This window comes from Girardinichthys multiradiatus, chromosome 6, assembly GCF_021462225.1.
Source record: "Girardinichthys multiradiatus isolate DD_20200921_A chromosome 6, DD_fGirMul_XY1, whole genome shotgun sequence".
Classification (NCBI taxonomy): Eukaryota; Metazoa; Chordata; class Actinopteri; order Cyprinodontiformes; family Goodeidae; genus Girardinichthys; species Girardinichthys multiradiatus.
The window spans coordinates 30,789,108-31,077,465 of NC_061799.1; the positions used below are offsets into that span (position 1 = coordinate 30,789,108).

General features: G+C 39.2%; 9 protein-coding genes and 1 non-coding gene across 19 annotated transcripts; 6 read left to right on the forward strand and 4 right to left on the reverse strand.

Annotated features, from left to right (window-relative positions):
- Window positions 1-290: 290 nt before the first annotated feature.
- rgs20 (regulator of G protein signaling 20) lies at window positions 291-29,244 on the reverse strand. Of its 4 annotated transcripts, XM_047367766.1 has the most exons (6): window positions 26,160-26,644; window positions 14,651-14,779; window positions 11,770-11,936; window positions 8,531-8,605; window positions 8,202-8,436; window positions 291-3,816 (listed from the first exon to the last, which is right to left on the reverse strand). In XM_047367766.1, exons 1-6 carry the CDS (start codon window positions 26,346-26,348, stop codon window positions 3,628-3,630), a joined length of 984 nt encoding a protein of 327 aa, XP_047223722.1. In that variant the 5' UTR covers window positions 26,349-26,644; the 3' UTR covers window positions 291-3,627. The 4 variants fall into 4 exon arrangements, with proteins under 4 accessions (XP_047223722.1, XP_047223724.1, XP_047223723.1 ...); XM_047367768.1 differs by lacking the exons at window positions 14,651-14,779; window positions 26,160-26,644 and adding an exon at window positions 29,165-29,244; XM_047367767.1 differs by lacking the exon at window positions 14,651-14,779 and having other exon boundaries at window positions 26,160-26,641.
- On the forward strand, window positions 27,825-79,468 carry atp6v1h (ATPase H+ transporting V1 subunit H). 2 transcript variants are annotated; one of them, XM_047367764.1, is made up of 14 exons: window positions 27,825-27,951; window positions 30,175-30,323; window positions 33,731-33,830; window positions 34,263-34,352; window positions 35,178-35,291; window positions 44,301-44,405; window positions 45,367-45,426; window positions 46,334-46,431; window positions 47,842-48,034; window positions 50,956-51,134; window positions 51,537-51,662; window positions 55,143-55,244; window positions 63,618-63,731; window positions 79,105-79,468. In XM_047367764.1, the coding sequence occupies exons 2-14, from the start codon at window positions 30,220-30,222 to the stop codon at window positions 79,172-79,174; spliced, it is 1,455 nt and encodes a 484-aa protein (XP_047223720.1). In that variant the 5' UTR covers window positions 27,825-27,951; window positions 30,175-30,219; the 3' UTR covers window positions 79,175-79,468. The 2 variants fall into 2 exon arrangements, with proteins under 2 accessions (XP_047223720.1, XP_047223721.1); XM_047367765.1 differs by lacking the exon at window positions 45,367-45,426.
- A 16,437-nt stretch (window positions 79,469-95,905) lies between these two features.
- On the forward strand, window positions 95,906-104,033 carry oprk1 (opioid receptor, kappa 1). Its single transcript, XM_047367554.1, has 4 exons — window positions 95,906-96,094; window positions 96,218-96,542; window positions 98,662-99,014; window positions 101,220-104,033. Exons 2-4 carry the CDS (start codon window positions 96,298-96,300, stop codon window positions 101,756-101,758), a joined length of 1,137 nt encoding a protein of 378 aa, XP_047223510.1. The 5' UTR covers window positions 95,906-96,094; window positions 96,218-96,297; the 3' UTR covers window positions 101,759-104,033.
- Window positions 104,034-112,205: 8,172 nt separating this feature from the next.
- chmp5a (charged multivesicular body protein 5a) lies at window positions 112,206-118,876 on the forward strand. The gene is made up of 8 exons (XM_047368174.1): window positions 112,206-112,380; window positions 112,727-112,831; window positions 112,917-112,963; window positions 114,279-114,372; window positions 115,767-115,838; window positions 116,409-116,517; window positions 116,838-116,953; window positions 118,445-118,876. Exons 1-8 carry the CDS (start codon window positions 112,312-112,314, stop codon window positions 118,493-118,495), a joined length of 663 nt encoding a protein of 220 aa, XP_047224130.1. The 5' UTR covers window positions 112,206-112,311; the 3' UTR covers window positions 118,496-118,876.
- A 1,446-nt stretch (window positions 118,877-120,322) lies between these two features.
- bag1 (BCL2 associated athanogene 1) lies at window positions 120,323-124,375 on the forward strand. The gene is made up of 7 exons (XM_047368175.1): window positions 120,323-120,953; window positions 122,036-122,164; window positions 122,231-122,313; window positions 122,384-122,497; window positions 122,606-122,713; window positions 122,806-122,868; window positions 122,964-124,375. The coding sequence occupies exons 1-7, from the start codon at window positions 120,917-120,919 to the stop codon at window positions 123,051-123,053; spliced, it is 624 nt and encodes a 207-aa protein (XP_047224131.1). The 5' UTR covers window positions 120,323-120,916; the 3' UTR covers window positions 123,054-124,375.
- trnar-ucu lies at window positions 120,572-120,664 on the reverse strand. The gene is made up of 2 exons: window positions 120,628-120,664; window positions 120,572-120,607 (listed from the first exon to the last, which is right to left on the reverse strand). It is a non-coding gene; the product is annotated as a tRNA-Arg (tRNA).
- Window positions 124,376-124,391: 16 nt separating the features above from the next.
- myl12.2 (myosin, light chain 12, genome duplicate 2) lies at window positions 124,392-126,945 on the reverse strand. The gene is made up of 4 exons (XM_047368177.1): window positions 126,793-126,945; window positions 125,356-125,565; window positions 125,010-125,171; window positions 124,392-124,909 (listed from the first exon to the last, which is right to left on the reverse strand). The coding sequence occupies exons 2-4, from the start codon at window positions 125,537-125,539 to the stop codon at window positions 124,737-124,739; spliced, it is 519 nt and encodes a 172-aa protein (XP_047224133.1). The 5' UTR covers window positions 125,540-125,565; window positions 126,793-126,945; the 3' UTR covers window positions 124,392-124,736.
- Window positions 126,946-127,426: 481 nt separating this feature from the next.
- myom1a (myomesin 1a (skelemin)) lies at window positions 127,427-160,942 on the forward strand. Of its 4 annotated transcripts, XM_047369199.1 has the most exons (38): window positions 127,443-127,581; window positions 129,018-129,221; window positions 132,446-132,586; window positions 132,699-132,885; window positions 132,987-133,144; window positions 133,262-133,354; window positions 133,482-133,570; window positions 136,389-136,433; window positions 136,858-137,019; window positions 137,135-137,296; window positions 137,759-137,900; window positions 139,004-139,203; window positions 139,278-139,334; window positions 140,203-140,327; window positions 140,984-141,167; window positions 141,358-141,532; window positions 141,755-141,876; window positions 142,850-143,046; window positions 143,195-143,321; window positions 144,485-144,669; window positions 148,041-148,155; window positions 148,326-148,482; window positions 149,348-149,454; window positions 149,635-149,679; window positions 149,839-149,975; window positions 150,067-150,211; window positions 150,404-150,463; window positions 150,548-150,615; window positions 150,702-150,827; window positions 152,716-152,793; window positions 153,081-153,168; window positions 153,289-153,327; window positions 153,492-153,597; window positions 155,816-155,979; window positions 156,101-156,137; window positions 156,374-156,396; window positions 160,373-160,428; window positions 160,584-160,942. In XM_047369199.1, the coding sequence occupies exons 2-38, from the start codon at window positions 129,070-129,072 to the stop codon at window positions 160,845-160,847; spliced, it is 4,518 nt and encodes a 1,505-aa protein (XP_047225155.1). In that variant the 5' UTR covers window positions 127,443-127,581; window positions 129,018-129,069; the 3' UTR covers window positions 160,848-160,942. The 4 variants fall into 4 exon arrangements, with proteins under 4 accessions (XP_047225157.1, XP_047225156.1, XP_047225155.1 ...); XM_047369201.1 differs by lacking the exon at window positions 129,018-129,221 and having other exon boundaries at window positions 127,427-127,581; XM_047369200.1 differs by lacking the exon at window positions 152,716-152,793 and having other exon boundaries at window positions 127,442-127,581.
- A 2,210-nt stretch (window positions 160,943-163,152) lies between these two features.
- Window positions 163,153-192,108, forward strand: lpin2 (lipin 2). 3 transcript variants are annotated; one of them, XM_047369483.1, is made up of 20 exons: window positions 163,153-163,309; window positions 169,022-169,222; window positions 176,216-176,311; window positions 176,617-176,966; window positions 177,064-177,171; window positions 177,270-177,396; window positions 177,481-177,814; window positions 178,803-178,902; window positions 179,069-179,256; window positions 180,644-180,737; window positions 180,828-180,897; window positions 181,004-181,096; window positions 181,215-181,297; window positions 183,240-183,387; window positions 183,780-183,928; window positions 185,210-185,296; window positions 185,734-185,886; window positions 187,578-187,692; window positions 188,400-188,503; window positions 189,807-192,108. In XM_047369483.1, the coding sequence occupies exons 2-20, from the start codon at window positions 169,031-169,033 to the stop codon at window positions 189,949-189,951; spliced, it is 2,736 nt and encodes a 911-aa protein (XP_047225439.1). In that variant the 5' UTR covers window positions 163,153-163,309; window positions 169,022-169,030; the 3' UTR covers window positions 189,952-192,108. The 3 variants fall into 3 exon arrangements, with proteins under 3 accessions (XP_047225439.1, XP_047225441.1, XP_047225440.1); XM_047369485.1 differs by having other exon boundaries at window positions 176,620-176,966; XM_047369484.1 differs by having other exon boundaries at window positions 169,026-169,222.
- Window positions 192,109-193,456: 1,348 nt separating this feature from the next.
- On the reverse strand, window positions 193,457-231,751 carry emilin2a (elastin microfibril interfacer 2a). Its single transcript, XM_047369482.1, has 9 exons — window positions 231,482-231,751; window positions 230,902-231,027; window positions 227,973-228,163; window positions 225,886-227,835; window positions 202,098-202,433; window positions 196,299-196,352; window positions 195,885-195,944; window positions 195,584-195,727; window positions 193,457-194,077 (listed from the first exon to the last, which is right to left on the reverse strand). Exons 1-9 carry the CDS (start codon window positions 231,622-231,624, stop codon window positions 193,764-193,766), a joined length of 3,318 nt encoding a protein of 1,105 aa, XP_047225438.1. The 5' UTR covers window positions 231,625-231,751; the 3' UTR covers window positions 193,457-193,763.
- Between the last annotated feature and the right edge of the window lie 56,607 nt (window positions 231,752-288,358).

Below are 288,358 nucleotides of genomic sequence, written 5' to 3' on the forward strand. Positions count from 1 at the left end.
TCCTGCACAGTGAAACCAACCAGGAACAGAACTATTGAATGGCAGAAAGAAAAGCCACAATGTTGTGGTTTGCTTTATTGCACATACATTTTTAATGAGGCGCTAAATAATGTTTATTCCATTCACACTGAAAACACAATAATAAAGAAATGTTTTTTGCTGCTTATGTAAAACAAGAATAAAAATGTCTTGCAGTCTTAGCATTAAAGTGTCTTGGCTGAAAATTGCTGTTAGGAATAAACTTCATAAAATTATGTCAAAGTTTATTAATGCAATCACTCAAGAATGAGTAAAATTATTGTGCTTTATTTTATCTCAATCGAAATGCCCACAGGTGAATTCTTTTCTTGGAGAGTAGCAGGAAAACCAAAGCAATAAATAAAATTAAACCATACTGTAAACATTCACATTATTTGTTTTTTGAAAAATGTCAAAATTCAAATGTAAAATCAGCACAAAATAACACATTTCATATAGTAAACAGAAGAAACAACATTTATAGGCATCACTCCAAACCATTGGCTTAGATTGTTTTGAGGTTGGTCTGCGCAATGTAACCCATCTGCTCAAATTGCACATCATATGTAGTGAGTTTAAGACAAGTGCCACCATGAAGCACACAAGTTGGCGAGGAGCTCCAACTTCTCACTCTTGGTCACAGCGATCTCTGTCTTTAGCCAACTGATAGGTGCTTCTTCCTGTTACCATCAACCGAAGTCCTCACGACTGAGGAATTGGGACCAAACGCATGAGATATTTTGGCCAATGAGAGGGACAATTTTCAGTAAAGCTGGAGTCATGCTCCAGTGAACAACCTTACGGCACAAGTCAGCAAACAACTGTTGCCCATGAGAAAGATGTCAGAAAACTGAATGTCAAGGCACTTCCCCATGTGAGGATCTTGTCTTTGAGTGACACAATGTGAGGCAACAAAGTAATTCAAATAAAATTAGATACTATAAGTATTAATCACTTGGCAACTCCAATTTTAGTCAACACTCTCTTTAAACATATGAACACAGTTTACATGATAGCTTTGGTGTTTCTGCTAACCTGGCAGGACCCCCTACCATCAGGTCAGACTATAATATTTTATATACATTTTTAAATATATATATATATATATATATATAATTTATTTATGATCAATCTCATATTAGATGCTTTACTAACAGGTCTGTAATTTCTCATTACTTTCCTGCATGTTCCTTAGACAAACTTTAAAGTTTTATGTTAATTGTTGCTAATATAATAATTTCATTTTTGCTCTTTACTTAATCAGTTAATAAGCAGCAAAAGCCAAAGCTGTTTTATCATGTCAGATAAACGTCATCATGAAACATTAGGTGCACCATGGTGCGTCTCATCAGTTAACACCTTGAATGAAATCTTAGATGGTTAAAGTATTCATGTGTACAACAGCTTTTTGCAATTTTGACTTTTTACATTCGGTTCTCAGAATGTATTTGAGTTTCATGCTCTGCTTCAATACAGGAATATGCCTATTTTGCCAACCACAGGGAGAATGAAGGGTGATGCTGGAACTCATAACCCCACACTGCAATAAGTCTATAAATTATGACGTGGCTTTTGAAATGGGACTGGTTTTAAGTCTGCTAGTCTATATGGCTGTAGACAGATCCTGGGTTGTTTTCATGACAAGAAATACCTTCTTAACAGAAATATGTCTAATGGCTGTGTGGCTGTTTATTGGAGAGACCGAAAAAGGATGTAGCTCATATATGCAGGAAACTCGAATGAGCTTCGTGGTAGTAAACACAGACAGGAAGGATGGTGTGACAGCCTCCTGGGAATAACATTTTGATAGCTACATTACTATAGTGCAGTTAAATCCTCATACATAAATTATGGATTGACTATGTGGAGAAAAATGAAACTTTACCAATCACTGCATGGCCTCGTAATATAATTTATTCTGATGAAAGTTGTTTAGAAAAACGGGCATCAGAGCAACAATGCTTGTCAGAACTGGGGCACAAATTACAACGTCTAACTGAATGTTGCCAGAATTTTAGTGTTAATTAAGAATTCCTGGCTGTGGTGATTTACAGACACACTGGGCTTACCATATAGCAATTTAAAGACCTCTGTTGGGTGCTGGTTTGTTAGGTCTCCAGGCTACAGCTCTCAGACCAAATTTATGTTAATTTTATCCTGTTAACTGAAAAATGGACACAACTCAAATTTCAGCTGGAGCCTGTGCTATCACTAGTTTCCTCTTTGATGGACTTGTGTCCATCGATGCCCCAAACATAACATCATCATTGTTTGGCAACTTTCAGCAGCATTTATGGCTGCCATGCTTGTTTTTTCTTTTTTGTTTTTTTTACAGATTTCTTCATTTAATACATATAATTGAGCTACAAGTCTAAAAACAGTTACAGGTAAGACTTGTGAAAATAAGGATATATTTCTTTGGATATATATATATATATATATATATATATATCATTGTTGTTTGTTCACTTCTATGTCTAATTCCCTTTTTTTAAATGCAAAGAATATACTTATCAGGAAATTATTAGTATTTATCAAGAAAACCTTGAAAAGTTATTGGAAAATTGCAGACCCATAAAATAAAATATCTTAATTAAAATGTCTTAATTTTCTGTGTTATTTTCATCACAATTGTTAAATTTTATTTGAAATTTTGTTTTGTCATGGAATAGTATTAAATTAAATTAAATAAAATACTTTTTCTTGTAAAATCTACTTATTTAGCTTCAAATCGTACACCAATAAATCTTTCATAGACCTATGAGGTGTGCAATGTGTAACAATAGTATCTAAAAAAAAAAACATTGTCTCACATAAGTAATTGATAGAGGTTAAACACTCTTCATTTTTACTAATTTTTGTTTTTTGCACCCTATCACTTCTCTGGTAACCATACATACAGTATTTTATACCATGCACAGGTTGTGCAAGAACTGGAGTTGCCAAGTTGCTGCCTCAGGTACTAAAGTGTGAGGTTAAAAACAAAACCAAGTGAAACCAAATAAGAATAAAAACTAAAACAGTACCCCACAAAGCTGCCTGCAAGTCAAGCTAATGTGTAGCATTGACTTGAGCTTTGATTTTCATACGCAGTAAATAGAACCAGGCGTTTTCACATAAAATACCCACAATTTCATTTGAACTATTTACAAACTCATAAATATATATGTATATATAGTCTACAGTAGGAATCATTTCCCCCCAAAAACAATCATACAAAAAAACAACAGACCATAAAAAACTCTGAACACAAATAAAATAGAATATTTCTATCAAAAAAAGAAGAAAATTAACCAGAATTAAAATGTTATTCGTATTCCTTTGGAGTCTATTCCTATGTTGATCTGTAGCAGTACATGTGATGTCAAGCCCTCGGGAGGTTTTTCAGACCTGAGTGTCTTCGGTCAGGTGCAGATCACAATAGCGCTGAGATCCCTGGGTGGGGCCGGGGCCCGAGGCCTGGCTCATGTAATCCTACACTGATCACACTGATTTTTTATTTATTTATTTTTTCAAAAACTGGGGGATAAGGATTGGCTGGGTAGTGGGGGATTCAAGGTCTAAGAAAGGGCAAAAAGGGTTAAAAGCTCACAGGTTGTTGTCGCCACCCTAAGATTCGGGGGACTGCTCTGACAGAGTGTTGAGCAGGTTTTTGTATGCTGGGGTGTTCAAGTAGCGGGGATACGAGTCTCTTTGCATTAGCGTGTAGATCTGCAACTGGGCATCGTCAAACGTGTGCAAGGTGGGCTCCGGCATGTTCCTGTTAATCACTTCGCGCACCCGGGAGTCAAGACTCACCTGGAAGTTGAGAAAAAAACAATGTCAGGAAGAACAGAATGTTCTGTTTTTGAGTGACAAACATGTGAGAAATTAGATTTTTAATTTTCTAATAAAAATTATGCATGAAGCAACCACCTCAGCTTTAGGCTATTATTTAATGCTAATGTAAGCCATAAGTGTTGTGTAGTTCATACAATAGGAAAATGTAAAATTCTGTTTCTCAATTAATAGACTGACCCCAATTTTTCTTCTTTTCTTATTTTTCTTTAGTATGAAGTAAAGGCAAAAAACAGAGTGGCATAGACGTGGCAATCATTTATGTAGATTTGTGCATAGTACATTACTTTCAGAGATTTTTTTAGCCTACTTCGTTTTGTCAGACAGATTCTTTTTAAGGAAAATTTTGAGTCTACAGGTCTGAGTGTGAAATTGAACTCACCTATCCAAAACGTGGTTAATCACAGCTCATTCGTGATTTTACACAGGAAGGGTATTAGTTTTTCATATAAGGTTGTTTGGACAGCTTTTCAGCCTGAATAAATACAATCGTCATTTGAAAACTGATTTTAGATTTGATCCGGTTATCTTTGTGTGATATAAAATTTTGTTTGATTAACTGAAGCATTTAAGTGACATAAAGCAAAAACTGAATCAATCAGTAAGGGGTCAAATAATTTTTTCTCAGCACTGGAGATTCTATTTAGTTACATTTAACAAAACAATGTTGTAACCTTTAAAATATGCAAAATGTTGCTTAGGACAAATTTTGCAAAATATAAAAGTACATATTCTTAAGTCACCCCTTTAAGATATCTTCATCTTATCTGTCACATATGTTGGCACATTTAAACATGTTTTATCATGGAAATTAAGTGTATTTTGTAAAACAAACTGTGAATCTTCATAAGTGCAAACAGAGAATCTGCAAAGTGTAGCATGAGATCAATTACTTCTACTAACTGCTCATTGCTGCAACATTTGAGCAGCACTTGGATAAAGTCTGCAACAGTGCTGTAAATATGTTGTCTCCGAGAGGCAATGCAGCAGCAATAGAATGTTTTGACAGGCCCATAAAATCTGTCAGCCTGGGTTAGCTGGAATTTAAACTGCATATACAGGTCCTTCTCAAAATATTAGCATATTGTGAAAAACTTCATTATTTTCCATAATGTAATGATGAAAATTTAACATTCATATATTTTAGATTCATTGCACACTAACTGAAATATTTCAGGTCTTTTATTGTCTTAATATGGATGATTTTGGCATACAGCTCATGAAAACCCAAAATTCCTATCTCACAAAATTAGCATATTTCATCCAACCAATAAAAGAAAAGTGTTTTTAAGACAAAAAACATCAACCTTCAAATAATCATGTACAGTTATGCACTCAATACTTGGTCGGGAATCCTTTTGCAGAAATGACTGCTTCAGTGCGGCGTGGCATGGAGGCAATCAGCCTGTGGCACTGCTGAGGTCTTATGGAGGCCCAGGATGCTTCGATAGCGGCCTTTAGCTCATCCAGAGTGTTGGGTCTTGAGTCTCTCAACGTTCTCTTCACAATATCCCACAGATTCTCTATGGGGTTCAGGTCAGGAGAGTTGGCAGGCCAATTGAGCACAGTGATACCATGGTCAGTAAACCATTTACCAGTGGTTTTGGCACTGTGAGCAGGTGCCAGGTCGTGCTGAAAAATGAAATCTTCATCTCCATAAAGCTTTTCAGCAGATGGAAGCATGAAGTGCTCCAAAATCTCCTGATAGCTAGCTGCATTGACCCTGCCCTTGATAAAACACAGTGGACCAACTCCAGCAGCTGACACGGCACCCCAGACCATCATTGACTGTGGGTACTTGACACTGGACTTCTGGCATTTTGGCATTTCCTTCTCCCCAGTCTTCCTCCAGACTCTGGCACCTTGATTTCCGAATGACATGCAGAATTTGCTTTCATCCGAAAAAAGTACTTTGGACCACTGAGCAACAGTCCAGTGCTGCTTCTCTGTAGCCCAGGTCAGGCACTTCTGCCGCTGTTTCTGGTTCAAAAGTGGCTTGACCTGGGGAATGCGGCACCTGTAGCCCATTTCCTGCACACGCCTGTGCACGGTGGCTCTGGATGTTTCTACTCCAGACTCAGTCCACTGCTTCCGCAGGTCCCCCAAGGTCTGGAATCGGCCCTTCTCCACAATCTTCCTCAGGGTCCGGTCACCTCTTCTCGTTGTGCAGCATTTTCTGTCACACGTTTTCCTTCCCACAGACTTCCCACTGAGGTGCCTTGATACAGCACTCTGGGAACAGCCTATTCATTCAGAAATTTCTTTCTGTGTCTTACCCTCTTGCTTGAGGGTGTCAATAGTGGCCTTCTGGACAGCAGTCAGGTCGGCAGTCTTACCCATGATTGGGGTTTTGAGTGATGAACCAGGCTGGGAGTTTTAAAGGCCTCAGGAATGTTTTGCAGGTGTTTAGAGTTAACTCGTTGATTCAGATGATTAGGTTCATAGCTCGTTTAGAGACCCTTTTAATGATATGCTAATTTTGTGAGATAGGAATTTTGGGTTTTCATGAGCTGTATGCCAAAATCATCCGTATTAAGACAATAAAAGACCTTAAATATTTCAGTTAGTGTACAATGAATCTAAAATATATGAATGTTAAATTTTCATCATTACATTATGGAAAATAATGAACTTTATCACAATATGCTAATATTTTGAGAAGGACCTGTACAACCACACAACACTCCCCACCTAAAACCCAAACCTATTCCTAAATTAATCTTTATAAATCTTTATAAAGCATGTGCCAAATGGTTACAGCTAAATACTATATGAAAAGGTACAGCTCACGTGTTTTTCTTAACAATTTCCAGAAGTTGGCAACCTTGTAGCATGTTCAATAAGTTCTGATTAAAATGTTAGTTCATTTATTGAATTAGTGTAACAGAGCAAGAGTTTAATTAAACACATGAGTATAGACATGATGTATGGAGAGCAGTTTCATTCAAAATTAAATAAATAAATAAATACTTCTGTGATAAATTATTAATAAATATTCCATGAAATAAATAAATATCCCCATGAAATAAAACTATATAAATATGTTAAAAGGAAATTTCATCTTATTTTATTTAATTAATTTAAAGATTTATTTAATTTACTTAAATATTTATTTAATTTACTTAACTATTTATTTATTTATTTACTTCATACTGCAGTTTTATTTCGTGACACTTATTTTGTAAAGCTACTTTATGTATTTCAGTGACTTTTACTTTTTAACCCCGTTTTTCATTTTAAGCTCTTTTTATTTCATGTTCTTATATTCAAATGAGGGGGCGGAGTTTTATCTGTGGGGCCGCACTGGGACAGCAGGGCCGAGCTCAATTCGTGGCAGTGGCCGGCAGAAGCATGCCGGAGCGAGTCAGGGGATTCTGCGAGGAATCCCCTGACTCGCTCTCCTAGCTCCGGCCGTAAAAGCCTGCCACGGCGGTTGCCGCTGTTTTTGTAGAAACCAATGCTGATTGTCGGCAAACGGGAACTCATTATTGTTATAGGCTGTTACTTTTAAATGACGATGTCTTTATTGGTTGTTATTTAATAAACAGCGTTAGACCCATGACATAAGGTGGCTGCGTTTACTTGGATGGAAAATAAATAGCACTATGTGTATGTATGACGTGCTGAAAGGATGACGAAGACTTATTGCACAAATAGCTTCCACAAAAACAGCAGGAACCGCCGTGGCAGGCTTTTACGGCCGGTCTGGCACCCTCTGGCATCCTTGCAGAATCCCCTGGCTCCCTCCGGCATGCTGTCTTCTAGAAAGCAGCGGCATGCTTCTGCACAGCCACGAATTGAGCTCGGTCCTGCTGTCCCAGCGCCGCCCCATAGATAAAACTCCACCCCTCATTTAAATATTAGAACATGAAATAAAAAGAGCTTAAAATGAAAAAGTAAAAGTCACTGAAATACGTTAAGTAGCTTTACACAATAAAAGTGTCACAAAATAAAACTGCATTATGAAATAAATAAATAAATATTTAAGTAAATTAAATAAATCTTAACATGAATTAAATAAAAGATGAAAGATGAACATTTCTTTTAACATAATTATTTTGTTTTATTTCATGGGGAAATTTATTTGTTTCATGGAATATTTATCAAGAATTTATCAATAGCAGTATTGATTTATTTATTTAATTTTGACTGAAACGACTCTCCATAATGATGGACGTTATTACCTGCAGTGTAGAGCAACATTTTGTGCAAATCTAAGCTAAGTGGCTGAAGGTTCACCACAGAAACAAGTGACATTGATATTCTCATTCAACTCAGACATCATAAGGTTTCGCCCTTCAAACAAACCATATCTTAACAAAAATAAATCAGTAGAAGTCCCACACCTCTTTCGGTGAGAGAATGGAGATGTAGTCCTCGTAGATGAGCCGGGCCTTCTCCTCGATCACACTTTTATTGGTCTCTTTGCTGAACTCCTCGCATGCGAGCCAAAACAGCATGTTCTCCTCACTAAACTCGGTACGAAGAAATTGGCGGAAAGAGTTCCTCCCCGCTGGACAGCACATCAGCTTATCAAACGACTGCCCCCATGTGCGCACCTCCTCCAGTGTGGGTTTCGGGCTGAAAAGAATATGAGAACATGGGAGCAAGACACTTTAACATCAGATAAAATGTTTTATTTGTCAGGCGTTGTTATTAAGAGATTTGGGCTGACCAGTCTTCACAGTCTGAGGTCCCTTCTTTGACGTCATATGATGCCTTTCGATTTCTTTCATCCCTGTCTTCATTCCTGTTGAAAACAGAGACAAAAACCTTGGCGAGAAATATCGATTTTACATCTATGGCCATGGAAATTATTTTGTATCTAGGTGGTACAAATGATCCCAACAATATAGATGGTTTCTTCATTCATCCCCAACATATATATGGCGTTACACTATACATCTACAGTATACCATAAAGTGCCAATAAGTTTATATACACTCACCATTGGCATGAATGTCGCATTCCTTATTTTTTCAGGGTGGTACGATGATAAAAGTTTGAATTTATTGCTGATTCTTTCAAATCCACACACATGTACATGCTGACTCAAATATTTGCATACACCCCCACATATATTTGGTTAAAAGTCCAATAGCAAGTTGAGGAGTATCCACAGTTTTTTCCATTATAAATACGTTTCTGACTGGATGTCTGACCACTCTTATTATTAGAAATTAGAGTTTATTTAAATTGATTTGTTTCAAAAAAAAAATACCTGGTTATAAAAAGGTATAGTTCACAAATATTTAGTTGGATTATACAAGTTCTGATGTTCCTTTGGGATCACTGTCCTGCTGGAACACCCAACTGCATCCACATTTAAATCATCTGTACATTTGAATGGGAAATAACAAACTTTGACATAGTCCACCTTTGTTCTTACCACATTGTGTAATGCATCAGTACTGCTGGTAGCTTAACACACACTTACAACCTCACGATGGTACCAGTACCATGCTGGATAGCTTGTACAGTATTTTTAGGGTTGAAAGCCTCACCCTGACTTCAGAGATGGTCACTGTAGGCATTTAGCTCAGTCTTCATTTGATCATAAATCATTTCACTAAAAGATATTTGGCTTGGGGTGCACAGTGGTGCAGTTATTAGCACTGTTGTTTTGTGGCAGGAAGACCCTGTGTTCAAATATTAACCTGCGCACAGTTTGTAAATTATCTCGTAAATGTGTAGGTTCTCTCCTGGTACTCCAGTTTCCCCCAACAATTACAATGCATGTTAAGTTAATTTGCCACTCTAAATTGCCCTTAGTGGTTTTCCTGGTGGGCAGCTGAAAACTTCAGTCGATCTCAAGGCTTTTGATTGGTGAGCTGAGTCTTCTTTCCTAGTGAGCACCCTCTCAGTGTATGGTGATGTAAAACCCACTTCACTGGCAGTAGAGCTAGTCTACATTGGGAAATAATTAATAAGTAGTAATTGCAATGTTGTTACATAATATAATGATTTTGTTCATAATCTTATTTCTTTTCCATCCTTACAATTTTCCCATCACTTTCTCTGAGGTATTGCATCTGTTTTTATGATACAAGGTTTTTATGATACAAGGTCCACTCAAAAAATACTGTTAAATGTTACTAGTCTGAAAACAGTTGGCGTGCTGCAAATATTTCTAATCAGCTTTAAAATATCTTCAGCCTTGAGATTCTTCCTTCTGTTGATATTTTAAGGGTCCTTATAAAGCTTTCATACCTACTTTGATACCATCTTTTTTTTATATTTAACCTTTATTTATGCTCACCGTAACAATAAAAATAATTGAAAACATTCAACTCTAATTAAATAGGCAAACAAAATATATGTGTTTTTAATCTTGTATTAACTTCTAGAATTGCTTACTTCCTGCCTTTTAGGTTATATGTATGCTGACATCTTGACCTGATCTCCCTGGAAGAAGAGGTGCTGTATCTCAGCAGCAATATCATTATTATTATTATTCACTTAAAAATACAGTTATGTGTGCATCAATGGCAGTTACAGATCATCCAACTGGCCAGATAAGTTATTTTATTATTATTGGCATGCACAATGAGAATTTGTGACACTTTCAATATAATGTTCAAATATTGCATCCAAATAGTCCTTTGCGATTGGTATATTGCGAAAGCTGATACTGCATTGAAGATTGTGATTCTAAGTATTGTGTAGCTCTGACGGGCAGTGAAACTGGTGTTCTAGCAGCTTCCAGTTTATGATAGGCTCAAGTTTTGGTGGCTTCTGGGTTGTTCCCGATCATCCAAAGCAAGTTGCTGACATTTAATAGTGACAGTATGGGCTAGATAGTTGAAACTTGAACATAATTGGATGTTTTAACAATCAGTTTTCACAGGTGTTTGAAAACCTGTAAAAAGTTAAATGGATAAAACAGGCTGACATCTAGCTTCTGGAATGGTTCTGACCTCAACATATTAAAAATGTATGGACCATGCTTAAAAGCTGGGCTGGTGCCAGGAAACCAACAAATTAAAATGAGCTGCATTATTTCTGATAAGATAAATGGTCTGACATCCAGCTAGAATGAAGCTAGAAGCCTGTTGATTTTTACCAAAGCCCGTAGCAGTTTCTCTGCAACTTGCTAAAGAGCATTTAACAAATTGTTTATGGGAATATATGTTTATATTTGAGCCTGTATACATAATTTAACCAGGTTTTTATTTGAGAAGGTCTGCAGTAAGTTGTGCAGCCAATTCTTATTTTTGAAATCCATTAATGTTGTATAAGCATTTAATCCTGAAAACAACAACAGCCCAAATGCATCATTAAAGGCCCAAAATTAAGGCTAATCATGCCGATGGTGAGCGATGTAAGCTGCTCACCAACAAAGTAGCATGACATAATTTCTTTGTCATCACCATATATCTGTCATTACGTCAAATGTCAAATGCGCAACATAGATATTTTGTTATGAGTATATATGTAGGATTGTAATAAATGATCTTTTATCAAGTCTTGTAATTAGGTGTTATAAAATGAAAGGAAGAAATTAAAAGCTGGTACAGTACCTGTCTCACAGCATTTGACAGAGTAACTTTGTTTTTACTGTACGTCTAAATATGCAAATACTAAAAGTAATTGAATAAAATGTGATCATTACTAATAATTTAAATTAATTCTGATTTTACTGTTCCAAATGCATCAATTGGAATATAAAGCTGCAGACAAGTGAAGAGCTTACACAGACGTGCACATGAAGATGACGTTCAGGCTTTCCTGAATGTAATGAGGATGCTGCTGCTACACTGACATCCACTGATCATATGCAAATTTGTCAAGAGTGTAAAACAGAACTGAGGCCTGCTTTTGAGACACACTCGCTCAGGCTGTGGCGTCTTGCATGCAGCAATGTCGGCCACGCTGCGCCTCAGCAAGTGAGTTCTCGGTTGGTGGAAGACCTACCAGGAGCAGCTACAGCAGCAGCACCAGCAGAAGCAACACGCGTTGGAGCCTCGCGGGTTGGCCTGGCTCGGCTGGTCCTGCTGGGTCGGTGCAGTTCCCCCCGCTGCCAACTCCTGCTGCACCGACATCTGCCTCTTTCGCATCTCCATCCGCTCTGATCCCATGGGCTACAGTCAGTGAGAGGTGGGGAGGGGGGAGTGGTTTGGAGTGTTGATGATAGGAATAATATGTAACTGAGATTTTATCTTGCAAGAAAAGCTCTTGGCCTGCAATGCATTACTGTGATGGAATTCAGTTCCTGTGTAACAAGTGTAGCAAGGGCAGCACTGGGTGTGATGCTGTAAACTGGCAGTAGAGAAGATGGTAGTGTGAAATTATGACATTCAACCCATTTTTGCCACCACTTTTAAAAGAAAAACAAATTTTTTAAACACTCATAAATACTTTTCTGATGGTTAATGAAGAGTGAAATTTATAGGATTAGGAAGAGTTTGTTTAGAAAGGTTTCTAAATAGCAAAAGTAAATGTGGCGATGATACCACCTTATTGTTAAAACTTCCCTGAACAGCAACTGAAATTTCATAAAACTTATGAAATATGACATATGAAAAAGCTGAAATTTAAGAGCACAATATCTCGTGGTCTGTTTAAAGTTTTAAGCTGAAAGAATGTGGGGCATTTAAGTTTGAAAAGTTTCAAAAAGTTTTTGAAGTATGCTGGATATTTTCTATTTGTTTCAATGAAACACATTTAAATGAACTGTAATCAAAATGTTCTGCTGTAAAGTCCACAGAAAAGCTGAAGGTTTTGATATTTAAATGGTTAAAATAGCACAAAGCTTGCAGATGTAAAAGATGTAAGAAGGCACCCATAATATCAAAGAATAAAGAGAGACAGGCTCACAATAGCATTTAAATAATACAGTGCACCTGATGTTATTTTACTAAATCGTGTGCTGGCGTGTACTGCTGGACACTGGAGGAATGCCATTTCCTCTGGTGCCGAAAGGGCTTTTGTTATTTTCTTCTTTTAAAGCTTCATTCATCAGTAATATTTCACTAAATCTCATTTCTAACCAGCTGTTTGTTCCCTACAGATTTATAACACATTGTTTTATCTTTTAAACGGCACACATTTTCCAAGGAACATTGTAAATGAATAAGTAAAAAGTGAGGAACAACGTGTTGAGTGAATAATAAATAATACTCATTTTCTGAATAAACAGAACAGTAAGTGCTTTTATTTGGACGAATCAGAATTTGTTAGTGTTATGACACTATAGCCTAAGAGCAAAAGAACTCAATGTTAACTCTTTTTACAACATTTGCATTTTGGTGTGAAAGATTGCTTGGAACCCATAGATATTGCTCCTTTTGTGATGTTACCGTGACAACCGGCCATTTGTATACTTACAGTAACTCAGAGGGGACAACATTAATCATTTACTATAATTATCTTCATCTACAGGCTTTCTTTCACCTATGATTAGCTGAGATAAAGACTGGTGAGACTCAATCCCCAAACCACGAGTACAAGTCAAGTCTAGAGTCTTTAGAGAGTAAGTCAGGTGCAGAATATAGTTGAGGATGGCACTCAAAAACATTTTATGTAGATGAAGCATTGAATGCATTTGGACAGTCTGCATGAGGACTGTGCCACAACTTGGCAAATTAAATAGTAAATTCCCCTCACATTTTTTGCATGTATTTCTCTTGTAAAGCCTGTGAGTTGGAAACCAGTGGTTTTTGGTTTAAATGATCCCACCTGCATGATCTGAAACTATACGTGGCCAGCTATCTTCCCTGATCAACTACAATTTTATAAAAAACATAATGATTTATAAAGAGTAGTGTATGGTTGTGCTATTATTGCAAAGCAATTATCTTAGTTTCAAATCTCTCCTCTTGGGAGCCCCCTGCTGGTACGGGGGACCCTAACCTGACACTGGCTTTGCTAATGCCTTGGGCCAGCTCTAGTTATATAGGCTACATTCATGGAGGCTACATGAGGCATTCCTCTTCTAATTGTGAGTATGGATATCTGGCCAATGCACAAGAATCCCGTCGGTTTACAGGCACAGACAGGCTTAGGCTCTTACAATGTGAGCTTATTCTAACAATGTGTCATCACCGGGTCAGACTCTGCCAAATCCTGTCAGATCATTTATGTAACAAAGCAGTCTCATCACCCGTACACTACCTGCCACAAGACACGATGCTTTAAAATATGTGTAAAGATTTTGGTATATGGTAGAGGGGTGGGGGTGGGGGTGCTGAAGGCGCAGCTTGCAGATCTATAACGCAGCATCGTTCTTTTACATCCCTTTCAATGAATACAACACCATTTAGCCATTTCTAAAATGGATCCGCGTTTTTCTCCCAGATACCCGAGCTGGCATCAGCCCTCAGACGTCGTGCGTCTTGCCAAAGGGTACATTTTTACGCATTAGGTATTTGGTGTACTTCAAAGCTGGCACAGTAGCACTACGCTAGGGTTTGACTCAACAGCTATATCGAGAATGGAACGGGGGGGTCATTTCCATTGAACGCATTAACCATGATAATTCAAACTAAACCAATGTTCTCCATCAAGCCTTGAAACGAGACCGTAGAATAAAATGTCCCCTTACCGATTTAGCAGCAGAAAATATAATATTAATAATAATGATAAAACAATGCACTGGTGAGTCGCGCATCACATCAGTTGAAAGTGCCCCCATGAAGAACCGTAGAGCTTCATCGCCCTGGACAACCACCGAAAAGATGCTGCCTAGATCTGTTAATGACATGCTGTTAAAGAAAAAAAAAAAAAAAACGACCTCAAACGCTCCAACCACAAAATGCCACCTGCAAAGATACAGCAGTTTACCTCCAGTACTTACAATTTCACCATGTATGCACCACGAGAAGAGGGAATTCTTTGCCTTGATTACATCCGATGGAACATAAGGCTTTTTTTCCTCTCCTCCGACCGGCTGCTTCAGGTCAGTACGCATGCGTCTCCTCTCCAACTCGTAGTAGCCCAGTGAAAAGAGTAAACCCGGACAGTATGGCACAGGTTAACAGTGCAGGTCCTTTAACATACAGGTCCTTCTCAAAATATTAGCATATTGTGATAAAGTTCATTATTTTCCATAATGTCATGATGAAAATTTAACATTCATATATTTTAGATTCATTGCACACTAACTGAAATATTTCAGGTCTTTTATTGTCTTAATACGGATGATTTTGGCATACAGCTCATGAAAACCCAAAATTCCTATCTCACAAAATTAGCATATTTCATCCGACCAATAAAAGAAAAGTGTTTTTAATACAAAAAACGTCAACCTTCAAATAATCATGTACAGTTATGCACTCAATACTTGGTCGGGAATCCTTTGGCAGAAATGACTGCTTCAATGCGGCGTGGCATGGAGGCAATCAGCCTGTGGCACTGCTGAGGTCTTATGGAGGCCCAGGATGCTTCGATAGTGGCCTTTAGCTCATCCAGAGTGTTGGGTCTTGAGTCTCTCAACGTTCTCTTCACAATATCCCACAGATTCTCTATGGGGTTCAGGTCAGGAGAGTTGGCAGGCCAATTCAGCACAGTGATACCATGGTCAGTAAACCATTTACCAGTGGTTTTGGCACTGTGAGCAGGTGCCAGGTCGTGCTGAAAAATGAAATCTTCATCTCCATAAAGCTTTTCAGCAGATGGAAGCATGAAGTGATCCTGCCACACTTTTTCCTTCCCACAGACTTCCCACTGAGGTGCCTTGATACAGCACTCTGGGAACAGCCTATTCGTTCAGAAATTTCTTTCTGTGTCTTACTCTCTTGCTTGAGGGTGTCAATAGTGGCCTTCTGGACAGCAGTCAGGTCGGCAGTCTTACCCATGATTGGGGTTTTGAGTGATGAACCAGGCTGGGAGTTTTAAAGGCCTCAGGAATCTTTTGCAGGTGTTTAGAGTTAACTCGTTGATTCAGATGATGAGGTTCATAGCTCGTTTAGAGACCCTTTTAATGATATGCTAATTTTGTGAGATAGGAATTTTGGGTTTTCATGAGCTGTATGCCAAAATCATCCGTATTAAGACAATAAAAGACCTGAAATATTTCAGTTAGTGTGCAATGAATCTAAAATATATGAATGTTAAATTTTCATCATGACATTATGGAAAATAATGAACTTTATCACAATATGCTAATATTTTGAGAAGGACCTGTATATGACCGAATGTTACAAACACCATCTGCTAGTGTCAAATTATAATAAGCTGGTCCAGCTCTACACTAAGTAAATTAGGATATTATCGAAAAAGTAATTTCTTTCTGTAATTCAAATCAAAAGGTGAAACTCATTACACAGAGTGATACATTTCAAGCTCTTATTTCTGCTCATTTTAATGAAATGAAACTTACAGCTAATGAAAACCCAAAATATATATATATATTTTTTTAGAAAATAACGTTACATAAAACCAAAAAGAAAGGCGGTTTGTAATGTAGAAATGTCATGTAGCCATGTTATGGCCTACACAATCAAGGTAAAGACAACTGACTTTACAGTAGTCCACAAGTCAGTCCCCGTCAGCTTCCACAAAGAGGAAAAACCACAAAAGGCCATTGTTAAAGAAGCTAACTGTTCACACAATGCCATTTCCATGCAACATAATGGAAAGTTCAGTGGAAGGAAATACTAAACTGTTCCTCTTATCCGAGATAGGGACACGGAGTTACAGATGTAGGAGAGAAATCTAGCCCTCTCCCCAACAACACAAACATAAAATGTGTGTATGAAGAGTTTCTTCACAGCTAATAAAAATCCAAAGCTAAGCTTTTTAGAAAAATACAATGATACATAAGAGCTAGAAAAAATAAAAATATTTTGAATTTAGAAATTGTGTACTCTGGAAAGGTCATAACCTACACAATCATGTGGAAGACTGTTGATTTGACAGTTGTCCAGCAAACAGTCCTTGACAGCCTAGAGAAGAAGGGCAAGCAACAAAAAGATTTTGCTATCGAAGTTGACTGTTCATAGAATCATGTATCCAAACATATTAATGCCAAATCAAGTAGAGCAAAAGACTCCATGCATTGTTTTCTGCTTAACCAAAATTGGGGGATAACAGGTAAAATGTCATGAAGGTGCCATGTGAGTCCAGTGGCATGCGACAGTGGGAACCTAGTTGTGCTGATTTCTGACATCATAATCTGGCTTCCAGTAATGGAACCCAAAATCCATCACACACAAGCTTTGTGTAGATATTGATTTCATTTTCCAACAGGACTCCATACTTGCCCACACTGCCAAAAAGTACTAACACCTGGTTAATCATCATGGTAACCTGTGCTTTGGTGTCCAACAAACTTGGCCAGCAGATCAGAGACAACAATGCAGGTGAGCTGAAAGCCGTTATTAAAGCGGTTCAGGATTTCTTCACACCTCAGAAGAGTCACATAAATATCTGAGATTTATCTCTCTGTGCGTGATGAATCAAAATATGTAAAATTTTATCTTGTGAATGGATTAACATGCAAGTTTCTTCTTTCTGTTTTCAGTAGTTCAATTCAAAACATGAAACTTAAATGTTATTCAATAAAAAAAACTGAATCTAAGTAATATCTAAGTTTCATGTTTTTTTTATTGAAATGTAGCAATAAATGAATTTTTCAATGATATTCCATTTTTTTGTGATACGCTTATAGCACAATGAAAGAACGTTTTATGATATTAAATAACTTACCTCAACTTTTAGGAGAGAAGAGATGTAGAAAATAACAATACAGGCCAAATTAACCCTAAAGCTCTCTTAAGTAAATACTATTTAGAGTATATTTTGAAAATATCCAATTTAGAAAATACATCGGCATTTTTTTTCTTTAAGCCTTCAGCCTTTGCCTGCAGTCGCTGTCTGTGGTACTGAAAACATACAGCTTCCGGAATGTACTGTAATTCAGTCTACTGGGTCACTTTAAACTTTTTAGATACTTCCTAATCACACAATTGTATAGTTACATGTCTACACATCCAGTATTTCATGAACACAACCCTGTACAGAACTGTGGTTAAAAGTGTGTTGATACACTGCATACTCAGCATGTCACTCAAGCTGCAGCATGGAAAACAAAGGGGCTCTGGTGAGGATAGTGGAGGAACTAAAAGTGGGGCTGCACAATACTACGAAATCACTCAATTATTGTTAAATATTTGAGGACAATGTTGATTATGATTAAACAATACTTCTCAATCTTCTCATTCATTTTTGCCATCATAATGTCCTTACCTTCTCCATCATTTGTTGGCAACAAACTGGCTTGATGTATGATTAGCATTCAGATCATGAATGCATTGCATTTGAAATATAAAATGACCACATATTGCACCCAAGTGCAATGAGATTGGAATATTTCACAAATTTATTTCGCAATGACATCTGCAATTCAATATATTGTGCTGGTCTAACAGAAAAGATAATTGCAGTGACCCTACCCTCTGTCCAGGTCAGACCACAAGACTGCAACACAGCTTTCTGCCTTAACCGGTCGAAATGGCAAACTTCTGCTAAGATTACACACTAAGCCTCACTCAAAAGGATATCATAGCTTTCTCGTTTTTAATGGCTCTGTGTATCATTTTACTACCTTGAAAATCATTAAGATGCTCTTCTACCTTGCTATACCTGAAAGAAGAAAGTTTTGAATAAAACTGGACAAAAGAAAGTTTTTTGTTTCACAAATGGCAACCCTTTATCTCATATTTTAAAGCTCTACAGCTGCTGCTTGTTTTTGTCTTGTTCTGTTAGTGTAAAGTGGCATAAATATATGTTTTTAGTAAAAAAAAAATATATATATATATATGTAAAAGATTCTATCTTTTCTTTGACACTTATTTATATACATTTCATATTTAATTTGATTTATTGACTATTTTACACTAATCTGTAGAAGATCCTGAAAAATGCTGTCTAATTTTATTTTATGCTAGTAGTGATACAATGAATTGACGATTGATTTGATTTACAAAATACATTGAACTGTTTGATGTAACCATTAGTGAGATTTGAGGGTGTGGGCGTTCTCTAGATCCCATATACAACACTGCATCTGTTGCACTCACTCTGCCTATGAGAGAGCTCCTATGTCTGCTGGAAACACAGCAAGACATTTCAGGCTGCCTTCCCTTTCCTTATAATTGACTCTACAGATCTCAGTGTTTACTGTTCCAATTTTTCTCTTTACTCTTCCTGTTCTGTTACAGATTATTATAAGGCAGCTATTTGTGGTTTCATCCTCTGCACATGCCTGTAAATAATAATAATATTAATTATTAGTACATTTTATTTAAAGGCGCCTTTCAGGGCACTCACGGTCTCATCACAAAGTAGAAAGCAGTAAAAGCAAAAAAAAAAAAAAAAAAAGAATAAAAAGAAATCAGAAGACAAAATAAAAAAGGAGCATGGTGCTTGATGAGGGTAAAAATGCTTGTTTGAATAGATTAGTTTTTAGTTGGTATTTGAAAAGGGAGAGAGTGCCAGTGTTTCTGATGTCAGGAGGGAGGGCGTTCCAGAGGCAGGGGCAGATCGGCTAAAGGCCCTGAATCCCATGGTGGTCAGACGAGTAGAATGATAATGTAGAGAACAACACTGCCATCTCAAGGTAACTGTTACTAAAGCACTAACAGGATGATCTCTGTGCAGATTAAATAAATACATTATGTGCTGACTGATGATGGTGTTTTGCTATTTTTCAACAATTTTCGGGTGGCTATACCTTTTATATCATTATGTTAACCACTTTCCATTTTAGATTTAGAGTTAAAGCCTAAAAATGTAGGTCATTCAAATGAGATCTATACCCGTTTTTAGGTACATTTTCACATAAATACTGCTTTTAGAGCTCACACTGTTTCTTGTACAATGTACAATCACAAGATGGCACTATGCACTCAGCTCTTGCCACTTCTGCAAAATCCATCGTGACACAGCTTTCTATATGCTTAATTTACACCAGCACATTCATGCTGTTCCCTTTCGGGGACATGCCATTTGTTAGAGGTGCCTCCTGATGCCGTGAAAATCAATCTCACCAGATCCACATCAGAGTAAAAGGAACCACAAAAGAGAGGGACTCAACTGAATCCTTTTCTTACAAAGAGGTTTTACTTTTCAGTCTTTTTAAAATAATAATTAATCTGGTTTGTCATCTTACTAAACAAAGACAAAGAATATATTTATTTCTTCTTCAAATTAATAACTTCTGGTGTGCCTAACTGAAAGGCATCCTGAGCATTTGAGCATCTCTTATTCCCTCTTGATGTACAAATGTGACCTTCCGTTGAAACATTTTACAGAAGGCCCACAAATAGATCTGCACATACACATTCACAAGCAATGAATGATACCTTAGTCACTGTGACATGAAAGGCTCACACTTTTCCCTGTGAGGTCACAATGCCAAGTGAAGGTGTAAGCACATCTCAGCACACAAGGCCATAAGGCCATAAGAACCAGATTGATGAACGAGGTGTCTGACAAGGTGAGTAAGTCTTTTCTGTGTGATTAATATGACTCAGAATAGATAGAGAGTAATAGAAGCATATCTTTCATCATCAACATGCAGAAAGGGGCTGGACAGGGCCTGTAGGGCTGCCATTTTAACACATCAAGACGTCACGCATGGCATTGGTGAGGTCTTTGAAGGTGAAAATTGCTTTGTCACAGTAGCAAATGTGGGACTTGGACTGTAAAGTACTTCTTTCCTGTGAATGAATTTCAGTATTTCCCTGAAGTGTGCTGATCAAGATGCTCTTTCTAAAGTCAGGCTTCTTTTAACAATGCACAATCAATATCCTAGTCATTTAAATAATTTTAATCAGCTCACATATCATTAAGTTGGTTTACTCAGATGTCTAAAGAATTCGTAGTAGTTCTTAGAAGGGATAGTAAGCCTTACCACAAAATAGTGGCAGCATGTGTACGTTTGTGTTTACTTGTGTCTGGTTATTTAACCTCAACATTCTTATTAAAACTTTATTGCATAAAATATCCTACAGATTAAATGGAGACAGTCCATTGACAACCTTAAGGAAAACAATGAAGCCTTAACAAAAAGAATGGTAGTGGAGGGAGGCCAAGAGCAGGGTTTGCTTCTGTTTCCTTGCTCAACATAAACATCATCTAGCAACATTTTCAACAGCTGCAAAGCATAAAGGGATGGCTGGTTAATGTCCTTACAAAGGATACAACAAATCACAACACAAGCATAAATGGTTTTCCCAAAATGTTGAAAATCTGTTGCACGTCCTCTGCCTATGAGAACAATTATGTGTAAACAATCACAATATAAGCTTGAATGATTTTCTCACAATTTTCAGGAAGGAAATAGAGCTTTACCTTGGCTAGATTAGTGTTTTTCAACCCTGGTCCTCAAGGCACACTGCCCTGCAGGTTTTAGAGGTTTCCCTGCTTTAACACACCTGATTCAGATGACTGCACTTCAGCAAAAGCCTGTTAATTAGCCATTAATTGAAATCAGGTGTGCTGAAGCATGCCCTACACTTCCCTACATGCTAAAACATGTAGGGAAGTGTACCTCGGGGACCATTGTTGAAAAATTCTGGGCTAGATCTTAGAAATGGCTTGCTTTGATGATTGTTGAATTTAGAATAGTTGTCAAACGTATACCTAGAATTCTCACAAAAGATCAATTGTAAACTGCTTAGGCGTCTGGATTTTCTCCAATTTCTTAATTAACATTTACTTTTCCTTCCCATAGAAAGTACTCGTGGATCAGTGCTTCTTTGTTCTCTTTGTGTCTCTGCTCTGTTCTCTCATACCCCCAGTCGGTTGTGGCAGATGGCCGCTCACACTGAGCCTGGTTCTCCTGGAGGTTTCTTCCTGTTAAAAGGGAGTTTTTCCTCTCCACTGTTGCTACATGCATGCTCAGTATGAGGGATTGCTGCAAAGTCAACGCCAGTGACTGTCCACTGTCTCTACATGCTCATCCAGGAGGAGGGAATGCTGCAAGTCACTGACTGGATGCAATCTGCTGGGCTTCCTTAGATAGAAAAACTTTTTATCCAATTTGAAAAACTGAATCTGACTGCACTGTTCAATTGTTAGGATTAATTGGAATGTATGAACCTGACTGTTGTGAAGTGCCTTGAGATGACATGTGTTGTGAATTGGCACTATATAAATAAAACTGAATTTAATTTAATTGAAATGGGGGTTTAATCAAACAGAACAAGTGGAAACACCTGCCACGAAGTGAAGAGCGTTGGTTAGGGTTATTACGGACACTTGTCTCTGCTTCTTTTACAAGCTGCTGTGAAATGAGTTTTTACTGACTAACAGCTAGGGATTTACTTGTAAAATTCAAACCCGGCCACCCATTAAGGTACAGAATATAATAACCCATAGAAGCAAGGTCAGTTAGAATGGCCAAAATAATTCCAATTAGCTAAATGCCAGAATAATGAGAGTAAGACAATTTACAGAACTTTATTATTATTATTTTTTTAATTCAGGATTTACATACCCTGAAATTATTATGCCTTTAAACAATGTGGGAAAGCCAAGAGGATGATGTTATATCTTTGTAAGGTTCTGATAGGTTATTTCATATTTGAGTTAAAGTAGGTCCAACTGTGGAAGTATTTTGAGGCAACATCTCAAACACACTGCTTCCATTTGTGGCATTATAAAAAAAAAAAGAAAGAAATCAGTCAAGATCTCAGGAACAGAATTGTGGACTCCCACCAGCATGGATACAATTTCTAGATGCCTGAAGGTTCCACATTCATCTGTTGTATGAAATTAAAAACACCTTGGGAATGTCCAGCCACCATACTATTAAGGAAGCAAAAAGGTTCTGTGCTGCAGAGGTGAACTTGTTTTGGTGCAAAATGTGTGTATCAACCACAGAACAAAAGCAAAATAACTTGAGAAGATGCTGGCTGAAGTTGAAAGGAGAGTATCATTATTTACAGGTCCTTCTCAAAAAATTAGCATATTGTGATAAAGTTCATTATTTTCTATAATGTAATGATGAAAATTTAATATTCATATATTTTCGATTCATTGCACACTAACTGAAATATTTCAGGTCCTTTATTGTCTTAATACGGATGATTTTGGCATACAGCTCATGAAAACCCAAAATTCCTATCTCACAAAATTAGCATATTTCATCCGACCAATAAAAGAAAAGTGTTTTTAATACAAAAAACATCAACCTTCAAATACTCATGTACAGTTATGCACTCAATACTTGGTCGGGAATCCTTTTGCAGAAATGACTGCTTCAATGCGGCGTGGCATGGAGGCAATCAGCCTGTGGCACTGCTGAGGTCTTATGGAGGCCCAGGATGCTTCGATAGCGGCCTTTAGCTCATCCAGAGTGTTGGGTCTTGAGTCTCTCAACGTTCTCTTCACAATATCCCACAGATTCTCTATGGGGTTCAGGTCAGGAGAGTTGGCAGGCCAATTGAGCACAGTGATACCATGGTCAGTAAATCATTTACCAGTGGTTTTGACACTGTGAGCAGGTGCCAGGTCGTGCTGAAAAATGAAATCTTCATCTCCATAAAGCTTTTCAGCAGATGGAAGCATGAAGTGCTCCAAAATCTCCTGATAGCTAGCTGCATTGACCCTGCCCTTGATAAAACACAGTGGACCAACACCAGCAGCTGACACGGCACCCCAGACCATCACTGATTGTGGGTACTTGACACTGGACTTCTGGCATTTTGGCATTTCCTTCTCCCCAGTCTTCCTCCAGACTCTGGCACCTTGATTTCCGAATGACATGCAGAATTTGCTTTCATCCGAAAAAAGTACTTTGGACCACTGAGCAACAGTCCAGTGCTGCTTCTCTGTAGCCCAGGTCAGGCGCTTCTGCCGCTGTTTCTGGTTCAAAAGTGACTTGACCTGGGGAATGCGGCACCTGTAGCCCATTTCCTGCACACGCCTGTGCACGGTGGCTCTGGATGTTTCTACTCCAGACTCAGTCCACTGCTTCCGCAGGTCCCCGAAGGTCTGGAATCGGCCCTTCTCCAAAATCTTCCTCAGGGTCCGGTCACCTCTTCTCGTTGTGCAGCGTTTTCTGCCACACTTTTTCCTTCTCACAGACTTCCCACTGAGGTGCCTTGATACAGCACTCTGGGAACAGCCTATTCGTTCAGAAATTTCTTTCTGTGTCTTACCCTCTTGCTTGAGGGTGTCAATAGTGGCCTTCTGGACAGCAGTCAGGTCGGCAGTCTTACCCATGATTGGGGTTTTGAGTGATGAACCAGGCTGGGAGTTTTAAAGGCCTCAGGAATCTTTTGCAGGTGTTTAGAGTTAACTCTTTGATTCAGATGATTAGGTTCATAGCTCATTTAGAGACCCTTTTAATGATATGCTAATTTTGTGAGATAGGAATTTTGGGTTTTCATGAGCTGTATGCCAAAATCATCCGTATTAAGACAATAAAAGACCTGAAATATTTCAGTTAGTGTGCAATGAATCTAAAATATATGAATGTTAAATTTTCATCATGACATTATGGAAAATAATGAACTTTATCACAATATGCTAATTTTTTGAGAAGGACCTGTACAGTGAAATGTGTCCTCTGCCAACCTGGGCTGAAATGCCCCTCAGAAAGGAAGAATACATATATTCCAAAAGCAAAATAAAAATTTGAAAATGCACTCAGGAACAAAGACGCTTGATTTTGCTGACACGTCCTGTGGTTGTATGAAAATAAAATTTAAACAATGTGGCCATAATGAGCATTTTTATATTTGAAGGATAAATGGGGAAGCTTGCAGGTGAGAGAACACCATCTCAACTGTGAACTAGGGAAGCACTTACAGAGCGCAGACCTCTGCCAAAGGAATGGCATGTTAGCTTTTCTCTATACTGATGGGCTATACTCTGGAAGACGTCTGGCCACCTATGCGGGAAGTCCTAGTTATCACACCATTGTCTGGCAATGATAATGAATCCTTAAAAAAAAAAACTAGATCCAGATGGTGCTCCACATCACCACCAAAATCTAATCATCTGCTCCTTTTCCTATTGCACATCCTGTCTGAAAATTTCATCTGAATCCAAATGACATTTTTAGATATTTTACAAACTGATGCAAAGACGGGCAGACAGACCAACAATAACCAAAACATAACCTCATTGGTGGAGGTGATTACAGGCAAAGAAGCAACATGTTTTGTTGCCGTTTTACTGCAGGAGCGAATCATACATTTCACAACATGGATGGGATTATGAATAAAGAACATTTATATAGAAATACTGAGCACAAGATCATGACACCAAGTCATTCAGTTAAAAGGCAAGTCTACCAAATACCAAGAAAATGTATGCAAACTTCTGAATTTGAAGAAAATTAAAAAAGCAAATCTCTGAAAAAATCTATCTATCATATAACTCTGAAATTTAGCAATATAAATAATTTTGCTCATCATACCTGGCCAAAAACCTGAAGTTTAGTCTAAGTTAATGTCCGACAGAGAGTTAAATGGTTATGCCTTTTTCATACAGTGTAAATATCTGGTTCGAAATGTGTCTAAGTGGTATTTTGATTTAATTTCAAATATCTGCTAAATTGGAGTCAGACATCCTAATGACTTGGACTTTGTTCTGTCTTGTTGTGATCTCCAAGTCAGATCTGGATGCTCTCCCATGTCCTCATGACTCTACAATCCCTTCCTTTCTAGGAATAGCAACACAGGTTTCCTCACAACAGAGATCTACCGGAAGTCAGTAATTATCATTTACCAGGACACATTTATAAACTTCATCCTCTACATGAATTCTGAATGCTCAATTTGCTGTTTCTTATTAAACCTTATACTCATGTCCATTGTTGTGGAGAATATTGCTGAATGGCTTAACCTTTTTATTAGAATTCAAGCTATTTGACTCATACTATTTCAGGTCACGCTATCTTCTACTTTTAATCTTCTTTTTAAGCCTTGTTTAGACTGCAAGTGCTTCCCTAAATAGAAGTTTTGTGTAAAACAAATAGAGTCCATAAACCTCACTCAAGACCAGTCTATCAAAAGCAAAATACATTATCAGAGGGGTTTCTTTGAGCTGACATGAATGTTAAATAAATGATGTGGGTACATGTTGCATCACTGGTTTTGAAAATTAAAATCAGATTCTTATCTGAGAGAACACTTATCTGTGCTGTTTTGCTTTCAGTATCTCATTAACAGAGTCATAACAAATATGGGAAGATGCTCTTTATCTGTTGGGAATCAAATTATGTTTGGAAAATGAAAAAAATATATATTGCCAGGATTGTGACAGAAATTTGTTCCCAAGTTTTTGTATGTAAAGGGATAATAGCAAAAACGATGATGCTTAATGAAAATATGACAGCAAGATCATACCTCAAGGAACACCATCTCCTGTTCTGCTTGATCCGGGTCATTGTAGTTAACCTGGTAGCCCACACTCTGCCTGCAGGCCCGGGTCAGCCCCTGAATCCACTGCCACATTAGGACCCTGGTGCGTTTGATTCCGCGCAGGACGACCGTGGGCCTGATCTCCCACTGCCTCACCATGCTACCACATGGCATGCTCTGACTTTGAGGCCCCGCTCGCAGTGTGTGGATCAGGTCTGCTTGAAATCATATGAAATCCAAGCTTTCTGCTCATCTCCATGTTTTCCCACAGTCTGACATAAAACCCATCGTGACGACAGAGACGAAGTGGGAGTAAAAAGTATTGGTGACCCCGACACAGTAAAGAATGTTTACAAAGGAGAGGGCAGATGGGGATTAGGACAGTGTTCCCACTGGATACGATCCTGATTCCTCTGTGCTTTTCTGCGTCCAGCTTAGGCCAGATTAACCCCGGAGGTCTTAATGTCTGAGCTAGATAGACAGAGAGAAAGACTACTGACAGGCACAGAATCATTTCTGATTGTTTATGCCCTGTGTGTACTTAATATGTAAAAGGATGTTTTACCTTAATCACTGAGTAAATCTCTACGCTGTGCAGCGAAATTATGTATTTTAATTATTTTAGACACCATCTGCTTATTAAAAGTGAAATGCTAAACATAACTATTTGTCATATTACACAAAATGGACTCATCTGACCAGAGCACCTGGTCACGTTTCTATCAGCTCTGATTAGACAAAACTTGAGCAGTCCAAAACATGTAATTATTTTGCTTATCATTTTGTGTACATTATAATGTATTTAAAATTATATGTTTATTGTTTTGTAACTGTATGTGTTTTTAAAGTTAATTCTGTTAAAATAGTGTCCAAATCATAATGTTGCCAAATCTGGTGATGAGTTGTCAAAGTGTTTCTGTTTCAGTATTTTAATACTACTACTACTACTACTAATAATAATAATAATAATACTAATAACTGCTATTAATATTCTTATTTGCACCAATAAAACTATTGAATGAAGATTGTGGCAATACTTAAAATGTTACATTAAATTAAAGTACTGTAATTTAATGCAAAAGCGAAGATTGATTTTATAAGTGAGAATTTCATAAATTTTTTATCTAGGATAAAGCTTAATTTAAACATGTTATCTTATCTTAAAATATCTGGCATTTGTACTGCATGTGTAAAACCATTTCTGCAGATTAGATGAGTTACCAGTATTGTTACCAGTCATCCTTGACAATCTGGAGAGATTTTGCAAAAAGGAATGCTAAGTTTAGCAGAAGGGATTTTGTTTAACTTATTTATTTCTTAATTTGAATTTTTTTCCCTTACTGAATAATTGTATTCAAATTAAACATTGGATTTAAAAAAAAAAGTCTTCTAGGTAAGAATGTGCTTCTTCAATTCAAAATCATTTGTTTTCAAGCTTTTATACAAATCTTTATCAGGGGAGCCAAAATTGGACACTTGTGAGACCATCTTGGAAACCTCTCAGTAATCTTTATGTTTATCCAACAATATTTTAATAAATCCATCTGCTTTTAGCTATGACACATTTCAACGAAACAAATTTAAAAACTCGTATTATCTATGTAGTGAAACGTTATACTAAGACAGTAAAAAATATGTAACATTACATACAAATAGTGGTGCAGACTGAGGAGCATGTGACCTGACCGAGTGATTGTCACATGACATGTCGTGACGCCGTGTTGTAGTCGGTCAGCTGTTAGCCTAGCACAGTACAGTACAGCAGTGCGGAACAGCTGTAAGTAACACCACAGGATACTTTTATTGAATATGTTGTTCAGTACCCATTTTGTCATACTGTAGTATCTTATTAGCATGTATTATTTTGACAGTTTACACGGTACCTTCGACGCTAATTTAGTACAGCTACTTTGGGTTAGCATTCTTGTCTTTGCTATGCGTCTCTAGCTAAACTCGGGCTAACGGTTTTTGTGTCTTTGAAAAGGTACAAAATTGCCTCTTGACGTGTTCAGAATAAATCTGATTAAAGTGTTTTGGTGTGCAGTGTCGGAGGCTTAGTACTGTGTTGTTCTATTCCAGTTCTAAGTTAAACCTATCTCGACTAGTAATGACATTGTGTTAGCTTAGAGGGTAAGCTGATACTAGCATGTTCAGCCTTTACATCTCTTAGTCTGATAAATGTACAATCAATAAACTTTCATAAATAGTTATTTTCCACTAATCACTTGTAGTTTAAATGTTTCAACATATAATATCTTCTTTAAGATGAAAAGCTTTCTAAATTGGTGTTTAACCACCCCATTAGAGATACTCCAGCTTGTTTTGGGTAGACAACCACCAAAAATAACCGAAACAGAATGAACCGATTTCTGGTTTTGTTTGAGGGCTGACCTGCCAATTCTGATTTTGATTCTGATTTGTTATAATGAGTCACTAGTTTTACACTAAGCAGGAAATTAAGGTATTATCAGATCAGCCTAATTTATGCATCACACTTAAAAAAGGGCATCAAGTTAATGCTGTTGCTTGATACATTTATAGACAACAAATAGTGGGATTCTTTCCATTTTGATGCATTTAATAAATGTAATTTTTCCAGTATGTATGCTAACCTTATAGCCACTGGCTCTGCCAATTTTAAGCTATGTTCTGTATTTTTATATTTACCTTTAATTGAATTCTGCTTGCCAAATAAATAATTAATTAACGATTTAAAACCGTTTTTAACGGAAGGGGTTCAGTGGTCTTTTTTTTTTTAATAAGAACTGCCAAGAGATCAGATAGCTCTGAATAACTGGAATTAGAGAAAACTGCTTGTATGAGCTTGACCTAAGCTGGGGACACACTCCCCTATTTTCTCCTCAATTGTACCCCCATTCGAGGAAAGTTTGTGCTAGTTGTGGTCAGTCAGCAGGAAGAGTCAGTGCAAATATCTGCTAGTGTGAGAGGAAGTGAAGACTGGAGTCTGCAAGTGTTTGAGGTTAACCTACCTGATGTCAGTTGCAATCAATCAAACATGTTTGAATTTTTTAAAGCAGATCTGGACACAGTTGGGTTGTCTGAACTGATCACTGACCCAACTGCAGATGCATGTTGCCGATAGCCAATGAAAAAGAGAGACTGGGACGCGTCATCAGCTTTGACACGAGTTTAAAAAACAAAACAAAAACAACGTTATTTGTAACTATACAACATTATGAACACTAAGCTCAAAATAACACTGGGCATAATACAAGCTATAAACTAACTGATTACAATTGTGTTAAAAATAGAACAGCAGATAGATTACAGTAAGTAATGAAGAAGCTTATTGAAATAAAGAAAACGATTCACATAATGAACATAAAGGTAATGGGGCTAATTTATAAATTGACATTTCCGTAGAAATATTTTTTACATAGAACAAACCTAGTTATCATACATTCCTAATATTTATTTGCACCACCCTGCTTAAACAATATAATATTGTCTGTTAGGCTATAAATAACATTTTTAGATTATAGCCAACACTGACAGTTATTTCAAAACCCACAAACAACCTCTCAACCTCAAACACAAGTAGAACAAAGACTACAGTCAACGCTATCCAAGTTATATTCACTTGTTGGTTAAACTTAACATATTTTAAATTGTGTCTCATTTATTTTATGGGAGAGTATAACAAAAATATAACCTGTCTGAAATTCTGAGAATATCTTCTATTATTGCCACCCACTGATATGTTTGTTCCTTCAAACTGTCGTCCTCGTGGTAGTTTTCTCAAGACTTTGATGTGCTCAGTTGGTTTTAGGTGGTCTAAAAAATCCTGTAGTCTGTGATTCATCAACAGGCAAAGTTGTTGATACCCAGTTTTTTATTCGGGACACACAAACCAGTCTGTTAAGGTGAACACCTAGCCTTTTCATAATCTGTCGCAACTATGAAAGTTGTGTCACCAGCTTTAGTAATATGGTTGCATGATATACCATGGTGTTATATGTTCATTATTTTTCTTTTTCAGGTTGTGTTTTTATCTAATCGCATTCTATAAAGAATCCAGGACAAAATGGATATCCGTGGGGCTGTGGACGCTGCAGTCCCAACCAACATCATTGCTGCAAAAGCAGCTGAAGTTCGGGCTAATCTGGTCAACTGGCAGTCTTATCTTCAGTAAGTTAACTTTGCTTAACCGTTTAGTCTCTAAAAATGATGATGTCCTCATTCTAATTAGTTTATAGCCTAATGTGCAGTGATTCAAGCAGTTGTTTTGGTTTTATAACTTTGTTCAAAAATCAGCTGGTTAATAAAACACATGTGTCAAGACGAGCATTTAATTGCCACTCTAGGTGGAAACATATTAATAAAAAATAAGCATCCTTTCACTTAACGATTATTTACAAAGACTGAATAGTACCTACCACTTGCAGCTGTCCCAAGAAACCACAGAAATTAACTTTCTTCTGTATTACTCAGCCATCAGTTTCCATTTTGAATACAATAAATGGCCAACCGCCTTGTTGCTGTTTAGATTGTGTGAAATTTTCAGTTCTTTAGGTGATGGATGAAAACAGAATCTGTACACTCAGTTGTAACTTCTAGATTTCAACAACATAGTACCTAGGGTTGTCAAAACGTTTGACAAAATCGATACTAGAAAAATAAATTTTTCAAAGATATTAATTTCAATCAAAAATGATTCAAACCAACCTCTTCACACTTACCCAAACCGTTGCACTTGTTGTCCCTGCAGCGACTCACCTGAGCTGCTACTGGAAGTTTTAACTCTGCTAACAAGGCAAGCACTTCCAAGAAAAACATATGCAGCCATCTTTAGCCAAGAAGACAAACACAAAAGATTTGTTCAGAGGTACTTTCCCATATAAACAGACAGGAAAAAACATTAAATGCTGAATGATACCACATGCTAGCTATGCCAATGACACATGCTAATAACACCAAAACAACAACGTTACAAAATAGTGAAACTTGACAGGCAAATGGAAGCACCCAGTGGCACATTAGAGATAGCAATTATAATAACTAATATATTACACAACTGAACCAACGTTACACACTTATACTTACATTATCTTTTGTCAAACAGGGGTGCCTTTTATATTATTTATTTTTCTAGTCGAGGGCTGAATAGTCCCCTACTTATTAGTTTTGCCCTAATTAAGAAAGTTACCATATTGTCATTTTGTAGTTTTTCTTCTTTTTTTTGCTCTTAACTAGAAAGAACCCTGTGCCTTTGAAAACTGCTGCCACAGTATCGAAATGGTATCAAGTGTCGTTACAACCCTATTAGAACCTACATAATGTCTGGTTCTAGGCTCATAATTTTTCTGCTGTTGTAGGTACAGTTTTGTGTACTTGAGTTAAGCAATTGAAATATAATTGGTAGATATCTATTTCTAAATTACAATTGTTTCTACCATTGTGTCCACACCACAGCAGTTTCACAGATTGACTCCTTTAGAAAGTGAACATTTAAGTTTTCAAGTGCTCTGTTATTTTACAGTTATTTTAGATTTTTTATCAGTGCTGTTCCAAGTGCAGTGTGGTAGATTTATTTTTTCCCGAAACTTTTTCTGTGAGAAGGTGGTAATGTTTGGGCATTTGTTGTATTTTGATTCCCTAAAAGTAGCTCTTCTGTATTTCCTCGATTGTGATTCATTGTCTTGAGTTATACTTCCTGTTTTTAGTCTACCCTTTAAATTAAGCAGCTCTAATTTGTCTTTTAACCCATAGTATTGTTTGTAAGTCAATAATCCATTCATTTAAAACTCTGCTTCAATTACATGGCTCATTTAAAATTGTGGTTTTGCTGTAGCTACAGTGCCTTGCGAAAGTATTCGGCCCCCTTGAACTTTTCAACCTCTTGCCACATTTCAGGCTTCAAACATAAAGATATAAAATTCTAATTTTTTGTGAAGAATCAACAACAAGTGGGACACAATCGTGAAGTGGAATGAAATGTATTGGATGTGTCAAACTTTTTTAACAAATAAAAACCTTAAAAGTGGGGTGTGCAATATTATTCGGCCCCCTTGCGTTAATACTTTGTAGCGCCACCCTTTGCTGCAATTACAGCTGCAAGTCTCTTGGGGTTTGTCTCTATCAGTTTTGTACATCGAGACACTGAAATTCTTGCCCATTCTTCCTTGCAAAACAGCTGGAGCTCAGTGAGGTTGGATGGTGAGCGTTCATGAACAGCAGTCTTCAGCTCTTTCCACAGATTCTCAATTGGATTCAGGTCTGGACTTTGACTTGGCCATTCCAACACCTGGATACATTTATTTGTGAACCATTCCATTGTAGATTTGCTGCCACCACCATGTTTGACAGTGGGAATGGTGTGTTCAGGGTGATGAGCTGTGTTGCTTTTACGCCAAACATATCGTTTTTCATTGTGGCCAAACAGTTGGATTTTGGTTTCATCTGACCAGAGCACCTTCTTCCACATGTTTGGTGTGTCTCCCAGGTGGCTTGAGGCAAACTTTAAACGAGACGTTTTATGGATATCTTTGAGAAATGGTTTTCTTCTTGCCACTCTTCCATAAAGGCCAGATTTGTGCAGTGTACGACTGATTGTTGTCCTATGGACAGACTCTCCCACCTCAGCTGTAGATCTCTGCAGTTCATCCAGAGTGATCATGGGTCTCTTGGATGCATCTCTGATCAGTCTTCTCCTTGTTCGAGATGAAAGTTTAGAGGGACGGCCGGGTCTTGGTAGATTTGCAGTGGTCTGATACTCCTTCCATTTCAATATGATTACTTGCACAGTGCTCCTTGGGATGTATAAAGCTTGGGAAATCTTTCTGTATCCAAATCTGGCTTTAAACGTCTCCACAACAGTATCTCGGACCTGCCTGGTGTGTTCCTTGGTCTTCATGATGCTCTCTGTGCTTTGAACAGAACCCTGAGACTATCACAGAGCAGGTGCATTTATACGGAGACTTGATTACACACAGGTGGATTCTATTTATCATCATCAGTCATTTGGGACAACATTGGATCATTCAGATATCTTCACTGAACTTCTGGAGTGAGTTTGCTGCACTGAAAGTAAAGGGGCCGAATAATATTGCACGTCCCACTTTCAGTTTTTTATTTGTTAAAAAAGTTTGACACATCCAATAAATTTCATTCCACTTCACGATTGTGTCCCACTTGTTGATTCTTCACAAAAAATTAGAATTTTATATCTTTATGTTTGAAGCCTGAAATGGGACAAGAGGTTAAAAAGTTCAAGGGGGCAGAATACTTTCGCAAAGCACTGTACATATCATCTGGGTCGACATGGCTGCATCTTATGTGCATGGTAATTTGTGCTGTTGCTTGAACCGGCCCTTTGACTGTGAAGTAGCATGCTACTGCAAAGCGAAGCCACAGTGATTGCGTTAATGGCTGGCAGGTATGGTGGAATATTGCCTCAACATTAAATGGTAGGTTTTTGTTATCTTCCTGCAGATGTTATTCTTTTTCGAATATTACTTAGGTAAGGCGATTTGCAAACATTATTTTAGCTGTGCTCAAAGAATTGCAGTCATTGTGTTCATTTGTTTTGCTTGTAGGAGTCAGATGATCTCTACAGAGGACTGTGAGTTCATCAAGAAGTTTGAAAAGGCCACCTCTGAAGAGAAACAAGTCATTTTGACCCAAGAGGGGCACCAGGTAAACAGTTTGTGTACACTGCACTTTATGTTTTTTATTAGAAGTGTCATTCTGTGGCTCCAGTTTATTCAAAGCATACCATGTTTGCGCTTGACTTATCTCTTGCACATTTGTTTAAAGCCTTCATACATTAGAAACATTTCCAGAATTATCTGCTTTGCATTGCATAGTTTGAGTTGTACAAAAGTCTTAATAAGACTGCCCTCCTAATGGAGTTCCACAATTTTTTTAAAAATACTTTGTTGCTCCAAAATCTTTCCTAAGCTTTATAAATGCAGTTCATTGTGAAATGATAAAGGTAGCTCTGAACACACATTAGCTTGATTTTTTTTTTCTGTTTAGAGGTGCTTGTTGATTTAAAAAAAAAAAAAAAAGATTGTTGATTTTTTTTTTTTTTTTTTAAACACATGGTTTGCTTTTTTTTCTTTTCAGTGTGCCAAGACGTTTCTGAACCTGATGGCCCATATCTCTAAGGAGCAGACAGTCCAGTACATCTTGACTCTGATTGATGACACTCTGCAGGTAAACAAATAAAACCTCATCTATATAGCGTTTTTTTTCTGTCTCAATGAGCTAAGTCATGTCTAGAAAGTCTTACAAGGTACATTTGCACAGAAAAGTAATTCTTTTTAGAAATGCTTTTGTCCTGCAACAAATGTAGTTTAATTAAGGAATGACTACATGAACAAAGAGTTTTATCAAGCTGTGGTCATACAATATGCCGTTAAATAATTTATTTGAAGTTTTTCAATCTAATGTGCTGTTTATCTTTTCGGTAGTCTTTTTCATATTTGGGTAAGTTGATAATTTGTAAAACAGTTTCTGTTTTTATGCGACTTTGAAAATATGAAGTTCGTAGGAAATGTTTCTTGTTTTTTTTTTAGGTGGGAGGTAATATAGCTATGCCCTACCTTTTCTTACTTTTCTTTATTCCATATTGTAGGATGTAAATGCTATTTTTTTAAATAAAGAAGAAAAATTCAGGTTGAGAAAACAAACTCGAAATGTGAATAGAATAGGATCTCGTATAGCCAGTAGATTGGTGAATTTTAAAGCACTTTGTTAGCATTATTTTTACTTTCATTGCAATAAATATGACACCATATTGTAGGTATTCGTGTAGGTATGAGTGTAAGTATTCATACATCAAAATAATTGGTAAAAAATTCTGGTAATGAGTTTGGAGAAGATATATTATAAAACAAATTTTTTGTCAGTTTTGCATCTTCACTGTAGACCCGGGGGTGCTTCTGATGTTGTATTCTCTTCCATGCACTCACTTTGATATACAGTCATACGTTTACAGTCCAAGTGCTAATCCAAGATTTTACTTCTACTGGTTTTTAGGAGAACCATCAGAGAGTGAACATCTTCTTCGATTATGCCAAAAAGACAAAAAACACTGCCTGGTCCTACTTCCTTCCAATGCTCAATCGTCAGGACCTATTTACTGTTCATATGGTGAGTTACAAGAAAAACTAGAGTTTTCTTGGTTGATTTTCAGTTATTTTAAGGTCAAAAATGATAATTCCAATTCAGAATGTTTTTTTTTATTGGAACACAAAGGCAGGAATAACTGTGTTGCAGGTTCTTTAAGGGAGGTTGTTGATTCTTAGTTTTGTTGGAATAATTGAATAGGGGAAAAAAATATTCTAAGCCGATCAAAGGAAAATTGAACCCGGCGCACTGCCCGAACCTAAAAAATCCAAACAATCCTGAGAGAACCGAAATCCCAGCCCCGCCAATCGACCCCCAAGACCCAACTCCTAACCCCAGCTCAGACCCTGACCAGAAGGCCCGCTCCTTCTCCTGGCCTCCAAGGCTAGGGGACAGGCCCCGAGAACCGACCGAAAACCAGGACAAACACCCTCAGCCCTCCCAGAATCACCCAAACCCTCAAATCCCGATCCCAGCCCGAACACCCAGTCCCCCTACCGAAGAAGCCACCGTCCCCCAACGAAGAGGAGTCATTCTCATGTGTTTAAAGAAGAGAGTCTAAATATTGCATTCTGGTTGGGTATACCTTCTAAAAAGTGGTGGGTGCTTAATGAAAGTGTTCTTGGAAAACAAATATTTCTCTATGAAAGGAAAACATAATAAAACATGCTTTGATTGAGGAAATTCACAACACATGGTGCATTGCAATTTGCAAAATGTGGAGCTGCAAAGCATCAAACTAGTCACAGCGCCCCACACTGACTTCTGTTCTTCGTACAAAGTAACTAAAAGGGCATGTTTGTATCAAAACCTGAGTGAAGGAGTGTCTCCACAGACTAACATGACCTCGTCTATTGATTCATGGCAGCAAGGTATAAAAAATAGGCCATTCATTAAAAACTTAAAAACTTTCATTGTTTTTAAGTCTAAATAGTAAATACGATAAAATGTAGAATGTTTTCCTAATTCTAAAGTCTAACCATGAGATGTTTTTCTTTATTGTTGCCACTTGTAAATATTACTGCTATAGCCACAGAAGAAATTGAAAATCTACAAAAAATGAAAAAAAAAATGCATGGGATATTTTATCGCTAAGACAATGCCTCCTATGATAGGACAGCTCAAAACGGATCAGTCAGTAATCATAATTTAGCTCCGCAGGAACTGTCCTTGAACCGCCACCTTAATGTGGTGGAGGGGTTTGAGTGCTCAAATGATCCTCGAGGCTATGTTGTCTGGGGCTTAAATGCCCCTGGTAGGGTCTCCCATGGCAAACAGGCTCTAGGTGACGGGTCAGACAAAGAGCGGTTTAAGAACCGCTCATGACGACTACTAACTCGAGGCACGTGACGTTGCCTGGTACGGCGGAGCAGGGGTCCCACCCTGGAGCCAGGCCTGGGGTCGGGACTCGTTGGAGAGCGCCTGGTGGCTGGGTTGCTCCTCGGGGACCCGGCCGGGCCAAGCCCGAACGACAGACGTGAGGCCATCCCCCAGTAGGCCCACCACCTGCAGGGAGAACCATGAGGGACCGATGCAAAGAGGATTGGGCGGCGGACAAAGGTGGAGACCTCGGCAGCCCGATCCCCGGATGCTTAGGCTGCCTCTAGGGACGTGGAATGTCACCTCGCTGGAGGGAAGGAGCCTGAGCTTGTGTGGGAGGTCGAGAGATATCGACTAGAAATAGTTGGGCTCGCCTCCACGCACAGCTTGGGCTCTGGAACCCATCTCCTCGAAAGGGGCTGGACTCTCTTCTACTCTGGAGTGGCCCACGGGGAGAGGCGGTGGGCTGGGGTAGGTTTGCTTGTTGCCCCCCAGCTCAGCCGTCTCGTGTTGGGGTTTACCCCGGTAGATGAGAGAGTCGCATCCCTGCGCCTTCGGGTTGGGGACAGGTCTCTGACTGTCATTTCGGCCTACGGGCCGAGTGGCAGTGCGGAGTACCCGGCCTTCTTGGCGTCCCTGTCGGGGGGGCTGTATAGTACCCCTCCCGGGGATTCCATTATTCAGCTGGGGGACTTCAACGACCACGTGGGAAACGAGTGACACCTGGAGAGGCCTGATTGGGAGGAATGGCCTCCCAGATCTGAATCCGAGTGGTGTTTAGCTATTGGACTTCTGTGCTAGTTACAGATTGTCCATAATGATCACCATGTTCAAACATAAGGGTGCCCATCAGTGCACTTGGCACCAGGACACCCTAGGCAGGAGGTCAATGATCGACTTTGTTGTCGTATCATCAGACCTTCGGGCCGCATGTTTTGGACACTCGGGTGAAGAGAGGGACTGAGCTGTCCAATGTTCACCACCTGGTCGTGAATTGGATCCGCTGGAGGAGGAGAAAGCCGGACAGACTTGGCAGGCCCAAGCGCATAGTGAGGGTCCGCTGGGAACGTCTGGCGGAGACCTTGGCATGGGATGTATTCAACTCTCACCTCCGGGAGAGCTTTGACCAGATTCCGGGGGATATTGGAGACATAGAGTCAGAGTGGACCATGTTCTCCGCATTTATTGTCGATGCTGCTCCCCGTAGCTGCGGCCGTGAGGTCTGCGTTGCCTGTCACGGCGGCAATCCCCAAACCCGGTGGTGGACACCGGCAGTAAGGGACGCTGTCAAGCTGAAGAAGGAGTCCTATCGTCCGTGGTTGGCTTGTGGGACTCCTCAGGCGGCTGATGGGTACCGTGAGGCCAAGCGTGCCGCAGCCCGGGCTGTGGCAGAGGCAAAAACTCGGGCCTGGGAGGAGTTCGGTGAGGCCATGGAGCAGGACTACCGGTTGGCCTCAGAGCGATTCTGGCAAACCGTCCGGCGCCTCAGGAGGGGGAAGCAGTGCTTCGCCAACACTGTTCACAGTGAGGGTGGGGAGCTGCTGACCTCGACTGGAGACATTATCAGGCGGTGGAAGGAGTACTTCGAGGATCTCCTCAATCCTGCCATCACGCATTCCCTGGTGGAAACAGAGGCTGGGGGCTCGGGGTTGGACTCTTTCATCACCCAGGCTGAAGTCACCGAGGTGGTTAAAAAGCTCCGCTGTGGCAGGGCTTCGGGGGTGGATGAGATCCGCCCTGAGTACCTCAAGTCTCTGGATGTTGTGGGGCTGTCATGGTTGACACGCCCCTTCAACATTGCGTGGCGGTCGGGGACAGTGCCTCTGGACTGGCAGACTGGGGTGGTGGTCCCCCTTCATAAGAAGGTTGACCGGAGGGTGTGTTCCAACTACAGGGGGATCACACTCCTCAGCCTCCCTGGTAGGGCCTCCGCCAGGGAATTGGAGAGGAGAGTCCGGCCGACAGTCAAACCTCGGCTTCAGAAGGAGCAGTGTGGTTTTCGTCCCGGCCGTGGAACACTGGAACAGCTCTATACCCTCTACAGGGTACTCAAGGGTTCCTTGGATTTTGCCCAACTGGTCCACATGTGTTTTGTGGACCTGGAGAAAGCATTCAACTGTGTCCCTCGTGGTGCCCTGTGAGGGGTACTCCAGGAGTATGGAATCGGGGGCCCTTTACTAGGGGCCATCCGGTCTCTGTACAAGCGGAGCAGAAGTTTGATTCGCATTGCTGGCACTAAGTCGGACCTGTTCCCGGTGCATGTTGGACTCTGGCAGGGCTGCCCTCTGTCACCGGTCCTGTTCATAACTTTTATGGACAGGATTTCTAGGCGCAGCCAAGGGCCGGAGGGGGTCTGGTTTGGGGACCAGAGGATTTCGTCTCTTCTTTTTGCGGATGATGTGGTCCTGCTGGCCCCCTCTAGCCAAGACCTACAGTATGCGCTGGGGCAGTTCGCAGCCGAGTGTGAAGCGGCTGGGATGAGGATCAGCTCCTCCAAGTCCGAGGCCATGGTTCTCGACTGGAAAATGGTGGCTTGTCCTCTTCAGGTTGAAGGGGAGTTCCTGCTTCGAGTGGAGGAGTTTAAGTATCTCGGGGTCTTGTTCACGAGTGAGGGAAGAATGGAGCGGGAGATCGACAGACGGATTGGTGCGGCTGCCGCAGTAATGGGGGCGCTATGCCGATCCGTTGTGGTAAAGAGAGAGCTGAGCCGAAAACCGAAGCTCTCGATTTACCGGTCGGTCTACGTTCCTACCCTCACCTATGGCCATGAACTTTGGGTCATGACTGAAAGAACAAGATCCCGGATACAAGCGGCTGAAATGAGCTTCCTCCGTAGGGTGGCCGGGCACTCCCTTAGAGATAGGGTGAGGAGCTCGGAGTAGAGCTGCTGCTCCTCCACATCGAGAGGAGCCAGTTGAAGTGGCTCAGGCATCTATACCGGTTGCCTCCTAGATGGAGATTTTTTTTTTAACCCTGTAGGGTTTAGTATGCGTCAACTGTTTAAATCTGTAATGATTCATATGCAAATTTCTGGTGAATTGTCATGTATTCATCAGGTCTCAGGTTTTCAGAGAGTTTTTTCTAGAGCTGAGAAGCATACAAAAACAAATGCCTCTTTTCATTTACGGGTCCAGCATAACACTGCTTCACTCCGCTAGATCTCACCTATTGTTTCCATTGACTTACTGACTTCTGAAGTTATGGCTTGAAACCCAACTTCCAGCTGTCTGCATCGTGCGCTGTGCCACATGGCTTTCAGTTTGACCCCCTACAGCCATTGTGGTCCTTTTAATATTTTGTAGTCTTGAGTTTTCTTTTTAGCTTCCCTTGGAATTGCAGACTGTGGTAAAATCTGTGGCTATTCTTTATGACCGCTGCCTCGGCAAGCACTTTCTAATGCAGTCTGTTAATGTTGCATGTCAGCCCTGCTTACCCCCAATGGGACCTACTGACGAGCAGGTACCAAGAAAGCCAGTTCTGGGTTTGCAAAACGGGCTGAGTCGAGTGGAGGCGACCAAAGTAGAGCCCATGAAAAAGGGGCATAAATCCTGCCTCTCGTTTAATTCTAATCCTGGGCAGACAGAGTGAACAGTTCTCTGATGAGCTAATATGGTCCTTTCGTGACCAGCAACTCTGAAATGTATATGGACCCAGGACCCTTCAGTTCAAGCTGTGAACTTTTCCAAGTCCAAAATGTTCCATGACAGACAGAGGCTGAAAGTCCAGGAGGGTTCCTGGTATCAACTAAAAGGCTTGCTCTCTCCTTTTCTCTTGCACCCTGAATAAACTGCAGGCATGCCTTGAAAAGGGATGGACAATATAAATGTAAATGTTTTCCACAATTTTTTGTGGTGTGGCAATGAGAAAGTAGCGATAAAAATCTAAATCTATCAGTGCATGGAGGCACAGCTTTATAAAAGTAAATACTGCTCTAAAAATAAAACCAATATTCAAAATGGCTGCTTTACTACGTTATATTTATGTGTGAAGCTGTATGCTAAACTATAGACCATAATTGCATTCAGTCCTATCTTGAAATGTATGCGCAGATGATCTCATGGAACTAGCAATTGATATTTCAGATACTAAAATCTTAACCATACTGTCAGTTTTTGAGGCAGGCAAACAACGACTGATTCTTTTCGCAATAACTAAAAACTATATGATAATTTCCCATGTCTAGTTTTGAGTTGGTGTAAAGAAATATTTAATTTCAAATCCTTCTTAGATCTCTGTGCTTCTTCGGATAATTTTTAAACAACTCATCGATACTGTAAATAGACCACTTTTAACTTTCTTCACTTAGTAATACATTCCACACCAAGGAGTGTTGTTGTCAGCGTGAACTGAGAGCTCTTAGGAGAAAGATCAGAAAATGATTGGGTTTTTTGCCTTCCAGGTGGCTGGTCAGCACTCAGGGCTGTTCAAGCTGAAAACCACCCAGTACAAGTCACTGGGAAATTTCTTGGTGCTTCTCTATCTTTATGTTCTTCAGTTAAAAACATTTTATTTTCTGTTCTCAAAAAGCATGACTTCTCCCATTAAAGGTTGTTTTTTTTCTACCCGAATACTGTAAATGGTGTTTATTCATAGTGGGCTGTGATATGGATGGGAGCTATCTATAGCTTGACCTGAAAGCTTAACCACAACATTGTGTTTTTGGGAAAGGACACAGAATGATTAAGAGCCATCACTGTGTGCTGAATAGTAAAAGAAGGCTCCCACTTTCACCTCTAACATGGTCCACTGCATTACATCTTTTGCTTCCAGTCATTTTTAAAGGAGGCATCTGTTAGTAATCTTGGCAATTCATCAATAATTCATTTCGAAACAGCCTTCCCTTTTGCCTAAAAATCAAGCAATTAATTTAATGACCTGTCTGCCACTTGTTTCAGTTCAAGAATGACATCTAATGGCATACCTGGTACTATGACATGACACACACAGTTTAGTTGAGAGGAGCACCCAGATGGTATGCAGCAGGTGGGCTTAATGTGACCTCAGATCTGTAACATAGCACTTAACTGTCATGCTGAGTCTTGCTTTTAAATTTCAGCCTAGTTTCTACACAGCCTCCTATTGGCAAAAAGGAAATTGGAGAGTTTAAATGTTCCTGTCTCATCCTGGGGCACAGACAGGCTTTACCAAGTGAAATTGTTTATGAGATATTAGCCTCAGTGAGTCCTGCGTTAGATTGGGATTCTACCATAGTCTGTTTTAGTTTTGTTGTGTGGAGAAAATGTTTTAAAGGAAAACTCAGATTTTAGCAAACTGGACTTATGATGTACAACCCCTGGCAAAAATCAGGGAATCCCCAGTCTCTGTCAGTTATTGAATTTTATAGAAAAAAAACAGATGACAGACATGACAAAAAACTAAAGGCATTTCAAATGACAACTTTCTGGCTTTAAGAAATACAAAAAAAAAAATCACGAAAAATAATTGTGGTAGCCAGTAACAGTTACATTTTTAGAACAAGCACAGGGAATAAATTATGGAATCACTCAATTTTGAGGAAAAAAATATGGAATCTCCCTGCAAATTGTCATTACAAACAATAACACCTGCATCAGATTAAATCTGCTCGTTAGTGTCCAGGTAAAAAGGAGTGATCACACCTTGGAGAGGTGCTGCAACAAGAGGACTGACATGAATCATGGCTTCAACACCAGAGATGTCACTTGAAAAAAAAGGAGAGGATTATCAAACTCCTTAAAGAGGGTAAATCATCACGGTGGTTAAAGGCAAGCATACTGGTAGGCCAAGGAAGACATCAAAGCGTCAAGACAGAAAACTTATAGCAATATGCCTTGAAAACAGAAAATGTACAACAAAACAAATGAGGAACAAATGGGAGGAAACTGGAGTCAACGTCTGTGACCGAACTGTAAGAAACCGCCTAAAGGAAATGGGATTTACATACAGAAAAGCTAAAAGAAAGCCATCACTAACACCTAAACAGAAAAAAACAAAGTTACAATGGGCTAAGGAAAGGCAATTGTGGACTGCGGATGACTGGATGAAAGTCATATTCAGTAATGAATCTCAAATCTGCATTGGGCAAGGTGATGATGCTGGAACGTTTGTTTGGTGCCGTTCCAAAGAGATTTATGCAGACGACTGTCTGAAGAAAACATGGAAATTTCCACAGTCATTGATGATATGGGGCTGCATGTCAGGTAAAAGCACTGGGGAGATGCCTGTCATTACATCTTCAATAAATGCACAGGTTTACATTGACATTTTGGACACATTTCTTATCCCATCCATCGAAAGGATGTTTGGGGATGATTACATCATTTTTCAAGATGATAATGCATCTTGCCATAGAAAGACACATAAGGTCACTATCATGGCCTGCAAACAGTCCGGATCTCAATCCCATTGAAAATCTGTGATGGAAGTTAAAGAAAATGGTCCATGATGAGGCTCCAACCTGCAAAGCTGATCTGGCAACAGCAATCAGAGAAAGCTGGAATCAGATTGGTGAAGAGTACTGTTTGTCACTCATTAAGTCAATGCCTCAGAGACTGCAAGCAGTTACAAAGGCCAGAGGTGGTGCAACAAAGTACTAGTGATGTGTTGGAGTGTTATTTTGTTTGTTTGTTTTTCATGATTCCATAGTTTTTTCCTCATAATTGAGTGATTCCATAATTTATTCCCTGTGCTTGTTCTTAAAATGTAACGGTTACTGGCTACCACAATTATTTTTCATGATTTCTTTTAGTATTTCTTAAAGCCAGAAAGTTGCCATTTGAAATGCCTTTAGTTTTTTGTCATGTCTGTGATCTGTTTTTTTTTTCTACAAAATTCAACAACTGAAGGAACATCCTCAGAGACTGGTGATTCCATGATTTTTGCCGGGGGTTGTATTTCTTAGTGTCAAAAAAATTGTTCTCCTGTCAGCAGATTCTCCCGCTTGAACAATGGATCTCTGCAGCTCCTCCAGAATTACCATAGCCTTCTTGCCTGATTCCTTGATTAATGCTCTCCTTTCGAAACCTGTCTGTGTAGGCGGATGGTGGGGGCTTGTGAGATGATTTTCAGAATCATCGTGATATGCCTGCTGAGCTGTATAAAGGGCCAAAAGGGACAAATTTAAGTAAATGAATATATTGTGCAGTAAATAAATATGAATGTCCTGCCCTGCAATGGATTGGCGACCTGTCCAGGGTGTACCCCGCCTCTCTCCCCCTTGACCCACTATAGAATAAGCAGTATAGAAGATGAATGAATAAATATGAATGTCTCATGAAATAAATAAATACATAAGATGAAATTAAATGGTAAAAAAAAAATCTTTTAAAAATACAAATAATATATTTATAAATAAATATAGTGTAAGAATTATATGTATTTTTAGGGGTCACTAGTCTCTGGCACTGTTATTTTGGGGGGGGTCACAGGGTGAAAAGTTTGGAAACCCTTCACAGAACAACTATATTTAGTGAGTGGATTGTTAATTTGTCTTCTCATGGCAGCGGGTTGCACTAGCGTTTATTTAGGAGCATCAGAGTTGAAGGTGATGAATACAAGTTCACAACACACTTCTCAGATTTTTATTTATAACAGATTCTTAAATAAACACACATTGTTTTTTTTTCCACTTCATTTTTCCAAGTCTTGATTCATTTTCTTACACAACTTGCTATAGATGTCCCTTGTTAAAACACAAGGATAATAATAAATAGTAAACACCATCCTTCTTCTTAGGCTGCAAGGATCATCGCTAAACTGGCTGCCTGGGGGCGGGACCTGATGGAGGGAAGTGATCTGAACTACTACTTCAACTGGATTAAAAGCCAACTGAGTTCACAGGTATGTAACTCAAAGTGTAGTCCATAAAATGCGTTGTGATATAAAAAGAAACACTGCGATGGTTTCATCTTAAAAACATTTTTCTTGACTTAAAGTAGAAACTAAACCATTAGTAGATTTCTTTTTTTGTTATTTTGTTTTTTTTATGAAATATGTAATGCTGATGCACAACATAGTGTATGCATTTTGTAAAGTGTTGATATTTGCATTCAAATACATGGTTATTGGTATATCTGGAGACTGACCGTTGTTGTGGTGGATAGGAATGTTCGAGTCCAATTATTAGTTGATCATGTGGCATGATGGATGAAAAAAATCTAATCATGTTGCTGTGATTAGAAATTTAATTGATTTAGTAATTTTTAGAAAGCTATTTGTTTTCCTTTTTTGCCAAGCAATGAATCAATTTCTCAGATATAAGGTTGTGAGTCTGGAGGTTTAGTTTCTTTCTTCTAATAAGTAGTTTTAAATTTATTCTGTCTAATCAGCTAACTAGCTGTAGGCGTTTCTAATTCGTCTCTCTAGTCATTACTTCTTCAGAGTTGAATTCAAAGAAAAACTATTATCTAAATTAATAGAATCCATTCATTCGTATTTGATTTCACTCCTTCTACTTTAAGATGATCTAATGACTGCGTATTAAACACTTGCAATGCCTTGGCAGATATATGTATTAAAATAAAGATTTAAAAAATAATAAATGTTGATCTCTTGGTCTTTTGGGGGTCTTTTTTTTACCCACCATTGTTCCCAAACATATACCAATTTTTCTTGTGGAGCAGTTTTTGCTCATGAAATTGCATCTGATATTGATTTCCTTCAACAGGTACAAAGGGAACCATTGAACTTCTAATGGTCCTGACGGTCATCTTTGGTCAAGCACATACTGTGTGGTTCTTTGCCGATGCAACTTAGCTCAGAAGAGTTTTGCAAGTGTTTATTTTTTTCTATCTTTTATTAGAATCTACATGGTTCAGGTCCAGAAACAGGCACAGGAGCAGGGACGATTTCCCCCAGTGAAGTGAGTATGAGCAAAGTGCATCTCCAGTCAAGTCAGGACCCGGAAAGGAAAGGAAAAACATCTGGGTTTGAAGATGGAATATGTTAGCTGTCACTGGACCTTCACATCTGCTCTGTCCCTCCCTTTTTTCTCACCCATCCTGTTGTTGCACTCCAGTTTTTCATTACCAGCTTTAATCGTTTGAAGACATGTGCGATTTTAGAGCGACCTCTCCATTTAGACAGCATGGTGTTTGCTGCTACAGGTTGATCTTTAACGTTCAAGTGAAAAATGCATGCCGGAAGTCAATTCTGCTGTAGTGCTCAAGGCGCATGACGAACAGCTTTCTTTGAATATTAGACTAACAAGAGGAAATTGAAATAAGATTTGCACAGCAGCAGCATCCAACCATCTCTTATTCCAACATATTGCAGTTATTCTGAGAAGTGTGCTCAGTAATGTGCCCGCGCAAGCTATCTAATAACTTATCATTTCCTTTCCCTCTGCATTTTCAACCAGGTAACGTCTGCTCCGCTGCTATTCCCTCTCCATTGCTGCCTGAACCTCTTGCTGGACTTTTGCTTTTATTCCACCTCTTTTAATTAACTGATTAATGTGATCTAATTTTTTCCTCTCAGCATCCTGCATTCTAATGTTTCTTTACATTTTGCTCAGGTCTAATTGGACCCCTTTGTCCACTGTTGCTCTATGTTGTAATTCGAGTGTGACTTTTAGCATGTGTTGATGTCTACATATTGACTGCATGTGCTCAGCCTCTGGTTTAATACTCGACAAATACACGCCTTCTTCTGTGCTATCTGCTTATAAACCACTTGATGTTTGCAATTGCTCTTGTTTAGACCCCTGAATATGCAGCTCTAATCCTTGTCCAATGCTTGATTTGGGATTTTCCTTTTATATTTTGTAGAGCTCTCAGTACGTTCAGTGTGTGGCTGGCTGTCTTCAGCTGATGCTGAGGGTCAATGAATACAGGTTTGCCTGGGTCGAAGCTGATGGAGTCAACTGGTGAGTGGTGATTCTTATTATATAAGGTTGCAAAAGTTTTTTTTTTTTTTTTTTACCATTTCAAAAATATTGAAAATAACTGAGATGACTCAGAATAGTATTTTTTTTTAGCTACTGTACGTAGATCTTTGTGTTTATCTGATTATCTTCGGATAAACAAACGATCAGTGATTCTTAACTGAAGTTTAGGATAAATGTATTAAATTTAACAGGGGTTTTCAATCGTTTATCATCCAGAATATTGGAAGTTTTTGCCTTTCCACTCCTTATAGAATAACACAAGTATACAAAGCTGAAATCAGCTGGTTAATTGGTTGAGCTATTTGCTCAGGCCGCAACATGCCACTTGTAGCTCAGCAAGTCTAGTTTTACCTCTTAATAAGAGTGATGGATGACACTCTTTTAGTTTTCACTCCATCACTGTCTGTGTTTTTGCATCTGGAAATTATGCCAAACAGTCAGGTTTGTCTTTTTTGTAACCAGGGGAAAACATAGAAGCCTTCCTTTAACTGGCTGGGAGGTAGTATGCAGCAACAAGTAGGAAAGGGGGAGTGCAACATGGTCCGTACAGTGAGAGAAAACTCAGATTTCTCCAAACTTATTTTAGTGAAACAATACGAACTGTATGATGGATAATTTTGCTGTTTTAAAGGTGTATGTTTTAAAAGCTTTGGTATACCCTCGTATCTGAAACTGACCCATGCCTTCGAGATTATAGGTTTCATACATACTTTAGAAAAGTGTGGAAAAGTATGGAAATTCATATAAGTACTATCCAGGTTTGAACAAGTACAGAAACATAAAACCGAGCATGGAAAAATATGTGTTTCTAGACTTTACTCTCCGTCCCTTTGGCTGGAAGACCAGTCCATCCACCCATCCACCCTATCCTGTGTATTGTGTATTTCTATTTTTTCCATATTTAAAGCCTGACCACTTTAGAATCATTTATAAATTGACAGTAGACGTTCATATTTATACTTCAAATACACACATTAAAAGGATGAAGTACATTTTGAAATTTGAGGAAAGGTATGGAACCTTGTCCTGAAAAGTCTGTTGGGATTCTTGAGATTTATGGCTGGAATTTGATACTTTCCTTTAAAATGTGTCACCTGATGTCTTACCTACAAATGCAGCACACTTATTGCAACCCTGAAAACGCCTAGCCCAACCTAAAGTACACCGTACAGTGCATTTTAAGCAACTTGACCATTATCTGAGGACTGGCTGAATATTTCATTTTGAGCTTTTATTATGGATAATGGAAGTGCAGCATGTAGGTACGCAGCTGTGAAAGCCAGTCTGAGTAAACAGGTATTAGATTTAAAAGTGAGTCCTCTTCTCACCACTTAGTGCTTATTTAGCCTGTTTTAGCTTGTACTTTATTATTTATTTTTTCTGTTTTAGCATCACAGCAGTTCTGAGCAACAAGTGTGGCTTCCAGCTTCAGTACCAGATGATCTTCTGTATATGGCTCCTGGCCTTCAGTCCTCAGCTTTGTGAACAGTTGAGACGCTACAACGTAGTCCCCGCCCTATCCGACATCCTTCAGGAGTCTGTTAAGGAGAAGGTCACTCGAATCATTCTGGCTGCCTTCAGGGTTAGTGGTGAATTTTGCACTTGTCTTGTGTCCCTGTAAAATGTTCCTTTTCATGGAAAAAGGTTTAAAAACAAATATAATGGGAACAAACTGTTAAACTACTTATTTAAATAGGAGTGTTATGGTCAATCCAACATTCTCTTTAACAATATAAAAAGATAATAGAAAAGTATTAAAAATATTGTTATAGCTTTCCTGCCATAATTGTTCATTCTTTATTTATATTAGGAGAGGAAAATGTCTTGCTGCTATGTGGGAGAGCAGCTGCTTTAAAGCTTACTTTAGCATCTTAGCTATAAGTGCAGCTAGCATTACAAGAACATGAGTTTCTATCAGTATCTATAAACTGGAGATCTTTACCTAACTGTGATTTTCGAACTGCTGCCATCATCATCACTGGTCAGTCAAGCTGATTATCATTCAATTCTAGTCACCAGCCAATTTCTGGGTCTACTGCTACTTTCATGCACTGAAAATACAGTATTTACTTTTTTAAAATAGCTGGAGTAAATCGTTGTTTTGTTGTGTTTAAAATGACGTGGCTTTGTTTAAAAGTTTATATTTTAGAAGCATCCATTTTTCCCAGATTCTGCACATTTGCTTGTGTTTTGTTTATTGCTAACAAGAACAAATTTAACTTCGTTTTAAATATCTCGTAACTGTGATTTATGGTCCTGCTTCCAGTCCAGTCACCTGCTGTTTGCTCAGAAACACCCAGGAAATGTTTGATGGTGTCAGTAGAGCCATCTTCTGGACCTATCTTTGATGTTTTGTGTTTATGCTGGGTAATGAATCCATGTAGTCAGATGTGGACAAAACTAAATCTGGCTACAGCCCCATTTATTTTCTCTATCTCTAAGTTGCTGTTTAACTGCAGGATGTGTCTGAGCCTGACAGGGGATTGCTGCATATCTGGACCATCTGGAAATGCACTGAAAATCAGTGTGATCATTTAATTTTCACAGCAGCAAAATGTTTTAATTAGGAAGATCATAGTAATAATTGCATGCTCAGCTCTGCACATGTCAGGTCTCAAAGACAGTCTGCACTACCTGGACAGCCATTGACACTCTTCTACACCCTTTTAATAAATGTGCCATAAATGGGTTTTAAGGAAATAACTTATAGACTCAAGGAAGGATGGCTTTTAGGAAAAAAGGCTTCAGCAATACCCCAACTTGGTCCAACCCTTCTACATCAGACAGGCTAAGTGGCCTTGGTCCAAGTACAATGGTTACATAAATGGCACTGATTACATGTTTGAAACATGAGCCCAGAACAAGCTGATATTTAAACCCCGATTTATAGAAATGTACTTTATTTAAGGCCTTCCCTTCAAGTTGCCATTTCTGTTTCATTGCAATTTTTTTTTCAAATCTATGCCAGATATATATCTGTTTATGTTAAACTGTATTTTTTTCCACTAAGAGAAATTAATTTAACCAAGAGTTTAATTTGACAAACTGCTCTGTGAGGGGGCGGGCTTTATTTTATCTGGTTTTTATACAAAGCTCCTACAGAATCTGGTGAAGTATCAAATTAGATTTACGTTTGTTTTGAGTCTGAATAAGTCTTCAAAAGGAATATATGGTAAGAGAATGAGGCAAGACGTCCATCTCCTTACAGTCTTTGGTTTCGGCCTATTCCATTCTTAAACTTGACCTCAGTAGAAATATGTGCAGGAAATTCACATTTAAGTTTCTAATATATGTACTTTCAAGATCTATCTTAGTTTCGGTTTGGAAAATTAGTAGGACCTTTATCATTACCCAAAATTTCGTAGTATTTAAAGTAAAAAAAAAAAAACAAGTTTTTAATGATCACACTGTTGGAGAAAGGGTCTCTTCCTTTATTTGTTCTGAAAAGCTGCTTATAGAGTTAAAATGTTGTAACAACTAATTAAAACAAGCGACGAACAGAAATTTTACTGTTCAGCAACAATCAAAGAGTTGCTTTGCTGAACCCTGACGGCTCTCAAAGTGTCACTGCACGTTTTTGGTAAGCTGGCAGAAGATTTTCTTTTTATCTACTCAATAGAGTATCAGCAGTTTTTGCATGTTTGTGTTTTCTCAAATGTCCTTATTATGCTAATGATTATGCTCCCCACATGGGACAAGCAAAGTGACTTAAATTATCCACACCATCTGGACGTCCTTGAACACATCATATAATCATGCACTCCAGAGTCGGTGCAACATTCTGTCAAGTAAAACTCTAACTAAAGATTTATTCTAATTTAAATAAAGACCCAATTCTACTTTTCATCCACAATGGGCAAGAAGTTGGATTTGCAATTTTATTGGTGTTTTAGAAAAAACAAATTTACACTGTATACATCATTTACTGAGTAAAGGAATGCAAAACTCTCATATTTAATTTACAGTTTGCTAAATGCTCACAACTAGAAATGCTTTGATAAGACTTTGTTGCTGATTACCTGCTCATAAAGATTTTAACTGATTTCTCTTTAAACATGAGCAAGATTCAAGAAAGAAATGTTTTTGAACAGACTACAGGATTGTGTAGTTAAGATTTCTTTTAAATCTTATATTAGAGATATATATGAGAGCAATGGGCATTAACTTGGTACTTTCCAAAGCCTTCCAAAATTTTAAAATCCAGCCCCTTAATAATATCAAAAGGGAGATACTTTTCTGTAATATGTTCAAACAATGTTAATATTTTTTTTAGTCACCAATTATTAACCGTCAGTCCTACGGATCAAATCAGGCAATATGTTCCAATCACCTACTGACTTATTTATTTATTATTTTTCTGGTGCATCACTAACCAGAATCTTACGTTTAATCGTGTGCTACAAGCAGATGTTTAAGTTATCTCTTACTAAGTTGTACCTGACATAAATAATCCTTAACTGACTAACTTATTAATAGATCTGTTGGCTTCCTTGTTGTGCACAGAATCTGCTGGAGAAGTCTGCTGAGAGGGAGACTCATCAGGAATACGCTCTGGCCATGATTCAGTGCAAGGTGCTGAAACAGCTGGAAAATCTTGAACAGCAGAAGTATGACGACGAGGATATAACCGACGACATTAAGTTCCTGCTTGAGAAGCTGGGAGAGAGTGTGCAGGATCTTAGGTACGCAGTGGACACCATTTCATCAATAGGATGTAACCAATATTTATTTATTTTTAGTTCTAATTACTTCCGCAATATATAAGATGTTTTTATTTTTTTAAGGTTTATGTAAAATCCTACTTGTACATGACCCCTTGCTTAACCAAATTATGGAAATTATATTGAACACGATAAAGACTAAATACTGTAATAATTGTGAATACTGTGTTAATTACATGCAGGGATGACATCTGTATATTTGAAATCTCGCCATGTCAGCCATTTCACCTCTCATATCACCTCCTTAGATCCAATAAGGTTAACTGAAAGTAGCTTTTGTGTTTCACAAAGAAAAAAATGAAACGGCTCATTCTTCTGTAGTTTTATAATAGTTTTCTTTGCTTGTGTGTTTTTTATTAAAAGCTCCTTTGATGAGTACAGCTCTGAGCTCAAGTCTGGCCGTCTGGAATGGAGTCCTGTCCATAAGTCGGAGAAATTCTGGCGTGAAAACGCTGTCCGCCTGAATGAGAAGAACTACGAGCTTCTCAAGTAAGACTACAGAGGGAGTTTTATCCTCGGCATCAAACTTGATTCATTGTTATTTTGAAACTGTAATAATTAAATTGCTAAAAGTGCAGGTTTTTCGGCCATTGAAGGACATAAAATAAGCTTTAATGCATACTGATGTGAGATATTACCACTAGAACAAAGCTATTTATCACATTTTATTTGTATTTTTATCCAGAAAGTTATTTGAAAATCAAGAAGGTTTTGATCCATTTGATAGAAAGAGAAGATTCTGAGTTTTATTGTTTTTTGTAAGAAGAAGGCCAAAAGTCTTAGAATGCCTTTCTCATTTAAAGGTTTTCTTTATGTTTATTACCATTTACATTGTACGTAGATTCTCACTGAAGGCATCAGAACTGTGAATGAAATCTGGAATTACGCAGCAAATTGAAGATTGTAAAAGAACTTGAAATATGTTTTATATTTTAGATTCCTCAAAGTAGCCATCCTTAGGTTGGATGACTGAAATATTGACCTTTGAACTTCTGTAAATGCACCTCTAGGAAGTCATGAAAATAAAGAAACCCATTAAGTGAAATATAAAAAATATATTTGACCTGTAGTTTATATGTTAAAACCCCACGTTATGCAAGATTTCAAGTGTCCTACAAGTTTTTGCTAATCTTTTTGTTAGAACCACCTCAATTATTTCTATATGGAGTACCATTGATTTGGCTCACTCTTACCACAGCCTTCATTTCCAGAAAAACAAGCTGTTATATTTAGCTTTCAATCACTTAGGTTTTCATATTCTTTTCCTTTCTTATTTTTCATTTGGATACCCCTTTCTTACCACAAAAAGGAGAAAATTAAACTTTTGCGTTTGTAGCCTTTCCAATTGGAGACCTAATTACATTTGGATCAACAGAAGCTCAAAAGATCTGTTTGACGTTGTTCTTTTATTTTGGCTCTTCTATAGAGATCTAGGTGTATTAAGGCCTTTATCTCAAGAAAACCAAAAAAAGCTTAATTCATTTTGATTTTATCAGATCAACTTTTTCATCACTGTAACTGTTACAGTAGATTTATACAGTTCGACTTGCTCTGCATTTATCTGTCAATATTGATCAGAAAAGTGTTTCGATTCAGGGTCTTGTTTTAAACTTTTCAATTAATTATATACGATCTTATCAAAATAATGATCCGGATGTGAAAAGTCAATTCATCATTTATGCACTAAAACAATTTTCAGGACAACAGAATTAATTGGTCTTATTTTGAGCTAAAATAATCAACTTGAAGTAACATCCAACAAAATAAACAATTATTGGTTCAGCTCAATAGTGATGCAGTTGTGCTGTTAGCAACAGATGGAATGGACTAGATATCGAGTCAACATTTGTTGCATATTCACTTGAGGTTTTGCAAAAAGAAACTGTGAACTTTTCATGGTCTTTGCTGAATTGTTTAATCTTTACTGAGTACTGTTACAGTACATTAAAAGCAATTGAAGCCAAATCCTTATACTTGGAACATTGTATAGCAATGGGGTCCACATTTTACAGCATGTAGGCCTAAATCAGCAAGTTGAAAGTAATCGAGGGCCCAAAACAATCCCTTTTTTTTAAAAATTAGAAACACCAAAATAATTGTAATGCAATTTCTTTAACTTTTAAAACTTAGCTTTTAACTTACCATGCAATATTGTAATGAAATAAAAAAAGTGAAACATATCTGTCTCTAAATCGTTGTATATCCAAAACAAGAGTCTTGCATGTTTACCTTATTAAAAGAAAAGCACAGATTTCTAAGTAATAAAACAAAATTGGTCAACTTTTGTATTTGGTTGCTCTTTCGCTAACTTTGAGTTTGTTCTCAACAAGAACGGGATGTGGGTCCCTCTTTCTTAAAATCATTATTTAGACAGGTTTGCACCTGTCTGCCTCTAAATAAAAGGCACTGGATGTTTGGAGTCCTGTTTTCATGTGAAAATTAAAATGAAAGCACAAAATGTGGTTAAAAATTGACTTTGTGCTGTACCTCATATTTTACACTGTAAACAATTTAAAGGTGTCCGTGAAATCTCACCTTAAAAAAATTTAAATGTCAGAGGCCGCACGTTTGACACCCCTGTTAAGTGACAGTGTGTGTTTTTATCAGAGAGGGTTAGAGTCAAGCTCACCTACAATTTACTACAGTCTAAAACACACAAGGTTTCTGGAAGGTCCTACGACGTCATAAGAAGTCTTACATTTAGTAATCACAATTTTAGATCTTAAACAGATAAAAAAAAATTTAAATAGATCCAGATTTTGTAAAATTTAGGAAATGCACTTTTGGGATTCGTTTGTTACGTATTTTGTATTTCTAAGAGATTATTTTGGGTTTTATAGAATGACAAAACTACAGTCCCCATGATGCAGGACAGAAAACACACATGTTAAATCTTCCCTTGCAAACTTACTTCTAAACTAGTTGGTTGTTCTTTTTACATTTTCCACTGTCATCTTCTTCATCATTGGAAAGTAATTATCTATCAGAATTTGGCTTTAAACAGAGATTTCTATAGTAGTCAATTAAAACCAAAGCCAGGCAAACAGCTGTTTAAATGAAGAAAGTTATATTTAACTTTGGCTCTCAGTTATCATTTAACAGCATTTACACTGGCAATAACCAATACTGGTACGATATACGAGACAGCAGCTGGATGTAAAATATCTTAGATGGAGCAGACTCTGCGATTAGATTTTACTGTTGGTCTGATTCCTCTAAAACATTTCTAATCGAAAAGAAAAAGTGAAAACATCAGTTTCATAACCATAATCATCCGAGGATCATGATGTGCAAATTCAAAGGAGAAGTGACACTCTTCTACAGTTAGTACCAAACTTGAACAAGTTCCTCCAGTCTTAATCACCTGTGCTCTGTGGAAAAGTATTTTACTCAACCTCCCATTTCTCCTAAAAAAAAAAACACTTGTTGGTGTGCCAAAATCCTAATTTAAAACATTTAACTCACAAGTTGTTCTTTGTTGACACCTGTCTCTGGTAATACTTTTAACAACATCAGCATCTTGTTTGTCAAGTTTGTGTGCCTCTGTGTAAGGACTGGGGCCACTAGAGATAAAACAAAATCAATCTGTGGTTGTTTTCTTTGTTATTCCAGTCACACAGCCCGATGTTCCTATTGACATTCAGTAAAAATCCTAATCTGCTCATCTCTGTCTCATCACTGCCCTCTCTATAATCAGCCCAGGCATCAGATTAAATTGCCTTTCTTTATTCTTAGTACATGTTTTCTTGAATCTTACAAGCATTTTGTCTCAGTTTAAGCTTTATAGTGGACCTAATGTGTTATAGCACCTTTAAAGGCTTGAAAATACCTCTGTTTTAAAATGACATTAATTTTTTCATTTTTAAACCTAATTTTGACTCAATTCTCAATTAAAAATATAAATGTTCACATATTTAATACATTTTGGAATGTCTGAGTTTGTCTCTTTTGTGTCTCATCTTCAAAAAGGATCTTGACGCATCTGTTGGAAGTTTCCGATGACCCTCAAGTTATAGCTGTGGCAGCTCATGATGTTGGAGAGTATGTGCGACATTATCCACGTGGTAAACGGTAAGAAATTTAGTTTCATTTGAAGTTTCCTCATTTACGAAAAGTTTTATATTAACTGTTGTTATGGAAATTTGGATCCACAGAAATTAACACATGTTACAGTGTCAAAGCCTCCAGCAGTTCAATGAATATGTTCACATTTATAGTTTTCTAAAGTTGTTTAATGCTTGCTGGAAACAATCTAATAAAAGCTGTCTTATTTAAACATTACACAGGTAAATTATTGATGGAAAAACCTAGTTAAAAATTGAGTTAAGAAGCTTTCGTATACCTTATTACCTTTTCCAAAAAACACTTGATGATCTAAATCCCTACTCGAGTGATAATGTCTCAACTAAACTGTACATGTACAGGGTTTGGACAATGAAACTGAAACACCTGTCATTTTAGTGTGGGAGGTTTCATGGTTAAATTGGACCAGCCTGGTAGCCAGTCTTCATTGATTGCACATTGCACCAGTAAGAGCAGAGTGTGAAGGTTCAATTAGCAGGGTAAGAGCACAGTTTTGCTCAAAATATTGAAATGCACACAACATTATGGGTGACATACCAGAGTTCAAAAGAGGACAAATTGTTGGTGCACGTCTTGCTGGCGCATCTGTGACCAGGACAGCAAGTCTTTGTGATGTATCAAGATCCACGGTCTCCAGGGTAATGTCAGCATACCACCAAGAAGGACGAACCACATCCAACAGGATTAACTGTGGACGCAAGAGGAAGCTGTCTGAAAGGGATGTTCTGGTGCTAACCCGGATTGTATCCAAAAAACATAAAACCACGGCTGCCCAAATCACGGCAGAATTAAATGTGCACCTCAACTCTCCTGTTTTCACCAGAACTGTCCGTCGGGAGCTCCACAGGGTCAATATACACGGCCGGGTTGCTATAGCCAAACCTTTGGTCACTCATGCCAATGCCAAACATCGGTTTCAATGGTGCAAGGAGCGCAAATCTTGGGCTGTGGACAACGTGAAACATGTATTGTTCTCTGATGAGTCCACCTTTACTGTTTTCCCCACATCCAGGAGAGTTACGGTGTGGAGAAGCCCCAAAGAAGCGTACCACACAGACTGCTGCATGCCCAGAGTGAAGCATGGGGGTGGATTAGTGATGGTTTGGGCTGCCATATCATGTCATTCCCTTGGCCCAATACTTGTGTTAGATGGGCGCGTCACTGCCAAGGACTACCGAACCATTCTTGAGGACCATGTGCATCCAATGGTTCAAACATTGTATCCTGAAGGCGGTGCCGTGTATCAGGATGACAATGCACCAATACACACAGCAAGACTGGTGAAAGATTGGTTTGATGAACATGAAAGTGAAGTTGAACATCTCCCATGGCCTGCACAGTCACCAGATCTAAATATTATTGAGCCACTTTGGGGTGTTTTGGAGGAGTGAGTCAGGAAACATTTTCCTCCACCAGTATCACGTAGTGACCTGGACACTATCCTGCAAGAAGAATGGCTTAAAATCCCTCTGACCACTGTGCAGGACTTGTATGTCATTCCCAAGATGAATTGACGCTGTATTGGCCGCAAAAGGAGGCCCTACACCATACTAATAAATTATTGTGGTCTAAAACCAGGTGTTTCAGTTTCATTGTCCAACCCCTGTACATTACTAATAGGGAACAGATCAGTATGCATTATTAATTTGAAAGATGTTCTAGTGGAATAAAGACGTATAGCCTACGCAATCCACAAGAAGAGACAAATTTGTTCTTTCTCCCAGGGTTGCAAGAACGTATTGTTATGCATATAACTACTGTTCACTGAAGGAGTGTAACAAAGTACAATACATGAGCGTTGGATATCACGCCCTGCGTTTCCTGGCAGAAGCCACCTCTAATCACATCTCTTAGGCAAATTACGTGATGAGGACAGGTGACAGGCCCCGCCTGCACTAGATACCTGTCTGTCATCACTGTCATTACTCAGTTCGATAGCCACTATTCACCGAGCCCAGCTGAGCGGCAGCGCAGCCTTGTGTTGTACTTCGTTACTCTCCTTCAGAGAACAGTAGTTATGTGCATAACTTTACGTTCCTTTTCAGTCGATTCACTCAGTGCAACAGATGAGTATGGGACATGTATATATGCCCCGCAGCCATCACACCTGGGTCATCCACAGCATAACGGTGCAGCACTTCAGACCCAGCAGAAAGAACAGAGTGAGCCACAGAAGGAGCTGTCACATCCAAACGATAAAACTGTAAAAATGTGTGCAGCAAAGACCAGCTGTCTGCAGCACAAATGTCACTCATGGGCACCCCTCATAAACTGTAAGCCTTTCTATTCCCCCCGTGAGTTCGCTTCGTTCATCCTGGTCGGTGTTTACATCCCGCCGCAGGCTAACGTGCAGGTCGCACAGCGCATGCTCGCCGACCAGATACTGAGTGTGGAGCGGACCAACCCGGACTCCTTAGTTATCGTCGTTGGCGACTTTAACAAAGGTAATCTCACCCACGAACTCCCCAAATATAGACAGTTTATTAAATGTCCGACCAGAGAGGACAACATTCTGGATCACTGTTACACCACCATCAGAGACGCTTATCACGCCGTCCCACGTGCTGCACTGGGCCAATCCGACCACATCATGGTCCACCTGATTCCTGCATACAGGCAGAAACTAAAGCTCTGCAAACCTGTTGTGAGGACGACAAGGAAGTGGAGCAGTGAGGCTGTGGAGAATCTCCAGGCGTGTTTAGGCTGTACAGACTGGGATGTGTTCAGGACTACTACCAACAGTCTGGACGAGTACACAGAGGCTGTGACTTCCTACATCAGCTTCTGTGAGGACAGCTGTGTACCATCATGCACCAGGGTGAGTTACAACAACGACAAACCCTGGTTCACAGCTAAACTCAGAAGGTTAAGACTGGATAAGGAAAAGGCCTTCAGGAGTGGGGACAAAGACATATACAGAGAGGCAAAGTACAAGTTTGGCAAGGCAGTGAAAGAGGCCAAACGACTGTACTCTGAGAAGCTCCAAAACCAGTTCTCAGCCAACGACTCTGCGTCTGTCTGGAAAGGGCTCAAGCAAATCACCAACTACAAGCCGAAAGCCCCCCACTCCATCAACGACCGACGCCTCGCCAACGACCTGAACGAGTTCTACTGCCGCTTTGAAAGACAAAGGGACAGTCCTGCAACCATCTCCCACGACGCCCCCCAACAGCTGCAGCCACAATCCACCACCCCCATCTCTCCAACCTCAAGAGGGGCCTTGGCACCTCCAACCCCCACCCTGAAGTTCCCCCCCACCAGCCCCCTACCCACGCCGAGGACGGCTCTTTCCATCCAGGAGAGGGACGTCAACAAACTCTTCAGGAGACAGAACCCCCGGAAAGCTGCTGGTCCGGATTCTGTCTCACCAGCCAGCCTGAAGCACTGCGCTGATCAGCTGTCTCCAGTCTTCACAGACATTTTTAACACCTCACTGGAGACATGTCATGTGCCAGCCTGCTTCAAGTCCTCCACCATCGTCCCTGTTCCCAAGAAGCCAAGGACCACAGGGCTTAATGACTTCAGACCCGTCGCCCTGACCTCTGTGGTGATGAAGTCCTTTGAGCGCCTTGTGCTCTCACACCTAAAAGACATCACCGACCCCCTCCTGGACCCCCTGCAGTTTGCCTACAGAGCCAACAGGTCTGTAGATGATGCAGTCAACCTAGCCCTTCACTTCATCCTCCGGCACCTGGACTCCACAGGAACCTATGCCAGGATCCTGTTTGTGGATTTCAGCTCTGCCTTCAACACCATCGTCCCAGTTCTGCTACAGGAGAAGCTCTCCCAGCTGAGTGTGCCCGACTCCACCTGCAGGTGGATCACTGACTTCCTGTCTGACAGGAAGCAGCGCGTGAGGCTGGGGAAGCACGTCTCTGACTCCCTGACCATCAGCACCGGTTCCCCCCAAGGCTGTGTTCTCTCTCCTCTGCTCTTCTCCCTGTACACCAACAGCTGCACCTCCAGTCACCAGTCTGTCAAGCTTCTGAAGTTTGCGGACGACACCACCCTGATCGGACTCATCTCGGATGGTGACGAGTCTGCGTACAGATGGGAGGTGGACCATCTGTTGGACTGGTGCAGCCAGAACAACCTTGAGCTCAACGCTCTAAAGACAGTGGAGATGGTTGTGAACTTCAGGCAGAACCCAGCCCCACCTGCCCCCATCACCCTCTGTGACTCCACAATTGACACTGTGGAATCTTTCCACTTCCTGGGAACCATCATCTCCCAGGATCTCAAGTGGGAGCCAAACATCAGCTCCCTCATCAAGAAAGCCCAGCAGAGGATGTTCTTCCTGCGGCAGCTGAAGAAATTCAACCTGCCAAAGACTATGATGGTGCACTTCTACACAGCCATCATTGAGTCCATCCTCACCTCCTCCATCACCATCTGGTACGCCGCTGCTACAGCCAAGGATAAGGGCAGGCTGCAGCGTGTCATTCGGTCTGCTGAAAAGGTGATTGGCTGCAGTCTACTGTCGCTCCAGGAACTGTACACCTCCAGGACCCTGAAGCGGGCAGGGAAGATTCTGGCTGATCCCTCCCACCCCGGTCACAGACTCTTTGAGACTCTCCCCTCTGGCAGGAGGCTGCAGTCCATCCGGACCAAAACCTCACGCCACAAGAACAGTTTTTTCCCGTCTGCCACCAGCCTGGTTAACAAAGCCCGGAAACCACCCTGACACTGTCCCTTTCCCCCACACCCCCCCTTTTTTTGCTGACAGGACACTTGTAACTTGTAACTCTATGCGTTACATTAACGCTCAGCTTGGAGTCCTGCTTTACTTGCACTGCTTTACTTGCACAATGATCACCTGCACTGTTATATTGCTCTTGCATCTTATACTGCTCTACATTTACTCTCACTCACTTAAAACTGTGCACATATATTTATATTATATTGTAGATATGTTTATACTGTTTAATTTGTACTGTATTGCACCGACTACGCCAAAACAAATTCCTTGTATGTCCAAAAACGTACTTGGCAATAAAGCTTTTCTGATTCTGATTCTGATTCTGATTCTAAATAGGGCCTAGGAGGTCGCCACGCCTTTGGTGGAGTGAGCCTTCACACCATGGGGTATTAGGAGACCCCTGCTGATGTAGGCTAGAGAAATGACCTCTACAATCCAGTGGGAACTTTTCTGCCTGGACAGAGCTTTCCCCCTTGTTGGATTAGCAACAAACAGTTGATCACACAACCTCACAGTCTGTGTACGGTCAATGTAAATGCGCAGTGCACATAAAGGGCACAGGAAGTGTAACCTCCTTTGTTCCTCAGATGCAAAAGGAGGTGGACAAAAACTAGAAAGCTTTATAGTCGTGGAGCTGTAGTCCAAAGATATAACCTTAGGAAGATAAGCTGCATTAGGTCGCAAGGTGACCTTGGAACTATCAGGTGAAGTCACCTTACAGACAAAGCATGGAGGTCCCTATCCTGCTTTGCAGTTGACAGAGCAAGAAGCAGAGCGACCTTATATAAAGGGAACCTTATATCTATTGAATCCAAAGGGTCAAATGGATGCACAAAAGGCTTCCAGTCCGGTGTCCAAACCCCCCTCATTGCCATGCCATCACACAGACATCCATGGATACCACCTTGCAAAACATTACGCTCCCTATTGAAGAACCTCGGCATAACAGTCCTTGTTTCCCTTCAAGGGCGGACAGCGTGCACACAACCAGTGGGAGCGGGTCCAATACTAGAACGGGCGCATCTTCAGTAGGTCGAGTGGTACTACTGCGATCATAGATGCCATCATACCCATCAGTTGTAAGAAACACAGTTTGTGTCCCTAGTAAAACTGAGCAAGGCAGCAGTGAAGTGGCCAGTCTGTGGTCGGAAAGACGTGCCCTGCTCGACAGGGAGCATTATTCCAGCCCCAGAAATGAAAATTGCTGATCTGGGGTCAGCAAGCTTACTAAAAATCGTTTTACCAAAAATCCTAGAACCTGAATGTGTGAAAGAACCCGAGACAGCTGCACTGTCGCCTGCTCTCTGGTACTGGCTATTAAAGCCCAGTGGTCCAGATAAGTTGAAATGCGGACGCCTGTTTCTCTAAGATGTGCTAGCGCTGCCTCCACACATTTTGTGAATGTGCGAGGTGCTAGAGACAGAACGAAAGGCAGTATGAGGTACTCGTAGGCCCTGCCCTCGAAGGCTAATCTCAGAAACTGTCTGTGGTCGGGGTGTATCGCTACGTGGAAGTAAGCGTTTGTTACGTCAATCGTGGTGAACCAATCGCACTAAGAACCTGCTTGAGTGTTAACATTTTGAACTTGTATGTTCGGAGATATTTGTTTAGAACTCTCTCAAGTCCAAGATTGGACGAAGCCCGTCCTCTTTTTTCAGAACAACGAAATAACGGCTATACCAACCTTTGTTTTTCTCCGACTCCGGAACCACACAAATAGCTCCTTTTGCCAACAGCCTATGTATTTCCTCTCTCAGAACCTCTACTGCTTTGGCCTTGACTGCCATGTTTACCACACCAATGAAACGGTGTGGTCTCCGGCGAAACTGTAAGCGGTAACTCGTAGCAACGGTTCTCTCCATCCAAGGTTGAAGTGCACATGAGCACCACATGTGGAGTCGTCGAGTGCCTCTGGAGTCCCGGAGGAGAACCCCAGCTCCCGGCCATCTTTCGGGAGCTTGACCATGGTTCTGTGGCTGTGCCATCTGGGGGCTCAAGCTCATGGACCACGTCATCCTCTTCAGTGGGGGTGGTGGTACAGCCGGTTTATGAGTGCCCAAGCTGGATTTGGGTCTCACATCCCGTCTGGGGATGTTACAGTGCTGCGCTTCGGTCTGCTTTTTCCTCAGCTTGAATTTTAGCTGTATATTAGCCAAGATATTACCCAGAACGCCCGTCAGCTACCATCGGTTCATCCAGGTAGACGGTTCTGTCCCTATCCGGAATGTCGGCGAGCGTCAGCCACAGGTGCCTTCGCGCGACCACCGTTGATTCCATCCCCCTGCCCAGGGAGAGTGCTGCACATGTGGGACACATGGAGGATGTAGTTAGCGGTGATCGTAGATATTAGCTTAAAACAGCCATCAAAGAGCCTCATTTCCTATTCCAATGTGCTTTAAAGGGGATATATCATGCTTTTAATCCTTCCTTTTCATACTTAAATCATTCAGTTGTGGTCTATATAAAGTGGAACTGCAATGCTTTAGGCTGAATTCCTTGTTATTGTAGCTCAACAGGCCCATCTTTTACCCCTGTTCAGAGGTGTGTCTGAGAGCAACTCGTTTTAGTGCAGTCTCTTTAAATTCTGAAGCACTTCACACCCTGCCCCCCTCCAGGTCAAAGAGCGTTCCACTCCACACCGTTTGGCCATTTTTGTAGTTTGATAGCAGGCATACAGTTATGCAGTGGCGCAGAAACTTTTTATTCCCAAATTGATTAAAAGATGTCAACAACGTAAGACTGGTCCATCCAGCCTTACATGTTCAAGCCAGAGTCTGACTCAGAGCTAGAGGAAAATGAAGACGACAAATGCATCGCAATGGTGTTACTACTGTGTTATAACACCCTCTCCCCCGTACCAAGTAACTACAACATAAGTAAGCAGTTTACACTTCAAAGAGGTTCTGATGCTGGGGGACGGTGTAATGAATTGTGTGGGTTAATACACTCAACAACCAAACATTTGGACTACAAAATCGCAATGAGAAATAAAAATGGCAAATACGCAAATTAGGTGGCCAGAAGTCTATGACCTTGTTTAGCAGTTCTGCTCCAAATACTGTGACGTAACAGTTCACTAAATTTAATAAAGAATAGAGAAAACTAAACGGATTGAAAAATATGACCCAAATAGAATATAAAGATATCTTCACAACACCTGGAGAGGCTAACTTTTCTGTACTCCTATAGACTCACAAGTGCACAACAAAATGTATTTAAGGGCTAAAAAAGTGGATTTTGCATGAAAAGTCCCCTTTACAGAAAACATAAATTTCTTTGCTATACTTTTTGCTTTCTGTGTGTTTTTGACAGATGCACCACCCAACCAACCACACACTTATCCTTGTACTTCATGCTGTAAAATCACATGTCTAGGAGAAAATATCCTGCGGAGAAGTGTTTATGCAAACTCCTGTTACATGAATGTCCTTATATCTCTGTGGTTAGATCATGTAGTTTATTGTGAGAAACATCATGCAGCACTGTTTTTCTTTTCACAAGCATTATGTTCTTTCACAGGGCCAATGGCCCATTATAAGATACACAGAAAATTTTGGCTGAACTAGATTAGATTACATGATGGATCACAAAATGACCTGAACCACGAAAATAGCACCCATGTTCTGTTTATAAAGGCACTCTCCCATTATCTCCCATCTCAGGGTGATTGAGCAGCTGGGTGGAAAACAGCTGGTGATGAATCACATGCACCATGAAGACCAGCTAGTCCGTTACAATGCCCTGTTGGCTGTGCAGAAGCTGATGGTGCATAACTGGTAAGACAAAATCTATCACTTTGTTTGTTTACTAATGATTTTTTAGTTTGGGGTTGACTGCTAACTTTAGTGAACCCTTAAAGTGTTATCTGAACCATACTTTCTGGTGTTAAAGTGCCCACTAGCTACAATCTGCATACAAATGACTGAAAACCTAAGTTGACTCTCATAAATACTTTCATTTATGCAGCCTGATTAAACATTTGCTCAGGTTAAAGGTCGGTGATGTGTTTAACATGATGTAAGGTCGACGGAGATCTCTGCTGATGAGGAAAAAAAAAATGAAACAAGTTTGAGTAATGGCCTTCACTCTCTGCACAGACCTGACAAACATTTAATCTGAGTGGGAGTTTTTGATGCATTAGATCGGAGTTATCATATTGCTTTTAAATAAGAGCAGGGCAGTATTTATTTATTTGAAATATTCAGTGATTTATTTTATTGACATCCACTGAAGACAGTTTAAGTCAAAAGGTTTAAAACAGCAATTACGAGTGAGATTGGTGTGACGTAGAATAGACTTTTGTCTACATATATATTTTTTTGTAAACTGGGGCAGAACTTTTGTTTTAAAATTAACTTCTCAGTCTAAAAACCTTTGTCTTTGAAGGTTCAGTATTTTCAGATATAGAGAAGATTGAAGACGAGACGAGATGGAAAGCTGTCAGACAAAAACTGAATACATGTAAAAAAAAAAAAGAAAGCATGTAATACATGTAAAAACATGTAAACAAAAATCTGAGATTTTTTTAATACTTTCTTGTGCAGATCCATGAGTTATTTAACGGCAATTTAAAGATGCAATGATCATCTTTGATTTTTCTTTTCAGATTTCTGATCTCCAGTTTTTACACTTTGACCAACTTTAGTCAGTTACAATTTTGAAAATCTTTGGAAAGATGTTTTTTTTTTTTATCTGTGAGCAGTTAATAATTTTGTGAATTAGTAGCAGAGGATGCGTGAGAATGGCTGCTGTGAGACAGGGTTTTACTTTTATTTTTAAACAAACGAATGGAGCTGGCCTTTTAAACTGGTTTCAGCATCTCATATTAGAGTTTAAAAAAAACAGCCGTCTCTGTGTGTATTCCCCTGAGAATGTCGATCCCTATCTTAACGTTTCCAAACCCAGTATTTTCCATTATGGATGGGTTGAAAGCTCAAAAAGTAAAACAGAACCACTTCCCTGAACTCCGTTCCACCTTGCAGCAGTTTCCTTCTAAATCATTTCAGCATCCTTGTGCATCCTTTGACTTGACGGCAAACATTTAGGCCAACTGTTGTAGAAACCGCTTCCTCGCCCAAGACTGTCTGTGCGACCTTGTATTGCTTTAGTATAATAGATGTTTGAAAAGGACCTCCCCTTCGTTACTTTTTTATTTTAACAATATTATTTGTTTCTAGAAAAGTATTTCTCTGCAACTCTTACAAATGTAAAATAAAATAGAAACCTATATTAAAAAGCCTTTCTTTAATATTTATAGTCATTTTATGTGTAAATAGAACATTATAAAGAAATTGGACTTGTGTTGGGTAAAAGTACTCAGAGGACACAATGAGCTTTATATGACTTTTTAAAAAATAGTTTACACATTAAGGACATATGTAGTTTGCCAAAAAGTGACAGGGTGTAAGAAGAAAAAGATGGCCATGGTTTACAGTGGAAGAAATCTGGTCATTTTCTACCGCTTATTCCATAGTGGGCCATGGGGAAGCTGGTGCCTATCTCCAGCAGTCTATGGGCGAGAGGCGGGGTACACCCTGGACAGGTCGCCAGTCCATCGCAGGGCAACACACAAACAACCATGCACACACTCATTCACACACCTAAGGGCAATTTAGAGTTACCAATTAACCTAACAGGCATGTCTTTGGACTGTGGGAGGAAGCCGGAGTACCCGGTGAGAACCCACGCATGCACGGGGAGAACATGCAAACTCCATGCAGAAAGACCCCAGGTTGGGAATCGAACCCAGGACCTTCTTGCTGCAAGGCAACAGTGCTACCAACTGCGCCACCGTGCAGCCCTTGAAATCTGGACATCTCAGACCAAAATGTAAAATTGTGCTCATCTGATTAGCATAGCACAGCCCTAAAAGACTTTTCTGTTTGGGTAAATTAAAAGGGTAATTTGTTTTTTTTTTTGCTTTTCCATCTCATAAAATATGTAGCTTCTGAAATGTTTAGATCACCTGTAACAAATTCTGAAACATGCTAGAACACACAATCCCAGTAAAGGCATGCCTTGTATTTATAGGTTTGCTCCACACACAGACCTGGCGCATTTCTTCTCAAGGTCAAATGAATCAGCACAAATGTTGGTTCCAGTTCTCTACTGTCATACATCTTAGCTGTTGATCACTTTTCCAGATTTATCACCAACATCATACCAAACCCTGCTGCACCACCTCTCCCTTTGTATTGTTGTGATCAGAACGCTCACTCACTGCCTGCTGCCCTTCTTAAGAACCCTAGAAAACAAGAAGCCGCAGGGGAATGTTTTTTGTGTTTGTGTATTTGTGCGGGTCTGTTATCTAAAACACAATTCTTTGAGCTTCTCTTTTTGCAGCTTACCCATCTAAGTCATGTCGCCTGTAAGTAACGTAATCACAGAAATGTGAGTAGAAATTTATACGCAGGAGCATAAAAAGGCTTTCTATCTTGTTTTGGTTACAGAGAGGGTAGAAAAACAGATTTGTTTTATAATCGATGCTTTGGATCAAACGAAGGTGTGCTTTCCCTCTTCTAAGTGCTGTTCTACACGCCAAAACATAGAGAAATCCTTATATCTATATGACTGTTATTTTATCTGTAATTACATCTTACTAACAGAAAGAGATACAGTAGAATCAGAGCAACTGACACAAACTCTTTAAAGGAGACATGATTTTTATGTTTATCATTTTCTACATATTTGACAGAACATTCCTATAAATTAGTATTATTATTCCTAATAATAATCCATTCTTAATTCTTCATGTATGTATGTATTTATAGCTATCTTTCTCCCAACATCTTTCTGTTTTCACCTAGCTGTCTCTCCATCTATAATGAGATCTTTAATTTTTATATCATTGTTTTGCAGCCTTGGAGATTCTGTGTGTAATTTGTATTTTCAGTCCGTATGAGGTGATTTAAAACGTTCACTGGGTGTCATATTAAAGAGGATACTGTTTTAACTACGAATGTTTGGTTTTTGTACACCAAGAGTTAAAATCACTGATAATTTTCTGTTTTTCTGTAGCACCCGCTTGAGTTAGAGTTCAACTCAAAACATTAATATTCCTGGCAAGTTTAGATTGAAAGCGTTATTTTAATTTCACCAACATGTTTCTCCTGACTGAAAGTAAAATACAAATTTAGGAGCATCCCACCCAGAGTTTGTACATGAATGAGATGGAGAATCTTTGGAAAGAGCTGAAGTTTGAAGTAATGCATTTTTGCAAGAATACTCTGATTGGATGAAAAAAGCCCTGTCTGTGATTGGCTGGTGGTGTGGTTTATTTACATGCACTTTATCAAGTTGTGAACACAGACATGGGAGCACAGTGGTTGGCTCCCATGTGATGTTAGATCTGTTTTTTCTTGTTTATTTTCTCTAGTAAATGAAACTAATGGTGCATTTATGCAAAGATGATGGCAATTTTAAATTTGAATAAAGAGAAATGTCTAAAATAGTGGGCATTAATGTTGCATACAGAGTCTGGTTTGAAAACTCATGTAGTATTCAGCACCGGCTCTCATACCATGACAAAGGTAATTACATGGCATATGAAAAAGGACACTTTATCTCACTCAGCTTCTTTACTCTCTCTTTGAAAGCAGCAGTGTGTTATTCAAAAGCCAGGCATGCAAATCACACTTGAAGACTTTCATCTGTTCTTTAACGTCTTGTTTATGAGACATTACTCACCCGCGCCTTCCCCTTGTGAGAGTAGATTGAAGGGCTGACACATTGTGCTGATGCAGTAGTACAGTGATTTTTGTGTTCTCCTGATGAGGCTGAGCGAGACAACGATAATAAAGGAAAGTTATTCATACAAACCTTTCTGTTCTTGAACCATCCTGCTTTTCCGCAGTTTTAATTATACAGGTCCTTCTCAAAATATTAGCATATTGTGATAAAGTTCATTATTTTCCATAATGTCATGATGAAAATTTAACATTCATATATTTTAGATTCATTGCACACTAACTGAAATATTTCAGGTCTTTTATTGTCTTAATACGGATGATTTTGGCATACAGCTCATGAAAACCCACAATTCCTATCTCACAAAATTAGCATATCATTAAAAGGGTCAACGAGTTAACTCTAAACACCTGCAAAAGATTCCTGAGGCCTTTAAAACTCCCAGCCTGGTTCATCACTCAAAACCCCAATCATGGGTAAGACTGCCGACCTGACTGCTGTCCAGAAGGCCACTATTGACACCCTCAAGCAAGAGGGTAAGACACAGAAAGACATTTCTGAACAAATAGGCTGTTCCCAGAGTGCTGTATCAAGGCACCTCAGTGGGAAGTCTGTGGGAAGGAAAATGTGTGGCAGAAAATGCTGCACAACGAGAAGAGGTGACCGGACCCTGAGGAAGATTGTGGAGAAAGGCCGATTCCAGACCTTGGGGGACCTGCAGAAGCAGTGGACTGAGTCTGGAGTAGAAACATCCAGAGCCACCGTGCACAGGCGTGTGCAGGAAATGGGCTACAGGTGCCGCATTCCCCAGGTCAAGCCACTTTTGAACCAGAAACAGCGGCAGAAGCGCCTGACCTTGCTCAGTGGTCCAAAGTACATTTTTCGGATGAAAGCAAATTCTGCATGTCATTCGGAAATCAAGGTGCCAGAGTCTGGAGGAAGACTGGGGAGAAGGAAATGCCAAAATGCCAGAAGTCCAGTGTCAAGTACCCACAGTCAGTGATGGTCTGGGGTGCCGTGTCAGCTGCTGGTGTTGGTCCACTGTGTTTTATCAAGGGCAGGGTCAATGCAGCTAGCTATCAGGAGATTTTGGAGCACTTCATGCTTCCATCTGCTGAAAAGCTTTATGGAGATGAAGATTTCCCTTTTCAGCACGACCTGGCACCTGCTCACAGTGCCAAAACCACTGGTAAATGGTTTACTGACCATGGTATCACTGTGCTCAATTGGCCTGCCAACTCTCCTGACCTGAACCCCATAGAGAATCTGTGGGATATTGTGAAGAGAACGTTGAGAGACTCAAGACCCAACACTCTGGATGAGCTAAAGGCCGCTATCGAAGCATCCTGGGCCTCCATAAGACCTCAGCAGTGCCACAGGCTGATTGCCTCCATGCCACGCCGCATTGAAGCAGTCATTTCTGCCAAAGGATTCCTGACCAAGTATTGAGTGCATAACTGTACATGATTATTTGAAGGTTGACGTTTTTTGTATTAAAAACACTTTCCTTTTATTGGCTTAGATGAAATATGCTAATTTTGTGAGATAGGAATTTTGGGTTTTCATGAGCTGTATGCCACAATCATCCGTATTAAGACAATAAAAGACCTGAAATATTTCAGTTAGTGTGCAATGAATCTAAAATATATGAATGTTAAATTTTCATCATGACATTATGGAAAATAATGAACTTTATCACAATATGCTAATATTTTGAGAAGGACCTGTATTTGTGAGGACCTGTAATGTCGGAGAGTAGGTGGGTCATGTCTCAAGGCTGCGTTGTCTTATCCAATTATCTCCTGCCTCCACTGATGGAGTCCATGAAAACAGAAATGTATGAATACGTCTTTAGGAGGAAGTTTATTTATTTATTTAAATGGCAATGTTTCATTCATTCAGTGTCGAGATATTTTCAAAGCACCTCCCCTCAGCCGCTGTCACCTTGAGTGGGTTGCCTTGTTGTTTCCATGAGGAGTTTTTCATCTCCTTACTTTATCTGAGCCTCTTGCTGTCATGACAACAGCGAATATATGCATAGTTATCTCCGTGGCCTTTTACACTGATTTGAAAAGTTGCACTCTGTAATGTATGTCCAGATGTTCAAGGAATGTCATTTTGGCCCATCAGCTCTGTTTTGAACTCTTGAAGCCATCTGTTATTGAGAGCCTCTCCGTCCTTGTCCTCTGCCTTGTATTAGTAATTAGACCGAAGTATACGTTTCTGCCGTGATATAATGTGTTGCATTTAATGGGAGGCAGACAGTGGAAAAAATGCAGGAAATCTAAATTAACTTTTGTTCTGAGTTTCAAGGTTTCTTGGATTTAAAGTTAATCTCCAACTTTACAGTCTAGACAAGAATATGCACAGGATTTCAAAAATAGTAGATCAAGGTTACCATGTTCTCTGGAAAACTTTTGGAAACTGTGGAGTTTTTTTTTTTCTTTTTGTATTTTTCAGGTCTGGACAAGTATAAAAAGAGGAAATGCATTATTGAAAATTAGTTTCCGGAGTCTTTTGTAAAATAAAATGTTCTTAAAGCTAAATTGGCAAAGGATTGGATGGGATATTAGGTCTTAATGCTGCCCTCTTTGGGTTGAATGGTGGTTACTGCAGTTACATTTTCCTATTGGTTCGAACTTGGTACATGGTTAAGTTTACATGTTCGGGTGTAAAACGGTCTCACCCAGACATACGACCCCATAGCGAGTCAGGAGTTGCAGTTGCTCCTCTACTGCCTTGACAGTGCTGGCTTCGGGCTTTACCGAATCAGCACCTTGAGGCTCAGGCCCGCTGGGCTCCATTAAGCCTCTCCTAACCTCCTGTGATCAGGGGGGTAAAAAATCCTCCATATCAAGAGACCTTTTTGTGGCGAAACTACCAGCATCGCTCTGCTCTCTTTCATGTTTCTATATGTCAAATTAAGCAAGCTGCCACTTTCCCTCGTCCTCCTGACCACACCCCCTCTTAACCACCTCCGTTCATCCCCACACTTGGCGCTGCCCACTTTGGTGGCATTTTTCAATGCGGGGCGGAGTTACTTTTTTACATGGGGTTTGGTTCCACTGTAGGTTAAGCCACTGTGTTGGTGAACAATACACAAGTGATTGTGTGTAATACTATTTTGAAACATAGAAGCAGTAATTTTTGTTGCTGGCATAAAACCAACATTTGAAAAATAGAACGACAGATGAAAGTATCCTAATCATACTTTCAGCTTTTGGGATATGAACGATTTTACAACATTATTACAATTTTTATTATTATTTTATTATTTATTTTTCCAAGTTTATGATAAAATCATATTGTCCTTCCCTTATCATCACTGTGGTGTCCTCTTTTGGTTGATTTGCTACATCAAACATGTGGTTCATCATTGTACCTCTCAGTATCTTAGTGTTTGAGTTGCTGGCTGTGAACTTATGCATACTTAAAAAGCCTAACCACTGTACAAAGATTTTATGTAAAATTACAGTGAACATTTATACATTGACATTAAAAATATACCAAGAAGTTTGAAAATTGTGACCCAAAAAATCAAATAGCGGGCATCCACGGACATGTTCTTATGGCTTTTTCATGTTATTACAGTTTGAATTAGATCGGAAAAAGTTTTGTAAATTGGACTTCTTGGAAGTCTTTGTTCTTCCCGAAAAAAGACGATGAAAGTCACTTATGCTTAGCCCTTTTAGACATCGTCAAACAAATTTTCACCTTTTACACTGCAGCCATGTGAAGCGTAGAATACCTGATGATATTGACAGATATTACACAGTTGCTACATTGAATTCGTTGTTCATTTTATTTTAAAAATAAATTGTTCACTATATAATACATTTGATAAATAAGTTCCTCTCCATGTATTCCTGTTTTTTCCTCCCAATCCTTGATTACTGTGTTTGTTGGGGGCTTCTTTTTGATCACATTGTGTCACTTATAAAAGCAGACTATCGATTAGTGAAACTTCTGACTCTTAATCTCCAAGAAAGAAATAGTCGTTCAAGTGTTTGGTGCTTTGAAACCAAATGATTTAAAGAAAGGAGTTTAAATATTTACCTTCTAATTAATCAGTTCATTAGATATACAGTGATTGTTCTGCAATCAGCAACAGCTGATAAGCTGTATCCATTCAAGCAAGTTGAAACTGCGTAATATAAATATTTATCTGGCATGTTTCCATTTCCTGGTTAAGAGCAAATCCACCAGACTGAAGTTTATCAAAACACAGAGGCAAATACTTCTTTTATCGCTGCATAAGCTTTAGAGACAGAACTTTGATAAAGAAGAACAAAACCAAACTTTTTGCTTTGGTCATTGTCAATGGCATTCTTAGATCATGTTAGTAGGGTTTAAAACCAGAAACCTGTCAATCATGTGATAAGTCCAGTGTGTCACTGTGTGCTTCATCACAATTTAGCAGATAAGCTCAGTAAGTATCTTTTTGTTTACAAAAAACCTAATGCCCCCATTACTGCAGCAGACGCACCGATCCGTCTGTCGATCTCCCGCTCCATTCTTCCCTCACTCGTGAACAAGACCCCGAGATACTTGAACTCCCCCACTTAAGGGAGGAACTCCCCTCCAACCTGAAGAGGACAAGCCACCCTTTTCCGGTCGAGTACCATGGCCTCTGACTTGGAGGAGCTGATCTTCATCCCAGCCGCTTCACACTCGGCTGCGAACCGCCACAGCACATGCTGTAGGTCTTGGCTAGAGGGGGCCAGCAGGACCACGTCATCTGCAAAAAAGAAGAGACGAAATCCACTGGTCCCCAAACCAAACCTCCTTGAACCACCACCTTAACGTGGTGGAGGGGTTTGAGTGCTCAAATGATCCTAGAGGCTATGTTGTCTGGGGCCTAAATGCCCCTGGTAGGGTCTCCCATGGCAAACAGGCTCTAGGTGATGGGTCAGACAAAGAGCGGTTCAAGAATCCCTCATGAGGACGAAAATATCGAGGCACGTGACGTCGCCTGGTACGACGGAGCCGGGGTCCCACCCTGGAGCCAGGCCTGGGGTCGGGACTCGCCGGAGAGCGCCTGATGGCCGGGTTGCTCCTCGTGGGACCTGGCCGGGCCAAGCCCGAACAAGAGACGTGAGGCCATCCCCCAGTGGGCCCACCACCTGCAAGGGGAACCGTGAGGATTGGGTGGCGGACGAAGGTGGAGACCTCAGTGGTCTGATCCCCGGATGCTTAGGCTGGCTCTAGGGACGTGGAATGTCACCTCGCTGGGGGGGAAGGAGCCTGAGCTTGTGCGGGAGGTCGAGAGATATCGACTAGAAATAGTCGGGCTCACCTCCACGCACAGCGTGGGCTCTGGAACCCATCTCCTTGAGAGGGGTTGGACTCTCTTCTACTCTGGAGTGGCCCACGGGGAGAGGCGGCGGGCTGGTGTGGGTTTGCTTGTTGCCCCCCAGCTCAGCCGTCTCGTGTTGGGGTTTACCCCAGTGGATGAGAGGGTCGTATCCCTGCGCCTTCGGGCTGGGGATAGGTCTCTGACTGTCGTCTCGGCCTACGGGCCGAGCGGTAGTGCGGAGTACCCGGCCTTCTTGGTGTCCCTGTCGGGTGTGCTGGATAGTGCTCCTCCCGGGGACTCCATTATTCTGCTGGGGGACTTCAACGCCCACGTGGGAAACGACAGTGACACCTGGAGAGGCGTGATCGGGAGGAATGGCCTCCCCAATCTGAATCCGAGTGGTGTTTTGTTATTGGACTTCTGTGCTAGTCACGGATTGTCCATAACGAACACCATGTTCAAACATAAGGGTGTCCATCAGTGCACTTGGCACCAGGACACCCTAGGCAGGAGGTCGATGATCAACTTTGTTGTCGTATCATCAGACCTTCGGCCGCATGTTTTGGGCACTCGGGGGAAGAGAGGGGCTGAGCTGTCCACTGATCACCACCTGGTGGTGAGTTGGATCCACTGGAGGAGGAGAAAGCTGGACAGACTTGGCAGGCCCAAGCGCATAGTGAGGGTCTGCTGGGAACGCCTGGCGGAGCCCTCGGCCAGGGATGTATTCAACTCCCACCTCCGGGAGAGCTTTGACCAGATCCCGGGGGATGTTGGAGACATAGAGTCCGAGTGGACCATGTTCTCCGCATCTATTGTCGATGCTGCTGCCCGTAGCTGCGGCCGTAAGGTCTGCGGTGCCTGTCGCGGTGGCAATCCCAGAACCCGGTGGTGGACACCAGCAGTAAGGGATGCTGTCAAGCTGAAGAAGGAGTCCTATCGGCTGTGGTTAGCTTGTGGGACTCCTGAGGTGGTTGACGGGTACCGTGGGGCCAAATGTGCCGCGGCCCGGGCTGTGGCAGAGGCAAAAACTCGGGCCTGGGAGGAGTTCGGTGAGGCCATGGAGGACTGCCGGTTGGCCTCGAAGCGACTCTGGCAAACCGTCCGGCACCTCAGGAGGGGGAAGCAGTGCTTCGCCAACACTGTTTATAGTGGGGGTGGGAGGCTGCTGACCTCGACTGAGGACATTATCGGGCGGTGGAAGGAGTACTTCGAGGATCTCCTCAATCCTGGTCTCACGCATTCCGTGGTGGAAACAGAGGCTGGGGACTCGGTGTTGGACTCTTTCATCACCAAGGCTGAAGTCACCGAGGTGGTTAAAAAGCTCTGCGGTGTCAAGGCTTCGGGGGTGGATGAGATCCGCCCTGAGTACCTCAAGTCTCTGGATGTTGTGGGGCTGTCATGGTTGACACGCCTCTTCAACATTGCGTGGCGGTCGGGGACAGTGCCTCTGGACTGGCAGACTGGGGTGGTGGTCCCCCTTCATAAGAAGGGGGGACCGTAGGGTGTGTTCCAACTACAGGGGGATCACACTCCTCAGCCTCCCTGGTAAGGCCTATGCCAGGGTATTGGAGAGGAGAGTCCGGCCGATAGTCGAACCTCGGCTTCAGGAGGAGCAGTGTGGTTTTCGTCCCGGCCGTGGAACACTGGACCAGCTCTATACCCTCTACAGGGTGCTCGAGGGTTCATGGGAGTTTGCCCAACCGGTTCACGTGTGTTTTGTGGACCTGGAGAAGGCATTCGACTGTGTCCCTCGTGATGCCCTGTGGGGGGTGCTCCAGGAGTATGGAATCGGGGGCCCTTTATTAGGGGCCATCCGGTCCCTGTACGAGCAGAGCAGGAGTTTGGTCCGCATTGCCGGCACTAAGTTGGACCTGTTCCCGGTGCATGTTGGACTCCGGCAGGGCTGCCCTTTGTCACCAGTCCTGTTCATAACTTTTATGGACAGGATTTCTAGACGCAGCCAAGGGCCGGAGGGGGTCTGGTTTGGGGACCAGTGGATTTCGTCTTTTTATATTTATTAAAACTTAAATTTATTACTGTGCTATAAAACGTAATGTAGATTGTTTTTGGTATTTCTCTTTTTGTCATTTTGAAATGTTTTAGATCGAACATATTTGCCTATGAGACAAAATTAACTTGATTAAGTACAAAATGCAGTTTTCAAAGGAATTTAATTTATTAAGAAAATCAAGGTATCCATTTGAAAAAAGAGTAATTGCCCATGTAGAACTCTAGAATCATGAACTTACATAAAACAGAACCTGTGTGACAACTCGAAGTAGAGTAAAGGATCTCCAGCAAGTCCACCTCTGAATGGCTCAAAGTAGCAAAATGAGGGATTTTAACTAGTCATGCCAAAGTCCTCAAAGAAGAGTGGGTTAAAACTTCTTCAAAGTAAGGTTAAAACCTCATTGCCAGTTATGACAAACACCTCGTGTCAGCAGTTTTTGCTGCCAAGACTGGCACACCCAGTTACCAGGTGTAGGGGAAGTTACCGTTTACACGTAAGGCCACGTTGGTTTGAACAGCTGTTTTTCTTTTAGGTAAATGAAAACATAATTGGATCATAGTCATTATGAGGATATCTTTATCTAATACTAACATTTCCTTGATGGAAGACAGTTAATTGGTAAAGAAAAAAGAAAAAACACGTTTGTGGGGCGCAAATACTTTTTCACAGCTCTGTACAACAGAAGTTGACCTAGACTTAGGTGGTTAAAGACTCCTCTGTCATAATTTAATTTAGGTTTATTCAAAAAATATGAAATGGCATGCCTTATCAGCTGTTTTTATTTATTTATTTATTTTTAAGATATTTTTTCAGCATTAGTGGCCTTTTATTAATTTTTTTGATGGTAGGTAGACAGGGAAGAGGGGTAGAGAGAGGAGGAGACATTCAGCAAATGTCACCGGGTCCGGGATTCGAACCCGGGACGGCCGCTTCGAGGACTGTAGCCTCCATATATGGTCGCGCGCTTAACCCGTACACCATCAGTGCCACTGTTTTTATTTTTAGTTCCTAATTCACTCTTTGATTGAAGCTTGCTTGACATCTGGGCTTGTTTCACCTCCTTGAGTTATTTTACCGTGTAGCATCTGCCAAAGTATACGTCAGAAGATCACATCATCTTCAGAACTGTGGCGTCATGAATCCTTCTCAGATCACAGCTATTTCCATCTTCCTTTAATAACTCACTGACAGTGCTCGGTTAACGTACAACTAATTATCGCCCGTTAGCTTCAACAATGTCCAACTTTATCCAACTTATTGAAGCTTCTAACTTTATTTCCTAAATATACTCGACCTTTTAATCCGGTCGAGATATACTGAGTTGTAAATGATCCATATTAAAGTAAACAGCGTTTTAGGGGAAGCACTAATATTTCTCTCTAGAGAAATATTGAGTAATTATAGTGTGAGTGATGTTTTTTTTGTTTTGTTTTTTTTAAGAAAACGTACGCACCACCATTAAAGATACTGGACAGCCTTTTTCATCATTAGGGTCTTGTAAGACCTTTGATGTTTCTGGTTCTAATAAGCTGAGTGTCATGATCTAAAATGTTTCTGCCAAGGAGATACCTGACGGAGAGCCATGAACTTTCAATATACTGTCATTATGTCTGAGCTGTGCATAATGTCTGGATCCGAATTAGAGAGAGAAGCTCATGTTCTTAGTATGAGAAGCTCCACTGAAACCTGCTGTCTTATTAAGGAATAATAAGTAAATTCCACTGAGGTAGTGAGGGGATTAAAACTGAAATAGGCTCAAATCAAGCAATAGTTGGACTTTATTATTCTCTTATCAGCAGCTTTAGAGCTCATTAATCACAGATTTAAAAAATGCTAGTTGGTGACAGCACTTTTGACAGGAAATTACTGTTTTTGGACAGCAGATCATCTGACACAGAGCTGAAAATAGTATTCAGTTAATTGTTATTCTCACTTTTCCCCGCAAGGCTTTCAGGTTTATAGGCAGAGAAAGACTTTATAACAGTCACATACAACAGAATAGAGGGCAATGAAAACTTGAATGGATAATTTTATCATTTATTCTCACATTATATATAAGTTGGTGATTGGGATTTGTGGCCTGGACTGCAAATAATGTTGGTATTTTCTGATGGATGTGACAACATTTCTTTGCCGTGGTGGTAGCATATGCTGTTGGGCTAAAAAGGAGTGAAAATCCTCCTCTGGAACACAAGAGGTGTGATCTGTCCATCACAGCTAGTCAGAGCTTTAGCACATATATACATGAGGATTAGAGCCCCACTGTCATTTATCCTATTAATAATTAATGGAATGAAGTTAAAAAGTTGATATAGGGAATACTTTTAGTTTCACTATGGAAAATGTTTCATTTTCATATTTGTTGTGTTTTCCTCCTTTCCTTTAGCTTTCTAAACTTGCTTTAATAGAAAGAGTTTACCTAACCTGAGTAATGCTGCTTTTTTTTTTTTTTTTTACCATTTTAAAGCACATTTATGTGTGAAAGGCAGATAAGCCTAGGACTGAGTCTAGTCCAACATTTGTTGGTGTGACACAAGTTGGCAAAAAACTCTAACTGTAATTCAGAAATGTTCTTTAGCCTTAATGCTTTGGTGTTTTTTTTTATCTTTAAGAGATGTATGATTGTTTTTACACTAGATAGAAAAATTTTGATTTTGTAGAAAAAAACATTCAAGGATCTCTGAACAAATTCACAGCTGTTTTATTTTATTCAATTTGAAATAAAAACTCATAGGTTGACTGAACGTAAAATAATATCTTTCAACTGTTCCTTTCGGTTAAGATTATAGTTTAGAGCTAATAGAGAGCGCAGATTCAGTTTCTAAATTCAGTTTTAGATTATTACATCAGACTAATAAGAAAGGGATTGTTATGACCTGCAAAATCATGCGGAAGGCCACTATCCAGTTGCTCACCAGACAGTCATTGACCCCCTCCAAAAGGAGAATAAGCCACATATGGTCATTGCTAAAGAGGCTTGCTAAGTGTTGCATCCAAGAATATTAGTGGAAAGTTGAGTGGAAGGAAAATATGTTGTGAAAAGGGTGCACGGGCAACAGGGATAGGTTTATGAAGGAAAGCCCATTCATAAAAATTTGGAGGAGATGCACAAGGTGTGGCCTGAGGCTGGAGTCAGAGCTTTAAGAACCACAACAAACAGACTTGTCCAGGGCATGGGCTAAAACTGTCACATTCCCTGCATTGAGCCACTTCTGAATCAAAGACAATGTCTGTAGCACCCTACCTCTACTATGGAGAAAAGGGGCTGGACTGGTGTTCAGTGGTCCAAAGTCCTTCTTCAGTTGAAGATAAACTTTGCGTTTCATTTGGAAATCAAGGTCCCAGAGTCTAGAGGAAGAATTGGTTAAAACCTCTTCACAGTTACGACAAACACCTTATGACAGCAGTTTTTGCTGCCTAGAGTAGCACAAACAGTTACCAGGTGTTGGGGGAAGTTACCTTTTACACATAAGGCCACGTTGGTTTTAACAGCTGTTTTTCTTTTACGTAAATGAAAACATAATTGGATCATAGTCATTATAAGCATATCTTTATCTAATACTAACATTTCCTTGATGGACAGTTCATTGGTAAAGAAAAAAGCAAAAACAGAAGACGTCTGTTCAGAGCAAGTTTTAAATTTCCACTGTCGGTGATTGTTGAAAGTTGATCCAGTGTTTTAGTTAGTCAAACGTCAGAACAGTCATCTACTTTTAGAGCCTTGGTGCTTTCCTCTCCTCATAAGCATTATGGAGACGTTGTCCAGACTCAACAATACAGACGAGCTGAAGGCAGCTGTAAAAGCAACCGAAGGCTCCTTCACACCTCACCTTCATGCCACACTGCGTGTTGCAGCAATGCATGCAAAAGGAGCCCAGACCAAGCATTGCGTTCATATACTGCACAGGGAAAATCCAATATTTGCCAGAGGGTGGAGTTTGTTTTTGTCATGGCTATGTTCGTGTGCGAATAGAAAATACTTTTCATATTTACATAAATACTCTGTATAATTATGTGTCAGATTTTGAACCAGAGAGTTTTGAAAAGTTTTCAATTATACTTTATTACACATAAATAGTAACATTAACAAATTTACCGCAGTAATTGATTGGAAGAGAATAATTAGCATGAAGTAACTCTGCATATCTTTTTACAGGGAGTACCTTGGCAGACAGCTGCAGTCCTCTGACCAGCAGCAGGCCCCGGCTGTGGCAGCCCGAAGCTGAACTCTTCATCTGCATGTGTGTTTATATGTTATTGTGTGGATGAGTTGAACTGCACTGTAATCAGTTTCGCATTTTGTGTAATGAATTAGAAAAACGTCTAACTTCATGGTTCCTTCTTCCAGCCGCGCCTCCCACGATCCTCGATGTGAACTGATTTAACTGTTGTTTCATGTTGTGACCTCCGCTTAGTGATGTGTGGTGATTGAATTTGCACTTTGTCTGTGATGTACAAAACTGCAATATATTTAAGTCTTGTAAAACATTCTATGAATCCCAATAAAGATGTTTACCTGATTTAGATGTTTTGTAACATGGTGTTTATAGTGATGAAGATTAAAAAACAAAACATTTAGAAGACATAAGAGACCCGAGTTGTTTGGAACCTTGTGTATGTCTAAGACGGGGGTGTTCAAAGTGCCACCCGGGGGCCATTTGTGGCCCCTGGAGTGATTTTTGTGCAGCCCCCAACTGCATTTCAAGAATGATACAAATTTGGCCAGAATGTGCTTAATGTGGATCAGGACTTATATTTTTTTATTATTAATTACAAATGGTTACAGACAAAATCTTCTCAAAAGGGAAAATGTTAGGTTAAACAAAATATTTGTCTTTTTATAACCAAGCTTTTTACATTCACTTTAATGTCATAGTAGATAGGACCACACCTATCCAGTGAGTTTTATTGCCACATACCTTTGTGCAAATCTACTTTTAATTAATTTATTAAACTTTGAAAGAAGAGTTACCCAAATCTTGTTGTTATGCTGTGAAAATACTTTTTTTTTTCCAATTGAGCCCAAAAGGATTTTCAAACTGGATGCATTTGTTTTTACAAGACAAATGGCAAAACCCTTAAGTTAGTCTAGAATGATTTCCACATCCTTTTCCTACAAAAAATCTATTTGCTTTATTAAAATATTTTTAAATTCTTAATCACAATATAATTTACTCTGGTTTTAGTTTAAAAACGTTTGACCTTACGATATTGTCCCACATAACAAAAGGTTTGGACACCTCTAGTCTTAAGACTTCCAGTGCTCTGTTAAGCATTTCAAATGTATTTTTGCTATTGAACGTAACTCAACTAAAACTTTGGATATGCACATATATATTTAATGTATATTTAATTTAACGGCAGAATTTACTAGCAGTCATGAATTCTATTTATATATAACTGGCTTTGCCCGGTCTCTTTGATTTTTGGTCCAACATCGTTCACCCTCAGTATTTCTCAAATAAAATGAGACTCAGGTCATCCAATCTTTTAAAAGAGAACTTCTGGAAACTGGGCTCTTTCTGCTCATTACTTCCATTTCAATCTGATTCTTCAGTGACAGGCTGTACTTCAGTCACCTATAAAAACATGGCAGTGAGCCACTTTCTTAAGCTGCCACAGTTGCAAGTATAGCATGGGACTAGCTATGGTCTGGTCTGCCCTCAAATCCACAAATAAATGTTGATTTAGTCATATTTTCATCTGTACATCAGCTGCACTACTCTCTTTCTAAATGTTATCAGCAAAAGTGTGAATCAAACTTGCATTTCAAAAGTGTACACAGACAGTCATTAAGAAAATAATGCAGCTACATCATCTTTCTGTGCATCTGACACTGTAGCAAACATAATTTGTCCTCCAGCTAAGACAGGCTGCTGTTAATTTTTGGTCATGACCAAAACAATCTTGTGACATGGGGCTCAAAATATAGAGACACCTTACATTCTGTACATACACTGTATAGCTAAAGGTATTAGGTTACCTCACCAAAATGATGAATATTAGGTGTTACCCATTGTACAAAATTCAAGCACCAAGTCATGCAGACTGCCTCTGCAATTATTTGTGAAACAATGAGTTCCTTTAAGGATCTCAGTGATTTCCAGTACAAAGTATGGGTCAGCTAATGCTGAGGCACATAGTGTGTAGGGGTCAGCCACTTTCTGCAAAGTCTATAGCAACAGACGTCCAAACATTGGCTCTCAGATTAGCTCAAGAACAGTACATGGAGAGCCTCATGTATGGGATCCCATTGCTGAGAAGCTACATCCAAGCCTTACATCACATAGTGCTATGCAAAGCGGTGGATGCAATGAAATAAAGCATGCTGCTTCTGGAGTCTAGAGAAGTGGAGACCAAATTCTCAAATGTTGCCTCTTAGTGTGGAAATTCAGGGGAGTCGGCTAGGCTTGGCAGTTGCCAGGAGACTGGCAGTTGCGTGACTGTATAGCATGAAGTGTGATGTTTGCTTCAGAGGAGAGTATGGCATGAGGCTGTTTTTTAGGAGTTGAGCTCGGGTTCCAGTGTAAGGAACTCCTAATGCTTCAGCATACCAGGGCATTTTAGACAATGTCCTGCTCCAAATTTGTTTAAGGTCGACTACTTCCTGTTCCAACCTGACTGCAAACCAGTGTGCAAAGAAAGCTTCATAAAGACATGAATGAGCGATTGGTGTGAAGGAACTTGAGTTGCCTGTGCAGAGTTTTAATCTTAACCCGATCGAACACCTTTAGGATGAATTAGAGGATCTGATTTCACACATGTGCTTCTGGAAGAATTGTCAAAAATGTCCATAAACACATTACTAAACATTGAATGGGATCTCTATCAAGTTCATATGTGTGTAAAGGCAAGAGTCCTAATACTTTTCATAAAACAGTATATATACATATAAAATTCAAAAAATTTGAATATTATTGAAAAGTTCAATTATTTCAGTAACTCAATTCACTAAGTGAACCACATTATATAGATTATTTACACAGATTGTTTTTAAGCCTTTATTTATGTTAATTATAATGATTTTTAGCTTGCAGCTAATGTAAATACCACATTTAAGATTAGAATATTACATCACACCAATTAAAAAACATTTCTAATACAGAAATGTGGGCTCAATGAAACGTTTGTTTAATACCTGCTTAAAGGTTATTTTCAAAAGGTTCTTTTAATCTGACAAACTCATGGGGAATGTGTCGATTGTGTACAGAGCACTGAACTTTCATCCTCTTATAGTAAGGTACATTTTACACGCTTCCATCCAATACACACATACCTGACCAGACTATACTTCGTACATGCGAAAAGACTTGATGCTTCACATAATGTCCTTAATTTCTTTACAATAGACCCGTGGAAAACCTTTTTTTCTTTTTTTAGACATGCCAACCGACATGCCAAGGGGTTATGGCGATGTTTCAGATCTTTATGTCTTGTGACTTCAACTGTTACCCATTTGATGTGAATAACTGCTTCTTAAAACAGCTTTAAGACTATTTTGTACCTTAACATCAGTTTCAAGTGATGCATTGATGCATTGAGCTGGCATTTCAATCAGGATTCGAATTATATCCTAAGCATTTTCTCTTTTATCTGACTTTGATTGAACATAAACTTTGTACAGCTTGTCTGTAATTATATTGAATCATTGCCCTGAAAGCATCTGGGAGTTGTTCGTATGTGTTTTCTTTTCTATAATGAGAAACATTACTTAAGGACTTAAAATTAGATCTAAATGAAACTGAAAAACACCATCTGTAACGGCCTGTAATGCTTCTGAGAGATGAAATTCAATTTGTTTTTCACTTTAATAGGTCCCTGAAGAAAAACAAAATGTTTCCATCTGTGTTTTAAACAGCTGGAATAATCACTTTGGTGTCTTGACAGAGCAGTCCCATGGTCCTTTCACAAAAACGGAAATAACTAATGCAATAACTTCAGTCTACATTGTACACATTTCACTTGGATCTGGAGGAAAACAGGTAAGACTGACATGATGATACATGATTTGTTTTTTTTTTGTTTGTTTGTTTTATAAAAGCCCAACTGAGATGCTCAGTAATTTTATCAGGAAACATTTTTGTATTTGTTTGTCAGAAATCAGTCTTGAACTGTGTTTTTTATTGTTTGGTTTCTTTGTCATCAGCATAATTCTGACTGGATCTAACTGCATAAACAAAATCATGCATACAAGCTCAAATATATAAATATATACCCCTGATATCTGAATAAATGCTCTTTAGCAAGTTGCAGAGAAACTTGCTAAAGAGCATTCACTAAATGAACTGGGAGAGTTCATTTAAATTGGCTGGTTTCTTGCATGGCAACAATTTTAATATTAACCTACTTTATCCATCCTATAACTGGTTTTGATGTGTTTTGGGTCGATTATCCTAGTAGAACATCTGATTGTGTCCAAGTTATGGCTAGCTTCTATGAAGTTAAAGGATTTTGTGATATTCCTCCTCTATTATTTCACCCACATTGTACAATTCACCAGAGCTACTGGCACAAAACAATCAATGATGCTACCACTACCATGCTTAAAACGTGATGCACTATTCTTGTTGCAGCCGAAAAGCTCTTCTTTGTCTCATTTCACTTAACAGAAGGTGTTCACTTGTCCATGTGTTTTGTTGGAACTTTGACCTTGCAGTTGACCTTGCAAGTGACAATTTACTGATAATGTATAGACTAAGTTTAAAAGCTGGGTCAGTACAAGGAAACCAAACGCCCAGTTCTGCCAAAAGAAGTGGTAAAATATCCTGCCAGAATTATGCCAGAGGCTTGATGATGGATGAAAACAACTGCGTGGTCAAGGTTCAACTGGCTAAAGGATATTTAACTAAATGTTAGTGGGGGTGTATGTAAATGCAAATTGTTTATTGTTTTTGAAATTAATTGAACATGTTTCTTTTTGTATAATCATTCCACCCTGAAAAAGAAATGCTTTAAATGAATAGTTTTAAAGGCCAAAATTAATGAGATTCAGGACTCATGGCCCTGAATCTGCAACACAAATATGGATATGTTAGTAAGAAATTAAAATGTAGATTGCTTAAGATTTTTGCTGAGGCCACATTGGAAATATTAGACATGCTTGACAAATATTTTCTCAACTCAGTAAACAGAAATGTGTGCTAACACATGAAGAAGTTCATTTATAATGCTTTTTGGCTACTAGAGTTGAATTTAAAACTTTCCACCCAAAAAATCAACCGTGTAGTATTTGCCCTGAGGTATAAAAACTTTTACAAACTACTCTATTAGTATTTACAACAGCTACTGTCTGCTTCAGCAACAGTATGCCAGGCGGTCAGATATCCTTTCTGGCAGCTGCATACCCAGAGGAAATCTACTTCCAGATGCCTTCGGTGCTATGAAGTTTAACTCCTTGAGGAAATGGCTTGTTTTCCCAGTTCTCTTATCTCCCGCAGAAACCAAACTATACTCACTCAGACTCAGAGCAACAACATTTTTAAAATACACGAAGCTGTTGTGCAGACACCTTATTCCTGTGTGCTGTGTTTTGGCCTTGGAAAACAAAGAGCGCCTATTTAACGTTAACGCCTACAATCTCTTGAGCATGCAACCAGTCCTTCATGTTTGTTAGGAGGCATTCAAATCAGGCTCTTCTCTTTGTGAAACTGTGACGTACTCCTCCCTCATGGTTTCGCATCTGAAAGGTGCAGAGAACAGGGTATGTGCGTAAAGTCAATATTTATGTAGCGACTCGGTGCCCCTGCCTGCAGTAGCCTGGCCTTGCTTTGCTCTCCAAACACTGTTTAATGTGGCTGGCACGTTGTGATCCCAGTCCATGCTCACCTGCACCAACTGAGTGAACTCTGGACTCTGAGACAAATGGTTCCTGCTCCCCACTGTCTTTTTTATTATGCTGCACACATTTGTCCGCAGGCTGGGGGAAAAGATGTTTGTGTGCTCAGTTCAAGCACTGTCCTCTGTATTTCATTAGATTTTTCGTCTTTGGAGATTGTTCTGAATATCAACAAGGCTCAAGCATTCAGATTGTTCATATTTGACATTCTCATCTGTCTGGTTTGGCTGAAGAAAGCTATTGTTGCCTCGGTCTATCGATCAAATCCCATTGCTCTTGTATCCATGGGTCAGACGCTGTCCGTTCCCATAGTGACAATCAAAACAAGACTCTGCTGACAGCCACCCAGCACGAAGTTGCATTTAAGTCCCCATCGAAGGAGAATCACACGTGTCGTCCCTGCTTTGCTCCTCAGCCTCACCATAATGCTCGTGTCTGCAGCAGTAAAATGCAGATTGATTCTAACTCTTGCTGAGAAATCAGCGATGTTGTGTGAAAACTGGAATTATCGTATCTAAGAAGCTTCTTTCCATATAACTCACGGTCGAGTGAAGGTGCCCAGTAATAACGTTCCTGCTGAGCTGTTTGCACGCTACAGGCTGGCATTTCAGACCGCAGGGACCTACTTTTAAAGAAAATTGTCTGCTCCCAGCAACCCACTGTTGATTCAGAAGTGGTAAAAAAAAAAGCTCTGAATGGATTGTTTAAAGATTCTGCGCTCAAATCCCTGTTGCCCATTTGTTTAATGCTGATTGGCTGCAGCGCTGTGTATTTTGTTTTTAACTGACTTATTTTACTGGAGTGATCAGCATTGGGTGGAGTTAGTATTCCACTGCTTGCAGTTGCATTAAAATCCTTTAATATTGCACAAACATATTAAACGCCATCACCAAACATTCGCAGACTTGTGAAACATGATCATTTCCCCTTTTTTTTTTCTTTTCTTTTTTACACCAGTTGTGGCTATTCCGTGCAAAACCAATTTCCTTGTTAAGCTACGATTCTTTGCCTTTGGTGACTCAGTAGGACCAAAAAAAAAACAAAAAAACAGCTCAGTGGCACATCACTGGGTGCTTGCAAACAGCAAAATACCAACAGCTTTGTTGGTTATACAAGATTCACATGTATGTGGTGTGGTAAATATAAATTTTTTTTTGCTCTGAGTGAGGTTTTGGGTTTTATTTGGAATCTTTAACAAGGTATAGATTCCAAGCTTGCTGCTTTCTTTGCTACCTTTGCACAAGTTGATCAAACATCGCCTAATAAATCAGACATAGTAACAGTTGCAATAGTGTTTCCACTTGAAAAATATTATTTTATGTCTTACCTTTACACAGGTACCAAAACCTTGCATGTAGATCATATAACTGTCGAGTTATACTTGATTTATTTAAGGTGGAAATTACGTCTAAAACCCGTAGGGCTCAAGTTTACCGTAACTTTTTCACCCAAAACAACAGACTCACAGTTCAATTCTGAAAATATTCAGTGGATAACAAACTCCTGTTGAAATTCCAGGTTTCTGACAAAAAGTTTGTGATTGTACAAGGTGACATTCGGAGAGAAGCACCAGTTGGAACTTCTTCCTGTCAGTGCTTACTACTCCCCTTCTGTACAGCCTTAGTGACCATTCTTCTTTACAGAGTTCTTCAAATCCTGACATGGTCTGCCTTTATCTACTGGTTGTTTCTGTTGATTTAGATTTATTGTTTACCACTACCATGTTAAAGGCTATTAAACGTGTATTTTCTCCTAATTGGTTTCAGTCCCCATTCTTATTTGAGACCTTACATGGACTTGTTTTCTCTTTTCTCTTCCTAGAAGCTACACCTGGCCTGGCTCTGTGTCTACCTGTGACATCTTTCTGGAGAGGGGAATCGTCCGAGCTTCTGCTGGCAACAACTTAATGCTCACCTTCTACCGATGATCCACATAGCCCTGTCTTTTAGTGTTTAACCCTTTCTCTCTCCTAGACATGGAAATTGAGCTTTTACTGTAACTAATTATATCTGGTCTCTTTCAGACTCTAACCTTGAAAACTGGCTCAGAGTTTATCTGTTCTTTCTTTCTGGGTGAAACGACTAAAGGAGCTACATCCATTAACATTTACTTTTCCTTCCCATAGAAAGTACTTCTGGATCAGTGCTTCTTTGTTCTCTTTGTGTCTCTGCTCTGTTCTCTCAAACCTCCAGTCGGTCGTGGCAGATGGCCGCTCACACTGAGCCTGGTTCTGCTGGAGGTTTCTTCCTGTTAAAAGGGAGTTTTTCCTCTCCACTGTCGCTACATGCATGCTCAGTATGAGGGATTGCTGCAAAGTCAACTCAAGTGACTGTCCACTGTCTCTACATGCTCATCCAGGAGGAGTGAATGCTGCAAGTCTCTGACTGGATGCAATCTGCTGGGTTTCCATAGATAGAAAAACTTTTTATCCAATTTGAATAAAAAACTAACTCCGACTGCACTGTTCAATTGTTAGGATTAATTGGAATGTATGTACCTGACTTTTGTGAAGTGCCTTGAGATGACATGTGTTGTGAATTGGCGCTATATAAATAAAACTGAATTGAATTGAATTTGGTCCAATACCCTGTATGATTACATGTTATTCTCCTCTTGTTTCTTACATTTTTCTAAAGTGTCCTATAATACTTAAAATGTGTTTATTGGCATGTAAATGTATCTGATTATATACGTTAGATAAGATTAAAATGCGTAAAGGACAAACATGTCAAGACACAGAACACGTTTTCCGCAAGTGTGGTCAAGTAGGTTTACCTAAAAATTAGAATTGACCTGAGTACATCGTGAACTGCTCATTTATCAAGTGCCTGCTTTTGGCCCAATTTGTTTCATCCTCCAGGCCTTCCGTGTTTTTGTCACAAACTGGTCGTTCCAGTATCCAAAACTACGGCCAAATTATCCAAGAGAATAAAACAGCACGTGCCAGTCTCGTCGTGAAAAAACAGAGGAGAATCACGCAGACCTAAGGTGACTGGCCATCTGGACACCTGGATGTGCAGGTGATGATCTCTGTGAGGCAGAACTGCATCTGCATACAAAGTTTCACCCAAATGTCAGGTGAGGACAGGCTGCTGCATCGATTGTGACCTCCTTACCTTTAGATCTGTTGACATATTGAATGTGGGAAAACCAAAACAGAAATAAGAAATAACATATTAACAGGTATGATTGGCTCAGTCTATAAAAACATTATACATAAGGAGAGGAATTGTAATTTCTCCTGGCCTTTGCCTGAAAATATTAACTCTCATTCTATAGCCAGGAAACTGATTCCTGCTGTACCTGCTTTCTGCTTTCCTCTGTGAGGACCTCAAACATTAGTGAACAAACGTCATCATGAAGATTGAGGAGCACAGTAGACAGGTCAGAGATAAAGTTGTGGATACATTTTTTCCAAGTTTGAACTATTCAGTTAAGAAGAAGAAGGTGTTCTGATCAGATGAGACCAAAGCTAATCTTTTTTGCTCTAGATCCAAAATCCTATGTGTGGAACACTACCATTCACCCTGAGCATTTAATTCCCTCTGTGAAACAAGGAGGTGACAGCAGTATGTGTTTCTGCTGTACAAGAAAGATCAGAATTGATGGTAAAATGAATGGCGCTAAACACAGGGCACTCTTGGACAAAAATGTGTTAGAGGCTCCAAAACGTGAGACTTCCAACAGGACAAATAACCTAAATATACAACCGGAGTTAAAAAAGGAATATTTTGGACCAAATATTTGTGGGTTCGAATGGCCTAGTCAAAGTCTAAGCCTAAATGCAATTGAGAATCTGTGAATTGAACTTCTCTTTACAGGCACTTGCGATTGAACTTGAGCTATTTTCCAAAGACGAATGGACAAAACCTTCAGAATCCAGATATCCAGCCAAAGGTGGTTCCACAAACTATTAATTCAAGGGACGGAAGGCAATTGTATGCCACACTTTTTCAGATTTACATTTGTAAAAAAAAAAATTTAGAACCATCTATGCTTTTCCTTCTGCTTCACAATTATACAATACTTTAATGTTTGCAGCTGTTATATGAGAACGTGTGGGAAAAGTTCAAGGAATATGAGATCTATTTTACAAACAGAAGAAGAATGACAGACTTTCTGATCTGACCCTTTTATAGTATGTTTAACTTTGGTGTTCCTTATCATTACTGAGACATGCCTCCTCCACTGGGAATGCGTCTCTCGATGAATTGCTGTGCCAAATAGAGTTACTGTGCCAAAGAGGTCATTAAGAAAAACCTGCAACCAGCTGAGAGTTTAACAATAATGATTCACCTGTGAGCCCAGACGATACAACCCTGTGAGGTCTCTGTCCTTGAGCTGAAGAGTGGCTCTGTGGAGCTAAAGATGGAGCTAAAGACATGTCACAGATTCCTTCAAGCCTGTATGAAGAGGCTTGAAAGGATCCATCTGCAAGAAGGAGATAAATGTTTGCTAATGGAGGAGTACCTAACCTTTAGAGACTCACTGCAAAAATGGATTGTCACAAGTTCCACATTTAATATTTTGAAGAGGTAAAACATTTAATTTGGTAATGAAGGGCTTATAAGTGGAGCTAATTAAAAGTTGAAAAGATTATTAAAACAAACATGTGTATAAGACAGTGCTATGATTAGAAAGCTCTGCACATAATTTCTAAGCTTCAGTGAAAAAAAAAAAAACACACCAGTTCCTGTAAGTATACAGCCTTATCATGAAGCTACATTTTTTATGCTTATTTAAAGAAGCAATTTACCAATCTTCCTTCAACCTGAACATTTGCATTTAATAAAAAAGGAGTGCATTATAATGCACACCTTCATCCCCTGTGAGTGCCACATCTCTAAAGACACATACAGGCTCTATTAATGGTATAAAATGATATATGATTTTGTTTTCCCAAATGGGCCCTGGGGAAGTGTTTTAAGCATTGTGCAGATGCATGAAAATCGAACAGGGAGGTTTTATGTGACTACTGTGTGTTTATTTACAGTAAAAAGTATCTGCAACAGAGTGTGCTGCAGAGACACTGGCTGGCTTTGAATAAAGTTAGGTTTTGTGTTTTTCTGGCTAAAAATGTTGATTTTGGAGCAAAGGGACCATCCATTTCCCTAACTGAAGTCTAAAATACACAGGCCCTTATCCTGTATTACTCACTGCCGAATTTAGATTCAGAATCCTCTTGTTACATAGAAACAGGGGAGAACCTCACTTGCTTCTTGTCTCTTATCTAACATCACGTTTAATTTTGTGTTATACATTTGGAGAGAATGTGTACAGGCATTGTTTTGGACAGACAAATTTCTCTAAAACAAAAGACAACTGTTTTTATCATGTTAATGTTTTTAAACTACATATTTTGTATGATAATAGTTGGTCAGCTGCTATGAAAGATAATGAAATAAATGTTCTTCATGTTTAAGATTTACTGGATCTTTTGTAACTGTTTTTACAGGTTTATCATGAAAATATGAACCTACAGTACTGTGCAAAAATATTCATAACCCTTGAACTTTTTAACATTTTGTCAAGTTGCAACCATAAACCTCAGTGTATTTTACTGCCATTTGAAATGATAGACCAACAACAATTGGTGTATAACTGTGAAGTGGAAGAAAAAGGATACATTGTTTTTAAATGTAATTACAAATACAAATCTGAAAAGTGTGAAATTACAGCTGCAAGTAGTTTGAGGTATATCTCTATCAACCTTGCACATCTGGAGACTAGACTTTTGGCCAATCTTCAAAATAGCTAAAGCTGTTTTCAAGTCTTGCCACAGATTCTCAACTAGATTGAGGTCTGGACTTCCAGTTAAGGTGCCTGGTCTTTTACTGTTAATGCAATATTCTAAGGAAATATGTAGACCAGGATCACTGAAGAAAATAAAACAGTAATTGGCTGTGGAAATACACTTAAAATGAGTGTTTTGTCTTAAAAATCATGCAAAACAATCATTGAGTTCCAGTTCCAGTTAGAAGTTTAAATCCACTCATAATGGACATAAATGTAATACTAATTTCAAGAGGTGAAGGATGCCACTCGAACTTTTTTTTACAGGGTGGATTGATTTTTCAGTATAATGTACAGCTTCAATGATTTGCAAATCTATGAACATGATGCACAATTTCCTATGATCCAAACAAGGTCAAAATTAGACATAAAGACTCAAACATTCATACACCCTGACTAATATTTGGTTAAATGTCCCTTCGCAAGTTACACCTCAACTAAATGCTCTTTGGAGCATTTAGTTTAGGTGTAATTTAGTCTTTCTACAAGCTTCTAGCATAATTCTGACACCAATATTTGACTACTCTTGTGACTACTGGCAGAATTGGTAGCATTCATTTAAATTGTTTGGTGGCCTGTCCCAGGTTTTAAACACATCGCTTAATCTATACCTAAACCAGTTTGAATGTGTTTTGAATAACATGCAACCAAGTTTTAACTGATAAACTGTCTCCCTCCCCTGATGGAAAATTGGTTAAGATATTCAGGAACAACCAGGGAACAACTAAGGCTCAAGCTGATCATAGACCCTATTATCCTAACTTCACCTATATTACAGTCGCCCCTTCCTCAGATCAAAACTGGTTTTGGGATGGATACAACTGGTTAACTTTAGGTGTCATGATGTAGGGTTGTTTGGTTTTTGGTTTCGGGGTTTTTCCTTATGTTTTTCACTGTTCACGTTTTGAATCATGTTTCTGTTTATTTTCCTGGTTATGCTTTTGCTTCATGTTTTTCTAGTTTGTGTTCAAGAGTCTGATTTGCTCCAGTCACGTTTTGTTCTGTTAAGTTTATTCAGTTCACCTGCTTCAAGTTAATCTGTCTCCTTACTCCACCTGGTTTTCACGCCATATATTCACACCTGCTGTTTGTCTTCGTGGAAACATCTCTCACTCTCATGCTCATGTCTAGCTCTCTAACCAAGTCTTGTTTTTTTTTTTTTTTGATCATGCCATGCCTGTCTTGCCTGTCCGTTTGTTTTGTTCCTGCCTCCTGCTAAGTGTGAGTTTTTGTTATTGAACCTTTTTTTTTTTTTCACTTACCATCATGCTGCCTGCTCGTTTGCATTCTGGGGTCCAATTCCAAGTAAACCGTGACAGAACCGTGACAGAATGTTTCCGCCAAACACGGACCTCGCGGAGGAACATCAGGCTGGCTCCATTGACCTCTTTACCTTCCAGTCTCGGGAGGCGGAGAAGTCGTTGCGCCGTTCTGCGGGGCTGTCAGTGCCGCAGTCGGCTTATGAAGGATCCAGGTTGGCGATTCCAGTTCCGGGGACAGGTCCCCTTCGTCGCCGTTCTCCGCCTCCTCCCCTGGTTGTGCATTCTGGTCTGGCAATGAGGCCCACGTCCTCCTCCCGCCGCAAGAAACGCCGACGTGCAGCGGTTCCTAGCCGGTCGACTGGCGAGGAGGTGGTTTCCCTGCCAGCTGACGTGAGGGCTGCAACAAGTAAGCCCGCATCTTCGTCTGCCACAGCACTGTCTCCCAGGCTCGCTGCACCTCCGCCCATGCCGTCTGCGTTCGCTCCAGCCCGGAGTTCTGGGGCAACACCTGCCGAGCTGGAGCAGCGCTTGAGGTTCACTGCAAGCCAAATAAAGATCCTCAGGACGACTGGTCTCCTGTATTCCTCTCCTGAGCTGATGGAGAGGATAAGGCAGATCGGGATGGAGTATGAAGCAGCAGTAAGGCTGTTTTACTGCCATCCTCCATCATCCATGCCAAGTCTCCAGGGAGCTGCTGCTGCAGCAGAGCAGCCCACGTCAGGACTCCAGGGAGCTGCTGCTGCAGCAGAGCAGCCCACGTCAGGCCAGACACACCACAGCCTGACCCTAAGTCAGCCTCAACCTCCTCCACACAGCGCAGAAGACGTCGTAAGAGGGACGCCCCGGCTCAAGTCATTGGGGGCCCCGGCGACGCCTCAGTTCCTGCTCACGTCACGGAGGGTCCGGCTGATGCCTCAGCTCCTGTTCCCAGTCAGCAGGAGTTTAAGGAACGTTTTGTCCTCGTTCTGGCTTTTGAACCCAGAGCTGAGGTCAGGCTCTGCTTCAGCCTCTGAGGGTTCCACAGTATGTCTGGGAAGTCCTCTACTCTGCTCAGTCGGCTTCCATGTCTTTGGTGCAGGCCTGGTCGCCCGCCTGAACTCTGTACCTGCTCGGGACGACCTCCCGGTCGCCCGCCTGAACTCTATTTTTGTTTTTGGCCCTCCTACCAAGGCCCCAACCGCCCGCACCGGTCGGGTTGTTTTCTTTTTGTTTGGACTGTTGTGGGCGTCTGGTATCCGCCCTTAAGGGGGGTTCTGTCATGATGTAGGGTTGTTTGGTTTCTGGGATTTTGTTGGTCTTATTCACAGTTCAAGTTTTGAATCATGTTTCTATTTATTTTCCTGGTCATGCTTTTGTTTTGTCGTCTTGTTCATGTTTTGTCAAGTTTGGTTTTTGGATCTCGTTATGCTTTTGCTTCATGTTTTTCTAGTTTGTGTTCAAGAGTCTGTTTTGCTCCAGTCATGTTTTGTTCTGTTAAGTTTTTTCAGTTCACCTGCTTCAAGTTAATCTGTCTCCTTACTCCACCTGGTTTTCACGCCATATATTCACACCTGCTGTTTGTCTTCGTGGAAACATCTCTCACTCTCATGCTCATGTCTAGCTCTCTAACCAAGTCTTGTTTTTTTTTTTTTTTGATCATGCCATGCCTGTCTTGCCTGCCCGTTTGTTTTGTTCCTGCCTCCTGCTGAGTGTGAGTTTTTGTTATTAAACTTTTTTTTTTTTTTTTTCACTTACCATCACGCTGCCTGCTCGTCTGCATTCTGGGTCCAATTCCAAGTAAACCGTGACATTAGGTTTCTGAAATGGCACCAACTTGAAACCAATTGGAAGTTTATGGACCATTTTCAAAAGCTTAGTCACTGATCAGAAACCTGCCCATTTAGATGAACTCTAACAACGTTGCCAAGAAGGGCGTTAAAACAAATCCAGTTGGACTCATATAAGGAGCTAATTGATGTCTGCAACTTCCAACAGGACATTTGACCATTTTTATTACTTTGTAAGGGTGTATGTACATATTTCATCCTGTATACAGGATTCTGACTCACTGTGGATTACAGAAAATGCAGAGTAAACATTGAAATTAAATTAAACATTTGATCAAAACTGTATCTGAATTCCTAGGGTCTTATTTCCTAGTTTTTAACCAAATTTAATGGACATTAGCCCAAGTTTGTTGTGTAAAGAGAGACAAAGAGTAAAACGAAAACATTGTTATCCTTGACCTCTTTTTCTGCAGGCATCATAGAAGCAATTTGTCTTTCTCCCTTGGAAAAAAGGGCTGCTTCAAGTGCTAGAAGAAGCAGACCTGATTGTATCTGTGCATAAACAGACCTTTGGCAGTGTAATATTAGGATTCAAGGTAAACACTGCAACTGTCTCACTGAGTCCCTCGCACAAGAGAGGAGGTGATTCACTTGCTCTCAGTTCAAGGTTCAAGTTGGACCTCTGAGACAGTTTTTTATCAAATATTTATACTGACAAACAGAGGCCACCTCACAAAGTTAAGCGCACAGTCTTGACAATGTGGGAAAACAATGACAAAAAGCCTTTGTCACTCAAAACACCTGGTCATGATGAGTCTCTAAGCAACTACTGTTGGAGCATGAAAGAAAGGGAAGGGAAAAAGCACCTGCTTAATGACTCGCTGGTTGAAACCTGTCTCCTATTTCCTGCAGGAGGGGGGTAGAGGGGTTGTTCAAGTGGAGAAGCATATGATTTAAGTCAGAGGAGCTTTCTTCATTTAGATCCTCAGTGTCTTTCATTTTCCTTCAGCGCTGCGACATTATTGTGAGGGGGATGTTATGGTGGAGAGCAAACGAAAATGATAAAACAGGGACAATGATGCACATGAAAGAGGTTGTGTGTAAAAAGCCCACACAGCTAAAAACTTAGTCAAATTGGGGCTCTTCTTTGTTCAGAACAAAAATAATGCTGATAAAAAATGAGTCAGAAGGTGCTAAGGAGGTAATTAAGTGTTTTTTATTTTTATTTTCTTTGATCCTTTTCCAAATTCTTCCTTGTATTTATATTTAATCATGTTTGTAATCCTTTACAAAGTCTATATGTTCTGACGGAAACTGCAACAACACCTTTGATAGATCAACACACAGGAGTGTATTTTACACATAAAAGTATGAAATTTGACTTATGCATCTGTATTCAGCCCCTGTAAAATGATGTTTTGTAGAACTACCTTTCTTTGCAATTAAAGAAGCAAGTGTTTTGGAGTATGTCTCCATGTTTCTTTTTTGCCCTGCTCAAGATCACTCAGATTGGGTTTATAACATCTGTGAGCACTGTTTTTTAGATTTTGCCACACATTTTCAATTGCATTTTGTCTGGATTTTAATTAGGCCATTTGTAAGACATGAATATACTTTGATTGTTGTATGTTTAGGGCTGTTTTCCAGTGGGAAGGTGGACCACACGTCTAAGTCTAATATCCTTTGCAACTTCTAAGATTTTCTAAGGATTGCCCTGTATTTAGTGAAATTCATCTTCCTATCAACTCTAATCAGCTTCCTCCTTTCTGTTGAATTAAAGCATAACCACAGCATGAGGCTGCCACCACTATGGTTCACCATGTAGTCCATTAAGGGTGACGTGCAGAAGGAACATTTTACTCTCATCTGACTAGTCTCTGCTGAAGAAATAAATCCCCACATCATGATACTGATGATCTTGCCAGTAATACATTTGATTTTTTAGTTGCTTTTGAATATTTGTATGGCAAAAAACGTGTGGAAGGGTATAAGGATGAACTTTTTCCTATTTATAATCGTTTAAGTCCACTTTGTTTTGCTGGACTATTTGGCAACTTCAGCTCTCAGGACGATCAAACAAAATAAAATATCTGAGGAATAGTTTAACACAGCTAGCAAAGGTCACGTTGTGTATATAATTTTTCATGTGTGGGGGCTAACTGGAGATACAAAAACGACCCACATCTTAATAAGGTCTGTCAACAGTTGATTGCAGTCGATTGCATTTGATTTAAACCCTTTGGCTGGCTGTCATATCTGTTGTCCTCTGATGTCACTGAATGAGCAGTGCGGGCTTCCAGTGCGCACCTTCGGGCGCGCAGCGGTGGCACAGCCTGTGCATTTTCCTCCTTCTTCACACTCTGCCCAGAAACCTGCCGTTTCTGCTCATATTTTCCTGCATCCGGATTGTTGGTCGCGAGTCCTCATAGCTCCTCCTAATCGGGCTTGGTTTCGTTGGAACCAACTTTTTAGGGGGAAGGACTAAAAGAGGTAAGGTGGTTTTGCTCCTGTTGAAAGACGTCCTTGAGCGCGGGGCTTTTGCGCGTAGTTCTTCCTCTCAGTAAACCAACACTTCTTTAAATTTAAAAATGTATCCTTTTCTGCCCTAATTAGGTGTTTTTCAGTTGTTTCGGGTGGTGAGTTTACGTCCTGCAGCAGCAGCCGCAGCAGGAGGAGCGTCTGTGTTCAGTACCATGGAGAGCGGCGTGGTGCACATATTCAAAGAGAACCGCTGTCCCTCGGACCAGCCGGGGGAGTGCGTCCCGAACTTCACCTGGCAGCCCGGCTTATCGGACATCTTCAACTACACCCCCAACGGCACCTGGGACGCCGAACCCGAGCCGATGTCACCCATCATCCCCATCATAGTCGCCGTGTACTCGGTGGTGTTTGTGGTGGGCTTGGTGGGCAACTGTTTGGTGATGTATGTCATCATTAGGTGAGTTTTTATGTTTAGTGTGTGTGACATTTGTTTGTGACATGTGAGTAAGTGTGAGGCAGCGCACTTAGCCAATCTGCGCGCACAGTGCGTTATTGTGAAACTGTTGGGTATTTTTTTCACTGGCAGTCATGTTTCAGTTTAATGCCAACCAGTAAATATTTGCATCAAATAGAAAAAATAATTACTTTTATTTACATATATATTGGATTTTCTCTGTTTGTCTCACTGATGTCTCCTGAATGTGTCTACGTGAATGTTCCTTCACTGAAACAGTAAAAATTATTATTTTTTTCTTTTTATTCTTTGTCTTCTAAGTGGTTTGTAGAAACTGCAGAGCTTGCTTTTGGTTATTAAAGGTTATCTGTTTCATTACATGTAAGGTCCTGTGAAAAGCCTGATGCAGAGCTTAAAATACTGATTTTAAAATCAGATACCAACAAGGAGGGGTAAAAGTAGGAATCTTTATTTGTCTCAAGCAAAATGTTTTGTAAAAATATGTACAAAGGAAGGGAAAGACTGGAAAAGTGTGGAAATGCCTGCTGGAACTTTCATGCAAAATTAAGTTAATAAATCAAATTATCTTCTTAGAATAAAGAAATGGGGGAGTTTTTATTTTACTCTGTTAAAAACAATAAAATGTCTCTGTTAACACTTACATTGCAAATCCTTAAAAGATTCCAAGCCTCTTACAGGACAACTGTAAATGTGTTTCCTATTGGCTTCGGTCTTTAGGTCTTAAGAGGGCAATGGGAAATTCTTTATGGAAATCACTGAGCCTCTGGAACAGGGTTATACATCTCCAGTCCTTGAGAGCTACTATTCTGCATCCTTGCTCCAATAAACCTCAAATAGCTGAATTATCTCATCAGCATGTTATTTAGCTCTGCAGAGGCCTGAAAAGGAGCTATTCCTTTGATTACTGTGTGTTGGGGAAGGGATGCATTTAAAAGCTGCAGGATATTTTGCTAAGGGGCCCTTTAGCAAAAACAAAACATCCCCACAGCATGATGCTGCAAACACCATGCTTGCTGTTGGCACAGTGTGCCTCACCTTGACTCCTCTAAACATACCTGGTATTGTGGGAAAACAAATAAATATATGTCTTGCCTGACCATAAAACATTTCAAGAGCACTGCTGCAAATTTCGGGTAATCTTGAACGTTTTCTTTTTTTAATTAGAAGCTTCTTTCGTGGTTGGCTCTCTTTTAGCTCAAGGCAATGTAAAACTGGTGTCAGTTTGGACAATGATACTGATGTTTCAGCAACTTTGTATGTTCTTAGGTTGTTCTTCAACATTCTAAGCTTAAAGCTCATACACTTGGGCCTGCAGGTGGGTTATTTCCTGTTAGATTTCTGTTACATATTTCCCCTGGGTTTTCTTGTGTCTTAGTTCAGCTTCTTGTGTGTATTAGTCTCTCTCCCTCAGCTCCCCTGCTTACCTTCTGCCATCAGCTGCTCCTTGTTATCTCTTGATTAACACACCAGTCTCCAATGTTATTCTCCACACCTCCCTCAGGTTATATGTAAGCTCACTCATTCTCATTGTTTTCTACTGGATTCTCCCTTTAAACTTCCAGTTTTCATGCCCGTGTCCAAGCCTGTTTTCTCTAACCGTTTTTCTCATCTTGTTCTCCTTGTGCTCTCCTGAAAGTTCTCCATTTTTATCAATAAATTTGTTCATCCCATGCTTCTGTCTGCCCTTTGGTCCTACAAAAATACACAAAACACAATAAAAAACACAAAAACAATCCCATCTCTTAATGGTGTCTTTTTGATGATCTAATATGCTTGTTTTTTTCATTCAAGGTCGATCCATATCAAATTACAAGACCATAACTCTGTAAAAACAAATTTGCAAGACCTCAACTGACCTCTCTGAAGTTCAGTGCCTGTAAGCCTAACGGAAACTGTTTCACACAATTAAATTAAAATTACGATCAGAAGGGTTTAAAAAAAAAGCTATGCGTCAACAAAACGGGAGAGCAGCAAATCGTATGAAAAAAAACAATTCTCAGTATCAACTTTTAACTTATTTTTGCTTTTTACAGTGTTCAAAGTAAATCAGCTGTCACATAAATGGGATTAAACCCTCTGTTTGCATCTTCACCACCTGTAGATACACCAAAATGAAAACAGCCACCAACATCTACATCTTTAACCTGGCTGTGGCAGACGCCTTGGTGACCACCACCATGCCCTTCCAGAGCACCGACTACCTACTCAGTTCCTGGCCGTTCGGTGAGGTGGCGTGCAAAGTTTTCATCTCCATCGACTACTACAACATGTTCACCAGTATTTTCACCCTGACCATGATGAGCGTGGATCGCTACATTGCCGTGTGCCACCCGGTCAAGGCCCTGGATTTTCGCACCCCCATGAAGGCAAAGATCATCAATGTGATCATCTGGGTGCTGTCCTCAGCTGCTGGGATTCCTGCCATGGTGCTCGGCAGCACCAACACCAACAACGGTACATCAGCCTCAGTGCTGTTTTTATAGATTTCCTTCATATTCTAATAGCCAACCTAAAATATCTTTTAATTCAAAAATCTTTGCCCATAATTGTTCTAGTTGACGGCTTCAGTACCGTGAACATGTTCTATAGATGTTATAAAATCTGCAAAAACTGCCAGACTTGAAAGGAAAATTGTTTCTCGAATGACATTTGCTTTATTGAAAGCTATTAGATCGTTAACTTATTATTTTAATCTGACCTCAAAACCTTTCTCAAGAGAGAAATGCACTTCATCAATAGATCTTACATTCACAGCTACAGAGTCTTACAAAAGTATTCACACCCCTTGAACATGTTCACATTTTGTCACATTACAACCATAAAGACCTAAGTGAGTTATTGGGATTTTATTTAATAGCCCAACAAATAAAGTAGTGTATGTTTGTAGTGTATGTTTCTAAAATTGAAAGTAAATTTAAATTTGTTTTTCCAAAATTAATTAGAAATTTTACATCTGAAAAATGGGGGGTGCATTTGCATTCGGCCCCCTTTTCTCTGATACCCCTGAAAAAACCCAGCAGGAGAAGGTCAATTAATTTTAGTATAAATATAACTGTTCTGAGAAGGCCTCAGAGGTCCTGAAGTTATGTCGAAGTTTCACGCAGGGTTAGGTTATAAAACAATATCCAAAGCTTTGAATATCTCACAGAGCACTGTGGAAAATGGGAAGAGTATGGCATAGATGCAACTCTACCACGATTTGACATCCACATAAGTTGCTGGGCCAGGTAAGGAGAGCATTAATCAGAGAACAGGTTTGATAGTTCATCCAGCTTACAATACAAGATGAGACTTCAGCTACAGTATATTTCAGGAAAACGAACAGACTTCATTTATGTATTTACTTTAAAAAAAATTTCACAAATCATAGCATCTTTTTTAGAAAACCTCAAACCTCAAAGCAGTAATTCAGTCCAGGTTTGACTTATCCATATATTTATGTTTTAAACTTGACTAATTCTAAGTTGTCCTTCATTCCTAAACCAAAGCACTGAAAATGTTTTGATTTGGTTATTCACAAATGTAAAGTGATCTGTTTGGGGTAGAATTATTCAGTTTAAAGTTGATCAGTCTTAGATTTGGAGTCAAAACCTGTTTGCAGTTTGCCACAAAACATAGAAGGGACACACCAAGCATGTGGAAGAAGGTAATAGGTAAGACGAAAAGCCAAACTTTCTGGCCTACATGTAACATGCTATGATGGGCAGAAATATAACACTGCCCATCACTTTGAAAAACCACTCCCACACTAAAATACAGTAGGGGTAGAATCATGCTGAGGGGATCTCTGAACAGGCTATTACCATGGTCGAACATGGTGATGGCAGAATCATGCTGTTCGGATGCCTTAATTCAGTAGGAACAGATAAGTTGGTCGGAGCTAATGGGATGATAGATGGACATAAATATAGGGCATTCCTGGAAGAAAACATGTTTGAGGCTGCAAATGAAGTGAGGCCGGTGGAGAGCTTTATCTTCAAAGGAGCAATGACTGTAAACATATAGCCAGAGCTGCAATTAAACTGTTTAGATCAAAGCATATTCTTGTGATTGAATGGCCCAGTTAAAGTACAGACTTAAATGCAGTTGATAATCAGTGGCAATACCTTTTTCAAATTATTTGCGTATCATAATGGGAAAAAATGTCAGAATGCAAAATTGCTACAGACAAACACTATAAGACTAACAGCTAAAGTTGCAGCAAAAGGTGCTTTTCCAAACCTTTGAGTCAGAGGCTGAATTCAGAGGCACATCACACAACTATGTATAATTATTCTTCAACTTCACAAAAACGCTCTACTATGTATGAATTCATCACATACTTTAAAGAGTTAATAAAATACACTGAAGTTTTTGGTTGTAACATGACAAAATGTGAAACATTCCATGCTTTTGCAAGGCGTTGGTTTGTGGTTCCAGACCAACTGAGTCCAAGTTAATGGGATGTACTTAGAGAAGAAGTCATAGGCTAAGCTGTCCATTTATTTAAGGAATATAAAAGAAAAGGCTCATGTATAAAACAATTATAAGTTCAAAATAACAAAACTTTTAGAACTTATAGTTGCTGACCATTGAATTGTTTTGCTGAAGTCTGATGTTTGTGTCTGAATGGTCACACATTCTCATCTAACTCTTTTGTAACTTTTCCATAACTAACAGGAACCACAGAATGCGCTTTACAGTTTCCTGAGCCCTACACCTATTGGGACACCCTGATGAAGATATGCGTTTTCATCTTCGGCTTTGTGGCACCCCTCATTATCATCACCGTCTGCTACACCTTGATGGTGCTGCGACTGAAGAGCGTTCGCCTACTGTCAGGCACACGTGAAAAAGATCGCAACCTTCGTCGGATCACCCGCCTGGTGCTGGTGGTGGTTGCGGTTTTTGTGGTGTGCTGGACGCCCATTCATATCTTCATCCTGGTGAAATCGTTGTCAACCAACGTGCCTGAGACCACCGCTGTCATGGCTGCCTACTTCTTTTGCGTTGCACTAGGCTACACCAACAGCAGCCTCAACCCTATCCTTTATGCTTTCCTGGACGAGAACTTTAAGAGGTGCTTCAGGGACTTCTGCTGCCCTGGAGGGCGAGGTCATGGTGACTGTCAGGGGGTGAGCAGAGTGAGGAGCACGCTGCGGGATCACACCTGTGCCACGGAAGGGAGGGGTGATGGGAGGCAAGCCAGGCCCGTATGACTAGCCATGAACATGTCCTCCAGGCCTTACCAGAGCTGGGAGGACTCTATTGATCTATGTTTGACTCAAATCACTACTACTATCTAAGAAGGATCAATATTCCTTAGTGAATCCCATGAAAAGATCAAACCAACAATGATTTGACTTTAGTTCACCAATATGCTGCACTGCTTTCAATAGGAGAACGTATAGCCCCAAATATTGTATAGACATAGTACTGAACAAACTCTGGTAGTAAAAATATTTCTACGTTGTTTCCAGATATGAAATTATCAGAACGTCATTTGCATTTTGAGTGGTAAAATCCAGTGACTAAAATAGGCAGTCAGAGAGAAAGATACACTCTTAAGTCCCTTTTAAAAATACAAGCGTCCCAAGAATTTGTCATGTGTTTTCACTGGCTGCCCAGTTGGTGGCAATGTATGGAGCGTCAGGCTAGAGTCTAATGAAGTGGCTTTTTTGAATAGTATCAACTCCCACGCACATACAATAAAATGCCTTTTGAATTGCTGTCCACTGTAGTGGCCACTTTAAATGAAGGGCTTACTACAGATCCCACCCCTTAACTTAAAAAGATTACAGGGCTTCAAAAAGGCCTAATTTTGCCTCAATATCAATATTATCTTTAAAGTCATATGTCAATGTCTCACGTTGGTTTTGGTCTTTCTATGAGATTTAATTCGTTTTAGCAAACACATAGTAACTTTATTAAAATTCAACTTAGACTACAGGGTTGGAAGTTGGTGAAGTACAAAGATGCCTTTGGGATAACACAATAACAATGTGTATATCTAACTGATAAATTTCCTTCTGAGGAAAGTTGAAGCTAGAAATTAAATGATTTGCACTTGAGCAGCATTTATCATATGATGATGGAAGATGTCCACTAACTATTTGTTGTGGCTCCGTGAAAATGTTTTGAACCTCTGACCTACATGTTCCCTAAGTGGCTGTCACAGTAAAGTAAATAATATAGTTATCACAAGCACAAAAGATCAACAGCAGCTACAGGCACAGAATAAATTAAAAATTTTTCCTGATTATTTTAGGAAATACAATTATTTTAAGCATTTTCCCGGCTAATAATCAATACATGTCAGTGGTAGTTTTGTGCTTACCAGTACTGCATATTTGTGCTTTTTGAAGATAAATCTATGTAGAACATTCAGTATGCACTCAGGGATCATTCTCTGTGAATCACAAATGAGTGAGGTGCTTTCTCCTTGACCAGATAGTTAACTCCGAAGAGGGTTGGTAGTGAAACGGTGATTTTTGATCTTCAGAGATGAACTTTGCATCATAATGAGTTGTTTTTGATCTGAGACTGTACCACAACCCATGAGCATTTTCAGCTGTGATTCTCTTTTAGTCAAGATGTTGGGTGCTGTGCACGATATGTGGACATTTTATCTCCTTAACTTTGTCTAAAACTACAACTTACATGGGGAGAGGGCTTCAACGCTAAAGTCAATATGACAATAGCATGAGTGTAAAATAAAAGACATCCACATGTTTAATGAGCAAAACATTATCTTGCTGGGTGTAAATTTCTGCTTTACACTTTATCTTTACAGGATTTGTGAATGTGTGATAAATCCTAATATGTGATACTGGATGGATAATTTAAACATCAGTATGTAGACTTAGTTTTAACTATATACATGGACAGTGTTCTTTAATGAAACTTTAATAACCACCAACCTCTGAATTTACACAAGCACGGGACTTTTTAGATTGTGTTACATAAAATGTATTTAACATCACAAAGTTTGACTTGTATTAGCTGAAATGTATATTATGTTTTTATTTTATCTTTCAAAAGAATCCTTGTCGCGGCTTTACTGCTTTGCTTTTTGTCTTGAATGCTGTAAAAACAGTCGCCAGTTTGACTGGATCTAATTATGTATGTTCTAAAAATTTGCGTCAGTATTATATTACTGCAGTAGTTCTATTTGAAAGTTGTTCTTGTGCCTTGCTTATGTGACTTTATCATTATTTAAGATTCATTTTTACTCTATTTACTCTACACTATTATTGTCAGAGTGTCAGTTTTACACAGGATATCCCACCTATTTTAGTCAATGTTCTCTCTCAAATATTGGCTTTACATTTTAACCTGATTGTCTTTGATCTTGACTTTGTTCATGAACAAAATTTTTAAAAAAGTGTTCCTCATGTTGCATATAATATTTTAGTGTATCTTTAGCTTTGGGTGTCAAAATATGTTTTGTAAATGGACAATTAAGTCATAATAAAGCTGTCAAGAAATTGGAAATTGGATTCTTTTAGGCAGTCTGAATGTAAAAAAGGGTCCAGTTATTAAACACATCCATGTGGGTTCCAAGGAGACACAAATCAACCATGAAATTATTTCTCACCTTACCATGACTTTTTTTTTTTTTTTTCAATTTTGCATTACTCCATTCAACTCACATACAATTGTAGTGTTTCCATGGTGAGAATGCTGACTAAAAGGCAGTGGTGGTCCAAGGCTTGTTGCGTTAATTGTAAAGCAGTTTGTACTGCAGCCTTGCAGAGGAATTTGAAAAGGGACAACTTAGTCCTTATCTAAGACGGTCAAGGTCAAATCAAATGCATGACAGCTGTAACTACAACACATATAAAGCTCCAGAGAAATTAGTTTCAGGCTGTTTTTCTCAGAATCGAGTCATTATTATTAAGGATGCATTTTTTTCTGTTTCTTTTAATCCAGTTAAATCTTAATCCCTCTTTATTATCAGTCACAACAGCAAGAACTGAGTAAGAGGTAACAAATAAGGTTACAATTAAAAGGCAAGAGAAAAAGCATAATATAAGTTAGTTCAACCATGTTATCATTTAAATCAATTATTTTTAATATAATCACTTTTGAATCGTTGCACAGTTTAAAAGTTATCAAATAGATTATGTCTTTGTACTGTTTGGTCTATTTTTTTCTGTATAAGTCAGATTTATGTGGACAGCTATGAATAAAGATCCAAGCATCAGCTGAACATGAATTTGTGATATGTATGTTTAGTGGAGGACCCAAACTCAGGCATGAGGTAGGCAGTCAAAATTATAATTATTATAAATATGATATAGTCAAAGTTAATACAGACAAACACAGAAAGTGAATAATTAAACGTAAGAAAGGGAAAGGAGTTCAATAAAAATATACGCCTAAAGAAATGACACATAATAAAAAAACAAGTCCTAAAGATAATGTCAACTTGTGAGGGTGCTGGGAAGCATCTCCCTCACTAAGGTGAAGCACACAAAAACACTAATAGCAAGTTGGTATTGTTATGTTTTATTTTGATGATTAACTTCTTTTTCTTTGAGGTCCATTTCCTGGGGACTGGCTTCATGGGGTGCACACATGATGGCAGTCTAATGACTTCACCTGGAGGGACTTCCCTAATCATCCATCTCACTGGGTGAAGTTGGGGGTTGAAATGGACTGAAGCTTTTGTTTTGATTTGCTCTTTTTTTGTTGACTTGTATATTTAAATAAGTTGTTAGTCAAGTGTGTGTATGTGTTTAAAATGACTTCTGAGCAATTCTGATAGCTTATGTAGTTGTTTTGCTTAAGGGAAATCCCCCTTGAATTTGAAGAGTGGTAGCATCCCTTTATATTTAAGCAGGATTGCAGAGTAGGGTGGGGTTTTTGATCTCGCCTGAGGAGGCGTGGCTTGGGATGCAAAAAAACAAGTCAGAATTTTGACGGATTTGGAAAAACCTTTCTTGAGTATAGACCCAATTTTGATAACAGTATCGAGCAGATAGATGCTGAGAGATTATTTATTTTTGGAAGCGGCTGTAAGAGGCATAACAATTCTGAAGAAGAGAGAGTAGTTAGGAGGAAAATTAGAAAGGAAGAATGTAAAATAAGATTAAAGCTAAAAAATAAAGAAGAAAAAGTGAACCTGAGTCCTATTTCACTATCTAGAGAAAAAAAAAAAAAAGATAGGAGGTGTTGAAATGGTGAAGGTATTGAGAGATGGAAATATACAGGTGTTGTGTAAAACTGAAGAACAAAGAAGAAAGGCTTTACAAGTTGAAAACATTTGCAAGAAAATGGTGACAGAGAGGAAGATTATTGGAGAAGATAAAAACATGCGGAGGGTAATTTATGGCATTCCTTTGGAGGAAGATATTTAGACAAATAAAAAAAAGAAAAGCATTGTTGGTGCACAGGTAAAAAATCTCAAGAGATTGACAAAAAATGTAAACGGAGAAAGAGTAGGAAGCCAGTCAATTTTAATAGAAACAGTGTTGTCACAAAATGTGCGGAGGAGGATGTGGAATATTTATAAAAGAATGAATACAATATCAGATATTAGGAAAAGGTAAAAATTTAGAATACATAGTAGTTGAAATTTATGGTAAAAAAGAAAAATGTAAGATAATAAATTTCTATAATCCATGTAAAATATTATCATTCGAGTTGATGGATGAATTAATGGTATTTAGAAGGAAAAGTAGTCTGGTGTGGAGATTTTAATGCTAACAGCACATTATGGGGAAAATGTAACGATACAAATGGACAAATTATTGAAGAAATAATGGAAATGAAAAATTTGGTATGTATTGGAGAAACTTGTAATACCGTAGGGAGAGAAACAAAAATTGATCACATTTGGAAAACAATTAAAAGAATGAAGGGTATTAGAAAAGAATACTGATATCCTATATTAAAAATAGATAATACAACTATAACAGAAGATAAAGAAAAAGCAGAAATATTAGCTAAAACATTTAGTAAAATTCATAGTTCAAGTAATATTAGTGAAGAGGGAAAGAAAGGTAGGGAAATCACAAAGATTAAATATAAAGATTTAATACGAAATAATTTAATAAATGAGCCATTTACAAATGGAGAGTTGAACTTTGTAACCAGGAAAACAAAAAATACATCACCTGGAAAAGATCAAATTTACTATACGATGATAGAACATCTTAATGACAAAGCAAAAGACAAAATATTAGAATTATACAATAAAGTCTGGGAGGAGGGAGAGCTGCCACAGAGCTGGAAGGAAGCCATAATTATTCCAATAACTAAACCAGGAAAAGATAACACAAAACCAGTATCAAATAACATCAAATATATTATATATATAAAATAATGGAAACATAATGGAAACATATTATAATGGAAACAAACTAACATATTATTTAAATGTTAATGGATATATATCTAGATATCAAAATGGTTTTCGAAAAGGGAGAAGCACAAATGACTCTACATTATGTTTAGAAAATGAAATTAGGAGAGCACAAATAAACAAAGAAAATGTAGTAGCTGTATTTTTCGACATAGAAAAAGCTTATGACATGATGTGGGTTGAAGGATTATTAATTTAAGCAAAATGGGTATTAATGGAAAAATGTTTAACTGGATTAAAGATTTTTCATCAAATAGAACAATACAAGTAAGAATTGGTCAAGAATTGTCAGGTAAATATATAATAGATAATGGTACTCCTCAAGGAAGTATTATAAGTCCGTTATTGTTTTCTATAATGATAAATGATGTATTTAAAAATATTGGTAAGGAAGTTGGTTGCTCACTATTCGCAGATGATGGAGCTATATGGAAAAGGGGTCGTAATATCAAACTTATTGAAAAGAAAATAAATACAGGATGAGATTATTAGAATAGAACAATGGGCAAATCAATGGGGATTTAAATTCTCAGTGGAAAAAACAAAAGTAATGGTGTTTACACAGAAAAGGAAAAGAGAAAATATAAAACTAAAATTATACAATCAAGTTTTAGAACAAGTAAAAAATATAAAAATGTTTAGGTATATGGTTTGATGAAAAACTTATATGGAAAGTACATATAGAAAGAATCATAGATAAATGCAAATAAATATTAAACATTATGAGATGTATGGCTGGTATTAATTGGGGAGCAGATTGAACATCATTAAAAAGAATTTATACAGGATTAATTAGATCAAATATTGATTATGGAGGTATAATTTATGGATCAGCAGCAAACACTCATCTTATAAAATTAGACAATATACAACATCAAGCTTTAAGAATTTGTACAGGAGCAATCAGAACCAGTCCAATAGCAGAACTTCAGGTAGAGATGGGAGAGATGCCATTAGATCTAAGAAGGAAACAGTTAGCAATAAATTACTGGATAAACTTACAAAGCAATAATCCGGATCATCCTACATGTGATATTTTAAAACCATGCTGGGAAAAAGAAAAAAAGAAGTTAAGAGTTTTGGTTGGATTATCAATAGTATAGCAGAAGAATTTCAAATATGTGAAAAATAAATAAGTTTAATGTTGCCTTTGCCAGTAGTGCCACCGTGGCTATTACCAGAAGCAGTGGTGGATATGGCATTGATGGAAAAGAAAAAGGATACAAAATGTAGATTAGATTCAAGTATAATACAAGAATATATAAACAATTACTATCATTATGTCCAGATTTACACAGACGCATCAAAAACAGATGAAACAATAGGAGTAGCATTTGTAATACCAGAATTTAAAATAAAAGAAGGACAAAGAATTACAGATGGATTATCAGTATATTCAGGAGAATTATTAGCCATATTGTTAGCAGTGCAGTGGGTGGAGGATATAAAACCATTGAAAACAATAATTTGTTCAGACTCAAGTTCAGCATCATTAAGTTTAAAACATAATCATTCAGAGGGTAGACCAGACATTTTGTTGGAAATAAAACATACTTTATTTAGAATACAAAGGATGGGGTTAATATTAGTGTTTTTATGGGTACCAGCGCATGTAGAAGTTGGAGGGAATGAGATGGCGGACAGGATAGCAAAGAAGGCAACACAAAAGAACATTAGCTTTATAATAAATATTAGTAGGTCAGAGGCGAGAAATATAATTAAACAGAAAATCAAGAAAGAATGGCAAAAAAGGTGGGATGAAGAAAGGAAAAGAAGATGTTTTTATATAATCAACAAGATAGTAGGAGAAGTAAGAACTGGAAGAAGGAGCAGAAAAGAGGAAAGATTAATTACAAGATTAAGACCAGGACATACAGGACTTAATTCTACATTGTTCAAGATAAATATACATAATACAGGAAAATGTGATTATTGTGGAGAGGAGGAAACAATAGAACATGTAATATTGAAGTGTCAGAAATATGAACAAGAAAGAACAATTTTGAGGAGAGAATTTGTAGGTATTAAAGAACATTTTAATTTGATAGATGCATTGCAAAGAAGTTTAGGTTGCAGACATATTCAAATCATAGTTAGAGGCGGTAATGCACACCTCAAAGATATTTGCCAAGCGCCAAAAAATAATACCAGAAGAAGAAGGGTGGTTTTTTTTTTGTTTTCTTTTCTTTTCTTTGTTGAGATGGGTTGTGCCAAAGTTAATTTTCTGCCTGACTTGTGATGCAAGAGACCTGTACCAGAATCTGCACTGGTGAGCTGATGGTGCATATTTTTTATGAAAGAAATTAAATGAAAAGAAAAAACCACAGAGCTCTGGAAAACTGATGAAGCCTGTTGTTGCCTTTTGTTTTTCATCTTATTGTCCTCCTCCTAACTGCTGGGTTTTGTCATCCTGTCTGAGGGTTCTACAACACAAAAGAGCCCCCACACAACTGCTGCATCAAGAGTCTCTACCCATCCAGTTGTTTTCGGAGTGTTCCCAGGCCAGATGGCATACGTATTGTCTCTTCTGTGCATTCTTGGTCTGCCACGCTCTTAAAATTGATAGGTTAAAAACAAACCAATTTGGATTATTTTGCTATTTGCTTCACCAGGATGACAGCGTTTCTTACCTTATCTCTAACGCTGGGTCCAGCCACCCCATGGAGAAACCTAATTACAAACACTTTTATTACCTAGAAACTGATCATTGTCCATATCTCATAGCAATAGATGAGGGTTGGAAAGTATATGTACCAGCAAATCGTCAGCTGTGCTTATTGGCTAAGCCCTTTCTTCCGAAACCAGTAGATGTGGCCCCAATCTATCTACCTCTCCCCAGCTCCATTCTACCAGCACTCCTGAACAAGACACTTGAACTCTCCCACCTGAGGCAGAAACTGACCCCAGACATGACAAAGCATTCCACATTTTTCCTCTGTTTTTTCTGGTTGTTTGGTTTGCATGTTTTGTGCCATCATAACACTTAAATTTTAACTGTTAGTTGATTACTTTATGTAATAGAAAACACCCAGCTTAGAGTTTGTGCAAATATAAATCAGACTGGCATTTGTGTGAAATTGTGAAGCTATGTACTGTCTCTTAAAGAGCTTGTACTCAGTATTAGGACCACACAGTCAATGCACTCAAGCTGTTAACCTCAGGTTATTGTTCTAGGCCACCTGCTCTGATGAATAAAAGGCTCTACATGTCCTTCATCCCAAATGCCATTGATATGCTTTAGGGCATTTAGCATCCTGGATGAATTCCTTGCATTAGACACATTTGCATTTTGCATATTTATATCTGACATAAAAATTCCTATTTATCCCATTTTGCATTATGTCATCATATGAATGCTTGCCTTTCCATCTGTGGGACAGCAAGGATAACTGTGAAGCTTGAAAACTGGGATTCAGACATTTTATTTGCATCTAATTTCCTTTTCCATCAAGGTTATGCTACAAAACAATTGAGTAAAGTAGCTAAATGACCCCAGACTGCAGGCTTAACAAAAACTTTTTTTATGATAGACAATCCACTTTTTGGGATTGGGTCATTCTTTGAGGGCTTTGTTCACAAAATATTTTTTCTTTTAATAGCTAACCGACTAGGTGGCTGCACTCACAAGGGAGCAGATCACAACATAAGGCAGATCTAAAACCCCGAATACTTTTTAAAGACCATTTGTCAAAGTTTTACAGAAAAGCAAAAGAAATTCACCCTGAAAGGAACACTTTGGAAAGCTCTGTACTCGTAATGATGACTACAGCTGAGTGGTAGATACCACCACCGTGAAGCAAAGTCCTGGGCAGAGCTGCACTCCTGCTGAGATTTTCCTTTCACTTCTACATTTCTCAAATCCATATTTCGACCTCTGTGAAATCCTCATGAACGAGGAAGTTTTCTTTTTGCGGCAGCCACCTACAGCCCCATCAGTGCAATGATAAGAGGGATTTAGAGAGGGGGAAATTAAATCAATCAGTCCTTGGGTGCATCGATTAAACTGTCAACTCCAATCACAAAAGATTACAGCGTTTTGTTTTTTTTCCTCTCTGTATATGTCTCTCAAGGTGCATGTGACTAAAAAGGTTTTACACATAGCAGGTTGTCTTACAGATATCAAGAATCCAACAAGCCCCACTGTTCAAAGAGAAAACCGTCACACATGAGGTGCATGCTAAAGATCACTGATTGAGACACAGATTGTGAAAGTACTGTTTAGGAAGATGTGTTCTGCTCCAAAGCAGCAATAAATAAGATTTATAGTTGACTGCATTATTTTTGCTTTATAAATGCCTCATAAATTTCTCCTCAAGTCTAGAGCACATTTTGCTGGTAATAAACAATCTCTGCTTGCAGCTGGCTTGTTTCACCCTCTAAAGATATCAGGGAAACCTTCAGTTGTGGCTGGTGGCGAGACATTGATGAATGGATTGTGGTTCAAATGCTCTGCAGGCTGCATGGACTCAAAAGGTGAATGGCGCTGTGCTTTTCCAAGCAAAGCTGTCAGTATTATTGTGGGGGAAGACAAACACAAGATACCGGAAACCCAGAATCAGATTGGCCTTAAACGTTTCCAATGTTACAGACATACAGAAGCCAAAGTGAGGGTAAAATTATTTAGAAAGCATTGTTGAAAACATATTGAACAAAATGCATTACAATCAGGTGAAATTACAAAAAAAACTTACATAAAATTAAATTAATAAATGATTACATCACTACACCAAATCGATACTTAAACTGATTGAGGGACTCTTTAGCTGAAATTCCACACATTCATTAAATTACAGTGAGCAAACATGAGCATTGTGTCATATATCAGGTGAGCTGTTGCACTAAAAGGCTGTTTCAGTCAAAAATGTCAAATTTTTCTGTGATAGATAGATAGATAGATAGATAGATAGATAGATAGATAGATAGATAGATAGATAGATAGATAGATAGATAGATAGATAGATAGATAGATAGATAGATAGATAGATAGATAGATAGATAGATAGATAGATAGATAGATAGATAGATAGATAGATAGATAGATAGATAGATAGATAGATAGATAGATAGATAGATAGATAGATAGATAGATAGATAGATACAACTTGATTAAAGTCTACATTTTACGCCAGCATCTCTGCAGAGGAGAACTAACAAAGACTGATGAATGATGTCTGTAGGGACAAAAGGGTCTCTCTGAAACCTGCAGTACCTCAGCTCATCGCTAGAATGCAGCAACTGATCCAGTCTCTCATTGGTCACGATCTCCACACCAACCAATCCTGTCGTTTTGCGTGTGAACCGTTATTTCCGGGTGTCTCCAATGCAGGAATCCTTTCCGTTTGATGCTGCTTATTGTGTATTTAAAGAAAACTAAGAGCTCTGAGGTCACCAGAGGTTTTGAAAATGAACAGAATTTTTGGACGCGGAAAGCCCAAAGCGCCTCCTCCGAACCTTTCGGACTGTATCAGCACTGTGAGTATATTGTCATATTGTCAAGCTCAGAGGTATTATTGTTTATGACTGCATTATGTGACCACCGGTGGTGTTACTTGGCTAACACGGCCACAGAAATGCGATCAATACCGGGCTAATTACCTCACAGGTTACTGTTAATTATCCCCGCTGACAAACAAAAGAGCTGTCCTTTTACACCTGCTGCTGGGATGTGGAAAATTGATGTTTGTTAACCTCAATTATTTGAAAAGCTTTTACCTCACTGTTACTTCTAACGCACACCCACACACACTCACAAAAGCAGGTCATTTTAAACGCAGGATGCTGGGAATCATTACAGCTAATTGATCTAATCTCCTTTAAGGTGGATGCCAGGGCAGAGTCCATTGAAAAGAAAATAGGTAGGCTCGATGCTGAGCTGCTGAAGTACAAAGATCAGCTGAAAAAGATGAGAGAAGGGCCCTCGAAGGTATAGAAACGTTTTGTTCAAATTGTTTCACTGAATGAAAGGAAAACATGTCAAGGATTGATGTTTCTATTCGTTTTGAATGCAGAATATGGTGAAACAGAAGGCCATGAGAGTCCTAAAGCAGAAGAGAATGTGAGTATTTAGATTGGCACAGTGTGGATCTGCATCGCTGATACGGCTGACCATTTATAGCAACTTCATTGTCATCCAAGGATTTCAAACATTGATACCTGGGCATCCATAGTAATACTCAGACATTGTTTGCAAGTTGAATGCAAATGTTTTAACTGTGATTTAGCAGATGACAGTGAACCAGGAAGAAGTGCTAGTGGCTACCTGTGGGTTGGTGTTATTAACCGAATCCTTTTCCAGTTTCCATTCCACCATTTCCAGGTTAAACTACCAAGTTAAAGCCATTGCTAATTCAGCGAGAGAGAAAAAAAGGTCCTGGTAGGAGGGCTCTTTAATTGCCATGAACTCTTGGTCTGAGTTTGGTGGATGTAGAGTGAAAAGCATTTAGGATTGACTTTTTTCAAAAGATTTTATCATTATAATTTAGTATTTTTGGTTTAAACCTGTGTACAATTTATGTTTTCTGTAAACTTGAACAGTGATGGGTTTCAAACCAGACTGTGCAACCAGTATTCTTCCCAACACACATAAACGCTTTACACTCCTGCTGTTCTTTGCACAAATATCCATATTCTTGTACATAGCATACCTTTGCAAAGCAAACACAATTTGTACAAAGGCATCTATTCACCTGTATATTTAGGATCTACATTTACTATTTTTTCCTGTCTGTAAAGTGTTAATACACTAAAATTGTCCCCATCTCAGGACAATTAAATGAATATTCTGTTTTATTCTTTTGTATTCTATTCTATTATAAAGAAAATTTGTAATCCTCAAATATGCCTTTCCTTTTTCTCATGTTGATCAGGCTTTCAATATTTAACCTCTGTTTTGTTTTTATTTTTATTTCACCTTTATATATACAGGTCAGTCTCATTGAGATTCACAATCTCATTTTCAAGAGAGACTTATTCACACAACACTAAAACAACAACACTAAAACTGGTTATAATAACACCAATGAGAAGATGAGTACCAAAAGAAACAACAGAGGTTAACTGAAACGTTTAATGAAACGTTAAAGGGTTAAGAAGTCCTAAGAGCACAGGTTTTGGCTGTTTATGGCATATAAAACTTGACAAGCATAATGGTAACAGTCCAAGTATTGATTTATATATTAGATTGGTCCAATTAATACGTCATTGTGGATAAAGATGTCCAGTTAACAGAAGACAGTGATGGGTGAGAGATCTTGCTATGAATCTTAAAGCACTGTGGTAAACAGCCTCCAACTGTTTTAGCATTCAAGAAGATACACTTTTTTATTTAATTGTCAAAACATGTTTGAAACTACTGTACTGTTTTTTCACAGGTATGAAGGTCAAAGGGAGCAGCTGGCCCAGCAGTCATTCAATATGGAGCAGGCAAACTACACAATCCAGACCTTGAAAGACACAAAAACTACAGTAAGAGCCAATCAACTTGAGTAAGACAACAATTAGGATTAGGGAAGTCCTGACTAGGATTTTCTTTACCTCAGATGTTATTTTAGTAATTTAAGATTAGCCATTTTCTGAAACTGCGTCTCAAACTGACATTACATTGAAAAAAAGGGTTAGGGTTTGGGAATGTAAAAAAAAAAACGAAAATCAGGGCCTAGAAGCGCATTTCATTACCATTACATGGTCTACATTAGTATTGTTATTGTGTCCCACTTAACTGTCACCAGTGACATTAAAAAGCCTGTCTCATGTAATAACTAGTGTTTCAGAAGCAGGCTAGAAAGGCACAGGGTAAGATTTAGGGCACCGAGACTCCACGACCCAGCCACACCGGCATCTCCAGCCACCAAGCCTGGGACACAGTCCCCCCGCACCAACCCACGGCACCAAGACCGCCCAGCACCAAGTAGGGGAGACTACAGCCCCCAACACATGGGGCAGGCACCAGAACTTGGAAGGACCAAGGTAGCACATTACCATCCCAGTAACTGAGATAGCCACTGAGAGGTCAAGAGGGAGAGATGCCCACTGTAGCCCCTGCGGCCCATGGCTGGCCCGAAACATCGCCAGGAGCCAAAGATCACCAGTTGGGAGCCCACCACTTAGGGACGTAGTCTGAGTAACCACACAAGCAACACCACACCAAGGAGGGTAAGCCACCAGCCAACACTTCCATGATGCTGTCAGAGACCCCCAGGCCATCCCCACACTCCCAGTCCCCACCGAACCAGCACAAGTGCTGGGGAGGGAGCAAGAGGACCATACCCCAATCCCAAAAGCCTAAGTGTCCCTACTGTATTGTTAGATTATTACATTTAACACTGTCTGTGTTTAATACATTTTCAACCCAACCAACAATAGACATAACAGATTGCTAACCAGTAATGCTTGTGTAATTGCTATTTGCTTCATCCTCCAGACAGCAAGATCTACAAATATGGGTTTAATTTTCTTTTTCTTAGTAAGAATCTTGGGAAATTGTTAATTAAATTGCTGTAAATGCAAGTTTCACACAGTTTAGAGTGGGCAGTCTGAGTTCAGTGTATAACAAAATATCAAAGAAATTGTTTTTATAAAAAGGAAAAAAAAATCTTCAAAAATATATAAAAACATCAGAAATTGAAGCATCTCACCAGAGAGATTTCCTACAAAAACATTGCAAATGAAACAATGTCACAGCCACCTTTCTGACACCAAATCACCAGAGTTGAACCTAAGCTTAAGCTTCTAATCCTGCTTTGTTCTAGAGGCCATCGATCGTAAGACAGAGCTCTGTCTTGACTCGCCTTCTCCTCAACAAGTCAGCTTATAGTGCCAGTGACTAAATATATATTCATCTACCTGTTTCCTCTCTCCAGGTAGAGGCAATGAAGATCGGTGCAAAGGAAATGAAGAAAGCTTACAAGGACGTCAAACTTGATCAGATTGACGTATGTTTGTAAAATACTCTTTTTTTTTTTTGTCCTTTGACAAATACAGCTTGTTTCTCGCACACAAAAGCTGTCATCTAGTGAGAGTGGCATTATTCTCTTTAATGTACCAGTAGATATTTTTTTATTTTAGGAATCGGCAGTAAAAAAAAACTAACAGTCTGGTATGGTTAAACTTGGCTTAATGAACAGAGTTAAGTTTATTTTTGCTTCTCTTCAGTGCAGATGCATACGAACATGTTGGCACCCCTGGTAAATTATGTGTAAAAATCTTTAAATGGAATTAAGATCTTATTGCAGCAGCATAATCTATGATCAAAACAATTTGGAAAAATGCAAAATGATCACACTTTTTCAGTGGGGGAAAAAAGAACAATTGTTTGTTTGACAGATGAAAACACTGTACTTTGTATGGGCTGGTTTTGCCAACCCTGCTTACTGTGCGAGGTGACAAGATAAATACAAGTCTTTGTTAAGTCTACTAGTCATTGGCTAAAAACATGAGCCTGTGTTTTATGCCATTTTTATACTTCAAAAAAATGGATTTTTTTTTTTTTTTGGGACTTGCAGGATTTACAAGACCAGCTGGAAGACATGATGGAGGAAGTCGGCGAGGTACAGGAGTCCCTGAGCCGCAGCTACGGCACTCCAGACATCGACGAGGAGGATCTTGAAGCAGGTTGGGCATAAAACTTAAAAGGTTTTCTTCATATTTTGGGCAAATGAGTATTTCACAATGACTGATCACAGTTAATGAGAGAAAAAGCGTCAACAGCAGATTTGTAATTACATTGCTGCCCTTACTTTTCTCGTGAGTGATGAGAGAAAATAATATCCTGCACATCAGTTATGTCTGCAAGCCTCACTGACAGCAAATTAAGTTAGCAGGACAAACCGCATTGAAAATTTACTGAGGAAATGAAATGTGAATTGGACTAAAAATAATAATTACTGCATTATTAGTTTTCCAAAATAAGCATGAATTTGAAACTGTTTCAGAGCTGGATGCCCTGGGGGATGAGCTGCTGCTGGATGATGACACCTCCTACTTGGACGAAGCGTCGGCTGCTCCATCTATCCCAGAAGGAATTCCTAGCGACAGCAAGACAAACAAGGTAATGGTCCACAGGTCACCAGTATCAGCAGATCCAGTTTGACATTTAAGGTTAGCAGTGAAATACCGTCTTCAGTCCCTTGCAAACGTATCCATACCTCTGGAACCTGCCTGCATTTTATCAGCTTGCATCCAACAATTTCAATGTACTTTAATTGGATTTTTTTGTGTTAAACCAACACAAAGCAGTGTATAATTCTGAAGTGGAAGGAAAAGGAAACATACTCTTAAAAATGTATTTGTAAATATTTGAGTGTGGCGTGAATTTATATTCAGCCTCCCTGAGTCAGTACTTTGGAAAACCTCCTTGTCCTGCAGTTACAGCTGCAGCTCATGTAGGGCATGTCCCTCCCAGCTCTAACGTACACAGAGTGAAATCTCTACCCCATTATTCTTTGCAAAATATACAAGTCTCTTGCAGCCCCTTCAATGGTTGAACTGTATTAAGCTCTATTGATCTCTCCATCATCTCTGGGTTTCTGAAGAAAAGCATCCCACAGCAAGATACTCCCACTGTTATGTTCTACTGCTGGGATGGTGTGTTCAGACTGATGTGGCATCGTCTTCCACATGTTTACTTGGTCCCCTAGATGGCTTGTGGCAAACTGCAAACTTGAAGGCTTTCTTTAAACAATGGTGTTCTTCTTTCCACTTTTTAAAAAAAAGACCAAATTTGTACAGTGCACGACTCAAGAGTCTTGTTGACATATTTTTCCACCTGAGCCTATCTTCTCCACCGCTGTACCCCTGACCTGTCTGGTCGATATGATGTTTGTGCACTAATGCTCTCCAACAAGCCTCTGATGCCTTCACAGAGCAGCTGGATTTATGTCAGGTGGACTCTAATAATTAGGTGACTTTTAAGGTCATTTGGTAGCACTGGAGTTTATTTCGTGGTATCGGATTGAAAGCAGCTGAATCTAATGGTATATTCACGTTACACTTTTTTGTTTAAGAAAGCTTGACACCATGTATCTTCTGAGTTATGTAGTTCTTTCTGTTGGTCTATCACCTAAAAATCCCAATACAATACATTAAACTTGTGGAAATTTCCAAGGGGAATGAATACACTGAGTGTACAAAGTCTGAGGTTTTCCATAAATCCACACAGCTGCCTCTTTACATTGTTTTGTTATAATATGAAATACTTAAAAAGGATTTGAAATATGTAAATAAAACGTTCTTTTTCTCTCTGGCATTTAGCAAATCTGCACTTGTTGTTTCATAGCTGTTTCCTTAAGCACACATATCAGGTCTTCCAGTAGACGAATATTAAATTCAGAATTTGAGAAAAAAGAAATCAGCCAAAGTCAATATTTTCCAATTGTCTCAACATGCTTTTGACTAACTCCTTAAATATCTCAAACATATAATGTAATATTTGAGGTATATGCTGTTTTTAAATAGCTCAGTCAGTTTCAGAAGCTGTTTCCGGTAAAATAAATGAATATTTACTCTACAGATGATTGTTCTCTGCTTCTTTCTTTTTCAGGATGGGGTTTTGGTGGATGAGTTCGGCCTGCCTCAGATTCCTGCCACATAAACAAAAATGACACGAAGACAACTGCACTTCAACTGAAAACACTTTTTTATGTAGAGTAACATTTATACATTGGATCTGAGAACACTACTATTTTGAAGCTGCCCTGGTGTATGATTACTACTACCATGTTAGCATGTGGCCTTTAAAATAAGTATTCGCCATCATTTTCTAATTGTCGTCCTAACCAACTTTTCAGTCTTATTCATGACTGTTATTATTAATTTATTTGGGCATTTTGTTAGCTTTGTGTCTTGTTTAAGTCCTTACTGTTTTGTTTGAGAGCTCAAAGGTGGAGGTGATTCCCACTGTCTGCCTGTTTAAAATATCTGCAAGGGTACTTTAAACATGCAAAATAAATTATGTCTTTTGGTAATTAATTGATTACAATCTTATTCTTTTGTTGTTTTTTTTTTGTTTTTTTGTTGGGAGTTTGTTTCTTTCTCTTTATTATTGATTTTTAAACTCTGAGTCCTCTTGCTGAACTATTTGATTCATACAGTATTTTCTAAACATTACCGCTGTGGGTAAAACTATTCTTTATATTTCTGTCTTTGTGTCTTCCACTTTGATTTTCTATATGTAGTTTGGTACCACTTTACAAAAATACTAAAGCCAGGGATTACTCAAGCTGCAAAGACTTGATACGCTAACAAGCATGTATTTATAAATCCTTTATCTTATTGCATATTGGTTGTGTATGATATCTGAAAACTATTCTAAATTAAAAGAAAATCTTTAAGAGAAAACAAATGCAGATCAGCAGAAATGTCACTGAAAGGGGTTTTCCCTTTCTTTGCAAGATGCCACAAGGTTTCTTCTTGTGTAGGATGTCAGAAAATGTTTAGAAGAAAATCTTTTGGAATCTCACAGAATATTTATTCTTTTGCAAGATTCCTCAGAAACCTTTGAGATCCTTCACTTGTTTCCTTCTTGTGATTAACAGCGCACGATTTGTAAAAGGGAAACTTTAGGGTGAAGAAAATATGTTTTGCAAAGGTTTTGCAATATCCAGCAAAAGTTTCCTTTTGCAACACCCTGTCATAGGAAAGCTTTTCCTTCATTCTGAAAAGAATGAATGAATAGGTAAAAAAAAGGAACCTTTTGGATTAAAAAGACTTTTGCAAAAGTTTTGCTATACCCTGCAGAACTGTTCTTTTGTAGGATTTCACAAGGGAAAAACTGCATCTTTTTTGTGACACTAGTGGCCTTTAAAGGGGTGGATAGAGAGGAAGATATGCAGCAAAAGTTAACTGGCTGGGATTCAAACCCATAATGATGGTGTTGAGGACTGTATCCTTCAGGCAATGATCACGTGTTTTGCCCCTGCACCACCAGCACTCCTGTAGTGCCATATTATTTTGTGGCCTACTGGTGACAAAACCTTTGCAAAAGTTAAATCCTGGATCAGTTTTATCTTTGTGTTAGTGATTGCAAAATTTGTTTGCAAAAGCAACAAGTTTAGAAATCTGGTTAATGTTTTGCAAAGATCCAGAGTCAGTTTTGCATTATCTGCCGAAAATGAATAAGAAACAAATCAAAAATAAATAAATGCAGGGCTCAGCATTTCAGTTCAATGTTGATTAAAACAAAAGAAAATGTTGTGAGCTGTCTATTCACAAACCTAATATACATCACAGGAAAATAAATGTTGCCTGGTTAAATAAACATTTTCTGACTTTACAGCAGTGGTGTCCAAACTTTCTGCCACGAAGACCGAAATCATCAATAACCTAAATGTGCAAGATTTTACTGAAACAAAGAAAATAGACTTTTGTAAAAAAAAAAAAAAAAAAGGAACCTGTAAATCATTGCAGATCCTAAACATCTAATGGTCTGTCTCAGCTGTGTTATTAAAAGAAAGACATACTAATTTTTTTAGTTGATTCTTTTCTCTTTTGGGCTAGAAGATTTTCTTTTTTTTTTTTTTTGGTCTTTAGCAACAAGATTGGTCATTCTTTGCTTTAATCAATAAGGGGCTTTAACAAACTATTGGATAAATGAATTTTTTTTCTCAACTGTTAATGACCTGTTGGTAACATAGTGTCATTATTATGTCAGTGTACCTGCTTAAAAACACGACTCTGGTGGGACTCGAACCCACAACCTTTGAATCTCTTTCTCATGAGTTTAGCTAGAAGTCCAATGCGCTATCCATTGCGCCACAGAGCCTGTATATATATATTTTAAACTACAATTCGCTGACATGTCAAGTTCTCTGTGCCTCATGTTTATTTTTTCACAAACAGATTCTGACAGTACTAAAGCCACACGATAATTCATTCTGAAGGGGTATTTCTTGTATGTACTTGTTACAGAAGGATAAAAGAAAGTGCTTCCGGTTTTCACCGGAACAAGTTAGCAATTAGCAACAGTTAGCTGCATAGTTTGTGTTGTATGTGAGGACGGAAGCTAAAACCCAAAATGTCAGAGAAAACAATAACTGTGACAGTCGCATACGGTAATACCTTTTCTACATTATAACGTTAGGTTTGTCATAGAGTGATGACTGTTTATAAAGCGTAGTTTGGAGCTAGGAGATGCTAATCTTATAGAGCTAATTTCAAAGAAACAACCATGTTTGAATGGAGTTCATCACTTTTTAAGCATTTTTAGATAGGTCAGCTTCAGTTAAATACGTCCAAGCTAGGCTTAATTGATGTCGGGTCTTTTATGCCTGTATTTGTTGTCAAATGTATGTTATCTACTATTTTACTAGTTAAGCACCTCACATGTTTTAATTAACTTCCTATTTTTAAGTGATTTGTTTTGAATAAATTTTGTCACGCTCTTTAGGATTTACAGAACAATATTTATCCAACAATATAGAGCTACGTTTCTTTTTTTATCTTTGATGTTTCTGTTTCCAGAAGTAAAGAAATAATTCAGACAAACACAATCAGTATGCTTGTTTTTTTTCTTGGGTTGTTGTTCCTCATTCTTAGGCCAGGGAGGAACATTTTAAAATATCTACAATGATATTCACACAGGGAAGGAGTGTATTTTAAAAGTATTATTATTGAAAATGTATTAAACATTACATATAATGAATCAATAATTATGCATGGAGGTTTTTATTCGTATTAGCAGTAGGAGGATTTGTGGTAGTAGTGTTTGTAGTAATATTAGTAGGAATGTCAATTTATTTGTCACTTATATTTTATTTGTAAAATGTTATTTGTTAAAATCTAAAATAACACATTGATACTACTCGTGCCTAATCAATGGAAGTAGTTTACCATCATTAATATTTTTGTTTGTTTGTAAAGAAAAACTAAAATAATAATAATCCCACCTTTAAAACAGTAATTTGAAAAAGTAACTTATTAATTCTAATATTGTTGTTACTAATTTGTAATTACTTAAAATTTCTAATGAATAATCACACAAAGTAGTAAATTATTATTATTTGTTTTGATAATATTAATTGATGGTTGTTTAGAATCTCAAATTACTAAAAGAAAAACCCCGATAATCTCACTTTGAAGTAGTTATGCTAATATTTTCATAAAGTTTCAATTTTATTTCTTATTTACTTTTCAGGATCAACTAAGCACAGCATCACTCTAACAAGTCAAGAGGATGGAACAGGACCCACTGTTAAAGACTTGTCAGACGCTCTTAGTGACGCTACTGGTGTCCCACCAGCCTCACAGAAACTCATTTTTAAAGGTAAGCTGTTATTGAACTCAGAAGTGAACTTTCCATTTAATATCTAACATCATCCTGGTATTACAGGAAAGTCTCTGAAGGACATGGAAGTGAGTCTCTCCAGCTGTGGAATAAAAGAAGGCTGCAAACTCATGATGATTGGAAAGCGGGTAAGTACTTTACATGCACCATGTCTGAGTCTATGTGAATAAGGAGGTACTTACAGTAATTCACAAACAGAACAGCCCAGAGGAAGAGGCTGAACTGAAGAAGCTGAAAGAAATTGAAAAGTCTGTGGAGCAGACGGCTAAAAAACTGGAGACGGTGGATGGGGAATTAACTGGATTGAAGAACGTAAGCAGTCATTTTTGGCATGGTAACTATTGTTAACTATGCATTATTGTCCATGACATGTCCTTTAGTCTATTGTGAACAGTGTTATTTTTTATGTTCTTCTTTTAGGGCTTCCTGGCGAAAGACCTCCAGGCAGAAGCTTTGAGTAAACTAGATCACAGAGTAAAAATAGCAGCTGAGCAGTTCATGAAAATCCTGGAGCAAATAGATGCCATGGTAATCTATTTTTGGTTTTGTGTTTATATTTAGGGGGGTGTTTTATATTATTGTGACTTATCTAACCTAACATCACCTGCTTCTCTTTTAAGAGCATCCCAGAAAATTTTGCTGACTGCAAAACAAAGAAAAAGGGTCTTGTAAAGACCGTGCAGGTAAACCTATAATGTTTTTTTTCCACTAATAAGACATTCATATTTAATAAAAAGGTCTTGATAAGAAAATAACTATGATTATTGTGTATTTATAGGATTTCCTCGCCCAGTGCGACAGGATCGAGGCTTGTATATCAGACCACCTATCAAAGATCCAGTCCAAAAACCTGGCTGTGGCAGAGTAGCCAACTCTCCTAGGTGTGCTTTAAGTTGCTCTGTGAGCAATGGTAAGGTTTACAGAGTGCTTCAAGTAAGAAGCAGATCCCACTTTATTTATTGTGAGGAGCGTGCTGTGTGGGAAACATCTTCATAACAAACAATCCTTTGAAAACATGTGTGTTGGTTATTAACCGTGATTTCTGAATATATCACCTGGGATAAGACTGGTCCTTTGCTGTGTGTGTTCTTTCTACCCTACGAGTCCGTTCTTGTTCCAGATGTTTGTAACTTCTGCAGGGGCTTGCACTCAATCTGTAACAGCAACATAAGTTTGTCAGAAGGAATTGTTGGTATGTGTTCACTCTTCAGGCGTTAAATGTGTACTTGAGGTTAAGGGTCTCATTTATGTTGTCTTTAATCCTGTCGTTACTACAGGAAATCAAGAGGCCAAAGAGTGATCCTAAATTCAGACACTTTTTTCATGTTAAAAACTGGTCAGTTTTAAATATTAATACACGTTAGCAATTGGATAAGGAATAATATTTTATATTTTTACATTTCTTTTTCCATATTGACCCAGACCTGAAAAATACCTAATTTAAAGATTGGACTCCATAGGAACCTGATAATCGCAGTCGGAAATGTTAAGCAACCCTGAAAGTGAATCACACTGAATCTGGATGCAGCTGTCTATATTGTATGTTGTTGAACATGGGTGCCTACATGTTAAATACTCCATTCGTCACATAAATGAGGTGGGTCATCAGTGGAACCGACACACGGGCAAATTCAGCCAGGTCTTATCATAGCGTCAGTTTTCTCAGAAACCTTCCTAAATCTCCGTGCTGGTCAATCAGGTTCATTCACAGTAATGTAGGACCATACGTAAAAGGGTTTCCCTGTATGCATATAGGTGTTTTTTCTTGGAATAAAAATGGGCCTACTACAATTTGGAGTTGGAAGAAATTGGATTTTATGTAAGATTTTAAAGCAACTGTGACTAAATTTGTGAGCAAAGAATGATTCAGTATTTTTCTTAAATACACAAAAAAGATATTTTTGGTTTTGACTGCAGGTTTTAAAGACACAAACATTGAAACCTCAAGCACTATCAACAACATTGCCCACTATGGCCAAGTTAGGTTTATGTACATTTGGACATGCATTGTTATTCTACATAAAGAAATCTTAATTCATCTGCAGTTTTGTTCAAATTTAGTGTCATCATCTGTAGAATGGAACATTGTTTTGTAACTTGTGTGAAGTTGTACTTCCTGCAAACCCTCCCTCTGAATGATAAATCACATGCATCTGCCTTTGTTTTGAAATAAAATGATTTCAAAAATGATCACAGATTCCATGACTGGCCTCAGAACACAATTTAATGTCAAAACATTCCTACAAAAACACAAGTTATTTATTCTTAAGCAAACGCCTCACATCGGTTATTTCCACCTTTCTCCATTAGGTCTACATACATAGACCCTGTAGTGTCGTCACAGATGTGCAAAATGAGCTCTGAAATGAGGGTTGGAAGGGGACCCAGAGGTCCAGGAAGCAGCTTAAACAAATGACCTTCAATAAGCTATACCATAGAGAAGCTTATTCAAGAGCCAAACTAAGGATAAAGCTGATCTAAATAAAATAAAATCCCATTTAAAGATGCAAATGGAGTACAGGATGAACCTCGAAAGGCACATCCCTCATCACTAATCGTCCTTGTCCTTGGCGCCATGTTTTAAAATACGCGTGAAAGCTACATAGTTGAAGTTGCCTTTCTTGTCAATCGGCGCCTCGCGGAAGAGCTCGTCCACTTCTTCATCGGTAAACCTGTCGCCCATGGTAGTTAGCAGCTCCCGCAGGTACTCCTCCTGGATCACACCTAACAGGAGGAACATGTTTTAACTTATAAAGGAAAGGATGGTCCTTCCCTTTCTTTGTAAACGGAAATAGAAAAGCGGCTTGCTGAAACTTTAATGTACCTGTACCCTCCTCGTCGAAGCAGGCAAAAGCGTTACGGATCACCTCCTCTGGATCTGTGCCGTTCAGCTTCTCTCCAAACATGGTCAGAAACATGGTGAAGTTTATGGGGCCAGGGGCTTCATTCATCATGGCTTCCAGGTACTCATCAGTAGGATTTTTACCTGGCCAATGCAAAACACAAGAAAAGGTTAGTGTCTACTTTAGTTCCATATTCAAAGTTTAATGGCTTTACAAAAAAATATTACCTTATGTTTTTAAACATTTTATTTGTTCTCCTGTAAAATGACTGAGCAAAACTTTTAGAATTGATAACATGAACATGATTATATGTGGTAAAAATGTCACCTAATGAGGCGAGCATGTCATGGAGATCTTCTTTGTCAATAAATCCATCTCTGTTTTGGTCGATCATGTTAAAAGCCTCTTTGAACTCCTGGATCTGAGACTGATCAAACATGGCAAACACATTGGAGGTGGCCCGCTGGGGACGCTTCTTGGTGTTCTTCCCCTTGGCCCTTTTACTCGACATGTTGCCGGCCTGTGGATCCCCTCTTTCTGTAATAGAAACACCACTGAAGTTGTCAGCCTGGACTGGGAAAAAATGTATTCATCTATCTACCCCTAGATGTAGATTGATGAAAAATGTGAAAGGATTATTATTCATGAAGTAATTGTCCTGTGATAATGGAAGTAATGAGAACATTAAGTGGCAAAAACACTTCACAATGATGATGAGGGGAGCTCTGTAGAAGAACAACACGATGGTTAATTTAAATATATATATATATATACAGTTACATTTACATTTGTTTACTAGAATTCTGGCTCAATTTCAATGGCAGGGAGGGATGGATGGATGGATGATTAAAAAGATGGAAGTACAAACATGCCCAAATAGATGGATGGACAGAAAACCTGATGGATGCAGAAATGGACGGATGGGTGATATCCAAACGAAGAGATGGATCAGAGGCTGGGAAGAAGGATGGACAAATATAGAAGACTACAAATACTGAGTAAGAAATACAGTTTGGAAATGTTCTATAATCTTATTTACGTTTTCCAGATTTTTCAGACCTAATAAAATCCCATACTTATCCAGAGAAAGTAGGAACCCTAGTTTACTTACTGTGAGCATTTAGGGCGAGGCAGTTATTCCTGTACTTGACTTGATCATTTATTATAATTTTGTATCAAAAGTATCGGACCCTATGGTCTGTTTTTATTTAATTCCAGGATGGAAATCCTACTGAAAACAGGTGAAGACAAATAGTAGGCAGCATTCAAAGCATGTCGGAAATCTAACAATCTGAAATTACATTCACTGCTATCTTGCAGAACCTGTTTATAAACACATATTAACCTATACAAAATGGTATTACATTTTTTTTTTTTCGATACCAAACATTTTGTAGTATGTAAAATAATTGTCTTCATGCAAGTTGTTTGTGTTGTTATTAAAGATCTTCATATACCACGTTTAGCTAGAGCTACTGTACCAAACGTAGAATATATTAAGAAAACGAAGTATTTCACCCTGTGGTTATTTCTGTCATATACATTAGCATTTCTGCTCTGAAATAATTAATCTAAAACCCAGTATGCTTTACCTATCTAATTTAATCAAAACGTGTTATTTATTGCAGTTAGCCATCTCCCCTGACCTACATAACAATTAGCTTCAGAATACAAGCGGAAACGAATTTAAAGAGTAAATATTACTTGTTCTCTAATCACATAAGTTCTGTGTGCTTTCTTCAAAATGGAAAATGAATGACCCACCTTAGATGAAATTTAAAAATGTGTAGAAAAATAGCAATACACAAAGCTATCAGTACATCCCACAGACAGAGCGGTGCAGAGCTGGAAAGAACCAACTGTCTGGAATGTTCCATTCAGTCAGAAACGCCTCCGTTGTTTTTATTTTTACCTTTATTTAATGATAGAACAATAAATTTAGGAAGATATTTAGTGGTAGGGAAAATGAAGTTAAATTACTGCCATAATGAAATATTCTCTCATTTTTCCAAAAATGACAGAATTATTTTTGTTAATCATTTTTACTCTTCACCACTAGATGGCAGCAATGATATGTGTTTTCAATAAACCTTTTTTTTAAACAATTCTGACGTTTAGACTTTTGTTTTATATCCCAGTGGAATAATAAATAAAGCATTTTTTGAAACCAAATTTATGGGTGTACAGAGTCGAGTCGCTGTTATGTACTAACAATCATGCTTAGAAACTGAACTAAAAGTAGGTAGTAATTTAGAGAAATGAACACATTCTTGAGGTGCCCTAAACATGCCTCTGAAGTACAGTGGAACAGCTGAAGGGCAGGCCCCTGAGGCTCCTGTGGCCCTTCTCATGGTCTAAATTTAAAGCTGCCCTGTCCTTAAAAGGTCCTGACGGTGTCTTGTGCGTTCTGCCGAGTGGCAGCCTTATTTTTGTTCAGTGGACTGCTGTCCTGTCCACTGACCCTCACCTTGCTGCTTTTGCTGGATCTGACCTTACTTGTTTGGAATAAAACACATTTTTGTCTTGCTGTGGACTGTTAGATTTCTACTGGTGGTGAGTAATGCCTGTATGTGTTTTTCTCTTGTTACAAGTTCCACTAGCTTCATTAAATTATTGCTTATTTGTGTCGTTGTACATTTCTAACTCTTGCAAGAGGCCTTGTTTCCATTTTGTGATATTGTTTCCTTTTTTATTTAATAACAGGTTGTTTGATCTTTTTAGTTGGGTCCCTATCTAACAAAATGTGTGTTTTAGGGTCATGTTCTTATAGATTGGATTGCATGTGTCTGATCTACAATAATAACATACTATAACATGGCCTAGATTCCTGATTCTGCTTATAGTTCAATTTAAACAGTTTGAAAAAGATGCCTGTCGTTTGCTCTCACATAGTGAACCAACTGTACATGTACATTTATTCCCCTGTCCAACTGTCGATTATTAACTTTTTGAAAGAAAAACAACTGCTCAAAACATTCTTAAAACTGTAATTTTATTTGCTGAATGATGCAATAAACTAATTTAATGTTAGCATTTAGGAGTTATAAAACAAAGGGCCCTGGGTGTAGACATGTCAACCGTCTCTGTGTTTTAACTTTACACTGAAAAACAGAACAAAATAGTTAGTTTCCTGTAGATGTAGTTAGCTGTGTCTCTAGTTGCAAATAGAAGCGTTTTAACATAGTTGTAGTTCACTTTATGTTTGTGTGTATCATATTGTGCAAAGTGTTGTTTTATTTTTATGTTATGATATCATGTTATTTCATATTCTAACAAATTTAAATCATTCTTCATACCTTTTATGTCACATTATACCCAAGTTGTAGCATTGTTCCTCAGAATGTCATCATCTTCATCTTTGTTTCTTTCATTTTATTTAGCTAGTATTATTTTACTGAGCATTAGTTCTTAATAAGTAGGGCCACTGCCTGGACATAAGGGTACCCCTACCCACCTGATGGCCTCTGGGCCTGAGCTCTGTAAAGCAAATCCAGTAATCTGTCCATAATAGGCTGATGAGAAGGTCTCTTGGTAAAAAAAAAAAAGCTTTTTATAGGGTTATAAACTGGTATAATGAATTTATGTTATATTGAACATAATTAAATAGCTTAGTATAAGCATCGTCAGCCATAGTTGAAAGTCTCACAACATTTTTGTTATTCATCTTCCTCTTCTGGAGGTTTTCGGTATCTAAACTGCTACAAAATAACAACAGTAGGTGTTAAAAAAAATCACTGCTGCTACAGTTAATTTATAACCTTCTGCTTCATTTAACACAGTAGAGGTAGATCCTGGGCAGAGCTAACCCTTCAGCTGTTAAAACCAAAATATTCACAACCCTCACTTGAAAAAAACCCAAAACAACATATTTTTAGCAGTCACTAATTTCCTAAACTATCCATCCTAATACCTAATATCCATGCTCTGCTTTTCCCTAACCTCCAGCCCAGAAATTAGTTTATCCTAATAACAGTGAGATTGATTTACAGTGCGGGTAAAGTAAAGGGCAGCCATTGTAAGTTGGTGGAGCGGTCCGTCAGGATGTCAGGATCAGTGAAGGTGTCTCAGAAGCAGAAGCTGCAGCTGCATCAACAGCTGGAGGAGAAGCAGGACTTTGAGAGCAGCTATTACCTGAGCACCAGGTCGTCTGTTAGCAAGCAGGCCTTCTCCACTCACAAGACCAGCAGCCATCGGTAAGAGGCCGGCAGTGATCCATACTCTAAATTACACCAAAAAATAAGCTAAAACCAACTTTTCTGGACGTGGCCTGCTTTCACCGTAAATCAAGATGTATTAAATGTAGTTACTCAAACATCTTTCCTGTCATTGTTACCATACTTTCACAGCCTGGAGGGAGGAATAAGCAAGTAGTTTAAGGTGTATTTTTTGTGCAAAAAGAACAAGTTTAATAAAGACAGAGTTCTTGCTTATTTATCGTTAAGAAAAGTATTTTTTCTCCCAAAAGCCAGGTCAGAATTTTATTTTAAGTTTAAGCATTTGGTCTTTTTTTTAAGCAAGAATCACTGTTTGAACATTTTTCAGTCAAATTTATTGTTGAGAGCTGTTGTGAGATTTTTACTGCCATGACTTTGATATCCTTGCCTTGGCAGAGTAACTCAAAAAAGTTGTGTTGGTGTTGTAGACAAAAAATCTTTACTACAAATGGACCTAACCTAAATTAGTCTTCGTTAACTGTAAATTGTGATTTCTTTCTGTTTAGATAAAAAGGCAACTTTCAGTGATTTGTTTTATTATTTGTCTTTCGCAGAGAATGCAGATTCTATCTGCTTTTGTTCTACAATTTTATGGGGTCAAAACAGAATCTTGCTTTGTTTTCAGATAAAAGGAACAATTCTAGCCTTTATTTGTTACCTTTTAATCCTAGCTTATTACATTTCTCTTGGTCTACATATTAAAAACTACAATATTTCTAACAGGGTTAGGTGTTTTTTTTATTGTATTTTAGAAGGACAAAGTGTAGAGTAGAGCAATGTGAAAAAGAGGAAGAAACAAACTTTTTAATTGTTTTGCTGAGTCCCTGCAATTACGGAATACATTCATTCATGGGACAAACTTTTAGATTTGGACTTTTTCAAAGAAAAGGCTTCCAGATTTTATATAAAACAAAAAGTTTTACTTTCCTAATTTTAGGTTTTGAATTTGCAGCTTGAACATTTTCAACACACCAAACAAATAAATAATCACTGCTGCAAGAAATACATTAATCATCAATGCTGCAGTTGTCAGATATGGTGCAAAGGTTACCTTTATCTTCCAGGCTTTAATTTGATTTCATACATCACAAATGTTTCAGATCTAGACATATAGACTTATTTATGCAAAATCAAAGGATTTGTACTTTTAAAACCAGGATATAATCTGAGATTGGTACACATGTACAGTATATACACATGCACCATTGTGTCACTAATATTTTTCATAGGGCAAGATGTTCTTTGTTGTTTTTAAACTTAGGGCTCATGTACATGTTGGACATGTTGCTTTCTAAATGAGGCCAGGGAAGGAATCTCAGCAGCAGCCAAGAGCTGCCAGATATATTCATAGACAACTGAGTTATTTCTGAACACTTAACATGAGGTGTTGCCATCAGGCTAACTGTAAATACACTGTGTGCAAGACAGGAAAAGACAGGAAATTATCACAAACTTCCATTAAAGGTTAGCTGTGTAGTAAATGAATGTCATATTGGCTGCACAACACTGCTTGTAGGTGTATGTGCACGTATGCTTTCCAGAAACTACATTTTGTATCTAATTTTCTTTTGTGTAAAATATTTATCCCAATAAAAATCATATGACTGAGAAAACAAAACATTTCTACTCAGACTTAAAGAACTAAAATTTACATTCAAGTGAAAAACTTTTTATTTCCCTGAGCACCTGGTGATTCAGCAGCGGAAGTAACTTGACTTGACAGCTGCAGAGACCCTTTTTTAGCACTCTCTTCAGATGTACTCCTGTGACTTGCATTCAGCATCCTGCATGACCATGATCCTGCCTCTTTAGTCTGAAATAGATATCTAACTTTATGTTATATATTGTAAGTGAAAACAGGTCTTTAAATTGGACCTTTCCAACATGCTTTATATCTGCAGGTTTTTGTTCCATTTATAAACGCTGCTTACAAAAAGAAAGTCTGGGAGGTAAATGAGTCAGAGAGTAGTAGATGGCTTTATGTAACGAACATGTTTTTTCAAGGGGGTCTACATAAGGCCAACAGTGAGACAGTGAAATTGTTTTAAAAATGCACTGCAGCTTTGCATTTTTCTTCCCTGTGGGTTGTGGTTGTGTGTATTTCTACAAACATGTGTGTCAGCTGCTAGTTTAAAAAGAAGAACTTACATTACAGCCAGTGGCAGTTCTTCTATAAATTGTGTCCTGGGCACGCAACTCCTTTGGCCTCCCACACACACAACCAAACACGTACTTACCTGACAAGTCCCATTCATCATGGAAACAGCATTATTATGTAGTTTATCAGAAGCATTAAGAACTAAAACGTATTGATCTGATATTAGACAGATAAATATATAGATATAGATAGATAGATAGATATAGATAGATAGATAGATAGATGATAGATAGATAGATAGATAGATAGATAGATAGATAGATAGATAGATAGATAGATAGATAGATAGATAGATAGATAGATAGATAGATAGATAGATAGATAGATAGATAGATAGATAGATAGATAGATAGATAGATAGATAGATAGATAGATAGATAGATAGATAGATAGATAGATAGATAGATAGATAGATAGATAGATAGATAGATAGATAGATAGATAGATAGATAGATAGATAGATAGATAGATAGATAGATAGATAGATAGATAGATAGATAGATAGATAGATAGATAGATAGATAGATAGATAGATAGATAGATAGATAGATAGATAGATAGATAGATAGATAGATAGATAGATAGATAGATAGATAGATAGATAGATAGATAGATAGATAGATAGATAGATAGATAGATAGATAGATAGATAGATAGATAGATAGATAGATAGATAGATAGATAGATAGATAGATAGATAGCCTTGCTTCTTTCTAATGATTTGTATTTTACTTTTTCCCAACAGTGGGACTTAGTGAAAGCCCTGAGACTACAGTAATTAGTATATCTTAAATAACTACATTAGTTTTATCATGGCTATTTTCTTCTGGGATCTTTACAAACCTTTGCTTCCTGTAGTTGTTTATGAACCAGTGTGGGATAGACACAAAATAGATAACTTTAGATCTCATTTTCTGTGCACTGATGTAGGTCGGTTCAGTCATAAAAATCTACTGCAGCATGCTTTGACTTCAAAGACGATACTTCTTCCTTACAGTTTATTGACCAACTGTTTGTAACCTGGCTGTAATCTCCTACCTCTAAGCCTGAAGGCCTCTGTGAAGACAGAGAAGCGGCAGGAGGCGGTTAAACTGAGCCCGGTACCCAAAAGAGCCAAACGCACGTACCTGGCGATGGACAAGGACAAAGAAGTAATAGGCTACGTTATTCCTGTATTTAGAGCAAAGTGAGTACAAGACACTGAAATCCAGTGTCAGTTTTATTATAGGTACTGACACCAAATGTATTTTGAGGCTGTTTTTCTTCTCTGACATCCTGGTGGTTTTTGTTTTCTTTAGCCATGACGTAGTTCGGAGTCTGATGGAGGCTCAGGAGGAAGACGTTACGGAGGAGGGCATTAACTATGTGGCCATGAGGAACCTGTTTGTCAGGGAGGCCAGGGAGGCCCTGGATGTTAAGGTTGAGAAGAAAACAAGAGCGAAACATGTCAGGGAATCAGCAGAGCGCCTGGAATTTGATAGAACAGTAAGTCCTGTTCATTTTGTTTTCAGTGAATTTTCACTCACAAGGCCATCTTTTTACTTACTGTTTACATCCCAACCTGAATTCACTCTCATGAACTGAAGATGGAGGAATGGTCAGAGTTTCGTAAGAAGATGCATCCAGATAGGCTCACACACCCCCCAGAGTTTATTATCAAGCCCCGAGGACAGACCGTGTGGGAGGGCAAGACAGTCAGGCTGCACTGCACCGTGGCCGGATGGCCCAAACCAAGGATTACTTGGCAAGTTACTTTACAAGTTTGATAGTCCTTTTTCTTATCAGAACTACTACATAAAAATGTACACATTGTTTTCCTAAACTACAAAGATCAATGAAACATCAATCTACTATTTTCAAGGTACAAAAACAATGTGCTCATTGATGCCAAGGCTCACCCTGAGAAGTACACAGCCGAAAGCACTTACAACATGCACTCCCTGGAGATCAAGAAGTAGGTAATCATTCACCTCACACTCCACATTGCCTCCAAATAATCACCCATAATGCAAATTATCAACATGTTCCACCTCCTGCTGTGTCAAAGATAAAGATTGCTCATTTCTTACATTTTTTTTTAGTTGTGATTTCTTGGATACTGCTCAGTATTATGTCTCCGCTCTCAATGTGAAAGGGGAAGCTTCCTCTGCAGCTACTGTTGTTGTCAAAAGTAGGTAGTTGTTTTGTCTTACATGTAGTTCCACCTTTCTTGGCAGCAGTTATTGACTCCCACAAAAAAAAGCTTAAAGTTGAGGTTTAAAACTGCATCATTTAGTAGAAGTCCAAGTATTAACGTCATAAGTGGAGACTGTCAGGGCAGCAATACCTCCTTCCACCCTTTTAATGGAAGAAGCTATACAGTTAAAACATAAAGCAGCACCATAGAACATTAAATTTTTTCATAACAGATCCTAATGAAATGTTATCAGTAGCTTTGTCATACAAGCTAGCCTTAGCACTGCAGCCTAGCTAGTCTAAAATAGCCCTTGTGAAAACTTCCACAAATTATTGTGTCAAAAATAATGCAGAATCAAGTTTTGGTCATTTTAAATAATTTCATTTATGTATGACAACATATTAGGCAGACAGGTATTGTAAGAAGTGCATTTTATACGCTGATGATGATGATGATGCCATAAACATTTGCTAACTCCACTATGACAAAGGATCCCTGAGCAACAACATATACTGCTAGTCAGCCTATGAGGGACCAAAAATGACAAAATGAAAAATAAATATGTAAATAAATAAATACACATATAAATGTATAAATAAATAAATACACATATAAATATATAAATGCATAAATGAATAAATATAAAAATAAATAAATACACATATAAATGTATTCATTTATTTATCTATTTATTCATTTATTTTCCCCTTTTTGTGCATTTATACATTTATGTATTTATTCATTCATTTATTTATACATTTTTTCATTTATACATTTATTTATTCATACATTCATTTATTTATACTTTTATTTATTTATTCCTACATTTATTTCTGTATTTCTACTATTTTGAGGAGCAAACAAGCAGTAACAAATACAGTGCCTTGCGAAAGTACTCGGCCCCCTTGAACTGGACAACCTCTTTCCACTGCAGGCAATTTCCACTGCAGTCTCCCTCATAATGCAAGAAACAAGACAGAAAATGGTATTCAGGTGAACAGGATTTTGTGTGCAGCTGTAAGGGCTTCTTTAATATTGGGATTTTTATTATTCATAGTGATTTTATTTCATGTCATATTGCATGAACAAGCTGTAAGACTTTTTTGTGTGCTCATGTAATGGCGTCCGATCTCAGGTTGTGACACACTGCAGACAGTAAAGGAAAAGTTTAATATTATTTGGTTGTAATACAGAGTTATTATCAGTATAAGCAAGTCTGCATCAATAAAGGCAATGTTATGTTTATTCAAAAGATTCAAGATCAGGTGCTCTATGTGTGCTATGAGTTTGATGGCAGTACAACATGCTATACTGAAGTTATTGACCATTTTATGCATATTTTACTGAATATTTGGCTATTTAGGCTATAGTCTTTGGGAAATTCCAAATTTTTTTAAGTATTAATTTCCAATCCAAGAAATGTAGTATGAAAAACGTTACATCACATACACATACAATGATTTTAATGACAACACAGCTCTCCTTGGCGACTTTATTGAATATTTCTCCATCATATTTTTCTGGTGTTGCAATTTGCAGACGGTCCCTGCGCATTAGAGGAGCAGCGATCTTTGCATAGAGGCCAATGCAAGTCTCCCAGCGCGGTGTTAGGCTCGTTTTGAGGAAAATACGATTGTAGCTCACTGTCTGCCTTGCTGTGGTTGCAGAGAGATGTTGGTTTTCTAGAGGCAATGTTCCGCTGATGAGTTATTGATCCGGAAAAGCCGAATCTGTGAATATCTTTCTAACTTTACCGAAGTAAGTTGGCGGCCAACTTCCTCCAGACTGTCCAATATAGTGGAGTCAACCTCCACATCCATCTCAGCTTGGAGCTGATTGAAATCCTCCATGACCCGTGCAAACCGAAAATGGAGGTAGTCATTTTGGTCAATATCATTGACAATGGCTGTAAGAGAACCCTCCATCGTGCCAACCAAAAGAACTTCGGTACCAGAGTCTAGGCAGTAGCAACAGGATCAGGATCATACACATAGATCATACACATAGTTCTAACCAATGGTGCTGAAGACAAATGTTAGAACCACCCACCTCAGTAACATACGGAGACAGAAAAGCAAAAATAAATAAATGTGGAAATGTAGAAATACAGAAATAAATGTTGGAATAAATAAATAAAAGTATAAATAAATGAATGTATGAATAAATAAATAAAGAAATGTATAAATGAAATGTTTTTATAAATAAATGAATGAATAAATACATAAATGTATAAATGCACAAAAAGGACAAAATAAATGAATAAATAGATAAAAAAATACATTTATATGTGTATTTATTTATTTTTATATTTATTCATTTATGCATTTATATATTTATAAGTGTATTTGTTTCTTCTTATATTTATTTATTTATTTATTTATACATTTATATGTGTATTTATTTATGTATTTATTTATCTATACATTTATATGTGTATTTATTTATGTATTTATTTATCTATACATTTATATGTGTATTCATTTATTTATATGTGTACTTATTTATTTACATATTTATTTTTCATTTTGTCATTTTTGGTCAGCACATGTCAACACAATTAAGCATGAGCATGAAAGTTCATGTACTTCAGCATACTTGTATGTGGGCATGGTCACCCAAAGTGGTGGGAGCTAATTTGCTGCATGGACAACAGATTAAAAAAGCATTTCTTTCTAGATCAAATACCATTGAAGGGCAGGTTGTCAGAAAAAAAAAAAGAGAAATTGGATTTTATTTTTTGTGTTTTTACTTTGTTATAATGTACTGTATGAGTTTTTGTCAAACAAAATTATTGATGTATATTTTTTCATAGGGTTCCAAGATGGTCCGGAAGAAGGCTTATTTCATCCCAAACCACGTAAGATAATTTCATGTGTTATATTTTTCCATTAGCTTTAAAAAAATTTAAAACTACCCTTTATTATCATTTTATTGTAGCATTCAAGAAAAGTAAAACACCTCACCAAGATAACAAAATTCTACATATGTGTTTCTTCAGTTCTACAGAGCATATTAATATTTTTCAGTCATCTTTTTTACAATAAAAGGTCATTGTAATCACAGGTAAAGAGCCTTTAAAGGATGTGCCAAGAATCACATTGTTTCTACTTAAAATAAGATTTTTAAGAACACAAGTTGGAGATTCTAAATATAATAAATATTTGGGGATTTGTTTTAGGTTCAATTGGACTATCGGATATAGTTGGACCACAAATACTAGAAGAAAAAGTAGGAAGTAATTTTAAAAGTAAAATAATATCTATTTTAATATCTGTTTTCAGATGGTTTTTGCCCTGAGCATGGTGTTACATTTAAGACAAGCATCATTGACAAATTTGAAGTGGCCTTTGGTTGTGAGGGGGAAACACTGAGTCTGGGCTGTACTGTCATCATTTATCCCACTGTGAAAAAGTACCAGCCTGATGTTGTGTGGTACAGAAACTGTAAGTTGGAAAATTAAAGGCAAATAATGATTTCTCTTCATTTCACTGCAATCTATAATCCTTCCAAGTATAATAATCAGTTATTTTAATATACAATTACTTCTTTTCTTTTTAGCTGTGCCTTTGAAGCCTTCTAAGTGGGTGCACACACACTGGTCTGGGGAGCGCGCCACTCTCACTCTTACCCACCTTAACAAGGAAGACGAGGGCATGTACACCCTGCGTGTCAACACAAAATCCGGCTTTGACACCTACTCAGCCTATGTGTTTGTCAGAGGTAAAGTGCTTAAAATCCTTAGCTGGGGATTTCATGGCAAAAGAAACGTTGACGTTCTGAATCGATTTGATTGGTGACCAGTGCTAATATACAAAGCAACTAACTCACATGTCTGTGCTGGACAGTACTGAGACTCAAGCAATAGAGTTGTGGCAGAGCTATTTTGTTTCTTTCTAGTCATTCTTTCCACTAAATCTGTTTATTTACCAGAGGAGCAGACACAAAGAGTATTGCTCTGGATATGTTCAACACTACTTTCAGACACGGGATCTTCTGAAGCCCTCTTAGTCTATAAAATAATGCAACCCAGCTAGTTACAGTGAGGCCATTTTAACTGTAGCTGTAACTAGATCAGGCAATGAAACCTGAGCGTATGCTGAAGATCCACCTAATTTAGAAATACCACCACTCATAAGTATGTGTGGTTCCGCTGACATGTCTATTTGTTTCGTGCTTTGCCAGATACTGATGTGGAGGTGGAAGGGGTTCCCGTGGCCCCCCTGGATGTGTGCTGTCACGATGCCAACAAGGACTATGTGGTGGTCACCTGGAAGCAGCCAGCGGTGGAGGGCAGCAGCCCCATCCTCGGATACTACATTGACAGGTTGCCCAGCTGTGGTGTATTTTACCAAACGAAATAGGAAAAAAAATGAATCACTCGATAATGAAAATTCATTCTACATTTAGGACACAAGAAAAATGGACATACTTTTTTGTATTTATGTTAAAATAACCTTGCTTGCAAACATTTGTCCAAATTTCTTTGATCTATACCTGCTTACAGCTGCCAGTCGTTTAGTTACCACAATGCTGTAAAAACATACCTACAGACCCCTCACAGATTTCCTGTTTTTTGTCAGATTGAAATTTTTCAAATCATCAATCAAATTTTAATATCAGACAAACATAACCTGAGCAAATACAATAAGTTTTCACTCAAGTATTTGTTAACTTTCCTAAATACAGCAAGGATTTTTGAAGAGAATGACCCACGATCTGTTGCGAATAGACAATAAAAAAATTTTAAGCCAAAAAAATAGAAAAACAATGGAACCCTTTACAATAATTTGAAAATTATATGGTTTTCTTTTAATTATGTAAACATGCAAAACCTCTTTGCAGTCTTAATCTAAAAGCCTTAAGGTCCTTGACTGATAATATTATCTTTATCATCCCCAAGCCTTTTGTTAAAATATGTGTGGAGAGAAAAGACAACATTTTTAGGATGGTTTAGAATGTCCGGTCATCAGTTTATGACCTTAAACTTGATGTTATCATGTTAAATGATCCAGCACCTTTAACAAGTCCAGCTCTGAATGGCTAAAATAACAAACAAAAACAAAATGAGGGTTTGTCAGTGACCTTGTCAAATTCCTGCTTTAAGACTTAGTGAGATGCCTTTAACAGACCACTTCTGCTTGAAAACCCTTCAATGTGGCTGAATAAAAATAATTGTGGAAAGAAGAATTGGCCAAAATGTGTCCACTCCATGTAAAAGACGTCATGAGGTTCAGGTTGCAATTACTTTTCCACGTAGGAGGTGGAAAAGTAAGGTTTGTGAGGATTGCTTTTTTTCCCAAATAAATGAAGTAATTATTTTAAATTAGCTTTTTGTATTTGCTCTGGTTATTCTTGTCTGACATTGAAATGTGTTTCATTTAAGTGTGATGTCTAACATGTATATATGTTGGTGTTTTGTGTTGGAAGGTGTGAGGTGGGCACCCATCACTGGGCTCAGTGCAATGATGTCCCAGTTAAGTACGCCCGCTTCCCTGTAACAGGACTGGTGGAGGGCCGTTCTTATGTCTTTAGGGTGCGTGCCTTTAACAAGGCGGGAGTCGGTCGTCCATCCCGCGTCTCTGATCCTGTGGTTGCCATGGATCCTTCAGACAGAGCTCGACTCAGAGGTTTGAAGACACAAAAGAAAACTGTTAGCAAACTTTTCTATTCAAATTACTTATGTTTGTCCTCTCCACAACAGCCGGACCACTGGCTCCTTGGACTGGGGTGATCAAGTTCACAGAAGAGGAAACCACTGGTATAACAACTTTGTGATGTTTTTTCTTGATAAAACTGGGTAAAGAGAACCAATATGATAAAAACTATCAAACAATCTTACAAACGTTATCAAAATAAACTAGAATTGAACCCTTAAAAATTAATTTCTTATCATTTTACTCATCCTTCAGTGTCTTACCTTTGACCAAATAAATACAGAAAGCTTTACAGAGTTACATATCTGCAGTAATTTCACAATTTAGACCACCTGTCATGGCAATGTGACCTAACAATGACTTTTCTTTACATTCATAATTAACTTCTTTTAACAATAAGAATCTTCCAAAATAAATATTCTAAACTTAAAATAAAGTAGCTCCGATCAGGATCCAGTATTTGTTCCTTTAATTTCACTCACACATAGAGTATTTCCACGAAATATGTTGTTCTCTCATCACGCAATTTTTCTTGCAAATCCCTTTCTTAAAGATCCTAACTTTCAATCAAATGAAAAAAAAACTGGCTTACTGCAGATACCTACTCAACACCACCTGTGAAAGACTGCACAACCCTATTTTGAACTTCCAGCAGGTGCTTTGGTTGAATCAGTGCAAAAATGTATCTAGGCAAACCAGGGTGGACTATTTTAAACGTCTTTTTCCTCTGCCTCTTTGAGATTTTAAATATAGACATGTATGTGTTGGCTCATAACTGTCAATAAACCTATCTAAAATATTTTTTTCCCCCAGTAAGACTCTCTACATTACTGCTGGTATTGAAACATTATTCATCTACTAGGAAGCTTGCTATTTTCATTTTAACTGAGTCACCAGTTATGTAAAGCAGTTATTGCTCATAAATCTAGATTACCATTGTGGAGTAAACCACGAGTGTGTTTTTTTCCACAGTTGGTGTTATTCCTGGAGAGCCTACTGATGTTGTGGTCACTGAGGCCACCAAGAGTTATGTGGTGCTTGCCTGGAAGCCCCCAGAGCAAAGGGGTCACGAAGGAGTCATGTATTACATTGAGAAAGTAAGAACACATTTTTTTTTTTTTACAGTTGCTTGTTAACTGTTTGTTTCTGTTAATCTTGTTTCCAGCCTTCTGTCCTACTAAATTTAAATTTTAATCATCTTGCCTATAACGGGTTATTTGTTATCTTTCTACAGTATACACATTTGCAGGTTTTCAGTTACTCTTTGTAACATTCTTGTTTCTCTAATTATTATTCATTCATCTGTCCTTCCATTGAATACTTAATGTTACGCTTTCAATTTTTCCTGCAAGTCAGAACTCAGATTTAAGAATTACATTACACCCAAGCTGCATTTTAGTTCAAAGTCACCAAACCTGAGGGATTTGTTGTGTCAAAAACAAAACTGTAAATGAAACTGGAAAACCTAGCTTGGTTCATTCGGGATTTTAATTTGACACAAACTCCTCAAGAGGTGAGACATTGTTGCCCCCAGAGTAAGCCAGCAATGATAATGAGTGAAAGCTTTTTACTCTGGGATTGACTGTTGAATATCTCTAACACTCAAGTAGCTAGAGACAGAAGAAATTATGGACAAGCCATCAGTCTATCACAGGGAAATAAAACTGCAACAGGAAATATAGGGCTTTTATAAAGACCTGCACTCTCATCAGACTGTGTCTTTAAAAGTTTCTCTCCTCTCTCTTTTATCAAGTGTATTCAAGGGACAGACACCTGGCAGAGGGTGAACACTGGGATTCCAGTGAAGTCTCCACGCTTTGCAATCTTTGACCTGGCAGAGGGTAAATCATACAATTTCCGTGTGCGATGCTGCAACTCCGCTGGCGTGGGCGAACCCTCTGTACCCACCGGGGAAATCGTAGTCAGTGACAAACTTGGTGAGCTGACAAAGCTTGCAGTTGTATTTCTACAGGATTTGCATACAGAGATCCCTGCTGGATCATTTAACATGATAACATCACCAGTTTATTACATGCCTGGTTCTGAACTTAAGAGTGCTTCATCTTCACAGAGTTTCTACATGTTACATTCTATAAAATATGCATTTTTGTCTTTATTTTCCTCCAGATCTTCCCTCTGCTCCATGCAATCCAGTGGTGATCAGGAACACAGACACCTCAGTGGTTGTCACCTGGGGAGCATCTAAGGATGTCAAGCATTTGGTTGGCTACTACATTGAATCTAACATGGTGGGCACTGATGTGTGGACACCTTGCAACAATAAGCCTGTCAAGCAGACCAGGTAGGCAATTTTTATTTTTACCTCAAAACCACAGATGTCACATTGTCTTGAAATATATGCTGTTGTTGCTTTCATAGTTTTAGGCAATCAATATGAAGTGCGTATGCACTGCAAAGTAACTAACCCAGAATTTGTATTCTTCCCCCCCAGAGGAAATATGCCCCTTGGCGGCCTGCAGAATGTATTAATAAAATACAACTGTTTGAAATATATTCCTTTCAGGTTTGTGTGCCATGGCTTTACCACAGGGTCCAACTACGTGTTCAGAGTAAAGGCGGTGAACGCTGCTGGATACAGCCAGAGCTCCTCCAATTCTGATGCCGTGGTTGTACAGGCAGCTATCTGTGAGTGCCCCTCTTTGCAAATATCTCCATTGTTCACATATCATATTCAGCCCACGCTTTGACCCGCTCCTCTGCCTTCCGGGATAGTTTTAAATAATTACAGACCCATTTAATTATTAAGAAGAGAAATCCCCCTAAAGAACACTCTTAAATATTTTATTTTTTTTATTTATTTCGGCACTAGTGGCCTTTATTTTTTTGACAGTAGGCAGACAGTAAAGAGGGGTAGAGAGAGGGGAAGACATTCGGCAAATGTCACCGGGTCCAGGACTCAAACCCGGGACGGCCGCTTCGAGGACTGTAGCCTCTGTATATGGTCGCGCACTTAACCCCTACATCGTCAGCGCCGCGCCCTTAAATATTTTATTTTTACTTTCACCTCCACTATGACTTCACTGAGCTGTAGAACAGCAATGCATCCACTGAATCCTAATACTGCATGTGTCTGAGAAATGTCCGTACGAACTGTACATGCAACCCTTTCCCATTTTCTTTGCCTACTTTAGGCACAGACATTGGGTAATGTTTTAAGATGCTTTACTACATGTCAGTGTTGGTTTTTTTTGACTGGATTTTGCTGGAGTTTTGTTCTTCTGTTTGACAACTCTTCAGGGGAGCCTGCTGGTGCATGACCAAGTTGAAGGCTAAAGCAATGTGTTCTTAAACTGCATGTTCCTACGGAGAGTCTCGCCTGGCTTTAGTAATTTTCTTAGAATGACACTTTTTGGCACTGACAGTAAGTATTTCACCCCGTGAAAAAGCTCTCAAAACAGTGTGATGCTTCTGTGTGAAGATTGCAACAATAGATTTTGTACTTTTTGTTTGTAGTGGAAATATTTTCCGCTTAACCGTTATCTTCTGCTTTTATAATGCAACAATTATCGTATAAATTAAAATACTTAGAATTATTACTTTTGTAAAAAAATAAAAATGTATCTAACCAATTTTGTCTCACAACTAATGCCATCCAAAGCTGTACCTGCAAGGCCCACCAATGTGACCCTGCTGGAAGCTGTGAGGGACTACATGGTGCTGGGATGGACCGCACCCACTAACAATGGAGGAGCTGATATCAGAGGATACTTTGTGGATTTCAGGACAGTCAAGGGAAATGTCTATGGAAAATGGCATGAAATGAACCAAAAGGCTTTAACCACAACTTCCTTTAAGGTAAACTCCTAGAGCTCACTGAGACACAAAACTCATCATGCTTAACATGTCAAGCAAATTAATCTTTTTCTTGTAGTTTACAAGCACAAAAATCTGCATCGACATGATTGAGTCCTTGCACAATATGCATTTGTATCGATTCTTTTAGGCCGAGAATCTGAAGGAAAACATTTTCTACCAGTTCCAAGTGCGTGCAATGAACATGGCAGGTGTGAGTAAACCCTCTTTGCCCAGTGCAGGTTTGGAGTGCAAGGAATGGACCATCACTATTCCAGGTACAAGAGATTGCATACTTTGATCATGCAAACAAATAGATTATTGATTACCTTTACTATAATGTACTTCAGTAAATATTTATCAGGCATTTTGAGGATTAATCTAACATCTAATCTGATTTAAGGTGATTGGTTGTGCTTCTTTCTCTTGCCCAATTCAAGAAAGCTAGATATCTTTGAGCAGTGAATTGAACGTTGGACAGAAAACACAAAATGTGGGACTGGAATAATTTCAGTTGTTCAGCAAAAAAGTAGATTGATTGCATAAAGGATTAGATTTGCAACATTGCCATGAAGGAACATTTCACAGTTTGTCCCTCGCTAATTGTTTTGTGGTAAAAATCAATAAGTAACTTGGTTACTTATTGACTTTTTACTAAGCAAAAACTCCATCAAATAAGATATTTTAGCACAAGATTCCAGTGGTGGAACTGACTAAAGAAATATGGACAGAAAAAGCAAACTGCGTAGTTGTGCTGCACTTTACTCCCCCCCCTACAGTTCTCTGTCTAGCTCTGTCTAGGATCAATATACAATAGGCAAAAAGAAAATGTCAAAGTATAGACATCATTACACCACGCTAATTAACTGCTGAATAAAGATTAATCACTGGAAGCATCACTAAATGTTTCTAAAGATAACGGAAAAATATATCACACAAAACAATTATGGGGGCAACATTATCAGACCTCAAATTCAACAGCGGGGAAATATGAGAAAAGAGGGTATCAAAGTCACTTAAAGATCGGTGAATGTTTGTAAATAAACCTTTGGCAGCAGTAAAAGATTCTAACAGATTAAAATACTTTTTGCACGAATAATTAGTGAAAGCCCCCCAGACTAGAAAAAACTAATAAACAAAAAAATAAAATATATTCAAGCTGTGAAACTTGGCACGGAAGGAGTTATAATGTAAAACCCAGCTGTTACAGTAGAAGCATACTGAAAAGCAAATGTTTAAACTCATGCAGAAAACTGTGGAAGAAGATGAGCTGGGGGATATACAACACCTGAGCCCAAACTATTTCCAGTATGAGAAATTGCGAGCTGTTGTCTTCCAGTCTTTTAATGAAATTGTACATCAAAATCAATAAGTATTGTGGGAATTGTAAGTCAAATATTTCCTCGTTTAAGAACTCAATATCTTCTTCAAATCTTCCAAGGACCCCCTGTTGGTCTCCATGTGCTGGAGGTTCGTGAGACCTCTGTTGTGGTCTTGTGGGAACCTCCTGTGTTTGATGGACGCAGCCCCGTCAACGGCTACTACTTGGACATCAAGGAGGCCTCTGCAGGCGAGAAAGGCTGGAAGGCTGTTCATGAGAAGACCAACAAGGGGAAGTACATGAAGGTAAACGGGAACCGTCACCTTAACGTGGTGGAGGGGTTTGAGTGCTCAAATGATCCTAGAGGCTATGTTGTCTGGGGCCTAAATGCCCCTGGTAGGGTCTCCCATGGCAAACAGGCTCTAGGTGATGGGTCAGACAAAGAATGGTTCAAGAACCCCTCATGAAGAACAAAATATCGAGGCACGTGACGTCGCCCGGTACGGCGGAGCCGGGGTCCCACCCTGGAGCCAGGCCTGGGGTCGGGACACGTCGGAGAGCGCCTGGTGGCCGGGTTGCTCCTTGCGGGACCCGGCCGGGCCAAGCCCGAATGAGAGACGCGAAGCCATCCCCCAGTGGGCCCACCACCTGCAGGGGGAACCGTGAGGGACCGGTGCAAAGAGGATTGGGTGGCGGACGAAGGTGGAGACCTCATCGGCCCGATCCCTGGATGCTTAGGCTGGCTCTAGGGACGTGGAATGTCACCTCGCTGGGGGGGAAGGAGCCTGAGCTTGTGCGGGAGGTCGAGAGATATCGACTAGAAATAGTTGGGCTTGCCTCCACGCACAGCGTGGGCTCTGGAACCTATCTCCTTGAGAGGGGTTGGACTCTCTTCTACTCTGGAGTGGCCCACGGGGAGAGGCGGCGGGCTGGTGTGGGTTTGTTTGTTGCCCCCCAGCTCAGCCGTCTCGTGTTGGGGTTTACCCCAGTGGATGAGAGGGTCGTATCCCTGCGCCTTCGGGTTGGGGAGAGGTCTCTGACTATCATTTCAGCCTACGGGCCGAGTGGTAGTGCAGAGTACCCGTACTCCATTATTCTGCTGGGGGACTTCAATGCCCACGTGGGGAACGACAGTGACACCTGGAGAGGCGGGATTGGGAGGAATGGCCTCACCAATCTGAATCTGAGTGGTGTTTTGTTATTGGACTTCTGTGCTAGTCACGGATTGTCCATAACGAACACCATGTTCAAACATAAGGGTGTCCATCAGTGCACTTGGCACCAGGACACCCTAGGCAGGAGGTCGATGATCGACTTTGTTGTTGTATCATCAGACCTTCGGCCGCATGTTTTGGACACTCGGGTGAAGAGAGGGGCTGAGCTGTCCACTGATCATCACCTGGTGGTGAGTTGGATCCGCTGGAGGAGGAAAAAGCCAGACAGACTTGGCAGGCCCAAGCGCATAGTGAGGGTCTGCTGGGAACGCCTGGCGGAGCCCTCGGCCAGGGATGTATTCAACTCCCACCTCCGGGAGAGCTTCGACCAGATCCCGGGGGATGTTGGAGACATAGAGTCCGAGTGGACCATGTTCTCCGCATCTATTGTCGATGCTGCTGCCCATAGCTGCGGCCATAAGGTCTGCGGTTCCTGTCGTGGCGGCAATCCCAGAACCCGGTGGTGGACACTGGCAGTAAGGGATGCTGTTAAGCTGAAGAAGGAGTCCTATCGGCTGTGGTTGGCTTGTGGGACTCCTGAGGCGGCTGACGGGTACCGTGAAGCCAAGCGTGCTGCAGCCCGGGGTGTGGCAGAGGCAAAAACTCGGGCCTGGGAAGAGTTCGGTGAGGCCATGGAGAAGGACTACCGGTTGGCCTTGAAGCGATTCTGGCAAACCGTCCGGCACCTCAGGAGGGGGAAGCAGTGCTTTGCCAACACTGTTTATAGTGGGGGCGGGAGACTGCTGACCTCGACTGAGGACATTATCGGGCGGTGGAAGGAGTACTTCGAGGATCTCCTCAATCCAGCCATCACGTATTCCGTGGTGGAAACAGAGGCCGGGGACTCGGGGTTGGACTCTTTCATCACCCAGGCTGAAGTCACCGAGGTGGTTAAAAAGCTCCGCGGTGTCAAGGCTTCGGGGGTGGATGAGATCCGCCCTGAGTACCTCAAGTCTCTGGATGTTGTAGGGCTGTCATGGTTGACACGCCTCTTCAACATTGTGTGGCGGTCGGGGACAGTGCCTCTGGACTGGCAGACTGGGGTGGTGGTCCCCCTTTATAAGAAGGGGGACCGGAGGGTGTGTTCCAACTACAGGGGGATCACACTCCTCAGCCTCCCTGGTAAGGCCTACGCCAGGGTATTGGAGAGGAGAGTCCAACCGATAGTCGAACCTCGGCTTCAGGAGGAACAGTGTGGTTTTCGTCCCAGCCGTGGAACACTGGACCAGCTCTATACCCTCTACAGGATGCTCGAGGGTTCATGGGAGTTTGCCCAACCGGTTCACATGTGTTTTGTGGACCTGGAGAAGGCATTCGACTGTGTCCCTCGTGATGCCCTGTGGGGGGTGCTCCAGGAGTATGGAATCGGGGACCCTTTATTAGGGGCCATCCGGTCCCTGTACGAGCGGAGCAGGAGTTTGGTCCGCATTGCCGGCACTAAGTCGGACCTGTTCCCAGTGCATGTTGGACTCCGGCAGGGCTGCCCTTTGTCGCCGGTCCTGTTCATAACTTTTATGGACAGGATTTCTAGACGCAGCCAAGGGCCGGAGGGGGTCTGGTTTGGGGACCAGTGGATTTCGTCTCTTCTTTTTGCGGATGACGTGGTCCTGCTGGCCCCACTAGCCAAGACCTACAGCATGCGCTGTGGCGGTTCGCAGCCGAGTGTGAAGCGGCTGGGATGAGGATCAGCTCCTCCAAGTCTGAGGCCATGGTACTCGACCGGAAAAGGGTGGCTTGTCCTCTTCAGGTTGGAGGGGAGTTCCTGCCTCAAGTGGAGGAGTTTAAGTATCTTGGGGTCTTGTTCACGAGTGAGGGAAGAATGGAGCGGGAGATCGACAGACGGATCGGTGCGGCTGCCACAGTAATGGGGGCGCTGTGCCGGTCCATTGTGGTGAAGAGAGAGCTGAGCCGAAAAGCAAAGCTCTCAATTTACTGGTCGGTCTACGTTCCTACCCTCACCTATGGCCATGAACTTTGGGTCATGACCGAAAGAACGAGATCACGGATACAAGCGGCTGAAATGAGCTTTCGCCGTAGGGTGGCCGGGCACTCCCTTAGAGATAGGGTGAGGAGCTCGGCCATCCGGGAGGGGCTCAGAGTAGAGCCGCTGCTCCTCCACATTGAGAGGAGCCAGTTGAGGTGGCTCGGGCATCTATACCGGATGCCTCCTGGACGCCTTCCTCGGGAGGTGTTCCAGGCACGTCCCATCGGGAGGAGGCCCTAGGGGACGGCCCAGGACACGCTGGAGGGACTATGTCTCTCAGCTGGCCTGGGAACGCCTTGGGTTCCCCCTGGAGGAACTGGAGGAGGTGTCTGGGGAGAGGGACGTCTGGGCGTCTCTGCTGAGTCTGCTGCCCCCGCGACCCGGTCCTGGATAAGCGGAAGACGACGAACGAACGAGAAAATAAAACATATATATGTTTTGAAGTGCCTCCTCTCTGGCTCTTTCTGTGCTAATTTAGGTGACTGGGCTGACAGCGGGAACATCCTACGTCTTTCGTGTGCGTGCTCAGAATCTTGTTGGAGTTGGGAAACCTTCCGCAGAATTGGGTCCAATTCTGGCCCAGACTCGCCCTGGTAAGTGCTATTCCTAATTAAGTTCTTGCACCAGTCAAGGAAGCTGGGAATATTAGGGAAAGACTTATTTCTCAGTACAGATGCAAGTTTTAACACTTTATATGTCTACATGCATCTTTAAGATCTGATTTTGAACTGGCTGACATTTTAAATGGTCTGTTTTGTTTTAGGCACCAAAGAGATCTTTGTGGATGTTGATGACAATGGTGTAATTTCTATGATTTTCGAGTTCTCTGAGATAAAGGAAGGCTCTCACTTTGTTTGGTCCAAGAATTACCAGGAGATCACCGACACATCTCGCCTGACTATTGTCACCGAAGGGGGCAAGTATGTTTCCTCATTATGATCCCTGATTATTAATTTTAGGCTTTTGTTTATGCATTTGAACATTTCTTCTTTTTGACCTGAAAAATAAGGATTGGATGAGCTAGTTTTCTGTACTCCACATAGGTCTCTAAGTGAATTGCACCTCGTACACCTGTTCTTTGTACATATCAATAGGTTTCTAGCATAATTTTGGCTGGATGTTTGACTTCTTGGTAGAGTTAATAGAGCTCTTTAAACGGGTTGGTTTCCTGACATGGACTTGACTTTTAAGAGTAGTCCTCAAATTTTCAATAGGGGTGAGATCGGAGGCTTTCTAGAGGTTTTATGTTAGCCGTCTTTGACCATTCTAAAGCCAGTTTTGATGTTTGTTTTGGATCTTTGTCCTGTTGTAACACCGAATTGTGTCCAGGTTTCAACCATTATCTTAACTGTTGATTTGGGGTGAAGTTGCACAATTTGGAGGGGATCTTCCTTGTTAAATATTTCATACACCTTGTGGAATGGACCAGAATCCCTTGTATCAAAACAGCTCCAAGGCATAATGCTGCCACCACCGTGCTTGAAGGTGTTGGTTTTGGAGAAAGGACAGTTTTCAGTTTGTTTCACCGTTGACCTCCAGTGGTTCCTGGGTTGTTCCTGAATCCTAACCGATTTCCTTTAATTAATAAATTAAAATGTTTGCCCCCACTTTTTGTTTGTTTTCAAAATCGCCAAAGTAGCATATAATATTTTCAGTCCACCCCAAATGAGAATGGTTGAAATATATCATTAAAAGCTCATAATTTCTATGCCATTTATGAACATTATGAATGTTTGTAATCTTTTCACTGTCCTGCATTTTCCGTGGTTGTTTCCTTGTCTTTAGATCCAGAGCTATCTTTAACAGTCCCTCACTGGAAGATCTGGGCACCTTCTCCTGTATGGTCACAAATACTGACGGCATCTCCTCCAGCTACACTCTCACTGAGGAGGGTGAGTCAGCCCACAGTCATGGCGGTGCATACATGTCTGTATTATGCTGCTTCAACAGCTGCTTTAGATTAATTTGATACATCGGGGTATGTGTGACTGACTCAGATCATTCAGTATTGTTTATCAATATAGTTTGAATTCAACTTTTTCTCCTGTCTTACATTTCTTCCTGCTTGACAGCTCTGCTGCGTCTCCTGGACCTTAGCCATGAACACAGGTTCCCTGGTGAATATTAAAACTGGCTCAAATTTCACTAATTCAAGTATTTATATTTTTGTTTATGCAGATATGAATTAGCAAATCGCTTTTGAAAATGAAGCTAATCATTCCATGTCTCAGGCACTTGGTTGTGTTTAATGCTTAAATAACTGCTGTACTTTTCAGTTATTCCCTTCAAGAATGAAATGGCCATGGAGCTTCTCGAGAAAGGCCGAGTGCGGTTCTGGGCCGAGATGGAGAAATTCACTTCTTCCTGCCAAGTGGACTATGTCTTCAATGATGTCATCATTGAGCAAGGAAAGGTGGGAATGAATGGAAATATAAATGCACATGTATTGTTTTAATCAGCATTAGTGCTGAAAGCTGTGTGTTTTTGTGCTTCCCCATCTGCAGAAATACACAATGAAGTTCGACAAGTCCACTGGGCTTATCGAACTGTTTATGGACTCTCTTGAACTCACTGATGAGGGAACATTTACCTTTAACCTGGTGGATGGCAAGGCTAAGGGCACCACCAGTCTAGTGCTAATTGGAGATGGTAAGATCTTACATACAAAGAATAGATCTGAACATACAGACTGTTAATAATGACAAAACGCTACTCTGCAGGTGAAGAATATATCCACTGAGGGGCAGCAGATCATTCTTTATCTTTTTGTATTTGTGGTACGTTTATCTGTGATTTTGAAAAAAGTGTCTAAGAATGAATATGTTTCTTGCTTTAATGCAGAATTCAGGGAGCTACAAAGGAAATCTGAGTTTGAGAGGGCAGAATGGGTCAGGAAACAAGGCAAGGAGTAATGTCTTACCTCCAACATATTAAGATTTTTGCTTATTTCTATGTTTCTCTAACTATTCTGTTTACTATGAACAGGTCCTCATTTTGTTGAGTACCTTGGGTTTACTGTCACTCCAGAATGCAATGTGCTGTTAAAATGCAAGGTGAAAAAAAACTTTAACAATATGAGGCTGCTGATATTAACCTTTTAATTCATGTGCCCCAAATTGATCACTTCCTTCTTCTACAGATTGGAAATATCAAACCAGAGACCGAGATCATTTGGTCTAAGGACTGCATTGAGATTGCAGAGGAGGATGAGGATGCTGAGAAAATCGAGAAAAAGGACAGTGAGCTGACCTTTAATATTGGAAAGGTCAGTCTGTTAGACCGAGGGTGTACTTTGTGAGGAGTTGGGTGCTTATGAGTAAAGTGCTGAAATCGATGCAGGAATGGAGCTCAGCGTTCATTGTAGAGCTTTACAAAATGTTGTGTTGCTATTCATACCCCTCTGACACATAGAATAAAACATAAAAATGCTGTTCTATATAGATATATATTTACCTTTCATAGTGTCACCTAAGCACTGCTAGACTTAAAACAGTAGATTGTTCTACTGAGGAATTTGAATAAACAAATTGAATTGTTACATTTAATTTGTTTTTGACAAATGAGGACTTTTTCAGTCCACACAGTTCTGGTCAGAAGTTTATTTATTCATTCATATTAACCAATAGCGATATTAAATTTGGGCTTTTACTGATGCATTTGAACAGTATTTGTCTGGGGTGGATTAATTATAAATAACAGGGTTAAGATCAGGGCTAATCTGGGTCAATGTCAGGTTGTTTCATTTATTCCAAAATAAGTTTAGATGTGTGTTTGAGGTCAGTCCTATTGACACACCCTGTTGTGTCCAAGTTAAACTCATCTAGCTGCTGTTCAGGTCTCCTCAACTCCTCTAAACATTCTTGTCAGTGTGGACCTCAATCCTTGTCTCATCAAAGCATCATACATTTCTGCAGAAGGCATTTGGACTCCCTATGTATGCAGATGCGGTTTTCAGTTATGCTTGAATCTGTTCATCTGAGAGCAAGCCGTCGTTTTTTTTCTTCACTTACCAGGCCCGTTGTGACGTAAAAGTGGTCACTGTTGTCAGCCTCTGTTGTTCCAATTTCTGTTCATCTGAGGACGGCATAAGTTTTAGTTAAGAAGGAACTGAACACAGTCAGGAGGCAGGCAGAGTCATGCCCAAGTGATTTAATGACAAAACAAAGAACAGACTCACAAACTTGGAAGAGCACAGAATGAGCCCAACTGGAAGCCAAACAGAGAAACAATTGGCTGACAACAGGAGAATCCAGCATAAAGTGGTTAAAAACAAAGAGATTCAATTCTGGAACAATGATTATTGGTGCGAGGAACAGGTCAGTGTAATGAAAGCAATGTGCTAGAGCTATAGGGGGAGCATGAGCAGAAATATTGAGGGCGAATGACTAGAATTACTGCAGTGGAACGTGGGAAAAAACCCCGATCAATGCTGGCACAGAGAAATTTGGGAATACATTTATCTGCTATTGAACACAAGAAAGAACCAAATAAACACAGAACTCAGAAAAACCTAAAGTCTAAATGATTATGAGAGAGGGAGACAGTTTATGCCAGAAGCTTGTTGATGACTACAAAAAAGCACGTGTTCTATGCGCAGCTTAACGAGTTTTGAACCAAATAAATTTGAAATGCATCTTGCTAAGGAACTGTAAAGAAAATATTATTGTAGGTGTATCTACATATTTCAGGCTGTACGTATAATATCCTGTATGGTTTAGAGAAAATCCACATTAGGTTCAAACTTGTGGAGCTTTTTAAAAATAATTGAAGTTGTATATCTTATAATTAAACCACCATGGAAAAAGAAACGATCAAATGCATCATTAAAAGACACTAATGAAAAAACAAAACATTCATGCCGATGATCAGTCTATGCAAATTTCTCATCAGAACTACACATTGGATCTATAGCATGTGGTTTATCTATGTGCTTCATTCATTCATTTCATCTCTAACTCTAAATTCAATTAAACTCCTCTAGCAACTTCAATTAAACAATGATAACTGCCTTTGTCAGACTCTTGATCTGTTTTATCAGTAAAAGTGCCAGAGAAGTTATATTGATCTTTCATTACAAACCAAAGGGTTGGTGTCATTGCATAAGTTCTTGTCGGTCGCATTTGCATTAACCGGCTCATTTGTCTAATTTACAGTGGGTTAATATAGAAGAGCATAAGAAAGGAAGGAAAAAAACATCATCAAAGGACGTTCCCCTGCCACCAAGACCTAAAGTCTGGACATAATCTATCTGCCATAAGTTTTCGCCTAATGTCTCCATGTGTCCTCTGTGTCTTACCTTTTTCATGTTTTCCTCCATCATTCCATGTTTTAACGCCTACAGCATCATGGGCGGCAGAAAAGCTTGGCTTTTCAGTTTAGCTGGTCACTGTCTTGCTTTAATACTGTCTGAACAATATTTATACTGTCTCAAGAATTATATTGTGTTCCCGTGTAATTTAATTTGGAAGATAAATCTTTATTGTCTCAAGGATACTCATGTGGCTTTTTGAAAAATTAGATCTCCAAACAAGATGCAGGTATTTATGAGGTCTTCCTGAGAGACGAGAGAGGAAAAGATAAGAGCGCCTTCAACCTAACAGAAGCAGGTGAGCAACTCTTTCTAGATTTTGCTAGCAGAAAATTCAGAGGAAAGGTACAAACCTGTTAAAGTTGCATTAAAGTATTCATAAAGATCAAATAAATATTATTTATGTTATTTTCCCCAGGATATCAAGCTGTAATGAATGAGCTTTTCAGAGTTATTGGTGAGTCACTATTAACGCTGAAGAACAATTTATACGAGAAACACACAAAATGAAAACAGCGCCAATGTCTGCACCTATGTCTCACTGCATAACAATTTCTCCATGGTCCACAGTGTGTCAACAGTGTGTCAAAGAAAACACTGTTTTTCCTATTTTCCTTGCAGCTAATTCTTCAAGTGACGTCCAAATTATGAGTACTGAAAATGGCATCATCCTCTACTCCAATGTCACATATTATGATGAGAATCTGCCTGTTGGTTGGCTTCACAAGTACGTAACATTGACATCATAGATTTATTTTACACCCTAAAAATTATGGTCCAATTTATTATTATCAAGGGATTGACCAACATGCATCAAATTGTAATATAGTTGAAGATTATTTTGTATAGCAGTTTATTCATACGTTTATTAGTGTTTACTTTCATCATTATGCTGTAAATAATCTGATTTAGCAAGATTTTTATCAAAAACCTTTAAGGTCAATGTTAAGCAAAGAAAAAGACCAGAAGAAAACCTGTTTAGTACAAAATAGTCAGAAAGGGTTTTAAATTTAAAACAAAATTCAGAGTCCTGGTTCTGATGAACTATGTGTGTCTTGATTTGACCATACAGGTCCTTCTCAAAATATTAGCATATTGTGATAAAGTTCATTATTTTCCATAATGTCATTATGAAAATTTAACATTCATATATTTTAGATTCATTGCACACTAACTGAAATATTTCAGGTCTTTTATTGTCTTAATACGGATGATTTTGGCATACAGCTCATGAAAACCCAAAATTCCTATCTCACAAAATTAGCATATCATTAAAAGGGTCTCTAAACGAGCTATGAACCTAATCATCTGAATCAACGAGTTAACTCTAAACACCTGCAAAAGATTCCTGAGGCCTTTAAAACTCCCAGCCTGGTTCATCACTCAAAACCCCAATCATGGGTAAGACTGCCGACCTGACTGCTGTCCAGAAGGCCACTATTGACACCCTCAAGCAAGAGGGTACGACACAGAAAGAAATTTCTGAACGAATAGGCTGTTCCCAGAGTGCTGTATCAAGGCACCTCAGTGGGAAGTCTGTGGGAAGGAAAAAGTGTGGCAGAAAACGCTGCACAACGAGAAGAGGTGACCGGACCCTGAGGAAGATTGTGGAGAAGGGCCGATTCCAGACCTTGGGGGACCTGCGGAAGCAGTGGACTGAGTCTGGAGTAGAAACATCCAGAACCACCGTGCACAGGCGTGTGCAGGAAATGGGCTACAGGTGCCGCATTCCCCAGGTCAAGCCACTTTTGAACCAGAAACAGCGGCAGAAGCGCCTGATCTGGGCTACAGAGAAGCAGCACTGGACTGTTGCTCAGTGGTCCAAAGTACGTTTTTCGGATGAAAGCAAATTCTGCATGTCATTCGGAAATCAAGGTGCCAGAGTCTGGAGGAAGACTCGGTAGAAGAAAATGCCAAAATGCCAGAAGTCCAGTGTCAAGTACCCACAGTCAGTGATGGTCTGGGGCGCCGTGTCAGCTGCTGGTGTTGGTCCACTGTGTTTTATCAAGGGCAGGGTCAATGCAGCTAGCTATCAGGAGATTTTGGAGCACTTCATGCTTCCATCTGCTGAAAAGCTTTATGGAGATGAAGATTTCATTTTTCAGCATGACCTGGCACCTGCTCACAGTGCCAAAACCACTGGTAAATGGTTTACTGACCATGGTATCACTGTGCTCAATTGGCCTGCCAACTCTCCTGACCTGAACCCCATAGAGAATCTGTGGGATATTGTGAAGAGAACGTTGAGAGACTCAAGACCCAACACTCTGGATGAGCTAAAGGCCGCTATCGAAGCATCCTGGGCCTCCATAAGACCACAGCAGTGCCACAAGCTGATTGCCTCCATGCCACGCCGCATTGAAGCAGTCACTTCTGCAAAAGGATTCCCGACCAAGTATTGAGTGCATAACTGTACATGATTATTTGAAGGTTGACGTTTTTTGTATTAAAAACACTTTTCTTTTATTGGTCGGATAAAATATGCTAATTTTGTGAGATAGGAATTTTGGGTTTTCATGAGCTGTATGCCAAAATCATCCGTATTAAGACAATAAAAGACCTGAAATATTTCAGTTAGTGTGCAATGAATCTAAAATATATGAATGTTAAATTTTCATAATTACATTATGGAAAATAATGAACTTTATCACAATATGCTAATATTTTGAGAAGGACCTGTATAGAGGAAATCTGATTTGAACATTTAAATATTTCTGTTTATATACACTCAGTTTGTTTGCATTATGTTTTGATGGTAATGAAAATCATCAGGAAACAATCAACGGATACTGTTAACATGGTATTTTCTCATAATATAGACTTTAAAAGCTAGATTAGTAGGGATTGAAGCGGACCCTTGAAACTGCCACACTGAAGTGTTCTGGATTCTAAATAAAAAAGCAGTCTTAACCACTTGATCTGTGTGCTCTGGATTTCTTGATCAGAGATGCCAAGATTGCAGCCTCAGAGAGAGTTAAGTCTGGCGTCACAGGGGAGCAGCTTTGGCTTAAGATCAATGAACCCACCGAGAAGGACAAGGGCAAGTACACCATGGATATCTTTGATGGCAAGGATGGCGTGAAGAGGGTCTTGGATCTGACTGGCAAGGGTAAGGGAAAGTTTTTCACTCAAAAGGAGAGAGTTGCTCCTCATTATAAAAAATTACATCCTATTTGATTTAGTTTTATTAGTATCTTTCTAATCATAAATGCTAATATGCTGTTTTGCAGCATGGGAAGAGGCATTTGAAGAATTCCAAAGGCTCAAGTAAGTAAACAAACTCATCTAACTCCATTATTCATGTGTGTAATGCTGTATTTTTGCATTCAAGGATGTTTATGTGCATAAATAGCAAAAACTGTCTCAAAGCTAAAATAAGCGGCATGTACTTTGTGAGCCTTCTAGAGACACACAACACATTTCCTGTTATTGTATAACTTATTAATAACCCTGATAACATTTTTAGACACTTCTGACATTCTCATGTCTCTTTCTTTCTGTAGAGCGGCAGCAATTGCTGAGAGAAGTAAGTGATTCTTCCTCCTAGTTTTCCTGGTCATGGTCTTTCATGAAATAATGTAACATTTTCCTAGTTTAAATGAAACCCATATTTTATGGATTTATTACTCACAAAATTATGTATTTCAAGCTTTTATTTCTATGAACTTTAATGACAATGGCCTACAGCCAACAAAAACCCTATTTCAAACCCAAAATTCAGCTTCTCTCAAAATTTGAATATTACATAAGACCAAGCAGAAAAATGATTTTAAACATACATGTGTTGTTTATGGTCTTGGCCTATGCAATTCAGGGGAAGACTGGTGAATTGACAGTTGTTTAGCAACGCACTCCACAAGGGGGGCAAGCTGATGATTTTCATTGCTACTGAGGCTCTCGCTTTACATAGTTCTATAACCTCGTGTATTAATGGAAAGTTAAGTGGAAGGAAAAAGCGTGGTTGAAAAAAACAGATATCCACAGCCTTGAGAGGATTGTGGAGCAAAATCCATTTATGAGTTACGGGAAGATTCACAAGGTGTGGGCTGCACACACCTACGAAACGGGCTACAACTGCCGCATTACTTGTGTTATGAAACAGAGGCAATGTCAGAAGCATCTTACCTGGGCTAAGAAGAAAAATTACTCTTACCGAACCCTTCTTCTCAGATAAAAGTACATTTTGCATTTCAGAAATCAAGGTCCGAGAATCTGTAGGAAGATTGGAGAGGCACAGAAAGTTGTTGAGGTCCAATGTGAAGTTTCCACAATCAGTGATGATTTGGGGTGCTGTGTAATCTGCTAATGTGTGTTCTATGGGGTAAGAACGCTATCAAAAACAATGTGTATGTAAAGACGGAAATGTGTGCATATTAGTCAATGGTTGTGCACACATAAAATCCAAAAGAGGTATTTATTTTCTCTAGAAGAATACAAAATAAAATGTTACAGCGTCAAGAAATTACAAACACAAAGTTCAAGTTTACAGTTGTGGTTTATTCTTTATGAATACAATATGCTATAACAGTTTGTGAATACGATTTATTTTCTTTGAGAATACGAATTTACGCGACTTGGTGTCACGTGATCTCAGGCTCAGGATATAGTGGGTGGAGTTATAAAATGATGTACAGTAGGTGGCAGTATGCACCTCTGAATTTGTTGCGAACCGTAAGCAGAAGAAGAGAAGAAGAAGTAGCAGCACTAGCGCCAAAAGAACGGACCAAGAGCATATATTAACGACATTAAGACATATATAAACCTTTTAACATTACCTGGCTTTGTACCGTAGTTTCTTGGCCCGTCATCTTAGCGCTAGTGCTCCTACTTCTTCTTCTCTTCTTCTGCTGGCGGTTCACAACAAATTCAGAGGTGCATACCGCCACCTACTGAACATCACTGTATAACTCCACCCACTATATTCTGAGCCTGAGATCACGTGACACCAAGTCACCTGATGTACAGGTCCTTCTCAAAATATTAGCATATTGTGATAAAGTTCATTATTTTCCATAATGTCATAATGAAAATCTAACATTCATATATTTTAGATTCATTGCACACTAACTGAAATATTTCAGGGTAATTTATTGTCTTAATACGGATGATTTTGGCATACAGCTCATGAAAACCCAAAATTCCTATCTCACAAAATTAGCATATCATTAAAAGGGTCTCTAAACGAGCAATGAACCTAATCATCTGAATCAACGAGTTAACTCTAAACACCTGCAAAAGATCCCTGAGGCCTTTAAAACTCCCAGCCTGGTTCATCACTCAAAACCCCAATCATGGGTAAGACTGCCGACCTGACTGCTGTCCAGAAGGCCACTATTGACACCCTCAAGCAAGAGGGTAAGACACAGAAAGACATTTCTGAACTAATAGGCCGTTCCCAGAGTGCTGTATCAAGGCACCTCAGTGGGAAGTCTGTGGGAAGGAAAAAGTGTGGCAGAAAACGCTGCACAACGAGAAGAGGTGACCGGACCCTGAGGAAGATTGTGGAGAAGGGCCGATTCCAGACCTTGGGGGACCTGCGGAAGCAGTGGACTGAGTCTGGAGTAGAAACATCCTGAGCCACCGTGCACAGGCGTGTGCAGGAAATGGGCTACAGGTGCCGCATTCCCCAGGTCAAGCCACTTTTGAACCAGAAACAGCGGCAGAAGCGCCTGACCTGGGCTACAGAGAAGCAGCACTGGACTGTTGCTCAGTGGTCCAAAGTACTTTTTTTGGATGAAAGCAAATTCTGCATGTCATTCGGAAATCATGGTGCCAGAGTCTGGAGGAAGACTGGGGAGAAGGAAATGCCAAAATGCCAGAAGTCCAGTGTCAAGTACCCACAGTCAGTGATGGTCTGGGGTGCCGTGTCAGCTGCTGGTGTTGGTCCACTGTGTTTTATCAAGGGCAGGGTCAATGCAGCTAGCTATCAGGAGATTTTGGAGCATTTCATTTTTCAGCACGACCTGGCACCTGCTCACAGTGCCAAAACCACTGGTAAATGGTTTACTGACCATGGTATCACTGTGCTCAATTGGCCTGCCAACTCTCCTGACCTGAACCCCATAGAGAATCTGTGGGATATTGTGAAGAGAACGTTGAGAGACTCAAGACCCAACATTCTGGATGAGCTAGAGGCCGCTATCGAAGCATCCTGGGCCTCCATAAGACCTCAGCAGTGCCACAGGCTGATTGCCTCCATGCCACGCCGCATTGAAGCAGTCATTTCTGCCAAAGGATTCCCGACCAAGTATTGAGTGCATAACTGTACATGATTATTTGAAGGTTGACGTTTTTTGTATTAAAAACACTTTTCTTTTATTGGTCGGATGAAATATGCTAATTTTGTGAGATAGGAATTTTGGGTTTTCATGAGCTGTATGCCACAATCATCCGTATTAAGACAATAAAAGACCTGAAATATTTCAGTTAGTGTGCAATGAATCTAAAATATATGAATGTTAAATTTTCATAATGACATTATGGAAAATAATGAACTTTATCACAATATGCTAATATTTTGAGAAGGACCTGTACATTTGTATTCTCAAAGAAAAGAAATCGTATTCACAAACTGTTATAGCATATTGTATTCACAAAGAATAAACCACAACTGTAAACTTGAACTTTGTGTTTGCAATTTCTTGAAGCTGTAACATTTTATTTTGTATTCTCATAGAAAAATTATACAATACCTCTTTTTGATTTTACTTATGCACAACTATTGATTAATATGCACACATTTCCGTCTTTACATACACATCGTTTTTGACAGCGCTCTTACCCCATAGTATTCACTGTGTTTTCTCAAGTTCAAAGTCAACGTAGCAATTTACCAGGACATTTTAGAGCTGAGGGAGGGGCTGATTTTGTTAGCATTTTCCAGCAAGACTTGGCACCTGTCAACACTGCCAAAAGTGGTTTGATTTTCATTGTGTGACTGATTGGCTTGATTAGTCAGCAAACTCTTCTGATCTAAACTTCATAGTGTATTGTCAAGGGAAAGATGAGAAAAACCTGCCCAACCACACAAATGAACTGAATGCTGCTATTTAAGCAACCTGAGCTTTAAGACCTCAGCAGAGCCCCAGGCAGATGACCTCCATGCCATGCAGAACTGATACAATGATTCATGCATCATTATCCCCGAAAAAATATTGGTGCATATACAGTACAGTACATATACTTACTTCTCAGTAGATAGTGCATTAGAAATCCTTTTTTATTGGGCTAATTTAAACTTTTTATGAGAAACTGAATTTTGGGTTTCCATTAGCTGTAAGCTGTCATCAAAATAAAATAAATAAATGCTTGAAATATATCAGTATGTCTACAACGAAAATGTATACCACTGAATTACTAAAATAGATTAACTTGATGTTTATATTCTAATGTATTGAGATACACATACACTTAACTACTCAAAGAGCAAGGTAGGTAAAAAATATGTTGTCCACAAGCAAATACTAATATTTTTAGCTTTTGATCTTGTTTTTCTTACTTAGATCGTGCTCGTGTTGTTGGAGGCCTGCCAGATGTGGTTGCGATCCAAGAGGGCAAGGTAAAGGACCTAAATAATTTCACCACAAACACACTCTGAACCTCTGTTCATCATTGTGTCATTCCTTTGAGTGCCTCTTTCCTTTGAAGCCTAATGAAATCTCCTTTTGAATGTATGTTTGAAAGACCTTCTGCAAAATTCTCTTTCCTCCTCAGTCCCTGAACCTGACTGGCAACGTGTGGGGCGAGCCCACGCCTGAGGTGTGCTGGGTGAAGAACGACAAGGAGCTGGTGTCCGACAACCACTACACCCTGAAGTTTGAGCATGGCAAATTCGCCAGCATTACGATCGCCGCCGTCACCACGGTCGATTCTGGCAAATACGCTCTCATTGTGAAGAACAAGTACGGCAAGGAGGCCGGCGAGTTCACTGTCAGCGTGTACAACCCTGACGAGGAGAGCAAAGAGAAGAAAGACTAAATGTCAGAATGAAAATGGAGATAATTCACTGAGCTGTCTCTAAGTAATATTACCAAGGCACATGCTGGTGCAATAAAGCTGTTAAACAAATCTTACATTAATTCTCATGCTTCTTACATGCTCTGGGCTTAGGAGCTTTTAAAATAACAAAGAAGGAAACAATTAAACATTTCTGACTGACTGACTGACAATTAAAAATAAAGAAAGGACTTTGTGTTAGCAGTTGCTTGGCATGAGTTCAGTCTTACATATGGAAGTTGAATATTAATATTTCAAATACAAAACATTTTCCAATTTTATTAAAGTATTACACTTGGCTTACCTTTGAATTGTTGACTACCTAACATAAAATTATAAATATATAAATAAATAAACAGCATTAAATATGCATTGGCCTACCAAAAAACCTGAGATGTTTAACAGAGATCAGCTTCATTTCATGTTTAATCTTTGGTTTGGATGTAATAAACTGTCTGCAAGCTACAAATACAAGTCATGTCAGCATTTTGTGGCAGATGTACAGAAGTAATGGTACTGTGGCAACACACACACTAGGAATACAATTGTTCATTTAAAGTGGTCTTTCATGTCCCGTAAACCTCAGTGCAGGTATGACTGGAATAGACAGGAGCCTGTCTTCCTAACTCACCCCATTTTTTTGCACTCCAAAATTTCCTCTGACAAAAGGAGGAATGTAGTATTTCAGGTACAATAAAGAGGAAGCCTGTGATAAACTGCCTCGAAACATTTGGTTTGAGGCTAAGTCAGTAATAAACAAGTTAAATATCCTGTTTCTCATTAGAGTTACTCTCATAATACAGCTGCGGTGGCTTTAGAGGCCTTCAAAAATCTCTAGATAACATACTCTTTGTAGTAAAAAGCCTCTCCTAAAATGCACAAATGGTCACCCATAATTAATCTGATTTATTCTTGTTTTTATTACGTGTGCAGTTCACTTAGAGCCCAAAGAGAAAACCTGAAAATAGTCATTCTGGAACCAAACCTTTTTCAAGTCTCTTATTTTTGTACTTAGAATAAATCTCCACAGTGAGGCTTTGGCATGGAGAACATATTTCGTTTCTAGAAACATACAATCACACCAGAGCATAACTTGACTAATTAATCCTCATCCTTACGCCTACCATATTGAATAATCTGATGGAGGTGGGGACAAATTAATATTTGAATCTATTAGGTTTGTTTGCAAGTGGGTACCTTTTGCCAGATGGTAACAGTTCATATTGTGAATTGAGGATATGACCATACTTTGTGAGGAGGTCTGAGGACAGACTCCTCCTAAATGGATTGCAGGGAGGAATTATTTGTCCTACCTATGACTCTTATTGCAGTGTGGACCAGATGACTGAGTTTCGATTTTAATTGCACAGAGAGATTACCATACCACGCTGACATGCCATACCACATAATACTTTCCAGTACAGCCTGACAGAAATAACATAAGCTTGCGGTTAACCCTGGAGACCCTGAGTCTACGTACTTGCATGTTTATGGGGGCTTCTGTGCAGAGGAGTAGGGAGATAGAAATATTCTAAGGCTCTCCATTAAAAAAAACAAGGGATTGTTGGATTATCCCTAATTATTCATCAAATCATATGCCCCTTATCTTTATCTAAGTTTTATTAAATTCAATAACTGTACAAAAAATATACATACAGTTGGTGTGTACATTTATACACAAAAATGGGTGGAGATATAAATTTTGATGCATTTAATAAATTAGAAAAAAGACAGGTCTTCAAGTACTTGGGGTTTACAGGAGAAACTTGGCAGAAGACAATCTCTGGTCAGTTTATTGCTGCATCTTTATATGGAATATAGGATGCAAAAGAACAACAACAACAATAAAAAAACAAAAAACAGAGTCAGACAAAAATATACAAATTGTGAGATCAATCAAGTCTATTTTATCTGAAATATGTGGCACAACAGATATGAAAATGGCTGAAAATACAAATTTACAAATGAACTGCAAAGTAATACAAACGAAAATAATAAATAAATCAACAATACTACAAAATATAGAAAGTTAAAAGAAATTAAAGCAAACAAAAAATTTATTTCCCTACCGTCAGGTTGTTTTGTGTTGAGGTGGCTAAAAATAACATAAGAAAAAATGCAAAAGTTCAACAAAATTTTTTATAAAAAACTTAAAAAATTCCCTGGCCTTGATTTGCATGGACATACATTGTTAACAACTAAATAATTAATCAGCTGTGAGTTGTGGACCGTCCCACCAGCTGCGCAGACTCTGTGCGACTGAGTGTCTTTTCACCTCAACACACACACACACACACAGACACACACACACCAGTCAGTCGCGGTGGTCCGAGCAGGGACACGTCAAGAGGCTTCAGAGGAGTTTCACGGAGAAAATGATGGGGACTCACTGAAGACATCACAACTTTCCAGTGTAGGCAGCAGTTCGCTGAAGGAACCGAGCGGTAAGAGCTTATCAGGGGAAGGATTTCGACAAATGTTGTGCGTCCGCAGCTCCGTGTTAACGTTTATTTCTGGTTCTACCATTGGCTAATGGTAGCTAGCATCTTAAGCTGGGTAAGCTACCGTTTAGCCATATGTAGATTATTTGACCGTGAGCCAAACATTCGTGGAGTTGTAATTTATTTATCGAACAAATAAATTGACATACGGAGACTTCGTCGAAACCATCTGCCGACGGACTTGCTGTCATTTGTCCGGTCGTTTGACGTTAATTAACGGTAAGGTCCAACCAGGCGACAACAGTGAAGCTAGCTGAGCTTAGCAGAGCCCCGTCTCCATTCATTTATCTGTCAACTGTGTTTCATTCAAGTTATCATGAGGTTAATGTATAAAACTGAGAAACAATGCCGATTAAAACAGATAGTGTTTTTGTTTTCGTTTTCTCTTTGTATTTCCGCGCGTTTATTTCAGCGTGCAAGACGTGTCTCGTGTTTTGTTGCCTTGATTTCTGATAGTACATTTTCTGGTTAAAGCTGTTTGTAACTGTGAAGGTGGCGAAAATACAGGGAGTTAGCATCAGCTGACCTGATCAGTGTTATCTTACGTTTTTAAATGGGTTACTCAGGTCATCATTGGGAGAAACATTCAGCTAAGAAGACTTGTCTGTCTGTGCTGTTAGGTTCGCAGTAGAAGATGAGACTTTACTAATCTGTAATCTGTGTTGAAAACCGAAGTCCGGTTTTGGCATAAGTACATATGTACAACAGTTGCCCAATGTTTTTACTCAGGAAAGCTATCCAAGGTGCTTCTAGTACTACAGAAAAATAACCACTTAGAAATCACCGTTCTTTGTGGTTTACATATAGATTGAAGGCTCCACAATCTAAAGACTGTATGTTAACAAATCACAGTTCAGTATAGAATTATTCCGGTTCATTATTTTGTTGCAGAAAGAGTAAAGCATTTGCAGATCATAAACTGTTTTCCCATATATTGGCTCAGTATAGAACTTTCAGTTCTGTTTCGATCAGTCTCAGTACTTTAATGTCCAGCTGATCAATTCCAGTTCAAATTTCTTAAAAAAAACAACAACAAAAAACTCTTTGGTTACACTTTTTACTCAGTGGTATCCAAAACAATCATTGAACGCTTCAGTGTTTTTGTTTCCACCAGTAAGGAGTTAACAAACCATAAATTGCATTTAAAAAATCTGTAGGTATTGTAAAATAATTCAGGTCATGTTTTACTAGTAGAAGGGTTTTAGATATTGAACTGTGAAAATCAGATGCTAACTTCAGCATTGTTTATAAGCAGGGTGCTTACAAATTGTTCTTTTCCTGCCTTTGACTCTATCACCATTTAGGTTTTGTCTACTGTATTGCCCATTGGTAATAGGTTTTTAATGCTAATTTAGCCACAGTGAAGTAATGCTGACAACAAATCGACAGTGCTTTGTGAGACACTTCCTCTAGATGAGAAAATGATCACATTTTAACATTGTGAGATGCCATTATATCCCTTAGTATTATGTATATCATACATATTTGCAAAACTAGTTGCTAAAACTGTTCTCACCTCTAACATTTCACACCTCAATGGAAGTAGTTTCCTTTGTCTTTTGTATTCATTGCTGTTTTCACTTTCAGAACAAGTTTTAGCATAGCAAGAAAACAAGCCAGGGTACCCCTGGTGGCCAAATCAGGGAGGGTTTTTAATGAGAAAAACATGTTTTTGTCATTACTACTTGGACTGCATTTCATCTATTAACTAGTCACATAACTATCGTTAGGAAACGTGCTGACTGTAGACATAGAGCAATTCCTGGAGTTCTCATGCTTTCGGTGTTTACAGGTTTCAGTTTGTTTTGTAATCACTTGTTCATTTAATCAGCGTTCTATTGATAATCAGCAGCAGAAAGCATGTTGGAGTCCAGGACACTGGATAAACTATAGGCTGGACTTTATCAACTTGGTGTTGTTGACCTCCACCTGATAAGTCATGCACAATAACAAGAACACACATTAAAGATTGTAATGTACATGTGACAAGAACTGGGTGCAGACGACAACTGCTTGTTTTTTTACCCCCTTCAGCTTTTACTCTTATCAGGAGAAAACATTGCATAGTCGTTCATAGGAATTGGCTTTACCTTATCAGCCGTGCACTGCCACTGTAAAGATCCCATCCAATTGGCTCACATCTTTGTGCCCTGGCAGCTCACTGGATGAGTACAAGTACACATTCTGAAGCGTAAATCCCAGTAAAAAGATGGCAGTGTTTACGGCAGTCTTGCACAATTGACAACAGTTGCCGATAACATATCTGTATTTACCCCAAGGGCGATCATTCAAAGGTGAGTAGGTGGGTCCTATTGAATATTGGATTCAGGATGGCAGCGTTAAAGTATCGCCGGAATCCAAAGGTAAAAGTTTTTGGTCCCAGGAGAGTATCCTGAGGTCTGTAAAGTAAGGCCTCCACTCCACTTATTGAGATGAAGAGGCAGAGATCCTGGGTAAACTGGGAGGTCCTGGGGAGCACCACCGAGGACAACACAGACAACAGTGAACCTGATGAGTTGTCCTCTCTGAGGTCATCTTGGTCCCTGGTGAGAATGAAATGGTTTTGTAATTGGCCAGTGTTGTTTAGTTTGCCTGGTTGCCTGTCTGACTTATTGTTAATATCAGTTTTAATACTGCGACGCCCACCCACAGTGAACCAAGTGAAAGAACTTAGTTCTGTGAAAATGTGACTGGGTTTGTTGTGCAAGTTGTCCATCATCTGGTTAAATGTGTTTTAGCTTAGTTCAGAGGAAAGGGCAAAAGTTCTAAACAGTTCAATCACGTTTGTCACAGGAGGCTGCCTCCTGGATAATTGAAGATTGATCCTTTACAGCCCATTCTCAAGCAATTGTATGTTAATGTAGAGCAGTCCCTTATTCATTCTTCCTTATTCTTCCATACTTCCATTTTCTTGTTCTTGTTTTCTTTTGGTTATTACTGTCGTTTCGCACCACCGACCTTTGGATTTCGTTTTTATTTTATCTGTGCTTTCCAAATTGGTTTGTTTTCCCCTGCTTGTTAAACAGAGTTTGTAGGATTTCTTACACAATAGGTCTTTTCATATATGTACTATTTCTTTCATAAAATATATTAATGGATTTCTGGCTCAGTTTGACCTCATTTTAATGCATATATCTTGATCAATCTGCAAATCGTTTGAACTGTATTTATACTAATGACATAAATACAAAGCAACTGATTAAAATGAATGCATCAATTTGTAAGTATTTATTTTCTGTTTGCCTAGAATAAAATTATATAACAAATTTACTGTTATTTGATAAAGTTTGTTTTGAATTCAGTAAAAATCTGATGAGGTTTATAGATATACCTTTCGATGCAAAAATGGGAATATTTTTGTAATTCCTTAATGCTTTTGGATTCAAGGGTACTACAGTATCATCACAGAAGTGAGTATGCACCTTACATTTTTTTTTAATGTTTCATTATATGGTTTTATAAGACAACCCCAAATATAGTACACTGTGATACAATGCAAAGTAGTCAGTGTACAGCTTGTATAACAGTGTAAATGTGCCGTCACTTCAAAATAACTCGACACTCATCCATTAATGTCCAAACCGCTGGCAACAAAAGTGAGAGAAACCCTTAAGTAAAAATGTCAAAAGTGCCACCAAAGTATCAGTATTTTGTTTGGACACCATTATTTTCCAGCACCGCTTTAACTGTCTTGGGTTAGGAGTTCATTAGAGCTTCACAGGTTGGTAGTGGAATCTTCTTCCTCTCCTCCATGACTAGTGAATGTTGGAGATTCTGTGTTCCTCCACCTTCTGTGTGAGAAGGCCCCACAGATGCTAAATAGGGTTTTGGTCTGGAGACATGCTTGGTCAGTCCAGCACCTTTACCCTCAGTTTCTTTAGGAAGGCAGTGACCTTAGAGGTGTGTTTTGAGGTCGTTATCATGTTTGAATATTGCCCTGCACACACGCTTGTCTTTGTATTGCTAACCTGGTTGCCGTCACACAGAACTGATGCCATCTGAACCAAATACGTTTATCTTGGTCTCATCAGACCACAGGCCATGGTTCAGGGACGACAGCAGACCAATTTAAAGCAGTGTGCGGCATATGGTCTAAGTACACTGTAAACTTTACGTTGTATGAAAATGTCATATCTTCAGTGTTGTTCCATGAAAAGATGTAAGGTTTACTCAACTTTGTGAGATACTTTATCAGGAACCTGCTGCTCTTTTTTTCTTTAATGGTCAGTGTTCCCCTTTAGGATTAATAAAGTATTTTTGAATTGAATTGAAGTCTGTTGCTTTTAATTGTTGATTAAAAAAGTTTAGATAAATGGCTTTGTAATTGGTAAAGCTCTAGATTTGGCCAAATCAAAATCAGCGGATCAGAAAAAAAGAAGACGGTATTGGTCAGTAAAATCCTAATCAGTTGATCTATAATTTGATTGTATTCAGATGATGTGTGATGAGTGGTGGAATGCAACATTAGTAGTCAGCAGAAACCAACGTGTTACCGGCATTGACATCTTTGGTGGAAAATGTCAGAGTTCTGGTATTGGGTAGCTCAAAATTACTTGGATTTTCTATATATATTTTTTTATTTTTCAATAAAAAGAAATTATAGACTGTAGAAGAACCCTATTTGCAATGAGAATTAAATATATGAAATTAACATCCGTTTACATTTACACATTTTATTTATCAATATAGAAAATTACGTCGGTTACTGAAGCACGTTTCTTTTTTAAGCTGTGGTTGGTTGTGTCGGGTTGGGTTGTTGAATAAATTCTTTATTTTGTTAACATTTAGGTGCATACATTAACTGCTTGCTCTATGGGGGCTAATATCTTGCCATATTTTCATAGTTATTCATACTACACCTATTGCCCCTATTCCCCACCTTCTGAATCCTCTGTTTGTGGTCTCATGGCAAGATTGAGAACAATATGCTCCTGTGTTGATAAGAACATTCTAGGTTACATAATCATGAGAAAGTCAACATAGGGGAGTTTATTTTCAAATTAGACCCTGACCCAACAAACTGACTTCATTTTTTTTTTTTGTGAAGTTAATGGTTACACACACAGTCTCTGTTGCTGTGCACCAATGACTTTGTCGAATTCAGTAAATAGGCCACCAGAATGCAGGGCAGTTTGTGTAAAGTTAGCCCAGATCTGTATGCCGTTTTCTCTCATTTAATAATTTCAGCAGACTGCAAAAACAAATATGTCTCTAAGGGTTAATGTTGTTTTGAAAATAGCTTTAATACTAATTCTTTCATGGCTTTTGCAAATTTAACGAAGCAATAAAGATCGAGTACCCTAATGTAGTTAGCTGAGAGTTATGGCTGTAAACAGAATGTCAGCTGCTTCCATTTTTGCAGAGCAGTGGTACTTCTGTTTAGGTTATCTCATTGTTTTTGGTTCAGGCAGTTGCTGCTCTCTCTGATGTTGCTCATGTTGGACAATAGCCAGAGATTGGATAACGGAGCTCTCTGTCAGCCTGTATGCAGGTTAAGAGATAAAACTAGTGTAGGCAAGCAGAAAGGGAGCTAAAAACTGAATGAAAAAGACATGGTTACCTCCAAAAAGAGTGACTGCATTGATGACACTGTATTGTTTTATGTATTCATAAAGTCTTTTAAATAAGACAAATGTTTTTTTTGTTTTTGTTAAGACAGACACCATGAATTACGTGGGGCAACTGGCTGGTCAAGTTCTCGTAACAGTCAAAGAACTGTATAAGGGCATCAATCAGGCCACGCTGTCGGGCTGTATTGATGTTGTGGTTGTCCGCCAGAGAGATGGGACCTACCAGTGTTCCCCATTCCACGTGCGCTTCGGCAAGCTGGGTGTCCTGCGCTCCAAAGAGAAAGTAGTAAGTTTAACCTTTTTTTTTTTTTATCTCCTCCTTTCCATACTTTATATAGATTGATGGTTTTAAAGTACCTCTGGGAAAAATATTTCAAAATGTATGAAATGATTGCCTTAATTGCATCTAACTGAGCAATGTTGGATCATTCTGCATTATTTCCTAATTTATTAGAATCTTGTTGACCTGACCTCTTCTGCTATCTTTCAATGGCAACTAAATTGATTGTTCGTGCCACAAACGTTTTCTTAAAACTGTCATGCCTAGCATATGGACATGATGAACTTTCAACATAGAAATTGTATCAAAAATCAAATTCTACAACTGCATTTGTTCAGTGTGTTGTTTTTTTTTTTTGTCCCAGAAATTCTACAACTTATTTTGTTAAATGTTCTACAGAAGATTACAAATCAGCAGCGTATTAAAAAAACAAAAGGATATTTATGCATCCACCACCCAGGTACATGTACTGTTACTCAGAAGGTTTATGTTTATGTTGCATCTACAAGCAGAACGGTTTGTAACTACCTGTCAATAGAGATAGGTACCAAATTCGGTACTTTTATAGGTACCGACCGAATTCTGTCGGTACTACTGAGTACCGATTCACGTAAAATAAAGCATAATGACATCGGCAGCCGCTGCTACAGTCAACAAAGCATGGCTGATAGAAAGCGCTCGAAAGTATGGCTCCACTTTTCAAAAATGCGATGGAAATTACACTTGCTGCAATATTTGTGACGTGAAGTGCAAGGCCACCAGTGGGAATACTTCTAATCAGAGGAAGCATCTGGTTAAGCACCAGATTTTTCTCAAGGCTGAAGAGTGCACAATTTTCGTCAGTCTGAGATCTACGGCTACAACTCCTGCATTCAGCACCATTAGCACGCCTGCACCCGTTAGCGACTCGTCTGCAGCCAGCAACATGGAGGGGTTTTAATTTGTGCATTATTAAGAAAAAACATTGCGTAGTCAGTTAAGGGTTTTCATGTTAAAGAAATGTTTGAAACAGCTGAGATGTAACAATATAAACAGCTGGATGTTGATTTAATATATTTAGTAAAGTTTATATATTGAGAAATAAATATGTTAAATACAAAATTCTTGAGATTTTTTTATGAAATAAACTAATAACTAATTAATAACGATAACTGGTACCGTTGAGTACCGGTATTGATTCATAGGTACCGGGTATTGGTACTGTATTGGTTCAAATGTGAAAGGTACCCATCCCTACATGTAAAAGAGCTTTTTGTTTGTAGCAGCATAACAGTGTGCACACAGTTAATTTAGGCTATCACAGAAGGTTAAAACATTCCACTTATCTGTCCTTGACTCATAAACACTTTGTCAGTGAATAATTAATCTGCAAACATGCAGATTGAATTCTGTTTCATTTATTTACAAATGTATATATAAAAACTAGTCTTCATTTTCAGTAGTTTGGTTTGCCACAATTTTATGGTTTTGTACTTTGAACCTGTGTGTGAAAGTAGTAGATGTTTTCCATTAAGGATTATGCTGCTATGTGTGATCTTATCAGCATTATTACATAACATTGTACTTTGCTCCCTTGATCTGACCTGCTAAAATCCTTTGTCTTTCATTGTAAAAACACCAGTGAAAACATTTTCTATTCTGATGCAAAGATTTTCATTAGAATGAATGTAGCGCTGTACCAGTTTTACCCAGCTCTGGTCCTTAAGGGCCGCTGTCCTACATTTGGTCCTGCAGATGTTTTCCTGTCTTAACACTTCTGAATTCAGTGGTTTCCCTCAGGATTGTCATCTGGGGTGGGTGGGGCGGGGGGTTTTGTACTTGCAGTAAAACACTTAAAAGAAACATAATTGTTATAATGTGGTTCTTAAAAGAAACACAAAAATCAATTGCTTCAATCAATTTCTACATATTCAACATAGTATTACTATAACATTTTTATAATAGTTACTACTAACTCTTATATTCGTTTTTCTGTCAACACCTTCTGTCTGGTACTCTCCATCTCTCTATCTTTTACTATTATATAAGTATTTACATACTTTCTTACCAAGATCAGTCTTGTACAGCCAGGGAGAGTATTTCCCCTCCCGCTGCCAAACCGGGTCAAAACCTGTCACCCGGTTTCGTTGATCTTTGCTGTTTGTGAGGGTCGGAGCCTGAAGCACTTTTTTCTGTAGTTGGAAACTGAGTTGGGCAGTTGTGGCCGGTATCCGCAGGAGAGTGAGTGTCACCATCCTAACAACTCTGGGGGTGTTTGAACATCGCAGATATGTTAGCTTGTTATGCAGGTGGTTGCAACATCTCTTCTGGAGCGGTCTGTTTCTACTGGCGGGGGTGTGTGTTCACCCGTGCGTGTCTGCGCGAGTGAAGCAGAGAGCACAAAATTGTCCATGTGGTGGCAGAAATGAGTGTAAAAATAACAAATAAGATCATTTTGTTTCTTTCAGGACAATGTAAATGCCTTGTGTTGTGATCTATGTTATTCAGACATTATATTTGATATAATATTTAATCTGACTGCCTGGGGGAAGGGGTTGTTGAAGGGGCGGGGTGCCCCTTCTGAAATAACGACGGGACACTGGTGTTGAATGGATGAGTTAGTAGGCGAGCTTTGTAAAACATGACACTAAGGAAGTAATACAACTATTTGAAATGTGTGTTAGAACACAATCATATCAAAACCTTCAGGAGGGTAGCCCTAGAGAACTTGTGTTGAGGACCTCTTCCCTGTATGTGAATGATTATGTTTAATGATTGTGAAATAGAAGAATTAAAAACTAAATAAAATCAGTTCATGCGTTAAACAGTTGTCATCCAAATATTTATCAAACAATTCAGATTGTAATTTTGGCCATAAATGGGCATTCCTTATTAACTTGGTAAATAAAACACCAAGCCCTTTTATGTGATGATGTGACACATCCACTAATACAAAATCAAAGTTGAAAAGTATTTCCAAATACAGCTTTATTAGTAGTTGTGTACTTTTAACTGGAAGTGTTAAACCACTGTTATTTTTTTCATTATATTAGGTTACTGGGGTGTAGCCTTAAACATGCACACTTACAGTGCCTTGTGAAAGTACTCAGCCCCCTTGAACTTTTCAACCTCTTGCCACATTTCAGGCTTCAAACATAAAGATATAAAATTCTAATTTTTTGTGAAGAATCAAAAACAAGAGGGACACAATCGTGAAGTGGAATGAAATGTATTGGATGTGTCAAACGTTTTTAACAAATAAAAAACTGAAAAGTGTGGTATGCAATATTATTCGGCCCCCTTGCGTTAATACTTTGTAGCGCCACCCTTTGCTGCAATTACAGCTGCAAGTCTCTTGGGGTATGTCTCTATCAGTTTTTCACATCGAGAGACTGAAATTCTTGCCCATTCTTCCCTGCAAAACAGCTGGAGCTCAGTGAGGTTGGATGGAGAGCGTTCGTGAACAGCAGTCTTCAGCTCTTTCCACAGATTCTCGATTGGATTTAGGTCTGGACTTTGACTTGGCCATTCCAACACCTGGATACGTTTATTTATGAACCATTCTATTGTAGATTTTACTTCATGTTTTGGATCATTGTCTTGTTGGAAGATACATCTCCATCCCAGTCTCAGGTCTCTTGCAGACTCCAACAGGTTTTCTTCCAGAATGGTCCTGTATTTGGCCCCATCCATCTTCCCATCAATTTTGACCATCTTCCCTGTCCCTGCTGATGAAAAGCAGGCCCAAACCATGATGCTGCCACCACCATGTTTGACAGTGGGGATGGTGTGTTCAGGGTGATGAGCTGTGTTGCTTTTACGCCAAACATATCGTTTTGCATTGTGGCCAAACAGTTGGATTTTGGTTCATCTGACCAGAGCACCTTCTTCCACATGTTTGGTGTGTCTCCCAGGTGGCTTGTGGCAAAATTTAAACGAGACTTTTTATGGATATCTTTGAGAAATGGCTTTCTTCTTGCCACTCTTCCATAAAGGCCAGATTTGTGCAGTGTACGACTGATTGTTGTCCTATGGACAGACTCTCCCACCTCAGCTGAAGATCTCTGCCGTTCATCCAGAGTGATCATGGGTCTCTTGGCTGCATCTCTGATCAGTCTTCTCCTTGTTCGAGATGAAAGTTTAGAGGGACAGCCGGGTCTTGGTAGATTTGCAGTGGTCTGATACTCCTTCCATTTCAATATGATTACTTGCACAGTGCTCCTTGGGATGTTTAAAGCTTGGGAAATCTTTCTGTATCCAAATCTGGCTTTAAACTTCTCCACAACCGTATCTCAGACCTGCCTGGTGTGTTCCTTGGTCTTCATGATGCTCTCTGTGCTTTGAACAGAACCCTGAGACTATCACAGAGCAGGTGCATTTATACAGAGACTTGATTACACACAGGTGGATTCTATTTATCATCATCAGTCATTTGGGACAACATTGGATCATTCAGAGATCCTCACTGAACTTCTGGAGTCAGTTTGCTGCACTGAAAGTAAAGGGGCCGAATAATATTGCACGCCCCTCTTTTCAGTTTTTTATTTGTTAAAAAAGTTTGACACATCCAATAAATTTCATTCCACTTCATGATTGTGTCGCACTTGTTGTTGATTCTTCACAAAAAATTTGAATTTTACATCTTTATGTTTGAAGCCTGAAATGTGGCAAGAGGTTAAAAAGTTAAAGGGGGCCGAATACTTTTGCAAGGCACTGTACCTTCCTAGACTGTTTTATTTCCCTTTAGTAAAATGTGCTGCATTTATTATCCTCCCCCAGGCGATCTTGCTTCCTAATTAACAAAAGCATAGAGTTCACAACGTGTTACTCAGCCAGTGAATTCCTTTGTGTTTGCAGAAAAAAAGTCTTTCTTTTTTTCCTTCTATCAAAAATAATTGTTACTATTTATATATTTGCCTAAATAGACCAAATAAAATTGGCTTTGGAACAGTTAGTTTATTTTGAGTGCTTGCCTTTCACTAGAGAAAAGACTATTTTCATAGCACATGTGTCATTAGCCTAATTGTTAAGAAGGGACCACAGGATACGCCCAATTGGTGCTCCAGTATCAGTAGAGAGATGTAGATCTGTATATTCTACCATGCCATTTTTTAAAATATTTTTTATGCACAACATCAAAATTGGGACTGTATTATAATAATAATAATAATTTGTAGTTTTAGGTCACTATTAGTTTTTTTATTGCAGTTGTTGTGCTTAACCTAGCAGTCCTGTAGAAAATTATATTGGTAGATAGCAAATGTCTTGTCCATGTGGCAGGGTTGTTAGCTGCATGTTACTATAAAGTGCTGATGGGGAAAAAAAAGGTGTTTATTAAAATAGTAGTCCGAACATTAGACAAATGTGTATACTCTAATGAATTATTAAAAGTATTTTTAAATCAGTGTTCATCCCTAAAAATCTCATTTGTATTGAGGACTAGTTTCGACAGTCACTTTTTTAGCATAGGTTGGCCAAGTTTTTTTTAGTTCACTGGAAAATTCTTTGCGGATGGGCCTGGAAAGGAATGAATGAGTTGTTTCTATGGCAACTCCTCCACAGCTTGAATGCATTGGGGAAGGAAGAAAAAGTCCACAAGAGCTCAAAAAGAGCTGTTGTGTAACATGTATACCTGTTCCCAGTAGCAGTTTTCCAATTGGTGTGTGTTGCTGCTTTGTGCATTTATAGCATTTTGGAAAGTTATTTTATGAAATAATTTATTTGTTTCTGCATGTAGATATTCTTCAACATTAGTTTAATTGTCACTTTGAATGGCAACCACGAGGTACGTCATCCATCATTCCATCAGAAAAGCATAGAAAATATTTGCACATCGTTTTACACGACAGCTAATATCTTCTTCTTTCATGTGATTCGCAAGATTTAAGTGAATTAAGTCCAGCTAGTGTGAGTGCACAAAATAAATGCCCTAATTATCAGCATCTGCAAGTGACCATTATCAGAACAAAAAGGTAAATCGAGAATGGTGTTAACAATGGACAACTGAGCCACTCGAGTGAATACAACCTCTCACTGACTGTAGGTGCACAAGGAGAACCCTCATTTATTCTGTCATTAATAATTAGGCCCTGAAATTCAAAGCCACCCTCACATCAGTAGCCATAGTTGTCTCGACAAAGTGAAATTCCATCTCTATGCTGTAGAGAATCCTCATCTGCTGAAAAGTAAAGGCAACACATGGAAAAATACAAGCAAAAATCGAAAAAGAAAAAAGGATATTTTGGTGGAAGCTTTTTAATCCAACATTTATAATCTGGTGTCATGTTGCAGCGCACTTGTGTGCCAGAGCCAGTGTGCTCTTTAGTGTCTCCCAAATGTTACCTCTTTTTTTTTGTTTTGTTTTTTATTGTGGTGTTAAATTACAGAAAGGGCTCCATTCCACTGGGGTTCCCCAGCAACCTCAAAAAGCCCTGTTTTATTGGCAGCTCCACGGAATAAAAGACCTGCAGACTTCAATGCTCATTAGGAATTTTTATGCCTTAGGTGGAATGCGAGCTGTCCCTAGATTACTCACTGTATGTTCTTTTTTTTTTTCTTCTTCTTATTTTCAGTGCAATCTTTCTGATGTTCTGCATTGCTGTGTGTACCATTGCTTTCTTGGTGGAAAAAATTGGATGTTGTGGTTGGCTCAGTCTACCTAAACATGAATCTGGCCTCCTATGAAAGGCTGAGAAAGGAAACCAAACGGGGCTTCCTATCTTGAGTGACCAAGAAATTCTTTTAATAGGAGCAGAGAAGATGTCATACCTTTGTGTGAGAGATCAGTTGGTGCAAAACAGGATTTTACGTTATTTTAAAACAAAGATTAAGAATCACGTCTATTATCTTTGTAACTGTCTTTGGCATCTTGTGATTAGCGTGATTACCTAAAACCCTTTTTCTCACATCTGTCACTTTCACAAGCCCTTGCTAAAATAAGAGGCTAGAGTCCTGATTGATTTCTTAGTTTTCATGTTCTGTTAGCGATGTCAGCCTGTGTTTTCTGTTAAATGTTTTCAGATTGACATTGAAGTGAATGGAGATCCTGTAGACCTGCACATGAAACTCGGTGACAATGGAGAGGCCTTTTTTGTCCAGGAAACTGAAGAAGAGAATGTAAGCTTAACAAATATCATCATAATTTTGAAAATGAACAAAATCAAAAAGGCTGATCAAGATTTAAAGAATGCATTTAAGAAATGAAGCAGATAAGCAGCCCCTTTAAAAAAAAAAAACACACTTATTGATATCTTTACAAAGAAAAGGGCAAGGTCTTTGTTGAGAAATAACCCCACTGTTGTTCAGTTCACATATTTGACTGTTCCAAAGGTTTCTGCTATTGTGAAAGTAACTGCATTGTATGGTATTTACATCACTTTTGCTTAAGCTTTCAGCTTTATGTTAATGAATTTCCACTTAAGCAGATTGTTCCTGCCCACCTGGCCACATCCCCAATACCTACCGAGAGTCACCTGTTCTGGATCTCAGAGGTCGAGAACAGGGCACCTAAAGTTCCAAACGATGATCCTTTAGACCCAGAGGACCCACCTGAGCCCCCTGCTCCCAGCACCACTGCCACAAAAAAGAAAAAAAGACGAAGAAAGAAGCACAAAGGAGACCCTCGCAGGGAGGAGCTGACTCCACCAGTGTCGGCCTCTTCTGGTAATTTTGTTGCTGCTACAACTGCTGCTATGTCGGGCACTGGGCAAAATGACGAGATTTTTGAGATGGATTTGAGCTCTGATGAAGAATCTGCACCACATGTATCAAGGTAGTTTTAGATTGAAGGGTTGTTGGGAAATCCTTTATTTTTCAGAAAATTTTATTTTTGATTTCATACATATATGTATTTTGCATTCTGGATGTAGGTCTCCTTCAACTTCAACAATTCGTGACATTGACCCCAAACTGCCTACAGCCAGACATAATCTGCAAGGTTATCCACTGTCCGATAGTGAATGGCCATCAGGTGATGGGTATGTATGAAGCTTTGAGTCTCCATTATGTATTTAGTATAGATGCATAAAACGCCCATATCTTGTTCATTGTTTGTGTTTTACTGTCTGTCTTTTAGTCATGGTTTGTCTCAGGCCTTTTCCCCAAAGAGTGACTCAGAGCTGGTGGTGAAGTCTTCAGAGAGTTTGCTCAGGGCTGAGTCCCACATGCAGTGGACCTGGGGAGAGTTTCCAGAAACTACCAGGGTAATCACTTCTGTCTTGTAAAATTCAAAGCAGCCATCAGTTTGCCTTTTTTATGAAAGTAATATCTGCCATTTATTTATTTAGATCACAAAGAAAGAAAAACCTGAACCATTAAAGACAGTGACCATCACCCCATCGGAGAGCACCCACTTTCGCGTCATCCTCAGCTCAGAGGCCATGGAGAATGAAATGGAGACTGAAAAGGAGGATGGAGCCCCCTTAACGTGTACCATAGTAAAGCCTGAGCCACGTACGCCTGTCACCTCTGTAACACCTGACAGTGTGCTATCAACCATCAGCACCATGACCTCTGTGAGTCCTTTAACCCCCACTGAACCTCCTGATGTCCTTCCATCCAATGTGACCACCTCCACCCCTTCAAACACTCAGCATACTGAATCACCCTCCAAGAAGAAAGGTACATTAGATTTCACATAATCTGGTTTCCAGTAAACCAAAATGTATATATGCAGTTCCTTGCAAAAGTAGTCTTACCCCTTAAACATTATCAGCATATTGTCATGTTACAACCATAAGCTAATGCGCATATTAATGGAGTTCTTTATCATAAACTAAAACCAAACACATACTCTGGATCTCTGGAACAAAACAGTGGAAAAACATTATTCCTAGTCCACAACAAAATCCAGGTTAAATTGCATTTAGAAGGCTCCTAATTAGTAAACGAACCCTGTCTGTGAGGAATATAATTAGCATAAATTCAGCAGTTCTGTTGAGGCCTCAGATGATTGTTAGAGAACATTAGCCTCATGAAGACTTAAAGAACACAGCAGACAGGTCAGACATAAAGTTGTTGTGAAGTTTAAAACTGAAAATGACAAATAAAGGCCACTAGTGCTGAAAAGCAGTCAAGAGACCCACTACAAGTCTACAGAAATCCATAGTTAAATTGGGAGAATATGTCGACTTGACAACGATTTGTGCACTCTACAAATCTTCCTCTTATGAAAGAGTGGAAAGACGAAGGCTGTTGTTGACAGAAAGCCACAAAAACTCTATTCGCAGTTTAGGGCAAGCCGTGTGGGAGACACAGGAAACGTGTGGAAGTAGATGATCTGACGGTGAGACTAAAAAGCTAAATACAGGGCAATCCGGAACTACAGTGCTTCCAGTTGGCTAATTGTTTTTCATGTGTTCTTATTATATCTGGATTTTTCTTACTACTTTTTTGGGTTTTTATTTATATTTGGAAAGAAATTAAGTAAAACTCAAAACTTGCAGCTGTAATTGCAGCAATAGGGGGTACTCTGTGTGGGTTTATCATACAAAACTAACAATAAACTACAATTGTTTGTGGTTGTAATGTGGCAAAACTGTAAAAAAGGTTTAGGGGTGTAAATACTTTCCTATGACAGTGTAAAGTAATTTTGTGTTTTTAAATGCAGGAGTCCCAAAGAGGAGTCAGCATCAGGGTCCAGAGGATATCTATCTAGATGACCTAAATGTACTTGAACCTGATGTGGCTGCAAGATATTTTCCTAAGAGGTTTGCAAGAAGCACTTAATACCTTGACCTCTTTTAATGAAAAATGTGCTGCATTTTAAAATGGGAAACATTTAATGTCAAATTTGACCCATTAAAGAACACCTAGTTTTAAACAAATGTATCCTTACTTATTGTCTGCCTTTCTTGTCTTTCTTTTGTCCATCAGTGAGTCTGAGGCAACAACAAAGCACTGGATCGACTCAGAGATGCACTCTGGTTCCCAGTCTCCACAGTCTGTAGGAAGTGCAGCTGCTGACAGCGGGACAGAATGTCTTTCTGACTCGCCCAGTGACCTCCCTGATGTCACCCTTTCTCTATGTGGAGGTCTCACGGAAAATGCTGAAATTTCCAAAGGTCAGCAATGAAATTTACCTGCTGTTTTTGCACATTAACAACGCCTTCAAATAGTGTTTGCAAAGGCTTTTTTATACAAAAATGACTTTTTATTATGTTAGCCATTTATATATACACCCTGTAAAGTGCCTGTGAAATTGAATTTTTTTAATGATAAATCCAATTACATTTATGGAAAGAAAACATTACTGAAATATTTCAAAATGTAAATTAATGCCTCTCAAATGAACAGTTTTTGAGGTATATAAATTTCACTAAAAAGGCGCTTCCAGACTACTCCTGTGCAGGATTTTATGAAGTAGAAGGGGAACCCGGCCCTAGTGTAAAGCGCTTTGAGTGGTCAGTATGACTGGAAAGGTGCTATATAAGTTCGGTCCATTTACCATTGCCATTTCAAACCGACCTTTAAACATTAAATGCACCAAATTAAGCAACAAATATAGCTTACTACCGCATTTATCACTGGCTTTTATTGCGCAATCTGTGTATGGTTTTTGGAGCTCCTCTGGGCTTCGCAGCAGACCGGAACAGAGCAGTGTAAATCCAGTGTATATTGTATTCACATGTAATTTATCTTATTTTAATAATTTAATTCTATTGTTATTAATAAAATAATAATTTTGGATATTTAATTATTATCAATAACTAAAATTATCTAAATGTACTTTTATAACAATGAAGTGTTCCTACCTGCTGAGCCTTGATCTGTTTAGCAACAGCAGCAACAACCTTTTCTTTGGTGATCTTTTCCCATCAGATGCTCTGAACAGCTTGGCTATAGCCTCTGCTTTTAACATTCTCCTTCGTCTGTAAGATATCTCGACCTCTGACATCACTTCTCTTCCAAATTCAGAGGTTTCTTGTTCAAAGCAGTTTGCCGAGAAGTACTCTGTTCACGATTGGCTGTGCTTGGTGGGACCAGTCCGTCTATCCCTCGTCGGTTTTCCAGCTCTGATCCTCTTCACTTAAGGAAAATAGTGCAGACTTTTGGCTGCTGTCGTAGTATTGCTGCCACCACCAGCAATCCACCGTTTCACCATATTAACAGTGTTTTTTATGCAACCTGGCTTCTACCTGAGCAGTTTATCATTGACGCTCACACAATCAATGAACGGGGACTTCCCATTTGTCATCATTTCCAGGCGACTTTGGACGTGCAAAATTTGACAACGAAATATGCTTATTTTGTCACAGTTATCTTTTATCACGTCTTTAGTCCTAATATCATGTCAATTACTGCTCTGTTCCTTCAATATGAAGATGTTTTCTTTCAGTTTCTGCATTTGTGGGAAAAGCGTCTCACAGTCACAGAAAATAATGAGCGTTGGAAACTGGTCAGATGTTACAATTAACCACTAATGTTTTTCTTAACTATCTGTGTTTGCAGAAAGGTTTATGGAACATATCATCACATATAATGAATTTGCTGAAAACCCAGCAATCATAGACAACCCCAACTTGGTAGTAAGAATAGGAAATAGGTTTGTAAACACTTTTTTTTATTTTCTATAATATAAAAGCCTTGCTTTGTGTGAGGTCATGTAACTGAATTAGTTTTTGTTTCTTTTTAGATATTATAACTGGACACTAGCTGCACCCTTGATTCTAAGTTTACAGGCATTTCAGAAGAATTTACCAAAGGTAATAATATTGTTTTAACTTATTTATTTTGTAAATTAATTGCTAAATAGATACAAAGGCAAGATGGACTCAGCAGTAAACAAGTTTTTCCTCTTGTTGTCTACAGGCTACAGAGGAGGCCTGGATGAAGGAGAAGATGCCAAAGAAGTCAGGTCGCTGGTGGTTCTGGCGAAAAAGAGCAGATAGTACGGTCAAACAGGTAGGAACATTCAAGTAATGAAAGAAAATTAAAGTTACAATACAATCTGGCCATGTTATGAGAAATATTTTTAATTGTTCCCAAAATCCTTATTTTCATCTCCTGTTTTTTCCTGTAGTCTGAGACAAAGCTCGAAACCAAAGAGGAGTCTCAGTTGGAGGAGGGAGAACCCTCCATTTCTCAGGAGAACTTGGCTTTACCGTATGTGTTGTACATTTGTTATTTAGAAATGAGGACCATCAAACTGTATTACTGGACATAACATGAATGGGAATACGGAATGTTGGGAATGCCGGAGCATCTCAGTCGAGTAATTTCAATTATTCAATTCAAAAACTGAAACTTATGCTATTTCGTTTATTTTTTTTACTGAGGAAGTGATCTACCTCAACTAGGGCTGCCAATGCCAATGTTTCGTTTATGATTTTATGAACACATTATTTTTCCTCCTAAATTGCTATTTTCTGTATTTATGTATAAAAAGTCTTCAATTTTTTTGCATCATGCTAAATAAAATGCACTTTAAAATGTGAATTATGTTTAGAATGTCACCTCCATTATGACAAAAACGAACAAAATCAAGCTTGTGTTATTTATGTATTTAAAAATAAAAGACAGGCCCTGCATATTGAGGTTGCCAAATATGATGAGTATAAACTGGAAATAAAAAGAATGTCTAAGTTCAGTCGGAGTGCAGCCCCAAAGGGAAAAAAATCATAATTATATATTTTTGTTAAAATATAATACAAAAGACTAACTTTAGACTGACTATTTATTAGGTGTATGTATCTTTTAGGAATTTTAGTTGGGAAAACTTGGTGTCAGTCATTCACATCATCTACACAATTAAATTGAATAAAAACTGGATGAATTAATTTGGGATTCAGCATTAAGTCAGCACATTAGCACATTCAAGCAGCTTATCAGTCAAACGTGGGCCACAAATGTAGCAGACGGAACACCTGTCTAACTTCAGAGAGCGTTGAACAGCTTAAAAAAACCACTGACTGAATTTATTTTTCTCTGGCTCGTCACCAGCCTTGCTTGATCTCTCTGGTTCTCCTGCGCTCGGCTGCTGCAGTCCGTAACAAAACGTAGAGTGTCCAGACCTCCGCTGATTATCGCTTAACATGAAGTGCTTTCATATTTTAAACCACAGGGGTTTGAAAACGTTGGCAAACTTTTGTAGACAGGCTTGTTGTGGAGTGATTAGGCACCCTGACTGAATACACATAATATAGAGGTGCACATACATACTGCAAGGAAAGTACACACTGCACAAAGTACTTTGGAGGAAAACTGTTCTAACTTTTAGGAATTTTATAGTAAAAAAAAAAAAAGATGAAATCCCCAAATTTTTGTCAACTAAAACAAATGTTTGTAGTCTGCACCATTGTCTATACAGCTCCTATGATTGCAGAGGGGCTTAATTGCAAGGATTTTTTTCTCTTAATTTTAAAGGCTATAGTTTAAATTAGATTAAACCCAATGTAAAAAATGGCTTTGCAACTCAGCAATAGTTCATTCCTTTTTCTCCTTGTTCCAGATGAGATGCTTACCCCATTGCCTCTGGTCCAGGAGTGGCATATAACCGGTGGTAGTTGTAGCCCATGTCTGTGTGCGGTGGTTCTTGAATCACCAAGTCTTGAATGGGCTTGGCTTCACAATCCTTTCAACCCTGCAATTACGGCTGTTGTTAGTGGACCTTCACTCTGAACATCAAAATTATTTTTCAATGACCTTTCGGGCTTATCCTTCTTGACTGTTTGCTGGACAACTCTCAAGTTAGCAGTTTTATATATTCATGTTTTAATTGGTATTATTTAGCATTAAATGTTTTTTTTAAACTAAATTTAGGGATTTCATTTGCAGTAAGCCATAATCATCAAGATTAACAAAAATAATCTCTTGAAATACATTACTTTGTGTAATAAATGCATATAAGTTTCACTCTTTGAATTGAATTACTAAAATAAGTTCATTGATTTATGACGTTTTACTTATTGGGATGGACCTATAAAAAGTGACTTCATTTATTGTATATGTCTAATGTATGTGAGTTTTATTACTATAGTTTTTTTTTTTTTTTTTTACTACTATTCTACATGACAAAGAATAAATACATAACTGCTTCACCTTGCAGGCCCAAAGCAGGAGACACATCCAGTGATGAGGAGTCCAAGGAGGTTAGTGCTGCATCCTGCCAAGAGAGGCTGCAGCCAGGAGATGGACAACACCATTCCACCCCACACACTTATAGGAAGTCACTGCGCCTTTCCTCTGATCAGATAGTAGGTGCACTGTTGCATAGTGTTCTATCTTTAATACGTTTACGCTATTTAAGTTTAAAATAGAGTTGTTATATTGTTTCATTACATGTTTAATTTTTTTGCACAGTTTCATTTCGAAATGTGTTATAATGCCCTCTGGAATCCAGCGTTTACAAAGCTCAAACCATCTATTCTGTGCTTCAGAGCTCCCTCTGCTTGCTGAATATTAAATACATTTTTTTATTGTTGCACTTGGAGCCAGCAGGGGGCCCTAAAGACCTGTACAGTTCTCTGCAGTATGGCAAAACAAATTGTTCATTAGAGCAGTGCCGATGTTTGGGTTTATTCTTGTGAATGAAATAAATTCTTCCTTCAGATGGCCTTACATTTCTCATTCTGTTTTTTTTTTTCAGGCTAGTCTGAAACTAAAAGAGGGGCCAAACGACGTGACATTTAGCATTACCACCCAGTACCAGGGTACATGCCGCTGTGAGGGGACCATCTACCTGTGGAACTGGGATGACAAAGTCATCATCTCTGACATCGACGGTACCATCACAAAGTAGGTGCTTTTAAAGAAAAGTCTAAAACATAAAAATAAAGTCCAAATCTATAAAAGAATGCTAAGCATGCATTTTTTTCATGTACTCATTGTCAACAGTGCAGCACGTATGGAGAATTATTTGTGGAACCCTTTTTTTGGGTTTCTTTTTTATAAATACTTGCAAATTTACTGGTTTACAATTCTGCATATTTTTAGAAACTGCTGTTCCTGCCCCTGTCTTGCTGGTGCCTCTTTGACTTTTGCTGCAAAATGGTGATCTATTTTAAAATCAGTAAAGGCCCAGATTGTCAGTCTTGGATCTTATTCTGTAAACATTCATTATGCAGAAGTGGAAACGGCACTTCTTTTAGCAAGGCACCATCTGTAGCACAGCCCTTTGTGTTGTCACTAAATGATATAACTTTCAATTGTTGGTGTTATTTCTGGTTGTCGGTTTAGATTACCAGGTTAGACTGCAGGGCAGACAGTAAAACTATACATAAATATCTATAAATGCTGTGGAAGATTTGCTGTAGTGGTCCCAAATGTTATCACATGATCATCTTGAGATTTTACCACATGGCTGGTGGGGGAAAAAAAATAAAATAACTGAGCAAAATCTTTGGACATTTACAAATTTTTGTGCTCTGGTCCTGTTTCAAGACTGCATTATATGACAACAAAATTCACATAATATTAGAAATACAGAATTCTACTGATAAAAATGTGTTTACTCTGCTTTGATTTCTATCAATTTCTTCTGATAGAGATATCCAGAAATGTATGCAGGTCTGTTTAAGTAAATAATCTCACCAATAGTAACTCATTTGAACCAAAACTGATGTCTGCAGCCTATTTTCTGCCTGTTCTGTGATGTTTGAAGTCACAGAAAAGTCCAGATCCACTAGAGCTTATTAACTCTGCAAACCCCAAGGGCAGCATGTGACGTGGTGCTCTTTCAAGAACAAGTTGAAGAGTACAGGAAGTATAATGAGCCCATTTACATCTTGTTCTGTCAGTGCACACAGCCATAAGCTGAGGGTGACACTGTTCTTCCTATGGGGCCAGTGATTCTCAATAGCTGAGAAAATCCCATAATGTTCCATGTGTACGATGAAATGTTAATGTAATGGGGTGTGGTTTATTTAACCTCTTCAGAATAGTCTGTACATTGCAATCTGCTAATTTTTTCCTATTTGCTTATTTAATCTGTGAGTTTACATCGGTTGCATTTTACATTTTGAGTGACATGCCTCACAGATGGATATTATTTTCAAAATAATGTTTGTTTGTTTTTAGATCAGATGTGTTTGGACAGATTCTCCCACAGTTGGGGAAAGACTGGACCCACCAGGGCATTGCCAAGCTGTACCACTCTGTGGCCGAGTAAGTGCACAACAACAGGGATTAATTACAGGGACAGAATGAATGTTTGGTCAGGTGGTGAGGAGTGCCAGTCTTTGATTCCCAGTCGGCTTTCTGGGGAGTTGATATTTCCTCTCAGTGTTTGCGTGGGATGCTGTGAAGTGGATGACTCAGTGTGCTCAATTAGAATCACGACTTAATGTTTCTTTTAGCTTTTAGCAAGAATTAACTGAATTTCCAAGAAGTGATTAAATTTGTAGTATTATATTTGCTGCTTTAGAACATTTTAGCCACACAGAAACTTTAGTGACTAGGATAGTTACTGTAAATACACACTTGAGTGGAATTAAAATGCTTGGAGCTTTCAGAACATTATGATATATGTAGAAGCTGTTGGCCATGATGATGATGATGGTTGTTCAAGCAGCCTTTTTGATCGCTCCTCTCTCGCGACGCAGGAATGGCTATAAATTCTTGTACTGCTCAGCTCGGGCTATCGGCATGGCCGACATGACAAGAGGTTACCTGCAGTGGGTCAATGACGGAGGCACCATCCTTCCACGAGGACCTCTCATGCTGTCTCCCAGCAGCCTCTTCTCTGCATTCCACAGGTACTGTAAAGTGTGCTAATGTCCACCACTCTCATCTTGATAGTTATCAAATACATGACGTTTTCATTACCACAAAATGTTCCTTTTGAAAACCATCTCTTACTAAATAGACTAAATAAGTAGTGAACTGAGGCATGGAGCGCATAACAGGGATAGGCAGGGGCTCCTGTTTAAGGTTTGGACCTGGCTAAAAGACATCAAATTAATTTTCTGTGGTTATAAAACATTCCTGTATTCAGTTTTACTTGTATCCATACATTTACTTCAAGTATAGCAAGAATATAAGCATGAAAGAACCTTGTATTAGGATTTAAGACTGCTGAAGTTAATCATACCAATCCTGAACCTGCTGTCAATCATATTTGCTGTAAACTACACCTCCCTACTGAATAGCACCACTATTTTTATTCTTGGTGCTCTCGTGTTGTCTAATTTTCTGACATTTCTAGGTGATGCCTGACTACTATGATTGTGTGGTGCATGCCTTATAAGCGTCTAGCAGACATTATTCTTAAAACAAGAAATCTTCTGAAGGATTAGTTATACATTTAGTTGTACGTTAGCTACAGTATGTCCCTGTTTTGTTTAGGTCTATTTTTACATTCTGGAAAAAAAAGACACCCTTGTCCAATTTTCATGGTATAATTAACACCGTCCATAGATGGTTATTTTCACATTTATTTATCGATATTTTTATTTCTACATTTATTGTTCTCAGTAATCTTCCCTAACCTAAAACTGTTTTCTTAATGTATGTTTGTTTTTTTTGACTAGCGAATTTACGTCCAGTATTTGTAATTTTTTTATTTTGTTGCTCTTTAAATATCGTGCCCTGGTTGGGAAATGTATTTTCAGCAATTGCCAGTTAGATCTTTACCTGTGTTACTATTCACAACTTGCTATATTCATCTCAATTCAACTAATTTGAGTGAAAACCCAGATTTAATCTTTTTTCGAAATACTATTACAAAAATAACTCCAGGTATAAATGGCAAATATTTATATCTATTTGCTAATAGATGCAAACAGAAAATGTATTTTTCCAGGTTAACAAAAAATATCTGGGGTTTAGAATAATCAGTTGTTTGTATTGGATAGATTGCAACAATTGTCCTCATAACTCATGACTAATGTTGACCGTTGAACCAATATAACCCTTCATCTACTGTCAGAGGCTTGTTGGCTTTGACACATCATTGTGTCCACCTCATATCTTCTGTGTTTAAATATACAAACGGTATTGGTTTATTATCAGATGTGATCTGAATTTTAAAAGAAGCCTTGCTGTGAAAGTACACAGTAGATCTGTGGTAATATTTCATTTCAACACTGCTTACTTGTATTTTGAATCGTGCAGCGGGGATGTTTTTTTTTATCGCTATGGTAATGTTCTCCAGATTCGTTTCAAATGGACGTTATCAATTTGCAAATGTTGCTTTTTCAAAATGAGTGTCTTCATTTATTTGCTTCTAAAAGACCTTTTGATTTCTTAAGGTTGTCTGATCATTTCTGATATTTGGGTTGGGCTTTTACGTGTTTTGTTCAGAAAAAACCTGATTTACCAAAAAAAAAAGAAATTGTATGCGGTTTTAATAGACAGGCTGAACTAAAGATATGTTTGCTTTAAAACCATCTATCTTTGACAACATTTATGGTGAGCACCCAGAGGTTCATAAAACTGTTTATTTCAGGGAGGTCATCGAGAAAAAACCAGAGATCTTCAAGATTGAATGCCTTACAGACATCAAGAACCTGTTTCAGAATAACAAGCAGCCTTTCTACGCCGCCTTTGGGAATCGAGCTAATGTGAGTTAATGCATGTTTGAAAATCTCCGACTGCCACACATAAAAGTGCTTGTTTTTCTACATGAACTGCTTTTTTTTGTTACAAGTGGATGCACTCAGGGGTGTATTGCAATGTCAACACGACTCTTTGGCTCTCAGTTAGCAGACACAAACAAGTGAAATCAGTACTGGGCTGAACCCGAGTTGAGGTCACTTTGTAAGTCTGAGCCTCTGTGACCTCATTTGTGGAATGGAGTGAAGCATGGGTAGAGCAACATATCATCCTATCCTGTCTTCAGCTGTATAAACACCTACACCCCATGAAGCAACTGTAACTCTCTCTGTTGCTCAGCAAAGAAAACCAAATTTAAATAAGCTCATCTAAACAGCTGAAATATTTCCATTAAATGCTTTTGGAGCAACAAAAACAGGACATTTGTGGTTAATGATATTTATGTACTCCTACCACCAGTGTGCATTATTACCTGAGGTTATTTTCAAGGTTTCTACAGCCAAGGGCTCTCAGGCGGCTTTCCAAAGCTTTAAAACATTTTCTTTAATGAAGTTATAATTGTTTTCACCCTTTGTTTTAAAGAGGGAGAAGAAACCCTGATGTGTATTTCCCACTACAGAAGATACACACCAAAACACTTAATCCTTCATTTGGATTTGTTTCAGATCTAATTTTCAGCATCTGCAGTAATCCTCTTATTATTTTCTCTATTCAGGATGTTTTTGCCTATAAAGAGGTTGGAGTCCCACTGTGTAGGATATTCACAGTTAACCCCAAAGGAGAGCTGATCCAGGAGCAGACCAAGGGCAACAAGTCCTCGTAAGTAAATGCTAAAAGATGTAAGATGTCATTGATGCTGCAAATCAGTTTCACAGGGATGTTTCTTCAGTTCTTTCTTTTTTCCTCCTTAAGTAGTCCCTGCTAGTCATTGTCTCACTTATCCTGCAACTTTCTAATGATTCTCATGTTAACGCTTATTTTGTTGCACCTACTGTGAGCTCTGGCTGGAAACTAAAGACCAAAGCTGTTGATTTTGGTCTTATTTAAGGTTATGGAACCTGTTTACCAAACAGAACAACCTTGATTCAAATCAAGTAGGTTTAGGAGTGACCACTACTCTTTATTTAGACTTTATTTAGGGCAAAGCTCTGCATTCTAGGGCCTTCCCCAGCCACATTAAATGTCTCGGAATAACCCTAGGTGGGCAATAGAAAATATAAATTTAAATATTCATGAAGTGTTGATTCTGCACACAAATCCAAGTACACTTAAAAAACGCCTTTTCTTTGAAGGTGGCTGCTGCCGTTACTCTGTTTGGGCTGCTAGATCAGCACCCTGAGTGTGTGTGGCAGTGTCAGCTCATCCTAAATTGAAAGACTGATGCAGAGTGTAGAGTTTGTCATGCTACATGGACTTCTAATTAAGGGCTGCACAATCTATTGCCATAATGCATCGTTACTTTTAAGTATTTATCTCCCAAAATAAAGTGGTTCTCTTAGTGAAGACCAGACTGCTCTATTCATGGATTACAGCATAAAATAAGACTAATCAGACTAAACATGCAGTTAAAGGAAAGCATTTTCAACTTTTAATTTTTTCACCACTGTTGACAACTATTGTTTTCCACATTTTATTATTCAGGTGTAATGACAACTGCCTGCAAGTTACCAGCAAAATCATATTCAAATTTTTGGAATAATTGAGTTTAGCTGATTATTCAGCCCAACAACAATCACAGTTACTCAAATGGGGCCTTTAAAAAATAAAGTGCCCAGTCTTGTTTTTGGGTGTCTCAGAGAAGCTATATTTTTGACATGATCTTCATCTCTCATTCTGCTTGACTTCACTATAATCTTGATAGCATCTTACTCTCTGTCTCAGATTTGTCAGGACTATAATACCAATCATTAAAAATGACATGCCGGGATCAGATCAGGACCTCTCTAATTATAAACACAACTTTTAAAAACCTTGTTATACCTCGATGCCAGTAATCAGTCAGTACCTAAATGTGCGTTGGGGTCTTTTACTGTTGCATGAATGTTTCATCTCACTTCTTGTAAGCTGCTTTTCTATATGTATAAAACCTTAAAACCTCTTAACACAATCTTTCCCTTCACAGCTATGGGAGGCTTAGCGAGCTGGTGGAGCACGTGTTCCCTCTGCTGAGTAAAGAGCAGACCGAAGCCTTTTTGATGCCTGAATTCAGCTCCTTTTGTTATTGGAGACAACCTCTACCAGAAATCAACCCTGATGACCTGCTCTAATAGCCAGCCATCCATCTACATGAGACAGGACCGTACTCTAGAGTGCAACACATGTGGACTGGATCCTATACCACTTAGGCACACAGAGCTCTACAATTACTCTACCAGAGAAACAGGGTTAAGACTAAGCTAAAATATAACTTGAAAACTGTATTTATTTTAACGAGTGGAGATTAACACCAGCTAAAGCTTCACCACTGAGAGACAGACTAATTACTTACTAATGCCAAGTCATTACCTAATGACCAATCTGTAGTTGAGGTCACTGCGCAGGGATAGGAATTTAAAATGCATATTTTTATCAAACAAAGTGCTTTTAGTAACAAAAAAAGGCACTTGATTTACATTTCTAAGCAGCAGTAGTGTGACCTCTGTGTTTGCCCTGACAAAAAATAAAACAAGATCGTAATAGCTGACGGATATCAGTTTGCACCAACTGTGATGCTCTCACTCATTAGTTAGCAGGGACCCACTGTAGCAAAGCTGCTTGAAGTTCAGTTCTTTTACACTCTTTACTTACATCGCACATTTTATTGGTTTCTTTTAAAGGTCATGAACTACGTGCAGAGTGAGTTATGTTTGGTATTTTTTGTAATGAAGATGAAAAAAAAAATTGGAGAGGAATGTATGGATCCACACTAAGTTGTGACCAAACGAAGCAGCTTTATGGCATATCGTGCAGCAGTTGTTGTAAGATGTTTGTTCTGTTGTACAAGCTTTGCAAATCAGTTGTGTTCTGTTAACACGTCGTCATTATTTAAAATTAATATATTAAATTATTGATTTCTGTTGTAATTCCATTGTTTGTCAAGAAAAAGTAATTTATCTCCAATGTAATGAGGAAATACTTAAAATGGTATTTTGTTTGGTTGGCCACAGATTCTTACGCGCATAACCAGAGCTTCTTGGCTTTGTCTGATCTCTCTTCAGTCGTGTCTCCCACACCAAGCGGTTTATGTTATTTCATTTCATGTTATGGTGAGGCTCTCTACATGTAAGGCACATATAGATTCCTAGCAAACCTCAAAGTCTGCAGCTTTAGTATTAAAACATGTAAATAGAAGGGATGATGCTCAAGTTGTGACAGCAAAAATAGGCCAATCTGAAAGCAGCTTAAAAATTAAGGATTTCCTTTTGAAAGTTTCTTCTGTGTGTGTGTGTGTGTGTGTGTGTGTGTGTGTGTGTGTGTGTGTGTGTGTGTGTGTGTGTGTGTGTGTGTGTGTGTGTGTGTGATGATTTAGAGAAATAGTGGTGGGTTTTCTTGTGTTTTGTAAGTCAGAAGTGAGAATAAAAGCCTAAGTCTTAAAAGAGAAGAGGGTAGCATCCCCACCATCTTATAGCTTCAGTATGTGTATTCAAGCATGTTTATTTGTATGACAGATAAGACGAGAACTGATCGTGTTCCTCTCATGAGCAGAGGAAGAGAAATTAGTTCTGGTTTGGACATAAACAGGAAATATTTGACTTTGTCCAGGAAGCTCCACCTTGGCATTATGTGTGATTTAGAAGAACATGATTTAATGACAAGGATCATATCGTTCTCCCGAGTATAACACAAGATCTGCTTGAGAAAACTGAAGTCGCTGGAACAAACAGAACCTGCTAACCGGGACATAAAAAAGCACAGTGTAAAAGTGATAGCTACATCTAGTTTATCTTAGTTCTTTGAGTAATGTTGCTCTGATGTTTTGTGGTTGACAATGCACGTTTGTTTTTTGAATCGTTTGCTTCTTCTCTGCAAAGTTTGAAGTTAGATAAACTTATCTTAGAATTAACAAAAGGTATTTCATTCTTTCTATGAAAGTAAAGCATCTTGTGTGAAAGAATCACACTTCATTCTCTGATTCCAGGATAAATGGTATAAAATGTTTGTTGCTGTGAAGAAGCATCTGGTATATATGCTGATTATCACATTTTCTGTCTCGATGCCTTTTTGCATATTATAATTTCTGTTTTGTTTGGATGTAACGCTTGCAATTTGATTGTTTCTGACAAATATAAGTACCTTATATGTATGCTGTGCTTGATTTGTATAGAGATGTGGTTTAAAGTATGTTTAAAGAAACAAATCTCTGGTAAGAAGAAAAATACAGGCCTAATGAAACTAGCAATATGTGGCTTGTGATTCTATTTGTATTAAATATATAACTAAATCAATTTGCCTCTGAATTGCTTTTCTGTTCAAGCTGATGAAGTTCAAAAGCAACCTCAGGGTGCTGGAGCAACTTTCGCTTGGCCTGTTGATGCATTTTTCAGTTGAAATGCAGTAAGTATATTTTAGCTCGACTCCATCATGTTTTATATTTCATTGGGTTTGAACATCTCAAACATAGAAGATTTATAGAAACAGAGTAGTTGTGTGAATTAAAATCAGCATTTGTTAAGGCTTGACATACTGAACTGATGTCTAAAAGTTCTTGCCTTACTTTTTTATCCGCAGCCACTTTACATAATAATCCCAAGAATGTTTGCCTTTTGACCTAGTCTTTTCTTAGTACAACCACAAAAGAAAATCTTGTGTTGCAATCCTCCTTAAATGTTGCTTTCGTAATACATTTTCTTATTAATCACCCGGAGTTCTTTTCTTGGGATCTTGTACTCACAGTAAGGAAAAAAAAAGGAGGCAAATTTTTCAAAAGTGTAAAGTTGAGGTTTATTTCATGACAATTTAACCGTGCCTAACAAAAGTATATTCTCACTTTGCAACCATGAGAATCAATATATTTTGTGGGAATTTATGTCCAAGACCAACACAAGTAGGATATAATTGTAAAGTGGAAGTAACAATACATGGCTTTCAACATTTCTTACAAATTAAAATCTAAGCAGTGTGGTGTGCAATTGTTTTCATTCTCCTCTGAGTCAAAACTTTATAGAACCCCCTTTTGTTTTAATGCTGTGAACCTCCATCCAAGTCTCAAATCTTTTGCAGCTTCTGACAAGTTTTCTTCCAGTACTGCCCTGCATTAAACCCCATTCATATTCCTAAGACCAACTTTCATGTCCCTGCAGAAGAAAAGCATCCCCACAGGAGGATGTTGCCACAATGCAACCACCGCGTTTTACAGCGGGAATGGCACCTTGTGGGTGATGTGAAGCGTCAGTATTCTGCCACATGTTGGGCAAAATAGTTTTGTTTCTGACCAGAGCACATTTTTCCATTTGCTGTTGTAATTTGCCAGGACTTCTTCTTGCCCGTCTTCCATAGAAGTCATTTTTGTGAATGCACTGCTAATGGTTGCCTCGTCAACAGTTTGTCCCATCTGAGCTGTGGGTCTATGCAGCTTCTACAGTGTTTCCACGGGCTGTTTTACTGCCTCTTTTGCCTGGCCTTTGAGTTTAGATAGCTGGCCATGTCTTGGAAGATCTATAGACATGTGGACACACCTGAACAGAGGCGTCTCCCTTTTTAATGCTGCGCTGGGCAACTGCCCATATGGCCAATATTAGAGATTGCCACTGTGCCTGATCAGACATGTTTAGTGTTTGACAGTCTCAAAAACACTGAGTTTTTATGTATTTTATTTGAAAACAACAATTCACAATAGACAAGCGGTTTATTTATGCAATCAATATATTAGATACAAACCCTGCGTCTTGTGCTCAGGTGTCTTTCTATTAGTGGCTTGCAAACTGCAATGTAACAGCTTCTTAAATGAACATATTACTAGGAGTGTTCACACAATGACACAGCATTTTAAACTGCAGCATCCCAGCAAGTCAGTGTAAAATACAGTTTCTCTATTATTTTGTATAGTCCAAGCGTCTGATAACAATCAAGTCCTTGCTACCATTTCTCTGCTGCACTCTAGCTATGTTTTGGCTGCCGGTGAGTACAAGTAGATGGCATTGTAGGTGGAGAGGACCTCCCCGGTGTCGGTTGTGGCCAGCTGGCCTCTGGTTCTCAACAGACTAACACGGTCTCCTTTCCTCAGTGGTAGAATCAGACTGAAGGTCACGGTTCCTCCGCAGGTGCAGTTAGTGCTGTCTAAGGCCCCAGTTGAGCTCTGTAGTCTGTGGACACTGCGGTTAGAAACAGACAGCAAGGCATCTATGCGCTCCCCGTGCTTTGCCGTCAGCAGGCCTGAGATCAAGTATCGGCCCTTGTGTGGTACAGTAAATATTCCTGTGGATGAGAAGAAAAATGTAGTATTAGGATGATGCTGTTAAGATGACTGAACACTCTGCTGTCTACTGTTATGTTTTATGCATAGACCAAGCATAAAACCAACACAGCTCATCAGTTTGTATGTGTGCTGTAAAAAAACACGTATCGTTTTTTTCTCACAGTCTAACTTAAAGTCAGGCTAAACTTGTCCTGTTTCTGTTTGCTAAAGGCAAGATTGAGACAGAACTTTTTTTTAACTGTCTTCAATTTGGAAGTTTACTTACGCAAAGATTACAATGCCTTTAAACACTTTGGAAAATGCCCAGATGCTGATGTCATGGCTTTGTAAAGTTCTGATTGGTTGATAACAAATGATTAATGGCCATTCAGGACAAGAAGGCTGGAATGAAACATTTTGTTCTTATATGTTTGTGTCTTATGTGTCTCATATTGTAGTTCTTTAAGAGAAATATCAGTTGGGGGCTCGAAATACTGAAGGTCTTTGAAACTGGCATGGCGAGTATAAGACTCCACTACTTCAAAGAATCCTTGGATCCAAAGTTGACTCCGATCTGATGTTTGTGTACCCGCAGATCCAGGACAATAAACGTTAAGTAATAATCTGCTGTTTTTTTCTGATGTTTCTACCATTTCGTGCATTTCTACTGCGTCTGGATGAAGACCAAAACAAAGAGCTTAAATACCCTAAACTGTTAAAAGCACTGTCTTGGCTGCATGTAGATATGTTATACTGTATGTGAATTAATTATCACAAGAAACTCCTTCTACTTCACACTGTCTCGGAAAAGTGCTTTTAATGTTAGAGCTTTTCACATTTTGTCACATCACAACCACAATGTTCATTATATTTAATTGGGAATTTAAGACTAACACAAAGTATTGCATAATTGCAAAGTGCTGCTGATGAATGTTTTCAAAATTGCTAAATAAAAATCTGAAACGTGGTGAGCATTTGTATTTAGCCCGTCTGAGTCAGTAGTTTTGTAGAAACACCTTTTGCTGAAATTAATACTGTATCTCACTACCAGGTTTGCACATCTAGAGACTGAAACCTCTGCAAAATAATTCAAGCTCAGTCAGATTGAATGGAGAGCATCTGTGAACATGTTCTGTAATAATTGTCTAAGCCTTTAAAGAACGGCTGGAGTTATGCTTAAGATTAAGTTGCCCAGTGGACGCCATTTACTAATTAGATTACTTCTGAAGGCAATTTGTTGCACTGGATTTTCTTTAGGGGTATTAGAGTGAAGAAGAGCTAAATATAAATGCACGCCTTGGGTTGTATTTGAAAAGCATTTTAAAAACCATGTATCCTTCCACTTTATAGTACACACTACTTTCATTAGGCTTTTAAATAAAATTCTGATTAAATACAATAAACGTTGTGGTTTTGTAACACGAAAAATGTTCAAGGGGTATGAATGCTTTCCATAGAAACTGAAGACAAGGCATTTTACAAGAATAGGTAAGAATCCTGAGGAGAAAGGGAACATAAGACTGTACCTGTGTTGGGACTGTAGTGTCCTCCGTCGTTGACTAGCACCTTGTTAAAGCGGATGATGGCAAGATCATCAGTGAAGGTCGGGCACTGTGTGAGGCCAGCAGAGAAGGAGAACTGGTCTACAGAGACACTGCTGACCACTGAAACTAGATCAGGAAGAGTGAAACTCACTATTTCACATTACTTTTTGATTTACCTGAACATGAACTTTTAACAAGAAGTCCCAATATCGGAGGTCAATATAGAATTCTGAAAACATGTGCAACATCTTGTATGACAAAGTATTTTGAGGAAATATCTTACCTGGTGATTCTGCTGTACGCTGATTCAATGGGTTCAAAGGTGCTTTTGCTGTTACTGTAGCTACAAGGTAGAAGATTGTGGACAAAGAGTAATTTTGTCAAGTGCTGAAAACTTGGAAGAAGGCATCTTTTTTGCATAAAGGTTTCATTTAATTCTCTTCTCTCTTCAAAATGAATGTAAAGTTGTGTTGCACAGTGAGTTGGCAGTCATCTGAGCCAGTTTAAAACTTTGTACCGAGTGCCTGCAGATGACTTTAAATCCTTCACAATCTGCCTACACCTTCTTGAGAAAAAACACATCCGGTCCGGACTCCCTCGCACTTCCAGGCTATAAATTATTCACAGCTTTTTCACTCTTTTTTGCTCTGATGTTAAAGAAACGTTGTAGATGCATGCAATGTAACAGCTACAGTACCTCTTTGGCTCAGTGGCTGAGGCTTAGAAGACGTAGGCTGCAGAGGGGGATAGCCTGGAAGAGACAGATGACAAACACATTTTGTTTTATCATCATCTGAAGACAGAGAGAGGTCCTGCCAGAAGTAGTTTGGCTTTGTGTCTAAATATCATAGCAGGGATGGTAGAAAAAGTAAAAAAACAAAAAAACACTCAAGACACATTGCCTCACAAATGTATTAGTACCTATCTTACATTTTGTCATGTTACAACTACAAACTTTAATGTATTTCACTGGCATTTTTTACCACTGACCAACACAAAGCAGAGCATCTGAAAAGTGCAGTGTGCATTTGTCTCCTTTACTCTGATTTCCATAAAAATAATCAAGTTCAACCAATTGCCCTGTTGATAAAAAATAGAGCTATCAAAAGCCCCGTTTAAAGTTTGCCACAAGCCCTGTTGTAGAGGAAAATGTGGAGGGATGTGCTCTAGGCAGATTTTGGCCCACATGCAAAGTTCTATGTGTCATGAAAAATTACCACTCTGCCACACTTCGAACACACCATCCCCACTATTAAGCAGGGTGGTGGCAGCATTATGCCATGGTGATTCTTTCATCAACAAGACAAGGGAAACTGGTAAGAGTTCAGGTGAAGATGAATAGTGCTTGATACAGGGAAGTCTTGAAAGAAACATTTCTTTAGGATGCAGTAGACTTGAGACTGAGGTGGAGGTTACATTTCCGGCAGGACAACAACTCCAAACCTTCAACCACAGCTACAGTAAAATGGTTTAGATCAAAATCAATGTATGTGTTAAAATGACTAAGTCAAAGCTCAGTAAGAAATCCAATCAAGAATCTGTGGCAAGACTTGAAAATTTAGGTTAATATACACTCTACATCCAATCTGACTGAGCTTGAGCTAATGGCAAAGATAAAAGGCCAACAATTGCATACCCCCAATGCTGTAATTGCAGCAAAAGGTTCTACAAAGTACTGATGTCTGGGGGCTGAGTTTCATTTGTAGAAAATGTGGAAAACCATTAATTCATTTCCTTTCATTCATAACAGTGCCAAATGAAATAGATTTTAGGTTTATGTAGGTACTGTGACAAAATGTGTAAACATTAAAGAATTATTAAAACATACAAAATGCTCTAATCTTCAGATTCTCTTCAGAATTGTTTCAGATGTGTCTTTTTATAATCAATTTACAAGCAGTTTAGGGGTTTACTGACTTTTGACCCTTGGAATGGCATTGTGGTGTCAGTTATGTAAAATGTTAAATAAAGTAAAAAATATATATTTAATGTGTACAAAAAAATGCTCAAGCTTGCTGAGTTTCTAATCCTGCTGACCCCTATCTCACAAAAAAATATGTAATAGAATGTTTTATTATTTGCACTCTGCTGAAGGTTAAATCTGTGGGAACACGAAACAACAATCGCAAAAAAAAATGTAATCAAAACCACAAGGAAAAACACAAGACATTACTGAAATATCACCTGTGAAAATAAGTTTCGTCTCTTGGGTTAAGATTTTAAAGCTCGCTGGCAGTACACGTCTTGATCTCCCACACGATAAGGTACGGTTATAACTAATGTAGGCTGTTTTCTACTCTTTACTGCCAAACAAGATGAATGCGAGAACAAAACCTTTGTCTTGGTTTTTTGATATTCTGTTTAAACGTGGTCCATGTCGTGCATTTAATTAACTCCAGAACTGTCTGATTCTGTTTTCAGTTGTTGTCTTCCATCTTATTGGATTTGACCTCCATTGAAAGGCCCTGGGCAAGCTGTAGAAACAATTAATGGGGATGACCAAACATCTGATGCACATTTACACAGTTAAAGCCTTGTTATGCGTAACACATTTCAGGCTCAAAAGAAATAAACAGACCCAAGTATAACTTTGAACTCAGGACTTCTACAGCCTGTGGATCCAGTTCACATTTAAAACAGACATGAGTGGTTTTTGGCTATGTATTTTTAACCATGCACACTTATGTTAGATATTGATTGGTATTTTTATTCTATGCACATTTTACCTGCATAAAACTCCACATACTATCTAAAACGCTTCCTTAATTGTTTTGGCACCTCCTTTATCCCAGATATAGGATCAAATGAGCAAGTTATTTCCAACACAGGTATTCCTATCAATTAATGTACTAAATAATATTTAAGGTAGGTCACCAATGTTAGTGCTGAAGTCACAAAAAAGTATCAACACTTGAAAAATGGCGACAAAGTGTCATGTTTAATTTGCAACAATGTAATATATTTATATCACTATTTCGATTTCTACTGATGTGTGAAAACAATGTAGCAAGTTAAACTGATTGCCCAACTCACATCTTTCACATGCCATTACAGGAGTCAAGCTGAAACAACTGAATTAATGACTCTAGAATATGCCATTCAGCTTCCTATTTTATTTTATTTTATTTTTTGGCGGGGTAAGGTTGTTGGAAGTGTATATTAAGTTGGTTGCTATTTTGCTACTATTTTTGCAGAACTACAGAACTGAAGCCTGATGTTTTGATGTGTAAGATGTTAAATGCACATATACAGGGGTTGGACAATGAAACTGAAACACCTGTCATTTTAGTGTGGGAGGTTTCATGGCTGAATTGGACCAGCCTGGTAGCCAGTCTTCATTGATTGCACATTGCACCAGTAAGAGCAGAGTGTGAAGGTTCAATTAGCAGGGTAAGAGCACAGTTTTGCTCAAAATATTGAAATGCACACAACATTATGGGTGACATACAAGAGTTCAAAAGAGGACAAATTGTTGGTGCACGTCTTGCTGGCACATCTGTGACCAAGACAGCAAGTCTTTGTGATGTATCAAGAGCCACGGTATCCAGGGTAATGTCAGCATACAACCAAGAAGGACAAACCACATCCAACAAGATTAACTGTGGACGCAAGAGGAAGCTGTCTGAAAGGGATGTTTGGTTGCTAACCCGAATTGTATCCAAAAAACATAAAACCACGGCTGCCCAAATCACGGCAGAATTAAATGTGCATCTCAACTCTCCTGTTTCCACCAGAACTGTCCGTCGGGAGCTCCACAGGGTCAATATACAGGTCCTTCTCAAAATATTAGCATATTGTGATAAAGTTCATTATTTTCCATAATGTAATGATGAAAATTTAACATTTATATATTTTAGATTCATTGCACACTAACTGAAATATTTCAGGTCTTTTATTATCTTAATACGGATGATTTTGGCATACAGCTCATGAAAACCCAAAATTCCTATCTCACAAAATTAGCATATCATTAAAAGGGTCTCTAAACGAGCTATGAACCTAATCATCTGAATCAACGAGTTAACTCTAAACACCTGCAAAAGATTCCTGAGGCCTTTAAAACTCCCAGCCTGGTTCATCACTCAAAACCCCAATCATGGGTAAGACTGCTGACCTGACTGCTGTCCAGAAGGCCACTATTGACACCCTCAAGCAAGAGGGTAAGACACAGAAAGAAATTTCTGAACGAATAGGCTGTTACCAGAGTGCTGTATCAAGGCACCTCAGTGGGAAGTCTGTGGGAAGGAAAAAGTGTGGCAGAAAACGCTGCACAACGAGAAGAGGTGACTGGACCCTGAGGAAGATTGTGGAGAAGGGCCGATTCCAGACCTTGGGGGACCTGCGGAAGCAGTGGACTGAGTCTGGAGTAGAAACATCCAGAGCCACCGTGCACAGGCGTGTGCAGGAAATGGGCTACAGGTGCCGCATTCCCCAGGTCAAGCCACTTTTGAACCAGAAACAGCGGCAGAAGCGCCTGACCTGGGCTACAGAGAAGCAGCACTGGACTGTTGCTCAGTGGTCCAAAGTACTTTTTTCAGATGAAAGCAAATTCTGCATGTCATTCGGAAATCAAGGTGCCAGAGTCTGGAGGAAGACTGGGGAGAAGGAAATGCCAAAATGCCAGAAGTCCAGTGTCAAGTACCCACAGTCAGTGATGGTCTGGGGTGCCGTGTCAGCTGCTGGTGTTGGTCCACTGTGTTTTATCAAGGGCAGGGTCAATGCAGCTAGCTATCAGGAGATTTTGGAGCACTTCATGCTTCCATCTGCTGAAAAGCTTTATGGAGATGAAGATTTCATTTTTCAGCACGACCTGGCACCTGCTCACAGTGCCAAAACCACTGGTAAATGGTTTACTGACCATGGTATCACTGTGCTCAATTGGCCTGCCAACTCTCCTGACCTGAACCCCATAGACAATCTGTGGGATATTGTGAAGAGAACGTTGAGAGACTCAAAACCCAACACTCTGGATGAGCTAGAGGCCGCTATCGAAGCATCCTGGGCCTCCATAAGACCTCAGCAGTGCCACAGGCTGATTGCCTCCACGCCACGCCGCATTGAAGCAGTCATTTCTGCCAAAGGATTCCCGACCAAGTATTGAGTGCATAACTGTACATGATTATTTGAAGGTTGACGTTTTTTGTATTAAAAACACTTTTCTTTTATTGGTCGGATGAAATATGCTAATTTTGTGAGATAGGAATTTTGGGTTTTCATGAGCTGTATGCCAAAATCATCCGTATTAAGACAATAAAAGACCTGAAATATTTCAGTTAGTGTGCAATGAATCTAAAATATATGAATGTTAAATTTTCATCATGACATTATGGAAAATAATGAACTTTATCACAATATGCTAATATTTTGAGAAGGACCTGTACACGGCCGCGCTGCTATAGCCAAACCTTTGGTCAATCATGCCAATGCCAAATGTCGGTTTCAATGGTGCAAGGAGCGCAAATCTTGGGCTGTGGACAATGTGAAACATGTATTGTTCTCTGATGAGTCCACCTTTACTGTTTTCCCCACATCCGAGAGAGTTACGGTGTGGAGAAGCCCCAAAGAAGCGTACCACACAGACTGCTGCATGCCCAGAGTGAAGCATGGGGGTGGATCAGTGATGGTTTGGGCTGCCATATCATGGCATTCCCTTGGAACAATACTTGTGCTAGATGGGCGCGTCACTGCCAAGGGCTACCGAACCATTCTTTTGGACCATGTGCATCCAATGGTTCAAACATTGTATCCTGAAGGCGGTGCCGTGTATCAGGATGACAATGCACCAATACACACAGCAAGACTGGTGAAAGATTGGTTTGATGAACATGAAAGTGAAGTTGAACATCTCCCATGGCCTGCACAGTCACCAGATCTAAATATTATTGAGCCACTTTGGGGTGTTTTGGAGGAGTGAGTCAGGAAATGTTTTCCTCCACCAGTATCACGTAGTGATCTGGCCACTATCCTGCAAGAATAATGGCTTAAAATCCCTCTGACCACTGTGCAGGACTTGTATATGTCATTCCCAAGACGAACTGACGCTGTATTGGTCGTAAAAGGAGGCCCTACACCATACTAATAAATTATTGTGGTCTAAAACCAGGTGTTTCAGTTTCATTGTCCCCCTGAACATAACCAAGATGTGTCTCTTGTCAAAAAGGAGAACAAAAAAATTATCTTAACCACATACATACAGGTTTGGTTACAGCTTCATGGTGTTAAATGTCGACCTTCTCTCTACACAAACAAAGACTTACTCACCTCAGAGTGGTTACTGCTTGAAATGACTCAAGCAGCAGGGTGGAGCTAAATATTGTCCTAAAAATTCAGCTATTGGTAAAATACATTCAATATTTATTTTATCAATTAGTGGATCTCATAGATCTCATGTGTTTAAAACATCTAAACTTTCAGCTCTAGATGGTCAGGTGATCATTACGAGAAAAAAAAGACAGTGATGTCACAAAAAAGTAAATTAAACCCCAACAGTGTTCACCTGGTGCTCCAGCAAACCCTTTGACTGGTTTGCTCAATGAGTCCTCAGCTCCTCTGCGTACATTAAGCCGGCGGATGTATCCCGGAGGCCCTGCCTCTCCCGTTTCCACTACAGGTCTTACAGGAACCAGAGGCATCGTCGGCAGATGGGGATTCTGGGGATTCAAGGGCTGGTATGGTTTATTGATCCTGATCGTGTGCCTGTTGGGCTGTGCAGGCTGGTTGGGGCCAGAAGATGGTGGAGGAACGATGATGGGGATGTGGATTTGTTGGATTCTGGTTCTGCTCTGAGTTGTATCAGGCAAAGAAGAGGGGCGATCTGGTCTCAGTGTCATTCCTGAGAGAAGAGAAAGTAACGAAACGTAAATAAGTTCAAAGGTAGAGATAAAAAAATACAGACCCTATTTTTAGCCTTCAAAATCTCCTATCGCCTGTCTCCTGTCCTATTAATCTTCATATAATAATTTGTATTTATTTGACAAAGCACTGCACCTGAGTAACATTATTAACCCTCACAAAAGCAAAGTGAGGCAGGCACTGAAATACGTTTTAAGCAACATGGCTGCCTCCCAGATCTCCTGAAGGAATAGACAGACATTACTGAAGTGTACTCTAAAGTGAGTGCAAGCAGTGAGTGTCCTGGGGACAAATAATCAGAATATATTTTTACTGGTAGTTGTTTCTAATAGTTAGGGTTCAGACAGACTTTTCCTCGGTTACAAACAATGGTTTTGTTTGCTGCTTTCTGCAGGGCACATGAGAGGTATATTGATTATATGTAGCAAAATCAAAGCAACGTCATTTAGTGAGTTTCAAATATCAAACACTGGCAAAGCTCCAATTTTCTTACACAGGATATACAGAGCTTTGCGAAAGTATTTGGCCCCCTTGAACTTTTCGACCTCTTGCCACATTTCAGGCTTCAAACATAAAGATATAAAATTCTAATTTTTTGTGAAGAATCAACAACAAGAGGGACACAATCGTGAAGTGGAAGGAAATTTATTGGATGTGTCAAACTTGTTTAACAAATAAAAAACTGAAAAGTGGGGTGTGCAATATTATTCGGCCCCCTTGCGTTAATACTTTGTAGCGCCACCCTTTGCTGCAATTACAGCTGCAAGTCGCTTGGGGTATGTCTCTATCAGTTTTGTACATCAAGAGACTGAAATTCTTTCCCATTCTTCCTTGCAAAACAGCTGGAGCTCAGTGAGGTCGGATGGAGAGCGTTCGTGAACAGCAGTCTTCAGCTCTTTCCACAGATTCTCAATTGGATTCAGGTCTAGACTTTGACTTGGCCATTCCAAAACCTGGATACGTTTATTTGTGAACCATTCCATTGTAGATTTGGCTTTATGTTTTGGATCATTGTCTTGTTGGAAGATAAATCTCCGTCCCAGTCTCAGGTCTCTTGCAGACTCCAACAGGTTTTCTTCCAGAATGGTCCTGTATTTGGCCCCATCCATCTTCCCATCAATTTTGACCATCTTCCCTGTCCCTGCTGACGAAAAGCAGGCCCAAACCATGATGCTGCCACCACCATGTTTGACAGTGGGGATGGTGTGTTCAGGGTGATGAGCTGTGTTGCTTTTACGCCAAACATATTGTTTTGCATTGTGGCCAAACAGTTGGATTTTGGTGTCATCTGACCAGAGCACCTTCTTCCACATGTTTGGTGTGTCTCCCAGGTGGCTTGTGGCAAACTTTAAACGAGACTTTTTATGGATATCTTTGAGAAATGGCTTTCTTCTTGCCACTCTTCCATAAAGGCCAGATTTGTGCAGTGTACGACTGATTGTTGTCCTATGGACAGACTCTCCCACCTCAGCTGAAGATCTCTGCAGTTCATCCAGAGTGATCATGGGCCTCTTGGCTGCATCTCTGATCAGTCTTCTCCTTGTTCGAGATGAGAGTTTAGAGGGACAGCCGGGTCTTGGTAGATTTGCAGTGGTCTGATACTCCTTCCATTTCAATATGATTACTTGCACAGTGCTCCTTGGGATGGTTAAAGCTTGGGAAATCTTTCTGTATCCAAATCTGGCTTTAAACGTCTCCACAACAGTATCTCAGACCTGCCTGGTGTGTTCCTTGGTCTTCATGATGCTCTCTGTGCTTTGAACAGAACCCTGAGACTATCACAGAGCAGGTGCATTTATACGGAGACTTGATTACACACAGGTGGATTCTATTTATCATCATCAGTCATTTGGGACAACATTGGATCATTCAGAGATCCTCACTGAACTTCTGGAGTCAGTTTGCTGCACTGAAAGTAAAGGGGCCGAATAATATTGCACGCCACACTTTTCAGTTTTTTATTTGTTCAACAAGTTTGACACATCTAATAAATTTCATTCCACTTCACGATTGTGTCGCAACTGGTTGATTCTTCACAAAAAATTTGAATTTTATATCTTTATGTTTGAAGCCTGAAGTGTGGCAAAAGGTTGACCAGTTCAAGGGGGCCGAATACTTTTGCAAGCCACTGTAACAAAGGCTTCACAATGGGTAAAGTTAGGGGATTGCGGGAGTTACAAAGGCCACTTTCTACACCGAATCACATGTTGCTAGTAATCAGCAATGTCTGCTGACACACAGAAACCATCTGATAGTAAGCTTATGCAAGTAGCTCATCAGTGCTCACATGACCAAGAATAACCAGCAAATCTTGTAGCTAAAACATCCTGTACTTTAGTACCATAGAGGCTCCTGCCAAATGTCCATCTAAATGTTTTAGATCAAACTATGTTAATTATCAGACACTGATAACCCGACTAAAAACAAAAACCATGTTTTAAATGATGATTTCATTTATATGGAAAAAAAAAAAAAAACTATCAAAACTAAACTGGCCCCATATGAAAATGTAATTTATCTCTAATATTAAAAACTAGTTGTGCCGCCCTTGGCTGCAACAACTGCCATCAGGCATTTGCCATAGATAGAATGATTTTTTTTTTTACTTTGCAGAGTATTTTAATTAAATCAGATTGGGAGGATTTTCTAGATTAAAAGGCCTTTTTAAGTCCATTACACAATATATCAGTAGGATTAAAGTACAGATATTGACTAAACCACTCCAATATCTTTACCCAATCAGAATAACTTGAATGTGCTCAAGCTAAAAGTCACAACTGATGACATTCTCCTTCATGATTCCTGCCAAAAATAAACAATGGAATTCATGATTCAATCAATTGCAACAAGTCGTTCAGGTCCTGAAGCAGCAAAGCAGCTGCCCACCATCAAACTAACACCACCGTGTTTGATTGTTGGTGTTATGTTATTTTTTTGAAATTCTATGTTGATTTTAAACCAGTTGGGATGCACACCTTTCAAATAGTTTGTCATTTGTCTTGTCAGTGCACAGTATATTTTCACAATAGTCTGTAAAAATTAAGAGGCTTGTTAAAGTTAATTTGTGGTTAAATGATAGGGCAATTGTATTTTCACATGGGGTCAGGTTGGTCTGGAAAGGTTTTTCCCTTAATAAATGAAATCATCATTTAAAAAATGCCTTTTGTATTTCCTCAGGCTATCTTTGTCTGATATTAAAATGAGTTTGATGAACTGAAACTGTGACCAGGAAGCAAAAGCAGAACTCAACTTATAATCAAAGTCCTTGCACTTCTTTTAAATGCTTTCATGTGTAAACATCTTTATGGGGACTACCTGGGCTCCTTACCATACCTTATATTTTCACTGCTATTTGTTAGCCCCACCCATGCTAATAACCATATTAGGTCGTTTGTTCACATCACGTTACTTATTCACTTGAAATTAGCCTTACAGAGGTCTTTGAAGTTAAGTAGATAGGGAATGCTTTAGACAAAAAGCTTTGACAGGCACCAAAAAGTTGATTACACTTGAATAAGGCAAAAAGAATGCCCTGTCTTCTTTAAAGCTGCCAAAAAGTGAAAGGGATCAGCTAAATTACGCATACAAGCTGTCTCATGAGAACCGAACCTTCTGACATCTGACCAGGGGTGAAAGTGAGCCGGTACTGCGAACCACTAAAATATTCTGCGCCGGTGCGCAGTACCCGGAAGAGGGAAGAACGGCTGTCTGCTGTCATCCAGAATCAGTTACGGCTGCAAAAATTCATGAGCACACAAAGAATATCAGATCCGCTACCAATAGGCAGTCTAAAACATAAATATAGCTTCCCCCCCCCCTCATTCCAAACTGTTTCTGAACTGTTCTGCTATGATGGAGCCTCAATGCTCTTTGCTTCTCTCTCCACGGAGCTCGATGTTTTTGTGAACGGCCAGCCTTTAAAACGAGCACCGCTACGTTTAATGTCTGTCTGCTCGCTGCTAAATACCTCAGTTAAAAGCAAAGGGAGAGAAACTAGTTGTGTTTCATGTTATTTTGCTGAATTACAGCACAGTACAACTCGAAAACTCTGCTTACGACCAGAGATTTCACATACGCTACACGAGAGCGCATGCGCACTGACTTCCGAAACAGAACGGTTACCAAGGAAATCGGTGCGTTCGATTTATTGGACTGGGAGATTTTACACAGGTGGTGCACAGACATAAAAAATCTCCGCTTGCGTTAGGAGAGGACGAACAATAAATCACTTACCATCTACAGACTTTTAAATAAAATCGCGAAAACAACCGAACTGTCAATTTTTTTAATTTAAATAAAATCAGAACTTGACCAAAAAGCAGAGAACAATAACTTCTTTGTTCAAAAGAAAAGACGGAAACTAAAGATGAAAAGTTATGCATCAGAAAATGGTTTATCATATATATATATATATATATATATATATATATATATATATGTATACCCCTGTGCTTTCCCAGCCCCCCCTCTAGCTCCGCCCCTAAGTACCGGCATCTGACCCCCTCTAACAGGTCAGCATGCCCCACAGCTTTGGAACGAGGAGCATGATAAGGAGCTCAAGATGTTGACCTGGACCTCGAAAATGCAAGATTTAAATCTATTTTAAGAAGCACTCACAACTAACACCATGTCCTAAACATCCAAAACATCTGCTGGCACATTCATTGGCACTCCTGATGAACATCTGTAAAAAGCCTTAAAATAAATTCATCTTTTATGGCAGTAGAATAATCTGACTGAGATTTTTAGACATACCCTAATATAATTTTACTCAATTTACTGAGGAGGACAAAAATATAATGATAAAGTATTATTCTAAAATGCAACAAATTCAACAAGTTTAGTCTCTCATATCACAATCATTAACATTTGTTATGATTTGGGGTTGTTTGGTTTTTGGTTTCTGGGTTTTTGTCGGTCTTATTCACAGTTCAAGTTTTGAATCATGTTTCTGTTTATTTTCCTGGTCATGCTTTTGTTTTGTCGTCTTGTTCATGTTTTGTCAAGTTTGGTTTTCGGATCTGGTTATGCTTTTGCTTCATGTTTTTCTAGTTTGTCTCTGTTTTGCCCCGGCCACGTTTTGTTCTGTTAATTAAGTTTATTCAGTTCACCTGCTCCAAGTTAATCTATCTCCTTGCTCCACCTGGTTTTCGCTCCATATATACACACCTGTTCAGTTAGTCATCGCGGAAACATTTTTCTCTGATCATGTCTTGTTCACAGATCATGTCTTGTTTTTTGCTCATGTCATGCCTGTCTCGTCTGCCTGTTTGTTGTTTTGTTCCTGCCTCCTGCTGTGAGTGAGTTTTTTGTTATTAAACCTTTGCACTTACCATCACGCTGCCTGCTCGTCTGCATTCTGGGGTCCTATATCTCGCAAACCCTAACAAACATTATTCACAATTTCTATAAAATAAATGTACCTAAAGCATTTTTAACAAGAACTTTACAATTTTAAGTTGAACTAAATGTCAAGAAATGTTCAATTTACTATTGGTAATTAGTAATATCACTTCTTGTCTTGTTGGGGTAAAAATATATAATAACACAGATGCCTGTTTTTGCAATATTAAAAATGGAAAAGACAAGAGAACATGTCATTAAAGAACATATGTGCTGATTTTCAATAGCCTAAAGAAAATGACTTCTCAGCTAAATGTGACCTTTTAGTGAAAAAAATACATACTGAAACTACAGGGATGGATGAGGAAGTTTAACTTTAACGCAACACACACTGTAAGGAGGAAGATAAAACATTTCCAAAACTCACTGTTGGAGACTTTGATCAGTTTTTCAATGGGAGAGTATGCTAATGCAGTAAAATATTCATTGATTTTAAGGGTTTTTGCACATTTTGACCAAAAACCCTAGTAGTGCTGCATATCCCTTAAATTGCTAAAGCAATAACTAACAAAATTTCTTAGTCCCATTGATCCAGCTTCAATTTCTTCATCTACATACATTTATACCTAAACAGGAGATGGTAGATGATCTGAACAAATATCTGTATAAGATTTGTGTAAGATTTGCAATCACAAAAGAATTCATTGAGCCACATGATGTATTCATGACTGTGGAAAGCTATTTTACAGCTTTTAGTGGTAATTATGTGTAACAACAGTGAATAACGGGTGCTACTAAAGACTGTAGCATCCTTAAATTAGAAATAAAAGACTGCTTTAAAGTATTCATGGTTAAAGATGAAAGCTTTCCATCCACCTGGTCCTGGCAAGAATTTCAAATTTAGCAACACTCTCCACCATGCTGACCTAAATGAATGAAGCCTTGTAGTGATACACTATACTTGTTGAACATAGAGGGCCTTTTCCAAATAGTTCCCAGGTGGTTCTGTGTGACCAACCATCTGGCTTCAGATTAGATTTAAATCAGTTTTTATTTTCACTAAGTGTGTCTTTGCTTTGTCTGGAACTTGTGCAGTACAAACAGACCCAAATGTACAGTTTGGGGTGTTAAAAAATGAATGATAATTCATTGCAGTCAAGCTCAAATAAAATTGAGAGCTGGCAAAACATTAGAAAATTATTCTAATAAAATGTCACGTTCCAGTGCCTTGCAAAAGTATTCACACTGCTGGAACTTTTTTTACAACTTGTCGTGTTGCAACAACAAAAAAGTATTTGTTAGAGCAACACAAATAGTGTATGATTGTGAAGTGGGAAGTAAATGATAAATGGTCTTCAAATTTTAATTGTTTTTACAAATAAAATATAAAAGTGACACTGACCTTCAGAGGTCAATTAGAGAACATTAGTGAGGAAAAAGCATCATGAAGACCAAGGCACACAGTGGACACGTCAGGTAGAAAGTTGTGAAAAATTCTAAAGCAGGTAACAGTAACTGTATATGGACATCCTGCAAAATAATGTCCAATCAGTGATGAAAAAATAGGAGTATGGCAACATTCAAAATTTATCAAGACATAATGCTATTTCCATTGTCAAGACCTAGGGCAGTGGTAGGATCATACTGTGGGGATGATGGGACTGGGAGGTTTGTCTGAGGGCAAAGGTGGGTGGATAGAGCAAAATACGGGGCAATCTATGCATTTGGAATGGTTCAGTTAAGGTCCAGACCTAAAAACAATTGAGAACTGTGAAAAACCTGATGTTTAGTCACTCTCAATCAAATCTGGCAAGCTGGTAGAGATATATCTTAAAGACTTGTTGCTGTAATTGCAGCGAAAGCTGTTTCTACAGAGTATTGAGTGAAGAAGGCTGAATTCAATGTATACCTGACTTTTTACTTGACTTGCTGTGGGTTAAAATTAAGGCTAGAGATGAAAGATGGATTTTCCATAGTACTGCACTCTAGATTTTTGTCACCTTGGGCCATTATATGTTCTGGATCATCTCACTAAATAAATATTTTTATCAAAGGAAAATTATTTATGAGGTGACTCCCCCCCCCTCCCTCAGAGATATTCAAATAAATCAAAAGTTAACAAGTAATTTCATTGTAAATTCAGCAAGAGATCAACCGTAGAGTATCTGAAACTATGTTACACCACAGCCTGCTAGTTCCTCTTTTATTACGAAATGAAAAATCATCAACCACCAACAAAATTCTCCCCTCTTCCCACAAATGATACCACAAACTACTCATAAGCCACATGTATAATCAAAAATAAATTAAGCTCAGCAATCATGTTGCACTGAGATAATCAGAAAACTCTTCTTCATTTCCTCCCCATGCCTCCTTCAGAATACCGACTGCCATATTTCCCATGAGCTCTCAGCCTGTTTCTTGGTGAGGGGGCTACCGCAGAGTTAAAAAAAGTAAAAAAAAGACAATAAAAATCGAAAACAGAGGCTCAACACTTTTAAATGCACCAAAAAGCATCCCCAGAACCAGATGTTAACATTCAAGGGTGGAGAGTCAGCAGGGGAAGATGGATGGTTTCGTCACTTGCGCCTCCTCAGAATTAGGTGAGTGTGCAGGAGTGTGTGAAAGCAACAAGGAGTATTGCATTAGACAGCCTGATCATGCAATGGAAAACGGTCTCGAGGGTTGGTTGGAGCACAGAGCAGGGTGTGGTGCTTACAGATGTACAATAAGGCACCACTCACAGTCTGGAATACATTTTCCTATTTCTCATTTTAATTTCTTGCTGTGCACATGGACGTGATTTCATCCACCACCCCTAGACTTCCAGCAAGATCACTGATGACGGCGGCTTTAATTATGCACTGTCTCCTATACTGTTGCGTATCTCCTCTGAAGACTTCCAGATGGGCCCCTGGATCAGAAATGGAAACACCTCACCTCCCAGTCTTCAATATCTCACCAGAGAAACACTCGCTGTCAAAGCGCTCCTCAAAATTCTGGTAGTGCCTAAATATATACAGGACGTGTGTGTCTGTGCGTGTGTCAGGGGGGTTGTCAAATACAATTTTCTATTCTTTTCCAACAGACACCCTTTGACTTCAAAGAGCCTTTTATGTCTCACGCTTCTTGTACTTCCTCATCACAGCAGACATATAATCTTCTTGCCTGTCTCTCCAATAAAAAGCAAGAGTGATCAATTGCCAGGCATTGATCCATGAAATCAAGGCCTTTATTTTATCCCTGCTTTTCTTTTTGGGTTTCTGATGGCCTCCTCTGTCAATATACACTTACAGCACAGCGGAGAGAGAGGAGAAAGAGAAGTTCTCCAGCTCTGCTGAAAGGACAAATTGAAAGGAAAAAGACTTCAGAAAGAGACCATGGTGAGACTGTAAAGAGAGACCCAAAGAAAGAGATAAGTGTTTTAAAAAAAAGCTGATTGTGGATCAAGCAAGTACGAAAGAGTTGAATCGACACTTTAGCACAAACTTGGCAAAGCTAACAAAACTTACTAAAATGCATAAAAACATACTTTAATACATTGTACAGAGAAATGTCTCAGATCACTGCAGAATAAATGTTAAAATATATATTTTACCTTGTAAAAGTGTATTACCAAAAACATATATATTATTGGAAAACGTTTTTTTCAAGTTTATTTTACAGATCTAAAGTGTGGCATTCAGTGGCTTTTACTCTGATACCCCTAGATAAAATGATGGTTTTTTTTACCAGCCTGCAAAACACTATGTGCATCAGAAAAAATAACTCTGCAAAATGGTTTATATCAAAATAAATTAATGTGTTAAAAAGTCACAGGCAAAGTCCATTTTTAATTTCAAACGAGAACCTATCCCAAATACTCTAAAAGTGATATTTACAGATGCTCTGTTTCTAATCTCACTGAGATTGTGCTATTTTACAAAGAATGGGCAAAGAGTTGAATCTCTACATGTACAATATTAGTAGAAACATTACCCTAAAATACCTCCACTTGTGATTGGAGCAAAATGTGGTCCTGCAAAGTACTGACCCACCAAGACTCAATACATATCAAATTTTTTAGATTTCTTTAAAAGACAAAATTAAAAACATCCATCCATCCATTGTCTTCTGCATGTCCGGGTTTGGGCCTAAGCAGCCTAAGCAGAGAGACCCAGACTTCCCTCTCCCCAGCCACTTGGGCCAGCTCGTCCGGGGATATCCCAAGGCGTTCCGAGGCCAGCCGAGAAACATAGTCCCTCCAGCGTGTCCTGGGTCTTCCTCTGAGCCTCCTCCTGGTGGGATGTGCCCGGAACACCTCACCAGGGAGCCGTTCAGGAGGCATCCTAACCAGATACCCGAGCCGCCTCAACTGGCTCCTCTCGACGTGGAGAAGCAGCCACTCTACTCTGAGTCCCTCTCGGATGACCGAGCTTCTCACCCTATCTCTAAGGGAGAGCCCAGACACCGTGCGGAGGAAACTCATTTCGGCCTCTTGTACCTGTGATCTTGTTCTTTCGGTCATGACCCAAAGCTTATGACCATAGATGAGAAGGAACATAGATCAACCAGTAAATCGAGAGCTTCGCTTTTTGACTCAGCTCTCTCTTCACCACGACAGACTGGTACAGCGCCCGCATCACTGCTGATGCAGCACCGATCCGTCTATCGATCTTCCGCTCCATTTTTCCCTCATTTGTGAACAAGATCCTCCCCCCCCCCGACCCCGATCCGGAGAAGGCACTCTACCTTTTTCCGCCTCAAGACCATGGCCTCGACGCTGATTCTATTCCTGGCTGCTTCACACTCGACTGCGAACTGCTCCAGTGAGAGCTGTAGATCACGAGCTGATGAAGCCAATAGGACTACATCATCCGCATAAAGCAGAGACGCAAACCTAAGGCCACCAAAACGGATCTCCTTAACACCTCCTCAATCCCACCGGCACGTCTTCCACTGAGGAAGCGGAGCCTGGGGACCACACTCTTAAGCCTCCCTGGTAAGGTCTATTCGGGAGTTCTGGAGAGGAGGGTTTGTCGGAAAATTAAAACCTTATAGATTATTATCTTTCCATTTACAAATTGTGAATATCACATCCAATTTCATGCATTGATTTGTGTGGGTGTAACGTAACAAAATGCATTAAAAAGTTCAAGGATATGAATGCAAGGCACTGCAAAACAAAAAGCAAAAAAAAAACAATAATCCATTCTGGTAAACCCCAATAGAGGAAGAAAACTGGAAAAGACAGACAGCCACAAGTTGTCTGAGCAGACCAAGCAGCTGCAGCTGCACCAGTGCCAACATTTTGTAACTGAAGTCACACAATTCCATTCTGAAGTCACACTGCAGTGGGGCAAGGCTATATTAGTTAATCTTTTAGTCACATATTACAACACTTCATCTGTTCTCAGCCTCCTCGAGCTCTTCATATGATCGCATGGAGAATATGAGCTCAAATACTGAGAGGAAACCAACACCACACCCTTAGAGCTGGGAGATTTTGTGGATATTTTTTCTCTGTTCAGTTTGTCCTTTCTAAACTTGAAGAAACCACTAAGTCTTGAACCGACATTGCATCTCATTTTTTTGTGTGATGTAGGGCCACAGCACTTCGAACAAGAAACTGATAAATGCACTCAAAGGACTTGTATAAGCTGATTTTTAGGTATGATTTATAACACTCCTGAGTCCATTCTAAGAAATGCCTCCAGCGGTTGAAGGTGGCTAATACGATTTGGCCCAACACTCCGGAATTACCCAACATATTGTGAACAAGTTAAAGGTGGTGCAAATGGTTTTTACTTTGTGAAACTTCAGAACTCTGTCCAAAGGACAACACTAGTATTAATGCAGCTAAGAGTGATTTTCATGTTATGATAACCTTGAATAAAAATAACAGTTTTATAGTAACATAGTATTTATCTAAAAGTCACAACAAAATTTGTAAAAGAAAAACAGCAGCTATTCTAATTGGTGAATAAATGTTACATAATGATTTTCAGAGTGATCTATAGCATTTAGCATTTACTGTTGTTTTGATAAACAGATGAAAGCAAAAACATAGAATAAACACCTGGTAAATTTAGTTCATTGTACAAAAAATACATTTTTGTCCAGCTCTTTACAGAAGTAAAGTATAATCAGCTGATATAAGCTGATTAATTGGTTGGCTATGTGCTCTGGTAGCCACCTTGCTTAACAGACATGCAGGCTTTAGCTTGACAATGGTAGTTTTAAAACATAACTTTCTTGTTACAGTTGATGCACAGCGCTCCTTCAGTTTCCACATCATTACTGTCGAATTTCCTCAATCAAGATTTATTTCAAAATTACCTAATTACCTTCAATTTGTCTTTTTTGTAATCGGTAAAAAGTCAAGGAGTTGGTCAGACCCAAGATTTTACCTAAAACTATGAATTTGTATCTACTTAAAACAACCATTGGCAATTCAAGTATCTCTTAACAAGCGGTTGAGTTAGCACAAAAACAGAAAGACCAATCGTAAACTTTAATTCCAGCCACCATTTCCTCAGAGGCCTCATCCAGATATGCAGGCTAGCAAGCACCGGTCAGCTTATTTACCACTCATTAAATATGAAAGAGTTTATTTTTCTCTACCAGGCTTTTTTCTTTGAAATTGATTATTTTTATAGAGCACCCACTTCTTTGCCTTGCTTTTGTTTTCATGGATGGAATATGTACCCCAGTGTTCCACTCAGTGGTGTTTGGAAGAAAGTTGCCAGATTGGTGGAAATGATTCGTAGCAGTTAGCAACAGCATCACAGTGGACAGTTGTTATCACAGAGAAATAGCTTTGTTCTGTTGATCTTTATCCTGCAAAATCTCTCATTTAATTTTTATAAAGACACAAGTCATGAAAATTACAAAAACATATGTTGCTATAAGTAACTGGGAAATAGTGAGGAATAATGCATGATTTAAAATGTAGTCAAACTATGCCTAAATTGTTGGTCCTAATTCTAAGGGGAAAACCTTGACTTTGACTTTTAATGAGTTTGGAATATTTTTCTATAAATACTAATCAAGATACTGGTTTGGTAACCAAGGTGATGTACATATTGTTTCTGTAGGCGTACTGACAGGAGGGTTGTGCTTAGTATGTGTTCAAAATGTTATTGTAATGAATATTAAATCTAAGCCCTAAAGCTGTGTATGTGATGATTTGAAGGTGGTTTGAGTTTTGTTTCGGTTCTTGCTTCTGATTTTTTATGTTTTCCAGGTGTTGCTTTAGTTTCTTACTTGTTCTGTTTATGGTGCATTTTATGTTTTGTTACTTTTGTAAGAAATTCCTTTGATAAGATTGTTTTGTTGTTTCTCTGTTCATGTTTTTGTTACCATTCTCTGCCAGTCAGCCTGTGATCAGCTTCATTTGGTCTACCTGCTCCATGCCCATCAGTCTCACTGTTTTCACCTGTGCAATGCTACAGGGGTTGGACAATGAAACTGAAACACCTGTCATTTTAGTGTGGGAGGTTTCATGGCTAAATTGGACCAGCCTGGTAGCCAGTCTTCATTGATTGCACATTGCACCAGTAAGAGCAGAGTGTGAAGGTTCAATTAGCAGGGTAAGAGCACAGTTTTGCTCAAAATATTGAAATACACACAACATTATGGGTGACATACCAGAGTTCAAAAGAGGACAAATTGTTGGTGCACTCCTTGCTGGCGCATCTGTGACCAAGACAGCAAGTCTTTGTGATGTATCAAGAGCCATGGTATCCAGGGTAATGTTAGCATACCACCAAGAAGGACGAACCACATCCAACAGGATTAACTGTGGATGCAAGAGGAAGCTGTCTGAAAGGGATGTTCGGGTGCTAACCCGGATTGTATCCAAAAAACATAAAACCACAGCTGCCCAAATCACAGCAGAATTAAATGTGCACCTCAACTCTCCTGTTTCCACCAGAACTGTCTGTCAGGAGCTCTACAGGGTCAATATACACGGCAGGGCTGCTATAGCCAAACCTTTGGTCACTCATGCCAATGCCAAACGTCGGTTTCAATGGTGCAAGGAGCGCAAATCTTGGGCTGTGGACAAGGTGAAACATGTACTGTTCTCTCATGAGTCCACCTTTACTGTGGAGAGTTACGATGTGGAGAAGCCCCAAAGAACCCAGACTGTTGCATGCCCAATAGTGAAGCATGGGGGTGGATCAGTGATGGTTTGGGCTGCCATATCATGGCATTCCCTTGGCCTAATACTTGTGCTAGATGGGCGCGTCACTGCCAAGGACTACCGAACCATTCTTGAGGACCATGTGCATCCAATGGTTCAAACATTGTATCCTGAAGGCGGTGCACCAATACACACAGCAAGACTGGTGAAAGATTGGTTTGATGAACATGAAAGTGAAGTTGAACATCTCCCATGGCCTGCACAGTCACCAGATCTAAATATTATTGAGCCACTTTGGGGTGTTTTGGAGGAGCGAGTCAGGAAACGTTTTCCTCCACCAGTATCACGTAGTGACCTGGCCACTATCCTGCAAGAAGAATGGCTTAAAATCCCTCTGACCACTGTACAGGACTTGTATATGTCATTCCCAAGATGAATTGACGCTGTATTGGCTGCAAAAGGAGGCCCTACACCATACTAATAAATTATTGTGGTCTAAAACCAGGTGTTTCAGTTTCATTGTCCAACCCCTGTATATATATATACAGTATAGTTGTTTGCTCATGTCCTTGACACTTTGTCATGCCAAACCTGTCCAAGACTGCTATATTCATGCCAAGTTGTTCACGTCCATGCCTGCTCCTACCATCTCAAGCCAAGGTCTAAGTTTTCACATTTGATCCTCCTATTCAAATCCAGCCAACTACATCAAGTTACTTTTTATTGTTCCACTGTATAGACCTTATGGAACATGTTCCACATCAGCAAAGCTTGTAAGGGAACGACTAGCTAGCCTCAATAATAGCCGTACCTAATCATGAGAAAAATCAAAATGACATTTTGAAACATCCAGCAGCAACACTGAGATATTTCAATGGTCTGTAAGGTACTTTGTTTTCTTTGAATGGGTGGATTACGTGGGGTACATAGGATTACCTATGAAGATATTTTATTTATTTTGCATACCTTATATAGATAGCTCAACAGCAAGAAATAATGCATTCAAACTTTGGTTTGTGGACATTAATCCACACAGCATAGATCAGCTTCAACTGTGAGTTCAAAATCAACTTATTTGGAACAGCAAAAGTCAAATTTATTCCATCTTAGACAAATATTACCTTAACCAAGATAAAGCTATCAGGTTTAAGCACTAAAAATATACTTAATTGTTCTCTGCTACATAGGCCCTTGTTTTTGTTAGCAAAGTCAGCGTGCAATCGTCGTGAACATCCAGAGTTTTGAAACAAATAGTTTTTTCTGGCAAATGGATCTATTTGCAAGCCAGTTCTGACCTCACCATGTGACCCTTCAAGCACATGATACACGCTGCAGTACTTATTTCAATCATTTTCCAACAAATATTTTTTTTCTGTGGTTATATTCAACTGTATATTACTGCCTGATTTATATAGAATATATTTTTACAAAATGTGCTTTTGCTGTCAAACAGATTCAAATTAAATAGAGATTATTAATTTGAAAAAATCACATACTATATTTATAAATGTATTTAATATGCAAATTTGTGAAATCAGGCATAATTTAATATAACTCCAACCACTAGATGGTGGACAAATATATCTAAAATGACTTTGCTATGTGTTGAATATGCTCGTACTCGTACTCGTCGTCTTCCGCTTATCCGGGACCGGGTCGCGGGGGCAGCAGACTCAGCAGAGATGCCCAGACGTCCCTCTCTCCAGACACCTCCTCCAGGGGGAGCCCAAGGCGTTCCCAGGCCAGCCGAGGGACATAGTCCCTCCAGCGTGTCCTGGGCCGTCCCCTGGGCCTCCTCCTGGTGGGACGTGTCTGGAACACCTCCCGAGGAAGGCGTCCAGGAGGCAACCGGTATAGATGCCCGAGCCACCTCAACTGGCTCCTCTCGATGTGGAGGAGCAGCAGCTCTACTCCGAGCCCCTCCCGGATGGCCGAGCTCCTCACCCTATCTCTAAGGGAGTGCCGGGCCACCCTACGGAGGAAGCTCATTTCAGCCGCTTGTATCCGGGATCTCGATCTTTCGGTCATGACCCAAAGTTCATGGCCATAAGTGAGGGTAGGAACGTAGACCGACCGGTAAATTGAGAGCTTTGCTTTTCGGCTCAGCTCTCTCTTCACCACAACGGACCGGCACAGCGCCCCCATTACTGTGGCAGCCGCACCGATACGTCTGTCGATCTCCCGCTCCATTCTTCCCTCACTCGTGAACAAGACCCCGAGATACTTAAACTCCTCCACTTGAGGCAGGAACTCCCCTCCAGCCTGAAGAGGACAAGCCACCCTTTTCCGGTCGAGTACCATGACCTCGGACTTGGAGGAGCTGATCCTCATCCCAGCCGCTTCACACACGGCTGCAAACCGCCACAGCGCATGCTGTAGGTCTTTGCTATAGGGGGCCAGCAGGGCCACGTCATCCGCAAAAAGAAGAGACGAAATCCACTGGTCCCCAAACCAGACCCCCTCCGGCCCTTGGCTGCGTCTAGAAATCCTGTCCATAAAAGTTATGAACAGGACCGGCGACAAAGGGCAGCCCTGCCGGAGTCCAACATGCACCGAGAACAGGTCCGACTTAGTGCCGGCAATGCGGACCAAACTCCTGCTCCGCTCGTACAGGGACCGGATGGCCCCTAATAAAGGGCCCCTGATTCCATACTCCTGGAGCACCCCCCACAGGGCATCATGAGGGACACAGTCGAATGCCTTCTCCAGGTCCACAAAACACATGTGAACCGGTTGGGCAAACTCCCATGAACCCTCGAGCACCCTGTAGAGGGTATAGAGCTGGTCCAGTGTTCCACAGCCGGGACGAAAACCACACTGCCGAGGTAGGACTATCAGCCGGATTCTCCTCTCCAATACCCTGGCGTAGGCCTTACCAGGGAGGCTGAGGAGTGTGATCCCCCTGTAGTTGGAACACACCCTCCGGTCCCCCTTCTTATGAAGGGGGACCACCACCCCAGTCTGCCAGTCCAGAGGCACTGTCCCCGACCGCCATGCAATGTTGAAGAGGCGTGTCAACCATGACAGCCCTACAACATCCAGAGACTTGAGGTACTCAGGGCAGATCTCATCCACCCCCGAAGCCTTGCCACCGCAGAGCTTTTTAACCACCTCGGTGACTTCAGCCTGGGTGATGAAAGAGTCCAACCCCGAGTCCGCAGCCTCTGTTTCCACCACGGAATGCGTGATGGCAGGATTGAGGAGATCCTCGAAGTACTCCTTCCACTGCCCGATAATGTCCTCAGTCGAGGTCAGCAGTCTCCCACCCCCACTATAAACAGCGTTGGCGAAGCACTGCTTCCCCCTCCTGAGGCGCCGGACGGTTTGCCAGAATCGCTTCGAGGCCAACCGGTAGTCCTTCTCCATGGCCTCACCAAACTCCTCCCAGGCCCGAGTTTTTGCCTCTGCCACAGCCCGGACCGCAGCACGCTTGGCCTCATGGTACCCGTCAGCCGCCTCAGGAGTCCCACAAGCCAACCACAGCCGATAGGACTCCTCCTGCTTGACAGCATCCCTTACTGCCGGTGTCCACCACCGGGTTCTGGGATTGCCACCGCGACAGGCACCGCAGACCTTACGGCCGCAGCTACGGGCAGCAGCATCGACAATAGATGTGGAGAACATGGTCCACTCGGACTCTATGTCTCCAACATCCCACGGGATCTGGTCGAAGCTCTCCCGGAGGTGGGAGTTGAATACATCCCTGGCCGAGGGCTCCGCCAGGCGTTCCCAGCAGACCCTCACTATGCGCTTGGGCCTGCCAAGTCTGTCCAGCTTTCTCCTCCTCCAGTGGATCCAACTCACCACCAGGTGGTGATCAGTGGACAGCTCAGCCCCTCTCTTCACCCGAGTGCCCAAAACATGCGGCCGAAGGTCTGATGATACGACAACAAAGTCGATCATCGACCTCCTGCCTAGGGTGTCCTGGTGCCAAGTGCACTGATGGACACCCTTATGCTTGAACATGGTGTTCGTTATGGACAATCCGTGACTAGCACAGAAGTCCAATAACAAAACACCACTCGGATTCAGATCGGGGAGGCCATTCCTCCCGATCACGCCTCTCCAGGTGTCACTGTCATTCCCCACGTGGGCGTTGAAGTTCCCCAGCAGAATAATGGAGTCCCCAGGAGGGGCACTATCCAGCACCCCCGACAGGGACACCAAGAAGGCCGGGTACTCTGCACTACCACTCGGCCCGTAGGCTGAAATGATAGTCAGAGACCTCTCCCCAACCCGAGAACAGGTCCGACTTAGTGCCGGCAACACAAGACGGCTGAGATGGGGGGCAACAAGCAAACCCACACCAGCCCGCCGCCTCTCCCCGTGGGCCACTCCAGAGTAGAAGAGAGTCCAACCCCTCTCAAGGAGATGGGTTCCAGAGTCCACGCTGTGCGTGGAGGCAAGCCCGACTATTTCTAGTCGATATCTCTCGACCTCCCGCACAAGCTCAGGCTCCTTCCCCCCCAGCGAGGTGACATGTGTTGAATATGCATATACAGGCATTACATACACCACTTAGTTGTGTTGTGGTTGAGGCAAATTCACGATAATATGAGGGCTAAATGGGCTAAACTTGTCATGCTGGAGTGTGGCAAGTCTGGAGAGATTACTAGTCTGTACTCTCAGATTGTTTAACACAAGTGTCAACACTCCTAAGCAAAACAGGTTTGAAGAGGATCGTTGGGTGCGATTCCATGGAGCATCTTAACAAAATATGTAGATTAATATTTGTCTTATGTCACATTTAAGCTCACCACAGCCAAATTGGGAATGTGCATGACCAGCTGAAGTGACAGATGACAGACCTTCCAAAGTGGTGAGTGCCATTGTTTTTGTCACCATTAATGAGGCCAAAAAGAAAAGCAAATATTCAAGTGTAGTTCGTTTTGCAAGTGAGTTCTGTTGCTTTTTGGCGAGTCAATCAGTTGTTTTTTGGCTTCTGTTTCAGATGCAGGATATAATTTAACCTTTATAAGCATTCCTTTTGCATGGGTTCTCACCGGGTACTCCGGCTTCCTTCCACAGTCCAAAGACATGCCTGTTAGGTTAATTGGTCACTCTAAATTGCCCTTAGGTGTATGAATGAGTGTGTGCGTGGTTGTTTGTGTGTTGCCCTGCGATGGACTGGTGACCTGTCCAGGGTGTACCCCGCCTCTCGCCCATAGACTGCTGGAAATAGGCACTAGCTCCCCCGTGACCCACTATGGAATAAGCGGTAGAAAATGACTGACTGACTGAGCATTCCTTTTAGATAGCTTTGAAAGTATATGTAACATTTGTCAACTAATCATTCTTTCATTCTATCCATCTGTAAATATGTCTCTAGAAATGAATGTGCTTGCAGCCTTTAGTGTGCTGTTCTTGGTTTTCCATTATAGCAGCATCTTTACTTTCTAGCTTTTATGTACAGTACTATAGTTTTTTATTTCTTTTAATGATAGTACTCTGTACTCTCTGCACCTTTACACTTAATTAATTCACATTAGCTGCTTGGTTTAATGACTTGTGCAAAAATATCCTACCAATGACAGTCCAGGATATTACAAGCAGTTCTGTGCTGAAATGTTTCTTAGCCATAACCAGTTACCAAGGCAACAAGTTGACAGAAAGTTGTTGTGAATTTATCTCAGAGCTCAAGAGATCAGAGGTTTACTACATTTCGACAGAGCAGAACTTGCTATGATCCTCTGTTTCACAATAATTTGGTTAGTCCATTGGTCTCAAAATGCAAACACTGAGCCATAAGTGTAGTTTCATATGATCATGAATGAGTTAAAAATAATAACAATTTAGAGGGTTCAAATTATTTTAATGTCTGGTGTGCTCTTTGGTCTTCATGAGGCAGGTTTGTCTACTAGTGTTCTCTAACAAACCTTTGGGAGTATAACTGGAAAGGGGTCTGAAAACAAATTCAGACCACACTTAACAGATTTTTACTTACAAGATTATTAAAAACCATGTATCACGTTCCTTCCATTTTAAAATCATGGACTTCTTTGTGTTGTAATGCCAAATTGCATTTTTTGGTGTTTCTCTTGGCAAATTGTGAAAAGGTTCTAGCAGTATGTATACTTTTGTGAGGCACTGTTACCATAGTGAAGAAAATGACCTAGAAAGAGCTGCTCTTTTTTGACCTCTCATAGCTAATCAGAGATAAAGGGCCTGTGGAGTATGGATCAAATATCTCAGAAAGCTGCAGAGGTTGTGAAATCAAACACCTTTTAACAACCATCCGTATCTGGCAAAAGCCAAGAAGGAAAATAAACTCCTTCATTTATATCCATCTCTACACCTCAAACATTTTTACACCTCTGCCACTCTACTTTTCTTCAGCTCTATCAAGTTATTGTTTGGAACAATGGTGTAAGAAAGGGAGGCACCGGCAATGGTTGTGACATCACATCTCAGGATAGTTCAAGCATCTGGTCCTGGGTGTGGAGCTCTGCTTCTCCTCATTCTCTTAAGACTGACTTCAGCAGTGAGTGAGTCAGGGCTCTTAATGAGGACCAGATTCCAAGCATCAGGCTGAAATCACCATATGAGAATCTCTGGAGGTTGGTATGTGTGCATGTGTTCAGAGAAAAAAAGTAGGAAGGAGGTTTAATGTGTGTTTGTATGTACTGGAAGAATCGGAACTGAGGTTAAGGTATGAAGTACTGTGGTAGGAGTGAAAAAGCTATATCACGGTAACAGAAAGAAGCCTTCCCAACTATTCTCAACTATTCATAGAAGAAAGGATCGAGCAGTCTGATTGTGCACTTAGACTGTAACATGAGGGGAAAATCAGTAATGCAATAGTGAAAACTACATTCTATTTATCTGTCTCTTTTTCTAAAATAAAAATGGATTCCACCCAGCACATGTTTCAGGAAGACGCAAGTGTGGGCCTCTGCATTTTGCTGTCAGGACATATTGAATGACACAGTCAAGGCAAACACAGGAGCCCCAGTTAACTCATGCCCTCCCACTATGGGAAAAACCCTGCAGCCTCTCACAAGATCTAATCGTTTCCTCTCCGATGCTGTGTTTAGACCAAGCAAAGCAGAATGTATTACATGGAAGATTATCTTGAAGAAAGTGTTGTGTTTACACAGATGTTAATCACACTTAATAAACTTAAATGCTGGAAGTGAAAGAGGAAGCTGAAAAAGACTGCTTCTAGATAAAAACATTTGTTTTGTTTGATTCATTTCTGGCATGACTGCCCTAATGAGGGTGTTCACTGTGCTCTATACTATTGATGATTCTTCAAGAAACAAAAATGTGCTATAATCTGAAGCCAATTGCTGTCATCATACCCTTTCAACATAACTCTACAAGCTAATGAAGCAAACATACCCTGTGCAAAATTTCTTCCTTCCAGTACTAGGAGAATATACTTTCAAGTTTTGAAGAGTTTAACTCTTTTTTTAGTATGGTCGTTTTTCATCCTTTACACACAGATACATCTGTCATTTAGTCCCCAAATGATTCTCATAAAATGCTTTCCTAAAATATGCACCGTTGTTACATTAAAGTTGTGTCATGCATTTTGCAAATGCAAATGTTCCTTTTGATATCCAGGAGGCATCTTGTTGTAGCCTGTACAGCTCAATGGTGCCATAACATATGAGATTAAACTGTATTCTCCTTCTCTCTGCTCTCCATAATAACCAGTATTACCTTCTTTTTAGCTCTTAACTGAACAACGTTTGAAAAGTTAGTTTATTGTGGAATTTCTCAAATCCACTTGTCCTAGTGTCCAAATTATATATAGACTCAAATATTTATGTACATCTCCACTAATAGATGGATACATGTTGCAGAGAAACCACATGGCCTAATTCTGGCTGCATCTTTGACCACTCTTCTTATCAGAAATGGTAGAGCTCAGCTAAATTGGTTGGTGTGCCGGTAGGGACAATGCTTTAAAGCATAGTTCATTAATATTCAACAGTAGCTTAATATTAGCCTGCTAATCCATTCTAATTCTGATTTTGATGGTGTGTTTGGAATCATTGTCCTGTTAGAACACCCAATTATGTCCAAGTTTCCACCATCTGAACCAAACGGTCAGATGAGCAAAAATTCATTCGGATCCTCAGGAACATCTCGGGAACTACCAAGGCTCAGGCCTATCATACATTTGGAGATGCTGCAACTGTGGCTGGACAATATATCTCAATATCATTGTATGCAATATCAATTTAACCAAGAACTGCAATAAATATTAGCTAATAATATAGGTTTCATGCACTCAGGCTCATGATACCAGTAATATACTTGGTGATCCTTGTTTTATGCAGTAGAAACCTTTAAGATGACATTTATATGCCAATGTTATTTAATAGACAAAACAGCAGCTGTATGTCAATGTACGTTTTACAATAAAACAATGTTATGTCTCTTAATTTATTTGTTTTTCCGGTATGTGGTTCAGTTTGCATTAATAAGTGTAAATAGGCATTAACACCATTAACACCACATACTTAGGCTAGTGCCTATCTCCAAGGTGGTATACCTTGACAGGTCACCATTATAGGGCAACACAGAGACACACAGGAACAATAACCATATATGCAAAACAAATACCTGAGTGCAATTTAGAGTGACCTAATCTAACAGTCACGTGTTTTGGCTGTTGAACATGCAAACTTCATACAGAAAGACCCCAGGCCAGCATTCCTACCCAGGACCTTCTTGCTGCAAGGCAACAGTGCTACCAACTGCTCCACTGTGCAGCCCAACAAAACCATATATAGAGATACATTTAAAGGGGACATTTCAATCAAAATCCACTTTTTTGCCCTTAAATACATTTTGTTGTGTATTTGGAGTCTCTAGCAGTGCAGAAAAGTTGAATGTAGTCTGTCCAGGTGTTGCGTAGATATCTTTATATTCTGTTTGGGTCATATTCTTCAATCCTTTCTCTATTAAGTTTTTTGAACTATTACGTCACAGTATTTGTGGCGGAATAGCTAAACAAGGTCATGAATGCCTGACTGACCAATTTAGCGAATCCACCATTTTTATTTCTTCGCTGTGATTTTGTAGTCCAAGCTCAAGTATTTCGAAGCTGCAAGTGTACAAGTCTTAATGTTTTGTTGTTGGGTGTATTAACCCACACAGTTCATTACACCGTCCCCTAGCAATGCCTGGTAAAATTTTATTTTTGGAAATGTACCCACATCAGTGGGGAAATTCCTTTTTGTTTGTGTGAAGCACTTCAAGGATTTCAGCAACCTCCTGCAGAATCAAAAAGGATTTGCTGAAAGTCTTCATCTGATTAAAAGGTCAGTTCCTTCTCTCTATGGAAACGACGGACACAGCAAAGTGTAAACTGCAAATACGGCTAAAATGAACTTTATTTTAGACATGGATTAATTGTGTGTTGATATGACATCCTGGCCATTGCTTTGATAGCAGTAGCATTGTGCCTTCTGCTTATATTAGTACTGTGTGCTGCTTTTAGCTCCTGGAGGACATAACCATACTGAGTGTTTTGAATAGTATTATTATGTTTTGTATTGTTTTTGTCGTTTTTGTCTTGTTTCTGCAGACCTAGATAATTATATCTCTGTTATCAAACTACAAAAATGGCTGAATGGGGTGGAGTGGAACACTTTTTGACCTGGAAGGGGGGTGGGGTATGAAGTGCCTCAATAGCATTTAAAGAGACCACACCAATGCGAGTTGCTCTCAGACGCACCTCAGAACAGGGGTAAAATAGGTGCCTGTGGAGCTACAATAACAAGGAATTCAGACCAAAGCATTGTAGTTCCACTTTATATAGACCACAACAGAATGATTTCAGGGTGAAAAGAAAGGATTTAAAAGTATGATATGTCCTCTTTGATTTTAACAATGTTTAACCAACCAACCAACTATACTGTACCTAATGAGAAATAATATTATTCTATCACACCACCTTGCTAAAGATTCTACATCTTATACAATTGATGCCATCAAACAGTGGACTCACCTGGCTCTTTGGCAGCAACATCTTTCAAAACGTGTTTAGTTATCATGGACATCTGTGTCTGGAGCTTCCGCAAGGAATTTGACAGCATGACAATGTCTGCACCATGATTTCCAGAAGTTATGTTCATCATTTGGATGTAGTTCTGTAGGCCCCCAACATGTCTCTCCATCCCATCTTTCAGCTCTTTGATGTTAACAGAAACTCCATCCAACCTTCCACAAATATTTTCAAGACGACTTACACGTCCACCTATAGCTGAGACCCCATCAGAAACACCTTGTGTATTTTGCCTACAATTATTAAGTTCAGAAGACACCTGTGTGCTAAGCGTATCGAGTCTGTTCTTCAGGTCTTGTATCTGATGGCCGGCGCCATCAACTGAAGCTGAATTGGGCTGTAATGAACTTCCATGTCCAGTTAGCTCTGCATTGCAGCATCTTGAGCTTATTCTTTGAATATCCTGGTTGGATTTACTCATTGAGTCAGTTAACCCAGTAACAGCACCAGCCAAAGCAAGCACATTATCTTGCAGATTAATCAGCCCCTTCTGGAAGTCCTCCATAGACTTTACTTGCCTCTCATTTCCGATTGACTGACTTTGAAAAAGGTTTGTCAGTTGTTTGAGTTTCTCTGTGTTGGAACTTACATCTGTGTGAAGAACATCCAAATCATTCCTGTACCGATTCAGGTCCTTCACAATGTTTTCTGCATGACCAGGCGTAAGTACAGTTCGACTTTGATCAGTTGTAATTTTAGAGTTGGAACATCCAGCAGAGCACAACTCCTCAACAGCCTTAACTTTCTCATCCAAGGCATGCAGAAGGAGCTTGTTGGTGACTTCTGCTTGAAGGCCATCATTTGTGTTGCCAGACACTCTTGGAAAGGAGTTGTTGCTCATTTCCACCAGGATGTTTGTGAACTGGTCCTCAGTGGTGATCAGACGCTGATCCAGCAACTGCCGGAGAGCTTCCACTTCATCTGCAATTGTTCGCGTTAACTTCTCTTCAATGTAGAAACAATGAGTTTCTGCATTTTGTTCAGTAATATTCACACGCGCCTCCAGCTCTTGAATCAGTAGACCTAAATCACCAATTTCTTGAAAGGAAGATAAATGGCCTAGCTCGTTGTCAAAACGTATGTTTAGGATTCGATAAGCCTCTGCTATGCGATCAATTTCACGCCATATGTCTTTATGGTCACTGTAGTCCTTCTTCTCTTCAGATGGTTCTGTCAGTCTTTGAGTCTGCGCAGGTCCATCTGAGGCAGCCATGTTCAAACGTATTGTTTGGATCTCTTTTCTGAGATCAGCCTCCTTGCTCTCCAAAAGCTTGGTCAACTTGACACGAACTTGGTCATGGCCATCTTCACAAGTCTTTTGCAACGTTCGGATCTTGTCATCACAAAGATTCTGTAATTTGGCCATTTTTTCCTCCACATTCTCGTCCAGCTCCCTCTTCAGTTTAGCAATTTTTCCATCAATAACGGTTTGTATACCCTCAAACTCAGCTATGACTGGAGTCTGAGACTGAGTAGCATCCATTAAGACACGTATCTGCCCCCCATGCCCTAATGTTATTCCCCTAAGGTCTTCTAAAGCTTCATCCTTGCTTCGCAGTGCATTATCAATATCATCTAAACGAGCTTCAATCTTCTCTAGTGCTTTCTCTCCAGCAGCCCCTGCCCTGGTAGCCTGGTGCCCATCTAGTACCACTGGAGTCTCCTCTGCGTTGTTGCTATTTTCTGGAGGACGCATGTTGTTCAGAAGTGTCACCAGCATCTTTTTTGTGTCATCCTGCAGGTCTGTGCGGAGGTTGGTGGTTATTCCTGTAAGAGTGGACTGAAGATCCAAAACTGTCTGGGAGAGACGCTGCACTTCACCTTCGAGAAAACGCACCTTATCTGTGACGCCATGTTGAGTCTCATAATGTGCAGTCTCCCTCCTCTCAGCCCCTATAATCATCCAACATGTTATTACATTATAATCAAACAGAAAATATATATTTGTCTGTTGTCACAGTGAAAATAACAGTACAAATGTATTTTTGGAGTTTTCTTTCTTAAGGTAAAACAGAAGATATATTTCTTACTCTGTGTGTGTCTGGGTGTGTATCCGGGATTTGGTGGGTGGTAAGACGACGCTCCCTGCGCTGTTTGCTGACCTGTGGACGTTTTTAAATCCTTACAGGCAGGCCCTCTGTAACCAGGACAGCATTTCCACTCTAACTCTGTGACTGTTTTGAAGGCAATCTTATATGTGGGTCTAAACCGTGTTTGGTATCTGTAACAAAAATGAAAATGATAAACACGTTTTGCATTTTGAAATGTCAACATCGAAGCAAAGTCATTTGCAGCTTAAAGAAAAAAAAGGTCTGGTGCGTTTGATTTGTCCTGTAAGTTGGAGCTTGTAACTGGGAATGAGATCAGACCCAAGTTCTAGTTGCAAGCCCGAAAACAGTGTGATATAATAACTGTTATGGTACCATTAGCAATACAAGCTGATAACAATGTATTTCTCTCAGTTTTAGACATTCAGAAACTAAAAAAACACGCTCTTATACAGTAAACCCAAAATTATTTGAAGCCTTAAAATTAACTGTACCATTTTACCAATATGTTTCTATTGACTGAAAGTAATATCAGCATTTTGGAGTAGTCCAGCCATGGTCCCAATTTAATTCATAATTAAATTGAGAAACTGTGGAGGGAGCTAAAGATGAGGGTGATGGGGAGGAGACTTTGAAACCTGAAAGACTTGAAGCTTATAAGAAAAGATAAATGATCAAAATATCATAGGAAATACTAAAAAAGCTGAAACTAAAAAAATCATACTTCTTTTACAATATTTTATTATCTCTTGAGACATGCTTCTCTCACTTCCTTATTAGAGACAAACTTTTTTAGCTGAATAAAAATACTGTAATTGAAAATCTAAAACTGCCGAGGGTAAATTCAGACCTAACTTTATAGAGGTTTGGTGACACTGGTTTATTATAAGGCAATCTTTTCTAAAAGACTAATAAACGGATTATACCTACAACTTTTACTCCATTGTTTGTGTGTGGCTATGGGCTACTGAATTAAAGGAGGCTTTGAGCTCCAACTTTTCCTCTGAATTCCAATTTCCGGGGATTTTCTTGTTGTATTTCCAACTGAAAACTTGAATAAACAGAAAATATTTCTTAGGTAATAATTGTTGTTGCTGTTATTGTTTTTAATGAAAACATTTGTCTCCTGTGCCTTCCACACCATTTTGTATTTGATGAAAAACTACATTTTCGAGGCCAAATAAATGTTCCAAAAGAACATCTGGAAAAATTATGTCCTAAAAAATCTGAATCTTTTTCCAACTGTAACTCATAACAATGGTTTAGGTAACAGAAAAAAAAACCTGTGGGACATCATAATTTCTTAGTTCATCCCTAATCAGCAATGTGAAGTCAAATCTAATTTCAGCAGAAGATAAATTGAACTTCTCTTGTTGCTTTGCACAGACACTTGCAGCCCAGTGACTCAACAGCAATCGGCTTCCAGGAATCATTTCCACATCACATGGCCTCGCTGCATCTCTTTGTGTAAGTGGAGCACAAAGCTAAACCACAAACTGCGTGTGCTTTGAACTGAATATGATTCACAAAACATAACATTATTAAGTTGTGACACGAGACCTTCAAGAAAATCATTCCAACCATTACTAGTAGAGATTCTTCAATCATGAACTAATGTTTAATGATTTGTATAGCATAAAGGTCTTGCCTTTAGTCCATTCAAATTACTTACTGTTTTTATTTTTTTATGTATTGATTGAGAGTTGGGATCTGTACTTCAAATGACATGAATAAACAATGCCCTGTTACAGATGAAAATGAAAACAGTTCCTCAATACTGCTCGAAAAAGATTATTGAAGGTACTGAGTCTAAGTGAAAATAGGAGAAAGTCCTCTTTTTCATATAACAGCCACAGTCAGAAACTGAATTACGTTGTAATGGGGAAATTCTGGACTGATAGATCAGGAATTGTGAAACATTTGCTAATATATATATTTAGACTTAAAAAAAACAGATATGCAAAAGGGTATGGATACTGAAACTCCAGATATATAAATCCAATGAGTTAAAAAAAATATTCAACAAAGCTTTAAACATTACTACACACAAAAAACCCTGTTGGATTATCTCTTTAACCCAAATGCTGGCTTTATGCTGTTGGGACAGTAGCTGGGTCAAAAAGTGTGACCCAGTTGATTTGATTGGAGATGAGATTAGCAAAAGCCTCCTCATTGATCAGAAACTGCCCAGTTGATCTTCACAAGGTCACCAGGGTAATCACCAATTCAGACTTCACTTTACCTCTTCCACTGGATGAAATTAGATGTGGTAACAGGGTTAGGTTATGCTGTATAATATTATTAATATCAGTAAGAAGGGTAATGACTTTAGCTCACACAAGAGAACAAGACTGTTTACATAAGCCAATATTATCTCTTTAAAGTAATTTACACAAGTTAATGCTGGTTACATGGAGAGGATGTACATATCATATAGAGCTTCTTATTACTATTTTTATTCTGCTTTTGTGTTAGATTTGTTTGAGTGCATGTGTGACCCCTGACATCCATGGGGATTTTGATCCACAATCTTTGGTCCCCCAATTTAATCAAACACCCATAATCCAGGATAGCCTAAAGGTTTTACACTAGCCACTTTAAACCACGTTTTTAGTTTAAAACATAAGCCAGTCATTAAATAAATGACATTTTGTTTAGCATGAAGAAAGCCTAACCTGTGACTTTGCATCCTGCCAGTACCTATGAAAGCCATTCAGTGTGTCTCTTTTTGGGAATGTCACACACGTTTAGGTATATGTTTTTTTTTTTTTTCCTGTTTTACAGAGCAACTGTGAAAATGTCTGCCTCCAACTTTTTTTCAAGGAATATTTTTGCTTCCAGTGTTTCTATTACATCTAAAAAAAAAAACATGCACCCACAACCCCCCATTCTGTGCTCCCTGGATGCTCACGTCACTTGTTGCTGGCAGTCGGGCTGGTAGGCCGGGCAGGGGGCCACCATAGGCTCCTGGAAGCTCTCCCCATTACCTTGCACGACGCAGCTCACGTTCCTCTGCACTACATAGGCGCACCAGTTCCTGTGGATGGAGGTATTAAGAAGCCAGAGATACTGTTTAAATCCACACAGAACAAAAAGAAAGGCATATAATTATTTCCACATGTTTGGGTATTTGTTCCCCTCCCCTCAGGCTATTTAGCATGAATGTGTTCTTAAGTCTATTTTCATTTATCATTAAACGTTTGGGTCTCTTCTAATACTCTCAGCGTTTATCTGACTCTTATCGCCATTTTAAACAGTGGAGCCACATTTAGCCCCTACCTGATAAACTTGCAGTGAAATCTAACAGTCTGTAAATCACCATAAGGGGGGGGCAGTGCGGTCTGTCAAAAGTTTGGAATTGATCGCATTTTTATTTCGTCTTGCAGCTGCACAACAAAAGGAGAGCAGCTTCTTTCTTTAAACCTGCATCATAGGAAAAGTCTGGGATAAACTAGGCACAGTTAAAAAGCGTAGAAAAGCACGCAACTCACCTATTTCTGTGTCTGTGGACCGCGCCAGCGTGTGCAGAACCGTGGAATAAGTCATAAGACGGGGATCCGTCGGTAAAGTTAAAGTTAAGGATAAGAGTGAAAACAGTCCACCGCCAGTCCATTTCTCTGTGCGTGTTTTTCATATTTAACAGACGTGCTAAGATATGCTTTTTTGGCTTAAAAATAAACTAGGCGCTACCCTGTTATCATTGTGTGCGACGCGGTCAGATCCTAAAGTTGCATCGTCTCTGTAACTGAACTCCAAAAAGTGAACTTTGGGGAAGTCCGCATTCACTGCAGTTCAGTGGGAGTGACGTTCAGGAACTACACCCTCCTCCAAAGAAACTCTCCCAGATTTATCCCACACTTTTAATACTTTGCTTGGCTTTAATCAGAATCAGAATCAGAATCAGAATCAGAATCAGAAAAGCTTTATTGCCAAGTACGTTTTTGGACATACAAGGAATTTTGGACATACAAGGAATTTGTTTTGGCGTAGTCGGTGCAAGTTATTCGTTTAAGTCTCCCAAAAACATGAATTGATTGTTTTAGGGGATACCTTGATTGGTGCCAACTCGGAGACAGTTATAAGCAAATAACTCACACCTCGCTGATGAATAACATGGTAATGTGTTTTGGAGTTGAAAGAGGTGTGTGTACTGCCGATGCTAATGATATTCATTGCCTGGGATAACAGTAGTAATTTACATTCTGTTTGCCGCCCCTTCCTAGTTGTGTAATATGTATGCTGCACATTGATTCCCTTTCATATTTTTAAAACAAATTTGAGACAATTCGCAGATTTCTGAAGGTGCACTGAGATGGAAAGCTGTTATACAAGAGCTCACAGCACTTGGGGCATTGATACATCGCCAGTGTTTTATCACTGTCCCAAAGTGTGAGCTTCCACGGACACTGTGATGCTGTGAAACAATTTTTGTGAAAAGGGTTCAGCGCCTTGCAGAAGTTTTCATACCCCTTAAACATTTTAGCATTTTGTCACGTCCCAACTGCTTTAACTACCACAGTATTTTATCACCACTTTACATGAGGGACAAAAGCAATTTAGAACAAAATTCTTAAATGAAATTAAAACATTTTTTAAAACATTTAAAACTTAAAAATCAGGAAAGTGTGGCATGCATTGTTGTAGTCAGCTAACTTCACTCTAATTACCTCAGATATGATCTAATACAACCAATCTCCTTCACCTAACTTGTAAATTAATCTACCAACTCTTCTGTGAAGGCCTCAGAGGTTTGTTAGAGAACATTGGCTGGACAAACAGCATCATGAAGTCCAAGGGTCAAACCACACAGCCCAAAGATACATTTGTTGAGAAGTTTTATCCAGAGGTTAAAACCAATAACCCAAAATCAGACATCTTACAGAGCACTGTTCAGTTCATCTGCGGAAAATGGAAACTGTATGGCATGAGTGCAAACCTACCAAGACATGGCTTTCCATCCAAAATGGCAGGCAGGCAAATAAATGTTTTGTTAAAGAAGCAGCCAAGAGACCCATTGGAACTCTGGAGGAGCTGCAGAGATCAATTACCCAACTGGAGGGAATCTACAAGACAACTATAAGATCAGCAATCTACCTCTACAGAAGAGTATCAAGAAGAGAGCCAATAATTGAACAAAGCCACAAGAAGTCTTACTTAAAATCTGCCACATGTCATGTAGGAAACAGGGCTAACATTTAGCAACCGGTGCTGTGGATATGTGAGACTTGCTGTGGGAATGAATACAAATTCACACTGCAGTTATCATTTTCCTTGTGCTTCACAGATAAGCACTACTTTGTGATGCCCCATCACATAAAATCCCAATAAAACACAAGGACGTTTAAGTTGGTAGGATAACAAAATGTGACAAAATATTGAAAAGGGGTTGAATAGTTTTGTAAGGCGGTGTATAAGCAGAGAGAGGTGACAGTTTAACCGTTTTTTTTTTTTACTACCAGATGAGAATTAAAGAGAATAAGAGACTGACAGTATTCAGGGGATGTGAGAGGTGGCTGCAACTGGGGAATATTGAGAGTGAATGTAGAGTCAGAGTGTTTGCTGAGATTCAGAAGGGATGCTGGACAGCAGCAGAATGGATGCTGCTCATTCCCACCCCAAACAACCTTTTACCACTGAACGCGTTGTTTTTTACTAGACTGTTGTCAAAGCAGAGACAGCTATTCCCAGAAATAAACTGCACTGTTTCATCAAACAGCCAGCACCAGGCCAGCCAATATTAGATCCTGGGATACAGCTAGTTGGAGAAAAGTGTTTCTTGGAGATTTAGTGAATTAATGGGCAACAAATAAGTGATATAGAAGTGAATCAGTAATATCTCCAATTTCAATGCATAAAATATTTTATTAAGTTTACAATAAAGCTTATTTAATTTCTAAAAGTTTCCTCATTCTTCATTCATGTATCAATTAGATATTGGTTTAGTCACCAGAAGAGGGCAGCAAAGCAGCAGTAACGAAGCCACTTCTACTTTGAGCTTTTTCTTGCAGAAATACTGGGCTGAGAACAGGACTTTTCATTACAGAGGCACTATCAGGGCTAGTTTTCCAGTTTCAGTACAGTACTATGCTAATGCCAGCTATCTATCTTCACTATGAGCTCTGAATTAACCACTACTGCATGTATTCCTGAGGATTACACTGTGATCAGAGTAAATAAGATGCCTCCATATTCTGGGTTTCCTGCTGTTATCCATTAACATTCACAACCTGTTGTCATAAGGGATAACTTTGTCTTTTCTAACGAAATTGTTGATAGATTTACCTAATCTCCCATCCTGACATTATCAGGCTGTGTAACACCTATGTCTTTAATTCAAGTTAAAAATAGTCATTAAACTCACGTTTGCCATGACATTCATGGTAGCATGAAGCTAGATGAGTCACAACTGAAGGAAAATACCAAACTATATGTTTCATTAAGGGGATAAAAGATCTCAGCAGGGTTTCACCCATAAATCCTAGGGACATTTCTTCCTCCCGTTACTCTTCGATCAATGCATAATTTTCTTTTGACTTTGCAGAAGTCAGGAGTTACTGGAATATGAGAGGTTTGAGCTAAAGGTGAGGTGGATCCATTGCAGCATCCAGTGTATTTTTCACTAAGACATTCATTTTACAAGAGCGCCATCTCATTTTGATTCCTGTGACCTTGATCTTTTACCTTAAATGGGCTAGTTTGCCTGGGGGAGATGGGAGTGGTGGATGTCGAGATAACACAAAACAGATTTTCCTTTGCAAAGACTCACATTTGTACTCAGTTTCAGACCCATGTCACTGTAAATGTACAGGAACAAATTGCTTCAAACCACGTTAAATTTCAAGCAGAGTTAACTGGAACATGTAGACACCCTGTAGACTGTGGGTGCAATGAGGCTTCTCAACACTAAATATCCATTTATTTCTTGATGCTGACCTGACACCTATAGCGAGAGTGAACACCACTGAAAGGTTCTCTTTGAGTTGGCAGGCAGTCAACACACATTATCATGAACATCAAACCCTGTTAGTGCTTCACTTATATTGGATGACTCAGTAGGAGGGCAAAGGCCTGCGCATGCTGCCGACACGGGGGCTTTTCAACGTGGGGTCAAGGGGTTGCCAAAGAGTGCCGGATTTATACACTCTTTTTTTCTCTTCTTTAACTCTGAGCATTACGATAGTGATGTTTTGGTCATGTATTCTACTTTATATGCTTACCGAAAAGCTCTTTGGATCTGACTGGAATTTAAAATATTTAATCTAAACCCTGGAAGGAGAATTTGACGGACTCTGTACCACCCTCCCTCCCTAACACACAAAAACATTTCATAGGATAGTAAAGTAGCTGAGAACCCGTGACCACTGCTGGTTGTTTCACCCACTCTTAGATGATTTTTTAAAGTGTTCTAATTGTAAGGGAGGCAGAAATTATGATACCTGTGAAAACCCCTTCTACCACACCATCTTCTAGTACCATTGGAGTTTCAGCCTTTATGCCCTGTTATACATTTCATGTTACCTGCAATTTATCTACCCTGAAAAAAAATCATTAGCACTTTTTATTTTCTTTCTTTATTAGTTTTAATGTTGTGTTGCTTTGTTTGTCACAGGTGTTGACTATTTTCCTCCTTTGTAAATCATTGTACTGTCAATTACTTGGTATTGAACTGTTCCAGGTATGAAACTGTTAGGATTAAGATTATTGATTAATTAATATTTATCAATAATTATAATTGAAAATCATAATTTGAGAAAATTAATTTCTTAACCAAAAATCCTTATTTATGAATCGAAATCAGAGATGTCCTCTGGTGTTGTTACCGTGGCTCAAAGCCCTTGATAATTACAATTATTAAATTCTCAGTAATAGTTGATAACTATTACTAGATGTCACTGTTTAATCAACCGTTTCTGCTGAAACGTGGGGAACTTTGATGTTATTTTGACTGACAAATCACTCTTGCACAAAATAAACACAAACGCCTTCTCTTTATCTACGTGAATATTTATTAAATCAACAACCCTGATACAACTCACTCTTCCAATTCAATAATCTTCACCTAATCAAACATGCAAAGTTCTAAACAAAAAGGGTAAAATATCTAACTAAACAAAATAAAACAGCTTTGAGTGTGTATGAAATCAAACCAGCAGTTATGGCAGTTATGACAAAAATACAAGAGGAATATGGGAGTGCCCCCCCCCCCCCCCCCCCCCCCAAAGTGTAGCTCAGTGGGACACAGGCAGCCATAAAATTTCCCCCAAGGTTGGAAGCTTAGCGAACAAAGGATAATAAAACTTTTGGCGGCAACCAGTAAAACACGAAGTTGAAGACAAAGAAAATGGTGAGTTTCACCATGAGGATATTATAGCATTTCAGTTTTATGGCGCACATGCGCTTAGATGTTCACACAGGAAAACACAAATTGCGAGACTCGGCGGCCTCAGAAATCAACAGCATTCAAGTTTCAATAACACAAGGCATGCACGTACAATTTAGAATACATTGGACTATAAGTGGCAATTCTAAATCGCCCTAAAATCCTTCTCTATCCTGCCCAAGCTATTTTAATAGAAATTTTTTAAAAAAGGAACGCAATTACTTGGTGGTGTCTTCTCTGGATCAGAGGAGAGGAGAGAGAAGGGGACGGGATGAGTTTCCACACGTACGTGGTGTAACTCAGGATAGCGGTCCGTTCTCATCCTTTGGCCTCCTTGGCAGAAAGGTGAAAAATATGACGGACCGTCACTAGTCGACAGGAACAAAAAAAACAAGGATGAAATTTTTTCTCCTTGAAACCTCCTTGGTTTTTTGGTTATGTGTTAAATCCACATCTTTGATCGGTAAAGTTGAAACTTACAAGCTTTCTTATTCTTGTCAGCTTAATTCGCTTAGTTTTTTATGGAATGGGAGAATGAATGAAAGTCCACATGTGAGTTTCTTCTCCAAAATGATGCTCCAGTTGCGAGGTAACCGCGTCTCGGTTCCAAGCTGAAAAGCACCTCATTAAAGGGTTCACCTTACTATATAGCCCACTGTGACGGCAGAACTGGAATGCCCCTGTCCTATCAGCCGTGGTGCCCGCTGGGATTTGTAGTAGCAGACTATCCTGGGGTACAAAATGGCCGATGACGCTGAACAGCATAGTGGCGTCCAGCAACGTACAAATGGTCCAATATTCAGCAAACAAATGGTCCAACAAAACTGAGCAATATTCTACTACATTCTATACTGATCATGATTCAGTCTGTACCTGCCAGGGTGTGGAGGCAGTCACAAACCCTCAACATGCCCAGTTCCAGAACCCAAAATTTGCAACGAGATGTTTCTTACAGACCATGAATAAATTTGCACCTGCCAGGGTGTGGAGATGTTCTCAAACACCATGCCCAGGTGCAAGCCCAATAATCTGTAGCAAAGGGTTTCGTACCTAAGACAAGTCAGCTTGTACCAACCAGGGAGTAATGGATGTTACAAACCCTCACCAAGCCTGGGAGAAGGTCCCAGGAGTCTATAGCAAGATGTTTCATGCCGACCATGAGTCAATTTGTACCCACCAGGATGTGGAAGTGGTTGCCAACCCTCGCCAAACCTTGGAGCGGCCCCAGGACTCTGATGTTTTGTACTGACCGTGAATTAACGCAACAGGAAACATAGCTTACTTTACCCCTTTTGTAGAGCAAATTTGACCCGACACTGCAAGACAATTAGACCCAACATATAGTTTGCCTAAGTTGGGAAGAACAGGACACACATAACAAAAAGAATCACTTAAAGCACAATAAGTTTTATTGCTGACTAGTGTAAATGAAAATACAAACAAAATCATTCGACAATTATCTGTGACAGTGACCACTATTAGTCCTTTTTAGATTATTTATTTACATAACACTGTGAATGAACTACCTTTGGTCAGTTTTGTAGGTTCAGTTTCTCTAGATAATCTGGCAAAAAAATAAATAAATCAATGTGATTCCTTCCAAAGCCATGATCAGAACACAAGATTAAGGGAAAGTTCAAATAAATGTCATGGTCAGACGCAGACATGGAGACGGCTTGGAGACAAAGGGCGAGATATAGTTGGCTGTTGTGGATGTACACAAATAATGCACACCCACCCACGCTAACTCGCACTTACACACAAAGCCTCCCACACACACACAGACACGTGTCTGTGCACCCAGATACACACAGCAGATTAGAAGAGGTGATTTATTGGTTGTAAAATGTTAATATAGCTATAAGCCGGCCTCATGAATTGTTAATTATGGCCTTGACGTCCTCGTCACCTAAAATGTTAATGAGGTGAGATTGCGTTGGGGGCTGAGAGGTCCCTGGGAGCCACTGAGCAAATACAACAGATGAGCTGAATCCACACGACCCTACACGCGCTATATTAGGAAAAGCTGAAGCCCCCTCAGATAGGTTGGCCCATTTGACCAGCGAGTAATTAAATTAATGAATGGTGATCTTTGAATTAAACACTGCCCTAGTGTGGGGTAATGATAAATATGGCCTCGTTTTACCCCTTTTTTACGGGATTTATTGGTACAGTCATAACTAAATGGAATCTGAGGTGTTTTTACCATTCAACAACTTGTTAACATTTAGGAAGTTCCGAAAAAAATTGTTTTAAAGAAATATTGCATGATAATGATAAGTCATCCTAAGAGAATCCAGATCCATGACTAACATCAGGGATGTCCTGTGGTGTTCAGCAGATCATTTGCAATATCATAACTTTTTTTTCAAAGCGGATGAGTGGTACTCTTCATCCTGACATAATTTAGTGTCACCCCAATTAGCCATTTTAGCAATGACTTCAATATAATTTAAATACATGTATAAATAAATGCTCTGTAATGACAACAGCTGGGTTAGGGTGCCAAACATATTCTCAAATCAACTAATCACCAATTACTTAAAAATGTGTTTTATTCGTCAGTGTGACCATTATTATTATTATTATTATTATTAACCTTCATTTCACCAGGACAATCCCACTGACATTAAGAATCTCTTTTAGAACAAAATCCTGGCCAAGATTGGCAGCTGCACACAGAGTTACATGACAATGACAACAAAGAAAAAAATGAGAGTATCTGAGTGATTCAAGTGTAGCTTTAAGATTTGGTCCAATGAGACTGTGCCTCATGAAAATTGCACAATTGATTGTTAGGTATGAATGTGACTGTGTATGTATGGTCCCTTGTGAAGAACTCGAGACCTGTCCAGAGTGTACCTTTGCCTCCTGCTGCAGAGCAGCAAAAATGGGCTCCTTGTAAATGGAAACAAAATGAGTAGTAATAAAAATAAGTCATGTACCAATTTGATTAGTACTTGTACCTTATTTATACAGACAAAAATAGAAACAAAATTCATCTGAAGGTAGTTTTATCCAAAGAAAATTCTATTCTCAAAAAAATCTGATTCAGACCAATTAGTACAAAACTCAGATCACATTTCAAATCTTGATCAAGCACAGGGTCACTGTGGAAAACAAATCTCATTTAACAGGAATTAAGCCCCAGCTGTTCAAGGCAGATGGCCAGTGTAGACTTAAAGTACTACAAACAGTGTTCACCCAAGGTAGGAGAAGCACTAAGAAAACTATATGTCAAGTAAGACACATTAGAGAATGTGCAAAGGCAGCATTCACATTCAGCACAATTAAATTTAAGAACAACATATGATACCTTGCAAATAAAATATATTTTTAGGGAAAGCCTTGCTTTGACTTTACCAAACCATGTTCTGCTCTGGTTACAATAGTTAAAACTAAAGTTGCTCAAGCCAATTGCCTACCTGCTGTCACACATTAAAATCTTCATCAAGCAAATGAAAACATCAAAAGGAGTCATCTGAAGTGGTTCATCAAGGTTCTTCCTAGATGGCTCCCTTTGGAGGTTTCCCAGTCACTTCCCAGTAGGACAAGACCATAAGCAGACCGTGAACTCATGGGAAGGACTGTATACCTTTTCTGGTCTGGAAACGCACTGGGATTCCCAGAATTAGCTGGAGGATGTTTGGGTTTCCTATTTGGACCTGTTACTCCTGTCATCTGATTTTAGATCAGCAGAAGACAATAAATAGTTGGATGAGTTTTCTATAATCTACTCACAGTGTATTTTTAAGAAATGTGGTTATTTTAGTTATTTTAGTACACAGGGTTACAAGAAATGAAATGCTACTGTCAATAGATTTGCCATTGCTAGCTCAACAAATAAAATGAAGTAGTAAGCTCATTAAAAGATATACATTACTTTTAAGATGTAGTAATAAAAAAAAAATATATATATATATAGGGTCAAGACAGAGCAAGCACCTTTTCAAATCTTAAACACCTTCTATGTAATAGTTTGCCCCGAGGACCCGGAAATTCAATCACAATACAGGAGTAAGTGCTATAAGACAATAGCTGTATTGATCTATAAACAGATATCAAGTTCTGGAACAGATAGCCACTCGTAGGTCTGCAGTACAGAGAAGTGGGAGGGGAAGCAACAGCCACGGTGACGTCAGAGAGGGTGAGCGGCTGAGTGCTCATGGAAAGAGCCTAATTCAGTGGAAGAGTGAAAGAGCAGAGGATTCTCGTAGTACTCCTCTTTAGTCTGTGTGTCATTAGCACAAGAGTGTAACAGACATTGAACAACTCCACAATCAATTACTTAGTCCAAAATTCAATGGCGTTTTCAATAAACAGGCATTCACAAGAGGGCAGATGGATGTATACTTAGCAGAAGATCCAGGCAAGAGTTGGTAGTTGGAGATCAGAGCGAGGGTCAGCCTCCAGATATCAGATAAGTAAGTAGGTTATATTTATATAGCACCTTTCTCAGGCAGCAGTCACAAAGTGCTCCACAGCAAGAAGACATACTTAAATATGTTTACATGGACATTTAAAAATACACTGTAACATCATACAGTTGGTCATAGCAGCCCAGGGACGGTGAAGCTCGAATGCTTGTTTAAAGAATGTTTTAAGTTGCTTTTTAAAAACATCAACAGAGCCCAGTGATCAAAAGTAAAGTGGTGGCTCATTCCACAATCTTCGTCCAACAGCTTGAAAGGATCTGTCTCCTCTGGTCTAAAACGAGTGCAAGGGACCATCAATAAATTCTGCTTGGAGTATCTCAGGCTACGAGCTGAAGTTTAAGGCTGAATGAATCAAATCACAAATGTAGGGAGAAGATTGACCATGCAGCATTCTGAATGTGAAGACCACAATTTTATACTATATAAAACAGGTAGCCTTGAGCAGCAGAGGTGTGTCATGGGCAAAGCAAGGATAGTCCTTGCCCATGATGAACATGGACAATAATCCGTGGGCAGAAAAATTGTCAGTAACTAGGAGACAGATGAGAGCAGGCACATGGCACAAGGCAGTCGACAATCTGGCAGAGAAACAGTAACTGTGAAGTAGTGCAGGACACAGGTGAAGCAGGAAGACAGTTAGACACAGGTGGCACAGGTGGGCTGAATAAGGCTGATTAGAGTTGAGAGACACAGGAGAAGATAACCTGAGGGCATGAAAATATATTAAATTGACAGGCATGGCATGACAGAAATGTAAATCCTTACAGTACCCCTCCTCAAGGTCCACGTCTGATGGACCACCAGGTTGGTTTGGATGGGTACGATAGAATTCCCGGATAGTGTATTTATCCAAAATGTGTCGGACCACCACCCAAGAGCGCTCCTCTGGCCCTTGTCCCTCCCGGGCAACCAGGTAGTGCAACTCACAACTGAAGGAGGCATCTAACTGTGTAGGCTTTACCTCTTAATGAACAGGGTGGGTGGAGAAGGACTGGAGGAGGGCACAAACTGTGATGTTCATACAGTTTTGACCCAGGACACATGAAACGAATCCTCTCCAGAATTGTGAAACAAAGGGGGCCTGATCAGAGACAATGTCAACAGGGAGACCGTGAAGACGGAATACCTCCCAGGATAGGATCTATCCGAGTTCCTTGAATGGTGATAGCTTGACAAGAGGGGCCAAGTGAGTCATTTTTGAAAAAAACGGTCCACATTGCAAATGAGTACTGAGTAATTACTGAAGGTGAGCAGACCGGTGATGAAATCTATGGACAGGGGAGACCATGACGGGAAGTGGTTGCAGTAACCTGGCTTGTGGTTAATGAGAGGAGTTGGCTTGGCAACAGACCCATCAACAAAATTCTTAACATCCTGGAGCCTGCTCTTCCACCAAAAATCAGTTCTGGACCACCGACAGGATTTTGGTAACACCAGTGTGACAATACAGTCGAGACCCATGGCACAGTGAGAGTACCTCGGCAACAAGATGATCTGGGACAAAGAGATGATCCTGGGGGCAGTTTTCAGGAACTGGGTGTAGTTGGTGGGTTTCCTTGACTTTAACCTACAGCTCAAGCTGGGTGACCATCAACCTCACAGATTTGTGTAAGATGTAGTCCTCTTCTCCCTCGGTCTGCCTATAGCCTGGGGTCTCATGGAGTCTGGAGAAGGCACCCTGCTTAGTCTTCATGGTCTTGGGTCTGTAATACAGAATAAAATTTAATCCGCTAAAAAGGAAAGCCCACTTGGCCTACCTAAGGTTGAGTCTCTGGCAGATTTGATGTACTGAAGATTTTTGTGGTCTGTCCACACAATGAATGGTTCCTTAGCTCCCTCCAATTAATGCCTCCATTCCTCGAGTGCCAGTTTGACAGTCAGCAACTCACGATCCCCAACATCATAATTATTTTTGACAGTAGACGGACTCCTAGAAAAGAAAGGACAATGATGAATCTTTCCTTAAGAGTCCCTTTGGCTGAGAACAGCACCTACTCCAGATTCGGAGGTGTTGACTTCTACAGTAAACTTGCAAGAGGGTTCTGGTGATGTAAATGATGTATAGATTTTGTTCGGTATTTATTGTGGTGTAATACTTTATTTTGTATTAGAATCAGAATCTAAGAAGAGGAATTTTTGTGCTTTGTTTGTCACTCAAACCACTATTCCAGTTTAGTTACCAGATGTTCTGTTTTAAACCCTGATCTATGAGGGTCTGGAGGCCAAAAAAACAAACAAACAAACAGTCTTTTCTTTACAAAATAAGTGCACATACACTACTCACAAAAAGTTAGGAACATTCAGCTTTCAGGTGAACGTTTAGAATTAACCTAAAATGTACTATATCCTTTATAGGTGAACCTAATGTGACCCTCTCTAAACCTTTGAATGCACATGGCTGTTCAATGTTCAATGTTTCAGTACTTTTGTTGGCTGCCAACAATTTTGGAGACATCAAGAAGAGTAGTATGCATCAGCCACTGATGTCACCAGATGATCTTTTTGTGGTGGTGGTCTTACAGTGTGGACAGGCATGTCTAGTCAATACAGAACTGCCATTCACTTTGTGATTGAAAGAGTTACAAATCAATGGTACCTGAACATCATTAATCCTGTCATTGCGCCCCTGCATGAACAACACAGGCCTTATTTCATCTTCATGGATGACAATGCTCCATCTTATTGAGGTCGCATCATTAGGGAATGGCTGATGGAAACTGGCGTACATCGATTGCAGTGGCCTGCACTTTCTTGAGACCTGAATCCAATAGAAAACTTGCAGAGTTGCCGTCTATATAGACTTGTAACTCTGCACCCCAGAACCTCACTGACCTGAGGCCCACCCTTTAAGAACAGTGGGATGCCCGGCCTCAGCAGACAATAGGTCGACTTGTGACTAAAATGAGACATCGTTGTCAAGCTGTAATTGATGCTCAAGGGCACATGACACCTTATTGAGATACTGACATGTTTTATTGTGGTATACCCACCACTGTTGTTGGCTTTTGTTTCAACAAATCATTTGAGATAAGATAAGGAAATTACCATTGCATGCTTCTACTTTAATGGCCTACTTTCATGATATAATATCACTGTACAGTGAACTGGAGAAGTTTGCTTACGTTTTCCATAAATTTCAAATATCCCTACTGTTTATGAGTATTCTATATCTTTGGGTACTCTATTTGTAGCTCAAATACTATAATATTCAATCAATTGGATTAAACAATCAAGTGGTGATGGATTAAATCAGGTATAAAGGGCATAATTTCAAAATTAAATAATGGGGAAATCTTTTTTTTTTCAGATGATTTTTTATTTTGTATGTAATGGATTAAAGAATAAGGCCTACACACTAAAACCTTTTTTAATATTTTGTTGTCTTTTTACCATACTGACAAACTGTAAAATAAAATTTTATACTTTTCCACTCTGAGTAGGAACTCTGACTAGCCAATTACTGGCTTCGGAACTAAAAGGACTGTCAGTTTTACATTAATTAATAGGTATACATGATTGCCTTTTCTATAAAATAAAATGGTCTTCATCACTATCAAGATAAGTTGACAACATGTCTTTTATCCATACTCTCTTGAGAGTTACTCAGACAATACAGGATTATCTCTTCTCAAAGAAAAAGTATTATGGGGGGTACTTACTGCTTTGTGTCACATTACATCGAAACTCCTGAGCTCTTTTACTGAGCTTCATGCAAGGTCATCCGCTGCTTATCAGCAAAGGATTGTGCACACTCAAGGTGTGGGAAAGGTATTTGTAAAAATAATCCTTGTTACAGTCTTACTTTTTTTTTTTTTCTGTCTGCTGATTATGTGGATTGTTAGGTCAGGAGGTGTTTGTCTCAGCTCATCAGATTTCCATACCAGAGGCAGCAATGTTTTTTTTTTTGTTTGAAGATGGTGCTGATATAGTTGTTGGTGGCACCAGTAAAAGAGAAGGCAGGCAGAAAAATAAATGCATTTCTGAAAACTGTTTCATTTTATTATAACATTATCTTAAGAGAACAGGAAAAGCAGATTATATAAAGCATATGTAAAAACTTGCAACTATAACAATTTCAAGCAATTCGGAAAATAACTGTTGTTATTTTAATCCTCCTGTTAGGTTTAATAAAAATTTTGAATTGAAATGAATAATTTCCGGCCAATGATACCAAGTATTTCATAATACTACACAATACCACCAACACCCTTTTAAAGGTTACTTTCCTGTAACTTAAAGGTTAGTTTCTCATAACATAGGGATTACTTTCCAGGAACGTTTGTGGAACTTATTGTCATGGAACATTTCCGACCTTATCAAATGTTAACAGAACTTTCATGGAACTTACCATGTGTTTTAGCAGGACATTCCCAGAACCTACTATGTATTTTAATCTAACTGTAATGAAACGTACCATGTACTTACTGTTAACATTTCCCCAGGATTTACCAAGTAGTTTAAGGGAACTTTCATAGAACATTCTAAGAACTTACCAGGTGTATTCATTGAACTTTCATTAAACATACCATGTACATACCTTCCCCAGGATTTAAAATGAATTTTTATGTAACTTCGAAGGAATGTACTGGGTATATACTCTTTTGGAATTTTCCTGAAGCACTGCAATCGAAATTACCATGTATTTATATGAAACTTTCATGGAACCAACAAGGTGCTTTTCTGGAACTTGATTAACATTTCATGAAAGTACCTCGTAATTTCCATTTAATGGACAGCAAAGTACACGAGAAGTTCAATGAAAGTAACTGATAAGCCCACTTATTAAAGGTATTCAATAAATAATACCATCATTGCAGTGTAAGATGAAGTGGTCACAGCTTTCACATTGTGCAATTTACTTGTTCGTTACCTTTGCATAGAGTTTAATTTTTTTGTTTTGTAATATTTTCCCCCACTTTGAAGCCACTGTGGAGTAAGCTTGTGTGGGAGGTTTGTGCCAGATCTAACCTACAAAATGCCAGTGATATTGACTTTCTGTACTGAGTTCAATGAAGTCTCTTGTTTTGCTGACAGCAGTGCATTTGGAAATGTTCTTTTCCAACCAAGACTAAAAGTGCTGTGCACAAGATAAAACTTATTTATACTGTTTTGTCATTACTTTTTGTTACCTTCAGGCAGATTGATCCAGTGTGACACGATTTGGCTTTAAGTTTTCTAGGTATACTTGCTCAGCTATACTTTTCACGTTTTTAGAATTAGTGCAGTCTCACTGTGTAAAGATCCTACGTGTATTCTATTCCTGTGTTGCTAAGTCTCTGTTAAAATCATTGACTGACTCAAAGCTGTTGTGAGCAGAGCCCTGTGGGGACTGCGCAAACATTCTCAACACTTGCTTTTCTTCTTGATTCTTAAAGTGGCTCCTTATGACTTTTGTACAGCAACAAGAGTTGGTGTTGTGTGCAGCTGAATAAATGCCGAACCGAAATTGAAAAGTTGTGTTTCCCCAGTGGTTGAGACAGTATTCTGAAAGCATTGCACCCTAACTGAAAATAGCCATTCAGATTACAAGTGTCGATAATCAACTGCTGGTACTACAATAGCTATTGCCATCTTTACTCATCTTCTGTTGTACAACAGCCTCTTCCACAGTACAGGGCGTCTGGGGCTGAGCTCAACCGTTTAGAAGACATTTTGATTATGGATGTCAACTGTATCCCTTTATGGTTTTACCCAGTATTACCATATAAAGCCATATTGCTTGTTATTATTACTACTTTGTGGGTCAGGTTATGATGTACACTTGTACAGTGATAACACATAGTCATATACTTTTCTAGATTCATTACATGCCATTTCTTAACAATAAAGTAAATAACAAGAACGAGAACCAATTTTTGTTGAAACGACAAACAATAGATGATGCTGCCTTCTGTCTGAAAAGAAAGTCTTTGGGACACTTAGTACACCTGAGTATCATTTAAATGCCACAATCTACCTGTGTTTTGTTGCTTACCATCCCTTTATGACCACAACATACTCGTGTTCTACAAACTACTTCCAGCAGGAAAACACACCATGTCACAAAGGTGAAGTGACCTCAAACACATTTTTTAAACATGATGTTAAGTTCAGTGCTGTTTTATTTACTCTGTGTACAGCACTTTGGTCATGTGGGTGTTTAGTAGCTCTATAATAAAGCTGGTATGGATTAGGTGATACACTTCATAGATGTGCAGCCAACAAATCTGCAGAGTACTTTCATGTCAATATGGACCTCAATCTCTGAGGAAGATTTCATACACCTACATGAAATCATAAGCAGTCTGTGTGCATGCAGGTTATCCTTTTCTGCACTATGAAGGATTGGGTCTTTTTACACAAAGTCTGCAGCCGTCTCAAACTTTTAAAGTAGTGTTTATCATCTCACCACTTTGATGTTCTCCTTTTATGTCAATCAATTTTAATTTCTCTTTTTTACTTTTTCATAAGGCAGTGACATTCCTTTCTTCCCTGCCTAATGTAGTCAAGGACCCTTATTGAATCAGTCATGGGTTGCATAAGCCTCTTTTAGGTTTCATGCCTTTTGTTGTTGAGAAGCAGCAAACACTTCTCCATCTGTGCTTTGTGTAAAGTGCGAAGAAAAAAGTAATCCTGAGGTTTGGCTTGATTGCTGGACGTCTTGAAAAAAAAAGGTGCAGTCTTTTAAATATGTGATAGTTTGGTTTAAAGTCAAACTTTAGACTGACGTACAATGTCATTTAAACACAAAGCTGGTGAATGAGTAATAGTTTCAAGGTAATAAATAAGGGTTAATTAGATTTAGAAGGCACTTGTCATTGCTGCTTATAAAAAAGATTTTTATATTGATCCACATCATCATGCTGCAGCATGAATCAGAGTGTTGTTAATGTTTGTGTGGAGTGTGCAGCCAGCGAGGCTGTTAGTGATCTCAGCTTGACATCAGACACACCTTATTATGCTGTGACTTACACAAACCACTTACTGTACACATTCCCTCAGGGTCCATGTTCTTCATCCTACAATAAGCACACACCCTTTGTCAGAAATGTGTCATCAACACATTAATGACCAGTGCATCAGCCAGTGCACCCAGTGGAAACTCACACAAAAGTACTCATCCCTTACAGACAAAAACAAAATGTTTTGTTCTCCAGGAAGACACACAGCGAAAAAGAGAAAATGCAGATTACCAACAGCCTCTGATCCATACTGGTATAAATGTAATTGATTCCCAGTTGGGAGAAACCTGTCTCTCAGATTCTCTGAACAAACACTGACAGAACAGTTGAAAGGGCAGAGAAAATAGAAGCTTTAGCTCTCAGCTCTGTCAGCTAATCTATGTGAAAGGCACAGAAAGAGTAAAGCCTTTGTATGGATATCATTGATTCATTACAGATTGATACCTGTAGGGTAACTGTATGCAAATTATTCATTGTTAAGCACAGTTGGGTCAACATAGCAACAAACGCAGAGAATGCATTAATTAAGAAGTAAAAACAAATGAAAAAAGCCCTGTCTCTGAGCTGGGTTTATTTCAATCTAATCTGGTTTTTGTGGTTTCTTTAAAATCTTAACACTAGAATTGAAATTCTTCAAGCTGTTTACTAACTATAAAATTATAAAAATGGCAATCTATCAATGTTGTTCAACCTCTCTTATAATTGGGTGCATCCAAACAATATCCTGCTTGTGGCCACAGATTTCTGTTTATTTGTGTGTTTTGTTGGATTGTCTAATTGTTGGTGATCCTGAATTGCACCACAAATCTTCCTCGTGACTTAGTCCCAGTCAACAAACTGAATCACAGCAACTGTACTACCCACTCTTTTCATTTCGTGTGTCAGATTTTAAGAGTTAAAGGAGGGTCACAACCCTCAGTTGTTTGCGCTTCGGTTCTCACTTGTGTTTGTGTTTAAATTATTGTTAGTGTTATTATCTTTAAGGTCTTCCCTTATTAGTTAATTCATTTGTGTTATGTGTCTTAGTTCTTAAGTCATGTTCTTTGCATTTTGGTTTATACTTTAATGTTGGTAGGAGCCATGAGCTTTTTGGCTACGTTCACACTGCAGGCAAATGTTGCTGAAATCCGATCTTTTTGCAATCATAAGACATATCTGACTTTTTTATGGCCGTGTGAAGGGCCTATTTTTCTATTTCTTTCAACTCCCAAAAAACCCAAATTGTTCCACTTTATATGCTGTATTAATTTGGATAGATCATGTGTCATTTCATCCAGCTTTTCTGCCATTGTAAACAGTGTATGACGTCTACATTCTCCTTCTGTGCATGCTGGCCGAAGCTACATAGTGTCACCACCATGCAAAACTTACAGATTTCAGCAAAAAACCAGAATTGAGCATCAAGACCTCAAGTGAATAATAGTATAATTGTGGCTACACCCTAATCTTAAAGATTGGGAGGTTTGCCTGAATAAATGGCTTTTGATTACTTATAGTTGCATATTAAGCTGCTACTTCAACTCTACAGCGAGAGAGGCTATGAACAATCTGGAAAGCTCTGATGTTTATCAGCATTTACACAGCAATAGGGACACAAGCTCATGTACCTCATGAAGAGGTGATCCCTGGTTTAACCTCAACATCACACATCACTGGGCTTATGTTGTTATGCTGATAGTGGTTGGAGGGCCCGGTGGTACCGATTGTATGTCAGTCTGCCCCAGGGCAGCTGTGTCTACAATGTAGCCTACCACTGTCAGTGTGTGAATGTGTGTATGAATGGGTGGATGAATGGGTGGATGACTGATTGTAGTGTAAAGCGCTTTGGTGTCCTCAGGCTTGATAAAGTGCAGGCCATTTTACCATTTACCATCTTTAAAAGAAGTACAGACAGCAGGATACTAATGTGTAAAGCGAACTGGGTGATTTTGCAGATATGCACTTGCAATATTAAGGAAGCTAAAATAGAACTTACTTTGATAGTAATGTCTTTTACTGTCCTCGGAGCTGACTAACTTTGTATTTGACTTTCTTAGTTGCAGTTTTTCTGTTGCTGGCTGTGAATGTGATTAGGAACAGGAACAGAAAGACTGGGACATTATGTACTCATGACCAGAGGAAACAGAATGCAAGGACACAAAGGAATGTAGATCTAGAGCTGGATCATGCCCAAAAGTATGATATCCCAGATACAAGCAGCTGAAATGAACTTCCTGCTTCCCGGTGCTTCTTTGCACCAAAGGAGGGTCGATGAGGTGATTTGGATATCTAAACATTATTCCACATACACTTTGATTTGTAGGCGTTCCAGGCATGACCCACTGGGCAGACCCAGAACCTGTTAGAAGGACTATATGTCCCTTCTGGGCTACAAACACCTTGGGAACCCCTAAATAATCTGGAGAGGGTCACTAGAGAGCAGGTCCAGCAGGAAGTTTTCCTGCTGGACCTGCTCCTCGTGACCTGATCTCAAGCGGAAGACGATGAATAGATGGACATTATGCTTTACAGTACTTCTCATTTTATTAAATTAAAATTCTAACTATAAATCACATAAAACAGATGTAGCTACATTACTCATTATTTCTTAAACATAAAATGTTGCTTGATCAGCTCTCAGCAGTGCTGTTAATCCTCTTCCATAGTTTCTTCTCTGGCGGTTGGTCATAGCTCAATCACAACTTGGGTTAAGATTTTTCTGTTCAGGCTTAATGCTGACCAAGCAATCATACAGTGCTTTTCTTCAAATTAAGATTATGTAGTCACATTCAACTTGATTTCCCTTCTGTTGGTAAAAGCAACAACCTGAAACACACATCGAAGGAAAAATCTGGTTTTATTTTAACTCCACAAGAACAGTGAAATTTTGTTCTGTCTGCCAGGGCTGCAACGGTGAAATTATATCATTATGTACTCCCACTTTGGCAATTCTTGCAACTTCTATGTGATCGGTCAGAAAATTGTAGAGGGCTTGGCTACCACACTGACAAATGCTGCAGTAGTGGGGATGTTTGATGACTTGTTTTTGCTTCCCCGAACAAAAGAAGACAACTCTTTTTTCTTCCGAGTATGTACAGGTCTTTAGGTAAATATATCTGATTAATGACCATGTTTAGTTTTCTGAATTCATGAAGATTAAATGTAACTCCTGATGTTTTGTATGAATTTGCATATAAATCTGTAAAAGAGGTATAATTCTAACAAACAAGCTGTTGAAATTATTCAATAATTCAGAACTTTTCCCAGGTTTCAAATTAGCTAAATTATAATTAGGTCTCATCAACTGAATTTAACCCACAGTTTTTCCTGTTTGTGTTTGTTCATGTATGTTTATTTCTTTGTTTTACTGCTTTAGGAGAAAACTGACATAATTGCTTACTTTCTAAATACTGATAGGCCATATGGGGACCAAAACCTAGTTCTAATTCAAGGGATCCTCATTTTTATGCATAGGATTAGAACTATAGTGTAAATCAGTTTTGGAAAAAGGTTAGGGTTACCAATGTATGGAGTAATGGTTAAGGTTATTAGGGTAAGTGTTGGGATAATAAATTTAAGTAAATATAATTAGTCCTAATGAGTCCTAATAAGCCTCAGAAATACAAACTTGTGTGTGTGTGTATTTGCTAGTCAGCCAAATAGGACAGACAAGAAAAAATACATTTTTATATCACCATTATTAGAGGCAGGCTTACATAATCTTCATAAGAAAGAAGTTTTTCTGGAAATGTTTCATTATGCTGCCATCAGGAGAAAGTAACGCACAGAAAGCAGAGCTGTTCTCAATCTCAGACAGCCAGAGAAACAAAGTCTCAGGTAAATTTGCTGATATTTTAGCAGAAATATAAAGCCTTTTATTCAAAAAGCATCAGTTGTAAAACAGCAGTTTTCCTGTTGTGTTGAATTGCAGGTTTCAAAGATCTGAGTGGTAATGCTATTCCTTTATTCTGAGAGAAGCAATGTTCAGACTCTCAGAACTGAGAAAATCAGACAATTGAAGGCATTTGCCCATGATAGTGCTTACTTTTCAGTTGTTTTCTAACAAAACAACCCAACATTTAAATCTGAAGGAGTATCACTATATTAGTCCTAGTTCATACCGCTTTCCTGTCACTGTGTGCAAGAAATACGGCATAGAAATAGTCAAATTAAACTTCTCAGAAACAGGCTTTTGTTATGAGCTTACCTGTTGTTTTAATGCTTCTTTTTCTTTCAGAGTTACACCATAAACTCCTCAGAGTGCAAGTGCTGTTCGTAGTAAAACTTCATCTACAACACCGGAGACAGTGATTAGAGGGAGGGAATCAATAATACATGGTGAGGGACTGCTAATGTACCGCAGGGACCAAGAGACAGACGACGACGCCACAGATACCCGGCTGCTGTCTCATATCTGCTGGTTTTGCCACAGAAAGAACAACTGCACAAGGTATGAAAAGCAAAAGGGGAAATAAACAACAGGAAAAAAGAGGTTACTGAAATTGAGATAAAAAAGCTTGAAACTAGAGGGAAAAGATCACACAGCACAACAACCACTGAAGACATGGCAAAAAAGAAACTGAATGACAAAGGCTGAACATGTCCATGCCTTGTACGTTTTATTGCCCAAATGGGAAGAAAGCCCCACAAGGAGCAAAACACAAGAAGCCTATTATCAGTGCCAGTATTCAGAGAAGGGCCCTCAATCCTAGTTCTGACATAATGTTTCAAAATCGATATGAGGTTGTAGAACAGGTCAAAATGAAATAAGCATGCAAGCCATCCAGGATATAAGATTGGCAGTCAGACAGAGACATGCCACGACCCTCTGGGGATAGACGGTCAACAAGCATTCTTGCATCAATCGGGGGTTAATGTCTCCTCAGCATTACCACACCATCACCAAATCAGCCAGTAACCTTGGCTTCCTCCTGCACACAAACAATGAAAGCATCAGAGAATCATGATGCAATTAATCAGATATCAGTATGACCACATGCCCACATCCCTTTATATTTCATTACACCCCCACCTCCTTGTCTCCTTCTCAGTAGTACACAACGTTTTTGTTCTGAAACAAAGATTTCTCCATACACACGAGGCTAATGTAGAGGCTGCCTCTGTCTGAATGACACCTCATTACCAGATTGACACTCCTGACTCGTGAGTCTGCGACACTATAGGTGGTTCGTTACCGCTCGCTTTTCTCCTTGTAGCTTGAACTTCTACATCAGCGGACCAGTTTCAACGTCGCTGTCTGTGACCTCCTGCTCATCAAGACACAAACAATGTAAAATTGTGATAACTCACCCAATATGCAAACGTGATTTTCTGTCACCTCGCAGCATTCGTCTGGAGAATAACTTCATTGTATAAACCGAGGATACAGACATGGCACAGAGTGGGATGAGAGGCAGCATGCACCTCAGTTGAAGTAATGGCAAAAGCGTTACCACGGCGACAAAGGTAAAGTTTCTGAAGTGTTTGACACCCAACCTTGACTAAGATTCCACAAATGTGAAGCTCAAGAGACACAAAAACCTGATTTTTGTGCTGGAGGGGCTTTTATGAAATCATGAATCAGGCTTCCCATATTTGTGTCCTTTAGTGAATCCATTCCATTCAGAACTCAATGCAACTGATAGTGGAGGGAGTTTATTAAAAAAAGAACTCAGATTAAGTTATAAAAGATGAAGCCCTTTGTACAAAAAGCCTCAAACTTCGATATTTAGAGATTAGCAGTGAAATAACATAATGTAGTTAGCCTCAAGGGCAAGGAATTAATTATATCTTTGTCACACTATTGTGATTGAGTTAAGCCAGTTGGCCATCCCTATTCCTTTTTTGTTCCTGATCTGAAGCACTTTGGCGCAGCATGTTTGTTAAAAAGTGCTACATAAATAAAGTTGACATTGACATATTGTCCCCAGTTCAAATCCCGCCCAGGGGTCTTTCTGCATGGAGTTTGCATGTTCTCTCTGTGAATGCGTGGGTTCTCTTTGGGTACTCTAGCTTCCTCCCACAGTTCAAAAACATGACTGGTCTCTAATTGCTCTCTCTACATTGCGCTTAGGTGTGAATGGGTGTGTGCATGGTTGTTTGTCCTATGTGTCTCTGTGTTGCCCTGTGATTGACAGATGACCTGGGTGATGTCCAGGGTGTACCCCACCTCTCACCCGTAGACTGTTGGAGATAGGCACCAGCTCCCCCATGACCCAGTATGGTATAAAAAATGGATGGATGGATTGGCATATTGTTTATCTGCCTTGCGATCCAATGGCATGCAAAGATAAATAGTGTAAATAAATTACAGGTCACTTATTAAATACTTACATATATGTAAACAGCTATTAAGTGAAGTATAATGTTTGGTTGGGGTAGAGGATTCTGACTGGTTAAAATATATGTAGGGCAGAGAGCTCTGAGTGCCTATGATCAAAGGGCATGTAGCCTTGGCTCGTCACCCCCAGTGCACACCAGTGCAGGGCAAGTCTTGAACCCAGTCATCCTTGTGGCCACAGGCCTACACAAGCCCCTGGCAGTAAGATCCCCAAGTCCTGAGGATGAGGAACCAACCCCCAGAGCCCCCTACCTACTAGGCAGATGCAGTTCACAGTGGAGGCCAGAAGGAATAAGGGAACGAGGGTAGTCTAGGAAAACTGAGCACCCAGCCATCAGTCAAGGACGCAGAGCATATTTCCAACTAAGGGTAATCCAAATCCCCTACCACCCTTCCAACTCCAAACCCTATTCCAGCCCACCTGTGATAAAACCTTAAGCTTTTTATAACACAACTACACTTTTACTGCTTGCATATTGACTTGAAGGAGGCAAATTCTCATTATCATTCTCTCAATCATAGCTGAAAATCTAAGGGCACAAGATGAAAGATATGATTCAAATACTACGTTGTGGAGATAGTGGGATTTTGTTTACAGGAGCTAAATCTGGGTGTTTTAGACTCTTTGATGCTCGTTTTTCTCCAATTATCATATGTATGGGAATGTATTACAATACTGACATGACAGTCCAAAGCATAGTTGGTCAAAATAATAAAAAAAATAAACACTTACCAAATTGCACCTCCAACTAGTTTACGTTGTGTTGTTTTTTTCTTTTCAACAGATCTTTCAAATACTTCAGTAAGTTTATGACAAGAAAATCTTTCCAAAAAGTGAATCTATTCGAAATATGCTTTCTTAAATACCACAACTTTATAGCAAACTTGTGAAAACAGCGATATGAATCAGATGGGTGTTACATAATTATGCTATTGGCTCCTTCAATGGAAAAGATGATGAAGAATGTCCCTGGTTTAATCAGGATTTGACAGGTTTGTAAGATCCTCTGATTGCATTAATTTGAACTCGAAGATAACCTCCTGAGTAAAATTGATTGTGGCATGTGAGTAACACCATAATGGCTACGTATATTAGGTTGTAACAAAAAGGCTGACTGGCACCTTCTCAATCGCTCATTCACCCTGTCCTCACCATCTGCCCTCTTTGTTGACCACCATGAATCATCTCCCAGGAGAAGGTGTTTAAGCTGTGAAAAAAACTGCTTTCCCGTCGGAGAGCACCCCTCCTGCACAGACTTTGCTAAGTCTTTGATGACATTTCCTTTTGACCCATACCCAGCAGCCCTGTAATGAGAATCCATCAAAATGCAACCTCTTAAAATAGATGGGGATTTCAATTTTAGGATGCTTACATTGATATGCAAAATGTGTCGAAAAATGGTCTTCCAGCTGGATGAGTTCAATTTAGTGAAATTCAATGGGAGTCTTGTGATGATGCATTCGAATGGTTTGTTAAAAGCATATCAGTAGAGAATTATACTAATGGTTGTAGACTGAGAAAGGAAATTATGAAAAATTAGGAATAATATTTATCTTATAGTCTGTATTTTTAAGGTATTTGAAATAGATTTCTTCCCTGGGGAGTGTTAAAACTTAATATATTATGTATCCAACATAATTGGTCCAGTAATCTGATCATCACCCCCTCATACTGACAAAAGCAGTGCTTGTAGGCAAAGTAGTCATTAACTAACCTGTATATATGGGAAGACTGAAATGACAAATATCACAGAGAGATGAAAAATAAAATATTTTCCTGAGTTTATAATTGTAATGTGGACTTTTTTTTTTTTTACTATAAACATGATATTTCTAAAATGTGGGATAGAATAAAATTACTCCATCCAGATTTGTCTCATAGTACATCTTTTCTTCAAAAAGGTATACTTGAATATTTATTTTTTTGCCAAATAGCAATTTGCTGATTGAGATCATGAAAGCTCCCAAGAAAAAAAACACATATTTTTTGTTATACAGTACTGTAAGAAAGTGTTTGCCCCCTTACAGATTGTTTACCTTTTTATTTTTTGTCACAATAAAATCTTTTAGATCCTTTAACAATAAAAAATACAGTTTTTAAATGATCAGAATCAGAATCAGCTTTATTGCCAAGTTCGTACATACAAACAAGGAATTTCCCTCCGGTACACTTTGCTCTTTTGTTCTGTTTTTGCATTACAGGATATACAAATTTACAATTTACAATGTACAATATACACATATCTAATAAAAAAGGTGCATTTGCAACATCTGTATGCGGTTGTTCTGTACTCTATTGAATGTTCATCAGAGAAACAGCCTGGGGGAAGAAACTGTCTCTGTGGCGGCTGGTTTTAGTAAACAGTGCTCTGTAGCGGCGGCCTGAAGGTAAAGCTCTGAACAGTTTATGTGCAGGGTGTGTGGGGTCTGCAGAGATTTTAGCAGCTCTTTTCTTGACCATAGACCTGTATAAGTCCTGGATGGAGAGAAGGTCAGCTCTGATTATTCTCTCTGCATTCCTGATTATTTGTTGCAGTCTGGACCTGTCCTGTTTTGTGGATGAGCCAAACCACACTGAGATGGATGAAGACAGGACAGACTGAATGATGGCAGCGTAGAATTATGATTTCATTTAGGGTAACAAAGCTATCCAAACCAACTTAAGCCTATGTGAAAAAGTAAAACTCAGCCACTGGTAATACTGTTAACTGATAACTGGCAATTAGTCTTTTACAACCCTGTCTAGGAATTTTGCAGCACTCTTCTTTGTAGAATAGTTTTAATTTAGCCACATAGGAGAGTTTTTCAGCATGAACAGTCTATTTAAGGCATGCCAAAGCATGTCAATTAGATTTAAATGCAGGTTTTGACTAGCCCGCTCCAAAATCTTTATTTTGCTTTTTGTCTTTAGAGGTGGACTTGCTGGTGTGCCTTGGATCATTATCCTGCTGCATAACTCAGATGACCACATACACCATATTTTTCATTTTCCATTAAACAACAAACAAGTTCCGAATAAGTATCTGTTGCTATTTATAAAAGAAAAAAGCTGTACATGTCACAACAAAATGGTCAAATATCTAACCGTGTTTTAATTCTCACTTTATTGTTTCTGTAAAAGTGGAGGTGATAGTTTTTAAAATAAGAACAAAAAAAAACCTTGACTCATGCATAGAACCCATGCATGGCCTATACACACCATGTAGACACATTCCTTCTTGGTAAAGAAAATAGATTAATTTTCAAACAATTTAAACAGAAAATTCCTTAGTCAATCTGTAGAAATAAATGAGGACAATTATTACTTCAGAGATAATGATTGTGTTTTAGCATTTATACATAATTAAGGAATTTGGAATGTGCATGTTGATTGACTTCATGAAAACACATGCTGGATTATCAATAAATGGAAAATGATCATTTACATACATTTAATAAAATCCAAAACATTTTTAGTTTTTCCTTATCACCTACATGGAGTGTTCCTGCAAATTCTAAAATATTTCTCAGAAATCAACAGTATCTTTAAGAGATGACATTAAGTTTGTGGGCAGTGATAATTGGAGGAAACCCAACAATATTCTCATGTCCTGAACCAAAATGTGCTTCTATTCATTCTTAGCTCAACATGTGATGATGTAACTATTAAAAAATGAGCTCAGTTAAGTGATTAATTCATTTCAGTTTTTGTAAAGGAAGCACGTATTACAGGGGTAATGAAAGAAAAGGGGGGGGGGACATTGTGCGGTAATTTTCATTTAATTTTCCTCCACGGGTGTAAGCAGATGAAAACATAACATGCTCTACTATTATCGGAAGGTTTCATTTTCTCCTGAGCCTCAGATGAAATCTAACTTATTGCTGCCTCCGTCCTCCCCCACACACTGCGTAATGAGAGAATATTTCCCCGGAGTGTGAAAGCACATCCAAGCTGTACTTTTAGAAACTTTATTAAACCAACCTAACCAATTATTTTTGTGTTTGCCTTCCTTCTGATGAGTGACGACCCATTCAATAAGACTGGTAAATGTTAATATGAAACGAATTTTCTGTTGAGTTCTATTAGAGATCAGTGATGTCTTTCTAAGTTGCAGCTGACAATGATTTCACGTCTTCCAAGCAGGCGTGTTTCAGCTGCATAGGATGTGGAGATTTGAGCAACAGGTCAGGCGTTGGAGCAACACATCAATACATCTAACTAAGAGGAATTGTGTTTTCATACAAAAGCCTGGCAAAACTCCAGCTGGGGCAGAGTCCTTTATTGAATTGCCATGTTAGCCTGTGATCAAACATGTGGGATGGAGATTGCATTCCTCTGCTGACATTTACCTATTTATCTTCACAGCAACAGAGAAAGAGAAAGGGAAAAAAGAGAAGTGAAACAGTCAGACAGGCTTTAAAAGGGAGAAAGGAATGGCTGCAAACTGATAGATGACTTGTCACATGTTGTTATTAGGAACTGCAGCAGTCAGCCTCGAGAGACTCTCCAGATTCTCTCACAAGTCAAAGAAGTGGAAATGCAGGTGACAGGTTAATCACAGTCACAAAATTACAAGCTGCTGCAGATTCACATGCTGGGAAACTCTTGATCACACACTTTATTATATTCAAGCCTTTCAAGGCACTCAAAAATGTAATGTAACAAATGTAATGTGACTTTTGTTTCTCAAATTAATTGTTTTTCAGATTAATAGTTAGTGCTATTAAACCATTTAATCTCTTTCTTGTTAATATAGGGAATTATAGGGTCTTGTATTGTCAGGTGTGAAAGCAAATTATGCTATATATCACTTGGAATGAGTCCCTTCTTCCTTCTGAGTTACTCTGAACAACCTCTATGGGAGTTTAATGTCCCTAAAGTTAAAGCAACATGGTGGCCCAAAGCCAATTTAAATCAGCAAGACAATTCGATGTTTATGCAATTGCTTCACATTTAAAAGTGTTTTAATGTTTTTTCCCCAGGAGATAAGCTTTAAACTTCTGCAATTAACACAAAATATTGTTGAGATAGTTTCCAATGTGTTAAAAGGGAGTTACTTCACTTTTCTAAAAAGTTTGCCTTTAAAGCATACAAAAGGTCTTTGCATCCTTGTGATTAATAAACCATGGGAGAGAGCAAAACTGCATTTGGAAAGAATAAAGTTAATTAAATATGCTGATTGAAAGCAGTAGTGGTCCTCTCAGACCAAAGCAAAGATAATGGCTTAATTTACATTTATTGGTGGTGTTAATGAATTAGCATTTCAGGATGAGGCAGCTGCTGGATTGGGCTCAATACAAATCGTCTGGTTTGTTGACCAACCTAAACAAAAGCTTTTATGGTAAAGTTACAAAATAGTAAAATCCCACTTTTAATACATTCAAGGATTTTTTGTTTAAAAGCCTAGGGTTTGATCAGAGCAGTCATCAATTTGGATTTGCATCAGAAAGGTACATTATTGGTTTAAACATTCCATCCAGTCCTAAAAATCCAGTGCAACCACTTCCCTTCAAAAGTCATTCATAAATAGTCCCATGGTGTGTAATGAAATTCCAGTATAAATACAGCTTCTCTGTAAACCAGTTTGTTAGAGAACATTAGAGAACAAACCGCACCATAAAGACAAAGGGACACACCAGAAAGGTCAGGGAAAAGGTTGTAGAGAAGTTTAAAGGTTAGGATATGATGCACTATCCTGAGCTTTGAACGTCTCACAGAACAGTGTTCAAAAGATCCTCCAAAGTATACCTGCAAATCTGCCAAGACATAGGACCAGCAAAGAGACCATTAATTAGTGAAGGAACCAAGAGGGTGGTAATTAGTTCGAAGTATATTTATGTACCAAAATGGCCAAGTTAAAGCCTAGACCCAAATCTGAAAATTTTAAATCTGTGGTAATACTTGAAAATTGATGTTCACAGATGTTCTGCATCCAATCTGACTGAGCTTGAGCTCTAATACGTCTTTAAAATAATTTAGAATTTTTATTCCTCTTCACAACCCTGTGCTACTTTGTGCTGTTTAATTAAATAAAATCCCAATAATATAAGTTTATAGTAGTAATGTGACAGAATGCGTAAAAGTTAAGGGGTACAAGTACTTTTGCAAGAAAATTAAAGATTACAGGATTTGTTGAATGTTTCTAGTAGAGTCTGGAAAACTGAAACCCACACTGTTTTCTCCTTTGAGTTTGTTTATTATCTCTTGTTCCCATAATACTGCACATCAGCTGTAAAAAAAATATTTTCAGCTGTAGAACAAAATCCATCAATCTGTCACTGTAGGACAGTTGAGTTCTTCTGTGGTCTCCCACAAAAACAACAACACTTAGAAATGGATGTCTTTGTCATCTTCAGCTGCCAGAGTCCCTTGTACTCGTTCTGTGACCTGAGTCCAAGGATTGTATCTGCTTTGACATTGACTCATATAGAAAACAGAATAATCTTTCTCACATTATTAAACCTGCTTAGAGGCAATTCTAGAGAGATGTGGGAAGAACTAGAATTTGCAAAAATGCATCTGTATCCATCTCAGTTAGGGAATGATTACCTATAAGATAATTCATTAGTGTAAGCACACAGCTCACAACATGGTTTCAGAGCTTGACTTCTAGCACCAGTTGGGAATAATCCTTGAAATAAGCAAATCATCATTCCCAATTGCCCATTGATAACATTGTCATTTGGAGATTTAAATGTGACAAATTCTTGATGATTTCAAGGAACCTGTTGCCATCCAGCAGCCCCAACAGTGCCTCCACCGTCTCTGTAAACCTAATCTGATCAATGTCACTTAATAGTTTTTATCACCCCACTGTTAACCTTCTGCTTGATATTTAGGAGTTTTAATCTCATGCCTATAGATTTCATTATATATTCATCATAATAGTAGCCACTAAACTTTATTGCCAATGCACTGGTTGGTTGTTTACTGTTAAACAACCTTTCTGTTTTATGCTGTTCATATAAATTAACTCCTACAAATATTTTCAAGGAATGTCTAAGTGGGAGGAAGGCCACAAGATGCATCCTGAAATCCCTTAAAGAATTATGACTTGCAAAAGTATTTATCTAACTGGAAATTTTACAATTTGTTTTTACATTACGACCACGCATTTCAACCTGTTTTATTGATATTTGATGTGATAGAACATGACAAAGCACATAATTGATTACAAGGTGCTAAAGATGTTGAAGAGATTTTGAATTTCCCTCCCAGGTCTGTTGTCTCTATGGCAGGAAATCAGAAAAGAGGATAAAGATTGAGTTAAACATTCCTCATGAAAAAGAGAAAGTAACAAAAATTATGTTTTATGACATAATAATCTCGCATAATTTAGATGCGTTTCTGCTTCAACAGACCTGATTTGGAAATCTAAATTATCTCCTCAATTTTTCATAAAGTTTGCAAAAGCCTGCCTATAATCCTTGCATTTAAATCAGGTAACTCAAGTAAGGAATCCTTTCAAAGAAGTAGGAAAGTGTCCCCCAACTTTCTATTAGGGCCATTGATTGTTAAAAAAATTGTGGAAAGTCCTGAAAATGTTGATTTTCCTGAGAAAATGTAGTTTGTTGTAGGTAAAAATAGACCGTGATGTATACAGATATTAGCTTGATTTTTTTATATTAAGTTTAATGATTACTGATACATACAATATTTAAGTTCTACTTTGCATGACATGTTTTAAAACATTCAATTCAGTTTATTTATATAGCGCCAATTCACAACACATGTTGTCTCAAGGCACTTCACAACAGTCAGGTACATACATTCCAATTAATCCTAACCATTGAACAGTGCAGTCAAAGTTAGTTATTTATTCAAATTGGATAAAAAGTTTTTCTGTCTAAGGAAACCCAACAGCATCCAGTCAGTGACTTGCAGCATTCCCTCCTCCTGGATGAGCATGTAGAGACAGTGGACAGTCACTGATGTTGACTTTGCAGCAATCCCTCATACTGAGCATGCATGTAGTGACAGTGGAGAGGAAAAACTCCCTTTTAACAGGAAGAAACCTCCAGCAGAACCAGGTTCAGTGTGAGCGGCCATCTGCCACAACCGACTGGGGGTTTGAGAGAACAGAGCAGAGACACAAAGAGAACAAAGAAGCACTGATCCAGGAGTACTTTCTATGGGAAGGAAAGGTAAATGTTAATGGATGTAGCTCCTTTAGTCGTTTTGCCTAGAAAGAAAGAACAGATAAACTCTGAGCCAGTTTTCAAGGTTAGAGTCTGAAAGAGAGCACATACATTTAGTTACAGTTAAGCTCCGTCAATCGCCATGTCTAGGAGAGAGAAAGGGTTAAACACTGAAAGACAGGGCCATGTGGATCATCGGTAGAGGGTGAGCATTAAGTTGTTGCCTGCAGAAACTCGGACGATTCCCCTCTCCAGAAAGGTGTCACAGGTAGACACAGAGCCAGGCTAGGTGTAGATTCTAGGAAGAGAAAAGAGAGAACAAAGTTAAAAGCTGAAATAACAGCAAAAAATGCAAAATTGGAGAGTAGTGTGAGAATGTAGCGAAGAGGGTGAAAGTGGTCGTTATGTCCTCCAGCAGCCTAAGCCTATAGCAGCATAACTACACAGATAGTTTCAGTTCAGATTATTTAGTTAAACGGCGCTTATTTACAACAATGTTGTCTCAAGGCACCCCAGAAAGGGTCCCACTGATGGTCATTATTATACTAAAAACCACAAGGATTGGGATACCTCCTTCTGTCAGACTAATTATAACCACTGGAAAAGAGAAGGGGTCATACAGGTGGCAGAAACGGAGGGTGTGTTTGCACCTCAACTATAACTGAGCCGGTTTCCTAAACCTGACTCCCCCTTACTCCAACCAACAGGGAGGGAGGAAGGCTGGGTGTCTGCCTCACGGACTAAAACTGGGAGCTGGTTCCACAGGAGAGGAGCCTGATAACTAAAGGATCTGCCTCCCATTCTACTTCTAGAGACTGTAGGAACCACCAGTAAACCTGCAGTCTGAGAACGAAGTGCTCTATTAGGAACATATGGAACAATCAGATCTCTGATGTATGATGGAGCTAGATCATTAAGGGCTTTATATGTGAGGAGGAGAATTTTAAATTGTGTTCTGGATTTAACAGGGAGCCAATGAAGGGAAGCTAAAGTAGGAGAAATATGATCTCTCATTTTAATTTTCATCAGAACTCTTGCTGCAGCATTTTGAATCAGCTGAAGTCTTTTAACTGCATTTTGTGGACATCCTGATAGTAAAGAATTACAATAAGACCAGCCTTGAAGTAACAAATGCATGGACTAGTTTTTCAGCGTCTCTCCTGGATAGGATATTTCTAATTTTGGCAATGTTCCGGAGGTGAAAGAAGGAAATCCTAGAAACCTGTTTTAATATGGGATTTAAATGACATATCCTGGTCAAAAGTAACACCAAGGTTTTTTACTTTATTACCGGAGGTCAATTTAATGCCATCCAGGTTAAGTGATTGACTAAGCAGTTTCTTTTTTAAAGACTCCGGTCCAAAGACGACAACTTCTGTCTTGTCTGAATTTAGAAGCAAAAAATTTAAAGTCATCCAAGTTTTTATATCTTCAAGACATGCTTGTAGTCTATCTAACTGGTTGGGTTCATCAGGATTTATGGACAAGTAAAGCTGAGTATCATCAGCATAACAGTGAAAATGTATCCTATGCTGCCTGATAATTTGACCTATTGGAAGCATATATATAGTAAAGAGAATTGGCCCAAGTACTGAACCCTGTGGTACTCCACAATTAACCCTGGAGTTTAAAGATGATTTATCATTTACATAAACAAACTGGAATCTGTTAGACAGATAAGATTTAAACCAGCCTAGTGCTGTTTCCCTGATCCCTACAGCATATTCCAGCCATTTTAAGATAATATTATGGTCGACTGTATCAAATGCAGCACTGAGATCTAACAGAACCAGTACAGACACAAGTCCATTATCTGAGGTCATAAGAATATCATTAGTGACTTTCAGTAGAGCTGTTTCAGTGCTATGATGAGCTCGGAAGCCTGACTGAAACTCTTCAAACAGGTCATTGCTGTGTAAATGCTCACACATTTGATTAGCAACTATATTCTCAAGAATTTTAGATAAGAATTGAAGATTGGATATAGGTCTGTAATTTATTAAGTCATCTCAATCAAGCAAAGGTTTCTTAAGTAAAGGTTTAATTACAGCTACCTTAAAAGCCTGTGGTACATATCCATTTATTAAAGATAGATCAATAATATCTAAAATGGGGCTGGTAATCAGAGGGAACACTTCCTTAAATAATTTGGTTGGGATTGGGTCTAACATACAAGTTGAAGGTTTAGATGAAGCTAATATTTCTGGGACTAATCAATAAATCGGACTGAAAGATGGTTGCTACTACTCCTCCTCGCCCAGTATTTCGAGGAATGTGAAAATTTAAATATTTAGTAGGAGTTGACTCATTTATTGTAACATAATCCTCTTGCTGCAGCCAGGTTTCTGTGAGGCAAAATAAATCAATCTGATTGTCACAAATGAGGTCACTAACTAGCAATGTCTTTGAAGAGAGAGATCTTATGTTCAGTAGGCCACATTAATTGTTTTATTTTGTTTTTCGGTCTGAGTTGTTGTGTTTATTTTTATGAGATTTTCCTGATTTCCTCCTAGATTATTGTTTTTATTTTTTTTTAAAACATGCTGAATAAACACATCAGGTTTTTGTTGACATGCTAGTTTAATTATATCACTGTTAAACGATATTTAATTTGAATAAATGAATTCATTGTAAAAGAATTGACTGTAAAAGAAACATTATTGCATTCATAAAATAATGCATGTACCTGATGCTGTGATAATCATGGGCTGGATGCCATTATTACATGTCAAGGCTCCAGAGATGTTACACAATCTAACCATGCTTATTCTTAATTAGCAGATTTGGCATGACTCTGTTAATAAACTCAATTTGCACTTTCTTTGAACTCCATAATCGTACAACATGCTGTTACCATGGTAGCTGTGGCAGTCGTCAATCTTGTACAGCATACAACTAAACCAAGCCCTGTACTGTATGTACACTATATATATATATATATATATATATATATATATATATATAGTGTACATCTATCTATCTATCTATCTATCTATCTATCTATCTATCTATCTATCTATCTATCTATCTATCTATCTATCTATCTATCTATCTATCTATCTATCTATCTATCTATCTATCTATCTATCTATCTATCTATCTATCTATCTATCTATCTATCTATCTATCTATCTATCTATCTATCTATCTATCTATCTATCTATCTATCTATCTATCTATCTATCTATCTATCTATCTATCTATCTATCTATCTATCTATCTATCTATCTATCTATCTATCTATCTATCTATCTATCTATCTATCTATCTATCTATCTATCTATCTATCTATCTATCTATCTATCTATCTATCTATCTATCTATCTATCTATCTATCTATCTATTATCTAATTTATGGAATGTCACATATCTTATACAGCACCTACACATTTAATTTCTTGTATTGAAAATCCAGTTAATTCTAAATATGTTGATAGATCTAGAATACAAGGCCATATGTCATAATTTTTTACAAACAATCTCTAGCTCCAACTTGAATTCATAAAGTAAAAATTTATATGGTGGTTTTTCAGGTGAGGAAGAGGAAATAAGCAGATTGTGTGAGAAAAAAAAAACGCAGCCACTAACTACCTAGTACTGGTTTTATTACTCTGATGTGTGCAAGTGTAGGCTAGTATGAGGGGTCAAAGTAACAAAAATTAACATGAAATGGTGTGGCGCTGGTGGTGTAGGGTTAACTGCGCGACCATGTGCAGAGGCTATAGTTCTTGTTGTGGCTGTCCTGGGTTCAAATCCTGGACCTGCTGACCTTTGCTGAATGTCTCCCTCTCTCTTTGCCCCCCTTTCCTGTCTACCTACTATTGAAAAATGAAAAATAAAGGCCTCTAGTGCTGCTAAAAAAAATTAACTTGAAATGTATTGAAGGTGTGAAATACTGAACATGGTAAATTTGAGTGCTGTAAAAACCAATGTGATTAATTTTGCCTCTGAAAATTAGAATCCGTGAATTTGGAGGTCATTAAAATGATAACATGGTAATTATCAAAGTTATAAATATTAAGGTTATCAGATTTAATTTAGCCTGTTTTCATTCACTGCCTTCATTTTAGCACCTCCATTTTTACCACTTCAGTTTTATCATGATCGTGTTCACCGTGTAATTTTTGTTAGTTCTGGTAGATCGCAATACGGTAGCAGCCCCGGCGTGACAGCGGAGTACTTGTAGTCCATAGCCATTCTCATGTGTTTTCAATAGTACGGCAGCGATATCGTTGGTCATGGGGTTGAGCTGCAGGGAGTTGCAAGCGAAGAGCGCCCAGGTTGAGTCTCCAGGCTCTCAACCTCAGTCTCTCTTTAACAGGATGAGCCGGGAATCAGGCACATCTCCGGAAGAGGGAGGGAAAACTGCTCAGTCGGCTGACAGCTGCTGAAGCAAGCCGGTGCCAAGAAACACTGAACCTCTTTTTTTAAATTAAGTGAATTCTTAAAAAAACAAGTAAATATTAAAAAAACATACAATCTTGCCTAAAAAGATCTTAAAAGTTTATTTGGGACACAGAAAGTGTATTATTGACATTTTTAGTCACAATTTTTGCCACCATCGTCCACCATTGCTGCCCGAGCTCAACCAATGCGATTCAACCCGCAATGAATCGCGGGAAATTGTGGGTCACGGACTACAAATCTCTCTGTTTGAGCTATCAACAGCCAGACCACCAAACGGACTGTGCATGTTGTTAACAGTCTTGTCTTCCCTCGGCTGAAGTTGGTCCTTTCCTGAAATCAGTTATTACAATGGTTTCATAATTCTTTGACAAAAAGAGTTTTTATTGAGTGAGGAGAAATGTGGTCACCTTGTTTAACTTGTTTACTCCATACAAGCTTACCAGCATTTCCTTCAAAGATCATCTTTGTAGCAAAAGTGCTCAGTTTATTTGTCGCCAATAAGCAACCACACAACGATTTGACAATTTCATTAAAAAGGTATTGTTGGTATCCGTTACCAGCCAGCCACAGAAGGTGACTGTCTTAAAGAAAGTTTGTTCACAAATGTTATGTCATTGTTCACATTTCGAAGTCTATAATCAGTTTTGAAGACATGACTGTTTCGGTTCTTTGGGTGCGCATTTTAAAACAACTTTGGAAAGCCAGGTAGTGATTTATTTATTAATTTACAGTAATTATGATGACGTTTGAATGTGGCAAATGCTGTGTTTTATAGAACATAATTCACCTATTAAAATGTTTTTTATGGGTTACTGTAATTATGCATTTAAATACTAAGTATTACTTGTTTCAAATGAATGAATAATGAAGGCCAGTTGCTCACAAAATGGTTTGTGAAATCTTCACCAAATGTCAGAGACCGCTCACTGATTTAGTCCAAACATGCCATGCAGTGTTGATAGGTGACGGGCACTGAGATGAGGGATTATGATGAGCTTCTCATGGAATAGCAGTACTGTGAATATTTCCACCAATGGGGGGTTGAAGGGTCATCCATCTTTCTGTGTAGACAGAAAGACAAATAGGCTGACAGTCTCCTGTGACTGGCTGTCGTATATCTATCTCATCAATATTGAGCTGCTGGAGACCAGCACCCCATCAACCCACGTCATGCTATCAGCATTTTCGCTCAGCCACTGTGCGCAGGATCAGACACAACAACATTAGAGAGAGGCTCCCCTCTATGTGTTGAGAATCCTAACAAGAAAGGTAGAAATTTGCCTCACACACTTGGTCAAATAATACATTTTTCTAGGTTTAAGATAAGTTTGTCAAAGTGAAAACTCAAGCAGTCAATTTTTTGTTTTATTTTTTAAAAATAAAAAAACATTTACTTATCAAATCCTTGTCTTGCCGTTGCTTGACAAAAGATCTGCATGATTCAAATCCTACAATGTAAAGATTTGTTTTTTTATGTAATGACACTGAAAATAATTAAGTAGTTGGCTGATTAAATGTAAAATAAAAATGTAACTGTCTAACAGCTGGATTTATTTGATAAACTTGGAATCAATCAAGCAGTACTACAAACACTGAAATAATACATTAAGTTAAATTAAAAGATCATCAAATCATTCATTAAAATAGTGAAATGAGTGCTGCAACAATCAGAAAACCTAAATTAAAGACTCTAAGAACATAAAAACAATCGATAAAACTTTCATAAAAGCAAAGTGTATTGCTAAAGTTTGTCCCTAGTAAGTGAATGATGTCGGAATGAGTGAGAGCTTGAGGCATTTGATTTCACTGTGGCCAGCTCTGTATTGCCAGAGAACACATAACCCTATAAATAAATCAATTGTAGAAAAAAACCCTTAGATGGTGCAGTTATACATTTAACATTTACATAGTGATATACATGTATCTGGAAATCTTGTATAGAACTACACAAACTGCCTTGCCTAAAAAAAATGATTGGAAAATAAATACTAAGACACCCTAAAGCATCAGGTTGAGGTCATCCTGCCTAATCTGCCCAGGGCCGTGGGGCAGGTAATTGTGCTCATCTCCAGCATTCAACAGGCACGATGCAAGAAACATGCAGGACAGGTTCCCAATCAATTACAGAGCCAATGCAAAGACATATGAGACAAATAAACGTTCACGCACACAGATCTAGGGGCAATTTAGAACCTCTAATTAACCTAATATGGATGTTTTTGGGCTATTGGAGTACCAGGTTTAGACTACGAGTAGAACATGCCCATCTTCTATATTACTCAGGATTACAAATTTGTGTAAAATCAATGCAAAGATCAACCCTTCAATAAAGAATTTCAAATAAAAAGTGTAAAAATTTACCTTAGCTGAATATCACTTAAATAAAAAAATTAATTTAATATTAGCCAGCCAAATTCTACTTATTGGTGATTGATTAATATAATATGAAGTGAAACAAATATAAATAAAACTGTATATAACTTAGAAAAATAATACTTATTAAAGAAAAAGTTATGATGCTCAATTAAAATTGATCAAAAGTTAAGAATTGCCTCAAGCATATACATTTCATATAAGCCATAAGGCAAAGGACTTCACAGCCTAATTCTGAATTCTGTTCCCTGACTTTATTCCAAGAGAGGAAAGTAGAGGGGAGATAAGGTCCCAAATCACCTGCCCTACAGCAGCAGGATCAGTGTGCCTTACTTGAGGTCAGATTCATTGCTATTCCAACTCTCAGGGAACTGGCTCAGGTGTCTTTGGGCATGAAGTTCCAAAATCTGCCTCTCAGCTTGGATTAGCGTGGCATCTCTGCACAATACCTGTGCAGCTGACCGCTCCAAGGCAGTCAGGTGGTGCTTCTTCTTTCTGCACAGGTCAAATATTAAAATGTTTGAGATTTCCTAATACCAAACATTTTTCCCTATTCTAATAAACATTTAAATGGAACAATAATGCCAGTGAAAGGTTGTACACTCAGGCATAAATAAAGGGTTTACTTTTATTAGATCCACTAACCTACAAGGCTACTCGGAGTGACCTGCCAGGTTAAAGTTCTCATCCAAAGTGTCTGTTCTGCGTTAGACATGTAAATCAAATTAAAAGTATTTGTGTGTGTTTGGATGTTTTCTTTAATGCTTTCTTTGTAATTAGCAATCATACTGTGTAATTGAAATAAGCCTAAGGACTTACGTGATGCACCTTAAATCACTGGCCTCCGAGGAAATGGTAGCCAGGATCCAGGCCAAGAATAGACAGAGGCTTTGAGGTTTGATCTGAGCAATCACCCCATCAGTGTGCATATCCTGCCGTTACTGATCTGTTTTTGTTTCTGGCTGGCTGCTCGTAATCACCAGTTGCAGAAAAAATCTCATTATCCAGGGTCCTGATCTTGGAATAGCAAGCTGAATAGCAACTATAGCTGGCGGGTTTGTTAAAACACTGACCCCTGCATTAATTGGGCATGACCTCTTGGGCGCCTGCCTCGGAAGCTGATTTGGGATTTTTGCCTAGAGGAATCGTCTTCCCCTCAGCAGCTGGTGGACAGAGAGATGGGATACCAAGAGGCTGAGAGGTCAAAATTCGTGGTTGCCATGCGTTGGCCACTGGAGGTAGTAATACCATCCACTCTTCTGCTGCACAATCCAGTCAACTAGAGCCACCTGTTGTGGAACTCCAGCACAAGTATATTGCTATAAATTAAATAGCTTTCTATTATTCAGTAAATCTATGCTCCCTGTGAAAGACCAATACAATTTATTAAGACAAAGAAGGCAATAGGAATACTTAGATATTAAAAAGGAGCCTTTAGAGGGTAGAGCTAAATCCTCAAATTACTGTGCTGTGATTATAAGATGCCTGAGTGTGTGTGTTTTTTTTCTGTTTGTAAGGTCTTACATATTTTGTGTGTGCTTGTGTGTATGCTTGTCTATAGCAAAGCCAAAGAAGTAGACACGATCCCCCCTTGGGATTTGAGTGCAATAAAGGAGGATAAACGTGTCTGGAAAGCTCCAGAAAGCGTCCAGACGCTGCCTTACTGGAAATCAATTCTCACACTCAGGCCTCCATACTGGGTTTAAGTGGGAGTGATGGCAGGAGAGAGTAAAGGAACATACAGGGACAGAAAGGGGTGGGTATCATAGAAAAGTGGCAGTGGTGGTAGAAAGCATTATGGTTAGCGGGGTTACTCTCAGAAGCTTAGGTCTGAGCAGAGGTCAGCATGATCCACAGTGGACTAGAAGGCACTGAGGCTGCAGCGTTGTCTTGTTTTTTCAATAACACTCACTGTCTGAGACTGAGACTCATTGAACATCTAGGTTCAAAGCACTAATGTATCTGCTCATTTAATAGCACGCTCACACAAAGGTGAGTCAACTCTCTTAGTTGGACCCAAACAAAAAGTAAGAAGAAAATAAAAGAGATTTTGTTTGATCTTCCCATGAAACTTTTCTCCACTGTCTGAGTGCTTGCTGTGATGGGGATGAGAGAGTCAAAGGTCAACACTAATATCTGTAGTGCTGAGACATAACATGGCAAACAGAAGACTTAGCTGAAGAGCATGTGCAATGTCTCATATCAGGACAATAATCTTCAATTGTTCTTTGTTTCTAATGTGTCATAAGTGTCAAATTTGCCTCTTCAGCAAACTGTGCACTGACTCTGTCTACATTGTCACTGTGAAAAAGTACCCACTGTAAACACAAAGTGATAAAACACAAAGAGGATGTGGGTGCTCATACAAAAGGAGAAATCTGCTGTGGAGGTGTCCATCACACACATAGTGTACACACACACATTAGAGTGTACACAGTGTTATTTCTTAAATGTTGTTGATGCGCATTAATCACCAGGAGAGAGAAAAAAAAAAAGATTTGCCTTGGTGTCATTGGCATGGAGGCATATTGACGACTTGCAGAGTTTGATGCTGCAAACTGATAGCCCTAACAATGAACAAGGACAACAGCAAAGGACTCATGAAAGGACAACTTTTTTAGTTTGATGGAGACAAAAGTATTTAAATTTGTTTTGTTTTATTTATATATTTTTTATTTCACTATGTATAAAGATCCATTAAGTCTTCCTTGGCATTATAAACTATAGCATTATGTAGTTTGATCTTTAACTAAACCAGGCTGTCTCAGGTTTCTTTGAACATCAAAAAAATAATCAGCATTACAGCCAGCTTATAGATGCAATGCATGCCGCACACAGGCTCCACTGCTGTGTAATGTATGGAAATGCTACCAAAATGGCCATGATATGATAAGCAGATGCTCTGTCTATGCTAAGGAAGATTCAGCTACTCAGGATGCTGTATTTATGGATGGGATGGCATAGTAGGTGAGTTGGACCTATTAATGATTATGAATGAAGTAGCGTGATCTATCCATCTTCTTTCTTTTATCTAAGATCTAAGGGGGAAACAAGACCAGGAGATAAAACCCAGACATCCCTCTCCCCAACAACACTCCCCAGCTTATTATGTAGGATTCCAAAGTTTTCCCAGGTCGTAAGGGATATACAGGTCCTTCTCAAAATATTGGCATATTGTGATAAAGTTCATTATTTTCCATAATGTCATGATGAAAATTTAACATTCATATATTTTAGATTCATTGCACACTAACTGAAATATTTCAGGTCTTTTATTGTCTTAATACGGATAATTTTGGCATACAGCTCATGAAAACCCAAAATTCCTATCTCACAAAATTAGCATATTTCATCCGACCAATAAAAGAAAAGTGTTTTTAATACAAAAAACGTCAACCTTCAAATAATCATGTACAGTTATGCACTCAATACTTGGTCGGGAATCCTTTTGCAGAAATGACTGCTTCAATGCGGCGTGGCATGGAGGCAATCAGCCTGTGGCACTGCTGAGGTCTTATGGAGGCCCAGGATGCTTTGATAGCGGCCTTTAGCTCATCCAGAGTGTTGGGTCTTGAGTCTCTCAACGTTCTCTTCACAATATCCCACAGATTCTCTATGGGGTTCAGGTCAGGAGAGTTGGCAGGCCAATTGAGCACAGTGATACCATGGTAAGTAAACCATTTACCAGTGGTTTTGGCACTGTGAGCAGGTGCCAGGTCGTGCTGAAAAATGAAATCTTCATCTCCATAAAGCTTTTCAGCAGATGGAAGCATGAAGTGCTCCAAAATCTCCTGATAGCTAGCTGCATTGACCCTGCCCTTGATAAAACACAGTGGACCAACACCAGCAGCTGACACGGCACCCCAGACCATCACTGACTGTGGGTACTTGACACTGGACTTCTGGCATTTTGGCATTTGCTTCTCCCTAGTCTTCCTCCAGACTTTGGCACCTTGATTTCCGAATGACATGCAGAATTTGCTTTCATCCGAAAAAGTACTTTGGACCACTGAGCAACAGTCCTGTGCTGCTTCTCTGTAGCCCAGGTCAGACGCTTCTGCCGCTGTTTCTGGTTCAAAAGTGGCTTGACCTGGGGAATGTGGCACCTGTAGCCCATTTCCTGCACACGCCTGTGCACGGTGGCTCTGGATGTTTCTACTCCAGACTCAGTCCACTGCTTCCGCAGGTCCCCCATGGTCTGGAATCGGCCCTTCTCCACAATCTTCCTCAGGGTCCGGTCACCTCTTCTCGTTGTGCAGCGTTTTCTGCCACACTTTTTCCTTCCTACAGACTTCCCACTGAGGTGCCTTGATACAGCACTCTGGGAACAGCCTATTCGTTCAGAAATTTCTTTCTGTGTCTTACCCTCTTGCTTGAGGGTGTCAATAGTGGCCTTCTGGACAGCAGTCAGGTCGGCAGTCTTACCCATGATTGGGGTTTTGAGTGATGAACCAGGCTGGGAGTTTTAAAGGCCTCAGGAATCTTTTGCAGGTGTTTAGAGTTAACTCGTTGATTCAGATGATTAGGTTCATAGCTCGTTTAGAGACCCTTTTAATGATATGCTAATTTTGTGAGATAGGAATTTTGGGTTTTCATGAGCTGTATGCCAAAATCATCCATATTAAGACAATAAAAGACCTGAAATATTTCAGTTAGAGTGCAATTAATCTAAAATATATGAATGTTAAATTTTCATCATGACATTATGGAAAATAATGAACTTTATCACAATATGCTAATATTTTGAGAAGGACCTGTACATTCTTATCTGGTTTTATTCCTGTGAGTTGACTCTGTGGGTAGTGCAAACATTGAAAGCTTCTATTAAACAAAGGATTGCTTTTGTAAATTCCAGGAGGCTGCTTCCCAACAATGTTATGGTCCTAAAAGGATGATGAAATGTCAGTTGTGTCATTATGACAAATCATAGCAATCAGATCAGCAGCCATACAAAAAGCATTACATCCTGCGATGACAGGTTGGCTTTCATGATATTTAGAATTGTTTGGCCATTACAAAGCCCTCCGGAGCATACACCTATATTAACTAAACAATGAGAGGGACGGGCTAATATTTTATGTGTCAAGTGTTTCACTGTGTTGTAGCAGTTAGTAAATATAGATGTGGGGCTCAAGTATCGACTTTTGAAAAAAAACAACAAAAAAGCAACATATATATACACTGGAAGAAAATTGGGAGAGCATTGGAAATGGCTTTAAAGGAAAGCAAGTGAAGGTGTTTGCTGTGTCAGAAATGAAGCGATCGAACCTTTCCACATGCACCATACTGGGGTTTATTCATAAGCCAAGCTGTTGCTTGTCATTTGGCCAGGGCCACTTAGAGCTCCTGGGAAAGAAATGATCCATGGTTCTATCTGAATAGAGGACCACATGTTGTCAAGTCAATACTTTGCTATTGAAATAATAGACAAAGACTCTTCTGTGAGGCAAGAAAGCTCGACCTTCAACAAACCAGATTTTGTTTCTCAACACCATTAACAGCTTTATGCTCTCACTTTGCGCTGTTTTGACATCTGTGAAATAACAGGAAAATATGCTGCACGTGTAAGCAAGGGGGGGCAGACCCTCTTCCCCACCGTTTTTCTTTTTAAATGCACACTACAACAACGCGCATCAACACCACATTTGAGCTGGCGGAGGCAGGCTTGGGGTCTTTTCACACCCCCGTTCGCTATTTCCCATCTGTGGTCGGAAGCCGGGAGAGGGAATGGGCCCTCTAGTCGGGTTTGAGCTGGGGTTGGGGGTCAGGTCTTGGGGATTGTGTGGTGCTGGGCTGGCGTTTCGGCTCTCTCGGGATCGCTTGGGTTCCCTTGGATCTCGGCCCCTGGCTTTGGGCCCTGGCCTGCCGGCTGGGGGGGTGCCGGGCTCCGGCAGGGGGGTCATAGCCGACGTTTATTGGGATGTGGCCTACTTTGATGGAGGGGCTGGACTGGCCGTGGTGCGCCATGCGGGGGTGCGGGTGGCCGGTGGGCTGGGGCGCCCCCAGGTTTGGGGGTGGGGTTGGCGGGGTGCCCGGTAACTGAGGCCGCCGTGGCCTTCTTTCCACGGCTTCCTTCTGTGGTCCTGGCCCGGGGTCGGGCGGGGTGTGCTTGGCCTGGAGCGGTTGGCCTGCATGGCCCAGGTGCCCGGCCGGTGCATGTATCCCTCTCGTGGACTGGTGGGCTGGAGCTGCTGGCACTGTCTGGGGGGGTTGGGCGGGCTTGGAGGTGTGCTGCTCTGCTGGCTGTCTTGTCCGAGGGAGGATCGGGGCGGTGGACTGGGGGGTGGAGTGGAGGGGCTGCGGCCTGTGGGGTGGAGGGGTTGTGTCCACTTCTAGTGCGTGGGGTCACTGGCGTTTGGATCAGCTGGGCGGCGATGGTGGAGCTGAGCTGGGTAGTGTTTTTCCCTGGGCAGTCATTGCAGTGGCAGTGATGTAGTGTTTTTTGTTGCTGAGGGGGGCGTGGTGGGGTCACTGGCCCTGGGTGCCTGCTGCTGGCCGGGGACCTCTGGGTGGATGAGTTTGTCCCATCATGGTGTGGGGTCGGGGGTCCGGTTGTGGGTGCGGTGCTGGGTGGGGTCTGCCCTGTTGCGCCGGTGGGCGGGGGTGGCGCTGCACAGGGCCCTTGCCTCGCCGTTGCGGCGCGCTGTGTGGTGGGGGAGCGGGGTGCGGCGGGGGTTCTTAGAGCGGGGCTGTGTGTGGAGCTTGTGCTGTGTGGGTGTGGCTTCATTGGCTTCTCGGCCACGGAGTTCACCTGTGGGGGTGTGCCCCTGTGGGGGTGGGGATTTGTGCCGTTTGGGTTCGGGGGGATGTGTTCGATATCGGTGTCCTTGTTGGGGGTGGCCCTGTGGGGAGGTTCTTGTTCTTGTTGGGGTTCACTGGGGGTGGGAGACTCATGGGGTTGAGATCAGGGCTCGTTGGGGGGTCGGGACTGCTCCGTCCTGGGGCGGCTTCAGTTGGCGGGTTGCTTTGGGCCATGTGGACCCCTCTTTTGTACATAGCCCCCTCTCCGGAGGTGGATGGGGGTTGTTGGGGACTGGGTTTGGGGCAGGGGGGCAGGACCTGGGCCGGGTCACCCGGGTCTGGGCAGTACCGGCGCTGTCTGCCTGCCTCTTCCCCAGGAGGGAAGGGGACTACCTCCTGGGTCCGGGGGCTGGTTGCCCTGAGGGGGTACAGGCACCTGGACCTGGGAGTATAGAGTATGCATGGGGAGTGTGAGTGAGTGTATGACATCCATTGTTGTTATCCTTATGTTGGGTGTGAGTGATTTTATGTGTATGCATGAGGGTGGGAGTGGGTGATTGTGACTGTGTGTGCCTGTGTTTTTTTTTGCGACAGGTTGTGTCTTGAACTGCTCCCTCTCCTGGATCAGCTTCCTCCCCGCCACACCGCCTGCTGGTGGTTGGAGTCTCTGCCCACTGGTGTACTTGTGGTTCTCGGTGTCCGCGGCCGGGTGCTTTGGTGTGGGCTGGCTCACTCCCGGTGGCTGCTTGCCGGGGCCTGGCCCCCTGGGCTCTGTCGGGCCTCTGCTTGGGGGGAGGTGTGTCCCGGGGTCTTGGGCCTTTGGGTCCATGGCTGGATCTGCTCGGGCGTGGACGGCTGCCGGCGGGGCCTGTGGACTCGTTGCTGCGGCTCCCTGGGGCTTCTGCACTGTCGCTGCTGGGTGGTTCCCCTGGGACTCTTCACTGCTCTTCTCTGGGGGGGTTGCGGTAGTCCCGGCGGTGGTTCTCCTGGGGTTCTTGTGCTGTGGGGGGCCTTTAGATGTCTGTGACTCAGTTCTCCTCAGTGTCCGTCCAGGGACCATGGGGCAGGCCTGTGGGTCCTCACACTCGCTATTGCATATTTTTGTGGAGAAACCTTGTATACAAAAGCACGTCCACACTCATACTCACAGGTGTTAAGCTTCAGGTGTTGACAGATACACAGATGTTCTATTTTGGGCTGCACCTCTCACTAAGTACATTTTACATTCAGAATTACTGTGTACTATTTTGTTAAAAAAAAAAAAAAACAGCTGTAGGTGTATAAGCAAGCAGGGTGTAATCTTGTATTCTCTTTATCCTTCTTTCTCTCCTCCACTCTTTCCTCCTTTTCCCCATCTCTCTCTTTTTTTAGCTTCATTTTTCCTTTTCATTTCAGTCTCCGTGTCCGTAACAATTGAAATATTCCCAAAGAAGTTTATAATAAAGTTTCTTCTATAAATATCAAGCAGAGCTTTAAAGCATTAGCTGTGATGCTCTGCTTGTGAAAGTAAATCTGTTGGGCAATTTCTTGGCACTCAGACAACAATTCTGAGCGATACTCTGCCGGACAGGACACGGTAAAAAAAAAAAAAAAAAAATTAAAGACAATTGAACCAAGTAAGTTTGACTTGCAAGAGTGAGACAGTCCTCTGCCAGAACAGTGACTTCCATCCCACAAAGGGAGAAATCCTTGCACCAGCCTTTTATTTACAACTCACATTCCAACAAGCAAAAAGCAGAAATTGGTGCAGCCAATTCTTACAGAGATTTCAACCTAAAAGAGTAGTTATTCCCATATATGGTATAAGCTTGTCATGTCCAGGGAGTGATCCACTCCAGAACGCATTCTTTAACCTTCCACAAACCCTTTTTCACACTAAGAAAACAATCATAAGAATCATCTTAGCTAGAGAAGAACTTCAAACATAAACATGATTTAGACTAAACAATAATAACTTATATACAGTTTTCTTTCCATATTGGTTGATATTTTACTCTATCGATCTTCCCATTAACTCTGATCAGATTTACTGTTCCGGCAAAAGATAATCATCAATCAGATTTAAGTGCAGTGTGTTTTTGGATATACTTGGTGCTTTGCATGTAGGTCAAAATGCTCAATTTTGGTCTCATATGACAAAAGTATCTTCTTCTACATGTTTGCTGTGTTTACACCATGGCTTTTAGCAACCTGTAGAGGGGATTCTTTTGTTTTTCTTTCAACAATGGGTTTTTTTCTTGACACTATTCCATGAAGGGCATATTTGTGGAGTGTGCGACTAATAATTGTGCTGTCAACAGATTTTCACAACTAAGCTTTTGAACTCAGTTGCTCCTCCAGAGCTACCATGGGACTCTTGGATGTTTCTTCTATAAGCCACTGCTTTTGTGAGGCCAGTTAATTGAGGTGGTCAGCAATATCTATGTAGGTTTGCAGTTGTGCCTTACTCTTTCCATTTTTGGAAGATGGATTGAATAGTGCTCTGTGTGATGTTCAAAGATTGGGATAATGTTGTATGTAAATTACTCCACAACCTTTTCTCTGGTGTGTTCCCTGGTCGTCATGATGTTGTTCACTAATGCTCTCTTACAAAGCATTGAGGAATTCATAGAACAACTGCATTTATAGTGTTAAATTATACATAGGTGGATTTTGCATTCTTGGAGATGGGTTGAGTTGGCTCAAAAGCCACTTAATGAACAGACAACAGTTTGTACAAATAAGTGAACACAAATCATTAGACAGGGAAATTAGATATGGGATACCGGGGGGTCTGCATTAGGACCAAAGTTAATTATATTGTACATTAATGACATATGCAAAGTATCAAAATTATTGAAACTTATACTGTTTGCAGATGATACAAGTATTTTTTGTTCTGGGAAAAGCATATTTTAGAAATTATTAAAACAGCAATAAACAAATAAAAACCATGGTTTGAGAGAAATAAACTATCAGTAAACCTGAATAAAACAAAGATTTTACTTTTGGAAGGCATAAAACAGAACCTAATGTGGAACTAAAAACTAAAACGATAGAACAAGTAAATAATCTTGGTATAATCCTGGACAGCAAAATCAGCTGGAACCTCATGTAAATTATGCAATAGCAAAGCTGGCAAAATGCACAGCAAATAAGCTATAGTCTGGATTGCAAATCATTGTATATACTATACTCATCAATGTTTTACAGTATCTATTCTATTGTGTAGAGGTCTGGGGAAATAGTTACAAAAGTACTCTACATTAGATATGCACATGTCAGAAAAAAGCAATAATGATAATAGACAAAGTAGGATTCAAAGAACATACAAACCTATTGTTTTCTATCATGTACATTGAAATTTCTAGACTTGGTTAAATATAAAACAGTGCATATAATGTACAAAGCAAGATATAATCTACTGCCAAAAAATATTCAGGAAATGTTTGCAGACAGAGATGGAGGATACAATCCAATTAGAAATATAAATAAAAAATAAAAATAGGAACAATAAAGAAACGTATCTGCATATTAAGCTGTGGAGTGACTTTGGGACTTTGGATAGAAAGATTAGGCACAGTACACTCATAAATGTATTTAGAAAAAGGTATAACAAAATACTTCTAAATATGTATTTGTCAGTCGAAGGATATATGTAAACACAGGGGTTGGACATTGAAACTGAAACACCTGGTTTTAAACCACAATAATTTATTAGTATGGTGTAGGGCCTCCTTTTGCGGCTAATACAGCGTCAATTCGTCTTGGGAATGACATATACAAGTCCTGCACAGTGGTCAGGGGGACTGTAAGCCATTCTTCTTGCAGGATAGTGGCCAGGTCACTACGTGATACTGGTGGAGGAAAACGTTTCCTGACTCGCTCCTCCAAAACACCCCAAAGTGGCTCAATAATATTTAGATCTGGTGACTGTGCAGGCCATGGGAGATTTTCAACTTCACTTTCATGTTCATCAAACCAATCTTTCACCAGTCTTGCTGTGTGTATTGGTGCATTGTCATCCTGATACATGGCACCGCCTTCAGGATACAATGTTTGAACCATTGGATGCACATGGTCCTCAAGAATGGTTCGGTAGTCCTTGGCAGTGACGCGCCCATCTAGCACAAGTATTGGGCCAAGGGAATGCCATGATATGGCAGCCCAAACCATCACTGATCCACCCCCATGCTTCACTCTGGGCATGCAACAGTCTGGGTGGTATGCTTCTTTGGGGCTTCTCCACACCGTAACTCTCCCGGATGTGGTGAAAACAGTAAAGGTGGACTCATCAGAGAACAATACATGTTTCACATTGTCCACAGCCCAAGATTTGCGCTCCTTGCACCATTGAAACCGACGTTTGGCATTGGCATGAGTGACCAAAGGTTTGGCTATAGCAGCCCAGCAGTGTATATTGATCCTGTGGAGCTTCCGATGGACAGTTCTGGTGGAAACAGCAGAGTTGAGGTGCACATTTAATTCTGCCGTGATTTGGGCAGCCGTGGTTTTATGTTTTTTAGATACAATCCGGGTTAGTACCCGAACATCCCTTTCAGACAGCTTCCTTTTGCATCCACAGTTAATCCTGTTGGATGTGATTCGTCCTTTTTGGTGGTATGCTGACATTACCCTGGATACCGTGGCTCTTGATACATCACAAAGACTTGCTGTCTTAGTCACAGATGCACCAGCAAGACGTGCACCAACAATTTGTCCTCTTTTGAACTCTGGTATGTCACCCATAATGTTGTGTGCATTTCAATATTTTGAGCAAACCTGTGCTCTTACCCTGCTAATTGAACCTTCACACTCTGCTCTTACTGGTGCAATGTGCAATCAATGAAGACTGGCTACCAGGCTGGTCCAATTTAGCCATGAAACCTCCCACACTAAAATTACAGGTGTTTCAGTTTCATTGTCCGACCCCTGTAATATGGAATATCACAAGCTGATCTAGGTATCTGTATTGTTTTAAATTGTGTCTTTTTTAAACAAAATGGATGCAACATATGTTCATTAATAGGGATATGTATGCAATATTTGAACCTTGATACAACATGTATATATATATATATATATATATATAGTTCTGTGCAAAAGTTTTAGGCATGTGTGAAAAAATGCTGTAAACAAAGAACGCTTTCAAAAATGGAAGTACTTATCATTTATTTTCATCAATCAACAAAATGCAGTGAATGAAGAAAAGAGAAATCTAAATCAAACCAATATTTGGTGTGACCACCCTTTGTCTTCAAAACAGCATCAATTCTTCTAGGTACACTTGCACACAGTTTATGAAGGAACTTGGCTGGTAGGTTGTTCCAGACATCTTGGAGAACTAACCATAGATCTTTCTCACATCCTTCTGTCTCTTCACTTAATCCCAGACACACTTGATGATGTTGAGATCAGGGATCTGTGGGGGCCATCCTATCACTTCCAGTCTTGTTCTTTTTTATGCTGAAGATAGTTTGTATGTTTAGATTCACTCACTTAGCATTTTGTTAATGGATACAAATAAACAATAATAGCTTATATTTCTGAAAGCATTCTTTGTTTACAGCATTTTTTCACACCTGCCTAAAACTTTTGCAGAGTACTATACAGGTCCTTCTCAAAAAATTAGCATATTGTGATAAAGTTCATTATTTTCTATAATGTAATGATGAAAATTTAATATTCATATATTTTAGATTCATTGCACACTAACTGAAATATTTCAGGTCTTTTATTGTCTTAATACGGATAATTTTGGCATACAGCTCATGAAAACCCAAAATTCCTATCTCACAAAATTAGCATATTTCATCCGACCAATAAAAGAAAAGTGTTTTTAATACAAAAAACGTCAACCTTCAAATAATCATGTACAGTTATGCACTCAATACTTGGTCGGGAATCCTTTTGCAGAAATGACTGCTTCAATGTGGCGTGGCATGGAGGCAATCAGCCTGTGGCACTGCTGAGGTCTTATGGAGGCCCAGGATGCTTCGATAGCGGCCTTTAGCTCATCCAGAGTGTTGGGTCTTGAGTCTCTCAACGTTCTCTTCACAATATCCCACAGATTCTCTATGGGGTTCAGGTCAGGAGAGTTGGCAGGCCAATTGAGCACAGTGATACCATGGTCAGTAAACCATTTACCAGTGGTTTTGGCACTGTGAGCAGGTGCCAGGTCGTGCTGAAAAATGAAATCTTCATCTCCATAAAGCTTTTCAGCAGATGGAAGCATGCAGTGCTCCAAAATCTCCTGATAGCTAGCTGCATTGACCCTGCCCTTGATAAAACACAGTGGACCAACACCAGCAGCTGACACGGCACCCCAGACCATCACTAACTGTGGGTACTTGACACTGGACTTCTGGCATTTTGGCATTTCCTTCTCCCCAGTCTTCCTCCAGACTCTGGCACCTTGATTTCCGAATGACATGCAGAATTTGCTTTCATCCGAAAAAAGTACTTTGGACCACTGAGCAACAGTCCAGTGCTGCTTCTCTGTAGCCCAGGTCTGGGGAATGCGGCACCTGTAGCCCATTTCCTGCACACGCCTGTGCACGGTGGCTCTGGATGTTTCTACTCCAGACTCAGTCCACTGCTTCCGCAGGTCCCCCAAGGTCTGGACTTGGCCCTTCTCCACAATCTTCCTCAGGGTCCGGTCACCTCTTCTCGTTGTGCAGCATTTTCTGCCACACTTTTTCCTTCCCACAGACTTCCCACTGAGGTGCCTTGATACAGCACTCTGGGAACAGCCTATTCATTCAGAAATTTCTTTCTGTGTCTTACCCTCTTGCTTGAGGGTGTCAATAGTGGCCTTCTGGACAGCAGTCAGGTCGGCAGTCTTACCCATGATTGGGGTTTTGAGTGATGAACCAGGCTGGGAGTTTTAAAGGCCTCAGGAATCTTTTGCAGGTGTTTAGAGTTAACTCGTTGATTCAGGTGATTAGGTTCATAGCTCATTTAGAAACCTTTTTAATGATATGCTAATTTTGTGAGATAGGAATTTTGGGTTTTCATGAGCTGTATGCCAAAATCATCCGTATTAAGACAATAAAATACCTGAAATATTTCAGTTAGTGTGCAATGAATCTAAAATATATGAATGTTAAATTTTCATCATGACATTATGGAAAATAATGAACTTTATCACAATATGCTAATTTTTTGAGAAGGACCTGTAAATATATATATATATATATATATATAGAGAGAGAGAGAAGCGAAGGGATTATCAATCATCACTGCACCTTCAGACCTCATAACCATAGATAATAATTTCAATGAGATTTCAGTGTATGCCATGTTTTTTTTTGTTTATTTGGCAACATTAAACTGTCCAGAAAATTTCCGCAAAACTTTTGGAAGAAAGCTAAACACTTAACTATAATCCTTAAGAAAAAGAAGAAGAGTGCAATTGTGGATAAGGCTAAAGCTGGCAAAGACACCCCATAGCCTGCCATGGCCTCTTGACAGTCCACCCCCATGAACACAGGTAGCCACAAATGAGCTGTTGCTGTTACGAGGCTAAAAGTCAGACAGCCAGCTCTGGCAGGTGTCAAGGTGCCCAAGAGCATCCCCTGGACTACTCTCATTTCACACCTTCACTTTTCCCCAGGCACACTGCAAGCTATGCTTTTAGCACAGGAAACGGGGGATTTAAGATCTATATTAAGTCCAAAAGAAAAAAAGAAACAAAGAAACAGATGGCCGTCTCTTCATTATTATTTCATGGGTTTTAACAAGAATGTGGTGTTGCCAGCCAGTGGGCGTAGACACTAATGAGACAAGGCTGTCATCCTTTGCTTTGAACAAGAACACATATCAAAAAAGTGTTTACTACAGATAGAGTTATACACATAAATGCTGTTTTCCCTTTCTGACACCATATTCGTCACTAGAAATGTCACATATGGCCACATATCTTTGAGCTGCTGTAGAGGATCCATTATGGGAAAAAGCACATAACCAGCCAGGTGGGCAAGCACATTTGGATAAGCCATTATCCCTAAATTACTGCTTCTGATATTATCTGAAGCTACTGTACTTTTACATATAATGATCAAACTGATTGCATTGTTAATATGAATACAACGAGATTAAGGCGTTTTGTTTGTTTTGTTGCAAGTTTCTATAATGTATTTTTTTAAATATCCAAACCTTTTCACTTTTTGACAATTTCAATGTTCAGATTTTAGTTTTAACTATATAAATATTTTATGTAAGATAAAGTTAGATAATGTTGGCTTGGATTGAAAAATTTAGGACTTTTTGCAGTAAAACAGGAGCTGCAACTGGTCAATCAACATGGTCATCTGGTACCGGCAGTTATTTGCCTTGTCATCACCTGTAATCTTATGTCAGTATGGGTGAAATTAACAATGAGATGACTAGGATTTTTCTTCCCGGACATCAGTCCAAGTCATTTCAGACATGGCATTTGCCAGTTCTAAATCCTATTCAGATATTTAATAAAAAATCAGTGGCATGGATAGGTAACCAAATGTTTGCAAGCACTGTAAATATCTGTGCATGTAAATATCTTTTGTTTTAAATTAGTCTAAATCTTTCCTGTCTTAGATCATTTAGAAGTAACACAATTATTTATTTTTACTAATAGCCCAAATAATGATCGAGAATTTTTATTATAATTTTTTTTAAATGTTCTTCAAATTTAGAGGTTCTACATTTCCATAGTAGAATTGCCTCTTAAACTATTTGATTTTGGTCAAACATTTGGACATCTTTCTACAAGCTTATCACAACAGTTTACTGACATTTTGCCACATCTCTTCTGAAAGAACTGGTGTTCTGAGTCAGGGATGCAGGCTGCCTTGCTCACATTCACCTTCACCAGCTCTGCCTACATTTTTTTTTACAGGGATCAGAGCTTTGTGATGGAGATGCCAAAACTTACTAGGTGGTAAGCTTGGGGTAATTTTCTGTTTAGAAGACCTGTTTGTTCCCACGCCTTAACTTTCTGGCTGATGTCTTCAAATTTCTCCTGTGTGTTACTGCTACATTTTTTCTGCATTTCATGATGCCATCCATTTTATAAAATGCACCAGTCTCTTTTGCAGCAAAACATCCCACAACATGATGATGCCACCCCTGTACTTAACAGTTAGGATGATTTTCTTGCAAACATACCCATTCTCGTAAAAATGTAACAATAGACATTTTACCAAAGGAAGAAGCAGACTTGTAAGGATCTACATTTTTCTTTCTGATATCTTAACTGATTCCTTTTGATTTTTCCATGATGTTACATAAGGGAACTGCATGTTTCAGGTTTTGCCTTAAAATGCATCCACAAGTGTGCCTCCAGTTAATGTAGAAGTCATCAAATAACCAGAATCAGAAGCTTACAAAGCCACCACATCATCATCTACACTTCGTCGAATTGTTTAAAGGCGTAGTAATCTTTGTGAATGTAAAGTTATAAATTTGGAGATGCTCAGAATAACTTTTTCCCAAGTCAAGTATAAAGTATCTAATGACTGAAATAAACATTGTAACATCAAATGCATGGTGTCTAGAATTGCTGTTGGTTAAGAACTTCTAAAAGTTAGCAGCAACATTTGGATCTTTATCATTTTCAGAACTTTAAATTTAACATGTAAAAAAACAGCTGCTTGTCATTTGAAAAAAAAAAAAAAAGTATAATATTTATCTAAAAATATAAATATTAATTTATTCTCAAAGACATAGTAGATAGTAGAATTAGCGCCTGTTAACGCTGACTTTCTGAATGAGTCAAACCTGGTCAATAAATCAAACACACCCTTTCAAAATAGAATATTAATGTTACTTGTTAATGTTAGCTTGCTTGTTAATTTTAAATGGTTGTTTAATAGTAGCATCAAATAAAAGCAGTCAGGAAGCTCCTTTATTTCACTGCAGAGAGTCTATTCGTCCTCTGCATAATGTTACCATGAAAAACAATAATTTTTATAAACTATGCTATCTCAAAGGGGACAGCATTATTCATTTACTCAAATGATCTACAGTGACAGGCTTACTTGATTGCATGAGATAAAGATAGTTTATGGACAAATCTGGTGTCTTTAGAAGACTGTTGTTTACGCACAGTGTTAAGAGATGGCGACGTTACATATACCTTTTACTATAAAAATCATTGTAAAGGGTAAAAAACACATGGATTATCAGGGAAAACCAAATTATTTAGATGAGCAAAATTAAGCGCAAAACATACTGTATAATTCAGCTAGGGCAGTTGTGCAAATTAAAACAAAAAATAAAAAAGAAATTACAGTTTGAAGCACAACAACAATAGTTATCTGGAGTTAAGAGGAGTTAAACATGAATGCCAATCATTTAAAATGCTTTGATCAGAAAATCCCTAGAAATGTTTGCCTGATTCTGGTGACAAATCTTTTGACAGGTCCAAACATCAAACGTGTTATGGTGCAGGGAAGTTACAAGGCATTTTCATGCCTGTCTGCTTCCTTAAAAACAAAAACAGCGAATAATCAACTCATGAGTCCAATTAAAGCCACAAAGTGCCAACAATGGTGCTATGAGATACTAAGAGATGTCTTGGCAGCAAGCCAGGTAATTTACTGGTTTATTTATTTATATCTGTTATTTATCAGTTTTCTCTTAGAGCATATTGTACAAATTTTAAATGTGGTATTCGACAGACAAAAAGAAAGAGATGTAATTCTTTGTAATTACCCATGAGTGAAGGCAAATGGTGACAGGGTGCATCCAATTAAAGGTTTGAAAATTATGTTGGTGCGGATAAATGGAAATTAAACTGATTAACATTTAAAAACAGTGTTTTAAGTACTCAATGTAGTCCCTTTAACCTTTTACATTTTGCAAACTTCAATGGATGTTATTGGGATTTCATGTTATAGACAAAGTAGTATAAAATTGTGATGTAGAAGGAAAATGATACATGACTTTAATTTCTTTTCAAATGCCTAAATATCTTAAAAGTTATTTGTTGAACATTTACAGTCATATTCAATAAATTAGAATATGTGTTCCAATGAGGCTCATTTGTCAGAATAAAAGTAGCTTTTAAAAATATCCTTTGAGCAGGTAGCAAACATACTTTTCATAAAGCCCACATTTCAGTATTAACATTTTTTTTTTTTTTGGTCTCATGTAATATTTTATTCTTAGATGTTATGTTTAAATTAGATGTAAAGCAGAAAATCATCAGAAGTAACAGAAATAAATGCTTGAAACATCAGTCTGTATTTAATTATTCTATATAATGTTTCTCCTATTAAACTGAGTTACTGAAATAAATTAACTTTCAATAATGTCATTTATTTAAAAATGACTGTAGATGTATTTTACTGGAGGTCTTTTGGGGTAAACTGCTCGTTTCCTGCCAGTTCAGGTACACAGCTATGCCTTTGGAGGTTTTGTTAACTTTTCTTTCCATTTCAATTTATACACTTTGCTTTGTATTGGTCTATATCATAAAATCATAGTAAAAATAGTATGTGGTGATAATTTGACAAATGTTACAAAGTAAAAAAAGTGGCAAGGCCCTGTAAATTCATTTTTTGATTGTCATTTGAATAAGACAAAACATCCACAGTCACTATTTTCTTCCTTTTGGTATAACTGAAAACCATTACCATAACAAAGTTGCCACTCTGTATAGATTATGATTATGATTCAAAAACCATTAGATCTGAGACTGGGAGGAGGAACATTTGTTAAGAAAATATGCAAACTTTTTATAATTGTTTGTGTTTGACTCTTCCACAAGCATTGCTGGAGCCCACATTGTGTTTTTGTGTTCATATGCGTGTACTCTTTTGCTCCCCCGCTGACAGTGTGTGGGTGATGGATGGCAGTACGCCTGTTATGTCACCCAGACACACATTCTCACACATATTGGGCTTGTGGCTTCAATAGCTGGTTATATTCCATTAACATGGCCAAGATGACAATGCTCTCTAAGGCAGTGCCGCTGTGTCACACTCGGCCACGATGAAGACATCCGAACAGTGTGTATTTAGCATAAACCTCTCATCTGATGATGTTTTCCTTTGTTATATGTCTTGGAAGCAGTGCTACATTGCTGGCTCTACTTTTTCAAAGTTGGTAATGGTTGAATTTCTGTGTTTTGTGCTGTTATGTGAACATCAGGTGTTCTGCAAAACTTGAGAAACAGCTTATGATGCTAATCATCTCCGTAGGGAACCTTTTATCCCAACAGATGAGGAAGATGCAAAATGATAAGCTGATTAACAGACCGCTTTTCACCTTTAAAGAAATAAAAACCAAAAAATCAAGGAAAAGTGAAAAAGAAACAGAAAACTGTTGGTCTTGTTGGATGTCAGTTTGTGGGCGATTCTATAAGATTTAAAATCTTATAGACCACTTTAAAATCATTGGCAAATGAAACTGAAACTTTAGACATAAAAATTACACACATATAATACAAACCTTTGGAATCATTTGCTAAGTGTTGCATTTTATAGAATAAAGTCATCTGCATTGCCTTTCATTACAATGACTTTTGGAACTCACCCAAGTGTTAATATTAAGATTTAGAAATCAACCGTTAATAATTTCTCACCAGCAGCAATTACTAGTGGAAACTTTAAGAAATCCCATAAGAACAGTGACGTTATTTGCACATTGCTCTTGTTAATAGATAGTATAAGCTGTTTTCGTAGTTCTTG

Excerpts from the sequence above, each read along its gene's own strand:
- rgs20 (XM_047367766.1), bottom strand. The coding sequence starts at position 26,348 with ATGCCATGTGGTAGCATGGTGAGGCAGTGGGAGATCAGGCCCACGGTC. Across the intron at positions 11,937-14,650 it reads GGTGCATACATGGTGAAATT|CCCATGGGATCAGAGCGGAT; the intron begins GTAAGTACTGGA and ends CACTGACTGTAG. Across the intron at positions 8,606-11,769 it reads TGCTGCTGTAGCTGCTCCTG|GAATGAAGACAGGGATGAAA; the intron begins GTAGGTCTTCCA and ends TGTTTTCAACAG.
- atp6v1h (XM_047367764.1), top strand. The coding sequence starts at position 30,220 with ATGGATATCCGTGGGGCTGTGGACGCTGCAGTCCCAACCAACATCATT. Across the intron at positions 44,406-45,366 it reads AAAGCCAACTGAGTTCACAG|AATCTACATGGTTCAGGTCC; the intron begins GTATGTAACTCA and ends ATCTTTTATTAG. Across the intron at positions 48,035-50,955 it reads TCATTCTGGCTGCCTTCAGG|AATCTGCTGGAGAAGTCTGC; the intron begins GTTAGTGGTGAA and ends TGTTGTGCACAG.
- oprk1 (XM_047367554.1), top strand. The coding sequence starts at position 96,298 with ATGGAGAGCGGCGTGGTGCACATATTCAAAGAGAACCGCTGTCCCTCG. Across the intron at positions 96,543-98,661 it reads GTGATGTATGTCATCATTAG|ATACACCAAAATGAAAACAG; the intron begins GTGAGTTTTTAT and ends CACCACCTGTAG. Across the intron at positions 99,015-101,219 it reads CAGCACCAACACCAACAACG|GAACCACAGAATGCGCTTTA; the intron begins GTACATCAGCCT and ends CATAACTAACAG.
- chmp5a (XM_047368174.1), top strand. The coding sequence starts at position 112,312 with ATGAACAGAATTTTTGGACGCGGAAAGCCCAAAGCGCCTCCTCCGAAC. Across the intron at positions 112,964-114,278 it reads GTCCTAAAGCAGAAGAGAAT|GTATGAAGGTCAAAGGGAGC; the intron begins GTGAGTATTTAG and ends GTTTTTTCACAG. Across the intron at positions 115,839-116,408 it reads TCAAACTTGATCAGATTGAC|GATTTACAAGACCAGCTGGA; the intron begins GTATGTTTGTAA and ends TGGGACTTGCAG.
- bag1 (XM_047368175.1), top strand. The coding sequence starts at position 120,917 with ATGTCAGAGAAAACAATAACTGTGACAGTCGCATACG. Across the intron at positions 122,714-122,805 it reads TGGAGCAAATAGATGCCATG|AGCATCCCAGAAAATTTTGC; the intron begins GTAATCTATTTT and ends TTCTCTTTTAAG. Across the intron at positions 122,869-122,963 it reads GTCTTGTAAAGACCGTGCAG|GATTTCCTCGCCCAGTGCGA; the intron begins GTAAACCTATAA and ends GTGTATTTATAG.
- myl12.2 (XM_047368177.1), bottom strand. The coding sequence starts at position 125,539 with ATGTCGAGTAAAAGGGCCAAGGGGAAGAACACCAAGAAGCGTCCCCAG. Across the intron at positions 125,172-125,355 it reads TGACATGCTCGCCTCATTAG|GTAAAAATCCTACTGATGAG; the intron begins GTGACATTTTTA and ends TGCATTGGCCAG. Across the intron at positions 124,910-125,009 it reads CTTCGACGAGGAGGGTACAG|GTGTGATCCAGGAGGAGTAC; the intron begins GTACATTAAAGT and ends TCCTCCTGTTAG.
- myom1a (XM_047369199.1), top strand. The coding sequence starts at position 129,070 with ATGTCAGGATCAGTGAAGGTGTCTCAGAAGCAGAAGCTGCAGCTGCAT. Across the intron at positions 137,020-137,134 it reads TGTTGTGTGGTACAGAAACT|CTGTGCCTTTGAAGCCTTCT; the intron begins GTAAGTTGGAAA and ends TTTTCTTTTTAG. Across the intron at positions 148,156-148,325 it reads TCTGGCCCAGACTCGCCCTG|GCACCAAAGAGATCTTTGTG; the intron begins GTAAGTGCTATT and ends GTTTTGTTTTAG.
- lpin2 (XM_047369483.1), top strand. The coding sequence starts at position 169,031 with ATGAATTACGTGGGGCAACTGGCTGGTCAAGTTCTCGTAACAGTCAAA. Across the intron at positions 176,967-177,063 it reads TCTGCACCACATGTATCAAG|GTCTCCTTCAACTTCAACAA; the intron begins GTAGTTTTAGAT and ends TTCTGGATGTAG. Across the intron at positions 180,738-180,827 it reads GTAGTAAGAATAGGAAATAG|ATATTATAACTGGACACTAG; the intron begins GTTTGTAAACAC and ends GTTTCTTTTTAG.
- emilin2a (XM_047369482.1), bottom strand. The coding sequence starts at position 231,624 with ATGAAAAACACGCACAGAGAAATGGACTGGCGGTGGACTGTTTTCACT. Across the intron at positions 202,434-225,885 it reads TGTTGCTGCCAAAGAGCCAG|GAATGACACTGAGACCAGAT; the intron begins GTGAGTCCACTG and ends CTCTTCTCTCAG. Across the intron at positions 194,078-195,583 it reads ACACTACAGTCCCAACACAG|GAATATTTACTGTACCACAC; the intron begins GTACAGTCTTAT and ends TCTCATCCACAG.